The sequence below is a fragment of the Odocoileus virginianus genome, chromosome 3, assembly GCF_023699985.2.
Source record: "Odocoileus virginianus isolate 20LAN1187 ecotype Illinois chromosome 3, Ovbor_1.2, whole genome shotgun sequence".
Classification (NCBI taxonomy): Eukaryota; Metazoa; Chordata; class Mammalia; order Artiodactyla; family Cervidae; genus Odocoileus; species Odocoileus virginianus.
In genome coordinates this window covers 75,394,977-75,625,256 of record NC_069676.1, presented here as the reverse complement: position 1 = coordinate 75,625,256, position 230,280 = coordinate 75,394,977, and the positions used below count along the sequence as shown (strand labels likewise).

The 230,280-nt window shown below is 46.4% G+C and overlaps 3 protein-coding genes, 1 long non-coding RNA gene, 1 other non-coding gene and 1 pseudogene across 6 annotated transcripts; 3 read left to right on the top strand and 3 right to left on the bottom strand.

Moving 5' to 3' along the window:
- Positions 1-4,922: 4,922 nt before the first annotated feature.
- LOC110126224 (uncharacterized) lies at positions 4,923-12,196 on the top strand. The gene is made up of 3 exons (XR_002310350.2): positions 4,923-6,662; positions 7,299-7,450; positions 10,644-12,196. It is a non-coding gene; the product is annotated as an uncharacterized lncRNA (long non-coding RNA).
- A 1,530-nt stretch (positions 12,197-13,726) lies between these two features.
- On the bottom strand, positions 13,727-15,361 carry FBLL1 (fibrillarin like 1). Its single transcript, XM_070465754.1, has one exon. The coding sequence runs from the start codon at positions 14,834-14,836 to the stop codon at positions 13,838-13,840; it is 999 nt and encodes a 332-aa protein (XP_070321855.1). The 5' UTR covers positions 14,837-15,361; the 3' UTR covers positions 13,727-13,837.
- A 15,712-nt stretch (positions 15,362-31,073) lies between these two features.
- RARS1 (arginyl-tRNA synthetase 1) lies at positions 31,074-58,346 on the bottom strand. The gene is made up of 15 exons (XM_070465753.1): positions 58,241-58,346; positions 56,764-56,898; positions 52,357-52,545; positions 51,154-51,262; positions 50,496-50,596; positions 49,154-49,275; positions 47,702-47,822; positions 45,849-45,978; positions 44,694-44,798; positions 41,041-41,219; positions 40,552-40,661; positions 36,552-36,657; positions 32,494-32,666; positions 32,109-32,356; positions 31,074-31,301 (listed from the first exon to the last, which is right to left on the bottom strand). Exons 1-15 carry the CDS (start codon positions 58,283-58,285, stop codon positions 31,192-31,194), a joined length of 1,983 nt encoding a protein of 660 aa, XP_070321854.1. The 5' UTR covers positions 58,286-58,346; the 3' UTR covers positions 31,074-31,191.
- Positions 49,393-50,503, top strand: LOC110126217 (large ribosomal subunit protein eL20 pseudogene; annotated as a pseudogene).
- An 8,901-nt stretch (positions 58,347-67,247) lies between the features above and the next one.
- Positions 67,248-223,750, bottom strand: WWC1 (WW and C2 domain containing 1). Of its 2 annotated transcripts, XM_020892131.2 has the most exons (23): positions 223,632-223,750; positions 147,803-147,912; positions 139,841-140,044; positions 127,726-127,802; positions 126,015-126,094; positions 119,093-119,222; positions 117,325-117,471; positions 116,075-116,148; positions 111,375-111,617; positions 103,940-104,029; positions 102,679-103,214; positions 99,332-99,440; positions 98,901-98,981; positions 98,171-98,257; positions 97,196-97,388; positions 91,320-91,472; positions 90,485-90,576; positions 82,773-82,872; positions 81,326-81,490; positions 74,773-74,865; positions 71,653-71,886; positions 69,386-69,507; positions 67,248-68,043 (listed from the first exon to the last, which is right to left on the bottom strand). In XM_020892131.2, the coding sequence occupies exons 1-23, from the start codon at positions 223,748-223,750 to the stop codon at positions 67,977-67,979; spliced, it is 3,306 nt and encodes a 1,101-aa protein (XP_020747790.2). In that variant the 3' UTR covers positions 67,248-67,976. The 2 variants fall into 2 exon arrangements, with proteins under 2 accessions (XP_020747790.2, XP_070321853.1); XM_070465752.1 differs by lacking the exon at positions 223,632-223,750 and having other exon boundaries at positions 139,848-140,044.
- TRNAC-GCA (transfer RNA cysteine (anticodon GCA)) lies at positions 72,761-72,832 on the top strand. The gene has a single exon. It is a non-coding gene; the product is annotated as a tRNA-Cys (tRNA).
- Positions 223,751-230,280: the final 6,530 nt, after the last annotated feature.

Sequence of the window (230,280 nt, the reverse complement as noted above, 5' to 3'; positions counted from 1 at the left end):
TGGTCATGCATGGATGTGAGAGCTGGACTGTGAAGAAAGCTGAGCACTGAAAAATTGATGCTTTTGAACTGTGATGTTTGAGAAGACTCTTGAGAGTCCCATGGACTGCAAGGAGATCCAACCAGTCCATCCTGAAGGAGATAAGTCCTGGGTGTTCATTGGAAGGACTGATGCTGAAGCTGAAACTCCAATACTTTGGCCACCTCATGCCAAGAGTTGACTCGTTGGAAAACACCCTGATGCTGGAAGGGATTGGGGGCAGGAGGAGAAGGGGACGACAGAGGATGAGATGGCTGGATGGTATCACCGACTCAATGGGCATGAGTTTGAGTAGACTCCCTGTGATGGACAGGGAGGCCTGGTGTGCTGTGGTTCATGGGGTCGCAAAGAGTCGGACACGACTGAGCGATTGAACTGAACTGAACTGAACCATTATCTTCATTACCTCCATCATAGTTTGGCCCCAGGTAAACAGCAGGGAGGGAACATACCTCCACCCATCAACAGAAAATTGGATTAAATATTTACTGAACATGGCCCCATCCATCAGAACAAGACCCAGTATCCCTCTCAGTCAGTCTATCCCATCAGGAAGCTTTCATAAGCCTCTTATCCTTCTCCATCAGAGGGCAGACAGACTGAAAACCACCATCACAGAAAACTAACCAATCTAATAACATGGACCACAGCCTTGTCTAACTCAATGAAACTATGAGCCATGCTGTGTAGGGCCACCTAAAATGGACGGGTCATGGTGGAGAGTTCTGACAAAATGTGGTCCACTGGAGAAGGGAATAGCAAACTACTTCAGTATTCCTGCTTTGAGAATCCCATGAACCGTATGAAAAGGCAAGAAGATAGGACAGTGAAAGATGAACTCCCCAGGTCGGTAGGTGCCCAATATGCTACTGGAGATCAGTGGAGAAGTAACTCCAGAAAGAATGAAGGGATGGAGCCAAAGCAAAAACAACATGTTTTTGTGATGTGACTGGTGATGGAAGCAAGGTCCAATGCTGTAAAGAGCAATATTACATAGGAACCTGGAATGTTAGGTCCATGAGTCAAGGCAAATTGGAAGTGATCAAAGAGGAGATGGCAAGAGTGAATGTTGACCTTTTAGGAATCAATTAACTAGGATGGACTGGAATGGGTGAATTTAACTCAGATGAGCATTCTATCTACTACTGTGGGCAAGAATCCCTTAGAAAAAATGGAGTGGCCATCATAGTCAACAGAGTCAGAAACGCAGTACTTGGGTGCAATCTCAAAAATGACACAATGATCTCTCTTCGTCTCCAAGGCAAACCATTCAGTATCACAGTAATCCAAGTCTATGCCCCAACCAGTGATGCTGAAGAAGCTGAAGTTGAACAGTTCTATTAAGACCTACAAGACCTTCTAGAACTAATACCTAAAAAGGATATCCTTTTAATTATAGGAGACTGGAATGCAAAAGTAGGAAGTCAAGAAACACCTGGAGTAACAGGCAAATTTGACCTTCAAGTACAGAATGAAGCAGGGCAAAGGCTAATAGAGTTCTGCCAAAAGAATGTACTGGTCGTAGCAAACACCCTCTTCCAACTACACAAGAGAAGACTCTACACATGTACATCACCAGATGGTCAACACCAAAATCAGATTGATTATATTCTTTGCAGCCACAGATGGAGAAACTCTATACAGTCAGCAAAAACAAAACCAGGAGCTGACTGTGGCTCAGATCATGAAGTCCTTATTGCTGAATTCAGACTTAAATTCAAAAAAGTAGGGAAAACCACTAGACCATTCAGATATGACCTCAATCAAATACCTTATGAAGTGAGAAATAGATTTAAGGGACTAGATGTATTAGACAGAGTGCTTATGAACTATGGACGGAAGTTCATGACATTGTACAGGAGCCAGGGAGCAAGATCATCTCCAAGAAAAAGAAATGCAAAAAAGCAAAATGGCTGTCTGCAGAGGCCTTACAAATAGCTCTGAAAAGAAGAGAAGCCAAAAGCAAAGGAGAAAAGGAAAGATATACCCATTTGAATGCAGAGTTCCAAAGAATAGCAAGGAAAGATAAGAAAGCCTTCCTCAGTGAACAATGCAAAGAAATAGAGGAAAACAATAGAATGGGAAAGACTAGAGATCTCTTCAAGAAAATTAGAGATACCAAGGGAAAATGTCATGCAAAGATGGGCTCAATAAAGGACAGAAATCGTATGGACCTAACAGAAGCAGAAGGTATTAAGAAGAGGTGGGAAGAATACACAGAAGAACTGTACAAAAAATATCTTCATGACCCAGATAATCACGATGGTATGATCACTCACCTAGAGGCAGACATCCTGGAATGCAAAGTCAAGTGGGCCTTAGGAAGCATCACTATGAACAAAGCTAGTGGAGATGATGGAATTCCAGTTGAGCTATTTCAAATCCTAAAAGATGATGCTGTGAAAGTGCTGCACTCAATATGCCAGTAAATTTGGAAAACTGGATAATATCAGACCACATCTCCTCATGTGACATTTTCTTCCTATTATGGTCATTTCCCATTTCCTTCTCATTTTCTTTTTTATTAATCCTCTCTCCTTTCCCCATTGGTAACCATAATTTGTTTTCCATGTCTGTGAGTCAATTTCTGTTTTGTAAATAAGTTCATTTGTATCATTTTTTTAGAGTCCACATATAAATGATATCATATGATATTGACTTTGAATGACTCAGTATGAAAATCTCTGGGTCCGTCCATGTTGCTGCAAATGGCAGTATTTCATTCTTTTTAATGGCTGAGCCATATCCTATTGTATATATATACTACATCCTCTTTATCCATTCATCTGTTGACAGTCATTTAGGTTGCTTCCATATCTTGACTATTATAAATAATACTTGTATAAACATCAGGATGTATGTATCTCTTTGAATTAGTGTTTTTGTCTTTTCCAGATATATGCCCAGGAATGAGATTGCTGGTTCATACAGTAGCTCTATTTTGAGAGTCTTAAGGAAGCTCAATACTGTTTTCTATAGTGGCTTCTCCAATTTACATTCCAGTCAACAGGATAGGAGGGCTCCATTTTCTCCACATCCTCTCCTGCATTTGTTATTTGTAGACTTTTAATGATGGTCATTCTGACTGACATGAAGTAGTACCTCATTGTAGTTTTGATTTGCATTTCTCTAATAGTGATGTTGAGCATCTTTTCATGTGCCTGTTGGTCATCTGTATGCCTTCTCTGGAGAAATGTCTATTTAGGTCTCCTGCCTATGTTTCATTTATTTATTTTTTTGGTCTTCTGCCTATGTTTTAATTGGATTGTTTGTTTTTTGGATATTGAGATGTACGAACTTTGTATATTTGAGAAATTAATCCTTGTCAGTCGCATTGGTTGCAAATGTTTTCTCCCATTCCACAGGTTGTCTTTTTGTTTTTTATAGTTTCCTTTTTGGTACAAAAGCTCTGAAGTTTAATTAGGTCCCATTTGTTTATCTTTGCTTTTATTTCTATTACTTTAAGAGATGGATGCAAAAAATTTGCTGCAATTTGTGTCAAAGATTGTTCTGCCTATGTTTTCCTCTAGGAGTTTTATAGTATCTGGTCTTACATTTAGATCTTTAATCGACTTTGAGTTTATTTTTATATATTGTTTTTAATTTTTAAAATTTATTTACTTAAAAATTGTAATTTTTTTTCTTAGAAAAAATTGTTACACCCCATTTATAGTTATTTCAAAATACTGGCTTGATTCCTTGTGTTATTCAATACATCCTGTAGCCTATCTTACATCTAATAGTTTATGCCTTTCACTCTCCCATACCTAAGTTCTCCCCTACTAGTAACTACTAGTTTGTTCTCTCTATATATGAGTCTGCTTCTTTTTTGTAGTATTCACTAGTTCGTGTATATTTTAAGTTCCACATATAGATGATATCATACAGTATTTGTCTTTCTCTATCTGACTTATTTCACTTTAGCATAATGCTGTTCAGGTCCATCCATGTTGTTGCAAATGGAAAACTTATATTATTAATTTCCTTCTTAATACCAAGGACTCCTGACCAGTATCCGTGGTCTGAAATTAACACTATTATTTTTTCTAAATAGAATTTTCTCCAGTGACTTTTAATCCGCTTTCATTTCAGGGATGGATTGTCAATTTTATTAGTCTGCACTTTTCTTGCTGACTTTGTATATATTCATTAGATTTAGATTTGACTAAGTGGGCTTCCCTGGTAGCTCAGCTGGTGAAGAATCCACCTGTAATGCAGGAGATGATTCCTGGGTGGGGAAGACCCCCTGGAGAAGGGATAGGCTACCCACTCCAGTATTCTTGGGCTTCCCTGGTGGCTCAGATGGTAAAGAATCCGCCCGGAGCAGACCTGGATTTGATCCCTGGGTTGGGAAGATCCCCCTGGAGGGAGGCGTGGCAACCCACTCCAGTATTCTTGCCTGGAGAATTCCATGGACAGAGGAGCCTGGCGGGCTATAGTCCAGGTGGTTGCAAAGAGTTGGACACAACTGAGCAACTAAGCCCAAAACACAGCAAGGATATTAGTAACCTGCAAAATGTGAGGCTTAACCTAGATGCTTATTTTCCTTTTGCATTAACAACATTTGCATTAATGTTACATTTTGTAACATTAACAGACACAGATGTCTAGGGCTGCCATAGAACTCTGTTTTATGCAGTCAACACAGACTTTGGACCCTTCTAGCTTTTTACTCTGTCAACTGTAGCCTGTATTCCCAAGGTCACCTCATGGCCCAAGATGGCTCTTCAGCTCCAACTATCGTGTCCATATTTCACCCATCACGGAAGAGAGAGTGACACAGTGGGTCAAACGACTCGTGTAAGCTCTTCCTTAAGGGAGGTCCTCTGAAGTTGCTACAGGGCGTTGTTGTTGTTGTTTAGTCACTAAGTCATGTACTACTCTTTTGTAGCCCCTGCCAGGCTCCTCTGTCCATGAGATTTCCCAGGCAAGAATACTGGAGTGGGTTGCCATTTCCCTCTCCAGGGGATCTTCTCGACTCAGGGATCGAACTCACGTCTTCTGGTTAGCAGGGGGATTCTTTACCACTGAGCCACCTGGGAAGCCCTGCTTCAGGATACTCTTGCTTATTTGCATTGTTTAGGACTTATTCCCCTAATCATATATAATTACAAGGGAGACTGAGGAATTGTCTTTAGTTTGGGAGGCCCTGTGCCTGGCTGAAAATTCTAACCTGACTGGGAAAATGGATATTTGGAGTTAACTAGCAATTTCTGCCACATTCTGATTGAACCATGGTGCCATTGGGAGCTGCCTTCTTGCAGGAACACAGATTCATCAAATAATATTGATCTGAACAGTCTCTGCATGATAACTTCAACTCCAGAATAAAGGCTGACTTTCAACCACACTGGGACACACTATTAATGATTACATTGTCAATGCAAAGTCAAAAAACAAAAACTGTCCCTCCACCTCTCACTGTATTTCTTCCCCTCATCACATTTTTAGGAGAGTTTGCTCTCACTAACTCACTTCCTCACTTCTTATTTTTATCTTCAACCTTCTCTAAAATGGATTGTCCCTGACTACTTCACTGTTCTTGCAAACACTAACAGTGACCCATGAAGCCAAATTAATCAGGTGCTTTCTGTCATCTTCCTTGGTTTCTCAGCATCTGGCAAAGCTGACACTTCCTCTTTCTTGAAATGCTGTCTTCCTTTGGATTCCATGACACAACATTGTTCCAGAAGCTTTGTGTAAATCTCCTTTGTGTACTTCTCCTCTATCAGAACACAAAATGGTGGATCTCCTAAGAGCTCAGTTCTAAGTCCTTCTCTCCTCCACAATTATATATAGATAAACTCATCTATTGCAGGCTTTAATTATCACATGTGCTGAAGATCCCCAAAACTCTATCGGTAATTTGATCCTTATTCTGTTTTGCAGTATCTTCCTTTTCTTTCAGTGTCAGAGTAAACAAGTAACTTGTATTTGACTAGCCAAAGCTGGTTATTATCCATCTGAATGCACAGAAATTTTAAAACACATATGAGCTTGTCAGCAAACCATAAACCGTGTGCCATATTAAGACAAAAAAATACTATTATAGCTTATAATCATAGTATTTAGGCTTTCATTTCTTAAACTGTCAACCAATATGGCTCCTTTGTGGTTGAGAAGGTTCATATGACTGGTTCTAGCCCACTAGTGAGTGAGTTGTGGTTGGAACTACCACGTCATGGCTAGAACACATAATCACCGGTCTGAGACCTTCTGGAGCCATCTTTTCTCTCTTGACAGCCAACAGTATTCAAGATGGTGGCTGGTCTCTTAGCCTAGATCCTTAAGTGACTAAAATTAACTTAGTCACCCCTCTAAACCTCTCCCTCAACCCCTCACAAAGTAATGAAGGTAGTGTAGTATGAGGAAGAAAACAAACTGGTCATTTAGGCACAGACTTTGGGCATTTGTTGCCATGACATAAGCCATCTGAAATACCCATCCCAACTGATATACATGTTGGTACCAGCAGTAAATGCTATTGAACAGAAACCTAAACAAACTTGAGGCGCTGGATTAGGGACTGGCAGCAGGTGGCAAAGAAACTGTTATCAAAGGATGGAAGGATGGTGATTGATCTTGTGAAGAAGTGAACCTTTGGTCACCCGACAACTTGGAAGGTAGGTAACATACCATTGAATGTGTGACCTTAGGAGAAGTTGGATAAGAGTGTTAGTAGCACAAGTGCTCCGGCCTGGTGCACTGGAAAGACCCAGAGGGATGGGTGGAGAGGGAGGTGGGAGGGGGGACCGGGATGGGGAATACATGTAAATCCATGGCTAATTCATTTCAATGTATGACAAAAACTACTGCAATGATGTAAAGTAATTAGCCTCCAACTAATAAAAATAAATGGAAAAAAAAGAGTGTTAGTAGCATATACTGGCAGCTGTTTCCATTTGATAATTTACTACGAGAAACAGGTTCAGGAAAGAATTGGCCAGTTTGCCAACAGAAATGCAGACAGGGACAGTACTTTAAGAGAGGAAGTGATTAGAGACCATGAAATCAGTAAATAGGGAAGTGAAGACTTGAGCAAGGGAGTTGAAAGGATGGTGAAAAGATGGTGGGTGAGACAGTTGGAAGCCCTCAAGGGGTTGAATGATTGTTGGACTTCAGGTCCCTGAAGGCATTGAGGTGGACAAACAAGTGGGGAGGAAAAGTGGGGGAAGATTGAAATCACATGAAAAGTAAGAAAGTCAGATATGCTCCATAAAAACTACATCAGCTCTTCTGTGTTCTGCCATGCTCAACAGCTACTGCGCACAGCAAGAATTCCTGTGTGATGTTCTTAGGCACCCAAGTTCTCCAGGCAGAGGCTCGGTTGGAGGCAGTGGGCCTGGAGCCATAGCTGATGATGTGGGACTTGCTGGCCCCCAGGGAGTGGAAATAGAAGAAAAATGGAAAGGTAAGTTTTTGGGGAAAAAAAACCCCAAATGCTTTTGCTCAAGAAACAGGAAAGACTGGGAAAACTATTCAGAGTTTGGATGAGGATATAGGCATTGCAGAATCAGCTTCTGGTTAAGGATCGATGTGTGATTGATTTTTCAGGCCTGACCCCAGGCAATTAAGAAGGCTTTATCCAGAATACCTGGTGAGACAAGCGAGGAAGCTGCCCTCCCCTCATCAGACCTGGGGCATAGCCTGCAAACTTCTGTTTCTGAAGGGCGTTGCAGTCAAGGACTTAGGGCCATTCCTATCTGTCACTTTCATTCCAAAATGGTTTTTTGTTTTTTGTTAAATGTGAGTGGCATGTGGGATCTTATAGTTCCCCGACCAGGGGTTGAACCCTTGCCCCCTGCACTGGAAGTGCTGGTCTTAACCACTGGACCACCAGGTAAGTCCCTTATAGTTTTCTATCTGAGGACCTCTACTTCCTTATGAGCGAAGGGGAGAATCTTGAAAACTTTTCCACTCCCAGACTTTCCCCCTCGTCCCCTCACCAGCGGTGTCAGGATCCGTAAAATGCTGGAGCCTTTGGTTCCAGGACGCCTTCAGCAGTAAGACATCCCCATGTAGCTCTGATGCCCCTGACTCTCAGGTGGGGTGCCTTTCCATGGGGGAATGTGGAACAGGGGAGCTGGCACTTTCTCGAATTTTAGCTGCTTGCTTATTCCATCACACTGCGTGTGAAGTCACTTCAGTTGTTTCTGAGTCTTTACAACCCTGTGGACTGTGACCCTCTAGGTAAGAATACTGGAGTGGGTTGCCATGTCCTCCTCCAGGGGAATCTTCCCAAATCCATATCTCTCACATCTCCAGCATTGGCAGGCAGTTTCTTTACCACAAGTGCCCATTCCATCACAGAAGTGATTAAAGACTTAAGTCTCTCATTTTTGACTCCTTGCCTTTTGAATTCCTCCCACACCTGGCAGCTCAGCTCCCTCTCCCAGCTGAGCTGGGAGATTAGCAGGCAGTCCTCAATCAGGGACTAAAGAGGCAGGAACACCAGTAACTTCATCCACAGACTCCAACCCGTCTCCTCCTAGGAATCTCAAGGGGTCTCCTGGGCCGTCATGGAGACCCCGCAGAAAAGCTCAGCTGTCATCTTCCAGTGATTCAAAGTGCTGTCCTAATTCTGCCTTTCCCAATCGACAGCAAGAACGGTATGGGATAAAATAGTCGTGTCAGCCCTGGACGCACATTAGAATCAGCTGGGGACTTACTGAAAACAGATGCCAGGCCTTCTTTCCCCTAGAGCGTCTGGTTTTAACTTCACTGACTTAGAGAAAGAATACAGTTTTTCACAACTGTATTCTCCAGCACTCCTATTCCCAGATCTCCTATCGTATTCCTATATGTATTCACAGATCTCCTATTCTCCAGCTCTGTCGAGCCTTGGGTGATTCCTGTCGCTTTCCTGACCCTCAACTTCCTCATCTGTGATGTGGGAATGATAACCCTTGCCTCCCGGGGGGTGCTATGAGGATTAAGTGAAACAAAGTGTCTAGAAGTACCTGGAACATACCACGTGCTCAGTAAATGTTGTCTCCATCAGAATGTGAATCAAGAGGAATTTCCTGTGAGCCCTTGAGCCAGGAAAGACTACTAGGAAGAAAGAGTTAGACTTGCCTCCTTAAGGAGGAACACAGATTCAATTTGGTGGAGGGGCCGCTCTCAGATCTGAGTAATCAGGGCCCCAGTCCAGAGCCCCACATATTGAGGGCTGCACTCTGGCCTTCCTCTCTGTCTGCACCTTGGCCAACAGGGCAAGGTGTCCATAGTGGCTGAGTGCCGTGCCCCCAGGAGCCCACGCCCCCACCTTCTAGATCATGCATCGGGGCCAAGTCTTCCCCAGGCCAGTCCTCCTGAGGGTACCATCGTCCCAGTTTGCAAGTCCAGCCCAAGGGGCTTAAAGGAGGCTGTTTGAGGGGCAGGATCAAATCTTGGATTTGAGAGCTGGGAGTCTATTTACAGACATATGTGTGCATTCCTTCAGGGTGTGGGGGCAGAACCAGGGGTGGGAAGGAAAGGGGGCAGGTCACCGGTCAGGGGCTCTTACACGCTCTATCACTCCAGCAACACAGACGTTTCGAATGGTGCTGACACCAGTATTCATTTTACAGCCAAGATTAATCTGAACATTTCCATTTCAGTATTTTCTGGTATGTTTGTTCTTGTGATTAATTTAAAAACAACACTTTGCAATCAAATAAGTGCTTTATCTCTATGCCTGAGATATCTTAAGTGGTTGATAAATACAAATGTAGTAGAATTCAAATGTATTCACTGCAGCTCAGATGGGGTTAAAGCATCTTGCTTGGTCGAGGGTTTGCAGCTGGGAGGGAAACTGCCACTTGAAAAGAAATTGGTTTCTTCTGGCTTAAAACAGTCCCAAAGGTTTTCTTCTCCCTCCTCAATCTTCCTCCCCTCGTCCCCAGAGGCAACAGGGTGGAGGAAGCTGACAGACATCATAGTGAGGGTGTGTGGAAGGCTGAGGTCTATGGGTTCTTTCCACTGGTTTCTGCTGACACTATTTGAGTCAGGGTCCATCTCACCTGGCCTTTGAGCATCAGCCTCCAGCCTCACTGCCTGTGCTGGGCTGGGCTCAGCCGTGGCTCTTGTCACTCCTGATTCTCTGAAACTAGCAGAAAATTCTATCCAGCTTCCAGCTTGAAGCAATCCCTCTTAGAAGCTCAACTAATTTTCCTCCCCACCACCCCCACCCCACCCACCCACCAGCACCATTCCAACCCATAGCCTTTAAGTTAACTGTTAATTCTCGGTTATCTTACACTGACAACAGGAGGAAAGATGGGAGGAAGGGATAATGTGCAGAGCTCTGTGCAGGTACTTCAGTTGTGCATTGCTTTTCACAATCATTTCCTAGAAGCCAATAAGACAGGCATTTTGACAGAAAGTTCCCATCCAGTCCCTAGCATTATGGGCCGAATTGTGTTTCCCCAAATTAAAACGTTGAAGCCCTAACCCTCAAATATGGCTGTATTTGGAGATGGGGACTTTATGGAGGTAACTAGGGTTCCAGGAGGTCATAGGGTGGAGCTGTAATTTGATGGGGCTGGAGTGCTCCTACAAAGAGGAAGAGACTAGAGATCCCACCCTCCTCCCCTCTCTCTCTCATCTCCCTTGCGCACTCACAGAAGAGACCATGTGAGGACCTAGGGAGAAGGCAGCCCTTGACAAGCCACGGAAAGATGCTTCACCAGAAACCAACCCTGCTGGCACCTTGACCCTGGGCTTCCAGCCTCCAGAACTGGGAGAAGGTACATGTCTATTGAAGCCACGCAGACCATGGTATTTTGTTATACAGCCTCAACAGTCTAAGACTCCTAAGCACCCCAAATTTAATGCCTTCTGGGGACCCAAGCAAGTCAGGTGCTACCTGTGTCCTGAACCTCCGGCTACAGGAGTTACAGTCCCATACTTCCTTCTTGCCATTATCCTCCAAAACCAGGCTTCAGCTTCCCTCCCTACATTCCCTTAGTCCTTGTTCCTATATTTCTCCTGGGACTTACTGTCTCATCCCATTTGCCCAAAGACCAATCTGCGGCTCAGAGACATTCTTTATGAGGATTTTTTTTTAAATGCCATTTCTCCACTGATGGTCCCATGTCAAGCAGCTTCACACATGAACTATAAATTGTTTGTGTATATGTGGGAATGCTCACACCAAGCAAAGAGGCCAAGGTTCCCCTGCCCTGTACTCAATCTGGAAGGACAGAAACGCTGTACGGAGGCTCTAAAAGCTCCTTATCGAGGCTGAGCTGATTCTGAGGAAGGACTGGACCCCTCAAGATTCTGGAAGTAATCATCCTGTTTCCTGGGAGTCCATTCTCAGCCTGAGGGTTTTCTCTCTCTCTCTTTTTTTGGCCACTCTACCCAGCATGTGGGGTTCCCTGACTAAGGATTGAACTTGTGCCCCCTGTGGCAGAAGCATAGAGTCTTAACCCACTGGACCAGCAAGGAAGTCCTCTTTTTTTCTTTCCCTGATTTTTTTCAGCCTCCAGGTTTCATCTCAGCCATGAATCCATTAGCTTAGGATTGTAGAAAGGGCTTTTCAAAGTAGAGGAAGCAGCACAGACCTCAGTGGAAAGGCCAGTGATTTTGGAGTCAGATTCCTGTGGGTTTGGTTTCTGGCTGTGAGTCTTACTGGAGGACCTTAAGCAAGTCATGTCATCTCTCTGAACTGCAGTTTCCTCATCTGTTAAATAGAAATGATCCTGGCTTTGCAAGGTTTTAATGAAGAGTTCACATTGTTTATGGAAATGCCTGGTTTGAGGTTCTGCAGACATTTACTGTATTCACCCTCTTCTTCCTGAGTCAGTCTGGCCAACAAATCTGAACGGTAGCTCTCCCCCTGCATTGTACTCTGTGTGTGTGTGTGTGTGTGTGTGTGTGTGTGTGTGTGTGTGTGTGTGTGTGTGAGATAGGGAAGTGGAGGGGAGGAGCAGAGGGGTGGCTGCCATTTAAAAATCTGATTTATTTTTTCCTGTGTGAAGGAAGTGTGTCCTCAGAAAACGCAGACTACCCATAGTCTCTGTGTGAACACACCTTTAGGAAGGTGGACCCGCTTTCTAAATGATGCTTTAGGGACCAGTCATTCTTGGATGAAATGTCCAGGACCTTGGCAATTGGCAGTGGGGAGTTCTTGAATGGATGAGTGAATGAATAAATAAAAGGGCTTTTAAAAGCATGATTTGGAACATTCACAGCTCTCCTGGGATTGTTCACTCTCCTGCTCCCTTTGGGCTGATGTGGAGAGCCAGAATTGATGTACTGAATTTCAGGTCTGCAGGAAATGCCTCTCAGAGACAGGTACTTTCTGAGAGTCATTTTCCTGGTTATTTCTCAGACCCTTGGTGATGCCACTTTGAATGTGTTATGCCTTGCATTGGGAATACTTTGTTAGGTGGACTCACAGCCTACCTCCATACCCTGTATTACTATTTTGAAATCTAAGAAAAGGGGGAATTCCCTGGTGGTTCAGTGGTTAGGACTCCACACTCTCACTGCCAAGGGCCCAGGTTCAATCCCTAGCCTCGGAACTAAGATTCCCACAAGCCACATGGCATGGCCAAAAAAAAAGTAAAGGGTATCATCAGGAGGGAGAGAAAGAACAAAGAAATCAAGAGAGTCCTGATCCGTGTTTTTGTGTTAGGACTTGTGCAATCTCTTTAGCATGGGCCCTGTGGGGACGAGGTAAGATCCTACTGGTGTACAAGAAATAGCAATGGATAAAGAGCTCCAAAGACGGCAATTGAGTTCCATCTGGCTGTGCAAACTTGAGCAACCAGTTTACCTTCAGAAGCTCTGTTGCCTCTTGTGTAAAAAGGTAATGGTAACAAAGCCATCTTGGGGCTGGCATCCTCACTACATGCTGTGTGCTCAGTCACTCAGTTATGTCCAACTCCTTGCCACCCCATGGACTGTAGTCTGCTATGCTCCTCTGTCTATGAAATTTTCCAGGCAAGAATATTGATGTGGGTTGCCATTCCCTTCTCCAGGGGATCTTCCCGACCAAGGGATTGAACCCAGGTCTCCTGCATTGGCAGGCAGATTCTTTACCACTGAGCCACCTAAGAAGCCCCATTACACATAACAGCAAATGCAAAAGGTCTTATTTGAAGAGGAAAGTTGTTGTTGTTTAGTTGCTTAGTCATATCCGACTCTTTTGTAACCCTATGGACTGTAGCCTACCAGGCTCCTCTGTCCATGGGATTTCCCAAGCAAGAATACTGAACTGGATGGCCATTTCCTTCTCCAGGGGATGTTCCAGACTCAGGGACTGAACCCACGTCTCCTGCATTGGCAGGCGGATTCTTTAACAGTGAGCCTGAGGAGGGAAAGTAGTCACTATTTATTATGATTAGAACTCTGGCTTGGAGTCAGACAGATGGGGTGTGTTAGTCCCAGTGTCAGTACCCAGTGTCACTCCCGGGAGTCAGGCTTGGTCACATGATGTGGTCAATGTGTAGGAAGTGTCCCCCCAACTCCACCCCCCTTCCAAAGATCTTTATAAGCTCATTTCCCCAGCCCCTGTGATGAGGAAGCACATGTGAGGAGGGGCCCTGAACAGTCAGGATTTTGAGTGGCTGGAGTAAGCACAGTCCCCAAGCTGTTGTTCCTTGATGGACCCCTTTCACCAGGTATCTTAGCTATTTTAGGGTTTGGGGGATTTGGAGGTGTGGGGATAACTCAGTGTGGCCTCACTGATACACCTGGGTACTGTTTCTTTATGTCATTTAATAGAAAAACAGTGCACGAAGAAAATATACAGTAACACTGAGCACAGTACAGTCTTGGGCACATCTCAGGGACCACCCGAGCTGGGTGGCTACTTGCCGCCGCTCTTAGGAAGGGGCCGATAGACCCCGACCACCACAGCGTGGTCCCTTTCGTAGGGCTCCAGAGTCAGCTGCTCTTGAGGCTTTAAATTCTCCTGCTGCAGCTTCCTCACCTCAGAGGCGAACACCGCCTCGGCTGACGCGGTGGAGTCAATGCAATTGGCCTTGATGGAGATGAGGAAGTGGCCCCCGTTGCGCAGGAAGGTGTGGGCGTTCAGAGCCACGATGCGGGACTGGTCCGGCTGCGCCACGTCGGCGAAGATCACGTCCACCATGCCGATAAGCATGCGGTACTTGAGCGGGTGCCGAGCATCTTCGAGGACCGGGATGATGTTGGTTCGCTTCTTGGCCACGTTGACGAGATCGCGGCCGGCGCGGTGGGAGAACTCGACCGCGTAGACCAGGCCGTCAGGGCCGATGATGTCGGAGACGTGGGACACAGTGGTCCCCGAGGCGGCACCCAGGTACAGCACTTTGGACTTGGGCTTGATGTGAATCTGGTCGACCCCGCCCAGGATGGCCGCGGCCAGCTTGGAGCGGAAGGGGTTCCACGTGCGGTATTCCAGCTTCTCGCCACCCTCGGTCACCGTGACCCGCCGCTCGCCGTACACCGACTGGCCCGGTACCATGTTCAGCGTGACCAGCGCGTCCTCCGCCCCGCGGTAGATGAAGACGCCCTCGTGCCGGTGAGGCTCCACCGACACCGTCAAGACGCTCTTCCTGCGGCGGTTCTTGCTCTTGGTCACGCCGCGCAGCTGCCCGCCGCCTCCGCGGTCCCCCCGGCCGTCTCCTCCGCCGCCACCGCGCCCCCGGCCCCGGCCGCCACCAAAGCCGCGCGTCCGCGCCCCGAAGCCGCCCTTGCCTCCCGGGCCGCCGCCGTCGCCTCCTGCTCCCTTGCCCGCTCCGCCTCCGCCCCCGCGCCCTCCTCCCCAGCCGCCACCTCCACGGCCGCCAGACCCACCACGACGCAAGCCCACCGTCGACTTCATGGTGCGCCCGGGGACCAGGGTGGGGGTGGGGGTGGCTGGTGGCGGTTGTCAGGGGTTACCGATGGCTTGGAGCAGTTGTCTGGGACGGCTGGTACCTGGGCGTGGTTGTCAGGGGTCACCTGTGGCAGAGAGAGGTTTTCAGGGGTCGCTGGACGTCCCAGGCGGTGGTCCTGATGCCGGAGGAAGGTTAGCAGCAGCGATTGCCTGCTGGCTTAGCCGCGGCAGGCTGCAGGGGCGAGGTGGGCGCGGGCGGTGGGGACCAGCTCTGCCGCAGTGCCCGCATCCCCGGAGCCGCCCTTTGACGCAGCGATGGGCGTCATTGCATCACACTCGCTATGGCGACCCGGTAGCCCCGGAAGCCCCTTTTCCCAGCCCTCTCCCGCTGCCTGCTCCCTTGGAGGCATCCCTTTCGCACTTCCCCATCTCTGCTTTCTCAGGGACCCCTGGCAGTTCTCCAGGGGTGCAGGAAAGGGGAGAATCTCCTTGGCAGGAGAAGGGGAGACAAACATCAGTTCCTGTCCTTGCTCTGCCGCTAGCTTGCTGTGTAGTCTCAGAAAGCTTTATCTGACCTCTGAGTGTCTTATCTGAACTTGAGCTAGTGTCTTGACATACCTGGGTCTCATTATTCCATCTGTAAAGCAGAACCTACCTCAAAGGTTTGTTTTGAAGCACTGCAAACCCTTGCCTCAGCTATGGTATGTGTTAAGTGCTCTATTTAAGCATTAGCATTTTCTTAAAATCTTTTTTAAAATTAATATTTATTTTATTTTTGGCCGTGCTGGGTCTTCGTTGCTTTGCTGCTTTGTGAGGGCTTTCTCTAGTTGCGGTGAGCAGTGACTTCTCTTGTTTGAGTGCAGGCTCTGGACAGTATGGGGGCATCAGTAGTTACTGCAGACTCACTCTTAAGAGTGGGGCCTCAGTAGTTGTGGCACATGGGATAGCTGCTCCCAGGTATGTGGATTCTTCCCTGACCAGGGATTGAACCTGCATCCCCTGCACTGGCAGGCGGATTCCCATCCACTGTGTCACCATGGAAATCCAGCATTAGCATTTTAAAAAAGATTTTTAAAAAACTTTTGGCTGTACCATGCAGCTTGCAGGATCTCAGTTTCCTGATTAGGGATTGCATCCAGTCCAGTGCAGTGAAAGTGTGGAATCCTAACCACTAGATCACCAGAGAACTCCCTGTTTAGTTTCTCAGTGTACTGAGTTGGCCAAAAAGTTCATTTGGGTTTTTCAGTAACATGGAAAATCTGAATCAACTTTGTGACCAACTTGTATTTCTTCCGGAGAAAGCAGTGGCGACCCACTCTACTACTCTTGCCTGGAAAATCCCATGGGTGGAGGAGCCTGGTAGGCTGCAGTCCATGGGGTCACTAAGAGTCGGCCACGACTGAGCGGCTTCACTTTCCCTTTTCACTTTCATGCATTGGAGAAGGAGATGGCAATCCACTCCACTGTTCTTGCTTGGAGAATCCCAGGGACGAGGAAGCCTGGTGGGCTGCTGTCTATGGGATCGCGCAGAGTCGGACATGACTGAAGCGCGCAGTCGCAGCAGTATTCCTTTTGGTTGATTTTTAATTGAACTGTATTGCTGGTAGCGCTTTTGCCACCTAGAAGTGGCTCTGGCCCTCTTTTATGAGGTTGGTGGAAATGCTTCTTGGTACAGCTATCAAATCCTTAAACAACATACCTATACTTCCACTTAGTTATTCCCCTTGGAAGTTTTTATCCTAGAGGGATGATCCCAGCAAGAAGTGGTGGTAAGTAGAGCAGGAGAGTGGGGGTGGTGATGGTAGTGTGATGGTCATCACTGTCATGGGAGTGTTGGTGGAGGTGATGAAGCAGCCTAATCCAAAAGCTGTTTAGAAGATAGACTCCACAGGACTTTCTGCTAGAAAGGACACAGGGAAGTCAAAAAGAGGACAGTTCCAAGCCAGGGATTGCCAGAGGAGTAGTGGTTCCCCTGGTGTGATTAATAGCCTGCAAGCTACAGCCCTGGTTTCTCTTTATTTAGTTCCGCTCTTTTCCATCAGCTGTGCTAAATCCTAAAACCTGTTCTGAGAATATGGGACAAGAAAATATTGACTCTTCAGCATGCATGGGGACACACAGGCCAGAGTCCTAAATCCTGTAACACATTGTGTGGAATCACTTCAGTCGTGTCCGCCTCTTTGCAGCCCTATGGGCTGTAGCCCTCCAGGCTCCTCTGCCCCTGGGATTCCCAAGGCGACAGTGCTGGAGTGGGTTGCTGTGGCCCCCACCAGGGGATCTTCCCAACCCAGGGATCAAACCTGCATCTTTAACGTCTCCTTCATTCGACAGCACCACTCGTGAAGCCCCTGTAGTACATCAACAAAAACCAAAATCTCATGTTTATAGTTGAATTTTAGTCTGTGTCTCAAAAATCTGCTCTCTAAATGTGCAGCATCTTCCTGAGCATAAAAAAAGAACCGTTAGGCAGCACCACAGACGGCAAAACAGGTGTCAATGCAGAGGCATGCTCGTTCTATCAGAACCATGGACAGCAACACCCATGGGGCCAGTTAAGCTACTGGAGCTGGCTTCGGGCTCATCTAGGAGCCATGGGAGATGGCGTAGGTAAGTGGTGTAAGCAACCAGTGGACCTCTCTATGAGTGGGACTAAATGCTTGGTTCAGCTAGAGACAAAACGTACCTGAAAATAAAGGCAAATATCAGGCAGGGTGCACACAGCAAAGCTTTCATTTCATCCTGGATCAGGAGTCTTCGTAATTCAAATTCATGGATAGCAACACCCACAGGTGTGGTTTTCTCTTCTGGTCAAAATGCCTCCTGAATGTGGGCTAGAAGTCTGTGTGCTGAAATGTGGACAAGGAGTCAGAGAGTGCAATGTATGGTTCCTGAGGTGGATGGTTCACATAAAACACTCTCCTTAGAGGTTCCTACTCTTCTCACAAGGGGTGTTTGTCCGAATTGAATCTTCTTGCATCAGGGATCAAACCCATGTCCCCTACATGGGCAAGTAGAGTCTGAACCACTGGGCCACCATGGGAAGTCCAGAGAGGAGTCATTATTGAGCGGATTAGCACAGTGCATGATTAGAGCTCAGTTGTTCTGATTACCCTCTGAAGAACTGTACAGGTCATCTCAGAATTGTTCCAGCACGGGCTGGGAGGCTGGGGCAGTCATCCACCATTCTTCCTTCCCCCATTGTCAGGAGTTGTTTCTGAGGCATTGACTGTCTTATCCTTTGAGTTGCTCCTGTGCATGGTTCAGCAGATTCACCTGATGCTTCAGACAGCCCTCAGGTGGGGAAGCCAGCATTCGAAGTGGGAAGCTGCAACCATACTGGAAGCTGCTTACCACGCACAGCTGCAGGTGAGCTCCAAGGTGAGTCTAGGTGATATTAGGCATCAACAGTGCCTGCTTCAGTTGGCCACCACATCTCAAATACAGCCAGAAGTTTGTTGTGCAAACAGAACTTGGAAGAAATACATGACTCATAAAGCTCATTACATTAGGAGATACTATAAATGTCATACTATAAATATACTCTCTGTAAAATAGGCATTCAAGTTAGCAACACGAAGCTCTCATCAATAAGCATTAATATTGTCCCCTCTGGCTCACAGTATGATGAAGGTCTGCAGTTACACCTGAATAGCTTATTCCTTTTATTCTCTTTTATTAATATTTGGAGGTGCTAAAGCCCAGTCTTCCCCAATGAACTCTCTCCACTATGCCACCAGGCTACTGAAGGAGATCAGAATCCAACACAAAGAGATCTGCCAAACTTGTAAATAGTTTAGATAATTCTGTTTGCCACTCCAGGTATAAGCCTTTGAGGGCACAACTTCTGACACATTCTGACTTTGTCATATCACTTTCTGTTGTGTTGTCATTAATTCTCCTTTACCACAATACCAGCATCTCCTAGACGCCTGTTCACAGCCTCTGTTTTAAATGAACAGGGCACCTGCTGTTCATTTCAGAACTGATTTTGTTGTTGTTCAGTCCATAAGTCATGTCTGACTCTTTGCAACCCCATGGACTGTAGCATGCCAGGTTTGCTCAAACTCATGTCCATTGATTCAGTGATTCTATCTAACCATCTCATCCTCTGCTACCCCCTTCACACCCTTCAATCTTTCCCAGCATCAGAGCCTTTTCCAATAAGTTGGCTTTTCACAACAGCTGGATTTTCAGCTTCAGCATCGGTCCTTCCAGTGAATATTCAAGGTTGGTTTTCTTTTGGATTGACTGGTTTGATCTCCTTGCAGTCCAAGGAGCTCTCAAGAGTCTTCTTCAGCACCACAATTTGAAAGCATCAATTCTTCGGTGCTCAGCCTTCTTTATGGTCCAACTCTCACATCCATACATGACTACTAGAAAAACCATAGTTTTGACTATATGGACATTTGTTGGCAAAGTGCTTTGCTTTTTAATACACTGTCTAGGTTTATCATAGCTTTCCTTCCAAGGAGCAAGTGTCTTTTAATTTCATGGCTGCAGTTACCATCAGCAGTGATTTTGGAGCCCAAGAAAATAAAATCTGTCACTGATTTTACTTTTCCCCCTTATATTTGCCATGAAGTGATGGGACCAGATGCCATGATCTTATAGTTTTTTGAACATTGAATTTTAAGCCAGCTTTTTCACTTTCCTTTTTCAGCCTCATCAAGAGACTCTTTAATTCCTCTTCACTTTCTTCCATTAGAGTGGTATCATCTGCTAATTTGAGGCTGTTGATATTTGTCCTGGAAATCTTGATTCCAGCTTGTGATTCATCCATTTCAGCATTTTACATGATGTACTCTGCATATAAGTTAGATAAGAAGAAAGAAAAGAAAGAAAAAGTCGCTCAGTCATGTCTGACTCTTTGTGACCCAATGGACGGTAGCCTACCAGGCTCCTCTGTCCATGGGATTTTTCAGGCAAGCGTACTGGAGTGAGATAAGCAAGTTAGATAAGCAAGGTGAAAATATACAGCCTTGTTTTACTCCTTTCCAAATTTTGAACAAGTAAGTTGTTCCATTCCATACTGGGGTGGTTTGCTATTCCCTCCTCCAGGGGATGACATTTTGTTAGAACTCTCCACTATGACCCATCCATCTTGGGTGGCCCTGCATGGCATGGTTCATAGCTTCATTGAGTTATGCAAGCCCCTTTGCCACGACAAGGCTGTGATCCATGAAGGGGTCAGAATTGATACTCTCAAGCAATTCATGCATTCCCATGTGAGTCCATTGAATGGAATCAACTGGGAGGAGTGGCTTGTGATTTCAGTAAATTCTAAATCTAATGATTTGGGCTTCCCTGGTGACTCAGTGGTAAATAATCCTCTTGGCGATGCAGGAGAAATGGGTTTGATCCCTGGTCCGGGAAGATCCCACACACCCTAGAGCAGCTAAGCCCGTGTGCCACTAGAGCCCAGGAACCACAACTACTGAGCCTGCCTGTCTCAACTGCTGAAGCCTGCAAGCCCCAGAGCCCATGCTCCACAACAAGAGAAGTCAGCACAACGAGAAGCCCATGCACAGCAACTAGAGAGTAGCCTCCCTCCCCACAACTAGAGAAAAACCCTCATAGCAACGAAGAGTCAGCACAGCCAAAACAAATCTAATGAGCAACATCTTCATGAATTTAGAGTTGTTCTTGGGGAGAAATTACTTTAAGCTAGCCATAGGAGTGTGCCATCTTGCTGGGATGCCTATTTTCCCAGGTTTTCTTGGTCCACCATTCTCCCTAGATTTTATACCAGGACTTGAAGCAGTGATAGTTTCTCCAGATATCTTCTTACCCCTTCCCTTAGCTGCCCACCAGTTTCTTTACATTACTGATAACATGTTCAATAATCAGCTGTCGGTTCTAGCACCACTCTCCCTTAAGGTACGCAAGCCTAAGGTGGCTTTTTCAGGCTTTTCCCCACTGCCACCTCATTGCTGTTGACTGCTTCGGAGACATTACAAACCAAGTTTTCACATCTTGCTTCTGATCAGAGTCACCTTTCCCCAGGGTGATATTTGATGGCTCCCACAGAGATCTTTTCTGCCTCCTGGCTTTGTTTCCTACCTTGCATTGCCTCTCTCTGTTGTTATAGGCTCTCTGTTGGGATGCTCTAGCCTGAGAGCACCCATCACCAGCAAGACTTTCAGCCCAGTGGGACATGTCCCACTTCTCCTGGGCATGACCCCGGAATGCAACCAAGGCAGGGACTCATGATAAGCACTGGCATCATAAAGAGATTGAGAGGTCAAAAAAAACAAAAAAGAGCCCTGCCACTCAAATTTCATTTGGGGCCACTGATAATATTCAACTGTGTCTCATTTCCACAGGTTCTTTAGTAGTGGGTCTTACCTGCTTCAGAAATTTATTTCTTTTTATTATGTAGTTTAATCTTTGGCTGCGCCGGGTCCTCATTGCTGTGTGCAGGCTTTCTCTCACCGTGGTCTCCCTCGTGGTGCATGGGCTCCACAGCACATGGTTTCACTAGTTGTGGTCCATGGGGTTAGTTGTTCAGAGGCTGTGGGATCTTCCCTAACCAGGGATTTAACCCATGTCCCCTGCATTAGCAGGTAGGTTCCTAACCACTGGATCACCAAGGGGAGCCCCAGAAGTTTCTTAAAGGGATAAATTGGCATTGTGATCCAAACACTTCTCTCTGATAGCCAAGAACAGCTATAGTCACTTCAACTTTTGCTTACCATTGACATATTATTCCGGCATGTATGCCCTCTAATGATGTTCATAATTTTATCTTCAGTAGTAACGTGGAGTACATCAGTCCTACCCATGGCCTTAACAAGATACATGAGGAAGTTTGCTCTATTTCTCTCACACAACATTCCAAACATTGCCTAAGGATGACTAGTCATGATTGAGGCAAAACAGCTGGAAGGTTGTGCAGCCCCATCCCCAGTCTCATTGGTACTTAAGTGTTCACCCCTGAAGAGGCTTCTAGAAGCCATGATTGACTTCCAAGAACAACTCCAGGGATTTCCATCTCTACCCCCCAGAGACAGCTGCAGTTGTATGTGGTGGAGATGGACTGGGCTATTGATGCAGTAACATATTACAACCCCCAAATCTCAGTGGATTAATACAACAACATTTCCTACTTTCCTGCGTTTCATGTCCATTGAAGACCTATGGATGGTTTGTTCTACAAAGTCACTTGTGAGGCTCAGCACCAACATCTTGTGGCTGTAACCTGAGAAACAAGAGGGTTCCCGTTGTTACCACACTACCGCGAGGGAAGAAATGACGTGGAGAGCTCCCTTCCCTTTTCCTGTGTTGTGTCCCGGGGCTTCACACAGTCATTTCGTCTCACAGCCCATTGGCCAGGACTAATCACATGCCCTGTCTAACTGGTGGGTGTGGTCTTTGGTGAATGGGAAACCTTTTGGCCACAGGTATCTACTGCAGAATGTCAGTCTGGCACACCTGGATCAATGTACCCACAAAACATCACAGACAAAATTTACTGTTCAGTGTGCATATATATAAATGTATTCTTCAAGGCAAATGTAATACCTTTTTACAAACACATGACTAAAACCCAAAGTAGTACTCAATTCCCAATCACATATCTAATATAACATGTTAAGTGAAAAAGAGAACTGTTTCTTTTTTTGGTATCTAGGCCTTGGAGAATGATTCAGTTCCTTTAGTTGGGATTCCACTGATGTTTGCTCACTACCTCACTGGGTGAAGAGCTTCATCTCTCACTCCATTCCCCCTACAGAATTAGTGACCGAAACTCAAGAAATTCTCAAAAGGCTTTTTCAGTGTTATTCCAGAGAAGCAAGTTTTCTCACAGTTCTGGAGGCTGGAAGTTCAAGGTGAGGGTGCCAGTGTGTTCAATGGTCGGTTTCTGCTCGACCACCAGAAAGAGAGCTGTCTCTTTCTGGCTTGTAAATGACCACCTTCTCACCGTGTCCTTAGCCGGTAGGGAGGGGAAACAAGCTCTCTGCCATCTCTTTTTTCTTTTAGTTTATTTTATTGAAGTGTAGCTGATTTACAATGTTGTGTTGATTTCTGCTAGACAGCAAAGTGATTCAGTTATATACGTTCTTTTTTGTATTCTTTCCTATTATGGTGTATCATTGGATATTAAACGTCGTTCCCTGTGCCATACAGTAGGAGCCTGTTGTTCATCCATCCTATATATAATAGTGTGCGTCTTCTGACCCCACACTCCCAGTGCTTCCCTACCCCACCCCCACCCACCTTGGCAACCACAAGTGTGTTGCTCTGTCTGTGTGAGTGTTTCTGTTTTGTGGATAGGCTTGTTGGGGTCATACATTAGATTCCACAGATAAGTGATAGCATATGGTATCTGTCTTTCTCTTTCTGACTTATTTCACTTCGTGTGATAATCTCTGAGTCCATCCATGTTGCTGTAAGTGGCATTATTTCATTCTCTTTTGCAGCTGAGTGGTATTCCATTACACATCTTTATCCATTCCTCTGTCAGTGGACATTTAGTTTGCTTCCGTGTCTTGGCTGTCATGAACAGAGCTGCTGTGAACATATGGGTGCGTGTATCTTTTCCAGTTACGGTGTTGTCTAGATACAGGCCCACGAGTGAGATCACTGGATTCTATGTCAACCAAGGGTTCCTTTGTTTCTTTAAAAAATCAGTGTGTTTGGCTGGATCAGGTTTTAGCTGCAGCCCAGGGGATCATTGCAGCACACGGGCCCTCTAGTTGTGGCCCGGAAGCTCAGTTGCTCTGCAGCATGTGGGGTCTTAGTTCCTTGAGAGTGAAAAGTGAAAGTCGCTCAGTCGCATCCAACTCTTTGTGACCCTCTGGACTATACAGTCCATGGAATTCTCTAGGCCAGAATATTGGAGTGGGTAGCTGTTCCCTTCTCCAGGGATTGAACCCAGGTCTCCCACACTGCAGGCAGAGTCTTTAACAGCTGAGCTACCAGGGAAGCCCAGGGATCAAATCCATGTCTCCTGCATTGCAAGGCGGACTCTCAACCACTGGACTACCAGGGAAGTCTCCCCGGAGGGTTCCTTTTTAATGGCTGAATAATATTCTTCTGTGTAGTAACTTCTTTTTTTAATATATAATTTTATTTATCTATTTATTTTTGGCTGTGCTGGGTCTTTGTTGCTGCATGGACTTTTCTCTAGAGAAAGTGTCTGACTCTTTGTGATTCCATTGACTGCAGCACTCCAGGCCTCCCTGTCCCTCCCTATCTCTCAGAGTTTGCCCAAGTTCATGTCCATTTCATCAGCAGTGCCATCCAACCATCTTATCCTCTGTCACGCTCTTCTCCTTCTGCCTTCAGTCTTTCCCAGCATCAGGGTCTTTTTCAATGAGTCAGCTGTTTGTGTCAGGTGACCAAAGTATTGGACCTTCATCCTCAGCATCAGTCCTTCCAATGAATATTCAGGATTGATTTCCTTTAAGATTGACTGGTTTGACCTCCTTGCTGTTCAAGCAACTCTAAGGAGCCTGCTCCAGCACCACAGTTTGTAAGCCTCAATTCTTCAGCGCTCTGCCTTTTTTATGATCCAGCTTTCACAACCGTGTGTGACTGCTGGAGAGACCATAGCCTTGACTATATGGACCTTTGTCAGCAAAGTGGCTTTTTAACACACTGTCTAGATTTGTCATAGTTTTCCTGCCAAGAAGTAATCGTCTTCTAATTTCAAGGCTGCAGTCACTATCTGCAGTGATTTTAGAGCCCATGAAAAGAAAATCTGTCACTGCTTCTACCTTTTCCCCTTCTATTTGCCATGAAGTAATGGGGCTGGATGCCATGATCTTAGTTTTTTTTTTTTTTTTTTTTTTAATATTTAGCTTTAAGCTGGCTTTTTCATCCTCCTCCTTCACCCTCATCAGGAGGTTCCTTAGTTCCTCTTCACTTTCTGCCATTAGAGTGATATCATCCACATGTCTGAGGTTGTCTGTTTCTCCCGGCAATCTTGATTCCAGCTTGTAACTCATCCAGCCTAGCGTTGCGTGTGATGTGCTCTGTGTACAAGTTAAATAAACAGCCCTGCCATACTCCTTTCTCAGTCCTGAGCCAGTCAGTTGTTCCATACAGGGTTCTAACTGTTGCTTTTTGACCTGCATATAGGTTTCTCAGGAGACAGGTGAGATGGTATTCCCGTCTCTTTAAGAGTTTTCCACAGTTTGTTATGATCCACACTGTTAAAGGCTAAAGCCTTTGACTTTAGCATAGTTAATGAAACAGAGATAGATGTTTTTCTGGAAGTCCTTTGCTTTCTTTGTTATCCAGTGAATGTTGGCAATTTGATCTCTGGTGCCTTTGCCTTTTCTAAACCCAGCTTGGACATCTGGAAGCTCTCAGTTCATGTAATGCTGAAGCTTAGCTTGAAGGATTTTGAACATAACCTTATTAGCTTGGGAGATGAGTGCAGTTGTCTGGTGGTTTGAACATTCTTTAGTACTACCCTTCTTTGGAATTGGGATGAGGACTGACCTTTTCCAGTCCTGTAGCCACTTCTGGGTTTTCCAGATTTGTTGACATAGTGAGTGCAGCACCTTGATAGTCATCTTTTAGGATTTTAAATAGCTCTTCTGGAATTCCATCACCTCCACTAGCTTTATTGACAGCAGTGCTTCCTAAGGCTTACTTGACTTCACACTCCAGAGTGTCTGGCTTTGGGTGAGTGGCCACACCATCGTGGTTATCTGGGTCACTGAGATCTTTTTTGTACAGTTCTTCTGTGTATTCTTTCCATCTCTTCTTGATCTCTTCTGCTTCTAATAGGTCTTTACTGTTTCTGTCCTTTTTTGTGCCCATCTTTGGATGAAATTTTCCTTTGATATTTCCAGTTTTCTTGAAGAGAAAGGTTCACCAAACTAAATGCAGAGTTCCAGAGAAGAGCAAGGAGAGACAGGAAGGCCTTCTTCAATGAACAATGCAATGCAATAGAGAAAAACTACAGAAAGGGAAAGACTAGAGAACTCTTAAAGTGACCATTACCACCACCTAAATTGAATACATTTTTATCACCCTATAAAGAAAGTATATATCCACTAAGCAGCCACTTCCCATTTTCCCTCTGTTTTTAGACCCTGGCAACCACTAATCTCCTTTCTGTCTCTGAATTTGCCTATTGTGGACATTTACTATAAATGTAATCATATAATTTGTGTCTGGCTTCTTTCATTTAGATAATTTTTTCAAGGTTTCTCCATCTTGTGGCATGTATCAGTATTTTATTCCCTTTTATGGCTAAATAATATTTCATTGTATAGATTACCACATTTTATTTATGTATTCATCAGTTGATAGACACTTGGGTGTTTCTACTTTTATGTTTTATGAATGTTGAATAGTGCTGCAGTGGTATGAACATGTATACAAGTTCTTGAGTGAGCATGTTTTCAGGTCTCTTGAATATATACCTAGGAGCATTATTTTATGGTATTTCTGCATTTAATTGTTTGAGGATAAGAAGGTTAGGTAGCATCACTGACTCAACGGACATGAATCTGAGCAAACTCTGGGAGATAATAAGAGGACGGAGGAGCGTGGCACGCTATGGTCCACGAGGTCACAAAGAGTTGGACATGACTTAGTGATTGAACAACAAGAACAGTCTAGTTATTCCAGCACCATTTATTGAAAAGATGTCTTTTCTCCATTGTATGGTCTTAGTACGATTATTGAAAATCAATTAACTGTAGAATATGGGTTTATTTCTGGACTCAGTTCGATTCCATTGATCTATGTCTATCCTTAATGCCAGTCCCATGTTGTTTTGTTTACTGTTAATTTGTAGTAAGTATTGAAATTGGGAATTGTGAGTTCTCCAACTGTTCTTTTTCAAGGTTTTGTCTAATCAGGGTCTCTTTCAATTCCATATGAACTTTAGGATCAGCTCGTCAGATTCTCCAAGGAGTTATAACGCTAGGATTCTACTGATCATGAATAGGTTGAATCTATAAATTAATTGGGGAAGTAATGCCATCTTAACAATAAGTCTTCCAAACCATGAATATGAAATGTCGTTCCATTTATTTAGACGTTTTAAAATTTCTTTCCATGTTTTGTAGTTTAATTCAGCGTACAGGTCTTACACTCCCTTGGCTAAATGTATTACTAATTATTTTATTCTTTTTGGTGCCATTGTAAATGGATTTCTTAATTTTTGTATTGTTTGTTGTAAGCAATACAACAAACAAAGGAGGAGTACAATTAATTTTTGTGCTTTGACTTCGTGTCCTGCAACCTTGCTGCTTTTACTAGCTCTGTTAGTTGTCTTTGTCTATATGTGTGTGTGTTCTTTAGGAAGTTTTTAAATATATAAAACCATGTAATCTGTGAAAAGAGAATTTTACCTCTTCCTTTCTAATCTGAATGTCCTTTAGTTCCTTTTCTTGCCTAACTGCCCTGTGGCTAGAGTTTCAGACCAAAGCAGATTTCCCTGTCTTGTTCCCTATCTGTTGATATACTCATGTGGAGTTTCCCCACACCCTCAATTGATTACTATGATGTATACTTTATTTTCAAATGTTGAGCCATCCTTACATTCCTAGATAGTCTCATTTGCTCATGATAACTTTTCTAATTTTTCCTAGTTCCTCCTTACTGTTTCTAGTTCCTTTTTACAGTAATCTTCCAGAGAATAGCAAGGAGAGATCAGAAAGCCTTCTTAAGTGAACAATGCAAAGAAATACAGGGAAATAATAGAATGGGAAAGATTGGAGATCTCTTCAAGAAAATTGGAGATACCAAGGGAACATTTCATGCAAATTTCTCCCAATAGCCTTTCCTAATTCCTTCAGTATTTTCATTATCCCCTTTTTGAACTCAGTGTCTATTAAGCTTAAGAGGTCTGTTTCATTGTTTGTTCTTTCAGGGAAATTCTCCTGATCTTTTGTATTTGGGAAAGGTTTCTCTGCTTTTTCATTGTACTTGTATTTCTCTTGCTCTATGAGTTTAGGAAAAACAGTTTTATCTACTGTGGTCTTGGAGGTGTATGCTTATGTGGGAATACCCCTGTGTAGCCTGCGTAGGTTTAATATTTTGGGTGTGAGGGCTGTTTTGGTATGGATGGCTGCCACCTCTTAGCGTGGGCCGCCTGTTAATCCCCTTGATAGGAGGTGTGACTGGTGTTGTGGTGACCAGACCCACCCTGAGCGGGGCCTTCTCTTTGCCCTGTAGCTGTCACTACCCTGTTAGGGGCAGGGTCTGCTCTTTAGTTGTTGGAGCAGACGTGCCCAGATAGGTTTCTGTGCTGTGGTGCAAGGTGGACGGGATGGGAGCATTCCCACTGGGAGAGGACCGCTGAGTATTCCTGTGCTGGAGCTGTTCACCGGGGAGTGTGCCCTGCTGTGTCCCCTTCCCCCCGAGTTCACGGTCGCGGGTACTGCCCGCTGCCCCACCTCGGCCATGGGCGTGTCGGCAATCAGCCCTGGTGTCGCTGAAGTCCCTGAGTCCCCCAGGACTGCAGAAGTCCCACCCCCAGACCTGACGTGGGAGCCTACAGCTTAGATCCTGGCCTGGCCCAGCCCCCTGTGCAGGCACCCGCAGAGCCTGCAGCTTCGGGAGCACCCACTCTGCTCGGCTGTCCCTCAGGCCCTCCATGTTCGGCTGTGCTTTCCACCCCACCCTGCACGTGGGCAGCCTGCTGGCGTCTGCTCCCGCGGTGGTGAGCTGGACCTGCAAGCCTGCCCGGGCGGGGCACACTCTCCTGGAGCCCAAGGTGGAGGGGGCTGACGTGTGGATAAAGGCTGTAAGGGGCCCCTGAACACTGGAGCTTCACTTCTGTGGTGGGCCGGGCTTCTACCCCTGGTTGCGGTCAGCTATAACACACTCCAGCCCCTTCAGGATGTCTCCAAGCAGCCAACAGCAGTCCTCTCCCCAGGTCTGTCCTCAACCCTGTTTTCCAGCCTGTGCCTTTACCGGCAGATGCACATTAGGCTGGGGTCACAGGGCGGTGGCACGGACCGCCTCTCTCTGTTCTGCCTGCCTCAAACTACCACGCCCTCCTGTGAGCCACTGAAGCTCCTTTTCTGTCCCAGCTCTCTCCCCACTGGTGAGGGGTCGTCCTAGGGTTGGCAACTTTTCCTTTCTTCAGCTCCCTCCCAGGGGTGCAAGTCCTGTCCCACTTCCTCCCTCCTCCCACCCCCTTTCTTCCTACCCAGTTATGTGGAGATCTTTCTCATCCTTTCAGGGGTTTGAGGACTTCCATTGGTGTTCAGTAGGTGTTCTGTAAGAATCCATTTGTAAATGTATTCTTGATGTACTTGTGGGAGGAGAGTTCCATGTCCTATTAACTCTGCCATCTTGATTGGAGCCCCTCATTTGCTCATAATTCTTTAAAAATTGTTCAGTTTGATTTCTAGTACTTTTGAGGTTTTCTTTTTCATTTGTATTCACAAGGGATAATGATCTGTGCTGTGCTTCTCTTGCCATGTTTTTGGCTTTGCTGTCAGGGTGCATGCATGTGTCCGGCTCTGTGACCTTATGGACTGTAGCCCACCAGGCTCCTGTCCTTGGGGTTCTTCAGGCAAGTACACTGGAGAGGGTTGCTGTGCCCTCCCCCAGGGGATCTTCCTGACCCAGAGACTGAACCCAAGTCTCCTACATCTCCTGCACTGGCAGGCAGATTCTTTACCACGAGTGCCACCTGGGAAGCCCTTGATGCTGAGTGGTATAAAGAACCTGCCTGCCAATGCAGGAGACCCAGGTTTGATTCCTAGGTCAAGATTCCCTGGAGAAGGAAATGGCAACTCACTCCAGAAGTTTTGCCTGGGAAATCCCATGGGGTCACAATCAGACACAACTGAACAACTAAACATCATGGTAATACTGGCCTTCTAGAACAAGTTAGGTAGTGATTCTTCTTTATTTTTTGGAAGAGTTTGAGAACTGATGTTAATTCTTTTTATCAGAGAAGTCACCTGATCCTGGAATTTTATTGGAATTTTTTTGGTATAATTGACTCAATCTCTTTGTTTTAGGTCTATTCAGATTTTCTATTTCTTCTTCAGTCAGCTTTGGCATTTTGTGTTTCCAGATTTTTTTACATTTCACCTAGGCTGTCTATAATTTTTTTGGCATACAACTAGACTATATACAGTTATAATACATTTTATAATGTAAGGTTAGTAGTAATAGCTCCACTTTCATTTCTGATTTTAGTGATTTGAGCTTTTTTTTACCAGTCTAGCTATAAACGTTTGTCAATTTTGCTGATCTTTAGAACCAAATTTTCTTTCGATTCTATTGTTTCCCTCTTCTCTATTTCATTCCTCTCCAGTCTGGTCTTTATTATTTCCTTCCTTCGGTCTTCAAAATGTTAACTAATTAGGAAAATGCAAATCACAACTGTGATACCACCTCACACTCAACGGGATGGCTACTATCAGAAAGTGTTAACAAAAATAGGAAAATGAGAACCCTTGTGCACCGCTGGTGGGAATGTAAAATGGTAGAGCTTCTGTGGGAAATGTGGCAGTTCCTAGAAAAAATAATTACTGTGATTTCTTTCTTGTTGCTTTCAAAGTTTTCAATTTCTTTCTCCACAGATTGTTTTAAAAAGGCTTTGTTTTTATCCTACTCGGAGTTTACTACACTTCTATATGTACATTAAAATTTTTCATCAAATTTGAGAAATTTTTAGCCATTATTTCTTCAAATATTTTATGCGTCTTTCTCTCCTCTCACCTGGGACTCCTGTTATACATATGCTGGTGCTGCTGATGGTGTCCTAAAGGTCATCTTAGTCTCTCTTCATTTTTTAAAAATTTCATTCTAAGCACTGATGTAATTCTTTCTCAGACTGTATAATTTAAATTTGGCCTCTCTTCAAGTTCCTTTTTCTATCTGCTCAAATCTGCTGTTGGATCCCTCTAGCAAATCTTTAATTTCAGTTGTACTTTTCACCCCTAGAGCTTCTACTTGGCTTCTTCATAATTTGTCTTCTTATTGCTATTCTCTATTTGGTTAGATATTTATTCCCAAGGTATCCTTTATGCTGTGGATACAGGCTCTGTACAGACCAGTTTGTAAATGGTAGCTATGGTCATAATTCATTAAGATCATATCCAAGGCTCCTCTGAGCGTGGAGACCCTTGGAAGCAGCATGGTGCAGTAACATTCGTATATATATTAAGCATTTGTTTCTCCAGAATAAGTGGCAGTGAAGGCTGTGTTCTTGGGGACTACATTAGGGCTCAATAAATGTGATTCCTTATCTAATTAAAGTTAGTGAAAGTACTTTTCAGAAGTTTAGTTGTGAGAGACAAAGAACCACAAGTTCTGTAGATAGTTGATAAATTCCTTTTACTTGTTTTTGTATCCACATGATTGTAAAAAAGCAAACAATGCTAATGGCCACTTTGGTGAAAACACACAGTGTTCAGACCTTAGGAGGATTACATTCTTTGGACAGGTTTTATTCCCAGAATATCAAACCCCTTAGCCATGACAGCAGCAACTGCTTCACATAGCAGCATACGCCACATGTTCACCTTCAGTACTTCTCCTGAGAATACAGAGAAAGACAGTAATTACTTCTACAAATCACTGTTAAAGAATATGCGGTTTCTGGACTTTACTGAGAAGTAAATAGCCTAACTCAGATGTTTTGGGGGCTTTAACTAGAATCATCTTTACTTAAACTGTAGAGAGAGACTCTAAGAAAAAAGGTGTTCTGTTCAAGAAATCTGTTTTTAACTGATAAGACATATAGAGCCTGAACTATTAGACTGTAATTTTATCTTTTTCTTTTTTTTATTCTGTTCTAGGCTTCATGGTCTGAATTAATTTTAAATACCATAATGATTTTTTTTCCTAATGAAATTTTAAGTTCTCAAGCATGACTCTCAGAAATGCCTACTTGCTGTATTATTATTAATCATTAGTTCAGTCTATTTCATTAACTATGTAACACAATAGAGCAAAAAGCCTAAAAGAGGTATTATTTTTTTCCTCCAAGGGTAGTTTTCATTATCAAGAACCCAAAGACTCAGACTATCAGTCACACTGCTTTTGTTGGAAATGTCCTATTCCTAGTGACCTTCCAATTGTTTCTTTGGAGTTTTATGGTTCCATCCCATGTGCCTGAGGGTGGGGAAACGAGTCTGTTTGGGAATGGGAAGAATTCCATTTATGCTTGTATTAGAGCCAGTGCAATTCTGTCTGTTGTATATGATATGGATTACTGTGTAACTAGGGGCAAATTGGGTGTGGGGGGTTTCCATAAATAAACTGAAAATTATCCACATTCAACTCAAATGAATGCCTCTGTTGGTGCCCAGTCCCCAACATGACTACTGGATGAGCCACTTACCACTCTGCCGATCTTTTTCCACACAATAGCAGCTATCATAGAATTCTGTGAAAGTAGTTGCCAGCTCATAGATATAATCACACAGAGTGTGGAGAAGTAAGTCATCTAGAATCTTCTGCAGAACCTCAGGGAACCGCAAAATGCACCGGCCTAGTTTCCATTCCTTCTCGTGGTCCAAAATGATTTTGGTCTCTCGAGCGGCTTTCCGGAGCATCTCTTCATCAATATTGGCCAGACGTGCAATCGACCTGAAAAATTAGGTAACAGCCATCATTCCCCTTTGTTAAGTATATTCTTCTTCATTGAAAACATATGATAAGGAATGACTGATCCAAACTAGAAATCATCATTTGACTCAAAATAAAAAATGCTGCACTCCAATTACCTGATTCTAGTGAAGGCATACAATAAGTAAGCTGCTGTATTTCCTCTGTCATCCAGCATTTTGTCAAAGGAGAAGATATAGTCATTCAGCCGGTTATGGGAAAGATCAGCATATTTGATACAGCCATAAGCAACAGATGTCTGAGCAGCCTTCAATTCCTCTGTGGTTAAGACCTTTTGGAAAAACAAAAAACACTTAAGTTACCAATCTTTGTTTTGTTCCACCATCTCACAGACAAAGATGGTGGTAAGAAGCATCTAGGGTGGCGATGGTAGTAAAGAACCCGCCTACCAACGCAGGAGATACAAGAGACGCAGATTTGCTCCCTGGGTCAGGGAGATCCCCTGGAGAAGGGACCGACTACCCACTCCAGTGTTCTTCCCTGGAGAATCCCATGGACAGAGGAGCCTGGCGGGCTACAGTCCATGGGGCTGCAGAGAGTTGGACACGACTAAAGTGACTGAGCACGGCACAAGGAGCATCTAATGGTGCGCTTTAATCAATATCAACATTGAGGTAGGAAAACATAGACCAACCTACACGGAAAAGAACAATGAAAAGAAAACTCATCGGCTCTGCATAACAAAGAATGCTTCCATGAGAAACCTGATTTATAAATACGAAGTGTCAGCTTGAATACTTTTTTCCCAGTGTATTCAGTAGATATGAAACCAAAGCACCAACTGTTAGTTTTTATCTGCTTCATTCCATAGACTATTCTGATGTGGGTTGTAGGAAACAAAATTAGGGTCAGGTAATTAACTGGAATGAAAACAGGGCGTCAAGAACTGGAAAAGAACTAACACTGTCTTGGTAAATTTGGTCATATATTTTGAAGCATTATTAAGTCAAGTAAGTAAGTAAGGATTTCTGGTCTGGACATGATGCAGTAGCTTGAAGCCGACTAACCCCTTCCACCAGAATCAACTACTTAAAAGCTGAATATATTATATGAAGCAACTGTTTGAAGTCTCCAGAGAGCATCAACACAAGGACATCATTAAGACAACTAGCTGGTGTGCTATCTGTCAGCCAGAAAACTTAACTAGGAAGATGACATTATCTAGAACTATTACAACTTTTCACCCACCATGTCAGATGAAATGATTAAAAACCAAGGAGGTGAGGTAGGGGGAGGGGGAACAAGACAACAAACAAGAGAAACACAGCAACAGCAACTGTAAAGACTGCAACTGGAGCTTCCCTGGTGGTTCAGTGGTTAGGAAACTGCCTGCTAATGCAGACGACATGAGTTCGATCCCTGGTCCAGGAATGGACATGCTGCGCCAAACTACTGAGGCCCACGCTCCCTAGAGCCTATGTTCCACAACAAGAGGAGCCACAGCAACGAGAAGCCCACGCATCACAACGAAGACCCAGCACAGCCAAAAATAAAATAAATAATACATCTTTTAAAAGTCTGGAATCGTTTAAAGAATACTTATTAATTACAAAGAGGAAAAACAGTAACTTCACAATGGAGAAAATTGATAGTATCACCGTAACAAAAGTGATCAAAATTAATGTTAACAATCATGAGACATATCAACATCGTGTGCCTCCTGAAATAATGAAGTGAGAAGGAAACTTGTCTTCCTAAGACTGTATAACTTGAATTTAATCACGAAGAAACACCAGATGAACCCAGCTACAGGACATTCCACAGAAAACCTGACCAAAAGTGTCAAGATGATGAAAGAGAAAGAAAGAGCAAGGAGCTGCCCAGATTAAAAAAGATTAAGGAAACATGAAGACTAAATGCAACATATGATCCTGGACTAGAAAAAGGAGACAAATGGCAAAATCTGACTCAGGTCTGCAGATTAGTGAACTGTACTGTAGCAATGTCAATTTCCTGGTTTTGAAATCATACTACCTCTACAGGATGTTAATATTTGGGGAGGTTGATACAGGAATACTTTATACTATTTTATAATTTTTTATGTCTGAAATTATTTCAAAATGGAAAACTATGATTAAGGTATTTAGAATATTCAAAATAAAGCATATAGAGGAGAAAAGTGAAAAAAAAAAAGTGAAAAACACTCTGGGACACAGTCAAAAGTTCTAACATAATATATGTACTTAGATTCCACAACAGAACGGGGCAAAGATGCAATGTTTGAAGAGATATGCCTGAGAATTTTCCTAAACTGATGAGGAACCCAATCCTCAGAAAACTCAGCAACTCCAAGCAAGATAAATACAAAGGAAAGAAGGAAACACTCTACCTCCCTCTCCAAACCACACCTAGGCAATTAAAAACTGCAAGGAGGAATAAAGTTCACAGCAAAGTGTAAGTATGTGGATAAATATAAATGGATGGTCTAAAACACTACGCAAAAGACTTGAACATATCATTCACAAAAGATACCCAGATGATCAATAAGCAACAGTTAACATAATTACTCATTAGAAAAATGCAAATTTTAACCCGTGAGATGCTAATACCTATTCACCAGAAAAGCTATTAAAATAAGACTCACAAAATCAGTTATGTGGAAAGATACAGGGCAACTGGAACAATTCTATTAGTGGTGGGAGTATATAATGCTTGTAACTCTCTCCTTGGCAATTTTTAATACAGTTAAATGTAAATAAGCCCACCCTACAACCCAGAAATGCCATTCGTAGATATACATCCAAGAGACAAGTGCATGTACCCAAAAAGTAGCTTGAACAGTAATGCTGAAATTATTAACAGCTTCTTATTCGTAACAGTCAACAAACAGAAACAACCCTAGTCCTTCAACAGAAGAAACACATTAATACCATTATCTATTTTATCTATCAGTAAAAAGAAATGAACTACTGATATACCTGGAAAACAGCACATACTTTATGATTTCACTTAAAGTCCTCAAATAAACAAAAATGATCTATGGTGATAGGAAACTTTCTGGGGTGATAAGAGATATAACTTGATTAGTTGATGTTAGCATGTATACATGTGTGTAAAAATTCATCAAGCTTTACATTTTACTCTATATAGATTAAAAAATAGCAGCTGACATGGCCAAATAGAGTTAAAGCAGTTTTTGTTACTATGCAGACTAAACAAACTGATTAGTGACTACATTTTCCACTTTTCATATATTGTGCCACTTATACCTAGGCCAGGACTAAAAGGCCAAACTATTCTGGAGATACCAACTGGGTATACTTGACAACCACCAACTGGAAACAGAATAAAAAACAATTTCATGTTTCACTTGAACAATGAACATGTTTCACTTGTTCATTTGTGAACAATGGAAATGAAACAGGTGGGGAGAATGTTCCCTTAAAGCCTGCCTTCATGCCCTCTGGATTATCAGTGATCTGCCCAAACCAAACCAGAGTATGTCCTCAAAGAACCTTTTTTTGTTTGGCTCATTCATGTCTACATTTAATCCTATTCTGTGTCTCTTTCTATAATTTTACTCTTCTGTTTATAGTAGTTATGTTCATTCCACTTGACTGCTGGAATGTAAAAGACCTAAGATCCTTTGACTCAATCTCTAACCTCTGTTTATTTCTATATTAAAAAAAAATTTTTTTTTCCCACTTTGATGCAGTTCCTCCAAATTTCACACAAATCCAACCACAGTCCTTTCTAAGGGTTCTATGAAAGGCCATCATGTTGCCTACTCTGTGGGCTCACGGGAAGCCTCGCGTGGTCAGTGTTTACTGCTAATGATGACTCTTCAAATGCTCCCAGAAAAGCTCAACAGATGTACACTCTAATGTAGGCGATTCACTCAAACCACCTCAGTCTTCAGTATTCTCCTATCATTGGTTCAAAGCAGTGACAGGTGAACTGCCAAGAAGCAGCAGAGATTCTATGCCACATTAACAAAGGAAGAAAAGGCCATGGTCTTTTGAAATAGCTAAGAACTATATTTTCACAATAAACACTCAGCAATTCATGAAACAAACTGTGCAATAAACCTGAGATATAAGCCTGTCAGAAGTTGACTGACTGCTTATAAACCTTCCCAGTTCTCTCAATAAAAACAAAAATGAAAAACCACAGCAAAATGCATGGTATACAATATACAAGTAAGTCTTTGGATTACCTTGTCTCTTTCTTTTTCCTTCAATTTGTCCATGGAGCGTTTTAGTCCTTCTTCTAGGAGGTCAATGAGGCGCACTGTTTCACCTGATCGTGTTTTAAACTTCTTCCTAATAAAATTTAAATGTCCTAATTAAACAGGTTTTGAAGCAGACCTTCCAACTTAGAAATCTTTAAAAGTTAAGGTTTGACACCACCTTATTCAGCTGATAACCAGGGAGGATGACAAAAGAAAGTAGACACTTCCAAGTGTCTCTCATCTATAACCCTCAACTCCAAGCATTCTATGCTTTAGGCTCCTAATAGCATTCTCTACATATCCATCTTTAATACAGTCCCTAAAAGGGAAAGAAAGAAGGCATCTGTTAATTTGTTCATTTTCCTGAACACAAAGTTTGGGTCAGTTGTTTTGCCTTCTTAGAGAATTATTAATAATACTTTTGCTTCTAGAATTGCTTGGGAAGAAATTCTTAACTGGAATCTCACTTGCATTTTCCTAACTAGTAATTCCACCTTTTTAGTGGTAACCAACTCTAAGAACATATCAAAATCAGCCTGAGAACTTTAAAACTGGGTGTCAGGGCCCCACCCATACCCACTGAAATCATAATCTTTGTGGATGGGTCAAAAGTACTGGTAAGCACTGCCCTGGGCAACTCACTATTAAAAAGCATCTCATGAAAATTGGATTTTACCTATTAAATAAGTTTGCAAGATATTTAATCTCTTTTTCTTTTAAATTAAAAACACTGTTAGATCCTAACAATGATACAAAGGAAACATGCTTTTCTATCTAACACAAAGTCGGCCAAAGTGACTGTGACTCTTCCTGTTCAAGTTGTATGCTCAGAGTTGCCTTTAAAAGGGATCATCTTGCCCTTTATTATGGAATTAAAACTCCTTTATTATTCCAAAACTACATGATTTCCCAGCCTTTCCTTATGTCATCCCCTCCCATCCTTGAGAATCCAACAAATTCCAAACCTCCTGTGTGATGAAATGATACCCATCATAAAGCCTAGGCAAAATGCTAAGAAAGCCTTCCTTAATGTCTCCACTTGGCAAAATCTGGTCTTTTCCGTTACTCCCTACCTGTGCCTGCCTTGAATCTTTATTTTTCATGTGTGTGGGTCCTCTCCTCTCACCAGTGGTTCTAATGAGAGGGATGCACAGCTGAATATCAAAAAGAGCTTTCAAAAACAGATGCCTAATACCCACCGCAGACCTAGAAAGTAACTATTCTGGGAGGGCCTGGCATGTGTATTTTAACAGGTTCCAAAGGGAGCTGCTCTGCTTTAGAGGACAGGCTTCTTCAGGAAAGAGGACGTGTTATATGTTATCCTCATGTACACATGGTGGAGCACCCAGCCAGTGCCATGCACAGAGGATGTCAATAAACAGGAAGATGATAAAAAATGATAAATTATTTATTGTAAAAAGCCTTAAAAAAAGAAAAGTTCACTAAAAAAATAGACGGCAGAATCTGAGCATTTTATTTCTTTTTTTGGCCGCACTGCACAGCATGTGAAACGTCCCTGACCAGGAAATGAACCCATGTCCCTGTAGTGGAAGCTTGGAGTCTTAACCACTGGACCACCAGGGAGATCTGAATTTGAGCATGTTAATATCAATGTTTAAAATATGGTAGGATGCCACTGGCTAGCTATCACTGATAATTTTTCTTTTTTATGGTGTAGGACACCATAATTATATGAATGCAGATATCTAAAACAATACCACCAGGGTCGGAAGAACCAATATTGTGAAAATGACTATACTACCAAACGCAATCCACAGATTCAATGCAATCCCTATCAAATTACCAATGACATTTTTCACAGGACTAGAACAAAAATTTCACAATTCATATGGAAACAGAAAAGACCCCGCAGAGCCAAAGCAGTCCTGAGAAAAAGGAGTGGAGCTGGAGGAATCCCCCTTCCTGACTTCAGGCTATCCTGCAAAGCCACAGCCATGCACCCATGGGCACCTCACCTTTGACAAAGGAGGCAAGAATGTACAACGGGACAAAGACAGCCTCAATAAATGCTGCTGGGAAAACTGGACAGCTACATGTAAAAGAATGAAATTACAACACTTCCTAACACCATACACAAAGATAAACTCAAAATGGATTAAAGACCTAAATGTTAAGACCAGAAACTATAAAACTCTTAGAAGAAAACATAGGCAGAACATTCAATGACATAAACCAAAGCAAGATCCTCTATGACCCACCCCCTAGAGTAATGGAAATAAAAAAAAAGTAAATAAGTGGGACCTGATTAAACTTAAAAGCTTTTGCACAGCAAAGGGAACCATAAGCAAGGTGAAAAGACAACCCTCAAAATGGAAGAAAATAATAAAAAATGAAACAACTGACACAAGGTTTAATTTCCAAAATATGCAAGTAGCTCATACAACTCAATGCCAGAAAAACAAACAACCCAATCAAAAAGTGGGAAAATAACCTAAACAGACATTTCTCCAAAGACATACGGATGGCTAACAAACACATGAAAAGATAGTTAACATTGCTCATTATTAGAGAAATGCAAATCAAAACTACAATGAGATATCACCTCACACCAGTCAGAATGGCCATCATCAAAAAGTCTACAAATAATAAATGCTGGAGAGGGTGTGGAGAAAAGGGAATGCTCTTGCACTGTTGGTGAAAATGCAAATTGATATAGCCACTATGGAAGACAGTATGGAGATTCCTTTAAAAACTAGGAATAAAACCATCATATGACCCAGCAATCCCACTCCTAGGCATATACCCTGAGGAAACCAAAACTGAAAAAGACATGTATCCCACTGTTCACTGCAGCACTATTTACAATAGCTAGAACATGGAAGCAACGTAGATGTCCATCGACAGATGAATAGGTGAAGTTGTGGTACATATACACAATGGAATATTACTCAGCCATAAAAAGGAATGCCTTTTGAGTCAGTTCTAATGAGGTGGATAAACCTAGAACCTGTTATACAGAGTGAAGTAAGTCAGAAAGAGAAAGATAAATATCATATTCTAACGCATATATATGGAATCTAGGAAAATGGTACTGAAGAATTTACTTACGGGGCAGCAATGGAGAAACAAGACTTGTGGACACGGGGAGAAGGGAGGAGAGGGTGAGATGTATGAAGAGTAACACAGCCAACGGGCATTTGCTGTGTGGCTAAGAAAACTCAAAACGGGGGCTCTGTAGCAACCTAGAGGGGAGGGAGACGGGAGGGAGGTTCAAAAGGGAGGGGATACACGTATATCCATGGCTGGTTCATGTTGAGGTTTGACAGAAAACAATAAAATTCTGTAAAGCAATTATCCTTCAATAAAAAAATAAATTATATAAAAACAAATAAAAACAACAACAACAAAAAACCCAAAACAAAACAGGAAAATAATATCCTATAAAGCAATACTCAACTCATGAGTTTGATTTTTAACACTTTCTTGGGATCATGAATACTTAAGGACCAGGTGTCTTCCAGTTACAAAAAAGTGCAGCTAAACAGAATTATATGTTTGATCTAAGGTATTTTGTCTGCATATAAACTTACATCTAAAATAAATATCCTGACATTTATTTGGGTAGGGGCCAGGCCTTTTATGTGCTTAGCCTGCCTCTCATATGCTTAGTTAGCCCTTTTGTACATTGGTGTGTTAACCATCTTGAGTTACTTCATGAAGCTTTTAGAAACACCACCCACATTTATGTGATGGTAGAATCTAGGCCATGTCACCAAATCAAAAATGATGTGGTAATTAAATAACTAAGTGATCCTAAAACAATATTAAATGGAAGATGTAAAAATTTCTCTCAATTCTTCCTAAAAGGCTACACTCTCTGGCAGTGATAAGACACAGGTACAAAACAGCTTGGCTGCGTACCTACTACAGCATCTGTAGACTACGGCATCAAATCATATAGTCTCTATTAAAGAATTCTGGCTGTCAGGTATGTTGTTACCACCTTCACATTTTCCAGACTTACTTGTCTTCCCCCAGCACCACACCAAATCCAGCATGAGACACTCGAGTTACTTCAGGGTCATACCAACCAATCATTTGAGCAGCACCAAATATTGTCTGGAAGTGTAAGGACTATAAAGAAATAGAAAGAGAAAGTTACTTGCTGAACTTTCTAATTTAAAAAATGACTTAAAGCTCTTCTACTTAGGAATAAAGCTTTGTAAAATTCAAATCACTCACTAACCTTTTAAGGCAAGTAAAGTTATAGAAGCTCTTCTTTATTCCTTATATATAAGAATAAGGGAACATCCTTCCTAGTTTATAGAGACAAGTGGGAAAACTGAGAAGTGAACAAGTTTGGCCAAATCCAAACCCTGCTCTCTCTCTTATATCACTTTTCTGAATTTCTGTCTTTGAGGAAAATTTAGAGGGTTTTTGAATGCCAAATGCTTCAGCATACTGCCTTACCTCCAATCAGACAATGCAAATTGATACAAATGTACAAACTTACTTGTCCATTGTCCACCACATAGATGATCATATCTGCTTTTTCCTCAAACAGTCTTTGTTTAATGGCAGCCAGGTCAGATGTATCATAGGTATAACCTCCATCCGATTTTACTATGGTTAATGGTACAGAACATCCTGGAACAAACACAATCTTTCTGCCATCGTCCACTTGCACAAATCCTAGAAGAAAAAAGAAAAAGAGAAAATTGTTGTCTGGGCACCCAGGGTGTGTTCTTGGTAGCTTCCCAAACTAACATGACACCTGGCTCCCAAATTCTTCATACAGCATTTCATTCTATGAGGAGTCCTCCTGCTCAGCAGACATGAAACATGGAAATCTGTGCTTTGTTTTCAAGCAGGAGCCATAGCCTTCCTTTGGGAGAAAGATGCAATTTCTATCATTACCTCTTAAAATGTATTCATTCATTTACAGTTTTCGAGTTACAGCTACAACAGAGTTCAGGGCACACACATGGCAGGACTCAGCATTGGAATGACTAGTGAAATGGAAAAATAAAACCACGTTCACACACTCATGCTGAAAAAGGCAAAATTCTTGGATGTAAGAAGGGATAATAAGGAACATGATGGTAAAAACAGCCATATTGCAGTGTGTGCTGCTGCTGCTAAGTCACCTCAGTCATGTCCAACTGTGCGACGCCATGGACAGCAGCCCACCAGGCTCCTCTGTCCCTGGGATTCTCCAGGCAAGAACACTGGAGTGGGTTGCCATTACCTTCTCCAATGCATGAAAGTGAAAGTGAAGTAGCTCAGTCGTGTCTGACTCTTCACAACCCCATGGACTGTAGCCTACCAGGCCCCTCAGTCCATGGGATTTTCCAGACAAGAGTACTGGAGTGGGGTGCCATGTCCTTCTCCTCAGTATGTGCTACTATATGCTAAATACTATATTGAGTCTTAAATTCAACCTTCACAATAACTCTATGCAGTAAATACTATTACTACTGCCTTTTTCCTCTTTTTTTAAACATTTTAGAAAACTTATGCTTGGTAGGGTGAAGGCAGTATAAAATCCTGGTTAAAAACAAACTCTGAAGCCAGACTGCCCAGGTTTGAATCTTGATTTAGCAGTTATTAGCTATGTAACCTCGGGAAGTTACTAACTTCTTTGTGCTTTTCTTTTTTTAATGGACATTACTTTTCTTGTTATGAGTACAAAATAATTACACAATTAAAGTGTTTCTCACATTATGACAATCTGGATTCTCATCTTCCCCTCACAGCAAGGAATACAATACAGTTTTCCTCCAATATCCTAAACTATTTCTAAGGACCCCACACTTGCTTTGCCTTGCTTTGTTGAATTCCTCCTTTCTGCTAGCATGGCTAACATGGCCAGCTTCTTTTCTCATTATTAAAATTTTTTTACCTAAGTCTACAAATAACAAATGCTGGAGAGATTGTAGAGAAAAGGGAACCTTCTTACACTGTTGGTAGGAATATAAATTGGTGCAGCTATTATGGAAACCAGTAGGGAGGCTCCCCAGTAAACAAAAACTAGAGTTGCTGCATGATCCAGCAATCTCATTCCTGGGCATATATCTGGATAAAACTATAATTCAAAAAGATGCAAGCACCCTTGTCTTCACAGCAGCACTGTTCTTAACAGCCAAGATGTGGAAACAACCTAAATAGCCATCAACATATGAATGGATAAAGACGACGTGGTATAAACATACAATGCAACACTTCTCAGCTATAAAAAAGAATGAAATGCCATTAACAGTAACATGGATAGATCTAAAAAAGACTGTCATACTAAGTTAAGTAAGTCAGACAGAAACAACTATCATATGATATAATTTATATGTGGACTCTAAACTATGACACAAATGAACCTATCTATGAAACAGAAACAGACCCAAAGAGAACAGACTTGTAGTTGCCGAGGGAGGGAAGGGAGTCTAGAGTTAGTAGTTGCAAACTATTACACATAGAATGGGTAAACAAGGTTCTATCATATAGCACAGGTAGCTAAAATCAATATTCTGTGATAAACCATAATGGAAAATATGAAAAAAAAATTTATATATATAACTGAATCACTTTGCTGTAAAGCAGAAATTAATTGTAAATCAACTGTATCTCAAGTTAAAACAATTTTTAAAAATTCCTTATCTTAAGAGTATGGTCCCCAGTTTCCAGAATGTGATTAGTATCATTTTCTCATTCAAGGAACTAAGTTTTCCTGGAGATAACAGACTGGTTGAATCCACAAGGCAGGCAGGAAATGTACAAACTTATCCTGAAATATTGTGTCCAGAAAACAAGTAAACTATCAAAAACTGTAAGGGTCAAGTGGGAAAAAAAGGAAAGCCACTTGAGACTACCATTAGCTAAATACAAGACAATGTGAGCATTAAAAAATAAAGGCAAACAGTTGGAAAACATAAAATATACTAAACCTAACTTACAATAATGCTAAAGGTAATGCAGTTGTTACATCTGGAAAATATTAAGAAACTAGTTTACTATTCTGAAAATTGGTAAAGAAAAATAAAGAAAGAACCAAGCATTTATACTGTTTACCTCCTATGAACCATACCTCAGGTTAACCAAAATGATTATGTGACAAACTTCTGCACAGATTTCCAGGTAACAAACAAAAGAAATGACAGAATGCTACATTTCCCAACCTCTAATAAAATAATGGAACCAAGTCATGACCATCAATAGCTGCTACAACCACTAGAGGAAAGTCTAATGGAGAAATTAAACAATAGATCAGGCTGACAAGACCTGAACCCACTAATTCATCTTAACATCATAACAAGAGGGCCAACTAAAAATTGGCATTCTCACAAATAAACAAGACAAAACAAGTGAAGAAAACAAAATACAAACTAGAGTTTAATCTAGCCTCTTTAGAAAATACAGATAGAGGAATTATGCCACACAACACCATATGGAAATCTCTGTAAGACAAATGGCCTAGTTTCTTCAATAATAAATGAGAAATAAGTGTGGGGCTATGGAGAGAAACCCATGACTTTATATTAAACAAATGTAATGTGCAGACTCTGAAAAAAATACTTAAGATTAAAAAATATGAATCAGCTTGGAAAATTTGAACTCATGACTTGCTATTAAGAAATCACTGGGACTTCCCCCTGGTGGTCCAGTGATTAAGAATCTGCCTTGCAATGCAGGGGCATGGGTTCAATCCCTGGTCAGGGAACTAGGATCCAATCCTTGGTCAAGGAACTAGGATCCCACGTGTCACAATGCAGCTAAGCCAGCAGGCCACACTACTGAAGCTCCCATGCCACAAGAGAGTCTGTTCACGGCAATGAAAGATTCCACGTGATGTGACTGAGGCCTGACGGAACCAAATAACAAATGAAAAAAAGAAATGAAGGAAGTATTAGTTGTCATGGACTGATAATGGTATCATGGTTTTGGGGTGGGATGAAGGGTCTGTTGTTTCAGAGACAAACCAAAGCAGTCATAGAAGAAATTATAATACAAGCAGTGTACACAGGAAGGTAACAGACACAATAAGGTCTGCCTGTATTCATAATTAAGTTGGTAACTAGTGCATGAAGCTGGGAGGTCACTATAATACTCTCTCTGTTTTTGCCTCTGTTTGAAAATTTGTATAATAAAGTTAAAAAAAAAAAGTAGAGTGCTTACCTCTATCTTCAAATTCCTTTACAATATCATGCATCTTATCTTGATAGAAGGATTCTCCCCTCTCTATTAAAGAGATGTCCAATGCCTCATAGATTTTATTAAACTCTAGGGAAAAAGTCATAAAGAGAATGTATAATTTAAAAAGAGACACGCCTCTTACCTTCAAAGAAACTTATTTAATTGAAACATTTGGAAGAAAATTAATTACATTAAAACGTATGATACAGAATATATACATATTGCCATTTTCAAAATGTGAAGAAAATATTGCAAGATACACATCAAAATTATTAACAGCGGGTAAGAATACAGCTAACTTATTTTCTTTTTTCCTGTCTACATTTTTTTTCCTCCAAAGAAATACCTCATGTAATTTTTAAAAAACGTACTTAGAAAATGTAAATAATAAGGGAAAAAAAAAGCCTTTCCTATTTGGAGATCAACTGTTCACTGAATTTTCTTCTAGTTTATATATATATATATATAGTTTATATATATATATAGTTATAGTTTCTTATAGTTTATATATATATAAATTGGTACCATTTATCTTTTTGTCTAGCTGCACATTAGTGACACAAGATAACCTACAGTAACACAACACATTTTACTGCCTAGGGTGGCAAAACAGCCACCAGCCTTTTCCAAACATGTACTGGCTATTTTTTCCAAAGATCTATTGGCTATTCGTGTTCATCTGTTCTTCAAAGTGACCTTTCAAATAACAGTCAAGTCTGAGCACTCAGAACTGTCCTGAAACCACAAATGAACATGGAGAACAAGGGGACTCGGCATGACACTCTACCCAAACACACTGCTCCACCCTGCTGTGTATTTCCCTTCGTTTTAGCCCCACACATTTCTGGATAGAATTATCTGAAAGGATTTTATAGTTTTGGATGCTTAATGTGAATAGCATCCTTTTCCTTTCTACTTTTCTTCTAACTAATTTCTCCTGACTTCTAAAGAAATTAAAATTTGCACCTGCCTGTCTTTATAAACTTTCTTTGTAGTTTCAATTTCAGAAAATATGTAAGAAAAAAAAAATTGATTTGCTAGCCCTGAAAATTTAATACATCACTTAAAGTCAATTCTGAATACTCAAGAAACTACACGCAATAGTATTCGCTGGATAAACAAAGCCCAGAAGCTTACCTTGGCGGGAGACATCACAGATAAGTTTCCAAGCTTTTATGATGTCTGGATTTTTACTCTGGAGCAAAACAACACACTGATATGCTCGCTTCTTAAATTCCTCCTCAGTATCAAATCTCTTCTTGGATTCCTATATTAAAAAAGGTAAGGTTTGTAAACAATCAGCCCCATATTTCTAGATAAAACACATTTTTTAAAAAAAAAACAACACCCACAAAAAAACCAGAGGAAGTAAAAATTTAGATCTGTTGAACAATAGAACAAGCGTTCTAACTCAACAGTCAAAGACGTTGTTACAAATGAATGTGCTAATAAAACCCAATTATTGCTTCTGAAATAGTTTTCCTTAAAAAATGTAAAATTTGCATCACAATGCTACCTCTACCTTTCCAGTTCACACTAGTGCTTCTGTTCCAGGAGAATTACAATGTACAGCTAACAGATGAGGCTGAATTTTCAGGCTCTATTTTCCACTCTGAATCATTTTTTTTTTTTTGTAATTAAAAATAAACTCGTGGACTTCCCTGTGGCATAGCAGATAAAAACCTGCCTGCCAGTACAGGGAACACAGGCTCGCTCCCTGGTCCGGGAAGACACCACAGGCCGTGGGCAACGAAGCCTGTGCGCCACACCTGCTGAAGCCCGTGAGCCTGAGTCTGGGCGCTGCAACAAGAGAAGCCAGCGCACACCAACCAGAGAGTAGGCCGCTGGCTGCAACTCGAGAAAGCCCTTGTGCGGCAACGAAGACCCTGCGCACCCAAAAAGACTGCTTTCATTGGTTCACATCTCCTTTGAAAGCAATACGTGCTTATTAAAAAATATTATTGTTAACCCTATCCCAAACTAACCAGCAATAACATTCTGATGAAAATTCTAGATATTTCTTTGCAATCACAGATCTGTATGTTTTAAAAACTATAAATATATGGTTTTTCTTTTATCTTTGGTATTAAAATTCAGCAGTGTATTTTAAATATTTTATGGCATTAATAGATTTACCCATTCAGTGTACAGAATCCCAGCAGATTATAACAGCCATTTCACCTAATTGATATCAGTAAACAATTTTTAATTTTTTCACTAGAAAATACACACCAAAAGATTAAAAAAAAAAAAACCTCTATAAAAGCCAATTACCAACCAACCAAAAAAAGTTTTAAGTACTATATTATTTCTTAATACAGTAATCCTATTCTTAGGACTGTATCATAAGAAAACAATTTTAAAAACAAGAAAACCTACATGTAGAAACATGTAGATACAACCTACAAGTAAAAACATGAAGTTACTGAGCATCCCCAAAATGGGGGGGGGGGGGGGAATCCAATAATAAGGGGTATACACTTTGGTCTACAAATCCAAAATAAGATGTGGTCACAAAGTAACATGAAAGAGTATGATAAACTTTAAATAGGTACAATACAAAAATGATATTATAACCACAATTGATATAATAAATGTTTATATATGGATAAGTGAAAGAGTCAAAGACTGTTTACTACAGTGACTTATTTAAAATTATGGTTTATGGTAAATTTGTCTTTAAAAAACTGTTTATACTTAACAATGCTTTCAAAATATACAGAATCAGGAAGATAGAGCAGCATCAAAATTTTTAAAAACTAAAATGTATTTTGACTAACAAACTCCTAAATTCACGTAAGAATGGGTAATGCTGTAGAATTAAACTTTTAGCATACACCTATAAAAGCAAACATGCTATACTGAGGAACAGAGAATGCAGCAACTTTTATTTAACCCCATCATAGCTTCAAATACCATTTTAAACTCCCTAAGGAAAACTATGATAACTGATAGACACATAAATAATACAATAATAAATGGCACCAAACCTTATAAAAAGCCTGAAGATCCCCAATGGGAGGTGAAACTGTTAGGTAATCTGGAAATTTATCTTGCAGGTGAGCAATGAGCATGCCAAACTGGGTTCCCCAGTCTCCTACATGGTTTAATCTAGTATCAAACACAGAACAAAACCACTTAAAAATGATAAACATGAACTGGACTATAGAGAAGACTGAGTACCAAAGAATTGATGCTTTTGAACTATGGTGTTGGAGAAGACTCCTGTGAGTCCCTTGGACTGAAAGGAGATCAAACCAGCCAATTCTAAAGGAAATGAGTCCTGAATATTCATTGGAAGGACTGATGCTGAAGTTGAAACTCCAATACTTTGGCCACCTGATGCAAGGAACTGACTCATTTGAAAAGACTTTGACGCTGGGAAAAGACAAGATGGGAGGAGGGGACGACAGAGGATGGGATGGTTGAATGGCATCATGGACTCGATGAACTTGAGTTTGAGCAAGCTCCGGGAGTTGGTCATGGACAGGAAAGCCTATCATGCTGCAGTCCATGGGGTTGGTTGCAAAGAGTTGGACACAACTGAGCTACTGAACTGAACTGATATTCCATTAGGAACCACAAACATTAAGTGCCAATACATCATGTTTAGTATTATCCTTTTCATGGAGGTGTTTCCTCATCTGGTCTGAGGCAAAGACAAGGTCTGTTATGTTTGTCATTAGATACCCAATAATGGAGCCTGCAAACATCTGGCCTACAGGATTTGCTGAATGAAGTTCCTATGAATGGACTGTGATCTGTTTGTTGCATAGTTAACTGGGACAGTGGCAGTCAGGTCAATGTAGGTCATTACCATAATTTTATGAAAACGTAACTGTTCAACCAATTATTTCAGTATAATTTAGTAGTTCCCAAATATCAATGGACAAAATTCTTCAAAATATATCAATACAATCACTTCTCATTCCTCACTGCCTTCATCTAACCTTAAACCATCAGATCATCTCTTACCTGGATTATTAAAACAGACTTCTAATTAATTACTATAGTTCTTTTTCCTTCTTTGCCTAGTTTCTTCAAAGTAACCAGAGTAATCTCTAATCATATTATATGCCATACTAAGACTCTCCAAAAGGTTCCCACTGCATTTAATAAAACCCCAATTTCCTATCATGGCCTATAAGATCCAGTACAATCCGTTTCTTGCTTACCTCTCCCACTAAAATATATACTTCTAGTATACAGAAGAGGCACTCAAGAAATATTTGTGCAATAATGAGGGAGCTTTTTCCTTGGTTCTACATCCACCCCAAGTCTAAATAGCTATTAGTCTAAAGGAGGGGCCAAGGACATAATTTAAAAGCCTAATGGGTGATTATGAAGCAGACACTTAAGAATCACTGATTTAGTCAAAGATTCTTTCTCTAATGACATTTTCTCTTCTATAGAAATCTCCAAAGAAAGGCAAGAGTACGTACCTCAGCACGTTATATCCTGCGAACTCAAAGAGGCGGCACATGCTCTCGCCTATGATTGTTGACCGGAGGTGGCCTACATGCATCTCTTTAGCTATGTTGGGAGAGGAAAAGTCAACTATAACCTGGGATAAATAATAAAGATTTTTTTAGAGGGGGGTATAAACATTTTCTTTTGCTAACACATTCATTAATAACATTTAATAATAAACAAGGCTTAAACATTAGCTTGGACTGTAATTCAACTGTTAGGATTTCTGATGGAACTTGTCCATCATTAATTGAAAAATAATCAAATCTGTTTAAATAAGTTATCTATTCTTTATTTCAGAGACAACTCATAAGTATCAGTTGGCTACCTCAAATGACTTGGGGAATGAAAACAAAAATCACATAGCAATCAAGACCCAGGGGAGCTTTTTCAAGGGTGGTGGCGATCGTGGGCAGAGTGCCATGAAGGCCTCAGGGATGCTTCGTGAGTATAATGTGGTGGGGCGCTGCCTGCCGACCCCAAACGCTGCTCCTCTATCATATGAGAATTTTTGCATCTAATCACGCTGTTGCCAAGTCCCACTTCTGGTACTTTTGTGTCTCCACTGAAGACAATGAAGAAATCCTAGGGGAAAATGGTCTATTGTGGACAGGTGTCGGAGAAATCTCCCCTGCAGGTGAAGAACTTCAGCATCTGGCTGTGCTGGGACTCCCACAGTGGTGGCACCCACAGCATGCACCGGGAGTACGGGATTTGACCACAGCTGGCGCCATCACCGGGTGCTACCGAGACTTGGGCGCTGGCACTGAGCCCGGGCCCACTCAATCCAGATCATGAAGGTGGAGGAGACCGCAGCCAGCAAGTGCCACCAACCAGCGGTCAAGGAGTTCCAAGACTCCAAGATCAAGTTCCCACTGCCATACCAGGACCTCCGTTGCCAGCACAAGCCACGCTTCACCACCAAGAGGCCCAATATCTTCTTTTAGGTGCAGGCCCTCTCTGTCCCCGGGTCTGCCCAAATAAAATTCAAGTGGGAAAACCAAAAAAGAAAAAAAGACCCAGGGGAAGGGGGACTTTCAAGATGGCAGTGGACTAAGATATGGAGATTGTCTCCCTCCCCACAAATACATCTGCATGTGGAGCAACTCCTACAGATCACCTACTGAACGCTGGCAGAAGATCCCAGACTTCAAAAAAAAAAAAAAAAAAAGACCCAGTGGAAAGGTTACTTCACAGCTATGTTCATAGCTCAAAATATGATTAAATCTCAATATAAAAAGTGAAAACCATTCTTAGCTACAGCTAATAGAATTGTAATGTATTATGCTATCAATAAAAAAAATATACATATACCTTTTTGTTCTCTCCAATGGAAGGTATTTTAACACCATTCACCAAGAGATTGGTCAACTGTTGTGATACAAAGCCCTTTCTTAAGTGGATATTAATAAAACCTAAAGAAAAACAGAGAAGAGAAAAAAATCAGACAGCCTCCAAATTTGAAGATTGCTCACTCCCAAAGCACTTCTCAATTTCACTTATCCTGGCTCCAGAACCCTAGTATGGCTCTGGTAAAACTTTTCAGGCTCCCAAAACCACTTGGGGCCTTGGCTTGAGCCCTCTTATAAGCTCCCTATTTCCACATCTAGTTTCATCACTTTCCTGAAAGCTTCCTACTTAATGCAGGACCCCTTCACTCCCAGCCAATCATTTGTTTAATTCTTAACAGAAAAGAAACGATGCTTTTGCCACAGAATATCTGCTATCACTTATCTCCTTTTTGCTGATTAGAAACTGAGTGACAAGGCAATAAAGTAACTCATCCACAAACAGGTGAGTAAGTCTAGTTTAAAACCTCTGTTTCCTAACTCCCAATCCAAGGTGCTTTCATCATCTTGTTCAGTACATGAGTTTTAACCTTATGTTTATATTTAAAATGGTTTTCTTTTCTTATTTCAAAAGGACTCAGCAATCAACAGGACTACTTAAGAAAGAGTACATTATGACATACCAGGACCAGCAATTTCAACTTTCTCAATATAGTCATTGTCCGGGAGGTGTTTGACAATGTTTTCAGCAATTTCTCTTGGATTAACTTTCTGTTCCTTGGTTTTAAGCATCTATAAAACATAAATGATTGGTTACACAACAGGTCTCAGCAGATTACTAGGAAATGCACAGCTGACAAAGCATCAGATTCACCCGACATTAAGACTCATCAAAAGGCAGAAGCAGAGACCAATGACCTTGTAAAGAGAGATTAAAGCATCAAATAGCAACAGTGCCAGGAGGAATGGAAAAGTGCCAAAACCACAGGATCTCTTTTCAGAATGAGCTGCCACAACTATCTAGAACTTCTTAATGAAGACTTTTAAAGTCTTTAGTTATAATGCCTGTTTCCAGGACATTTACATTTGTAATTTTCAAATCATGAATGTGTGCAATATTCAGATTTGAGTAGTAAATAGCACCCTCATAAACCTAACTCCAGCACAGACACACAAAAATTATCTAGAAAAAAATCTGATCTTTAGATGAAGCCTTTCTATTCAACAATGAAAAGAAATCAAAAAGTCCCAAACCAAGGGCAATAAACTACTAACACATTAGCTATTAAAAACAGGGAACTCCTCTGACTATGAAATACACAAGCCTATCTCAAAAACACATCTCCATCAAATATTTGATGGGAATGCTGGTGCTAATTAGCTAACTTCTAATCCCTCAACAATAACTCAGTTATCCTGGACACAAAAGGAGGAATGTGCCAAAACAAAACAGTATCAGCTATTTCCTTAAATACTGAGTATATGTAATTTAAATATTAAATTTTGTGCTTTTTAAAAATCAAAAACACACATTCCCTTTCCTCAAGTTTTTCAGAACTGTGGGAAATGTTTTCACTGAGGATACAAGGCTCTATTATTTATGTAAATGATAATTATGGGCTTCCCAGGTGGCTCAGTGTAAAGCACCTGCCTGCTGATACAGATGTGTGGGTTTGATCCTGAGTCAGGAAGCTCCCTGGAGAAGGAAGCGGTAACGCACTCCAGCATTCTTGCCTGAGAAATCACACGGGCAGAGAAGCCTGGCGGGTTACAGTCCACGGGGTTGGAAAAGAGACAGACACGACTGAGCATGCACTCAATGATAACTGTAACACTTAAGAAAAATCAAACCACAAAGAATGCTTTACAATAAATAATATAATCACCTGACAGATGCCCATAGCACTATTACACTGATAGTCCCCAAACTTGGGCTGCTGACTGGGTGTCACTATCAGTGGAGGGTTTTCCAAAACTGGATAGGCAGCCTTAATGGCACAGCCAAAGACCTCTTCCAGGCAGCTATTGATGTTAATCATATTCTTGGTTGGTTTGTTCCTTTCTGCCTGAAGACTCTGTAAGAAAAAGATGTAAAAGTTAATAATCTTTAAATTATGCAGAAATTTCCCAAATATTTTGAGAAGCCTTCAAGTATCTTGAAACTGAAAGGTCACACACACTCATAGTGTAACACTCTCATATTTAGGATGTGCTGAGAAGCATTAATAGGACAAGTCTATCCCACAGCATCTAAGACACACATGTAAAAATACCCCATGTACTTTTTTACTACAGATATTTAACCAGAACAGAGGCCAGCAATAGGGAGTAAGGGGCTATGATTTTCTCAGCTTCCTAAAATACTGAGAAAATAATATAAAATCAATCCTAAATAACTTCCTATCAAATGCGGGAACTGAAAGCTCTACGGACAAAAACAACAAAAACATTTAATCTCTCCATTAAAATGCTGACCCTTTCAAGTGTGAAATGAAACAGGTCAAAAATACTGATGAGTACTATTAATATATCAGAGTAACAGACTGTTTTGTCTTATTGCTAAATAACCCTGTGGTACTTCCTATTTCTTACCTTCTCAGAAATGGAATACACTCATTTAAAATGGTATATAATCAATCAATTACCTCCATTATTGCACTTTTCATACTTTCTCCAAATTATCTGCCTATACCACCAGACTTCTGATTGCAAAGAAAGTGTCTATTTATGGTTCTATACTGGTAGATGACAGTCCATGTGGTTGCAAAAGCATCAGACACGACTCAGTGACTAAAAAATAAAACAAGTCCTGGCACCTAACACTGTACCTGCCATGCAGCAGGTCAAGAAGACTGGTGACTGAACAGATATGCTCTTAAAGGAACACAAATGAAAATGCTGTCTACACACTAATCACAAGTTTACATGAGTAAAACGTCAATGATATGTAATAAGAACGGCAACAATGATGAGAACTATATTCGAGCAGTACTGAACTGGGTACTCCCGAGTGATTCATGTGTCAAGAACAGAGTCAAGTGTTTTATTTATGTGCATTACCTCACGTCACCTATATAACAAAAACGGACGTCATGACTGCCATCACCATTTCCCTGTGGGCTAGAGATTAAGTAAATTGCTAAAGATTATAAAGGCAAGAGGCAAAGCCAGGATTCAAGGTCAATACTCTTTTCTCCCCTAAAATGTTCAGTTCCATGAGGTGAAGAAATATTACATGTGGTACAAGCATCTTTGCTACAACTCAATATAAACATTCTGAAACTTCACATTATGCAAAAAAAAAAACAACCCCAAAACCCCCTAAAACACCCTTCTAAAACAACAGAACTTATAATAAAATCAGAATCAGAAGGAGATAACTCAAAATCTGAGAGTTTGTTACAAAAGCACCATCACACAGCAACCTTAACATTGTCACTGATGAAAAAATGTACCTGTCATTCTAATAAATACTAATGTTAAGACTTAATCTTGGGGGAGGGGGGAAGATAGCTCAATGGGAGGGGATATAAAGAACAGTTGAGGCTGCCAAGTTAATGAAAACAAGGGCAAAATGCATCTCAGACAACCATCCAAGATGTGTTTTTAAGTCAGGGCATGTGGCCAAAGTGAGCCAGAGGAAGAGGGTAGGGGGAGAATGGGCATCCTACACGACTTATTCTTCCGTGGCTTGCTGTTTCCAGTTGTTTACCTATCTTGTGTTCAGTGCTGTTACTCAGTAGGGCAAAATATCTGTGAAAAAAACAATATGCCTTCCACATTATGCTGACAGAATTCTCCTATTTACACACTAGAGCTAGTGTCCATTATGAAAATGTGTACTAAAATAAAATAAAAAATAAATGGGAACTAATTAAACTTAAAAGCTTTTGCGTAGCAAAGGAAACCATAAACAAGAGGAAAAGACAACTCTCAGAAAGGGAGAAAATATTTGCAAACAAAGCAATGGACAAAGGATTAATCCAAAATATACAAACAGCTCATGAAGCTCAGTATCAAAAAAAAAAAAAGTATAAAACTCCAATCAAAAAATGGGCAGAAGACCTAAATAGACATTTCTCCAAAGAAGACATGCAGATGGCCAAGAGGCACATGAAAAGATGCTCAATGTAACTAATTATTAGAGAAATGCAAATTAAAACTATAATGAGGAACCACCCCCACACAGGTCAAAATGGCCACCATCAAAAAATCTATTAAAAAAAATCTACAAACAATAAATGCTGGAGAGGGTGTGGAGAAAAGGGAACCCTCTTTCACTGTTGGTGGGAATGTAAATTGATACAACCACTGTGGAGAACAGTATGGAGGTTCCTTAAAAAACATAAAAACAGAACTACAACATGACCCAGCAATCCCACTACTGGGAATATACCCAGCGTGAAAAGGTTAGTCGCTCAGTCGTGTCCGACTCTTTGTGACCCCACAGACTCTAGCTTGCCAGGCTCCTCTGTCCATGAATTCTCCAGGCAGGAATACTGGAGTGGGTTGCCATTTCTTTCTCCAAGGAAGCTTCCCGACTCAGGGATTGAACCTGGGTCTCCTGAATTGCAGGCGGATTCTTTCCTGCCTGAGCTACCAGGGAAGCCCACGTACCTGGAGGAAGCCATAACTGAAAAAGACACATGAACCCCAATGTTCATCACAGCACTATTTACAACAGCCAAGACATGGAAGCAAACTAATCGTCCATCAACAGATAAATGGATAAAGAATACTGCATTCCATAAATACAACAGAATATTAGTCAGCCATAAAAAGCAAAGAAATTGGGTGATTTGCAGAGATGTGGATGGACCTAAGTCCGTCAAACAGAGTGTAGTAAGTCAGAGAGAGAAAAACAAATATTGTATATAATGCATGTATGTGAAATCAGGAAAAATGAACCTAGTTCCAGGGCAGGAATAGATAAGCAGAGGTAGAGAATGGACGTGCAAATATGGAAGAGGGAGGGTGGGATGAATTGGGAGATTAGGTTCAGCATAGATACACTTCCATGGGTAAAACAGAGAGCTAGTGAGAACCTGGTGTGTAGCACAGGGAGTGCAATTTCTCCATTATGTGCACCAACAGCTTACTCCTAACTTGTCTAACGCAGGGGGAAAGGACAGGGTTTGAGTCCTTTTATCAAATTTCAGAATCTTCGCTAACAAGGATTTTTTAAAAGACACTGTAATTTAAATTGTAGGATGAAACCAAAGCCCAGAGTACTCACTTTTGGAAGGATATAACACGTGTTGTATAACAGAGGATTGGAGGGGTGGGAAGGAGGTCCGAGAGAGGGTGTGTATGTACACATACAGCTGATTCATAGTCGTTGTAGAGGAGACACTAACACAACATTAAGCAATTATACTTCAGTAGGAAAAAAAAAAGAAAACACTTCCTTTTGTATCTTTTCCCTCCTAGCTTCCAGCACATATCAGGTATTTAACAATAGTTCTGACTTGAAATAAAGAGAAATGAATATAAATAAGTGCAGAATGAATGAGATGATCAGAAAGGTGAGATATGTTGGGGACAATTCCCTGGAAAAGGAATTTTTTTATTTTAGAAGACTCAAAGCTATTTCAAGCATAAGAGATCACAGTAGGTAATAAAAAAGGACTTCATGGCAGTGGGGCAGGCAGAGTCTAAGATAAAGAGAGTAAGCTTTGGAAAAAGGGTATAATGCCAGGGCAGCCTGCCTGAAAGTAGTGGAGCACACAAAGAGCAGAACAATCATGGGAGTGAGGTCATCACCCAGGATGTGTCATCGGCAGACCTGAACGGCAGGCCAAGAAATTAAAGCCCCAACGGAAGCAAGCTCAATCTTTTGACAAAATCGAGAAACACTGTTAAGATTATGAAGTCATGAAATAACCAATACAAGCTTCATGGGAAAAAAATGTTCCAAAATATTAAGTGGAAAAGAACCTTCCCACAAATATGACACCATAAAATACAAAAATAAAACTGTAAAATAACCAACTTAAAGCAGAGAAGGATTGTGGGTGTAGTAAAAAATATTTTGATTTGACATAAGCAATTACTGAAAATTAAGCTGGCTAAACAACTTAGTATGATGAAACATTTCAAAGGGTCCCAGAAGGAAAACACCAATTTCTCTATTATCTGCACCAACAACTTACTCCTAACTTGTCTAATGCAGGGGAAAAGGACAGGGTTTAAGTCCTTTTGCCAAATTCCTTTCAGCATCTTCTTTAACAAGGATTTTTAAAAAGACACAATAATTTAAATTGTAGAAGGAAACCAAAGTCCAGAGTACTCACTTTTCGAAGGATATTCAGGCGATACTTTAATTTTAAATTTTCTTCTCGCAACTTCTCCAAATCTGAAGAAGCTTCTGAACAGCTGTAGTTTTTCAACCGATCAATTTCAGCAGTCAGAAACTTTATCTCTTTTTCCTAGGAAAGAACAGCCACCTTGGTCCATCATGATTGATGACTCCCAGATGTGATAAATTGAACCATAAACTTACTTCCTCATCTCCCCTCCTCTCCACCTGAGCATGGCAGAGGTATAGCAATTAAGGACTTTGCCTTTGATAACTTGTGGTTTTTCTTTGAGGTTTTTGATGACATTATCGATACTATCCTTGGTAAGAAAAAAGTATTTGTGTGTGTTGGAGAGGAGGAACAGGGGTGTTAAGCCTGCAGTGGGATCACCTTCAGATCGCTTGTTTCTTTGGTTCAAGTCCCTTTGCTTCTGCCTTTTCCGAGACAAAAGGACTTTCCCCTTTAATGCTCTTTGTTTCCAGTGTCTTAGATCATATGTTTTACTCTAATATCCAGAACCAAAGACATGTCAATTCAAGAGAAATAAAGCTACCAAACTGCGTTATTCAAGGAGAGATTCCTCATTTCAAATTTGATTGTTTACCTGGGCATAATTACAGCAAAGACAAAAAACATAATATGCCATAAATGAGCATACTGTGCTCCAGGCACAGAGCTAAACACTTTTCAGAAATCATCTCTATTATTCTTATCACAACCCACTGAGAGTATACCTATGTCCCTATACTGAAAAAGACCATATGACTCAAAACAATAAAGAACGTGACAATTTACTTGACCAACTTGTGACGGATTTAGCAATGAAGCGGTCCCCGTCCTCCCACCCCGCCCCACCTGCACCTAGAATGTAAGGAAACGGGTTTGTCACTTCTTGACAAGCGCTTGCAGTTCTTTCCCCACGAATACTGATGGCAAGAAGCAAGCCTCAGCTTGATAATCGGCCCCTGCACGGGCCGAGAAGAAAGAATCTCCGGATTCCTCTTGCACAGTATCGTGGACAGAACGGGGTGCTGAGCGGCAAACAGGGCCCAGGGCTCCTGCTCTCACCCTACCCTCCTCTGTGTGTGTTCCCGCGCTTCCCCCCGACAGCGCGCGTGTTCGGGAAAGGACGCGCACTGGCCGAGGCGGGACTCGACACGCCAGGCTTCAGACCCCCTGTAGATGCTGGCTTGGGGTTGTCAAAGAGAAGGGGACCCTCCGTCTCGCTGGACCTCACTGTCACCCGGGCCTGGGAACGCTGGGTTCTTCCTCTCCCATCTCTTGGAAAGCGTTCCTGGGAGGGCATTAACCTCCGAAGCAGCGCAGGCCCGGGAATCGGGACTCCGCTGCCCCTGTCCGAGGGGCGCAGGCCGGTCCCCGCCTCGGGGCCGTTGTTTGAGTGCTGCCCGGGCGGGAGCCGAGCCCTGGGGCCTCCCTTTCAAACCTTCCCACCCGCCCCATGCGGTACTACCTGCTGCAGCAGCCGCGCGGAGCAATGAGCAACTAAGGCGTCCATCCTCGCGTCAGCGCCCTAACCTCCAAGTCGCCGGAAGCGGAAGCGGTGAGCACCCTCGGAAGCGGAACCCCTCCCCTTCGGCCCTCGCCGGCCCCCCAAGCCACGCTGGGCTGGCTGGGTGTCGTTGCCTCCTCCTCTGTTGCCCCCTGGTGGAATTCTGGAGAAACTGCAGGGAAAACTCGCGGGGAATTTTCTGCCTGGATGAGGCTGCAGCCTCCGGAGTCTCATGCTCGGAGGAGAGCAAAGAATTTGAGGGGAATCGGACCAGAGCTGCTCTGTGCTCAACAGATTTAGACAGAGGATCTTACGAAAGCCTGTGTCTCTTAAGGGCTTCATTTAACCCTCCGTGAAATGGGTACAGGAGAAGTCAATGGCACCCCACTCCAGTACTCTTGCCTGGAAAATCCCAGGGACGGAGGAGCCTGGTGGGCTGCAGTCCATGGGGTCGCTAAGAGTCGGACACGACTGAGCGGCTTCACTTTCACTTTTCACTTTCACTCATTGGAGAAGGAAATGGCAACCCACTCCAGTGTTCTTGCCTGGAGAATCCCAGGGACGGGGGAGTCTGGTGGGCTGCCGCCTATGGGGTCGCACAGAGTAGGACACGACCGAAGCGACTTAGCAGCAGCAGAAATGGGTATAGAACCAACAAAACTAATTCATTTACCCAATAGCACTTATTATGCACATTAATATGCCGTCACGATGGAGAAACAGTGGAAACAGTGGCAGACTATTTGGGGAGGCTCCAAAATAACTGCATATGGTGACTGCAGCCATGAAATTAAAAGATGCTTACTCCTTGTTATGGTTATGTTAGATTATGGTTAGTTTATGACCAACATAGACAGCATATTAAAAAGCAGAGTCAGTATTCTGCCAACAAAGGTCCGTCTAATCAAGGCTATGGTTTTTCCAGTAGTCATGTATGGATGTCAGAGCTGGACTTATAAAGAAAGCTGAGCCCGGAAGAATTGATGCTTTTAAACTGTGGTGTTGGAGAAGACTCTTGAGAGTCCCTTGGACTGCAAGGAGAACCAACCAGTCCATCCTAAAGGAAACCAGTCCTGAATAGTCATTGGAAGGACTGATGCTGAAGCTGAAACTCCAATACTTTGGCCACCTGATGCAAAGAACTGACTCATTGGAAAAGACCCTGATGTGGGAAAGGTTGAAGGCAGGAGAAGAATGGGCTGACAGAGGATGAGATGGTTGGATGGCATCACTGACTCAATGAACATGAGTTTGAGCAAGCTCCGGGAGTTGGTGATGGACAGGGAAGCCTGGTGCGCTGCAGTTCATGGGGTGGCAAAGAGTCGGACATGACTGAGCAACTGAACTGAAGTAGCTGCCTAAAGAATTTTATTTTTTACCAGCTGAACCACCAGGGAAGCCCTAGAATTGTATTTATTTAAAAAAAATATTTGTTTATATGGCTGTGCCAGGTCCTGGTTGCAGGATGTGGGATCATTAGATGTGGCCTGTGGGATCTAGTTCTCTGACCAGGGATTGCACCTGGGCCCCCTGCATTGAGAGTGTGGAGTCTTGGCCACCGGACCACCAGAGAAGTCCCCAGCTCCCTAAGGAATTTAGATAAAGGGCCTGTTCCTGGCATGGAGCTACCGCCAGTGAACTCTGCAAGGAATATGGGCTAGGTGTGCTGGGGGAAACTTGGCAGGGCCTAGCGATTACAGTCCACACTTATCTCAAATGTTTACTTACCCAACACTTGCTTTTCCACTTCCATGTAAATTGCTTTTCTCTGAACTCCCAAACCAAGACTCCCAACAGCCTCTTTTGTCTTCAGCTGAAGGTGGTATTTAAGGTGAAGGTTTGGGCCATTTGGGGAGTTCCTCATTTCTCCTGAGTCTTTCCCATGTATACATATTATTAAACATTTCTGTGATTTCTCCTGCTAAACTGTCTTGTGTCCCTTTAATTCTTAGACCAGCCAGCTCAAAGAACCTAGAAGTGAAGTGAAGTGAAAGTCACTCAGTCGTGTCAGACTCTTTGTGACCCCATGGACTATACAGTCTGTGGAATTCTCCAGGCAAAATACTGAAGTGGGGAACCGTTCTCTCCTCCAGGGGATCTTCCCATCCTAAAGATCAAACCCAGGTCTCCCGCACTGCAGGTGGATTTTTTACCGGCTGAGCCACCAGGGGAACCCAAAGAACCTAGAGTGTAGAGGAAACTCTTCCTGACGAAGTGCACCTTGTTCAGCGCCTGTTAGTTTACACCCAGGGCAGGGGGAGGAGTGCTATGCCTTTCTCTGTGGAAGGAGAGCTATAAAAAGAGAATCAGATAACTGGATTTGCAAGCAAAAAATTTTTTAGAAAGGAGTATACAAAAACTCACAATCTGTAAATAGATTCTTCTCATGTGTCCAGGCCCTAGGCCTTCTTAGAATGTCTTCCTACACCCTGAATTACACATAACTCAAGTTTGTCACAGGATGTTGCTAAAAAACTTTTTCTTAATGTAATGAATAGGAGGGTTGTGAATGAAAAATGTCTCCTGCCATATCAGTAAATAAAGGATGTTGCAGACATCAGGCCATCACAGGACAACCACCCCGGACAGTGAACCCTGAGGGAACTCAGGATGCAGGGGACACAGGTTCTATTCCTGGTCAGGGAACTTAGATCCGAGATGCTGTGGGGGCAGCTAAGCCCCCATGCCACAGTGAAGATGCAGTGTGACCAAAAAAAAAAAAAAAAAGTTTAAATAAAAACTAAAAACTGGACTTCCCTGGTGGTATAATTGGACAAGAATCTGCCTGCCAGTTCATGGGGCATGGGTTCAATTCCTGGTCCAGGAAGATTTCACATTCCGCAGAGGAACTGAGGCCAAGGACCACAGCTCCTGAGCCCTAGCGCTGCAACTACTGGAGCGTGTGTGCCCAGAGCCTGTGCTCCGAAACCAGAGAAGCCACCACGATCAGAAGCCCACCCACTGCAACAAACAGTAGCCCTCCCTCTCTGCAACTAGAGAGACTCCACATGCGGGTTGCACTTTGCTTTTCTTCAGTCAACAGGGTTCTAGGCAGAGCGGAAAGCAAATGCAAATGGTCTCGGCAGGAACCGGGTCTACTGGAAAGCAGAAAGAGGGATTGGGTGTGAGTAGATATGGAAAGATTGGCAAAACCAAAGCAGATAGGGATTTGTAAGTGAAGGAGAGAGGGGTGGGGGCCGGTTTCATTTTGTTCTAAGCAGAGTGTGAATCATTGGATGGTTCTGTCTTTCAAAAGGAAGTTGAGTTGTTACAGGGTGAATTATATTCTCTCCCGAATCCATATGTCAAAGGCCTGACCCCTTAGTATCTCAGAATGTGGCTATATTTGGAGGTAGGGCCTTTCCTTCCCTTGTAGCACAGTTGCTAAAGAGTCTGCCTGTGACGCAAGAGACCCGGGTTCCATCCCTGGGTCGGGAAGATCCCCTGGAGAAGGAAAGGGCAACCCATTCCAGTGTTCCTGCCTGGAGAATCCCAGGGACAGGGGAGCCTGGCAGGCTACAGTCCATGGGGTCGCAAGAGTCAGACACGACTTAGCGGCTAAACCACCACCAGGGCCTTTACAGAGGGAATTAATTTAAATGAGGTCATGAGCCTAATCCAATATGTTCGGTGTCCTTATAAGACAGGACACACACACACACACACACACAGAGGGAAGACTGTGTACAGACACACTGAGAAGACTGCCATCTACAAGTCAAGGGGAATGACCTCAGAAGTAATCACCCTTGCCCACAGACCCTTTGGTTTCAGACTTCTAGCCTTCAGGACTAGAGAAAATAAACTGTTGGTGAAGCCTCCCTCACTGCCTGCCTCCCCACAGTCTTTGACAGACCGTTATGGCATCACTAGCAAACTAATACAGAAGGTTTGCAAGTGATACAGGTGAGGGATAATGAACCCAAGTGGTAACAGGGAAAAATAAAATGGATAGATTCATGATAAATTTTGGAGGTAGAACTGATGGAACTTGCTCTTGGACTAGGAATCCAAAAATAAAGGTATGGGGAATGAGAAATAATGAACTAAGTATGAGCAGAAAGAAATGAAGAAAGTTATATAGGGAAGGAAAAGATGATTGGATCTTTGAATTTTCCTTCCTGGAACAAAAGTTTAATGACCCAACATACTTCGTTTCCATAGCAAATAATATTTACTTCAACCATCGCACTGTAAATGCTGTTAATGGTTCTTAATTTTCAAATCAACTCATAATAGGAAGCTGGGTGATCATTGCAGGGGAGCATGTAAATGTGACTGTCTGTTTTAAACCACATAAAAAAATAACCACGTAACTAACAAAAATTACGTGTTGCTAAGGAGAAAGGGAAGTATGTGGCAGAATCTCATCTTTATGGCAGGGAGGGGACAGCTCTTGCCTGCAGATGATGAACAGGGAATAAAGGTCAATTATTTAAGTGGAAACCACCTGATTAACAATTACTAATTGTAGATTCCAGAGGGTAGGGTGTCTTATATCTTTCTGTAGCATTTGAGGGTTTTTTTTTTTTAAACCTATAATTACATAGTAACTGAAAACAAATTCTAAAGTGAAAAAGATCAGGCAGCAAGCATACTGAAACTCTAGGGAGGGCAGGCCCCCTTTCTAAGCCTCCAGCTCCCAATAAGGGCTGCCCCGAGCACAGAGCGGCTTCTGCAAAGGGGAGGAGGGGACCAAGACAAAGCTCTGACCCAACAGGAGGGGAAAGCCTCTCCATGTCTTTTCCCTGCTGTCAGAGAGATGGTGGGGAAGTCATCGAGTGGTCCCAGGGCCCCTGGTCCTCCTCATCCCCTTGCACAGCACCTGCGTCCAGTGTCACACCAGCCTTGAGCCAATACGAAGGCCTTTTACTGTGTGTGAAAGCAAGGGGTTGGCAATAACATAAATATCCATCAATTAATTCAAGTTATTTAATCCATTTCGTTTAGTGGAATACTATATGGTTGTTGAAAAGTAGCTTACAGATACCGAGCACCATTCTAGACATATTGACTCAATCATTGTCTGATAAGTTTCTTTGTTGATTATGTGATTTTTAAAATTTATTTTTTTTGGCAATGCCACCAGGCTTGCAGGCATTTAGCTCCCTGTCCAGGGTTTGACCACTGCCCTCGTCAGTGAAAACACAGAATCCTAACCACCGGCCTTGCCAGGGAATTTCCTAAGATAGGAAATTAAATTAAATCAGTTTTTAAATCAATTCCTTTCTGAACTTAAATGCTTGTTCATCCTCATCCTCAGGAGTAGTAGCTGTGAATTCAGGAGTTCGATGGCCAAGTTAAAATAAACATATGATCGCAAGTGTTTGAAGATTTTATTACGTACACGTTCAAGAATCTGTGAATCTTCTAGATAATAGAGTTAAATGCGTATAAGCTTAAAAGTGAAAGTGCTTGAGTGTCCTGTTGATTCTAAATATATGATTATAATTATACGAAATACACCGAGGCACCCTCTAACAGTGCCTCCGGTACTATGCTTTGGAAAACTCTGCATGAAATCATTGGTTATCAAGACAGCCTGTCAAAGGGGCAAAAACCCCCGGAAAACAAACAAAACACAAAAAATCCCCATGAACAAACAAAAAATAAGACCGCTGGAAATTTCCCAGGTTCATGTTATTACTTAGCAGGACGGCAGTCAGAAGTTTGGTCTTAGACTAATTCATTCACAGAACAATTGTTTGAGGCTCTGCCATCCGTTAGGACTGCTCTGGCCCTGGGGCTAAAATGGTGCACAAGACAGGCATGATGCCTGCTCCTAGGTGTCTGATACCTTCATGATCACAGGTTCAAAACCAAAATATGAACTACAATGCAAGTGGTAAAAACTATTATAATGTTCAGCTGAGGTCATTTTGTTATTTCTGATTAGCTTCATGTATATTTATTTATTTATTTTCATGTATATTTATGATTGGGAAGTCTTATAAATATATGACCTAGATAAATGTAAAACCAGTCCCAAGTGCCCTGGGAGAAGCCTTACTGGTGGTGTAGGACAAACTTCAACTGTTAGTTATTCCCAGGAGCATCTAGAATATAGTAGGAATATAATTTCTACTGGATTATAACAAGTTCCCTACCATTCATTAATGACTGAATTTTGTTAAGTGCCTATAATGTATTATGTCCTTGATCTTCATGACACCTAATAAAGCCAGCAAACATACTGAGAAGAAATGACTGAGAGGCACTTTTACAGTTTTACGTGGAACATTTGAAAAATGCAGGTAATAAGACATGGAGCCTCAGTGTCCATCGACACAGGAATGGATAAAGAAAATGTGGTACGTACATACATACAATGAAATACTATTTACATTCATACAATGAAATACTATTTAGCTATAAAAAGAATGAAATAATGCCATTTGCGTCAACATGGATGGACTTGGAGATTTTCATTCTAAGTCAGAGAAAGACAAATATATTTTCACTTATACGTACAATCTAACAAATGATACAAATAAACTTACTTACAAAACAGAAACAGACTCACAGTATGTACAGAATGAACTTATGGTTGCCAGGTGGGGAAGGATAGTGGGGAAGGGAAAGTTAAGGAGTTTGGGATGGACATGTACACACTGCTATATTTGACATGGATAACCAACAAGGACCTATTTTATAGCGCAGGGAACCCTGCTCATTGTTACGTGGCTGTCTGAATGGGAGGGGAGTTTGGGGGAGAGTGGGTACATGTATATGTATGGCAGAGCCCCTTGCTGTCCACCCGGAACTATCAAAACATTGCTAATTGACTATACTCCAATATAAACTAAAAAGTTAAAAAAATATATATGTATATAGGCAGTAATTTATCTACAGATACTCTCATAAACTTGTGAAAGGTTGAATGGAAAAGAGAGTAATTGGATGCTGTAAAATCAAGGAATTGGTAATAACATAAATGTCCCTCGCTTCATTTGGACATGCAGTGGAATACTCTGGAGTTGTTAAAAATGATGAAATTTCTTACAGATATCTTACTAAGTGAGAAAAGGCAAGGTTTAAAATAGTCTGGTTAGTATGCACTTTCAGATAGAAAAAAAAGAATACATATGTAAGGTTGTATATGCAATTGCCTATTTCTGGAAAGACAAGAAAAACTGGCGATACAGGATGCTTTCAGGGAGGTAACTAGCTGGTGGGGACAGAAATGTGAAGACTCGTCACTGTGGTGAGGAGTCTGAAGAGTACGCTCTAGGTTTATTCCCAGCTATGCCACTTACCAGCTGTGTGATGTAGGGCAAGTAACTTAAGTTGGAATGATCTAAAATAGTAATGATCATGATACTATCTACCTGGGAGGGCTACTGTAAAGATAAGTGACTTACAAATAAGTAAAGCTTCAGGACCATGCCAACACCTATAGAAGTGGAAGGGTTTGCTACCATAGCACTTAAGTGCGCTTTAGACCTTGTCGGACTCAGTCCTGTCCGACTCTTTGCGATCCCATGGACTGTAGCCCGCCAGGTTCCTCTTTCCATGGGATTCTCGGGGCAAGAGTACTGGAGTGGGTTGCCATGCTGTCCTCTGTGGGATCTTCCCAATCCAGGGATTGAGCCCGGGTCTCCTACATTGCAGGCAGATTCGAGACCATCTGAGCACCAGAACGGTTCCTTCACATAAGGGCTAATACACGAGGAGCAGCCAGGAAAGGAAGTGGGGGAGGGGCTCCGCAGCCAAGGGGGGGGGGGGTCTCCTCCATCACCCCTTCAGCAGCGGTCCTCAGTGGCCTGGAGAGGGTCATTCCCGTTAGTGTCCCCTGTGTGTGTGACTTTCTGCTAGAACGTGGAGCTGCTCCCCTCTGCCTCTGCCTGGGATTCACTTACATTAAGCCAGTGGGTCCCTCGAACTTTTTACTGTAAGACTGACGTGGGAGTGTGGATAAAAGCAGGTCTCTGGGCCATCCTGGTTGAGAGAGGGGTGCGGGAGTCTGTGTTGTCTTTAATTTGTATTTACTGATCTGGGGTGCAGGAGTCTGTGTTGTCTTTAATTTGTATTCACTGATCTGGGGTGCAGGAGTCTGTGTTGTCTTTAATTTGTATTCACTGATCTGGGGTGCAGGAGTCTGTGTTTTCTTTAATTTGTATTCGCTGATCTTCGGCTGCTCTGGGCCTCTATTGCTGCCTGGCTCTTCTCTAACTGCAGTGAGCGAGGGCTGCTCTCCACTGCGGTGTGCAGGCTTCTCAGGGCGGTGGCTCCTCTTGTTGTGGAGCACGGAGTCTAGGCAAACAGGCTTCAGTAGTTGTGGGGCTCGGGCTTAGTCGCCCCAAGGAATGTGGGAGCTTCCTGGACCAGGGATCGAACCCGTGGCCCCTGCCTTGGCAGACAGGTTCTTAACCGCTGGACCACCATGGAAGACCCCTGTATTTTTAAAAGATATTATTTACTTATTTGGCTGTGTCAGGTCTTAGCTGGCGCATGAGGGATCTTCATTGTCTCGTGAGGGATCCTCTGTGGAGGTGCATGGATTCTCCAGTTGCAGCACGTGGGTTCGGTAGTTACGGCACGTGGGTTTAGTTGTTTTGAGGCATGTGGGATAATAGTTCCCCAAACAGGGAAGGAACTGGCATCCCCTGCATTGCAAGGTGAATTCGTAAGCACCGGACCCCCGGGGAAGCCTGCTGGCCCAAGGTTCTGGTGTGGCTGGCAGTTTGAGCTATTCTGAAGACAGCTGCAGCGCTCCCTTCAGAGGAAGGGAGGAGGAAGAGATTCTGGGACTGGGGTGTTGAAGGCTGACCTCGGATGTCTGCAGCAGGCCCCACTTAGCAGACATTTGCTCCTTTCATGAGCACGTGAGAGAACAAAAAGGAAAGGAAAAAAAACAACTCTCCTGGCCTGGGGATGGGTTGGAAGGGAATGAGTGGGAAGCGGAGATTCAAAAACCCGGGGAACACGGATGAAGGGAGGGGTAGGGGACAAAAAGCGAGTGAGGACGTTTGTTCAGAAAGGCCACTTTATTGATGGAGATAAAACTGAAAGGTGTTCTCCACAGCCCTCCCTCACTCGCGTCAGTGCTTCACTGGGCATCAGACCAGCGTGGGCAGGCCAGTCACCAGCCAGCCCCACGCTGCCCGCTCCACATCAGGCGGCCACATAAAAACACATCACAGCGCGTGAAGATTCACGGACGCACCTCAGAAGCCCTGCACAGTTCCCGTGCATCTTTTTAAAAAGAGTGTACAAAATACATTAAGTACGAAAGGTCAGCTGTGCTGTGACACCTTCAGGACATCCTTTGAGGATTACTGTCCCCCAAACATTACTTCTTATTGCAGTGAAACCTCTAGTAGGTAGATCTGTACAAAAAAAAAAAATCTAAACAACTTTATTTTAAGAAGAGCAGCAACTTAATACTGCTTTAGTTCATTTAAATTTTCTTTCTCAAAAATACATTCCTAAATATACAAACTATACAATCTTGTCATTATAATGCTGGTTTTTTTTTTTTGTTTGTTTTTTTGTTTTGGTTTTTTTTTTGTCTGTTTTTTGGGTTTTTTTTAATAATAATAGAACCCAAACTAAAAAATTCTGTTTATCTTCAAACGGACAAGAGTGCTAGACGACTCATGACTTCGTACCTTCATATAACACCACATAAATAACTTTAGCCACAGTCTAGGTTCACAGCGTGATCAGTGGGACAAAAGAAATACTTTTCTGGCGATTAGACGTCATCTGCAGAGAGGGTCGGGATATTCATTCGAGGCCGCGTGAAAAATGCCATCTTCTCCCTGTAAAAAAGGCCATTCCTTTATGTATTTTTTTTTTCCATCCTCGCCATGAGGTATGCAGACTCTTAGTTCCCTGACCAGGTACTGAATCTGTGCCCCCTGCAGTGGGAATGTGGACTCTTAACCCCTGGACCACCAGGGAAGTCCCAGGCCATCCCTTTAGAGCAGGGCTTTTCAACCTCACTTTATAGATATTACGGACAGGATAATTTCTTCATTGTGGGGCTAATCCTGTGCAGGTAGGGTGTTTAGTAGCATCCCTGGCCTCTACCCACAAAACGTCAGAAGCATCTCTGCCAGCCCTCCTCTGGTTCTGACAATCAAAAATATCCCTGCTGCTGCTGCTGCTAAGTCGCTTCAGTCGTGTCCGACTTTATGTGACCCCACAGACGGCAGCACACCAGGCTCCTCCGTCCCTGGGATTCTCCAGGCAAGAACACTGGAGTGGGTTGCTATTTCCTTCTCCAATGCATGAAAGTAAAAAATGAAAGTGAAGTCGCTCAGTCGTGCCCAACTCTTAGTGACCCCATGGACTGCAGCCTACCAGGCTCCTCTGTCCATAGGATTTTCCTAGACATTGACAAATGCCCTCCCTGGAGGCTCAAGTAGCCCCCTTGCTGAGAATCTCTGCCTTGGGGGAACATCAGCAGGAACAGTCACCTCCAGTTCCAATCAGGGGCCTCTGAAGTCTCAAAGGGCCCATGGCCATTTCCACTGGTGGTCTGTTTTAGATTCCCAGTTGGTTAAGAATGAAAAGATGTCCAAGTGTGGTTAGACAAATGACAGTATACTTTACATCTTTATATTCCACAAAGGGATGCATTTTAGCACATACAAAAACATGAATACCTTTTCCAAGAGGACAACACAAGCCTAAATGCAAAACCCTCTGTGAACGGGGAGGCCCAGGACACGCCTGGGTCCGGGGTGGCAAGAAGGCATCTCCCCAAGATCCTGGCAGGGGGCAGGCAGGACTAGGGAGGCCCAGCAAGCATCCGTCACTCCCAGGCTGATTTATCCCTCGGCCAATCCTCCGCAGTTACTGGTGATGGGAACGCTAAGAGGAAAGGCCGGAGCAGGTGGCTCATCCATTAAACAAAAGGATCTAACAAATTAGGTTGTGTTGTGTGGGGACCGATAAAGACAGCCGAGGGGAAGCACCACGGGGCTCACAGATCACAGGGGAAGACTCGGCAGAGGACAAACACCTGCTACAGAGAGCTGGGGCTCTGCTCCAGCAAGGCGCACGGACCGGGAGCAGCAAGACGGAGAGGAGGAGACCGAGGCTGGGAGGGCAGGGTGGGAAGGGAAAGGCCGCCTGGCCCGGCGCCCACTTTCTGACCTGAAAGACTGCACCTCCGGGGGCTCCTTACAGCTCTGGCCTCGAAGCCTGTGCACGTCTTTGGCGGCCGACCTCATCATCTTGTCTGTCTGAAGCTCTCCCCTCTGCTCTGCTCGGTCCATCTGGAGGGCAGAATGAGGCAGAAGAGGGTCCTTAGGGTCTCTAGAAGTGGGTCAGCCACGGAGACCCTTCTAGCATAAATGAGTCTACTGTGGTTAAAAGGTTTGAGGGTCATGGGACAGACACCATGATGCTTCCTGTTCCTCTTTATTCTGAATGATGATGAAGGGAAGTGATTCCAACATGTGTCAGACAGGATAGGTTTTCGGGGCCAGGGAACCGAATACCTATGCGCACCTGTCAGAAGTAAGGCGACAAGGGCTACCTGCTAAAATGCATGTCACCTCACTGCTCCTCGGGGCCACTTAGGAAGGTAGGCTTTATAATAAGTTCTATATTACAGATGCGGAAACGAAGCCTCAGGCATGTTAAGAAACTGCTTTAACAGCATACAACTAAGAAATTGTAGAAACCCAATTTTAAATCATGCAATTATGGTCAAGGGTTTGAGGAACAATACAGTATTCCCTCCTGATACAAACCTAAGGAAGCACTTTAGAGAACAAACCAGAGAGCCCTCAAATATCCATGTTCTACACACTTGAAAACATAGCAAGAAGACAAAATTTTGGCTAGTGAAGCTATACGGTTTAAATGACTCTTTAACAGAATCATCATCAGATAGTCATAGATTTACTATTAAAAAAAAAACCTATTTGAAAGGTCAGGTTTTCTTGGTAGGTGCTTTCTTAAGGCAGGACACATACATACTTGTTTGCTTACCTCTTTTTGCCTTGGCTACTAGGAAGCTCCAAGATAAATGTAATAGACAGCTACCATTAGAGACATATTTAGTTCCTTCTCTTCCTTAAAACTTTCTCTAATTTTCTATTTTCTCTTAATGCTGTTATTATAACTCTGGTATAAGCAACAAACAAGAAAGAAAGAAATGTTTGGGGAACTTATGATTTACCAGAGTCAATTTGAGGCTCCCACAAGTCCAGACCTAAGAAGCCCAGCACCACCTTCCTGCTTTATGTTCTCATCACCTGAATTGAGAGCTGGAATTTCAGCAAATGGCCCTCCCAACAAACCAGTGAGGCACCTTCTAGAAGGTGCTCTTGCATTGCTTGGCTGTGTGCAGAGAAAACTAGCAAAAGCTTGCCATTTCTGCCATGGACAGCCATCCTGGCAGATATGAAAGGAATGAGTCAAAGATGGTCTCCGTGTGTTAGTCCTATGGTGTTTATTTCTTCACCACAGTCTGGGATCTGTTAGCTCAAGAGCCCACTGGTGCCAAAGACAAATTTTTACCCATCCAATTGTTTTAAATGAAGCTCAAATCGCAGTTGTTTTTTTTTTTTTAAAGCCTTTTAGAGCCTGTCTGTTACGTATACCCCCTAAAAATGCACCCAATATCTGCTAGTCATAGATGTGTTAAACCCCAGGGCTGTAAGAGATCCCAAACTCCTGCTGCTTTGGAGTTCCCCAACCCAAGACTCCTCATGGTGCTCCAAGAGACATCATCTCCATGTCTAGGTCCCCTCTCCAACCCCCTTTTTCCCTGGGAGTTCGCCTGGCCTCCTCCCCTCTAGGTAGTGGCGCCAAAACAGCTGCCTTTGGAGGCTGGGGTTGGGCGTGTCTCGTGCAGAAGGTCTCATGTGAAACCTTCCCAAATACACACGTGTGAGAGCAGCAGCCGCCCAAATCCAACTCATCGGCTGCTCTGGCCCCTTTGTGGTTGTATCTTTTTCCTTGAGCAGCGCTGAGATCGCTCCAACTCATTACGCTAGGGATGAGACGCCGGCAGGCTTGTATCCTCGGCCGTCTTCATCAGGATAAAGCCCAGCCAGGACCCACTCCTCTCCCCTTTGGAGAAACGTGCTATGTGGGACTGGGTAGGCAGGCACAAGGGCAGGTCAGCGTTTGTATTTATTCTGTGCATGTGTGTGCCCCAGTATAGATAAAGTGTCCCCCAACATGTCTGATGAAGGACCAGCTGGTGGAATAAACGTGTGAGTAATAAGGGCTTGCACGCAAACACTGGGCGTGCAGCAAACGGACCTGGCAGCCAGTAAACCGCGAATTAGCTTTCCTGGGGGAGCATGATGAGCGTGAGGGGCTCCGGGAGCACGCTCCGCGAGTCACAGGACCGCGGGACCGGCTCAGCGCTCTCGCGGCCCTCCCTTGCAGCCGCGCGCACTCACCCGCCTCTCCAGCATCCTCAGCAGCAGGCGGAAGCGCTCGTCCTCCCGCACCCACTGCGGCAGCTCCTTCTCCCCGTGGCTCTTGGCTTGTTCGAGCTGCTCCTTGAGCTCCTTCAGCGCCGAGATCTCCTGAGTCAGCTGGCTGTGCCAGGTCCTGGTGGCCTGCAGGTCCAACTCGAGGTCCAGCGAGGTGCGCGGCAGGCGCTCAGCGCGCAGGGATTTGACAGACGAAGGCTGCGGGGGTGGGGATAGTTTGGACTGGTTAGTACCGGACCAGGTCCAGTGAGCCCGCGCTCTCCTCTGCTCTGGAGCTCAGCTACCCTCCTTCGTTCATCCACGGGCTTCCACTGCAAAAGTGGGGCTCGCCCAGCCCCTGGGAGCCTGTCTTGATTTTTCCCATGTCTACCCCTCTATTAGCATTTTTATGTCCCAGTCACGGTGCTGGGCGCTTTACTTCCGTTACCTGAGTTCATTTTCATGACCCTGCGAGGTCCTGACTGTTACCATGTGCACAAATGAGGCTCCCAGAGGTTAAATCACACAGGTTATAAGCATTGAAGCCGAGATTCCACCCCAGGCAGCTGGCTCCAGATCCTACTCACTCACTCCCTACACGCAGTTGCTTCCCTTACTCTGTCTTCTATCTGCTGCCGGAGCTCTGCCTCTCTCTGCATCCACATGTCCAGACAAGTTTCTGAGACTGGCCATCGGCCAGAGCAAAGGAAATGGCAACCCATTACAGTATTCCTGCCTGGAGAATCCCATGGACAGAGGAGCCTGGCGGGCTACAGTCCACGGGGTCACGAAGAGTAGGACACGGCTGAGGATAGTACAGGGGGAGCAGAGCTAAGCAAAAGCATCTTCAGGTGAGACCTGGAGTCACTGAGATCACTCAGCTGGATCTCCCGGCCTTGCTCATTTATAAGCACAGACTAGGCAATGGTCACCCTAGAAAAGAACAGAACCACTCCATTGAGTGGTTTCCCATCCCTAAAAGCATGCTGGCCAGCTTGAAGTGAGGGCAGGTCTCATAGTTAATGTCTTTTGTATTAATACCAATTTTGAAATCACTTTATTGGGTGTTGTGTTGGTTTTCTATTACTGGGCATCCCTGGTAGCTCAGGCGGTAAAGCGTCTGCCTACAATGCAGGAGACCCGGGTTCAATCCCTGGTTCGGGAAGATCCCCTGGAGAAGGAAATGGCAACCCACTCCAGTATTCTTGTCTGGAAAATCCCATGGGCTGAGGATCCTGGTAGGCTACAGTCCATGGGGTCATAAAGAGTCCGACATGACTGAGCGTATCATATATATATATATATATATTTAAACAACTTATACAAACTAGCAGCTAAACATAAAGCAAATCATCATCCCACACTTTGAGTGGATAGGAGTTTAGCACACACGTTTGCTGACTCCTCTGCTCAGGGTCTCATGAGGCTGAAATCTAGGTTTTGACCGACTGAGAACCTATCTGGGGATTTGACAAGGGGATGATTTGCAGCCAGGCTCCCTCAGGTCCTGGGTAGGGTTCGTTTCCTTGCATTTCCTCACTCAGCTGCTGACCAGGGGCTGCTCGCGGCTACTAGAAGTCCTCTCAGGCCCTTGCCCAGTGGCCCTCTCCACAGCACGCACTGCTCAGGCGGAAGCGCTCGTCCTCCCGCACCCACTGCGGCAGCTCCTTCTCCCCGTGGCTCTTGGCTTGTTCGAGCTGCTCCTTGCAGTGTGCAAGGGCCCTGGCTTCCTCTGGACACCACTGTTCCTCAGGACATAGGAAGGACCTGAAGGGAACATGGGCTCAGGCCAGCTCTCAAGGGTCCCCTTTGCAAAGCATCCCCTTGGCTGAGGGGAAGAGGGGGTGAAGGAGCAGGCACTTCTGAGGGGCTTGCCTGCAGGTAGGGAGTTGTAAGACGTGTAGTGGGGACCGAGTAGGAACTCCTCGGTGTCATTTCTCCAGGAATGGATCACGGAACACCTGCTCCAGAATTCTCTGAGCAGCCTATAAAAATGCTGCTTCCAGGGCCCCACCCCAGCCACGTGGATGAGGCGGTCTGGAAGCACGGCCTTGGAATCTGCATAATCAACAAGCTCCCAAGGTGACTCGGTGCTCCAGGGACTAGAGTGCTGGCCAGCCACAGCAGGCGGGGTGGGGCAGGGGATGCCCCCGTCACTTGCAGCCATGTCCACATCCTCAGGCAGCCAGCACTCTCTCCTTTCTGGGAGAGAGCCTCTTCTGCACTATCTTCTTTCTCCTGCTGTCTCTGGTTCTTTCTGGGGACTTGTGGCACAGGACCACTCCCGAGGCCGGCAGGTCAGCAGCAGGCCTGCCGGAGATGCTAAGGCGCTGCCCCCACATGGGGCTATCAGCACGCTCTCCTTTCTCTGCATTTTTGCTTCGTTATCTCTGCTTCTCTTTCTGACATTCTGGCTCCTGAGTTTTTTCTAGTTCTGTAAGCTCACCAGAACTGTTGTCAAGTCTGTGCTGAAAGCCCAAAGTGGGGAGGGCCCCCTGCCCCTCCTGCAGCCGTGACTAGTAAAAGTCCTTAGCAGGAGTCGGGCCTTGGCCTATGGCCTCTTGCCAACCCCCATCCCACAGCCACGTTCTCCATAAGGAAAGGCCAGGTTGCTCCGCGGGGACAGCTTGGGGCCTCTTCCCTGGGAGTTTCCAGCTGGACTGAGTCCTGTTCGTACCTCCTTGCTTCCAGGTCAGCTCTCGGTGGGGAGGCGTGGGGGGCAGGGGCACCTGGCTTCTCTTCCTGCAAGGAGGCTGTTGCAAGGGATCTTCAACTGCTCGGTCAGTTGGACGACACAGGGAGCAGAGACCTGCACGAGGCAGGCTCCCAGGGTAGCTGTGACGTCTTGGGTTGATTGGTTCTTCGTGACTTTGATTTCTACACAAGTATGCCCACTCCTGACCTAACTTATTGGTCACAAAAACTATGTTACATTGGTACTTTCCCCAGTGCCTACCCAGGCCTTACAGTTCACCAACTTCCATTTGCAAATACCACCATGCTTTCAAGTGCTTTCTTTTATCCAGTGGCTGAGGAGAAACAGTCAGGCGTCAGGGGATGTGTGTGAAGGACACCAGACTTGGGCAAACAAAGGGACTGTCTTACCCGCTTCATCCGGACACTGCGCCGCTCCAAGGAATTTCGAACAAAAGGTGGCTTCTTGGACAGGGTGGAGCTGTCGCTATCACTTCGGTTCAGCTGCAAAGAGAAGAGGCATGGGACGCTCATGAAGGTGCGAGCGCATTCGAAAGGCTCACTGGGGCCAGGAGGGTGGTGGGGTCCCCAGCCCAGTCCTTCCTCTCCGTGTTCCCCAGGGGGGACTGCGTGAGGAAGCAGGTTTCATTCGACCTTCCTTTTCTCTCTGGGTGAGCGTTCACTGAGTGTGTATTCAACAATGCACGCCCCTGCGTGCTAAACACAAGACTTCATTCATCCTTCCAACAGCCCCATGGGAGAGGATATTGCTACTTTCCTAATGAGAAGACGGCGGGTGAGGGGCTACCCAACTTGCTCAAGGTTGGAGCTGGTAGCAGCCTGGTGGGGTGGACACCAGACACGGATGACTCCAGGGGTCACTGCCCCTGGACCTCCTATGCTAAGGCCTGTTTGGATCAACTCTTTCCTGTCACCCACAGAGCCCACCTTCAGGGCTCGAATGGAGCCCCTGTTGAGACTGACACATACATGAGAAGGCAGCCCACAGGCCAGGCCTGGGGACCGTATCCTTGGAGAAGATGGGGAAGACAGGTTCTGGGAGGGCTGTGCTGGTCACAGCTCTCTCCTTGTCAGAATCCTTTCAATCCCGCAGTTATCTAGACTCTCCCTGGAGGGCTAACATTCCTCATCTGTGGCCAGAGATCAGGGCTACGGTCAAGCGGATGCTTTTCTACTGACAGCTCGTGTCCCCAGTGGGAGGACGGGAGAGGGAGGGAGACGGGGGTCTCTCTCTGGAGTCATATTTCCAGGTCAGTGGGATCGTCACAAGCTGATGCTCCAGAGTCTATTTATTCTGGCAGCTGTCAGCTCACTGAGGTGGGTCTCCTCTGAGAAGCTGTCCAAACTGTCATGTTTGTGGTTATTAATAATTATTAGTAATAATGATATTAATAGTCCTGCTACATTGATGAAATAGCTACTGCACTAGGCAGAGTGTCAACCAGAATGAGAAATAGATGACAGTAACAACAAAAGCCACACTGGGACTTCCCTGGTGGTCCAGTGGCTAAGACTCTGCACTACCAACATAGAGAGCCGGGGTTCAATCTTGGGTCAGGGAACTAGATCCCACATGCTGCAACTGAGAGTTCACACGCCACAAGTAAAGATCCCGCATGCTGCAACCTGGTGCAGTCAAATAAAAACAAACAAACAAAACAACAGCCATATGGACGGAGCCCCTGCTATGTGCCACGGGCTTTACTGGCAGTTTCATTTAATCCTCAGACCATCCTAACTGAGGGGACTGAGGTTGGGAGAGATTACCACACTTTTATAAGCCATACAGCTGGTAAGCATCAGAACAAGAGTTCAAGGTCCCACCCAAGGCCACGTCCTTTTTCAGGATGCATGTAATGCTCAGAGTTGAAACTAATATAAAGACAGAGCAGTGAACCATCTTGACTGGGGTGGATTCATACAAATGGACTGGCTGGGTATCATATCAGAAGGGGGCTTTATTCTGCATTGTTTCAATCCTAAGGTGGCACTCACAGAATATAAGTCATACCAACTAGAAATATGTGTCAGGACGATTGATACTTAAGTCACAGTTGTTTATGTGTTAAAGACCATGTTATAAAAGAGCAATGAAAGTTATACTAATTCCCTGAATTTAACTTTTTCTTAAATATGTTTTAGTGCATTTGATCTCAGACATGGCAGAGAATATTGTTGCCTTTTTGTTATCTCCATTAGAGGGAAATTGAGGAGCAGAGAGGTGAAATAACTGAAAGTCATCTACTTGGAAATGAGAGTTTTGGGAGGACTGTTTCCTTCAGGTCAAAGTGAGCCAACCAACACATGTGACCGCGCTGCTGATGAGTATGTAGGTGTCAGAGACACAGGGCTTGTGGGGAGCTGTGGAGAGTAAAACACACTGTCTTCACCCCTCATGACTTAAAGTCCAGTGGGAGCCCAAGGCCAGGAAACTCACCAGGTCACACAGGCTGTGCTGAGGACCAAAGAAGGGGACGCCCAACAGAGGCTCTTGATGTGGCGTCAGGCCAGGGGAAGGGATTGCTTCTGTTCACAACAAGGTGCCCTGACTCTCTGCATCTATGAAATGGGAATAACGCCACCTGCCTTGCAGGATGGTGTGGGAGATTAGATGACACAGGAAAAATAGGGATTTTTTTGGGGGGCGGCGGGGGATGCTCACCTAATTAGCATATGAAACTCCATCCTCTTATGACTCTCAGTGGGAGACAAAGCCCACGTTCCACTCATGAGGCAAAAGTACCACAGTCTTGCCTTCATGGCCTCCCTTGCAGCTAGAAGCCGGCACAGGCCTCAACTATGACAATTCAATGCAACCGCCCTGGTCTTTGAATCACAACCTGGTCCGCTGGACCAAATCTCTGTCACTGTGCCTCTTGGACTCAGCCAGGTCATTCTCTTCTGTTCCAGGCTTGTTGGCTGGTTTGTTGCATCTGTGTTTGTTGGTTTCTCAGGGAGAAGAAGGCATTAGTGGTGATAGGGGCGGTGGCGGCGGCGGCAGCAGCAGCTAGAACTGTCCTGGCCTCCTGCAGTGTCAGGAGTCTGGTGGGGGCATCAGTGCTGAACCCCAAAGGCAGCTGCAGGGCCAGCTGGGGCCACGCTCTACAGTGCACTTGTGTCCTCACCTGTGTTTATGGTGGGATTTTGGCTGTGGTCTGGCCTGCCTTGTTCCTGCCTGATTTCTGAGGTTGCTTCTACAGCCTTCTAATGAATATGTGAACTACTCAATTTCCCGTTCAGACATTTCTTCCACACATATACTACTCCCAGTCTGTTTCTGTTGCTTGCTGTTAAGAACCCTGACCAGCATAGGACTTGGTACTAGGGGAGTGGAGTGCTATAAACCACGGGCTGGAAAACAGGGAGCTGGCTGTGTACTGGAGGTAGGAGGGGCCACAGCACAGACACATATTCCCTGCTGGGAATTTGAGAATGCTCATTTTATGGGCGAGAAACAGAGGGATACATTATTGTTACCTGTTGAATCTTGAGAGGCCGATTGCACACCCCTACAGAGTTTTAAGGGAAATGACAGGAAAAAAAAATCCAGGATGTTGTACCATTGGCTACTTCTTGTCACCTTAAGTGAGAATCTACCAGAAACAGATGAGCTTGGGCTGAAGTGTAGTCAGAAAGCAAAAGAAGAAAAAATATACCTCTTTGCTAACAAAGGCCCATTTTGCCTGTGGCAGGTGATCCATGCAGACTGGGAATTTCTTTACTTTCAGCCCTGAGGTTGGAGACTGGTCCAAGTAATAAAATATAGGACGGGCTCAGCATAGTGCTACTTGTGTTAAAAATGCTTGAGACATGGGACTGAACCTCTTTGTTATCAGGAATGCCAATTCTGGGAAAGGCCATTTAAGGTGAATTCATTTACACAAGAGAACAGAATTTTATAGTAAACATTGGGGGGAAAAGTTTTTCAGTTGGAAAAAAGTAACACTTTTTAAAAGATTTATATTTCATATCTTCCATTTGACAAAATTACAACTGCATTCTAAATCCTGATGACAAAGGATAAATCAAACATTCATTTCTTTTGCTGTGATTTTTCCAACAAGTAACATCCTTCATTTTGCGTTGATTTCCACTGCACGTTCATAAAGGCGGTAATTTTGCCAAAGACAGATTATCTATTATCCTGAGGGCTTTTCTAAATCCTTCAAGTTATTCACATTTGAAACATGGATTGGGTTTTTCTCTTCTTCAGCTGTGAGCTGGGATTAAGCAGGATTCTTCACTTGTGGTTCAGAAGTCCCTTGCATTAAAATCACACTCAGTGACTGCAGGAAACCCTGTACCTTTTGCAAGATACACAACTATATTACATGTACTCACACTGTCTTTTCAGATGTTTAGAAGCTCAAACATTAAGTAGAGACTTCACACAGAGAGGAGAGGTTTACGTTATTTCTGGGAGGTACCGCAGGGAGTGTTCTGGGGTGAGCACTAATTGGAAAAGTAGCTGGTGCATTTGTAAAATTGCCACGTTATGAAAAAATTAACATCACTACTATTAGCTTAGCAGTAAAGAATCCGCCTGCAATGCAGGAGACGCAGGAGATGCAGGTTCGATCCCTGGGTCGGGAAGATCCCCTGGAGAAGGAAATGGCAACCCACTCTAGTATTCTTGCCTGGAGAATCCCATGGATAGAGGAGCACGCAAAGAATTGGACACACCCGGGTAACTGAGCACACACACACACACACTCAAGCTTATAACTGGAGGCCTTGGATACCAGATATTAGGTGCTGAATCCCCCCGTAGCCCCTCCCTCTATAACAATAGACAAGTGGATGTCAGTTTGATGAGGTGTTCCAGAGCCCTCTCCTGCACAATGTAACTGGAACACAAGGCAGGAAGGTTCTGTTTATTATTCTAGTTATTGCTTGCTCATTTTGTACGGTAGGAGATAAGGAAGGATGTCAACATGTCATCTGAACCTCAGAAACAAGGTCTTGGTTCTGTAGCTCCAGCAACTGGCATGACTCCTCAGATGGAGTAGACTAATTGGATAGAAGACAAGGGGATCCAGAAGCCACGACCGCCACACGGCTTCTAAATCTTCCATGGCCTGCAAGAGCAGGTCAGCAAGTCAAATACGTTAAAGAGGGTCAGGTGGAGGCCACAGTGAACTTGAAAAGGCTGGGCAATCCCTCCTCCAAGGGCAGTGGCCCTCACTGCTGAGCTCCAGCCACTCATCACTGTGACAGAACGTGTAACCCTTGGGGCCAGACAGTCTCCCTTTCCCCCTCCCCAGAGAAACTGGAGTTTTATGTGAAATCGCTGCATTTAAAATTTTATTTTTTAATTGAATTTCTTAAGTTTGCAATGGTAGCCAAAAAGTTCGATTAAAAAGAGCCCCTAAGCCCATGGCTGAGTAATCCAGGGCTGTTGCGATTTTGCAAACTCGGGCTACATGCTGCCGTTGCCCTGGAGCGGGGGGAGCTGTCCCTGAGCGACGGTGAGGGTCAGTCTGACCTCAGCAAGGGCTGCGGAGGGCAGGGCCGGGTGTAAGCAGAGTGGAGAGCTGGCTGGAATTATAAACAGTTCCAAATGGGAAAAGGAGGACGTCAAGGCTGTATATTGTCACCCTGCTTATTTAACTCATATGCAGAGTACATCATGAGAAACACTGGGTTGGAGGAAGCACAAGCTGGAATCAAGATTGCCGGGAGACATACCAATAACCTCAGATATGCAGATGACACCACCCTTATGGCAGAGAGTGAAGAAGAACTAAAAAGCCTCTTGATGAAAGTGAAACAGGAGAGTAAAAAAGTTGGTTTAAAGCTCAATATTCAGAAAACAAAGATCATGGCATCCGGTCCCAACACTTCATGGGAAATAGATGGGAAAACAGTGGAAATAGTGCAGACTTTATTTTCTGGGCTCCAAAATCACTTTAGATGGTGACTGCAGCCATGAAATTAAAAGACACCTACTCCTTGGGAGAAAAGTTATGACCAACCTAGACAGCATATTAAAAAGCAGAGACATTACTTTGCCAACAAAGATCCATCTAGTCAAGGCTATGGTTTTTCCAGTAGTCATGTATGATTATGAGAATTGGACTATAAAGAAAGCTGAGCGCCAAAGAATTGATACTTTTGAACTGTGGTGTTGGAGAAAACTCTTGAGAGTCCCCTGGACAGCAAGGCGATCCAACCAGTCCATCTTAAAGGAAATCAGTCCTGAATATTCATTGGGAGGACTGATGTTGAAGCTGAAACTCCAATCCTTTGGCTACCTGATGTGAAGAGCTGACTCATTTGAAAAGACCCTGATGCTGGGAAAGATTGAAGGCAGGAGGAGAAGGGGATGACAGAGGATGAGATGGTTGGATGATATCACCGACTCAATGGACATGAGTTTGAGTGAACTCTGAGAGTTGGTGATGGACAGGGAGCCCTGGCGTGCTGCAGTCCATGGGGTCGCAAAGAGTCAGACATGACTGAGCGACTGAACTGAACTGAACTGAACTGATAAACAGCCTTGGCTGCGAATTTCCTGGTGGCCCAGTGGTTAGGACTTCTCACATTGATAGCAGGGGGCACAGGTTCAGCCCCTGGTCGGGCACTGAGATCCCACGTGCTGTGTGGTTGGGTAAGTAAGTAAATAAATACATTATATTTCTATAATAATCAAGTAAATAAATATATATGTTATAAGTAAGTAAACAGACACACACATATGTAAAAGTGTTGGCCACGTACTGGTTACTGAGCCGTTCCCATGCTTTAGCCAGTTCAGTCCTTAGAGCAACCCCATAGAATTGGTCTGTTAACTCCATAAGCAAACAGGTGTTAACATGCCAAGAATGACTGACAACAGGGCCGGGACCAGGACTTGGACCCAGAACCGTGCGAGGCCCAGGGTTCTCTCAGCTGCAGGGCGAGAAGCGGGTGCTCTGGGGAGGACGGCTGTGCGGCTGCTTACCCGGCACACGTACTGGCTCTGGGGGCCTGGGGAGAAGGTCTTGGAGCGGATGATGGTGCTCCCTCGAAGAAACGGCCCCGGGGAGGGCGTGCCCACCCGCCGGTCCTTGGGCCGCACCACCGTGGGAGATGGGGCCGGGGTCTCTGTGTTGGTCTCCTTGTCCACCTGAGGAAGAAGGCACGGCCGTGAGGTTGGGAGACTCCAGAGTCTCAGCCACTCACCCTGAGACTCACTGAAGCTGCTCCCCGCTCCGATCACCTCACCCCTGGCCCTCAGACACAGCCGGGGGCTTCCGCGTACCCAGCCCTGCCAGCATGGCACCCGAGGCCCCGCGTGCTGGCCCGCAGTCCTGCCTGGCACCTGCGCTTGGGGGCAGAGGGATACGCAGTCCCCTAACAAGCTCGCATAAGCAGCAGAGGTACGTCAGGCACGGATGTCCTGGGCCTCACCCCCTCAAGAATAATGTGCCAACCATATTTTGACAAAAAGGCTCCCATTGCCCTAGCCAAGAACTACAGATGTTTTCTTGGAGTCATGGAAGCGACTAGCAAACCTCGTTTTTTTAAAACTAGGTGATCAACTTTTCTGTTGTCCTTTCACAGTAATTACCAGTAAAGATCAACAAATAAAAACACCCAAATGAAAAGCCTTGGTTAGCCTAAACAATGCCTTTGTGTGCTTTTGAAAAAGGCACCCCCTTTGGCTGGAGAAACTGCAGCAGGATTTCCTCTTGGTGTGGAGTAGTTAGAAGGCAGGCCCAGACTCTTCTCCAGCACCCCTACCTGCCCGACCCCGGCCCAGGGGCCAGGCACCTTCGTGCAGTGTACAGCCTGTGCCTCCACCCCGTGCACTATACTCCCCGAGGTCCTGCAGGTGAAAGAGCATGCAGATCTCTCTCTGTGGAGCATGAAGCCTCTTATAACATGTCACCCTAGTGCAGCAGCGGAGCAGAAGGCGACAGTGACTAAACTAGACCCCCTTTCCTACTGTCCTTTAGGTAGACCCAAATGGAGAAATCCACTGCTTTGAAGTCTTCTAGCCCATCTGCAAGGCTGACATTATGCGCCCATTTTAGAGATGAGAAAGCCGAGGCTGGAGAGGGGTGAAGTCATTGGTCTAAGGCCACCCAGCTAGGTAGGAGCAGAGCCAGTATTTGAATCCAGGCCAGCTGACTGCACAGCCTGGGGTCTGCCCAGAGAACTGAGAACCACAGAGGGTGGGAGAGATGAGAGGGTCAATCAATTCCTCTTGATTTTCTGTCACTGAAATGACTCCAATTCCAGGCAGGGACACCCCTACAGAGCCTTCTGCAGGTCACCCCACTCTGAAAGCCCGTCCCCTGATGCTGGGGCATGAGACTTAGCCCCGAGACTTTTCTGACTGCCCGGGTTCAAGACTTGAGGATTATTTCCTCAAAGACAGCTCTTTCCACTCCCACCCTCCCTACCTTTAACGCTGGGCACCCGTCCACGTCAGGGGAGGCTTCCTCTTCCCCTTCCTCCTCCTCGGCTGCGGCCTCGTTCTCGCTGGTCCCCTCCTCATACCTCCTTGATGACAAGACACTTTGATTACCCACAGCACCCACTCTCATCTGCTCACCTGCCTTTAAGTGCATCCAGGGCAGGGCTTCCAAGCATTTTCCGGATTGAGGACACTTATTTTAAAAAAATAATCAATTTTAACGAGGTATATTTACATATAACAAAATGCATTTCCTGTAATGTTTGATGAGTTTTGACCACTATGTTCGCCTGTGTAACCACTACCACACTCAAGAAAAAGAATGTCCCATTGCCTTGAAAGTTTCCCTTATATGATTTCCCAGTTAATCTCCCCCCACCCTCAGCCCATCATTGATGAGCTTTGCATGACTAAAGATTAAATCTGATTTTTCTCGTATTTCACAGAAATGGAATCAGATGATATATGCTCTTTTGTCTCTGGCTTCATTCTCTCAGCATCACATTTGGTGCATAGTATCAATAATTTACTCCTTCTTATTGTTGAGTCATCTTCCACTGGATGGATGGACCACAGTTTGCTCATCAGGTAATAAACATATGGATTGCTTCCATTTCTTAGAAATTATGAATAAAGCTTCTGCAGACATTCACCTACAACTCTGTGTAGACGATTTCATTCGTCTTAAGACACTGGATTAGTTTGCCAGGGCTGCCATAACACACCACCACGGACTGGGTGGTTTGAAGAACAGAAATGTATTTCCCACGATCCTGGAGGCTAGTAAAAGTCGAGATGGAGGTGCGGGCAGGTCTGGTGACTTGCAGACGGCCACCTTCACGCCGTGTCCCCATCTGGTCTTTTCTCTGCGTGTGCGTCCTTGGTGTTTCTCTGTGTGTTCCAGTGTCCTCTTCTTACAAGGACACCAGTCACGCTGGATTAAGGCCACCCTAACTTCAACAGCCTCGTGTTAACTTAGTCAGCTCTGAAGACCCTGTCCTCAAAAACAGTCACATTCTCAAGCACGGTCAGAACTTCAATATCTGTAACTGGGGGAGACATAATTCAGACCAGAAGATATGCATACATACTCAGGAGTAGAACTGCTGGGTCAGACAATAAGTATAAGTGGTGAACAGGTTTACCCACGTGGTTATATCATTTTATGTTTCCATAGCAATGTTATGGGAATTCTGGTTCCTCGCCTATGCTTGGTAATATCCATCCTTAAATTTAGTCATTCAGCTGTGAAAGTGAAAGTTGCTCAGTGGTGTCTGACTCTTTGCAACCCCATGGACTATACAGTCTGTGGAATTTTCCAGGCCAGAATACTGTAGTGGGTAGCCTTTCCCTTCTCCAGGGGATCTTCCCAACCCAGGGATCGAACCCAGGTCTCCTGCATTGCAGGCGGATTCTTTACCAGCTGAGCCACAAGGGAAGCAGCCATTCAGCTGATGAGTACTCAAATCTATTGTGGTTTTAATGTGTACTTTCCTGTTGAGAATTTCACTGACCATTCAGATTTTCCTTTGCAAGATTTCCATTAGAATTTTTAGCCCATTTAAAAAATGGGTTGTCTTTTTATTACTGAGTTGCAAGAGTTCATTATTTATTCTAGATAGGAATCCTTTGCAAATATTTTCTCCAAGTCTGTGGCTTGCCTTTCCTCTTCTAAATGGTGTCTTTCAAAGGACAGAAGCTTTTGATTGTGACAAAGTCCAATTTATCCCTTTCTCTCTTTAATGCTTTGTGCTTTTTATGTTGTAGCTAAGAAGTCTTTGCAAAGAATTTCTCTTGTACTTTCTTTTAAAGGCTTTTTAGTTTCAGCTTTTATGTTTAATACTATGATCCATTTCAGATTAATTTTTGTCCATGGCACCCAACATTTATTTTTTTTCTGTATGGATATCCAATGGGGTTGCAGCACCATTTGTTGAAGAGACTTTATTTTTGGTGGTATTTTTCATAATTATCCTTTCCCCTTGGACTCTGAGCCTCGAAAGAGTTGGTGTGACAAATGGATGGCATTTGTTAATTAGTAATTTATCTCCATTCCCATCTTTACTTTTCAAAGACATACAGAACCGCCAGGCTTCCGATCAGCATGAGGCGGTATTACCATACTGAGCTGAAGGAATTTCAGCCAAAAGCAGAGAGTTTGACATCTTGTTAGCTGGCTCAGTGAGACTGTGGATAAACACAAAATCTCCCTTAGGATTTTCCCAACAGGGAAAACAGATCTTGGCTCTCCACCCTCAGCCCTGTGCTGAAAACCTCCCTGGCACTTAGATGGGGACTCTCGCTATGGAAGCGCCTCTTCTTTCCCTCCTCTGCCTCTTGATCCACTCATGAAAGAGCCACTAAACATGGATACCAGAGGCTTCCCTGGTGACTCAGAGGGTAATGCAGGAGACGTGGGTTCCACCGCTGGGTTGGGAAGGCTCCCTGGAGAAAGAAAGGAATAGCAACCCACTCCAGTATTTTTGCCTGGAGAATCCCATGGACAGAGGAGCCTGGCAGGCTACAGTCCATAGGGTCAGACACGACCGAGCAGCTAACACTTTCACTTTTCAAACACGGGCTTGATGACCTGCAGGTGCCATGCTGAGGCCCTGCAACAACTGAAAGCCACTCTTGTCTCAGCGAGTGAGTAGGCCTTGCTCAGTGGTGCAGCCAGGCTTCCATTCCATGAAGCGCTCAACCACTAGGGAAGTCTCTTCTTTGTGACTAAGAAACTGATCAAAATATTTTCTGGGAAAGGGGTGGGGGTGGGGGGAACCCTCAACTGTAAGGAGAAAAATAATTAGACACATCTTTTCACCCTTTGGAAAAGTGGCCAAAAATAAATAAAAATTTAAAACTATGTATTTGATATTTGTAATATGTATTTGATATCAAGTGAGGGTTTGGGAAAAAGGTGTATCCCTGTGGGGAGTGTTAATTAGAGCAGCCAGTGAATACTGTGAAGTCAATTTAGCAGTACCTGCTAGAAAAAAACCTGTACATGTTCTTTTTGATTATATTGTATCAGAGAGGACGTAGCTTTAGGGGCACTCTCAGTCACTGCTGGTGGGAGCATTTACAATCTTGTTTGAGAATGATGCTGCAGGACCTGGTAAAATATAAACCACACATGCCCTGGGACCCAGCAAGGCCACTTCTCAACCTTTGTCCTAGACAAATACACAAGGAGGTAAATACAAGGGTTTTCACTCTAGCATTGTTTGTGATTATATTTTCCTGCATGCGTGTGTGTCTGACTCTTTGAGACCTTATGGATTGTAGCCTGCCAGCTCCTCTGTCCATGGGATTTCCCAGGCAAGAATACTGGAGCAGGTTGCCATTTCCTCCTCCTCCAGGGGATCTTCTGGACTCAGGGATTGAACCCTTGTCTCCTGCAGCTCCTGCACTGCAGGAGGATTCTTTACTGGTGAGCCACCGGGGAAGCCCCTATATTCTCCTACATTTTCTAATCCTCTGAGAGTTTTGTTTTCTTTGTGGATCTTAAAAAAAGATCAAGTCTTCTGATTAAACGCATTAAAGAAACCCAAACAAATGAAAGGAGGGAACAACAGCGGCATCCTCCCCTGGGCCTTGGGTGCGGAGGGAGGAGAGGAGATGGGAACAGAGGACCAGTCTGCGGAGTCCTCCACTCCAGAGCTGAGCGGGCAAAGCAGAGCTGGCAAAGCAGAGCTAGTTAACATTCCGGGACCAAAAGAAGCCTCCAGTGTGGGGGGAGGGGGGCTGCAGATGCAGTCACCCCACTACTGCAGCGGCTCCGGGGGATTCCCAGCCCTCTTTGTAAGTCAGTGTCTGGGGAAGTTTGAATGGCCAAGGGTGGGGAGAGAGGGGGCCACAAAGGGTGAGAGAACAGAAGGTGGTTGCTAGGAGACAGTGTGAAAAGCCTCAACACAAGCTTGGAATTTGGTGGAAAACCACTGATCGTGTGCCAGGGTTTTGGAAGACAGGTCCCCGGCCGGCCGATTTCCGGCATTGGGACCTTTGCAGAGTGTCAGAGGGCGGGGAAGAGAGGGAGAGAGAAAGGGGGAGAGGGAGGGAAAGAGAAGGGAGAAGAGAAAGGCATGAGAGGGAGGGAAGTGGGGAGGGAGGAGGGAGGAAGAGGAAGGGGAGGAAGGAGAGAGGCAGTGGGGAGATAGGAGGAAGCAGGGAGGGAGGGAAGGGAAGGAGAGTGGGGAGAGACAGAGGGGGTGGGACAGAGAAGGAAAGAGAGAAATTGAGACACCCTAAAGCAAACATAAACACAAGAATTCAGGGACCTTGCCCTATTCTTTATCACATGGAGGAAGAGTCAAGAACGGGAAGGCAGAAGTCAGCCTAGGGGCCAAATCCAGTCCATTGCCTGTTTCTGGACAGTCCAAGGTCCAGGCTGTGAATAGTTTTTATATTTTTAAATGGCTGGGGCAAAAAAAATGAAAAAGAGAGTGATATTTCATGACATGTGCAAATGATGTGAAATTCCAGTTTCCGTGTCCATAAATGAAGGTGCAAGGACAGAGGCACGGTTGGCTGGTGTGTGTACTGTCTGTGATTGCGGTCACAGAGTGATGGCAGAGTTGAGTGGATGCCACAGAATCTGCCTGGCCCACCAAGCAGACATTTAATATCTGGCCCTTTCCAGAAAGTACCTGCTGACCCCTGGAGTAAAAGGTATTAAGGAAAGACTTCTTGTCAGACCAGACGTAGAACTTAGGGCTGTAACAGAAAAGTCCCTTCATGCTGTCTGTGGGTCAAGGTCTGTTTTAAGGGCTTCCCATGCATAATTTTCAGAGTCTACAAAATACCCCATGTGTAATGGCTATTTCTTAAATCTCTATTTCACAGATGGAGAAACTGGGTTTGGAGCCTGGTTCTCCGCCCAGGCTTCATCTTAGAATTACCTAGGATGCTCTTTTTTCTTTTTTTCCCAAATTAATTTATTTTTGACTGCCCTGGGTATTTGTGGCTGTGCATGGGCTTTCTCTAGTCGTGGCCAGCAAGGGCTGCTCTTTGTTTCGGTGCATGGGCTTCTCAATGTGTGGTGGCTTCCTTTGTTGAGGAGCACAGGTTCTAGGTGTGCAAGTTTCAGTAGTTGCAATTTGTGGGCTCAGAGACCAGGCTCAGTAGTTGTGGCGCCCAGGCCCAGTTGCTCTGGGGCGTGTGGAATCTTCCCAGACTAGGGATCGAACCCATGTCCCCTGCCTTGGCAGATGGAATCTTAACCACTGGGGCCACCAGGGAAGTCCTCCCAGGATGCTTTTAAATGTACTGATGCTTAGGCCTCACCCAGACCTAGGATCCCACAAGGAGCTGGCTGAGCGAGGTTTTGTGAATTCACATTTGTCTGGATTCAGAGCACATGCACTTAAGCACAACGACACACACTTCCTCCACATGGCAAGGTTCTGAGACTGTGCTCATTTCCGAGATGGGATTTGCTGTCTCCCTTTCCAGCTGGTTCTTAAGCCGTGTTCCTCCTCCATTTCCTGATAAGAATCTCTATTGTCTCCGTGTCTATTACAAGTTTTGCCCTTATACTTCATCAGTGGCTGGTCCTTCCGTCTCTTCTGATGAGCCTGCACAGTCAGCGTGACGTCCCCACACTTGAGCCAAGGATCAGACAGGGTCAGAATGACTTGCTTAACAGTGGCTGCTCTTGATGGGGCCGGCAGTGACTGGAGGAAACGTGGTGTGGGCTTCCGGAGAGCTGGTGATGCTCCTCAGTTTGGACCCGTGGGTAGTTTGGCTTCTGAAAATTCACTGAGCTGTACACACACATCAGCTCCTCTGAATGTGCATGAGTTGCAATAAAAAGTTAAAAAACGCATTGCCTAAGGTTACACCAAAAAAGATAAAGCTAGAGTTTGAACCCTAGTCTACATCACTGTTCCCTAAAGTGTGTGATGAGATCTTCTGTGGATAGACAAGGGACTAAAGGGCACTGATCAGACAGTGGAGAAGCTGCGTCCTGTCCAATCCTTCAGACTTGGTTACATCAAGAAGGAAGTCTCTCCTGGGCAGTAGCATGTCTTTAACATTGCTGACACATGGACCTTTTTTGTAACTGGAGCATAGTTGCTTTACAATATTGTGTTGGTTTTCACTGTACAGCAAAGTGAATCAGCTATTGTTGTTCAGTCACCCTGTCGTGTCCGATTCTTTGCCACCCCATAGACGGCAGCACGCCAGGTCTCCTTCCCACTGAGGTCCCCAGAGAGCAGTGAGCAGTGTTTCCTGTGCTATACAGTAGTTTCCCATTAGTTATCCACTTTATACACAGTAGTGTATATATGTCAATCCCAAACTTCCAGTTCATCCCCCCATTCCTTCCCTCCTTGCTATCCTTGCATCTGTTTTCTACGTCTGTGTCTATACAGATGAACTTGTTTGCAAAGCAGAAATAGAGACACAGAAGTAGAGAATGTATGACCTTCCTTTTTAACAGTAGGAGAGATCTTAGTCTTAGAAGACTTGGCAAGCAATATATCCAGGTAGATTTTAATATTCTTGTTGTATTTTTATTACATTTAATCTTCCACAGTTATCTTCTAAGGCAGGCTTGGCTCACGACCTACTCAATATCCACTCCTACATTCTTCCTTAGTAACAGAATCCTCAATTGTATACCAACTAAGAGACCTCATTTCCCAGCTTCCTTTAGCTACTGGGTAGGCCAGGTAGCTAAGCTCAGCCCATGAAAAGCAAGTGGAAATTGCTGGGTGGGACTTTCAGGAATGCTCGTTGGTTAAAAGGCACTCATGGAGACTCTGTTGTCTTTCCTCTTTCCTGATGCCTGCCTGATGGCTGGTGACTCTGCAGCCATTCTGTGCTTAGCAGCCTTGATGATAGAGGTCACACAGTAAGGACAGCAAAGCAGAATAAGAAAAAAGAGCCTGGGTTCCCGGTAACATCATGGGGCTGACAGATGAGCCTTGGATTGCCTTTTTCCAAGTCTTCTTTTTTAAGTAACAAAGAAGTAAAATTCTATCTTGTTTGTTATTTCTGCTCCCTATTCCTAGCAGTCAATTGCAATTCCTTACTGAGGAATTTTCAATTTATGGCAAATTATACTTATTTCCGCTTCCCTTCTGGCTCAGCTGGTAAGGGATCTGCTTGGAATGGAAGAGACCCCAGTTTGATTCCTGGGTCAGGAAGATCCGCTGGAGAAGGGTAGGCTACCCACTCCAGTATTCTTGGGCTTCCTTGTGGCTCAACTTGTAAAGAATCCGCCTGCAATGTGGGAGACCTGGGTTTGATCCCTGGTTTGGGAAGATCCCCTGGAGAAGGGGACAGGCTACCTACTCCAGTATTTTGGCCTGGAGAATTCCAAGGACTATATAGTCCATGGGGTCGCAAAGAGTTGGACACGACTGAGTGAGTTTCACTTTCGTGCTTATTTCCACTTCTAGTAATATAAAGCTTCTTAGGAATTTTTTTGAACTAAAATAAATGTAAGTGCTTCACGATAAACATTAACATGTGAACCAGTATGAATAACTGCTAGAGCACAAAATCACAAACTGGGAAGAGACTTGGGAAACACTGTACCAGACTACACATTGCCTTGTTGCCTATAGAGAAGCCATGAGAAAGGATCTGTTTTCACAAGGGAACACTTCTCTTGGTTGCCCTGGTGTCTGGGGATCTCAGCCCTGGGCTCAGATCCGAACCAGGTCAGTTCCCAGGGGCAGCCTCACTTACCAGCTGTCTTCCAGGGTCTGTGTGCTGCTCCTCTCCTCCTGCCTCTTCTCCAGCTCCACGGCTGTCTGTTCCAGCAGAGCAGACACGGCATCCTGTGGAGACAAAGGCCGATGAGTCCTCTGTGCGTGGCAGGCAGAGCCCCCCGGGCCGGAATCAGACCCTATCACCCTCCCAGCGAACGGAGGATAAAACTGAAGACCAGGGTGTCTTGCCATAAGGTTACATCAACTGGAAATACGGTCCCTAGTTCTTCTAACTGGCAGTTCTACTGAAAATAACCTCTGTATACATGGACAAAATTTGGAAGATGAGGTTAGTGTTTGCATGAGACAGAATTACAGGTCTATAGCTATAAGGAGATGATCGGATAGTCAGGGAGATGGTCCCAGTGAGTGGCGTCCATGCTGAGGAAGCCTGTGTGACTTGAGGAAATTATTTAACGTCTCTGAGACTCAGTTTCTTCTCTAATAATTACTCCACCTCTGATGTCCATGCTTCCCTGCTGGCCCAGAGGGTACAAAAATCTGCCTGCAGTGCAGGAGACCTTGGCTCAGGAAGATTCCCCTGGAGAAGGGAATGGCAACCCACTTCAGTATTCTTCCTGGAGAATCCCATGGACAGAGGAGCCTGGTGGGCTACAGTCCATGGAGTCACGCAGAGTTGGACACTGAGTGACTGAGTGACACACGTGCGCACACACACACTCACACACACACACACTCACACACACCCCTCTGATGTCCAGCCATCTCCAACTCTGCGAGAGGCTTTCCCTTCCAGCCAATCAGGTGCTGCCTTTTATGGGAGAAGGGTGCACAGCTGTGGCCCAGCTCACCGTGCTTTCAGGCCCTGGGATGGGGGCCGTGGCTCCCGCTGGCCTGGGCTCCCGGTTCTCTTTCTTCAAGTATTTGTAGCTCAGGAGGTTGTACCAGCGAGTCGACCTCTCGCCGGACCGGCAGACCTCAGCCAGGCTGATCTGGGCGCCTCCCTGTGGAGGACAGAAAAGAGCATAAGAAGGGAGTGACAGGGTATTCTGGGGAAGGTAGGTGAAACACCACTCCAGGTGAGAGAGAAGCTTCCTGGGAGGAAGAAATGGCTGGGTATTGTTTTCTAATAACTCACTCATTCACCGCCTTATTTGTTCACCGAGTTGTATAGGCTAAGATCTATTTAAATATTAATTTTAAGGATGGGTTCTCTGATGGCTCAGATGGTGAAAAATCTGCCTCCAATGGGGGGGACACCCAGGTTCGAACTCTGGGTTGGGAAGATCCCCTGGAGAAGGGAATGAGCACTAACTACAGTATTCTGCCTGGAGAATCCCCATGGACAGACGACCCTGGTGGGCTATAGTCCATAGGGTCGCAAAAGAGTCAGACAGGACTGAGTGACTAACACTTTACTTTCATGGGTTGTTTAGATATTAACTCTTTATCAGATATACAATTTGCAAATATTTTCTTCCATTCAGTAGGTTGCCTTTTCATTTTATTGATGCAAAACAAAAAGTTCTGCTATGCAGAAGCTTTTTAGTTTGAGGTAGCTACACATGTTGTTTTTTGCTTTTGGTATTAGAGTTGAGAAAGATAATCGCCAAGACTGATGTCAAGGAAAGCAACTCAAAGCTCTAGTAACAGGAGACTGGGGAAATAAACTATAACCTATATCTATACAGTTATTACATAGCTATGTGCAAAAAATAAGGAAGATTTCTAGGTACTGATGTAGAGAGCTGTCCAACAAGATACAGTCTAATTCCGACAAGATACAGTCTACTGCAGCCACGAAATTACCAGACTCTTGCTCCTTGGAATAAAAGCTATTGACAAACCTAGACAGCATATTAAAAAGCAGAGATATTACTTTGCCAACAAAGGTCCATATGGTCAAAGCTGGGTTTTTTTAGTAGTCAGGTATGGATGTGAGAGTTGGACCATAAAGAAGGCTGAGTGCTGAAGAATTGATGCTTTTGAACTGTGGTGCTGGAGAAGACTCTTGAGAATGCCTTGGACTGTAAGGAGATCAAACTAGTCAATCGTAAAGGAAATCAATTCTGAACGTTCATTGGAAGGACTGATACTGAAGCTCCAATACTTTGGCCACCTAATGTGAAGAGCCAATTCATTACAAAAGACCCTGAAGCTGGGAAAGACTGAAGGCAAGAGGAGAAGGGGATGACAGAGGATGAGATGGTTGGATGGCATCACCGACTCAATGGATATGGGTTTGAGCAAGCTCCAGGAGATGGTGAGGGACAGAGAGGCCTGGCGTGCTGCAGTCCATGGGGTCACAGAGAGTCAGACACGACTGAGTGAACAACAACAACAACTATTTGGGGCTGCCTCACAGGTGTGAAGGGTCTGCCTCGTAAACTGGATGCACTTTGACAGTGTCTACGCATTCATCCAATCATTTATTTGACACACGCACATCTACCCAGTTGCCTCTGTTTGTCAGACACTGTTCTGGGTGTTGGGAACACAGGAGGATTTAAGGCAGAGAAAAATCCCTGCCCTCCTGAGTTTATATTCCATTCTGGGGGAATCAGATAATCAGTAAGTAACTTCTATATTGTGTCTCATAGAGTCTAAGATGCCATCAATTATAGAGTATACTATTATTTCATGTATCTCTAAGAAAGAAAAATAGTTACCAATTAGACTATGGCCTGCCAGCTAGTACACACTGCATCTTGATTTTAGAGATGATAAAAATGTGAAAATAACAGGCGCCCTAATACCTATGATACGGAGAAATATTAGGTGATATAAAGTGCTGCAGAGAAAATGATATAGGCAAAGTGGAGAGGTGGGGATAAGAGGGTGGAGGGGGCAATGTGACTTTATGTAGGGTGGAAGGAAGTCCTCATGGAGAAGGTGACATCTGGGTCAAGAACAGAATGAGGCGAGAGGGTGATTTTGCCCATCAATATCCAGAAGAAAAGAATTACATCTCGAAAAGGATAGCAGTGAGAAAGGCCGGAGAAGGGGGTGTGCTGGGGTATTCAAGGGGCACAAGGAGGCTGGAGGAAGAGTCTCAGGGATTAAATCTGAGAGATGACAAGGAGCAGACCTCAGAGGACCTGGGGAGAGCAGGCCAAGGCCCAGCTGTTGACTCTGGGTGGAGACAGAAGCCTTCCTGAGGATTTAAGGAGAGGGCTGGATGGAGTAATCTGCGATTTAATAGGATCACCCTGGCGACTGTGTTGGGAAGAGATGAAGGGTGGCAAGAACAGAAGCAGGGAGACCCAGTAGGGGATTCTGCAACTATCGGGTGAGAGATGGTGGTGGTCAGGAGCATGGGGAGAAGTGGCTGGAATCTGGAGATCTTCTGAAGGCAGAGCTAGGAGTTCCTGAACGTGGGGTACGAGAGGAAGAAAGGGGTCCAAGATGACCCTGTGGTCTCTGGCTTGGGCAATGCAAGAATGAACAGGGTTGCCTTTAGCTGAGAATGAAGACATGGAAGGCAAGCTCAGGGTGTGCTGTGGACCCATGACTGGTGATGCCGACTGGATATGCAAGAAAAGATATGGAAGAGACAGCGGGCATACAGCACTGAGATGAGTGGGGAGGCCCAGGATGGCGCCACTAAATGGAATGGTGTTTGAAAGCCAGGGGATAGGACAAGATCAATGAAGCAGTGCATGCAAGTTGAAAAAGGGAGGAGAGCAAGGCCTGAGCCCTGGGGCCCTTGGATGGGGAGAGGTCAGGGAAATAAGCAAGAATCCACAGAGCAGACAGACAGAGAAGCCAGTGATGGGAGAAGGTGGCCAAGAGAGCGAGCGGTCCAGGAAGCCAAGTCAGGATAAAGGATGTCGAGGAAGATGGAGTGAGCAACTGATCCAAACACTGCAGACAGGCCAAGAGACTCGAGGATGGAGAGAGCTGGCCACTGGATTTAGCAACGAGGAGGTCCCCGATGACCTTGATGAGCACGTTTTGGTGGAAGGATGAGGGCCAGAGCCCATGTGGTCTGAGATACACAGAGAACACACACACCCCATTCACGTGTTGCTACAGAGAAAACAAAAGAAGTAATGTAGTAGCTGCAGGAAGAAATTTTTTTTGACAGCATGGGATTAATAACAACATATATATGGAGACATTCATATATCGTGTGATATATGAGAGATTCAATCTAGTGGGAGAGGGAAGATTGGAGACAGAGGACAGAGCAGAAGCGTGAGGGCTGGCATGACGACCTCGAGCAAGGATGGCCATGGATGGGAGTGTGGAGGGCCCACCCTGAGCTCCGGGAGGAACCACAGAGCCTGCGAGAAGAGCTAACTGTGGCGGGCAGCTGTGGGGGCTCCCTTCTGGTTCCTTCTACGGTTCCAGGATTGGGTGTAAAGCGAGGGCCTCCGCGGAGGGAGAGTAGGGGTGGGGAGAAAGGAGAGGATAAGAATTTGGTGCTGGAGTGTTTTCCTCCAATGGCGTGGGCAGAAAGGAGGGGAGAGCTCACTTTGACAGGGCTGGGGTTTGGCCAAGTGTGGATGGCAAAGTGAAGAAGGAGCAAGGGAGGGTTATGATGGTTGGCTCTGGGGTATGAGAGGGCCTGGGCAGTGGGCTGCCTTCACAGAAGCTGCACAGTTGAAGGGTGCGTAGCCAGCACCTGGCTGGAAAGCCTGTGACCCTGTGATACCACCATAAAGTGACTGTGGAACTGCTGCCCATGATATTGGGGAGCTATTCCATCCAAACCCATAATCCAGTATGGTAGTGTGATGGCTCACAGGTGGCACAGTGGTAAAGAATCCATCTGCCAATGCAGGAGACACTGGTTCCTGGGTTGGGAAGATTGCCCAGAGAAGGAAATGGCCACTCACATCAGTATTCTTGCCTGCGAAATTCCACGAACAGAGGAGCCTACAGTCCATGGGGTCGAAGAGTTGGAGTTGACTGAACAACTGATCACACACACAGTGTGATGGTGACATAAGGAAGTTGGAATCTGTGTTCAAATCCAGACTTCTCTACCTACTTACTGGATGACCTGAGCTGGTTAATTAGCCTTTCTGGGCCTTGATCCCTTACCTGCCAAATGGACCTAATGCTAATATTGCTTCCCTGTTGTGAGGATTAAATGAGATACTACACTCAACGTTCTTAGCCCAAAACTAGACACACAGACGCTGCTCAGGATGAGTACTACTGTCCTTGCCCGGCTGGTTACGTGGCTCAAACCAGACCAGGGATGGGACCAGCTCAGCAGTGTGGGGAGACAGCGTGCGGGAGCCGACAGCCCTCACTTCACGCGTCTCACTTCCATGCCTCCTCCAGCCACCAAAACGACAACCTGACACTCCACATCCCCATGGGACATGGGAGACGGAGGCTTCCGGCTGGCCATGGATGGACACAAGCCACGGTGGGATGAGCACTTTGGCTGCTGCCATGGCAACCAGCAGTGGCCAGACTTCAATTAGGAAGGAGGAATAAAAGGCATCCAATTAGGAGGATAAAACAGGGTTGAGTCTCTTCTCATTTAGGAATGCTCGGGGCTGAGGAAACGCTTCACTGGAGGAGCCTGGATTTGTTTTTTTTTTTTTATATTGTATTTAATTTCTATTCAATCCTAAAGGACAGAACAGAAATTAATATTATAGAAATAAATATAGACATATATTTTTGGGCGTGCCATGCATCTTGCAGGATCTCAGTTCCCCAGTCAGGGATTGAACCTGGGTCATGGCAGTGAAAGCCCAGAATCGTAACCATTATGCTACCAGGGAATTTCTTGGAGGCTGAATTTGGAAAAGCTTTCTGCTCCATCCTTCAGCAGCACCCACCCTGCTTGCCAAATCCTTGAGTCACCATCTCATGTATTGGGTTCCTCCAAGGAGCACCGTGCTGGCCCAGAGAAAACTCCAAGTTCTGACATGGGTGGACCTGCCTATATTCTAACTCTGTTCTGACCTTGAGAAAGTTCTTTGTGCCTCAGTTTCCCCACTGGTATAATAGTATGGTACCTAGTTTATAAGATTGTAGGGAAGATCATCAGAAATAATACAAGTAGGGAGTTCAGTTCAGAGCCCCCCATATAAACTGCATCCAATTAATACAAGCTGTTGTGTTACTGCCAGTAATAATAACAACAATATAAGTGGCAATGAAGCTGTTATGAACGCCAGCTGAGCAGGAAGGTGATGGGAAGTGATTTCTAGTGAGAACCAGTGTGTGCAGACACTTCAAGTCTTCACATCCTTGCTATGGGAACCAGAAGCACCGGCATTGCCTGCGAGTTTGAGAGAAATACAGAATCTTGCTGCCCAGACTTGATGCATCAGAATCTGCATTTTAACCAGAGCCCCAGGTAACTTGTGTGCATGTGAAAGCTAGAGGGGCACTGGTTTAGCACTTCAGTCTCCCGAGAACCACCTATGAAGTAGCCAGGGTTAGCTGGTTTTACAGATAAGAAAACTGGGTTAGCTGGTTTTACAGATAAGAAAACTGAGGCAATTAAAGCATCTCAGGCCACATGGTGGGGAAGGCTGGTGGCTCAGCTTCAGGCACAAGGAAGGGATGTGGCCCTGCAATTCCACGGCAGATAAAGGAGCTCCTTGCTCTCTCTCGCCTGCTCCCAATAAGTCTGCCTAGAACCCATGAAGAGCTGGGCTGATACCGCAAGCTGTGTTTGCTCCAAGCCTTCTCCCTGAAGTACAAAGGTGGATCAAGAAGGACAGAAGGCTGGACAGACAGACAGAGCTCTCACCAGGCACTCCTCCAGATGGCACCTGTCGGTGGTACAGACGTCGACTCTTAAGGTCTTTTGGTGAAGGGCTGGGTAGGACATGGACACCCAGAACACCTCGTTGAACACCAGGGTGTCCGCGGCATCCAGGGGCCGGGTCCGGAACAGGCAGGTGGTGCTCTCGGAGCACGGAAGGATAGCCGCTCGGATGTTCCTAGAGGGGCAGGCACGCACGACAGCCGGTGTCAGGTCAGCCCGGGTCGGGGGCTCAGGCCTGCGGCTACCCGGCTGCTGCAAACCCTCAGGAAACCACAGAGGACAAGAGTTTGTCATTTCCCCAGTCGCTGTGTGTCCAATCTCATCTGCCTTCTGTTTTGCCTGCTTTCGGGCCTGCCTTCCTCCTTCCCACATGTCACACCCCAGGCGCTGGCTGGGTGCAGACCACAGAGACAAGCTCATACTGCTGCCCTCGAGGCCTACTGTCTAGCAAGGGGGAGGCATGGAGGCAGATGAGCTCAATGAAACATAAACCTGTCTGCACTGGGCAGAGAGGCTGAGAGTGCAGGTCTCTGCCGTATTATCAGCGGTAGGGTTAACACCCATCACGACCTGCCCACACAATCACACTGATGGGAACTGGCTCTTGAGAAAGGCAGACCTGGCTCTTTCTGCATGGAACACTAATGCTTACAGAAAACAAAAGGGGCCGTGACCTCCTCCTTCACCAGGCTTCAAGTTCACAAGGACAGGGGTTTGCTCACCACCCCATTCTTAGTGCTGGCACCTGGTCGGAGCTCAGGACGCATATGGGAAGCTGTCTGGGGCGCTCCTCTTTATACTGAGCATGTCTGCCACCCTGCCTGCATCCACGCTCATGTTCACTAACCACCCACAGCCGTCTAGGGGGCCTGTGGTCGGAGCAGGGCAGAAAGGGGAGTGTCCCCTGGGATGGGCGTAGGGGGCGAGAGGATGATACACAGTCAGCTACACACTCACACTTTCTGGTCTTGCTGCAGCAACAAAGCAGAAAGGTTGCTCAGCTGGATGATGAATATTGCAAACTGCTTATTCTTCTCATCATACCTGAAATGAAAAGGGGGCATACAGAGCACCTGTTGGTAACCCATTTATCTCTCTCTCCCTTAATCATGGAGCTGCGACTGCTCTGGGACCATGGTGAGCTGGAGATCACAGACCCAGTATTTGTGGCCATGCAGGGACACAGGTCCAGAGCTGTTGGTCTGATTTTTTAAAGGGAAGCCAGAAGTTGTGTAAAATTTCCTGAGAGCTAAATGTAGGCAATGAATTCCTATTTAAAAATAATCAAGATCATTCCCCATCAAGAGATGAGCAATAACAGGAAATCTAGGCTGTAGCCCCCTAGGGGTTGACTTCAGTCCAGATGAGATGATAAGACAGAAGCTGTAGTAACGATGACGACCAAATAAATCAAGCGGCAGGCGGTCTTGGTCCCTGCTTGGCTTGGCCACTGCCCAGCTCAGTGACACTGGGCAAGTTACAAAGTCTTCAAACCTTGTTTTTTTCTCTTTTGTGAAATGGGGAGCTGGGAGGCACAGAAAGAGACCCCCACCTTTAGTTAGGAGCCCACAGCCGTCAGCGGGGCTGGCTGGTTCTGGAGGAGGGTAAATGCTGGACACGCTGCAGAAGGGGGAGGAGGGCACCCAGTGCAGACCACGCCCCCTGCCCCGCCCTCCCTGCCACTTACTTCAGGGCAACCTGAACCCGGGTGGCACCCACTGCTTCTGATTCATCACTGTCGAAAGCAGCGGCTTCTGAGACACCCAGCCTGGAAGGCAACAAGGGGAAGACAGAGAGAGGGGGTCAGGCTGGCCTGCAGTGACCCGGGGCCAAAGTCAGTTTCCAGAGACAGGGTTCTCTCTGGGAGGGAGCAGCAGATTCTTGAGGAAGCAGGTTTGTGTCTGCTGAGTCTCCCTGTGTACCCTGCCTGCCCAGAGCGACCCCAGATCCCTCTCTCGAGGGGGCTGTTCTTTCCCCAATACTCGCTCCCCTGGCCACACGTCCCTTGATGGCACTCGGAGAAACCGGCAGTCTCCCAGACGTGAAACATCTCCTGCCCCCCACCCTCCTGTGGGTCCCTCCCACACGCCGGAGCAGGCCCAGGACTCAGGGACCCACCTCTGCACGGAAGCCTCATACACACCACTGTCCCCAGCCACGGATTCATCTGACACGGCAGCAGAGACACAGGCCACTTTCAGGCAGCACCCCTGAGCCGTATTCACAGCTGGAGGAACAGAGGGGGAAAAGGCAGGCTTCAGAAATCAGGATACTGTCATCCCAACATGTAACTGTGGACCCCCTGTCGTTTTAAGATGGTCCCACCAAACTCCTACAACTCTGACCTTTACACAATGTCCTGTGTGTGATCACCAGCCCAGGTGGGATACATGAGACAAGTGCTTGGGCCTGGTGCACTGGGAAGACCCAGAGGAATCGGGTGGAGAGGGAGGTGGGAGGGGGGATTGGGATGGGGAATACATGTAACTCCATTGCTGATTCATGTCAATGTATGACAAAACCCACTGCAATGTTGTGAAGTAATTAGCCTCCAACCAATAAAGAAAAAAAAAGGTCCTGTGTGTTTTAGGGTGAAGGAAAGGGTGGCGTCTAACACCGCAGACTCCACAGGCAAACCACCTGGGTTCAAATCACACACTGCTTTATGACTCTGGCACGCTGATTTATTCCTTCTAGGCCTTGCATTCCCTATCTGTAAAATGGAGATAATAACATCTACTTTGTTGGAAGGACACAATAAGATGATATAGGGAAGTCCTTAGTATAGAGACTGGGGCAGGGGAAGTGCTCTAGAAACCCGTACTGCTATCCTTAGTTACTATGACTACCATTCCCATCACTATAGTGATGCTTTCCAGATCAATTCCTACACACTTGGGACAATAACACAGACCCTGGGCCCTTGCGGGAGGACAAAAAGGGGAAGAAGGATTTAAGCACTGGCTCTCCTGCTTGCCTATCCCATTGCACTCCTAAGTCAGCTCATCTCCCCTGCCCTTGACAGAGGCCCTCTGAAGTCTCTGACCCGGGACTCAGACTTAGCACACACTGCACATTCCTTCCCTCCCCAAGTAATGGGTGCGGAGAGTGTGCCAGGGCCACTGCCAAGTTCAGAGCTGCCAAGATGAATAGGACAGCTCCTGACCTCCACGCAGCACAAGAAGGACAGATTCAGGTGTTCCAACCTCAGGGCCAGCACTTCTGAGCACCTGCTGTGTGCCAGGCACACAGGTGGGGGGTGGAGGGTGCGCTGGCTGGGCTAGGGGATGGTGACCGTGAGCCTGGCAGAGGCCAAGGGGCCATCTGGGCATGGCTTTTCCAGCCTGCATCCCACATCTGCAGCCCTGGAGCCCTCCTGCCTTCAGACCCACCCCGCTCCACCCTCCACGTAACCACTTAAGGAGATTAATTTGTCTGCTGACTGAACAGTGGCACTAATCGCATAACCTGCTTAGCGTCTGAGCTCAGCCTGGCAAGGCTTCTGGAGATGCCATGAAGAAACGTCCTGAGACGTGAGCGGCCCCTGGCTCCCAAGCACTGATGCTGTGGGATGGGGGTGGGTCTAGGGGAGGGGTCGCTCCCCACACCCCACTGGGGTCTGAGCATCCCTGATCCAGCTGATCACAGCCCTTTAGACAGGGAGCACCGGGAATCCTTCTTGAGCCTCATTAGAGGTTCTGCCTGCACCCCCTCCTCTCCAGGGAACAATTTTCTGAAGCTTTCCACCTGCTGCAGTAGGAAGCCTGTTTTTATTTTTGTTTGAGAGGACTCGGCAAGACTGCCTTCCTGATGAGGGAGCCCCAGGGATCTCCCAGCTCTTCTTCTAAGGAAGTGGCTGGCATGCACCCAGCAGAGCCTTTAATTAACCAGGAAATCGTGTTGCTTCTCCCTTGCTCCCAGTGGCCCTTGTATATGAAGGAACTGATATGTCTGGGTGCCGCAGCTGCCCCCGCCCCCATTCCTGGAGCTGAGATGGGTTGAGCTTCTAGCTGGCTTCATGGGAGTCAGAAGCAGGAGACCTTGGCCAACACTGCTGGCACCTGGCTCACTGTGGGCTCTGGGTAGGTGGTCCTGGGGCCAGTCCTGACTCTCCTGCCTTAGCGCAGTGACACTGACCTCAGACAAGTCACTTAACCTCACCGAGTCTCACGCCTTTCAGTCTGTAAGATGAGGATAAAATCAATACCCACCTCATAGTGTTGTTCTGAGGTTTACATGAATCAGTATGTGCAACAGTGCCTGTATCTTGTACACCTGAACTCAATAAATCATCCTGCTCAGTCCTGACTTTCATACCATATGCGAGATGGGATCAGCATGCGAGATGGGTATCTTAGGAATAAATACACAGAGCTGCCTCATGTCCTAAGGGGACCTTGGTGATAAAGAGGTTGGGCACTGGGGTCAGAAAAACCCAGATTCCAATCCCACCTTCCTCACCTGTTGGCAAGTGATAGTACCTCTCTGAGCCTCTGTCTCCCCATCTGTGAAATGGGTATAATAGAAGGAGCCTATTTCACCATATCAAGCGTATTGCCTACCACATCAATGCACCCCAATAAATATTCACCATTATAATTTATTATGTGGTTGCTGTTACAGATGAAAATTTTTCTAATAAACCTAAGCTGTCATTATTGGCATCATCTTTTACTTTGAAGCTTCTGACCTGAATCTCAGTCTAGACTACAATGCCCTTTTTGACCTCATAACAGGAGTGATCTTTTTTCATTCCCTGGCTTCAATCACAAGGATCCTTGCTGCAATTAGCATAAAATGTAAACTCTTTACCTTACACAATTCGTTCTCTGCCTTGTTGGTGACCCCCTCCCTCTGGTCTCTCTTGCAGCCCCTGTTTCAGCCTCAGACACTTTGCTCTTGCTTCTCTGAAGGCTGGCTCTTTCTCACTGTTCAAGTCACAGTTCAAATGTCGCCTTCCTTCACCACCCAGCCTGAAATGGCAGCCCCACCCCAACCTGAAAGGCTCCATCACACCCTGTTTTATTCTCCTCCTAAGTGCCTTCCCCCGGTCTGCTTGTATAGTTATTATTTGTGCCTTTGTTTGCATGCAGGCTTCATGGGAACCAGGACCTTGTCTGTCCTCTACACTGTATCCTCGTGACTAACCCACATGGCCTATCTGTCCAATGAAAGAATGAATGAATCCATGCCTACCCATTAAGACATAGTTTCGATATGTACTTAACATCTGTTGCATGAATGAACCCACCATGGAAAAACCCTTTGCTCAGGATCTAGATGACAGTAAACACATAATAAATACCTACTGCATGAATGAATAAATCGATACACCGTGAACAGATCTGGCACGAAGAAAGCAGTAACTGTTGCCCATAACTTCCACAATTATCACTGGGGTCGGAACTCGGGCCTGTTGAGCGCAGTCCCCACCTCCCTCCCTCCTGGGATGCGGCGCTCCCTACCTTGGCCCAGTGGCTTGCCCTCCAGGCCAGGTTCCTCCAGCTGGTATCTCTGCCGTGTGCTGCTGGAAAGGCTCAGCTCGCAGAGAGCGGCACTCAGCTCGGGGTCTTCAAACTCCAGGTTGCTTAGGAAGGCGTCCCCAGCCAGGAGGGGGTCAGCGATGAGAGGTGAGCAGGGTGGGGACGGGGAGGAGAGTGAGGAGCGGGGGGACAGCGAGGTCATGGACTTGGGAGTGCCCGACAGGGAGCGCAGGGCCTGCAGGCGGCCGCCCCCTTCTGCCCTCTGGGTCTTGGCCACTTCGTCCTCGTGGATGGTGGTGATGCAGCCGGAGGGCCGGAAGCCCGTGGCCCCCTCCAGGAGCAGGAATTCCACCTTGTTCTGCAGCTCCGAGTCCAGTTGCTCAAAGGGGTCATAGTAGAGGTCGGTGAAGCTGGCCGAGGCGGAGGAGTCCAGGCTGGAGGCCGCCAGGGAGCCCCGGCTGGACGTGAGGGACCCCGGACTGCTGCCGGAGGACAGGCTCTGCATGCTGCCGGAGAGGCTGGGGCGAGGGGGGAGCGGAGGACACTGAGGGGGTGGGCCACCTGGAAGCTCCCCCGGAAAGCACTCAGGGCCCCCCTGATGGGGTCCAGGGCAGACCACGCACCTCCGCTTCACTGATGGGGATATCCGGAGAAGGCCGTGTAATCAGGAGCTGGCAGAGTTGGGATTCGAACCCAAGCCAGCTGCCTTCTGAGTCCACTTCCTCCTCTGTATCCCTGTTTCTCAAACCTCTACCAGCTGCACTCTATTTTCCTATTTTTCCATATTTGAATCCAATGCCAAGTAATGAGGCTTAATATTTTTTTCCAAATCAACTCACTTTTTAAACATTAACATAGTTATCTTCAAAAGGAGCCTTTATATCCTAACTGTAATTTGAAAAGCCCTGTCAACTGATAAAAATATCTGATAAAAACATAATGTTGTGATAAAATGCCAGCCACACTGCCCAGCGGGGCCTTGGCCTGAAGCCAACCCTCTCTGTGTCAAGCAAGTTGGCTGGCAGGGGTGAGGGATGTGAACGAGACTCACTAGAACCTGACTGGGGCCTTCTGTGAGCTGTCAGAAGGGCCGAGGAGGCTTCGGTGTGGGGAGGTGAAGGACCCTGCCCTGGGCCACACCTGGCCCAGCACAAGCCCCCCCAGGCCATCCATGGACCTGCTGTGCACTCAAGTGCATCTGGCCATTCCCTGGGGAACACTTACCCCATTGCCCACCACTCACCTCTTCAGCTGGGAGTGCAGGGCTGCGACCTGCCGGGTGGCTTCCTCCAGCTCCCTCACCAGCTGGTTCCTCTTACTGTTTAACTTCAACCTGAAGGGAGCAAGAGAAGGCATGAGGGGGAAGCCCTGGGGGATAAAGCCTCCATCTCCCTGAGAGAGGAATCACAGGCATGTACTTATGAAGATGTCCACAGGCCTACACACACACACACACACACACACACACACACACACACTCACAGGAACATCGTGGGAGCATTATACTATAATGTTTGGAGAGAGATGGTCTTTATGTACAATATATAGTAACTGCTATATGCATCGCCTGCTCTATACCAGGGGCTGATTAGGAAACTTATGCTGTTGTTGTTTAGTCACTAAGTCGTGTCCAGCTCTTTGCGACCCCATGGACTATAGCCTACTAGGTGTCTCTGCCCATGGATTTCTCAGGCAAGAATACTGGAGTGGGTTGCCATTTCCTCCACTTTCTTTCTCGGGAATTGAACCTGCATCTCCTGCACCTGCAGGAGGATTCTTCAGTAAGGAGCCACCAGGGAAGTCCTGATATTGCCTTAAATCGTTTGCACACGTAACCCTTCTTGGTAAGAATTTTATTGTCTCATTTTATACCTGAGAAACCTGAGGCTCTTCGAGCTAAATGGTTTACTTAAAGCTAGAGAGTGAGTGGCAGAGGTAAGACTCCACCCAACCATCCCTTCCTGTGGTGTGCACAGGTGTGCAGAGAGAGAGATGACCACGTGAAGATGTGTAGATGACCATGTGCAGACCCAGAAGCCAAGGAGAGAGGCCTCAGAAGAAACAACCCTGCCAACACCTTGACCTTGGACTTCTGGCTTCCGGGACTCTGAGGAAGTATTTAACACACTTTCATTGTTGAATGCACCCTGTGTGTGGTATGCTGGTTTGGCAGCCTTAACTAACAAATGTACCATCTTTGGGCAAAATATAGAAGGAACAAAAAAAGGTAGGGTCCACGACCAAGCTCTGAGTCTAAACAGCATCTCAAGGCTGAACAGGCAAGAAGCAGTCAGCAAAGGAGCTTGAGAGAATGGTTCCAGAGTGCCTGGGGAAGATCCTGGTGAGTGTGATGGAGCATCACAGAACCTGGGAGCAAAGGCCTGCACGCAGGCATGCCGAAAGCAACGCTCAGTTCTGCAACTCCCTTCCTGAGGGAAAAATCCTTGGGCTTTTATTTATTTTTATTTTTTTGGCTGGTACAGTGCAGCTTGCGGGATTTTAGTTTCCCGATCAGGGATCAAACCCAGACCCTTTTAGCAGTGAAAGCGTGGAGACCTAACCATTGAACAGTCAGGGAACTCTTGGGCTCAGGAACATGCATCTCTCTTTTTTGGGGGGGGCCATGCCACTCAGCATGTGGGATCTTAGTTCCCTGACCAGGGACTGAACCCACGCCTTAGCAGGGAAAGTGCCAAGTCCTAACCACTGGCCCACCAGGGAATTCCCTGGAATCTGCATCGTTATTACCTATCCCAGGTGACTTTTTGGCACATTGCGGTTTCCAAGTTGCTTCACTGGCTTAGTATTGTAAGTCAGGAGCTGTGCCTTGCTCTCCCAGCCCCGAGCACGGTGCCCACCACATGGACGAGTTTGAAAAGGCATCACTGAAGGGAAGACGCCTCCCCAGTTGACACAGGGAAAGCTCCTTTGCTCTCCTGAAAAGACCCAGATGTTCAATTGCCCTTGGGACTCCTCCGGTGGCCCAGAGGTTAAGGAGCCACCTGCCAATGTCGGGGTCACAGGTCTGTGAAGATGCTACATGCTGCAGAGCAGCGGAGTCCGTGCGCTACAACTACTGAGCCCGTGCTCTGCAACGAGAGCAGAGAGAAGCCACAACGGACAGTAGCCCCTGCTCGCTGCAACTAGAGAAAGCCAGACCTAGCCCAGCCAGAAAGTAAAAAATAAAACAAAAAATTAATCTCCCACAGACAGATCTTCATATCCCCTTATGCCATCCTACTGGACGAGGAATGACTGACTCATTGCTCCCAAAGCACAGCCAATCCAGCCTGGGGCCTGGGAGAAAGAGTCATTCCCATGGAAAAGCTAACCGTGCCACCCCTCCACCGACACGCCCAAGGCCCCCAACACAGGCCCTGCCGTGAAGACCAGAGACACAAGTGGAGGGTGATGAGAGATGGGCAGGATCTGTCACTGGGGAGCTGGTCTTGTGAAATTTCAGAAAAGACCATGGGAACAGCGGGCGTAGTGGCCTTGGCACGGTTCTTGGCCAGTTCAAGCCCTGGCGCTGTTATTCCAGAGTCCTGCCTGGGGCTGGGGGCAGACAGCAGGCCAGCAGATGGAGCCAGTAATGAACAAAAGCCCAGTTTTCAATGGATTGGACAGAACTGTGGAATGTGACTCTCTATAAGAGCGAGACCTTGAAAGGGTGTGAGATCTGGGGGGCGGTGGGGGGAGGGGTGCCAAGGCACAGCTGGGGGTCACCATTTCTACCTTCGTTTTCCTCTCCTCTGGGAGGAGATCACAGCACATGCACTAGGAGTAAACGCAGTTCCGCACCCCCCCCCCCCCCCCGAGGCTTAGGGGACTGGGAGCCAGGTGGCCTTGACTTCTTAAGCACAGGGGTTTTGCCACCAGTAACAGCATGCAGGTGCTGAGGCCACCTCCCAGAGGCAATGGGCTTCGGTGGCCATATGGCGTTTGCGTGTGATGCCTGGCACATGCTGGGAGGCCAAGGACACATCAAGCGTGGAAGCACGCAGAGGACCCAGGGGGTGGGGCTGGAATCCCCACAAGCTGTAGCTCAGCACCTGGGGTGCTGGTTAAAAATACAAGAGCCTGGGCTATGTCTCAGGTCTAGGAGGTGGTCCTTGGGGTGGGGGCAGAGACCCCACTCTAACAGGCACTGCATCTCTCTGAAGTGGTGGGGAGGGTCCACAGGAAGGGAGGCGGGAGTAGGGGGTAGGACAGGGGGTGCTGGGGGGAGGGTTGTGCTTCTCACTGATTCCTGATTGGGGTTTGGCAGGCCCTGTGGCGTGTTGTTCCTGGATGTGTCTCTTTCTGGCCTAATAAAAGCCATCTTGAACAGAGAGGCTGCTGTGTGCGGGTTAGGAGTACAACTGTTGTTGGTCAGCTGATAAGTCGTGTATGACTCTTTGTGATCCCATGGACTGCAGCACACCAGGCCTCCCCATCCTTCACTATCTGCCAGAATTCACTCAACTCATGTCACTGAGTCAGTGATGCCATCCAACCATCTCATCCTCTGTCCCACTTTTTAAAAAAAATTAATTTATTTAATTTACTTGGCTGTGCCAAGACTTAGTTGTGGCATGTGGGATCTTCAATCTTTGTTGCGGCATCCAAACTCTTAGTTGTGGCATGTGGGATCTAGTTCCCTGACCAGGGATCGAACCAGGGTCCCTGTACTGGGAGCCCAGAGTCTTAGCCACTGGGAAGTCTGCTCTGTCCCACCTAGAGAGAGAGAAGAGTGGAGTGGAGCATGGCTTCCCTAGAGGCTCAGTGGTAAAGAATCCAGTGCAGGAAACATAAGAGACATGGGTTCAATCCCCACGTAGGGAAGATCCCCTGGAGAAGGAAATGGCGACCCATTCCAGTATTCTTGCCTAGAAAATTCTATGGACAGAGGAGCCTGGTGGATTACAGTCCACGGGGTTGCAAAGAGTCGGACATGAATTTAGCAACTGAGCATACATGCCTGAGAAACAAAAAGAGAAAGAAACCTAGATAGAGAACAAGAGAGTTAGAAGATGAACACAGACAGTCAGAGGGCTGGAGGCAAAGAACACAGATGAAGACTTATGGGTGGGCTTTCTCCTCTCTCTCCTGCAGGGGCTCAAGCCATCAGTCCTGTCCTTCCCACGGCTTTCCCCTGGCTTCTCTCTGTGTGACCCAGGGGATCCTGCCCTCTGGGACCTCAAGTCGCCTCCTCAGCAGCTGCCATGGATTGGAGGTTCTGGCTTCCCTGGACGGGCTGTGTGAACTCACTGTTCTAGGAGAGCAATGAGACCTTTGGAAGGTGACACTGAAAGCAACAATAAAAGGTCTTCTAAGTGGGCAGCAGCCTGGGAGTAATCCCCGCTCTGTGCCTCAGTGATATTGGGTGAGCCTCAGCTTCCTCACCTATGAAATGAAGATGAATCTCAAGGTTGCTGGGAGGCTTAGATGAGATGATGTTACAGAATCTGGTACATAATGGTTCCTTTTCATGTAGTATAGGCTTCCCAGGTGGCGCTAGTGGCCAAGAACCCACATGTCAATGCAGGAGACTCTTAAGACGCAGGTTCGATCCCTGGGTTGGGAAGATCCCCTGAAGGCAGGCATGGCAACCTACTCCAGTATTCTTGCCTGGAGAAACCCATGGACAGAGGAGCCTGGCGGGCTATAGGCTATAGGATCACAAACAGTCAGACATGACTGAGCGACTAACACTTCACTTTAGGGAGTTCTAAGAGTATATCCAATCCTAGTTTCAAGAAACTGAAATTATTAGAGAAGAGCATCAGTTCACAATCTGGTCTAACCACCAGCCTTCAGAATATATAGATATTTGTATATAATGTAATTATCTTGTCCTCCCTCCCCCCCATTAGGCAGTTGAAGTCCATATGGTCAATGACTTGCTCAAGGTCAGTGGTAGGAAGGGTATTTCTACTGACCCACAAAGGAGTAAGGCTGTCATGGATCTGTTCTTTTCAGCTGCTGGCTGTGAGCATGATGAATAGCTGAGGGCTTCCCAGTGATAGCTGTAGGGCCTGGGAGCAAGTCAGGAGCCCAGAGGACCAGCAGACACATCAGGAGATACATGTACAGGCTGGTAAGGGTCTGCTCAGTTTGGCTAACCATTTATTCTTTCAAATGACACTAAAGGCAAAAAGGTGTCTTGTCATAGGCCTTGTCCCCAAGCTGCACAGCCGTGGGGAAAGGAGGACAGGGTCTTGGCACTAAAGGAGATTTCTAGAAGGCGCTTCCTGGGGCTATAAACCACCCGTTACTGAAGCCCTTTCCTCCTTCTCCCACCTGCCTGGTGGTGTGTCAGCAATCAGCCACTCCTTCCAGGAGAAGGAAAAGGCGAGAAAAGTGACACATCCCTGTGAATAGTTCTGATCAGGGGCTTGGTGGGGAAAGGTTTCCCACCACTGACAGTCAATGGGCTCTTTGATGTGCTTACAGGAGGCCAGGCAGAGGCGGTCAACTTGACCCATCTGGCACCCTGCCATATGCAGACAGAGCTCACTCAGTTACCAGGGGGGGCTGCAAGCAGGGTGCTTTAGCACAGGGGAGGCTCCCTGAAAACATCCTCGCCCCCATCATGGGGTGATGCAGAGAGCACACTTGGGCACCTAGGACACCTGGCCTGCTGCTGGCCCAGACAGCTTCATCTGCTTTATACACCGGGCTTCTGCCTGATTACACTGGAAAGAGGAATGCCCCTGCTCATCCCTTCCCCTCGTGCCTAGGCCTACCCCACAACAAGTTTGAAAATCACTGTCTTCAATTCTGGGCTTCCCTGCTGGCTCAGACAGTAAAGAATCTGCCTGCAATGCGGGAGACCTGGGTTTGATCCCTGGGTTGGGAAGATCCCCTGGAGGAAGGCATGGCAACCCACTCCAGTATTCTTGCCTGGAGAAACCCATGGATAGAGGAGCCTGGTGGGCTACTGTCCATGGGGTCGCAAAGAGTCGGACACGACTGAGCAACTAAGCACAACACATCTTCAGTTGTAGCTCCTTAAGGGCAGGCGGTGGGGCTGGTTTAGTCACTAAGACATGTCTGACTCTTGCTAACTGTAGCTTGCCAGGCTCCTCTGAATATTCATTGGGAGGACTGATGCTGCATATTCCTGAATATTCATTGGAAGGACTATTCATTCCTGAATATTCACTTGAAGGACTGATGCTCAAGCTGAACCTCCAATACTTTGGCCACCTGATGCAAACAGCTGACTCATTAGAAAAGACCTTGATGCTGAGAAAGACTGAAGGCAGGAGGAGAAGGGGATGACATAGGACGAGACGGTTGGATGACGTCACCAACTCAATGGACATGAGTTTTAGCAAGCTCTGGGAGATGGTAAAGGACAGGGAAGCCTGGTGTGCTACGGTCCATTCCATGGGGTGGCAAAACATTGGACACGACTGAGCAACTAAACAACAGGCTCCTCTGTCCATGAGATTAAGGGCAGGGACTTTGTCCAATAAAGTCTGCTGCCAAAAAAAAAAAGTGAAAATAACTGAATACACTTTAAGAGTATCAGAGCAGAGATCATGACCTATTCACTTCTGAATCCTCCAAATTGCCTTGCATGCAAAATATGTGCCACAAAACGTCTCTTGCTTGAATGGTGAAGCTGGGGGTTGAAGGACCAACTGTAGGACTCTGTGAACACAGAGGTGTGCTCTGTGTAGTGTGGGTGTGGAGGCTGGTGAGACACTAAAGGATTAAAGTCTATTGTGGCTCAGACGGTAAAGAATCTTCTTGCAATGCAGGAGGCTTGGGTTTGACCCTGGATTGGGAAGATCCCCTGGAGAAGGGAAAGGCTGGCTACCCACTCCAGTATTCTGGCCTGGAGAATTCCATGGACTGTCTGTGGGGTCGCAAAGAGTCGGACACGACTGAGCGACTATCACTATACAGTCTAAACCGGAGAATGTAAACCAGTGGCTTTCATGTTAAATCAAGCCCACAGATGAAGCTAATTTAGCCTCTAGGGTATTAAAATTTTTTTTGGATTAGTTGCCAATATTAAAAAAAAAATGAAAAGAACTCTTTTCTTGAAAAATGGGGCCTCTAGCAGCCTGGAGTCTGTACTCACTTCCTGGAGGCTGCAGACAGTACCTGGGGTCTGTGCACTGCAGTCTAACATGGCCCATGGCCAAGTGGGCCCTGGCATTTATATCACCTGCTTGACCCCTATAAGCATCTCAGTTTGCAAGCCCATCTAAACCAGTGTTTTTCAAACTGCAAATTGCAATTTCTTAGCACGTGGCAAAACCAATTTAGTGGGCCACGACCAGTGTGAAGAGAGACGCAATATAAAAGAAACTATCAGAGGACTGTCACACAGAAAGACTATGCACTGTTTCATGAAACTTTTGTCTATTAGGTAATAACATGTGAGTCACTGACACAAAGCTGGAGAACAACTGCTCTAAATTACATAGAGCTTATCTCAGAAGAGAATTTCTGAAAATCTGCATGTGAGCAGACGTCTTGGTAATGTGATTCCCTCTGGTAAAATTTTGGGATGGTTGGCTGGTGAGTCACTTCCCTAGATTTGCTATTCTGGAAAGTAATGAGCTCTCTAAACTGTGCTCTCAGAGTGGAGGCCCTGGCGTCCCAGGTTGTCCCTCTCGCTGCGGGGCTGGAGGATGACAGCAGCAGGGAGGGGCCCCATGCCCCCAGCCCAGCCCCACCTCTCAGTCAGCGCCTTGCTCTGGGTGTCCCGGGCTGCCTGCAGGTCCTTCTCCAGCCGCTTGCGAGCCATCTCCAGCTGCTCCACCTCCCCTTGGGTCCACTTCCGGGGGCTGATGAAGCGCATCTCCTTCAGCAGCTCCTCCTTCTCGTTGATGAGGATCAGCCGGTCCCTCTCGGAGTCGAGTACTCCAGGCCAGGCCTCGCTGTCGAGCTTGGCGAGCTGGATCTTCAGGTTGGCGATCCTGCGGGCCAAGAGGGTGAGCATTGAGCGGTGTGTTCAGTGGCAACCCAGGAGCAGCAGGACAGACTGTGTCACCAAGGTTACACGGCCCAAGGAGCACTGCCGATCTCAGAGCATCCTCTTTGACCCTGACTGGCTTCCTTTTGATCAGTGTGTGGTCTCCAGGAACAGATTTTTATCTAACAAACACACGTGGTGCCTACCACCTGCCAATTCTGGCTCGGCAGGGAGGCGGGTAGAGGCAGTGTCCTTGCCCTGAGGGACACGAAGCCTGATAGAACAGAAGAGGATCCGTCACCAGGCAATAGCCTCCTACTGCTAGCTATGTGACCTTGGGCAAGTTGCTTCGTCACTCTGCAGGGAATAACAAAACCTCCTTCCTCGTGGGGTAACGGTTGCAGGTTTTAGGACATAATTCATAAAATGTCCAAGCGCAATATTTGGCACATATTAAACCAGCACTCAATGAATGTTTCTGCTGCTACTGCGCTCGTTCCCTGATTTAACCACTTCTGACGTGTGTAATGTGAGGCACACTCTCTGAGCCTTGCATAGAAGAAAACAGTTACTTCTGCATCAGAATTGGTGTGAAAATGAGCAATTATGTATTCTGTATGTCTGGCACGTAAGTGCTGAACCAATGGCAGTTTCGGGCCCACTATGCTGACAGCAAATACTGCTGTTGCTGCCCTGCTGTTCTCAGTCCAAGCACCCTGTGAACAATTGCAGACTTGAGGTCAGAGGCTGCCTGTCAGAGTCTTGGCTCTGACCTTCTTAAGAAATCATTTAGGTAACGCAAGCTGCTAGCTCAGTGCCTGCTACACTGCAGGCCATTAAGAAGGGTTATGGGAGGGAGCTGGGAGCCCTTTACTGCTTTGAGACTCAGTATCCTCATCTGTGGGCTTCCCGAGTGGTAAAGAACCTGCCTGCCAATGCAAGAGACCTGAGAGACGCAGGTTCACTCCCTGGGTGGGGAAGACCCCCTGGAGGAGGGCATGGCAACCACTCCAGTATTCTTGCCTGGAGAATCCCAGGGATAGAGGAGGCTGATGGGCTACAGTCCATGGGGTCACAAAGAGTCAGACACGACTGAAACGACTTAGCACACACGCATGCGTCTTCATCTGGTGGGGATGATACTGGTACCTGAAAGGTGAGTTGTGAGGACCAAATGAAAACATATCATTAAGAGCTCTTTACACAGATGTAAGTGAACCCTTTTAAAATTAATATATTTTTCAAAAAATTGGAACAATCCATTCCTTTAAAGAAGACTTGAAAAAGAAAAAAAGAGCTCTTTATACAAGGCCAAGTGCTACATAGATATTTGGTATGATTATTGGATCAAATTAAAATTCACAGTATTGCTAAGATTATTGCTACAAATACTTAAAAACAATCATGTGTATTTTTATTAATAGCTATCACTACCAGGCTCCTCTGTCCATGGGAGTCTCCAGGTAAGAATACTAGAGTGGGTTGCCTTCCTCTTCTCTAGGGAGATCTTCCCCACCCAGGGATCGAACCCAGGCCTCCTGCATTGCAGGTGGATTCTTTACCATCTGAGCCACCAGGGAAGCCCCTTCACTCTCCTACCCTGGGGTGGACAGGACCTAGTGGCAATCCTGTGAGACAGGTAGCCAGAGAGGATATGGTTCCCCTAAGACTGCAAGGTCATACAAATGACCAGTATTTGTTGGGGACCCAGGCCTCCAGACCCTCAGTTTAATCTCACCTGCAAACCATGTGGTCAAATTCTTATTTTACCAAAAACACTGTTGGAGATGAGACCTTCAGGCTGTGTAGTGAGAAATTCACATGGAGAACCACATCTCCATTTGCTCCTTCCCAGCCAAGTGTCTCAGCAGGGACTCTTAGAGTGAATTAATCTTAACCCCATACTCACATATACAGCAGTCCACCAAAACCGGCTTTGGGATAACTGTAGCTGTTATCCAGCCAATTGCTTGAGAATAGGGTGGTGTGGCCAAGTCAGGGGGTGGGGCACTTTACTATACATGGGGCATTGAAGGGGTGACTGATGCTTCTTTTCTTTTGTCCTAGATCCACCAGGGTCAATCTCCATATCTTTTTAAAACATATTTTAAAAGTCTTTATTGAATTTTTTTTACAATATTGCTTCTGTTTTAGATTTTACCTTTTGGCCAAGAGGCATGTGGGGTCTTAGCTTCCCAGCCAGGGATCAAATCTGCACCCAAAGCATTGGAAAGACAAAGTCCTAACCACTGGACCACCAGAAAAGTCCTTAAAAAATTTTTTTTTAATTTCAGGATAGTTGCTTTACAATGTGGCATTAGTTTCTGCTGTATAGAAAAATGAATCAACTATACATATACACATATCCCCTGTTTTTTAAAATTTTTCTTCCCTTTTAGGTCGTTAATTGAAGTTTTCTTGAATGTACTTTCTGGTGGTGCTTTCCCTGTGTCAGTGCTCCTTAATAATGGGCCACACATCCTTAGGAGAATCTGAAGAAATCTGCTAGACTCACTCCCAAGAAAGGCACACGTGACCAAACTTGGCAACAATCAGACCTTGCGTCACAGCCACCTACCCTCCCTGCCTCAAGCCACACAGCCTTTGCTTCCCCATTCAGCAGGCTACTTTATTCTTTGTCCTTAAACTACTTTTAGGTGAAAGAGGAGGCACAACGTTGGATAAAGGTAGATGAGTCAAAGGCTCTGTAGTGTGAAGTTTAGTGGTGCAACCCTAAAGGAAAGATTCCAGCCCTTTCATGTCTCCATAACTGATCATCTAAGATAGCCACCACTGCAAACTGGAATATATACAGAGTTCAGAGGGGCCAAGAAGTGGTTGTCCCAAGCAGAAGTCATGCTGTTCTGCTGGATCTCTAGGGGGAGCTGAAATAGTGCACAGGCTGTGTTTTCCTCCACCTGAACAGTATCCACTTTCTGCTTCTTTTGTTAACAGTATTCCAAGTTTTCTTTGGGAAATTGAAATGTCCTCTCACACTTTCAGGTCACTTGGTTCCCACAGAGCTGACCTCAGTCCCCTTCCTATAGTCGGGCATGTGACTCATGTCTGGACCTTCAGAGAATTCCAATTCCTCCCACCCTGCAACAATGACTGGCTCTCCCAGAAAAGCCACTGAGTCTCAAGCCCAAAGCTTTGTAAAACTGTATGCGGAAGGTAGGCCCTATTTCTGCTGGGATTGCTAGCCTGGCAGTATGTAAGTCTAGAAGAACAGCGGTCATCTTTTGCTTTGACAGAAAAACCTGTCAACACAAAGGCAAGCAGGAAGGAGAAAAGGAGATTGAGTTTATGTGACATCATTTGAAACTCTGGATCCAGCTGTGCCTGAAGCTAGATTACCCCTGCACTTTGGAGTTCAATAAGCCTATGAATTCCCTTTCTTGCTTCCAGTTTCTATAGGATTCCTGTCATTGCTGCCAAGGGTTTCTGCTGCTCACTTGTTGGCAGAGGGGCAGGGCTGGGTACTGCCACACTCTCCCTGGCCTGACTTAGAATGTTCATGGGCTGGGCAATGTAGCCTAAGGAGGAATGGATGCAATGTGCTTGGTTTCATTTACCATCAGACCTTGAGAGTTTTTTCTTAGAAATATAGGCTAAAAAAAAAAAAGAAAAAAACGAAAAACGAAAAAAAAAAAAGAAATATAGGCTCAGTGTATAGGAAGACCATGGACTGTCCAGTTCAAATTCTGAATCTACCTTGAAAAGTCATGAAACATCTTAGATCTTACTTGTCTCTTAACATGGAGAGAATATGAGAGAAGCTATGCTATAAGGTTGCTTTCAAAATTAAGTGAGACGATGAATATACAGATGTTTTAGCACACTGTCTGGACCGTTACAGATTCTCTAAGAACATCAGCTTTGATTACTATTTTATTTGCGGTAGTGGAACTGAACTGCCTAGGGTTCTGTGAAGTCACAGAATATCTAAAGTCCCTGGAGTCTACACAGTTTAAAAACACAGCTTGTTCCCAGTTGGGCAGGAGACACTGAAGTGGGTGGTATCAGCAGTGTTTCCAGCCTGTTGCTAAAACCCCAGGTGTGCTCTTTCACACACAACTATTTACATGATTGTTGGTAAGCCTTGATTTTAGAGGTTGATTTTTAGGCAGGCAAGTGGAAAGATTACTAGGTTTGAGGTTTAAAGTATGGTTCAAAGCATAGTTGCACTCTTTATCTAAGCGTCCCTGGTTCAGTCATTCTCAGAATTTCAGAGAAGACTAAAGTATGAAGATGATAATACTCACCTTCACAATCTTTGTGAGGATTAAACATCATGAAGCGTGTAAAAAGCAGGCACAGAGCAGACACGCTACAATAGTACTGGGTTGGCCAGAAAGTGTTTTGGATTTTAAGTACTTACAGAAAAACCTGAACAAACATTTTGGCCAACCAGTTATTATTGTGGGACCATCCTGCCCCCAGGCCCCAGCCTCTAAGTACCTTCTCTTGGCCTCTTCGTATCGAAGGCGCAATCTGACCTTCTCCGCCAGCTGATTGTTGCTGCTGGTACCGAACTGGAGGAAAGAACAGGTCAGGAATTACATGGGAGTGGTGGCCAGGGCTGAGCTGGGTTTCGGGGGCTCCTGAGAGACTTGACAGCTTGTGTGGGAAGGAGCTAAAAATAGTATCCCATTATTGAGCTGGCTGGGTGAATCGCAGGGAAGCTAGTTAGGAGAAAAACATTTTCTTTCCTTCAGGCATGGGAAGAGCCCGCAAAGCACACATTTATTAGTTCGAGAAGAGAAGCCTAGGGCTCAGAATATCATCTTGCAGCCCCAAAAGGCTTGGAGCTCATTCAGGTCGTAGGAGTGTGGCGGCCAGCTGGCCAGGAGGAAACGGGCACCGTCACCACACAAGAAAGCCACCCTGGGCCCGCTGGGGAGAGTTCCACCATACTCAGGGAGCCTGCAGTCAGCAGTGCAACACCCAGTGACAAGAAGGTCCTAGAACTTGGAAGAAGGCACAGGGTTCCTTCATCACAGGTGGCCTGTAGCTGGACAATGGGTGGTGTGAGGATGGAGGGGGCAGCCCCACTGGCCATGCCAATTTGTCAAGAACTATGAGGCTCACCCCATCAGACATGAATGGAGCTTCTCCTCACAAGTGGGAACAGGACTGTAGAAACCACATAGAAGAGCATTTAGCCGTGGAGCCTCGTTCACTCCATGTCACCTGCTCCAAGAAAATGAAAGCTCTTCTAAGCTACAGATTGCCGTGGGTCAGTCCTGCTCTGAGGCTTTCAGAAGCCATGTCTGGATAGCACTTGTGCTATTCATTACTCTAACCAGGGCTGAGCTTTTGAACTGGGGGGCGAGCAGCTGTCTGTAAGCCACATGCATTGCTCTGGGGTGAACAGGAGGGAACTATCTTCTGCCTCTCGGCTGGTGAGAGGGAAACAGAATGGCACTGCTAATCAGCACAAGGAAAACCTGAGAAAGACCCCTGGTCCTTCAAACATGCTTTCTGTGCAGCATCTAGAGATGCATTCCCGTGACCAGCAAGTCAGGGCTGGCTACCCCTCCACGTCGTCATCTCATGTCATCAGAAGGCCATGAAGGCTGCAAGAGAACGCGCTCTAGAAGGCTGGGGCAGCACCCAGGCTCAGAGAGAGCCCCGGCCAGCTCCTCGGGCGAGTAACAAGAAGGGTACTCTGTCTCTCGGAGCCCCGGTGGCATGTGCTGTGTACTCACGCCTCCTGAGATGTCCGTCTGGGAGCTCACGTCCAGGTACTGTTTCGGCAGTGGGAAACCCGAACTCTCCAGGGAGCTGCTGCTGGACCACAGGTCGGAGTGGGAGCCTCTGTCGGTGCGGAAGCCATCCTTCAGCATGGCGAGGCTCTGGAGCGGGGAGGGCAGGCTTAGAAACACCCCCTCCATGGAGGGTGCTCTGGGTCTGTCTCTCTAGGAATCTACTGGGGGCCCTGACACCCCACTTCTCCTGTAAAGAGCTACCAGTGGGTGGGGATCCACTAGGTGCCAGGCACTGTGCTGGGCCCCTTACAGGGGAGAAACCAGTGTGGACAATGGCTTCGGAGCTGCGCGGCCTGAGTCGGGATCCCCTGCTCTGCCACTTCTAGCTGTGTGCTCTGACCTTGTTGATTAACCTCTCTGTGCCTCAGTTTGTTTTCCTGCAAAATGGGAATAACCATGGGTCCTATCTCATAGGGCGATCATATTGACTTTCATATTGTTCAGACAAGATGACCAGTGTAAAGCACTGGTTTAGTCAACACTTAATAACTGTCGGTTTTACCATGATCTCATTACCTGACTGCAATCTTAGAAGGAATAACCTGTGATGATCCCCATTTGGGGCTTCCCTGGTGGTGGCTCAGTGGTAAAGAATCTGCCTGCAGTGCAGGAGCTGCAGGAAGCCCGGGTTTGAGCCCAGGGTCAGGAAGAATCCCTGGAGAAGGGCATGGCAACCCGCTTTAGAGAATCCCATGGACAGAGGAGCCTGGTGGGCTACAGTCCATAGGGTTACAAAGAGTTGGACACAACTGAAGTGGCTGAGCAGGCACGTGTGCACCCCCATTTTATCCATGAGGGAGCTGTTACCTGGAGAAGCTGGCAACTGAAAGAGCCAGGATTTGCCCTGGTCTGTCTGACTTAAGGCTTGGCAGGCCTGACTGCTAAGCATGAATGGAACATGCCTCACTGTCCACTAACGCCTGGTTTCAGTGTTTGTGCTGGGCTGCGGTCCTGGTAGGGGCTTTGAAATTATTCTGTTTGTCACAGAGTGTAAAGCTTCCCTCATCAAGTCATTTACAACACCCTGAGCTTAATTGCTCATCTGCCCATGGGACCGAAAATAGAATATCTCAGAGGTCCAGGCAGTTCCGCTGAGGGTGGGTGGGATGTACAGTGGTTAAGAGCATGGGCTTCTGAGTTAGGTGTTGACGGGGTTGAATCTTGGCTCTAGTGCCTACTCTCTGATCTGCGCAGTCTTTTGCTGTATGCTGGGGATAATCTAGCACTGATATAAGGGGAAAGCGAGGCATAGTGTGGGCCAAGAGCTTGGCACAGCTGCCTGGCACAGTACATCACCGCTATCACCATTTGTCAGTTCCCAGCACAGAGTCGGAACACGCAATGAAATGCTTACAAGGATGCTACATTTTGATGCCAAGGTTAGCGATGTTGAAGCCAGCTCCTGCCATTTGGTTCTGTAAACCAGACGGCTAGAGCTGGTGGCCAGGATGTGACCTTTAAACTAGACCAGAGGGCTTCTGTTCTGGCTCTGCCACTGACACTGGCTGTGTGACCTTAGGCAAGTCACTTCATGCTTCCGAACCTCCATTCTCTTCTCTATAAAATGAGACTAAAAGCCCAAGAGAACTACAGAAGAGAACTCAGGGATCTGGCAGCACATGGAAACAGCCCACCTGAGTCCTGCTGGGCACAGAAAGGTGCCCGGGAGAAACTGGGATGGGGCCCTCACCACTGGGAGGTCTTGTACCTTAATGAGATCTTGCTTTTCCTTTTCTCCACAGGTGATGGCCTTTTTGATGGCTTTTGTTTCTCTCAGAACAGCCTGAGCTTCATCCAGTTTGTAGCTGCCTTGAGCATCTGACATCTTCTTATCAATTCTAGGAGACAGTCAAGGGGAAAGGTCAGACAAAAATAGGGTGATGGATGGGGTTCCCTCAGGGAAAAAGCACAGACCACAGAGCTTTAGTCCTGAAAGAAGTCTCCTCTCTGTCCCTTCTTCTTCAGGTCCTGCCTATTGGATAAAGCACAGAAGGGTCCCTGTCAAATTGCAAATGTCAGTGTTAGGCTGCAGAAGCAACACCATTCCTGAAGTCAACTCTTAGTGAAAGCCTTCCCTGATCATCTCCCTGAGTCTCCAGGCTGGGCTAGATGTTCTCATAACACATCTTGTAGAGCTGTGACACTGCACTCGGTATGTTGTGTTATAATTAATAATTTATGTGGTGGTGTCATCTGATAAGCTTGAATATGTTTGAGTAGTTTTATTATATAGCACAGAACCATACTTTTTTTTTTAATGTGATCTTCTTTTACAAATATTTATTTATTTGGCTGAACTGGGTCTTAGTTGAGGCATGTGGGATCTAGTTCCCCGACCAGAGATAAAACCCAGGTCCCTGCACTGGGAGTGTGGAATCTTAACCATTGGACCACCAGGGAAGTCCCTTTTTTTTTTTCCCTTTTAACATTATTTTATTTTACTGAATGAAAGTCTTTCAATTCTATAGTGCTTTACAATTTTCAAAAGGGTTCACTCACATACATGATTTCATATAATCCCATAATAATGCCTTTTTGCCCTCTACCCCACACTGTCCCTCCCCCCTTCCCTCTCCCCACTGGTAACCACAGTTTTTTCTCTATATCTGTGAATCTGCTTCTTTCTTGTTATGCTCAAAGTTTGTTGTATGTAATATCATATAGGATTTGTCTTTCTCTGTCGGACTTATTTCACTTAGCATAATGCCAAGTCCATCAGTGTCATTGCAAATGGCAAAATTTTATTCTTCTCTGTGACTAACATTCCATTGTATATATGTACCACATCTTCTTTATCATTTATCTGTTGATGGATACTTAGATTGCTTCCATATCTTAGTAATGGTAAACACTGTTGCTATGAACACTGGGGTGTGTGTATCTTTTTCAATTAGTGATTTTTAAGATATATATCCAGGAGAGGAACTACTAGGTCATGTGGTATCTCTATTTTTAGTTTTTTGAGAAATCCTCATACTGTTCGCCATCGTGGCTGCACCAGTTTACGTTCCCACCAACGGTGTACAAAGATTCTCCTTTTTCCACATCCTCACAAACATTTGTTTGTGCTCTTTCTGACGATGACCACTCTGACTGGTGTGAGGCAATCCTTTTACATTTCCCTGAAGATTAGCGATGGTGAGCATCTTTCCGTGTTCCCTAACTCAGGTCTCTCAACCTCGGGGTTCCTGGGGCGGGATCACTCTCTGTTGTTGGGGCTGTCCTGTGCACTGTGGGATGTTCAGTAGCACCCCTGGCGTCTGCCCACTCGATGCTGGCAGCGTCTGGACCTTGAGTCGTGACAACCTGAAACTGTCTCCACACTTGACCTAATGACCCTTGGATGGAGGAGCAAAGTCATCGCTGCTGAGAACCACGGCCTTTAACAAGCATTTGTTGGGTTTCCCTGGTGGCTCAGGGGTAGAGAATCCATCTGCCAGTGCAGGAGATGTGGGTTCGATCTCTGGTCTGGGAAGATCCCACATGCCACGGAGCCACAAAGCCCATGTGCCATAACTACTGAGCCTGTGTTCTAGGGTCCAGGAGCTGCAACTACTGAAGCCCGTCCACCCCCGAACCCGTGCTCCGCAACAAGAGAAGCCACGGCAGTGAACAGCCTGTGCCCTGCAACTAGAGAGTAGCCCCTGCTTGCCACAAAAAGGGAAAAGCCAGTGAAGCAACGAAGACCCAACATAGCCAAAAGTAAATAAATAAGTAAGCTATTTTTAAAACTATAATGATAATTTTTAAAAAAAAGCATTCGTTGAAGTTAATGGCCACACGAAGGAAAGGTTAGAAGGATGAAGAAACCCCTTGCTACCACTTAGTAGCATGACCTTGGGCATGGCCCTCATGTACACAGAGCCTCAGCTTCCTCCTCTGAAAAAAACCTGGATGATGCCATATGCCTCGCCCATGTTCACCGAGCTGTGAGCCATGTTCAAAGAGAGAAGGTTGGAACATGAGGTGCGGAGCTAGGAAGTATGAGACAAGTGTGAGGGGCTATAATACTTCCAAACTGGGGAGTCTGCTGGCTCATCCAAGCCCTACACACAGGTTCATTTTGATAGAGGAAGATGGGGGTGAAGGGGAACAATGCCATTTTCTGAAGGTCAAATGAATCCTATTGGGGGGGGCAGCCCTCTTGGAGAAGGGGAGCTGTGTTGTGGACAAGGCTTTGAGCGCAGAGAGAAATTTTAACTGCTTCACACCTTCATCAAAATCCAGGGCGGAGATTTAAGTTCCCAGTGAAGAAAAGGAAGTTTTGCAGTCTGAGGGAACACCACAAACCCATTATTTCAGGATGAGAAACCACTCCGAGGCATGCTTTTCTGACCTTCTAGAGGCCGAAGTGTCCTGGGCTAAAAATAACCTGAGTGGGGAATCACAGGTTCTTATCCTGGCCTCCTTGTCTGCAAGTGGGGAAGGGTAGGGAGACTTGTCTCACGGCCCCATCCCTTCAGCTTCCTCCTCGGAGGAAGACAAAGCCCCAGTTACGTCTCCCTGCTAAAAATAGCCCGTCTGTGCCTTTCGAGGACTTGGGCCTGGGTGAGCCTGCCAGGTCGGCTAAGACTGGTCTCAGATCGAGTTTGAAAACTTCGTCTACAGGGAGCATTCCCAACAGAGGCCTGACCAACATGCTTGGTGGAGAGGAGGCTCCCCCTAGAGCTGAATGTCCCGGGGCCGGAGGTGGCCCTGTCCCAAATGGAAAGGGGGTGCAGGGGAGGGCCGAGGGCTGGGGGCTCTGGGCAGGGGGCTGTGCCCAGCTGCCCCCTGCCAACCGGGTGAGGGTGGCTTTGAATCCTCAGCAGGAAGAGACAGAAGTGGTCTGTCTTCGGGGCCTCAGGCGCATCACATGGCTTCTACCTGACTGCTCTCAGGGGCCTTAGCAACCCAGGCTCTGGAATTTGGCTCCAGAGAGGATCTTGGACTCTCCGGGACTGGGGAGTAGGGGGAGTGGAACAAAGGGTTACCATTATGCACTCAGTGAATGAATCTTTTTTTTTGTTTTAAAGGGAAAGAAAAGTTGCTTGGTTGGTGGGAAGGAGAGGGTGTGTATGTGCTGGGAGGGGTGGGGAGCGGGACACGTGTGTTTTAGGATTTCCAAATTACACGGCTGTCCTTTCTCTAAGCGCTTGAGACAGTCACACCTGGCAGCCACAGAGAAGCAGGGCAAAGGCTCTGAGGGTAGCCGGCTCCTCTGGGTCTTTTCCAGACAACTCTCACTGGGCAGGGTGGCTCTGGGGACCAGCAGAGAGATGCTGTCCTGCCCACCGCCCCCAGGGATGGTATGCCTAGTCTTCCTTATTTATGAGGGCCCAAGGCAGCTGATGGGGCCAAATCCCTGGCTTTGGTCCTGATTTTTCTTTTCAGTCTTTTCTGAGAGGTCTGCTTCCATCCTCAGCAACCTTTTTTTCTTTTTAAAATTGGGTTTGCTGACCATGTGTGTGTGCTAAGGTGCTTCAGTCGTGTCTGACTCTGACACCATGAATTGTAGCCCGCCAGGCTCCTCTGGCCATGGGATTCTCCAGGTAAGAATCCTGCAGTGGGTTGCCATGCCCTCCTCCAGGGGGTCTTCCTGACCCAGGGACTGAATCCGTGTCCCTTGTGTCTCCTGCATTGGCAGGCAGGGTCTTTACCACTAGTGCCATCTGGGAAGCCCCTTGCTGACCATGAACCAAATGAGTTTTAGCTTCCTCCAGGTTCCACAAAGAGAGGATGCTAAGTGACTGGACAGTTCCCCAGTGGACACTGAATGCAGTCCCTTGGGAGAAGGAAAGGGGCCTGATGTTTTCAGGGCCTGGGGGGTTTATCTGGGATGATGCCAGGAAGGCAGGTATAAGGACGTGAGTTTCAAAACCCAAGAGTCCGAGGTCTAGCGCCGACACTCTCGAGCTGGGCTCTATTTGCAGCCCCATCAAGTACCCTGGCCTATAAAAAGAAGCAGAATAAAAGCTGCTTGAGTAGAGACAATGGAAGGAGGTGACTGGTGCCCAGGGCAAAGGCACAGTTCATGTGAGTTCCTTCCCAAGTCCAAACAGCCAACTAGCTAGAGGTCACCACCCCCTTCAGCTCACCGGGTTTTCCCTACGTGCCAGGTACGGTCATGCGCTTGACGCAGATTTTCCAATTCAATATTTACAATATCCTATTTTTCAGATAAAGAAACAGAAGCTCAAGGGGATGAAGCAAACCACTTTTTCGTGTTCCCTGGGAACTAAGACTTGAACCTAGGCCATCCGCCCCTGGCAGCGACATTCCTAACCCTCTCTGCCAAGGTGCGCATTAGAGCAGAAACCTTCCTCCACTGGGAACACGGGGGCGGCTTCCGGCCCAGGGCCCTGAGAGGCGGTCTTATCTGGGCCTGATATCAAAGGGGTTGGGGTGGGCCGGCTGAAGGAGGGGGAGAAAAGGAGTCTTGTCTTTGGGGTTTCAGCGTCAGCTTACCAAGCAACAAGAATGATCAATGCTGCTACAGGGTGACAAAGTGGTAAAACAGGTTTGTGGTGGCTCAGAGAATAATGGCAAGTGTTTTAACCAGAAGCTCCAGAGCACCTAGGAGTTGGGGCGGGGGGGGGGGGGGGGGGTGGCGGAGGCGCGGGCATGCGGTGGTGGGGGAGTCATTGGAGGAGGGGGGAGGGAAGGAAGGAAGAGGAAGGGGGAGGACCCCTGCTCTGAGAGTGAGTAGCCCTTAAACTATGTGCTCAGAACCTGCTCCACTGCCTTGGAAGATTCATGAGGCTATTTGCTTTACAGGAATTTTCTGAACTCACATTACTGCCCCCGATTGCCCTTGGCACCACTGGAGATTACTAAGAAGCATAAAGTGTGGCTCCTCGTCCTAATGAGACTAGAAACTGGCTTGAGAGACAGGACTGGCATATGTATATACACACACCTAAACAATATTTATCTATATAAACACAAAGCCATAACACATAACACAAAAAGGTACTCAATGCAATCTATAATACAGAGCCCTATTTCCTTATATCCTGGTGGCTCACCTGGACAATAGGGGTCTGGGGAGTGGGGATATGTGAATAGGAACCCACCGGCCCCTTTGGTCAACTCCCCTCGAGAGCTGGACTATAAGGAAAGCTGAGCGCCAAAGAACTGATGCTTTTGAACTTGTGGTGTTGGAGAAGACTCTTGAAAGTCCCTTGGACTTCAAGGAGATCCAACCAGTCCATCCTAAAGGAGATCAGTCCTGAGTGTTCTTTGGAAGGACTGATGTTGAAGCTGAAACTCCAATACTTTGGCCACCTGATGTGAAGAACTGACTCATTTGAAAAGACCCTGATGCTGGGAAAGATTGAAGGAGGGAGGAGAAGGGGACGACAGAGGATGAGATGGTTGGATGGCATCACTGACTCAATGGACATGAGTTTGAGTAAACTCTGGGAGTTGGTGACGGACAGGGAGTTGGTGATGGACAGGGAGCCCTGGCATGCTGCAGTCCATGGGGTTGCAGAGTCAGACACGACTGAGTGACTGAACTGAACTGAACAACTCCCCTCGATTCATAGGGCTTGGAGATAAACACCCAAAGGCTTGGGGCTGTGGCCAAGAGTAGTGAGAGTGGTTTGAGGTCTGGAGAATGAGGAGAAGGTACAGTCAGTGAGAGTGAGACAGCAGTGTCTAGAGAAGATGCTGTCTGTGTACAGGTGACCTCTCTGGGAATCTAAGCGGATAGCCCTTAGAACAGAGACATCTACTGACCGTCCTCTTTGGAGCTTCCAGGAGGGCTGCGAGGCACCTCTGTAATGACTGTCCCATGAGCCAATCACACGTACTAAACATGACTCAAGGCACAAATCTCAGTGATATGAGTGGTTTAATAACAACAATAAGCTGACACTCAGGAACATGGACTAGGTGCTTCAGTTTCCCCATCTATACAATGGAGTCAGCTAAAGCACATTCCCTACAGAGTTGTCACAAGGGGTCACCAAGATAGAAACACTGGAAGTGATCTCTGGCATGGACTACCTGCTCAGTAAATCTCTGCTAGTATAATCATAAAAGTGACAAAGAGCACATCTTCTCTAGGAACAAGAGAACTGCATGTTCGTGGCTGCAAGTCAGCTTCTAAAAGGGAAAACTACATGTGGTCAAAGTTCTGGAAATCTCTTCAGTCACCTGCAAAGCACAGTGTGCATGGCATGGTGCCCACTCTTCTAGAAATCCGTTTGTTGTGGAAGGGATCCTTGTTTCTTCTGGGAACGCACAAGCCAGTCATTGCTCACTTTGGGGGCCATGGAAAGAGCTGGTTTTGTCCGTGTGCGTATCAGGTTCTCCCCCATCTACAGCAAGGGAGGAGTCAGGTACACAGACATGCCTGGCGATAACTCATTTCTGTGGCTGGCAAAACTCAACTGAATGGAACAGACTTTAATGACTTCTGGAATTCAGAGGACTGTGAGAACCTGAATCGGAAATGATTCCCCTTTTCTCTTTCTAAGCCTCAGCCTTGGGGAACAGTCTTCAGTAGAATAGAACTGGAGCTGAACAATTAGAAAGCCCTGTTTCAAGGAGGGTAGAGAGAGAATGAAGGAGAGGGGGACAGAGAGGACGGGAGGAGAGCACAGATGAGGGTAATCCCCATACCCTGCGCAAGATGGACTTACTTCTTCAGTGTCTGAAAGCCACGCTCTTTGAACTGTAGCTCCTGTTGGAGGTGAACCATCTCTCTCTTCAGCTTGTTAACCTGGATGGCAGAAGACCACACGGAGGGGCAGAGGTTGATGTTAACCTAGAGCCCCCAGCTGCCCCTGCATATGACTCAGGTCAGCATCCCCTGGGCACCCCTCACTGATGTTGCTGGGGTCTCAGCAGCTGCCCACTTGGTCGGCCTCCCAGTCCAGTGGTCCCTGGAGGTCCTTCCTAGCCAGCCCTCGCTCCAAGGAAACAGGAAGTTGACCGGACCTGGCTGACCTGGGCTACAGTCTGGCCTTCCCCCTGACTAGTCGGCTGGCTTCTCTCAAGTCATGTCGTTGCTTCTGTGAGCCTCCCTTTCCTGTTTCTGACAGATGACGATAAGGGCAATTTCCTGGGTTGGGCATTACTTTTTTTTTGGGAGGGGGGGCATTACTTAAAGCAGGTACTGGATTCACTATTGTAGGGCAGGGAGGCGAGAGGCAGCATAGTAGCTTTATAGGCACGACCTGGCCGGGAAGCCAGCTGTAGCCTGCAGAAATGCTTTGGCTTGCAGTCTTACTAAATTTTTAAAAATTAGTTGCTGATGGACATCCCTGGGGGCTCACTGGTAAAGTATCCACCTGCCAAAGCCAGGAGACACAGGGAGCAACTAAGCCTGTATACCGTCACTACTGAGCCTGTGCTCTAGAGCCTGGAAGTACAAGTACTGAGCCCACGGGCTTCAGGGTGCAATAACTGAAGCCCACTCGCCCTAGAGCCCATGCTCTGCAACAAGAGAAGCCCGTGCACCACAACTAACGTGTAGCCCCGTTCGCTGTGACTACAGGAAAGCCTGCGCAGACCAGCATAGCCAAAAATAAATAAATAAAAATTTTAAAAAATTTGTTGCTAATAATTAAATATTGAGCTATTTCGTATACTAGGCCTAGATACACAGTATTCTTCAAAATACTTGAAGATGTGCCAAGGCGGAGCTCACGTTCCAGCATGGGCACAAGAGCTCAGGGCTAAAATCCCACTACTCCTTTAGACAAGACATACCCTGCTAGGCTACACAGGCCCCCACTGCCTCATCCCTAGCCCTTCTCCTGTTTCATGTTTTCTACAGGCATCTGGATTTGTAGACCTAAACCCCTGTTCACGGCACTGACTTCACCTTGCGCAAGTCATTTAAGTCTTCAGTCCGTCTCCACGTCAGTAAAGGGGGACTAAAACCACCTGTCCCCTAAGGTAAGCAGGAAGTAATTAAATAGGACAATGCAGAATGAGCAGTGGTTAGGAAGAGAACACCTTCCATGAAGAAATTTGGGGTAAGCCTGAGTCCACTGTGACCTTGAGCAAGTTACCTGATCCCGCCCAGCCTCTGTTGGCTCATCTTCAAAATGCAGATGGTGACAGTGGCTACTTCACAGGATTGTCGCGAGGGCATGAGGTATTCCTCATGAACCATTTAGCACTACGCCTGGTTAGAGTGATTGCCTGTGAAAGGGTAGCTGCTGTCAACACTGCTATTAGTAAAACGAGGGCTACTACAGCTACTGCTGCTGTTATGTAGGGGCTTGTTAGCCAGCACCAGCTGTCACTGCCTGGTTGAAGCATCTACTCTGGTCTTGTGGATAGGCTCTTAGCCCAAAGCTGCCTCTGGGACCCCCATCAATAGCATAAGCAGAGAGGACCTACCCGGGATTTTGCTGTGGCAATTTCAGCCTTCAGAATCTCAGGGTCATACTTAGAGCTGGATGACGAACCAGAGACCACTGCAAAAAGAGAAAAAGGAATTCTGTAGATGAAACGTATTTTGGTCAAGTTGGCTTATTTGGCCACCTAGATAAATCCAGAAAGGAATGACTATTAGTGAACAACCTAAATGTCCAACAAAGGGGAATTTGTTAAATAAATAGGGTACACATATAAAATGACTGTACAACATAAATGAATTAAAACAATGGTGTAGGGACTTTCTTGGTGGTCCACTGGTGACGACTCTGCACTTCCATTGGAGAGGGTGAAGGTTTGATTTCTGGTGGGGGAACGAAGATTCTTCATGCTATGTGCATGGCAAAAACCAAACAAACAAATAAATGATGGTGCTAAAAATAAAGGATACTAAATATTTAGGAGATCCCCAAAGTTACTGTTAAAAAAAAAAACAGTAATTTATGAAAAACTATAAAGAAAGAATAAATTTGAAAATATACAGAGGTAACACATACACACATATGTGGAAGAAGACAAGAAAGAAATAGACTAAAAAGATTATATTTAGAGATTTGGATGATGAATAAAATTAATTTTCATCTTTGTATTTTTCTATCTTTTCTACAATTTCTAATACAAACATAATTTTCTAATCAGAAGAAATGACTAAAAATATCATTTAATGTACTTTACGATATTAATGTACATTTGAAAAGGAAAACAAATTACCTGTAACCCTATCATCCTAATACAATTATCTTCTCTTCAAGTTACCTTTCAATGTTTACCTACAGTTCTGTCACACACAGGTATACCTCAGAAATATTGTGGGTTTGGTTCCAGACTCCCATAATAAAGGGATTATCAAAACAAAGCGATTATCACAATAAAGTGAGTCACAAGAATTTTTTTGTTTCCCAGTGCCTATAAAAGCTATGTTTACACTATTGCAATCTATTAAATGTGCAATAGCATTATGCCTTAAAAAATGTACATACTTTAATTTAAAAAAATACTTTATTGCTAAAAAAAAGTTAACCATCATCTGACAATGCCAGGTTGCCGCAAACCTTCAATTTGTAAAATCCACAATCTCTGTGAAGTGCAATAAAACGAGGTATGCCTGCGGCTGTAATCTTAGTGCATTTTAAAAATAGAATTTCTTTGTGTCTTGATAAAGGATTTTAAGGCTTACAAAAATGGACACAGAGTGATCCATCTAAAAGGAAGGAAAATGAAATAAACGTACAGCGAGAGTGAGGAAGCCAGTGGCGTGAAGCTGGGCTCACTGCATGGCATGAGGTCCCATTTCTGACCTGCCGCTGCCACAGACCTGGCTCTGAGCTTCCTGCCTGCTGATGTGAAGAGGAAAATGGGCCCTGAGCACGACTCATGGTGTCTTTAAACACAACCCCGCTGTCCAGGAAAGGGACAGGCACTGTTCAGGAAAAGGCCAGAGAGGCCAGAGCAGCGTTTCTCCTAAGTCCTTAATCTTACCTTCTGAGCAGTTTCATCACCTCCCCTTTCCGTTTAACATCACTTGCTGGGACCTGGATTTTTCTGAGGCTAAGAGGCTTATTTAGAAATTGCAGGCAATTTTCAGGGTATGGCAGTAGAAGGAACAATCATGAAGGGGCTGCTGCCCTGCTCTTTGGACCTGGTTTAAATACTGGAGTGGACCTTTTGATTTGCTGCTGTTGTTGTTTAGTTGCTAAATCGTGTCCTACTCTTTTGTGACCCCACTGACTGTAGCCCGCCAGGCTCCTCTGTCTACAGAATTTCCTAGGCAAGAATATTGGAGTGGGTTGCCATTCCCTTCTACAGGGGATCTTCCCAGACCCAGGGATTGAACCTGCGGCAGATTCTTTACTATCTGAGCCACCAGGGGGACCTTTTGATTATGCTTGTGTAGCGTGAGTGCTCAGTCACATCCAACTGTTCATGACTGCATGGACTGAAGTCCACCAGGTGCCTCTGTCCATGGGATTTCCCAGGCAAGAACCCTGGAGTGGGTTGCCATTTCATTCTCCAGGGGATCTTCCCGACCCAGGGAACAAAACCACACCTCTTGCATCTCCTGAATTGGTAGGTGGATTCTTTACCACTCCACCACCAGGGAAGCCCCCGATTATGCTTTTCAGTTCAGTTCAGTTCAGTTGCTCACTCATGTCCGACTCTTTGAGACCCCATGAACCGCAGCACGCCAGGCCTCCCTGTCCATCATCAATTCCCAGAGTCCACCCAAACTCATGTCCATCGAGTTGATGATGCCATCCAACCATCTCATCCTCTGTTGTCCCCTTCTCCTCCTTCCCTCAATCTTTACCAGGATCAGGGTCTTTTCCAATGAGTCAGCTCTTCGCATCAGGTGGCTAAAGTATTGGAGTTTCAGCTTCAACATCAGTCCTTCCAATGAACACCCAGGACTGATCTCCTTTAGGATGGACTGGTTGGATCTCCTTGCAGTCCAAGGGACTCTCAAGAGTCTTCTCAAACACCACAGTTCAAAAGCATCAATTCTTTGGTGCTCAGCTTTCTTTATAGTCCAACTCTCACATCCATACATGACCACTGGAAAAACCATAGCCTTGACTAGACAGACCTTTGTTGGCAAAGTAATTTCTCTGCTTCTTAATATGCTGTCTAGGTTGGTCATAACTTTCCTTCCAAGGAGTAAGTGTCTTTTAATTTCATGGCTGCAATCATCATCTGCAGTGATTTTGGAGCCCAGAAAAATAAAGTCAGCCACTGTTTCCACTGTCTCCCCATCTATTTCTCATGAAGTGATGGGACCGGATGCCATGATCTTAGTTTTTTGAATGTTGAGCTTTAAGCCAACTTTTTCACTCTCCTCTTTCACTTTCATCAAGAGGCTCTTTAGTTCTTCTTCACCTTCTGCCATAAGGGTGGTGTCATCTGCATATCTGAGGTTATTGATATTTCTCCCTGCAATCTTGATTTCAGCTTGTGCTTCCTCCAGCCCAGCATTTCTCATGATGTACTCTGCATATAAGTTAAATAAGCAGGGTGACAATATACAGCCTTGATGTACTCCTTTTCCAATTTGGAACCAGTCTGTTGTTCCATGTCTAGTTCTAACTGTTGCTTCCTGACCTGCATACAGGTTTCTCAAGAGGCAGGTCAGGTGGTCTGGTACGCCCATCTCTTTCAGAATTTTCCACAGTTTATTGTGATCCACACAGTCAAAGGCTTTGGCATAGTCAATAAAGCAGAAATAGATGTTTTTCTGGAACTCTCTTGTTTTTTCAATGATCCAGCGGATGTTGGCAATTTGATCTCTGGTTCCTCTGCCTTTTCTAAAACCAGCTTGAACATCTGGAATTTCACGGTTTACCTATTGCTGAAGCTTGGCTTGGAGAATTTTAAGCATTGCTTTACTAACATGTGAGATGAGTGCAATTGCGCTTTCGGAAAGTTAAAATGAAACACTGGGAAGTCTGGGAAATAAAATTGCTCTGCGTAGAAACTGACAAGATGTCCTGCACCATGGGCAGCATTTCACCTCTGCTGAGTTTGGAATGATGGTGATGATGAGGATGACAGTGACTGAGGCTGGACTTTTTCAGAAAAGATGAGTGGCAGGAACACCTGGATAGGAAGGACCTCACAGCCCTTGTTGTGAGCATGAAACAGGGATACATGTTTTGTTTCCAGTTTGAAGCTTTCACTTCCTGCGCTCTAACTTCTTTAACTCCACTGGACTTCGGAGTTTTAGGGGAGAGACCTGGTTGGATACAAAGCTGGAAGCACTGATTTAGGCAAATTGCCCAGATAGGCACTTTCAGACAAAATTTTAAGGTCACTGACAATCTTGTTACCCACGGATGGTTAGTAAAAACATGGTGAAAAGACAGGAGAATCATCAGTGAGGAAACAAGATAAGCCGAAAAAGGAGTATGCCTGTTCTGTGAGCACCCGATCCTGCAACCACCCTGTTCACCCGTGCTGCTGGGCTTGGCCGTCACTGGGGGAAGGGTTAAGGGGAGCGTGGTAGCAGCCTGGGAGAGCCCATATAACACGGCAAGTCCTGACCCTAACAAGGAGAGGGTGGCCGTGCGGACCAGCGCTGCCAGGGCAGATTGCGGAAGGCGGGAGTTCTTCCATGGGAACACTCAGAAACCCTTGAGGGAGGACCCAAGAAGGATGAGACTCTGCCAGCTGGCTCACCAGGGGCTGGAATTATCACCCTCTGGAGAATCACTGTGACATGCACTGTTTCTGTCCAAAGCTGCTGAAATAGGATGTGGCTTGTTATTTTTTAAGCAGTCTTTTTGTTGAAGTAAAAAAAAATACATATAGGAATGGAAAAGCACACAAATCATATGTGTGCAGCCTGGTGGACTTTCACAAAAGAAACACACTCAAGTGAACAGCACTCCAATCAAGATACAGGTCATCAGCTTCCTTTTTGTGTCTGTGTCCCCTCAGTTACTCACAACAAAATAATCTCATATTCAAACAAACTGTAGTAGAGATTGCCTTTAAGATCACATCTGTTTTTAGTTCTTTTTAGTTTTTATTCAAGTTATATATGAACACTCTAACAGTCTATATAAAATGCTACATATTTTATATATCCCAGATTTGCTATAAAAAAAGAGCATTCCCCAATCCGCTTATCTCACTAGCAAAAAAGGAACCATTTCAACAGGTTCAGCCAGTTTCTTGGGCGTCCAAACCTGTGTGTCTGATAATATGCAAGCATCACTGTTTCTTGATTTTTTTTTCCCCCTGCTTTAGGCATCATTTATTCATTTCTCTCTGGAGGATGGAGTGTTAGCCTCATTCCTTTTCCCAACCCCTACCCCACACAGGGCAACCCCTCTCAGCTCATCTTCTTCCTTACAGATAACTCTGGACGGAGACACCTTCAGTGTTTGTATTACTTTTACTCTGTGAACACTATTCAGGGCCAAGGCATGTAGTCAACTTTGCTTACTTTTTCTTTCCAGCCCATTTTTGGGGTTGTTTTTCTTAAAGTTAATAATTATCATTTTTATGTGTGCTTACTTTCCACAAATTCATCACTGACCAACCTCACCCTTGGCCAGTTATCTAAGTCTCCTCTCACTGAGCTCCTCTCTTGGGCTCTGTCTCATTGGATGTGTGTCTGTATTCTCCCTGCATGGCTGGCATCCCATGGCTGGACTCCCCCACGCTCACCCCACCACCTCTCTCTCTCCTCCTTCCTAAATTCCATGTCTTCCCCCCTGTGACTCCCTCCTCATTTTGGTAGAATATCACTTCCAGAAGCTTCCTGGGAAAGGAGGCATGAAGGAAATAACACTTTTGGAAAGACTTGTGTGTACAGTCAGACATGACTTAGCAACAGAACAACAACAACAACAATGTCCATGATTAGAGGTAGTTTTGCTGGATATAGAATTCTGGGGCGGAAATGATTTTCCTTAAATGTTTGAAGGCATTGCCCCACTGTCTTTTAGATTTCCAGTGTTACTACTGAGAAGCCAGGAGCTATTCTGAGTCCAGATCATTTTTGTGTGACCTAGTTTTTCCTCTCCGAAAGCTTTTAGAATCTCGAATCGTTCCCAGTGTTTGAAGTTGCACAATGATATGTCTTTGGTGTGAGTTAACTTTTATCCACTGTGTTGGGTGCTCACTGAGCGCTTTCAATCTCCTCTATCAGTTCTGGGAAATTTTCTTCTAAATTATGTCACTGATGCTTCTCTCCCTGTGTTTCTTCTGCTCTATCTGGAGCTTTCATTACTTGGATAGAGTTCTTGGCCTGATGCTCTTTTTCCATCTCACTGTATTTTTGTTCTGCTTTTTAGAAAACTTCCTCAGTTTTACCTTCCAGGCTTCCTGTGGCTTTTTCATTTCTACTTTCATAGTTCAATTTCCAAAGGCTCTTTTGTGCTCTCTGAACGCTCCTATTTATAAAATGTAGCATCCTGTTTTACTTTCAAGGTTGTGAGCTTTTCTCCATGTTTTCTTCTCCATGCACACTCTCCACTTCCTACAGGGCCTCCCCACTGCCAGGTGTTTGTTTCATCTTTATGGTTCTTGCAAGAGGCTTTCCCTAGATGTCCAGAAACTCAGCCGTCCACTCACACTTAAACTGGGAACCCAAAAAGCTGGCTGGAGCAGAGTTTGTGGGAGATGGGTTACAAGATTCACTGTGGGTTATGTGGTATATGTGATTTAGCGGGACCGTTCATCCAAGAATCCTCGCTGTCAGTGTTTTCACATCTTTGCTCTTTATTTTTAATGTTACTGATTTACTTATTTTCGGCTGTGCTGGGTCTCTGTTGCTGTGTGGGCTTTTCTCTGGTTGCAGCAAGCAGGGGCTACTCTAGTGGCGCTTGGGGTTTTCATTGCAGTGGCGTCTCTTGTGGCAGAACAGACTCTAGGGCTCTCGGGCTTCTCTAGTTGTGGCACATGGGTTTAGTTGCTCCCTACCACGTGGGATCTTCCTGGACCAGGGATTGAACCCATGTCCTCCGCACTGGCAGGTATATTCTTAGCCACTGGGCCACTAGGGAAGTCTCATCTTTTCTCTTTACATCTCTTTTCTCTGAAAAGAAGAGACTCAGATTCCCCAGATTCTTCTACTGGCCAGCCTGGCAGGCAATAGCCTGGGACTCTTCTGGGAGTCAAATGGTACATGCCGGCTGGGGTCTCAATCCTCAAGTTCATGTTCACTTGAATACCGTGTTTTCAGTATGGTGCACCTCAGTTTTGAACTTGCCTGGTATCCTGTGGTCCAGAGACTCTGTTTTACTCTCTCCTAAAAATAAACCTCCAGTTTTTCATCAGGTTGGAGATGGGCAGTGACCTGGGTCTCGCTGATTTGGGGAAGAGATCTGGTGGCTTGGGTCTCAGAAACAACTTTCCTTTGAGGGCCTCCTAACTTCACTCCCATGCCACAGAGACAGCCAATGCCTCCAATTCCTGAGGCTTTTGCATGTGCTTCAGGTAGACCAGAGGCCTGTTTTTTTTTTCAGTGTCAGCCCAATTCCTCTTTTCTCTGGTCTGTCTGATAGGTTGCTATCTGTCCTTCTGCCTTTAAGTCTCCACATTTTATTGCTGCCTTTTCCTCTAAGTCTCCCTGTCCTTGTGCATGTGTGCCTTAAAAATCTCTTATCTGATATTTTCTTAGTTTCAGGAATGAGTGAAAGCATGTAGGTGGTTCAACTGGCATTTTTAGCAGCAAGGCGCCCAATGACTGATTTTCCAAATGGGAAACCAAGGCCTGGAGGAGGAAGGAGTATGATGAGGTCCCAAAGAACCCAGCTCTCCTGAGCTCTCATCTTTCAGAGGATGGAAGAACCCCAGTGCAGCCCTCAAACCTTAGAATTTGACTGACTGACTTGGGTTAAATTAAAAGAATTGGTTTTGGGGTCAGATACTATGGGTATAAAAACTAGTTCTCCCACTTTTTAACAGCATGAAAACTTTGGGGAAGCCACTTTCTCTCTCTGGGCCTCAGTTTGCTTATCAGCAAAATGGGAACAACAGTATCTTGTCAGATTCTGTGTGTGTGTGTGTGTGTGTGTGTGTGTAGCAAGGTTATCTGATACAACATATGTGGAGTGGCCAGCACATGGCCCTGCAGAAATTCGATAGATGCATGTTAAGTCAGAGTTCTCTCCTCATTCCCCACGGGGTGAGAGACTGTATCAGTGAGGACAACAAAGCCTCCTTCCCCGAGGCAGAGCCCCACCTGTAGCCAAGCCCTACACAGTCAAGGCCAGGTGGCAAAACTCTCAAGCCCTGACAGGCCATCTGAGTTAGAGAGAGGCATGTGACCTCACCAGTCTATCAACATGCCAGAGAGCTTGACTTGGAAGGCAAACCTGTCTTGTCAAACCCTAAGAAAGTCATGAGGAGCCTTGGGTCATGCCTGTTTCACTGGGATGCTTGGGCTGAGGGACGCCCCCATTCCTTGCTGATTTGTATCCTAGAACTAGTGATCTGAGATGATTCTCTCTTTTTTTTAAAAATTTTTAACTGGAGGATAATTGCTTTACAGTGCTGTGTTAATTTCTGCTATATAACAAGGTGAATCAGTTATAACATACATACATCTCCTCCTTCTTGAGTCTCCCTCCCACCCCCATATCCCACCCCTCTAGGTCATCACAGGTCACAGAGCTGAGCTCCCCCACACTATACAGCAGCTTCCCACTAGCTGTCTATTGATTCCTTCTTTAACATTCAAAATGATGGTGTCTTTGAGCCTGATGGAACACTCAGTAGTAGCACTGAAGTCATATGACAGGACTGCCTCAATTACTTCCTATAAGGAATTGTCTATTCTTACTGGTTCCAGGGATTGGTTAAAAATCTTGGTCATTTCAATGCCAACAAATTAATAATATCAAATAAATATTGGTATTATCTATAGTGAGCTTAAGAATATGAGAACTAGTATTCCAAGTACAAGCCCCGTAACACACCGGTGGAATTATTATGTCAGTTTTATACTTATTTTTGGCCACACCATACAGCATGTGGGATGTCAGTTCCCCAACCAGATGCCCTCTGCATTGGAAGCACAGAGTCTTAACCACAGGGAAGTCCCTATCAATTTTACAGATGAAAAACTTCATGCAGAGAGAAGCAGCATCACTTGTACAAAGTTGAACAGCTAGGAAGTTGCATGTCCTGGATTGGATCCCAGCAGTCCAGCTACAGAGTCCACATTCTCAAAAGATTATGCAATGTATTTCTTATCAAGAGAATATTTATTGAACTATTAATATGTTCTAAGGGAATTATGCTAAGTGGTTTACCTAGACCAGTGGTTTTTGGCTGGGGGCAACTTTGCCCACCCCGGGGGCAGTGTCTGCATTCATTTTTGGTTATCACGACTCTGGGTGGGAGATGCTATAGGCAGAGCCCAGGAATGCTGTTACATATCCACAACACACAGGACAGCTCCCACCAAGAATGTGTCATTGCTGCCACTTGGCTCTTTTCCCTACCCTAAATTTTTATTTTCAAAACTTTGTATCTACTGGAAATTTGAAAGCATAATGAGATGAATATTGATAGATCCTTCACCTAAATCTACCAATTTTAGCATTTCCCCACATCTGTTCTGTCTATCCCACCCTCCACTCTTATTCTCTCAGTAGGATGCCTGCCTGGATTATAAAAGCCCTCAATATATGATTATTGGGAAAAACCCATCCCATATTCAAAATGTGACCATCAACGTGTTACTGATCTCACTTAGGCTGACATCATAGTTTTTTCATCCCCCCCCCCCCCCAGACTTTTTTTGGAATTAACTTGCAGACATGATGTCACACGAATGTCTTAGGAACAGGACATTCTCCTACACAGCTACAAAGTCATTACTATACCTAAGAAAATCTTCCAGTTGCCTGAGAATATCTTTATGGCTGCTTTCCCCTCTATCCATGGTCTAGTCAAGGTGCAAACACTTCATTGGGTTTATGCTTCCTTAGACTTTTTTCATTTTGTAATCTAGAACATTGCCTCTCTTTGTTTTTTTCATAGCACTATTTTTTGAAAGTGTGTAGGGTTATTATCTTGTAGGATACTGTACAGTATGGATTTGTCTGGTTGTTTCTTCATGATTTGATTGAGAGTAAACATTTTTTGTCAAGAATCCTCGGTGATGTTTTTTTACTGCGTCACATCAGAAAGTATACAATGTCAGTTTGCCTCATTATTGGTGATGCTAATTTAACCCCTGTGTAAGGCGGTGGTGGCTGCAGCTCTTCAATACAAAAAATAAGTTTTACCCCCCAAAGTTAGTAAGTTATTCAGGGGGTGATACTTGGGGTCCCTGTATACATCCTGACCTCCAAAACAGGAAGGTTTGTTTTTCTATACACTTGTCACTATTTCAGACTACAGAAAGAAAAAAAAATTATCTATTTGAAACTGAATTTCACAAGGGATATTAATATCTCCCTCCAGGGCTCTGGTCAGAATAATGCTATGGACTGAATTGTGTTCCCCAGAAATTCATATATTGAAGTCCTAACCCCTATTGTCGGAGAAGGCAATGGCAACCCACTCAAGTACCCTTGCCTGGAAAATCCCATGGACAGAGGAGCCTGGCAGGCTGCAGTCCATGCTGTCATGAAGAGTCGGACACAACTGAGCAACTTCACTTTCACTTTTCACTTCCATGCATTGGAGAAGGAAATGGCAACCCACTCCAGTGTTCTTGCCTGGAGAATCCCAGGGGCGGTGGAGCCTGGTGGGCTGCCGTCTATGGGGTCGCACAGAATCAGACACAACTGAAGTGACTTGGCAGCAGCAGCAGCAGCCCCTATTATAATAGTATTTGGAGAAGGGGGCCTTTGGGAGCTAATTAGGGTTAGATGAGGTTATAAGGATGGGGCCCTCATGATGGGATTAGTGACCTTATAAGAGACACCACAGGGCTTGCCGTTTTCTCTTTTCTCTCTGCCATGAAGACACAGTGAGAAGACGGGAAGAGGGTCCCACCAGAACTCAACCATACTGACACTCTGATCTCAGGATTCCAGCCTCCAGAACTGTGGGAAAATAAGTGTCTGTTGTTAAAGCCACCTGGTCTATGGTATTTTGTTATGGCAGTCCCAGCTGATTAAGACAGACTAAGTGCTAAAACCCTCATGACGGTCTCTAGGACATTATTTGACCTAGAAACAGCTAATGAGTGTAATGCAGTTCTTCTCTATAATCTGAGATTCTGGGTTTTCCCCTGAGGTGCCAAGGAAAAGGGCAGGGCTGGGACATTGAGTAACCTACTCACTGTCCTCCTCCAAGACCAAATTTCTCAAAGCGGAGGCTTCACACAGGGGAAGTGTTTAATGACCCAGCCAAGGCATGGACGCCCTGACACCATGGCTTAAAGCTGGCCCCTTGGTCCAAACTGCAGATGCTGGAGGAGAGGATTGTGTTTGCAACTTATCACCTGTCACAGCTGTAAGACCCTGAGTATGCTATTAGTCTTTTCTATGCTGCAGATTTTTCATTTGTTACAGGAAGATATTAATTGTGCTTCCCCACAGAACTGTTATGAGAATTAGCTGAAATAACATATTCAGACTGTAGGTGAGCATTTAGTAAGCACTCAGTAAACATAGAAAAGGATTAGTTATTAAAAATAGTGGCAGAAGATAAAAAAAAACCCCTCAAAACATCAGAAAAGGTCAATGGGCTCTTTGAGAGCTATGGATCTGGCATTTCCCTACACTGAGAATGAAGGACTGGGGTGCCTGCTCTCCTGCAGATATGAGGGTAACAAGGGAAACAGGAAATTTCCCCCACTAGGAAATACCAACAGATGTATAAGCAGATGTACTGTGATAGTGCTATGAACAAAATAAACAGCCATTCAGAGGCTAATGCTGGGGAAGGGCATCTGAGGATGGAGCTGTCAGAAGCAAGCCTCTCGGAGGAGATGGCTGGAAGGGTGAGAAGGAGCCAGCTGTGCAAATGGATCAGTAGAAAATTTTTCTAGGCAGGGGAGCAGCAAGGACAGAATCCCCGAGGTAGAAAGGTGCAGGGCAGGCTAGGGGAGCAGAATGGGTGTGCTTAGCACATCTAGATCCTAGTGACTGGGAGCATGGGCAGAGGTGGGAGTGGCTGGCAGGAGTCTGATCACATGGGGCTGTGTAAGCCATGGAAAGAGTGATGTGAAAAAATACACATAACATAAAATTTACCACTTTAACCATTTCAAAATATACATTTCAGAGGCCTTATGTACATTTTTACTGTTGTGCAGCCATCAACACCATCCACCTCCAAAACGTCTTCATCTTTCCAAACTGAAACTCTATACATTAACCAAAAACCACCCCCGCTCCCCCCACCCACTAAAGGGCTTCAAATAAGGAGATAGGTAACTCAACTGGCATTCTGAGATGAAAAATGAATGAAAGGAAATGGAATGAAAATGGCAGATGAATCATAGCAAAGCACACGTAGGAGCAGGAAAAGGGTGGTGGTTTGTCCAAGAAGTGAGAGGAAGAACACAGGCAGATCTGAGAAGCATCGAGATGCCACACATGCAGGACCCAGGGTGGCCATTTCCTCCCCCTCGAGGTCATGTTGGTGGGGTGCTGGTGTGGGAGGTACTCACAGCTGACCTGGGAGCCAAGCTTGTGCTCCCAGACGGCGTGCAGCTGCTGATACTCCTGCTGTGCAAGCTCCAAGCGCTGCTGCTTCACCTGGTAGATCTCCTTTTGCGCACTCAGGGCCTCCTGGGCCACCACCAGGTAATCTTTCAGCATGTGCTCCTGCTCCCGCCGCCATTGTACCCGGGGATCCTCAATCTGAGTGGTTTCTGGAACAGACCCCAGAGACCCTACATTAGCACCTCAAAAATGTCTGTTGAATTGGTAGCCTGTAGAATCTACCAAAGAACGAAAAGTGTAATAAATATAAAGTCACAATAAATGTAAATGGGTTAAACTTGCCTATTGAATAGCAGAGACTCTTTATTTGGATTAAGCAAACAAACATACACAGAAAACCAGGATCAATTTCCAAACCTGCAGTTAATCAGAGAATAGCCAGAATGATCAGATATGAATTCCGATGTAAGACAGAGAGGCTCAACAATATTATAGATGCTTAAAATCATTCATTTTGGTAAACAGTAAAGGAAAATAAAATAACTGATATTTCAAAAGATGTGCAGAAATACTGTGTCCACACAGTATGTAAACTAGAACAGCCTTCCTAAAGGACTATCTGACAATGAAAATCAAGAGACTTAAAATGTTAATACCCTTCATCCAATAATTCCTCCCATAGTAATTTATTACAAAAAGTAATAAATTCAGGCAAAGATGCGTTTGTATAAAATCATCTTCATCATAAACAAGCACTTATTTAATGTTTACTCTATGCCAAGCACTATTTTATTTACTTTGTATCTATTTACTCCTCTAATCCTCACATTAACTCTATAGAGAAAATTCTTTTATTACTCTGGTTAAATAAAAGAGAAAACTGAGACATAAAGAGGTTAAGTGACGTGCTCAAGGTCACACAAGAAATTACTGCTCGAATACGTATGCTATATTTACACAATACACTAAAACAGCCATTAAAAATAATGTCTTTGGAAAAAATTTTGAAAAAAAAAAAAACAGAAAGGTGCTTACGATAAAAAAATGGTGTAAGTATTGAGGTCTCAACAGAATTGGAGACAATTTTGCAACTAAACAATAAAAACAGCTGGGTACAAAATTGCATAAATAGTTTTGTATTTATCAAAATACATATGTACATTCTCAAACAGATTAGGAGGAAACAGCAAATTATCGACAGTAGATATGTCTTGTTGGTAGAATGCTTTTTCTTCATTCTTCTTTATGTTTTAAATTATGTATCCAATAAAAATACACAGTGACAACTTAGAAAAAAGGAATAGGACAAAAAAGTGTTTTTAAAAGGGTAGCTGGCAGCTGAACAGATATGGAAGAGGTCAAAGCAATGTTAATGTCAAAGAATCAATGCCCGTCGACTGCCAACTCCTCAGTCATTTCCCAGCTGGAAGGTGGGGTATGGGATGACGGACACACCAGAAATTATATAATCACAGCCATATGGTAAATTCAGCTTGCAGGTAAGTTTTGCTTAGCCCAAAGAACTTTAGTAATTTTGAATTGATTACTGGTATATAAAAACAAGGAGCTTTTTTTAAATTCATTTTTAATTTTTTAAAATTGGAACATAGTTGCTTTATAATATTGTGTTAGTTTCTGCTACACAACGAAGTAAATCAGGTTTGCAGTGTTAGTTGCTCAGTTGCGTCCCAACTTTTTCGGATCAGGTACGTGTATACATATAAGCCCTTCCTCTTGAGCCTCCTTCCAAGCCCCACCCCCACACCTCCAGGTCATCACAGAGCACTGAGCGAGCTCCCTGCGCCACTCAGCAGCTTCCCACTAGCTCTCTGTTCTACGCATGGTGCTGTACATATGTCAATGCTACTCTCAATTCATCCCAAGCGCTCCTTACCCTACTGGGTCCACATATCTGTTCTCTATATGTTGGCCTCTTTCTGTCCTGCAAATAGGTTCATCATACCATTTTTCTAGATTAACAAGGAGTTTTATACATTAAAATCTTGATCTCTGGTTTTTCTTGATCATTCGGAAGATTTGGCCACCATGGGTCCACAATCTGTCCGCTGCATTCATTGATGTCCTGTGTCTGGCTCCCGGGGAATAGAGCCTCCGCTCACAGGTCCTTTCACTCTCAGTCCTCCTGAATAGGCCCCAGTGAGCATTTCCAATGAAAGAAAGAAGAGACGGGGAGAATGATCACAGAGGTAGCAGGGCGGCGTTCGCATGCCTGCCAGTGATCACTGTGTTACAATGGGCAGGCTACTTAGCCTCTCTGGATCTACTTTTCTGACTATTAAAGAGAACAAGCAGCCCCGCCTCACTGCTTCCCTGGAAGCTATAGAGCACTCACCCAGGTAAAGCAAAGAAACGATGGGGAGAGTAAAGCCACAACTATTCACGGAGGCCAGTGTTTGAATTATCTGTGAACAGCTGCTCTTCAAGCTCTCCTCCTCCCTTTTTCTGGGAAAGAAAACAAGGTGTGAACATGGCCTGTTTGTCCTGAACTAAGCACACTCTGAGGACATCCTCCGACGCCCAGCCCCTTCTATGCTCACTCTCCTTGCTTAACTTCCATCTCACCAGAATAGATAACTTTACACCAGGGCAGGTTCTTAGAGATCCCCTTGGTCGACTGTTTATTTCCTTGTTTACTTATTTGTCTGGCTGTGTCAGCTCTTAGCAACATCATGTGGCATCTTCCGTTGTGGGCACAGACTCTCTAACTCTGACTTGAGGGCTCAGAGCAGCGCGTGGGCTTATCTGCTCCGTGGCATGTGGGATCCTAGTTCCCCCACCAGAGATCAAACTTGTGTCCCCTGCTACGCAGGGCAGATTCCCAACCACTGGACAACCAGGGAAGCCCTTGGTCAACTATTTCTCAGTTCTTGTTTCTATTAAAGTTAAACATGGACATAGTTAAAGCATTCAGCATGTCACAAAATCATCCCTTCATCCCTCTCCCCTTCATTCACTCTCTCTCTAAAAGGTAGCTACTTCCAACAAACGTTTAATTGATTGAATACAACCATCATTGAGACCCAGTTCTCCTTCCTCCCCCAGGCCCCAAACCTCTACCTACAAATACACCGCACCCTCTACACACAGCTCACAATTCACGGGCTTCACATACTCCTCACCCCACCACACGCCTGCTTTCTACATGCACCACACAAGCACCCATGTGACTAACACTACTGAATTCTCCAAGGGCTTGAATTACAATTGTCTTAAAAACAGCTGAACATCTGGAGAAAGTCCAACCTTGTTGCTATGCAAAGGAATGCAAATGAAACACAATGAAGTAACAGTTTAAACCTGTGATGAATGTATCAAAAGTAAAGAAGTGAAATTAGTCATATACTGATCAAGGTATGAGGAAAACAGTACCCTCATTGCTTGTAGTAATACAGATTGACTTGACCTTTTAGAAATATTATCAAACTAGGAAGAGTTACTAGAAGTCTCACAAGTGTCCATAACCTTTCACTTGGTGATCCTACATTTGGAAATGTGACTCCAGGAAAGTATCATAGAAGAATAAAGCAATATGCTTAAAGTTTCTCCCTCAAGTGTTATTTTTTTATAACAAACAAATGGAAAGAACCCAAAAGGTCAGTTGTAATGGGTATTATGCTACACTTATTTTATGTGTTATAATATATTGATGCATCTGTTTCATACATTAAAAATGGCAAATATGAAGACTATGTAGCACCTCTCAAATATTCATGATGTAGTGTGAAAACAGAAAACACAAATCACTGATTAAAACCATCTAATCATGATAAATAAAATCAATGCAATAACATGAAGCTACAATCACTGTAAATTTGAGAAATGCCTACAAATTAACAAATAAATATTTAATAAGTAAATGAATACTCTCTATATGCCAACAACTCCCAAATGCCTACCTTCAGCCCAGATCTCTTTTCCAAACACCAGATTCCTACATTAAACTGACCAACATCCTCTTTCAGATGGATAACAGGCTTGGAAGATGTGACCCATCCCAGCAAGCCCTTGTTCTTCCTTCCTAAACAAATCACTCTTCTTGCAGTTTTCTCCATCCAATGATGGTAACTCCATCCTGTCACCTGCTCAGAGAGGCTCATTCATTTCTTTTTTCTTCCACACCCCACACGTAATCTATCAGGAAGCTTTGTTGGCTCTATGTTGAAAACACCTCCAGCCTCAGGCCACTTTTCACCACCTCCACCACTATAGCCTTGGTCTGGGCCACTGTCCTTTGTCACCTGGACTACCGCAATATTCTTTCACAAGTTTTCCTATGTCTGTCCTTGTTCCATTGTCTAGTCTCAGCAAAGCAGCCAGAATGACCCTTTTTAAGACATAAAACAGATCACACCACTCATCTGCTGCTAAGTCGCTTCAGTCATGTCTGACTCTTGGTGACCCTATGGACTGTAGCCCACCAGGCGCCTCTGTCCATGGGATTCTCCAGGCAAAGATATTGGAGTGGGGTGCCATTTCCTCCTCTAGAGGACCTTTAATGGCTCCCATCATGTGGAATAAAAGCCCAAGCCCTTCAGGTGGATCGCTGCCTCATCCAGGCCCTGCTACCACCTGGCCTGATGCCCTCCTCCCCACTTCCTCACAAATTCTGCTATATGTACACCTGCCTCCTTGTCACCGCTTGAGAAGCAAAACATTATCACACATTGGAGTTTTTGCTCAATCAACCCTCTCTACTTGAAACCCCCCCCACCTCCTTCCAGTCTTAGTTCAGAGAGCATTCTCTCAACACTGTCCCTCCCCTGCCACCCACAAATGCACCCAGCACACCTCAGCCCCATGCTCCGCTTCCCCCTCTTCTCATAATCCTGATAATTTTAAAATGTACTACATAATTGGCTTACTTATTCTGTTTATCTTCCGCTGCTTCTGCCAAAATGAAAGTTCTGTGAAGGCAAGGATCATTGCCACCTTGCACTCTCATCTACCCCATGCTCCCAGTGCAGTGCCTAGAACATTGTAGGATGTCGATAAATATTTGCTGAATGAATGAATGCTTGATGGTAGATTTAATTTGTTGTTCAATTCTATCATTGTCTATAACTCCATAACAGTAATCTCAGGGGCTTTCCCTGGTGGTTCAGTGGTAAAGAATCTGCCTGCCAATGCAGGGGACACAGGCTTGATTCCTGGTCCAGGAAGATCCCACATGCCACAGAGCAACTAAGCCTGTGTGCCATAACTATTGAGCCAGTGCTCTGGAGTCCAGAAGCTGCAACTACTGAAGCCTGTAAACCTAGAGCCAGTTCTCTACAACAAGACAAGCCACCTTAATGAGAAGCCTGTGTATCACAACTAGAGAAAAGCCCATGCAGCAGTGAAGACCCAGCACAGCCAAAAATAAATAAATAAAATTATTAAACAAAACAAAAGTCATTTCAGTCACTCACAGAGGATTGGTCTGCGTCCACAGCTCTGAATGCGTGGGCCTTGCTGGTCACTTGCATACCACCACTTGTATCACTGGCTCCGTCCTCTAGAAGTGGTAGAAGCGGTGCCCTCTATCCCATGGGCGCACTTTCCAGCCAAAAGAAACCCTGCAGCCTGACAGCTGGCAATACTACCAGAGAGAATTCTTCCTATCGTGGTTTTCATTTGCTCACCTTCCTATACACACCCCCATTTCTGCCACCATCCCCTCAAGGATACACTCTACTATTGCATAATCCTCTTTCCATCTCTGCAACGACTCCCAGAAGCACCTGAAAATCCCACTCCTGCCATCAAATTTCAATGAGGGGGATTCACTCAGCAATTAGAGACAGGAAAGGATTAGTGAGGGTTCCTGTGCATCAGTGTTTAACCCAATATACTATGCAGCCCTCCAAGCATTAACCTCCTTCCCCATACACTCAGTTAGACATATTTACTTCTCATTATCCAATATGCAATCATGAGTGCTAATAAAAACCGTTGCTACCCCCAACAACGCAATTAATGTCATTAGCTGTCTCTCAGAAACTCCTATGCTTTGGTGCCAGTAAGGCTGCTCGCTCACCCCTTCAGTGATGCATTCATGCATGTATGCCCTTTTCTAGGTAACAAAGGTTGAGTGCACACCTACTGTGTGCCTTGCCAGGCAAAGGTCTGGGGAACCGCCCTGACAACTAAATGTTTATATTACAGAATGGTGCGGGGCACAGCGGAGATTTGACCAGGAGCTACAGAAACTCAGGAGAGGAAGTGGATGGAGAAGCCCAACTCCACTCCCAGGACGAGTTCAAATCCCAGCCCTGCCATGCTTTGGTCCTGACAGTTGGGCAGTCAGTCTCTATCTCTAAGTTCCATTCGTGAGACAGAGTCAATCATGCTGGTGCTTCCCAGGTGGTGAAGAAGAATCTGCCTGCCAGTGTAGCAGACTCAGGTTCAATCCCTGGGTAGGGAAGAGCCCCTGGAGTAGGAAACGGCACCCCACTCCAGTATTCTTGCCTGGAAAATCCCATAGACAGAGGGGCCTGGCAGGGTCTCAAAGAGTTGGATACAACTGTGTCTTAGCACGCACGCACAGACGCACCAGTGGAAGAAGCAGGCTCTTTCCCTTCTGGCAGACTATAGTCCATGGGGTCACAAAGAGTTGGACATGACAGAGCACACACGCACAGTCATCCTAGCATCCCACAGGGGTGTTGGGAGGACTGCATGAGATGATGCCTAATCAAGTGTCTTGACCAGCACATGGCGCAGAGTGCATGCTCAGGAAACAAGGGCTACTAGGATTCAGTGCCCTAACCTCAACCTTCGGACATGTGCCACTGCATTCCATTCTCCTCCTGCATGAAAGGACAAGAGGAGTCCCACAGTTCAGAAGGCTGAGATCGAGACAGAAAAATCCTCTTTCCTCTATTACACATGATCAAATAGGGCAGTGAACTCCCGAGGACAGGAACAATCTTGGCCAAGAAGGTGCACAATGGATGAGGCCCAAGTACACATCAACTCTCCCTGCCCGAAAGACCTCAACCTGGGTTCTTCCACCTGTCAGACAACATGCTTCTCCCCTTCTCAACCTATACTTCCATTAAAGTCCCAGAGACAAAGACACTAGGAATCTTCATTCTGGATCAGGATATCCAAATTGGACCACAGATCCAAATTGAGGGTGGGCTGACTGGTGTGATGGGCTGGAGATACATACCTCACTCAGACCATCCATTATAGACACATGCTGTATGCTGCTGGGGACTTGCCCTAGGGGCAGTGGTTGCTAAAAAATAATCTGGGGACAACACGGACACATCTACCTTCTGTGAAAAAGATCTGCATGCGTGAACCTCCCTCCCACCATCCCTGCCCTCTAGGTCATCACAGAGTACCATTTTGAGCTTCCTGAGTCATATGGCAAATTCCCACTGGCTGTCTATCTTATATACGGTGCATGGAAATCAATGAAAGTTGCTCAGTCATGTCTGACTCTTTGTGACCCCATGGACTGTAGCCTGCCAGGCTCCTCTGTCTATGGAATTCTCCAGGCAAGAACACTAGAGTGGGTAGTCATTCCCTTCTCCAGGGTATCTTCCCAACCCAGAGATCAAACCCAGGTCGCCTGCATTACAGGCAGATTATTTACCATCTGAGTCAACAGGGAAGCCCTGTGGAAATCAATATACGTTAAAAAAAAAAAAAAAGAATATTATGTACGTGCACACACGACTGGGAAGTTTCTGGAGTGATACACAAGAAATGGCTAGCAGTGGTTACTTCTGTAAAATTGGGGAGATGGGTTGTGAGACATAGAGTTCTAGATTCTATTTAAAACTCTTCTAAACTGTTATTTATATATGAGCATACATTATCTATCTATATCTACACTGACATCTCTATCCAACTCTGTGTGAAAAGAAACACAATCTGGCTTCACAAGCCCCTGCGGGTAGCGTTTCCAGACGTGGGGGCTGGCCAGGAGGCGGAGGGAGGTAGCGGGGACTTACTGGTGTTGTGGTCTATGAAGTAATCTCCGACCTGTGGGTCGTACGCCTCTTCCCATCCCAGTGGCAGTTCGTCACTAATGCAGTCGGCAAAGGTGAGCGGTTTGGTATACCTGGCAAGGGAGAGGAGAAAGAGACTCCGTCAGCCTACGGTCCCCCAGGGAGCTGCATTCGTGGCTGCCTACAGCCTCCCTGCCCCTCTGGGCTGGCCCGCCAGATGCAGAAGCTCTGCGCCCTGGCCCCGTTGTCCCCGGGAAGATGAACGCGTATCCGAGCAGCAGGATAAGGTCACCTGGGAGGGAGGCGGGGAATCTGCTCTGGTCCCAACTTTGCCACCAACTTGGAAGGGATTCGAGCGAGTCGCCTGCCTTCTCTGGGCCTCACTGCTACGCCTCTGAGTGAGGGGTCACAGGGAAGGGCTCGAAGGTCAAGCCTGGCTTTTGGACTCAGACTCGAATCTCTCTCTGGCTTCTCCACCCGCAGGGCACTTGGCCCACTCCAGCCCCAGCCGTCCTTCAGGCTCGGTCCATGTTTGTCTTACCTATTTCCCCTCTGAAAAGTTAGCTCGCTACAGCATCTAGAAGAACAGATGTTCCCTCTCTGTGAGTTTGGCCAAATGCAGTAATTTTTTTTTTTTTTTTTTTGCTTCCTGGGCCGGTTCCCAGATGCCTGTACCCACTGCTGTGCTTCTCTGTACAATCCAGGCCAAACTGATCTTTTAGCCATAACCACCCTCGAAGTCCCCATATTGGGGCTTCCCAAATGGGGAGTGAGATGGTGGTAACCACTCAGTCTTGGCAACTACATCAGATAGACAAACCACCCAACTAAATGGACGAAGGTTTGTCAGGGCTCAAAAGCATCACAAGCCCTTGGTTCAGCACTTTAGCCAGCATGCAGGGAGCAGGGAATCTGGATACACTGAAGTCAGCCTGAGTGGCCCCTTTGGATGGCCCAGTTAGCTTCTCCCCATCACAGCATCTGCCTAAAATACACACACATAATATTCTCCCTGGAGTGCTGCAGTCCACGGGGTTGCAAAGAGTCAGAAACAACTTAGCAACTGAACAACAACATTCTCCCTCTCCTGTCTGCTCCCATCCCCTCCCAATTCTGGAAGACTGAAAGGCTGTGCTTCAACACTCTTTCAACAGACTGGCAAAATGAGGTACAATGCAACAGGAGGAAAGATCAGTGGGAATGGGGTCTAGGATTTCTGGTCAAGAACTTCCCTCCCAGTCACAGGAGATGACTCTCCTAGCCCATGCAATCTCCTTCCCTCTTAAACCCACCCCAAATCAAGCTGAAGGCAAAATATGTGCTGAGACTTCCCTGGTGGTCCAGTGGCTAAGACTCTGTGCTTCCAAGGCCGGGGACCCGGGTCCAATTCCTGGTCAGGGAGCTAGATCCTGTCTGCTGCAACTAAGACCCAGCACAGCTAAATAAATTAAAAAAAAAAAAGAAAAGCAAAATGTGTGGGGGGAAAAAAGAAACACTGAAAGAGCCCCTGGTGGACAGACCTACTGTGTTCACATACCACTAAATATCCAGGGTCTGGTAGACTGAGAACAGCATCTACTGACTGAAGGAATGAACAGCCCCAAAGTTCTGTCAATCATGTGGCTGTATTGTGGGAGACAAGAAGGACGAGGCAGAGGTCTGTATGATATACAATAGACTAAGCCCCATCCAATAAGGATTCAGTAGGCATCACTTCTTAGCTGTTTAAGTATGGCAACTTAGCGTCCCTCTCTGAGCCTCAGTATTTTTATCTAAAATGTGGGGATAATAACTCTCCAAGTTGTCAGGTTAAATAAAGTCATGATTGTAAAAACATTTATATCCTGGTGCGCATGAATGTGCAAACACTCTTCTCCATTTCCCAGAAGGGGAAACGGAGACTAAGAGAAAGATGAAACAACATTCTCAATGTCTATACCAACGACATTCAAGCAAGGCACTCTGCCTTCAGAGCCCCTGATGTGAACCAAAAGGTTCTCTTGAAAATTGACATCTTCAGCTGAGCCCCAATGAAAATTACAAGCCACTGTCTTAAGAGTGAAAAATGAAGAGCTGGGGAAGACACAGGTGATTTCTTTAGTCCAGAAGGCTCTTCATTTGGGAGCACCTATGCCAACTGGATAAAGTTTCTAAAAAATTGTCTTCAGCCCAACCCGCCACTACACCTCAAGCCCTGCCCAGACTTCAGAAGCAAGAGACCATGTTCCTCAGTGCCTCCTCCTCCTTCTCCTCAAACTCCTGTGAAAATGGTTCGTTCCCACTTCCTTACGGAGAATGAAGACCAGTGACCAACAGTGAAATCTCATCCAACATCATTTCATCTAACACATCACTGAAAAGGTCTCTGAAGGAACACTCTGCACGCAGGCCTACCCCTCCACAGCAGGTGACTCTGTTACTGAGGACAGATACACCTGGGGAGGAAACAGGAGTGCTTGGGCCAACCACAGGCAGATTCTTCTGCTTCATTCTTTTCCCTGGGCGCAGCCCTGAGAAGCCTCACCTACCAGCCTGGCCATGAAGATAGGAATCTTGTTATTTACACTTTGCAACCCCAAAAACCAAGAAGACAAAGATATGTTCCCTCTCCACAGCTCCCTGAATCCATGTGTGGATCAAAATTCTTTCCCCTCTCCCAGGGTAGGTGGGGAGGAGAGGAAGGAGAACTTTCCTGGTGGTCCAGTGGATAAAAGTCCATCTTCCAATGCAAGGGACATGGGTTTGATCCCTGGTTGGGGAACTAAGATCCCACGTGCCATGAGGCAATTAAGCCCATGTGCCACAACGAAGACCCAGGGCAGGCAAAAAAAATCTTCCGTGGGGATAAATTAAATGAGTTCATCAATGGTGCATATAAGCAACAGAATCTTATGTCCCCCATGATCAGTAATCAATAAATATTTGTGGAATGGGTGAATATGACAATAAATATCTAAGAACAAAAAATAATGGTGTGTTTTATGTTTTGCTAACATGGAAGAATGTTCTTAACATACTATGAGAAAAATGACATTGTTGAACAAGAAAAGCTATAGGATATTGTTTTAATACAGTATTTTTGCCTGAAATGTGTGTGCATTTGTAGAAGAGAAGCTGGAAAGATATACGTTAAAATGCTATCTTGGTAGAGGGATTTTAGCAATTTAATTTTTTTTTCTTTTTAATCTTTTTAAAATTAGTTTCTCTGTAATATTCCTATCTCAGTTGTAATCAAAATAATTAATGATGGCTAAATCAAGGCCTAGAAAACAAGTTTGTTCGCTCTCTAGGCAGCAGGTGCTTTTCCTCTATTTGACCAGTGAGAAAACTCACCCAACATCTTGCAGTTGGCAAACACCAGAGGTATAACCTGAAGCCCCACTGCCTCACTCCAGAACCTGAGTGACAAGACCAAGAGAGTCTCAGAATAATCTGGAAGCTATGCCTGAGATACAGATGTCAAAGCTGGGCTGGGAGGAAATCAGAAGCAGCCAGAAGGCACCTGAGCTGCAGCCTATTTGCACCTTCAGTTTTCTGCATCTTGGTGCAAAGCTACTCAATACATTTGGATAATGCACAATTGTTTCATGAAAAGACAATTAATTGTTTTAAAGTCATCCTGACAAGTGATTCACTGAGCTCTCTGTGTGAGGCTGGAGATTGGGGGAGGAGAGGCAGGTCTAAAACACCAAAAATGCATTACTTTTCCAGAAAACCATGAACTTTACTGCTTGTTCCAGGCTTGGACATCAAGAAGTCAGACCTGAAATAAATGTTAGCTACAAGCATCAGTCATGTACCTGACAATGGATTTCCTACCAGAGCTGAAATGCTGATTCCCGCCTATGGTGGACATAGATCTTATGCTCAACAGGTATAAAGAAGAGGGATCAAGAGGACTCAGTGTTAGCCAGAGGGGGCGAGGGGAGACTTCTTTGCGTTTGATATTCAGGCTTCCCTTAAAAGTGATCATGGGGAAAAACAAGAGGACTGACATTCTGACTCCTACAGCTCTTCCATGGGAAAAGAAAAGCTTCTATTGGAAGACTATACAACTTACAAGAAATCTGGACAGCGAGATTCTCTGGAACAAACGCCAAGAGGGGGATGAATTATTCAGTGTGCAGGGACGTGTCATTCAGAGAATCAGGATGAAGAGAAGCATTTTTAGCTGTACAAGGATTTACACACACTCACATGTATACACACGTGTGCACCCACTCCTCATCCCAGAGAGAGGAACTGTCCGTTTAAACCAATCCCCTCTGGGAAACTGTGGGTGCTTCTCTGGCCTGCCGTGTTTCCCCTTGGGCAAGTGCCAAGAATGTGAGCTGGGAAGAGATGTCTGCTTTCAGATGCGGCCAGGACTTGGGGGCCTGCCTATAACGCACAGCCCCCATCCTCTGATGATGCGATTCACCCCAATCCTGTCCGGTGCAGTCCCTGTCTCCAGGCTCCAAGTCCTGGGCTGCTGGAAACCCAGATCGTGAAATCAAATGACCCAAATGCTAGCGGGGTGAGGGGGAGTGAGGGAGGGAGCCAAGAGAGAACCAGTTCTGCCTCTTCTTAATTACCAATCTCTGGAGGAACACAAACATCCCTGAATGTTTCACAACAGGCTCTCCTGGAGGAAGGGGCCTGGATGTGTTGTCTTGGAGACAGGTAGTGCTGTGTGGGATCACCTGTCCAGGAATGCGGGCCCCTGTCCTCTGTCCAGCTCCATGTCCCCACGACTGGCTGGCATTCGGTATTCAGACAGTGCGTCTTTTCTAAGGAGGCAGCTCAGAGGAGCGGAAAGCCTTCTGCCAAGTCTAACACTGGGTGGTGATTCTCTTGGGCCTGAAGAACGCGTAGCATATCTTTCATGTTCCTAGTGCTTCCCGAGCAATCTGAATGCTTCCCACAGTAACCTCTTTATGGCCAGCCAGCATGATGCTGGCCCCCGACCGGGCTCTCACCAGGGCCAGCTGGGCGGGATCACTTTCTAAAGGGCCCTGAGGACTACATGCCAAGAACTGTCCAAACTTTCAGCTGAACCTCTCCTCTCAACCCCGGGCACAATGGCCAGGCCGGTTCTTCCCGCCCTGGGGTGTTTCACATGCATAGTTCCCATAGCTCAGGATTGCACAACTCCTGAGGACATGCAGCCATCTCCGGGACTGGGGCAGAGCCCCAGGCCACGCAGACCCTCGACTTCCACACCTGCAAGGCTGGGGTGGCCGAAAGAAAGTGCAATCGTTGAAGCTCTCCTTCCTTCCTTGAATTCCATTTGGTTCAAACACCTTCATTCATTCCTTAAACAAATCTAGGGATGAAAATAATCACTGTCTCATATTTGCTTAGGAGGGTTGAGCACATGAACCACAGTGGAATCTGAACAAACATCCAGCTACAGAAGTGGACAAGAGGACCATACACCCCCAGCGGGGAGACACCCCAACCAGAAAGTGAATCCACAGGATCATTTCAGAGATTAGTACTGTTCAGAAAAATACAACAGGGTAGTGGGATTATGTGTAATGGTGGGGTAGCTCGGGCAATCAAGGAGGCTTCTTGGAGGAGGTGATCTTGGAGGCGAGACCAAAGGGTGGGAAGCATCAGGAATAGCCCATACAAAGGCTTTGGGGTGGGATGATGTTGGTGTGAGGAACAGAAAAGAAAGTCACATGTGAGCCTCATACATCAGGAATGATGGAGTAGAGATAGACAGGGGCAGATGCTGGGCTTTTAGGACTTTGGGGTCCGTGTTAAGACTTTGAGAGCCATCCTAGTGTCAAGCTACAGATGGTGACCCAGAGAGGCTCTCTGATTCACCCTCTTCTCATTTCCTTTCTCCCCGCTTTCCATCAATCCTCCAAGCAACAAGAATTTATTGCATGGACACAATAGCCTGGTCCCATGCTAGGCACGACCAGAGCTCAGACATTTGAATAAACCTTATTTCTGCCCGAGAACAGAGGGCCTGGCCAAGCAGCTGAGGTTACACTTAAAACAGGGAGTAGCTCATCCCTGTGACAGTATGTATGGCAGTTATGTTACCTTAGGCTGTGAACTGTGGGCAATGAGAGGAGGCAGAGATAGTTAATAAGATGCTAGGTCACAGGCTTCCCTGGCGGCTCAGTGGTAAAGAGTCCGCCTGCCAAGGCAGGAGACAAGGGTTCAATCTCTGATCTGGGAAGATCCCATCTGCCATGGAGCAGCTAAGCTCATGGGCCACAACTACTGAGCCTGTGCTCTATAGAACCAGGGAGCTGCAACTACTGAACCCACGTGCCGCAACTACTGAAGCCTGTGTGCCCTAGAGCCCTGGTCCACAATGAAGAAGCAACTGCAATGAGAAGCAACGGGAGCGTAGCCCCACGTGCCACAACCAGAGATAAGCCCTTGCAGTAACCAAGACCCAGCTCAGCCAAAAATAAAAATTAATTTAAAAACAAAAAGATGCCAGGTCCACTGTACAGATGTGAAAGAGCAAAGGGGTGGGAGAGGGGAGAGACTGAGAGGATGGGGCATAGTCAGGGGAGGCTGGAGAAGGAAGCAGTCCATGGAGGATGGTGGTCAGCCTTGAGGCTAATAAGGAGGTAGGGTAGCTGTAACCCACATAGGCTAAGGAAGTGACGATGGGGTGAAACCCACACCCTGCCTCTTCCACAGCCACAGGCGTGTCACCTAACTTTGTTAGGAGTTTCCTTCTCTGCTTAGAAGAAGGTCCAATCTCATAAGGGTGTTGTGGGAATTAAATGAGATAACCCATGCAAAGTGCTTAGTACAGGGCTTGGCATGTGATAAGCCCTCAGTAAATGTGGGCTGTTAACATGAACAGCGGAGAGACTTCTGTGCTCTCCGCTGTGAGAATTGTGTTATCTTTCATCTTCAGTTTGTTGGATATGTTAGCTATCATTGCTCTCATCATCGCTGTCCCCATTTTTCATCTCAAGAGATATGAGTGGTGGTTAAAACTCACAAGCTCTAGAGTCAGCCACCTGGGTTGCAAGGCAGGCGGCATCACTTACTCACTCTATCCCACTGGGCATGAACCCCTAACTTGCCTGAACCTGCTTCTTCATCTGTAGAGTGGGGATACTCAGAGTGACTACCTGGTTAAAATGAGCTATGCTGAGCCCACGGGAAACAGGGCTCCACCCACATTCACTTTCTTACCAGTTAGGTTTTACATCCTTTTCTAAAACTAATTTTTTGGGGAGTGTATTTGCTTTATAATGCTGTGTTCATTTCTACTGTGCAGCAAAGTGTATCAGCTATATGTGTACACATATCCCCTCATTTTTGGTTTTCCTTCCCATTTAGCTCACCACAGAGCCCTAAGTAGAGTTCCCTGAGAGGTTTTATATTCCTTTCCATGATGAGGCAAAAACCTGTCCATGCTAATAGCCGTTAAATCCTGAACTGTATTCCACCACCTCCCTCCCTAGAGGAGCTGGGGTTGATTAAGCGCCCTGGTTTTTTGGAAATTAAACCAGAGAAAGTTAAGAGATGACAGCTGGATTGGCTTTGGCTCTCAAACTGTGTACTCCAAAGAAAGCCATTTACACCAGCGATTTCCAAGTTCTCTTTCTCTTAAACCCCTCCCTCTCCTCCCCAGACACCTGTCTTGACATTCTGGTTATCCAACCCCCAGACTTCCTTCCTTCCCTACTTTGGTTGGGCTGGTTTATCCAGACGCTTTCTTGGTCTGGACACTCCCTCCCATTCCTGGAATTCTATGGGGAGGGGAGGTTCTAGACTGTTCCCCCTACCTGCCCTAGTCTTCAACCCAGGCTTCAACAAACCAGTGGCTCACCTCCCCCTGATAAATCTAGCCTTCACTCTGCACTACCCCGCACTGAGTTCTTGGGATCACACGCCCCAGCCTTGGGTCTGTTCCCTTCCTTCGCCTCCATCCCCCTGTCTCTATGCCTACTCATGCCCAGATACCCTCCAGCTCACTGACACGGTGGTGACTGTGCTATTCCTCTGCATCTCACTTGCTGGGAATTTAAGATTAAGATTCTGAGAAGCAAATTACAGATTAGCAGGACCAAGTCTGGCCTATAGATATGTTTGCTTGTCTACTATAATGCTGCACTTTAAGAATGGAGTTAGCGTGCCTTTTGAAGTCAGGCCCTCACTAGTCGCAGTCCCCTCTGCTCTCTAACATGTTTCTCTTGCATCTTGTCTCATCAAGAGGCAGCCTGTGTGCGTGCTCCGCTGCTAAACTGTGTCTGACTCTTTGCAACCCCCTGGACTGTAGCCCAGCAGGCTCCCCTGTCTATGGGATTTTCCAGGCAAGAATACTGGAGTGGGTTGCCATTTCCTTCTCCTGGGGATCTTTCCAACCCAGGAATCAAACTCGAACCTCCTGTGTCTCCTGAATTGCAGGCGGATTCTTTACCACTGTTCCGCCCAGCAAGCCCAACAAGAAACAGCACAGAGAAGTCATTAGGAGCACTCTGGAGCCAGACTCTCTGGGCTTTGACTCTGCCAGTTTCTAGCTCTGGGACCTTGGGCAAGATACTTAAACTCTCTTGGGCTCAGTTTTCACACCTGCAGAACAGGAGAAATAATAACATACTGATGGAGCACGCATTCTGTGCCAGAACTGTTCTAAGCCCTGTATACATATTGAGTCACTTGGACCTCATACCAACGCCTTCAAGTAAGTACCATTCAGACCCACCTTAGAGTGTTCTCTGAGGATTAGATGAGCTAATGGATGAAAGAGCACTTTGGTACACAGTACGTGCTCAATAAATGTCAGCAACACATTATTATTTTCACTGCTGTTCAAATGAGGCACCTGATGCAGGAGTATTAAAGAATGCTAAAACTGAATGGGATATCTTGGATCTGACAAATCAAATCCTTGTTTCATTGGTGAGAAAACTAAAGCACAGAGAGAAAGACTTGGCCAGAGCCACCCAAGGACCCAGTGGCAAGACTGAGACTAAAACCTGGGGACTGACCTCAGGCCTGCATCACTCATGACACCAAGAGGTCAAATCGTCCTGGTGCTAAGTTTAGCTCCATTTGAGATTCAGTGATCACCTGAACAGCCCTCAAGAAACAGCTATTGGTAGTATTGCCCTATTATACTGAAAGGAGAATGATCGCTGGGCCAGAGCCCATATTTAACTATGGAGCTCCCATTCATGGATAGATAAGGTTGGGACACGGGCCCTTGATCTTGCTTGTTGCCTCACTGAAGGGCAATTCTCTTGAACAAAGCACTCGGTATACATGCTCCCCCCTCATCCAGCTTCTTCCAACACCATTCTCACTTCCGAACTGGGAACTAGGCTAAAGAGGTTCTGGCCCTATAGAAAGGGCCAAGAGAACCAAGTGGAATTCCCAGTTCCATCTTCCTTAGCCATGTAGTCTTAAGTGTTCCTTCCCGAGTCCTAAGCCTGTTTCCCCATAGGTCTAAAATAAAGCAGTCAACAGAATCTGCCTCACAGGGCTCTAGTAGTGTTGAATGAATTAGTACCTGGGAACAAGTAAGTAGAGCCCTTGGTAGGTGATGCTGGGCAGGCATGCAGAGCTCTTCCTTTTTGATTTGTTTTCAAATTTTTTGCAAGATCTTAGTACCCTGACTAGGGATAGAACTGTGTTCACCCTTGCCAGGGAAGCCACAAGAGCTCCTCCTTTATGAATGTAGGGCCCTGAGAGCACTCAACCCCCAGCATTGCCCCTTTCCAGTCTCAAGAACTGGGTGCCCAAGAGTCCTCCCAGGGGCTGGTCTATCCAGGAGCTTTCAGCTCGAAGGACAGATGCCACCACCACCCTTCCCTGGAATCTGGCCATTCCTGTTCCTTGAGTTCTGACCCTCACCCCAGCCATGCAGCCTGAGGAGCTGGTCCTTCCAGAAATGGAAATGGCCATGAAGGTTTCTCTGGGATCCTGATCTGTGGCTCCTTCCCTGACTACACGGTTTAGGCAGAGCATTGGAAAGGGATCTGGGTTTCAATCCTGACATGGCCACCTGATGAACCAGGCCCTTAGGCAAGGCACCGACCCTCTCCGGGCTTCCCATATGCAAAACAAAGGAGTTGAAATGTGATGTTTCTAAGCCCCCCTTTGCAGCTTCAGCATCCATAAGTCCACTATCTTGCCAGTCCCCAAAGTCAAGGGCATTGTGAGGTTGCAATGAAACAAAACATCTTCCTGGACCATGTGTTCTAAGTGAAATAAATCAAGCCCTTCGTCTTCACAACATTTCTGTGAGGCATATAGAGCCACCCTTCTTTGGCCACCAGGAAACTGATGTTTCGGAGTCATGAAATAACGATAATACAAGCTAAATCTCCCTGAGCGTTTACAAAGTACAGGCACGGTTCAAAATCCCACACACAGACTCTGTCTCAACGATTCTAAGCTGCACATTTTAAAATACTTTTTAGCTTTCCTGAGACTGGGATGTGTGTGAGCACTGCTGACATCTTTCAACAGTGTCAACCAGGCTGCGGTCCTGATGGAGCTGTCACTGCCCATGTGTGCACAGACATCAAAGGTGTCACAGGCTTGGGATGAAATCCCAGAGACAACAGTGGAGCACTTTTAACCCCTAGAAACCACACGGTTGTGGGGAAGGGTGGAGGAGGCAGTGAACAGACACGTTTAGCAACATTCCCAAAGCAGGCGTGCAAGGGAGGCTCCCTCTGCATAATTGCCATGCTGGCCACAGAGCCAGCACCAGAGCCTTTGAGCTGCTCTGTGGGTCCTGTAACAAGGCTGCATCACCAACACTCACAGGCATCAAGGACGAGGACATTAGAAGCACAGACATCAATAATTCTGAGTTAAAAAATGACTCCAAAGAATTTGATTCAAAGTGAGAAAATGTATTAGGAACACTCGAGTTTTACCTTTCTTTAGGTATTCCTTTTTATTTTTGTATGAAAAAAGCAGTATGTGAGTTAAAAAAAAAATCTGAAAGATTTGAGAAGTATGAAATAAACATTCTAGTTAATTTTAAAACATTGGGTCATAATTTAAATGGCAGCATTTTTCCCTTCTTCACTAAGATAAAATAATGGCACATCTTAAAATCAGTGCTAAGTTGATTAGTGTTAATAACCCCAAGCTGGACAAGAGGGGAATGGATACATAGATCAGTACATGCGTACACTTGAATATTACTCAGTAATAAAAAGGAACAAACTATTAGCACAAACAATAACACAGATGAATCTCAGAAACATATTGGGCAAAAAAAACCAGTGGGGGAAAGAGACTATTCTGTACAATTACATGTGTGTAAAATTCTGGAAAATACAAACCAACCTATAAGGACAGAAAGCAGATCAGTAGTTGCCTGGGGATGGGTAGAGGGAGAGAGGGGTTCAGGGCACAAAGAAAGTTTTGGGGGTGATGGGAATAGTTGTTATATTGATTGTGAAAACAGGCTCACGGATGTATGTGTGTGCCTGTCCAAAGTCATCAAATTGAACTCTTTAAATGCATACAAGTTAGTGTGCTTCAATAATTCCTCAATACTGTTGTAAGGGGAAAAAATTACAAGAAAACCCCATATTTGATATTTTGATGCTACATATTATCTTGTTTAAAATCATCTAAGTACTATTATTAGCTCCATTTTATAGATGTGGAAACTGAGGCATAGGGAGGAAGCGGGCACATCCTGGGACACTCAGTGTTTCAAGGGGCAAATCTAACTGGCTTCAAGTCTCAGCTCTGCCACGGAGCAACCATGGCCAAGTCCCTGCCTCACTCCATTCCCAATATAAGGAGATGACACAGTGATTGACGACTAAGGGACCTTTCAGGGCTGGGTTTCTAACGCTGTGACCTGAGGACTTGTCCAAGGTCACACAGCCACAGAGGAATGGTTCCTCCTGGCACCCAGGCTTTCTGACTCTCCTTGGTCCCCTGGTTCATATGCACTTGTTCTCTGAACACTCCTTCTGACACCTCCTTGTGGCATACAGCAGTGATCCTCAGCCTTGAGCTGCAACCCAATCCCCTGGTGAGGGCTTGTTAACTCACACAGAGCTTCCTAGAGAGCTGTGAGCCAGAGTTTCTGAATCTGGGATGCACTGAGAATCTGCATTTCCAACTAGCTCCCAGGGGATAACGATGCTTCTGGTCCCAGCACCCTACTTAGGACCCACTAGTGTACAACATCCCCTATCTCATAATTTCAGAAACTTTATTCTTCACTTTTTTTAGTGAATTTTTATTGGTGTATAATGGTTCAGTGGTAATGAATCTGCCTGCCAATGCAGGAGCCACAGGAGACATGGGTTTGATCCCTGGGTTGGGAAGACCTCCTAGAGGAGGAAATGGCAACCCACTGCAGTATTCTTGCCTGGAGAATCCCATGGGCAGAGGAGCCTGGTGGGCTACAGTCCCTGGGGTCACAAAGTCAGCATAGCTGATTGAGCAAAAGCGCACAGCACAGAGTAGCTTTACAGTGGTGTGTTAGTTAGATAGCAGAGTGGATCGGTCATATGTATACATATAACCCTCTTTTTTAAAAATTTCCTTCCCATTGAGGTCACCACAGAGCACTAACTAGCGTTCTCTGTGCTGTACCGTAGTTTCTCACTAGTTACCTATTTTATACATAGTAGTGTACACACGTCAACCCCATCTCCCAATGCCCCTTATTCCACTAGGACCACCCGCAGAAGCTCTTTCAAAGCTGAGCCATGCGTTTCACACTGAAGGAATCATGCCAGAGCCCCGCGGAGGACACGGCACTGAACCCCCTAACTATTCTACAGGCTGTCGATGCAGGGCAGCCCCCAGGTTATTCATGCAGGCAGGTGAGTGAGTGAGTGAGTGAAAGTCGCTCAGTCGTGTCCGACTCTTTGCGACCCCATGAACTATCCAGTCCATGGAATTCTCTAGGCCAGAATACTGGAGTGGGTAGCCTTTCCCTTCTCTAGAGGATCTTCCCAGCCCAGGGATCAAACCTAGGTCTCCCATGCAGGCATTTAGGGCCTTCCTAATACCTGCCCTAGATGCTGCGGCTGGGGAAGCACAAGACGGCATAGCCTGGCCACGTCTAAGGATCTCAGAACCTGCAGATGCCCAAGTGTTTGCCGACTGCATCACAGTGGCTGGCAGACCCAGCCCAGAAGCTCGCCTCGCCTGTCCACCTGACTGCTATTTCTTTATTCTCCAAGACCGCAGAGGCCTACGGTGACTGATTACAAAGGAGCTCTACACGGAAGTTAAAAAGAAAATGGTTTTCACCTCTGAAAAGTACAACTTGAAGGGTTTATGTTTTCCTCCCATCGTTTCTTCCTAAAGAAGAAAATAAACCGTTGCTCCCTGAAGGGAAGCCCTACCTGCGAGTCAGCGTTAAACACCAGAGGAGGAAGGTGCCTTCAGAGCTGAAGGCGGTTGAATTAAAGTCAGCAGCGAAACAAATAAGCAATTAAAATAGCTATTTTGGGAAGCCTTGGAAAGTAGCAGATACAATATGAATTATTCATTCATGCTGCCAGGATGTCTTCAGGGCACTGTCCTCTGTGCTACTGTTCTCTTGCTCTTGTTCATTCGGCCGTTCAAGCACACACAGGGGACACAATACCCTGGCCCTGGGACATGGGCACGAACGAGTGTGTGCGCATGTGTGTGCACACACACACACACACACACACACACGCATGTGTCCTCCACAAGGAGGCCAGGTGGCTACTCCAGATGGTGAACCACATGGAAAAGAAACCCACAGGTTGGCAGACACCTTCAGTTCCCGTGCCAGGGGAGAATATATGAATTTCCAATTGGTCTAAGAGGTGTATGAGTGTGTGTGTGTCTGTGTGTGTGTGTGTGGTCGCACAAGCACATATGGCATGGAGAGTGAGTCATAGGCGATCACCTGTGCAGAGCAAGAGAGAATGCATACAGTGTTTCTAATACTCCACAAGCTTCCCAGCTGCTCTGGGGTTGATTTGGGGACTCAGGAGGCAATGGGATCTGGACAATTAGTTGCACATCACACTGGGCCCACCCAAGGTCTGGACATAAAGGAGGAGTCCCCCCAGGCTTGGTGGAAGGACTCTATCTGGGCTCTGAAGCCATCAGCCCCCTCCTGCTGCCTGACCATAGAAATAGTCCTGTGATCTCATACCTTATACCCATGCAGGAGACCTTGGACAAGACCCTTCCCCTCTGTGGGCCTCAGCTTTCCCATCAATGAAACCAGGGATATGAGCTCCACCTTAACTGATCCTTCCAGGTTTGACATTTCATGGTACTATTTTGTCACAAAAATCTAGCATCTCAGAGATGATTTGCATGCTCCTGTTTTAACCCTTTAGCAAGTCAAAGCTTTTAAAGAATAAGATCACTAATACACAGAACTTTACATGTGCTACTTGTCATTCAATTCTGATAGCAATCCAGTTAAGTGGTTCCCATGATGATCTCCCATGGTACACATGAGTACATGGAGCCTTAGAGAGAGACATTAAGAGACTGACTGAGAATTTGGATTCAGGACTTAACTATGACTCAGAAAGTGAGTGGAGATAGTGACTCTACATAACTGGGAGGACAGAAGGGGGAGTTTTTTAAACACCATGGAATTGAAAACTACCCCCTATAGCTTTAAACTATAAAGTTTGGTAAGAAGGGAAAATTAGAGGGCTATTTTTGCCCTGGCTACAAATTATTAGGAATGGATATTAGGAATGCTGTGGGTGAGGCTATGAGAGGGGGGGTGGTTGTCTGGGGAAGGTAAAGAGAACAAGTTTTCAGTCAAAGTTTTTAGACAAAAGTTTTGGACAAATCTCTAAAATTTAGACAACCCAGGAGCAGAAGTCACAGTTGACAAAGGACAGGAGCAGTCAGAAGCATAAAAGACAAGGAGCCTCTTAAAAACTTACAAACTTAACCCACTGTCTTAAAGACAAATACACAAATGCTCCAGCGACCAGCTGCTGTTCTGACCCGACCCAGGTGGGAAGATTTACACTCAAAGATGTTCAAGGCAACATTAGTTATCATAGGAGAAAAAAAATGTGCACAGCCTCAATATCTGTAGGGAATGAACAGGTGGAAAATTTTGGTTATAATTCAAGTAACTGTTTGAAATATATGCTCAGGAAGCATTTTGAATGATAAAAGGGAGAAGGCTTATAGTACAGAATTGAAAAGAAGTTTAAAGAGCTGGATACAAAACTGTGCATGTAGCACAATCTTACCTGCAACTAAAAAGGAAAATGACTATAAGGAAAAATGCCAAAATGTTGACAGTGTTTGCCTTTCACTGGTGGGGATGGGGTTCAGGTTGGTTGGTTTGTTCATTTGTTTTTGCTGCTTTCATAACCAGAAATAAGGCAAAAATCCCTAAAAATACCAAGTACATTTTTCAGCCCTACTATCCAGAACCTCTTACTCCCTCTTCATAAAAAAGTCATTTGAAAATGAATCCTAATTTTCCTCTTATAGACAAGTTCAGAGTATAGGAAAGCACTAAAATAGTGAATGAAGACAAACATAAACAGTAGTTTTGTGATTCCCGTGTAGAAGCAGGGCCCCTTCTCTGCACTCTCAATGCTAGGGGCCCAGGTTCGACCCCTGGTCAGGGAATTAGATCCCACATGCCATAACTAAGACTCGGCACAGCCAAATAAATATTTTTAAAAAAGAAGAAGAAGTGGGGCCATGAAGCAGCATGGAGGCCAATGATATACCCCAGCACAGCCCTGGTCCATCTGCCAGGAGACAAACAGAGGCAGCCTCCTGGGTCTCCTCTCTAAAGCCGGAGACCCCAGAAGGGACCAGCCTGGGAGCTTGTCTAGAGACTGATGTGAAAGGCCCTAAGGATATGGGAAAATCATTACTAGATACTCTCCCTGCCAACACCTGGGTGTGAAGTACCTTGGGAAAAAAACCGAACGATTACCAATCACCCCAAGTGAAGTCTTGCTGGAGGAGGGCTAGTAGAGTAGTAAACAGGAGGCAGCTTGGAATACGTTGCGTGTAGAATAGAAAGTCCATAGAGATCAGACCACAACCTGTGATAAGACCATGGTTAGAATACTCAGCATCAGGAGCTGTTAAAACAACCCTCACCCCAGTCTCTGCCAAGAGAATGTTCTGGCCAAAGAAAAAATGGTAGCAGCTTCCTGCTGCTGCTGGTAAGGGCACAACTCCCAGATCACTCTGTGCAAACTGCATGCTATTTCACGTGTTCCATGCCTTTGTCATCGCTGCTCCTTCTGCCCAGAACACTCCTTCCTTCCTTCCTCCCTTTTTCTCTCCCTCCCTTCCCCACTCTCCCCTCCTTTTTAAACAACATATGTACTTCTATTATTTGTTTATATGTCTGCCACTTCCAAAAGTTTCATGAGGACCCGAGCGGTGTCTTATTCATGGCCATAACCTCAGCATCTTACATGAGTAGACACGGAGGGAATGTTCACTGAATGAATAAATGTACTTACAAAAGAGCAAACGAAGAGAGAAATGGTTCATGGGAATTCCCCGCAGGGTTCAGAGAGAGGTTTGCCAGGTTCCAAGTCAGGCTTGACTCAACAAAGGAATTTGTGAGCAGGTCCTCAGAGTGCCTTTGCATTCTTGACCCTAACTGATTCTCAAATAGCCATCACAAAAGCAGCATCGTTACTATCTTGACTATTCCCCCATTTTATGAAGGAGCAAATCAATACTCAGAGACTCTCCTCAACCGACAGGGCTCCCAAGACCCTGGTTTGTGCCAGGATTGGACCTGGCTCACTGCTCAGTCCCCTCCATCCTGACCTGTCTCAACGGCTCCCTCCGCTCATTCCCAGCCGGGAACTGGAGACATGTGGCAACGGCTAATTCTCCTTCTCCGCGGTAGTGGATTACTCACTGGGCAGCCAAGGGGGGCTCGTCTCCTACCCTGTGTCATTCTCCTTAGCGTAATCATCACCAGGCAGAAGCAGAATTGCCCCTGGCACATGCAGGCCTTGGAGGGCTCTGCTCAGAAGTCCTGGGAAAAGGTGACCCTTGAGGGTGGAATTGAGCCTTGTGGATTGTCTCTGAGGGTTGGTTATTCAGGAGCCTCTGCTGACTCCATCACTACATACATTCCCCAGGTCACAGCTGGGGTCAGCGGCCGGGGGGGGCGGGGGGATGGCCTGGGAATGTTCCCATCAGCTGACTGAGAAGACCCTTGCCTGATACTCAAGTACTTCAGTTACTTTTCCACAGACATCAGCACAGTGGCCCAGAGCCTTAATTAGGTCAGGGGAGAGGGCAAGGGTTTGGGGACCACAGAGGCTTGGATTCCCAGTTGTGAGATCTCCTGCCAGACTCTTTACCTCTGTGGGCTGCGCAGAGCTGGCTCCCCACCATTCTGCACAGAACAGGGCTCATAAAGTATGCACTCCATCGCTTCTCTCTACTTTTTCTTCTGAGTGAAGCCTTCCAAGAAAGATGCTTTTTTAGCTATTTAACAAGTCTGATCAGTAGAAATCATGCGACAAGATTTCATGGTGGAAAAAGAACATATTTGGGTCTAGAATCAGTGGAAGAGGGCTTCCCTGGTGGCTCAGATGAGAAACAATCCGCCTGCAATGTGGGAGGCCTGTGTTCAATCCCTGGGTTGGGAAGATCCCCTGGAGGAGGGCGTGGCAACCCACTCCAGTATTCTTGCCTAGAGAATCCCACGGACAGAGGAGCCTGGCAGGGTCTCAAAGAGTTGGGTACAACTGAAGTGTCTTAGCATGCACGCACAGACGCACCAGTGGAAGAACCAGGCTCCTTCCCTTCTGGCTCACTCTCCATGTCTTACACAGATGGGGAAACTCATCCTTGAGTTTCGAGCTTTCAGAGGCCATGACCTAGACCTTCAGCAGCTGGATTTCCGAAAGCCCCCAGATTGCGCCCATTTGTTCTCATCGGGGTCTCCAAGGAAACCATCGCCTTCTTGCTGCCCCTCTTTTCTCTGGCCCCTCCCTGCCTCTCCCCTTCCCACACTGCAGTCCCCTTTCCTCACTCCTCCAGCTGTTGGCTTCCTCAGTTCTTCGACTGTCTCCTTCCTGCTCACCCCTCACTCCACAAAAAACTCCAAATAAGTCCAACCTTGCCATCTACTGCTTCAATCCCTTGAGAGTGTGGCCACCCAAACTAGAAAGAAACCCTAACTTTGGCTACGGCCCAGCCCCCTGCCTACCTCTCCAGCCTATTCAGTTCCCAGAACTCAACAACATAATTCCCGCCTCTCAGCCTCGGCTCACGCAGCGCCCTCTGCCCTGGATGCCACCGCCTGTCCCTGTCCACATGTCCGTCCACCATTTGCCTGGCTGTTGCCTTCCACAACGCCGCCTCTAAGATGCCTTCCCAGGCAGCCTGTTGACTGTCTGTCTGTCTGTCCCACTCCCACGGAGCCCGTCTGTGCTCACCACTGGCTCCCTAAGGTAGAGCACAGAGTTAGCTGATGGCCCTACTGTCTGCTGAATGAATGAGACAGAGGACTTGTGAGCATCCCTCTCTCCCCAAGGGGAAAGGTTTCGAGTTTATTTTTTTGTCTTTGTTTTCCTTTACCCTCCCTCCAGAGGCACAGTCCCTGAGCCCAACACTTACCAAGCCAGCACCCGGAGTCCTGCAGAGTTCCAGGGCCACCAAGCACATGGCCCTGCTCCAGGGTGTTATAAGTTTACCCAGGAACCTCAGTGCCCTTCGCACAGCCCATAGCAAACTGGAAATTGCCCAAGAACAGGTCCTGAGAACCCTCTTTGAGAAGGCTTTGAACTGACAGGGCCAGAACAGTCCATGAAGGAGAAACTCGCTGATGGAGAGGATGACATGGGCCTCTGGAAACGTCTCTCTGTGGATTGGCAGAAATCAGATCCTCGAACTGGGTCCAGGATAAATATCTGAGGGTCCTATAAACTTCAGGAACTCTGATTTATTTTTGTACCTACTGCTCATGTTGGGCACACCCTGGGCTCTCATAGAATGGAGGAAAGAATGTTTTTTTTTTTTTTTTTAAAGTAGGGCTTCCTAGGTGGCACAGTGGTAAAGAATTTGCCTGTCAATGCAAGAGACACAAGAAGACGCGGGTTTGACCATCCCTGAATCGGGATGATACCCTGGGATAGGAAATGGCAACCAACTCTAGTCTTCTTGCCTAGAAAATTCCATGGACAGAAGAGCCTGGTGGGCTATAGTCCGTGTGCATGTGTGCGTGCTAATCTGCTTCATTCCTGCCCAGCTCTTTGCAACCCCGTGGACTGTAGCTCACCAGGCTCCCCTGCCCATGGGATTGTCCAGGCAAGAATACTGGAGCAGGTTGTCATGTCCTTCTCTAAGGGATCTTTCTGACCCAAGGATGGAACCCATGTCTCTTACGTCTCCTGCAACGGCACACAGGCTCTTTACCACCATTGCCACCTGGGGCTATAATCAATGGGGTCGCAAAGAGTCTGACACGACTAAGCAACTGAGTATACAAGCTAAAATATATTTCAGAAATTTATCAAAATCGTTAAAATGTTACTTTTCCCTAGAGAACAGGCAAACCAATGAAAAAGGATTCAACAATGAACCCTGACTTCTGTCTCCTCGATGGTATTGATATTGAAAAACAGAAGAAAACACATTAGCTTTTGGAGGAGCCTAAACTAATGAACAAATATCTTTTACACAGTTATCATGTGCCCAGCACTGAATACTGTATATGACCTTACGTTGTGCTAGGTCGCTCCAGTCATGTCCAACTCTTTGCGACCCCATGGGCTGTAGCCCCCTGTCTATAATCCCCTCCTCTGTCCACGGGATTCTCCAGACAAGAACACTGGAGAGGGTTGCCATGCCCTCTTCCAGGGATATGAACTTACAACCAGCTGGAAATAAACACAAACGTTCATTCACACACAACAATATATATGAAGGCATGACAACAACGAGGACATTGTGTAAAATGAAACTTTCATGAAAGGGGCCACAGGATTCAAAGAAAGAAGAGGCCCGCGGGCTGGCAGCTCCAAGGAGGTTCCCAAAAGGAAGCAGGAAGTAGCCTGGGTCCTGAAGGGCAGCACTTGGAGCAGGCACAAGTAAATAACAAAGTAGATCTCCAGGCTCGACAATCAGACAGGCGAACGCAGCAGAGGAAGCAAAGCCTGAGGGCACACAGCTAAGCAGGAACAGCCCCCAGGCCAGGAGGCTTCTGGAGGGGAGAGCAGCAGCCCTAATTCTTTGGGGTGGAAAGATGGAGCGAGATCAGAGCAGGGTGGTGCCAAGAACAAGGCTGCCACATGTTTGCACATCAATAGCATCTTGTCTCTTTGCTTAAGAAGTTTACCTGCAAAGGGCAAGACCTACATTAGGGTCTGGAAGAAAATTCTGGAAGGAAGAGCCAGGCTGGTCACAGGGCTGCTCTGGGGAAGCCCAGGGAGGAGGGGGAAAGGCAGGAGAGGGAGGTGAGCATTCCTGCAGAGGTGAGCCTGGGGTGAGAGGCCGCTCAGAGGGGGCTGTCCTGAGCCCTCTGCTGCTGCTGCGAAGTCGCTTCAGTCGTGTCCGACTCTGTGCGACCCCATAGACAGCAGCCCACCAGGCTCCCCCGTCCCTGGGATTCTCCAGGCAAGAACACTGGAGTGGGTTGCCATTTCCTTCTCCAGTGCATGAAAGTGAAAAGTGAAAGTGAAGTCGCTCAGTCGTGTCCAACTCCCAGCGGCCCCATGGACTGAAGCCTGGCAGGCTCCTCCGTCCATGGGATTTGCCAGGCAAGAGTACTGGAGTGGGGTGCCATTGCCTTCTCTGCCTGAGCCCTCTAGAAGGGCCCAAAATACACAGAAGGGTTTCCATATGGGAGCGAGCCTGCTGACAGAATGGATGGGGCGTGGGTATCAGAGCCCACAGGTCTGGATTCAAGTGTAAGTTCACTCATTGATCCACTGGTAAGTAACGCCACCTCCTTAATAACAACAACAGTTCTCATTTATAGAGCATAACTGATTGGCAGGCATTGACCTGCGAGCTCCAAGTGTGAACTCAGTTTAACTCTCCCAGCGATCCAGTGAGAAGATACTATTCGGTGTCCTTAAGATTATTGTCTGTATTTTAGATGGAGGCTGAGGCATGAAGACCTAGAGCCAGTTACTTGAGGTTCTACGGCTGGAAAGCAGCGGAGCTGAACCCAGGCCAGCAGGTTCTATGCTCATAACACCAATGAGTAAATCAGGGAGCAAAAATATGAACACCTTGCAAAGCTACTTTGACAATCAGAAAAAAAGTCTGGAAGACTCAGGAATCAAATTGGAGCTCAATGATACTTGAGCAATCACCAGATAAACCCAAAACCCAGGTAAGGCCTGGGCAAAGAAAATATCTGCCAAGGGATACTGTGTGGTTCTCTGAAATAAATGTTATTTCAATGGCTGGGAGAATATCCCATTTTTCAGATGATGAAACTGAGGCTCAGGGAGGTTAACGTGCTTAGGGTCCCAGAGTCGGGAAGCAATAGGAATGGGAGGCCGACTGTGTCTCCGCTGTAAGTGCATCCAGAATGGTATTTTTCAAACCGTGTCGGTTAATGTTTATTGAGTGCTTGCCTGTGCCAGACCGTGTGCTCAGCGCTTTGTCTGCATTGTCTCACTTTACACTCCCAGCTAGCCTCCGAGGTAGGTACTCAGATGACCACCAATGCACAGGAGAGAGGGGCCCTGGGAAGGCGCAGCTGCGGGTTCTGAATCCACAGGGCCTCCTCTAGCTACACCAGCGGCCCCTCCAGAACGACTGGGCAGAGAGCATGGCGCGAGCCCGGGTGTCCTAGGGGAGAGCGTGCGGGGAAAGAGCCAGTCACCGGGCAGACAGCCTGGTCTCAGCTGTGAGCGGGGAGCTGGTAAACACCACTGTTAGGATCAGGACCCACGGCTGGGCAGGTGGCACTGGGCACCCGATAGCATGCCCGTGGGGGGGCCTCCGTGCTGCTCTCTGACCCCCTGCCCCTGCCCTGCCTGCGATGTCCTACCCACCACCAGACCCCGAGGGGCACACCCTCTTCTCAGCTTCCCCAGTTCTTCATCTGAACCCCTCCTTCTGTCACGTCCTGCCGTGGAGCACTTCGATTTGCGCCTGCTCTCTCTTCCACTAGACTGGAATTTGGTTCAAGGCAAAGTTTGCATTGGATTCCTTTCTGAATTCCACCAGTATTTCATTTTTCCCATGTGTATACAATGCTTTTCTGGCACACAGGACAGTGTTATGTGGCATACATCAAAGGCAGGACTAGGCAATGGCTCTTTCAGTGAGAAGGTGAACCCCTTCTCAATCCCCTTTCAGTTTTCCAGATTTGATCAAGAATAGAGTCTCAAAGAGCTACCATATGACTCAGCAATCCCCTTCCAGGGCAGATACTCTGAAAAAACCACAATTCAAAAAGATACATGCATACATACACTGCATTCACTGCAGTGCTACTGACAATAACCAGGACATGGAAGTGACCTAAATGTCCATCGACAAAGGAATGGACAAAGAGACAATGGAATATTACTCAGCCATAGAAAAGAAAGAACAGTGTCATCTGCAGAGACATGGATAGACCTAGAGACTGTCATACAGAGTGAAGTCAGTCAGAAAGAGAAAAACAAGTATCATATAGTATCACTTACATGTGCAATCTAGGAAAATGGTACAGATGAGCTAATTTGCAGAGAACAAATTTACAGATACCAAGGGGGGTGAGGCGGGGTGGGATGAATTGGGAGATTGGGATTGACATATATACAGCACTGTGTATAAAGTAGATAACTAATGGGAACCTACTGTATAGCACGGGAAACTCTACCCAGCGCTTGGTGGTAACCTAAATGGGAAGTAAATCTAAAAAAGAGGAGATACACATATATGTATAGTTGATTCATTTTGCTATACAGTAGAAACAGACACAACATTGTAAAGCAACTATACTCCAATAAAAACTTTTAAAAGATAGAGTCTCAGTCTGGTGATACAGTGTCTTTAACAACTCCAATACCTGGCAAGCTTCCTTTTTAAGAAAAAGAGATCAAATACAGGTTCAAACCTCTCAGTTAGGGACTGATAACATAATTTTGCTTCTATTGGCTTTTGCCAACAATTGAGAAGTAGTTAACTGCAAAGAGAGCACACCTATGTCTGAACGACAGACTAGAAAGATGATAGGCTAATGACTGAAGCTTGAGAAACCCCGATTTAACTTGGTGCCTGAGATGTCTTAGATGTTAATAAACCTGTGTTGAGCAAATAGTTGAGAAATCCAACGGGCAGAAGAATGAGTGAATGGATGAGTGAATGATCACAATGATAGGCTCTCCTCCACTTCCCTACCTCCTGTCCTTGGTCAGAGATGATTCATCTTTGAGTGGACGAGAGGAGAACCTGTACTGGAAAGCAGGGGCCAGGGGACGTGGGAAAGTCCCAGAAGAGAACTCTCAACTTCTGTCCAGGTGCCCATCTGGCCCATGGAGGCAGCCTCCTTGTGGACCAGGCTCTGGGGACCCCTAGAGGAAGGCATGGAGGACAGTTGGAGCTTTACCACCAGGCACCCATTTCTGCATTTTTAGTGGGTGTATTGCAAATTTCCTGGGGAAATCACCTCTCTAGGATTCTTAGTCCGTGTGCTTTGTTGGGGAGTTGATTTCGGCCAAGCTCTAGAGATAGGCATTTGATGTGGGCCCGATTGAACCCCATTCTATGCCCCTGAAAGTTGACTCCCGGTTCAGAGGTAGGCAAGTAACCCTCATGTATGAGCCAGCATGATTAGATCCCAGGACTTCTGTCTGAGCCATGAAGGAAAAAGATTCTTTTTGTACTTGTCTTGAATCCTAGAAGCCCGTCATGTGGAAACTGACAATGAAGTTAAGAGGGTAGCAGGTGCAGTCAGGAGACAGAGAGAATCCAAGTCCTGAGACTTGGAGCTGACAGCCTCTTCTCCTGGATCTTCCCAGTACATCCCCAATCTACCCCTATAGTATTTAACGTCCAACATGGCTGAGGGCCACCACCTCCTGGAAGATCGACCTGGAGAAGCAGGTATTAAGCAGCACAGGTGGGGAGCTGACATTTGGAGGGCCTTGCAAGATGGGGCCCGTGTCCTTTCTGCAGGTGAAATGTTGAGAACTGCTTTGAGGAAGCAAAGGCACTAGGGAGGATGCTTCTGGTCACCGAGTTGGGGCTAGTGGAGCTGCTGGTCCAGACCAGCAGGAGGGTTTAGGAGAGCTGGCCCAGTGGGTCGGAGGTTGTCAACCCCACTCCCTGCTCTGCCTTCTGTCTGCAAACAGAAGCCAAGGAAAGAAGAGCCAGTTAAATGCAGGGGGTGGTGGGGAGGGGGAGGAGAAAGTCGCACTCCTTAAGCACCTGTCACGTTTGTAACAGCGGACCAGGAGGTGCATCCCAGCTTGGAGCCACCATCCACAGACTGTGTGACCCTGGGCACGTCCTGTGCCAGGCGCTCAATGACTCAGAGGGTTGGTACTGCCCGCCTACAGGCCTGTGCTGAAGGCAAGGCTGCTTGGCAGAGTGGGATGGGAGGCAGAAAGCGCTTACAGAGAAGAGGAAAAGGGGGTCTTTGAGCATCATGTTGGAAAACATTTAAAACCAAAGCAAACAAAACAAAAATAATATCCTCCCTAGGAACTTCCCTGGAGGTTCAGTGGCTAAGGCTCTGCTCTCCCAATGCAGGGGGCCCAGGTTAGATCCCTGGTCAGGGAACTGGATCCCACATGCCACAGCTAAACTAAGACCTGGTGCAGCCAAATACATATTAAAAAAAAAAAAAAAAAGCAAAACACCTCCCTAGGTTTGTAAGGTAGGAGGTGCTGTATACAGAAGGAGCGTTCAGGAGGCTGGCTCAGCAACAGGGATGCAGGGGAAGACTTGGGCAGGGGTGTCAGAAACCTAAGTGCCCAAGAGCACCTGCCCTCTGAGTGAATGATGACTCTGCAGGTCCCTGTGACACAGTCATAGGGCCTCAGGAGCAAAAGGACTTTTAGAAATCATCACGTGCAGGCCTCTCACTGTGGAGAAGGGGAAAACAACGCAGAAGGAGTGAAAGTGACTTGGCTATGGTCACTCGATGGTAGAGCTGAGAGGAGCCAGCTCATTTCTCCAGTTACCAGTCCTAGAACTGAGGGCAGGTCTGTTAGCTTCTCCAAGCCTCAGTTTTCTCTGTAAAATGGGAATAACAGTAGTCCCCCCTCATGGGGGTACTGGGAGGCTCACAGGACACAGTGTGTATATACTGGGCAGTCGCTCAGTCATGTCCAACTGTTTGCAACCCCATGGACTGCAGCATGCCAGGCTTCCCTGTCCTTCACCATCTCTTGGAGTTTGCTCAAACTCATGTCCACTGAGTCGATAATGCCATCCAACCATCTCACCCTCTGTCATCTCCTTCTCCTTCTGCCTTCAATCTTTCCCAGCATCAGGGTCTTTTCCAATGAGTCAGCTATTTGCATCAGGTGGCCAAAGTACTGAAGCTTCAGCTTCAGCATCGGTCCTTCCAAAGAATATTCAGGGTTGATTTCCTTTAGGATGGACTGGTTTGATCTCTTTGCAGTCCAAGGGACTCTCAAGAGTCTTCTCCAGCACCACAGTTTGAAAGCATCAATTCTTTAGCGCTCAGCCTTCTTTATGGTCCAACTCTCACATTCGTACATGACTACTGGAAAAACCACAGCTTTGACTATATAGACCTTTATTGGCAAAGTGATGTTTCTGTTTTTCAATATGCTGTCTGGGTTTGTCATACTGGTCATTAGGTCTGGCATATGGAAAGCAGTTGAGGCACGTTAGCTATTAGAATTTTCAGACTACTCAGGAACCTTCCACCAGGAAAGAAATTCCTTCCCACATTCCCAAGCAAAGAATCCAAACTAAAGTTTGGGAACTAGTCACCTCCAGCTCCTCTCCCAACCAGATTCCTTTCAGGCCACCTTCAGGAAGGGCCCTTTCCCGAGTGGGTCATTTCTGTCTTTCTTTGTGTTTCCCAAGTGGACCCTAACCAGACAACTCCTCCTCCATCCTCCCGTGCCCAGCTCTCCGTGGGGAGCCTCTGCTGTTTCCTCCTTGGAGAAGCCCTTGTTTGTGATGGCCGTCACCCCCGGCTGGCAAGTCGGCGATGCTCTCCTTTGGCCATCCAATGTCGAGGTGGGATAAAGGCTGGCCTGTGCTCCCAGCCAAGCTCCCACCCCACCCCGGAACTTGCTGAGAGGTATGCTCCACGAGAGGGACAAAGCTGCGGGGCCCTTCCCTCCGCCAGCAGTGCCAGCAGCTCTTCCCATCCGGCTGTGGATTAAAGGAACCTGGGTAAGTGCCCAGGCGGAATAAAGCCTGCAAACATCCTGGGGACGTGCCTCTCCTTGGCAGGAAGACAGGAGAGGGGGTGAGGATGACAGCTCCGGTCTCCCTGAGCGGCACCCTCCCCCCCTACCCCATCCCAACAGCGCAGACACATCCCTTCTGCTCAGGACCAGCCCTGCAGTCCTGAGTGTGCCTGACACCCATCCCTTCATCACAGCACCGCCCGCCTGTCCCATGTGGCGACAGGAGGACCTCGCTCATGAGGATAAGGGAGCTCAGGCTTGCCATGTGTCTGCAGCGTGCCTGGTTACAGCAGGCGCTCAAGACTCTCTGGTGAGAGGTATGTTGAATGCTTAAGTCACCACTGCCTGAACATCACTCCTCTGACCCTCCAGCCCAGGTTAGATCCCAGCCTGACTTCCAATGACTCACAGTGTTCCCCTAGGGAGGGTGACCTCCCCAAGGGCAGGCGCCCAGACAGTTCAGACCGCTGCAACATCCCCAGCGGACAGCACACAGAGCGAGGCTGGTGTGTATGATGACTATGCATATACAGGGATTTGATTTGGAGGACTGATTTTGCTTGGCATTGACTTTTCTGAAAACTCGCCATCAGATTTCACCCAGGCTAATAAATGAAATGGAGTCCCACGTGGATTCCTCTGCCCTGCCTTGATGCTTGAGTGGAGGGTGTACTTGGGAAAATGAAGCCTACGTTCAAATCAGGCCATAAAATGATAGAATGGCAAAAGGGGGGTTTTTAGGTCCACTTTAGCAGGGGATCCACAAACAGGTCCTAACAGAGTGAGCAAGGACTTCACAGGGCCTTCATCTCAGCAGCAGGATCTCAACAAAAGGTGTGTGGAGACCTGGAATCCGGGGCACTCAAGTCTAGGCTCCCTCTCCAGGCAAGACAAGGGTGGGCACTGAGGGAGGCAAATGGGAAGTTCAGAAGGGACCCCAACATGGTGGGCTGAATAAGCAGTCCCCGTGGACATGCTTCTCCCCTGGGGTCTGCCCCGGAGGGAGTGTGGCTCAAACCTGTTAAACCAAGAACTCCCTGCATCCCAGGTCCCAGGAAACAGTGCACAGCCCAGGGCTCCAAAGCTGCCATCTGTCCTGGGGAGGACCTGGCCTCGGCCCTTGGGGAGGACCCTTGTCACCCAGGGGCCGGTCCAGGGGGTTGGGGGTAATGACCAATGCCCGGGGGTGATTTCAGAGGACCCAGCAGGAAAGGAAGGAGCACTCTGAATATAAGCCCAGTGTCACAGGTCCAACACTCTGCACAGCACCTCTTACCCTACGTCTCCACTCCCTATCGCCACTGCCCTGGGACTCCCATGAACATTTAGAATGTGTGGCCAGTGCCCCCCAGTCAAAGGAAAAGCATCTGGGATGACACAGCGCCTGACTTAACCACACGGCACCTCTAAAATCCTTTTACAGGGACTCACCATCCACTGTCACGTTAAAAAAATAAGGCGCGTTTGGCAATTACTTCTAAACCACCACCAATTTATGGAATAGTCACTCAAAAAGCATAGCAAACTTAGGCCCTGGGAGGTTCCCAGCTTTTTAACTAATTCTTACTAGCCACACAGGTTTCTCAACAATGGGAAAACGAAGCCCTTTGAAGCCAGCCGAATTTGTTTGCTCACAGCAAAACAGGAGGAATTCCAGGGCATTCTGGGTATATTGATTCTCACAACAAGGATTCCGGGCATGCCTATGGCACGCAAGGTGTGTGCTGCCTCTTTGCGGGGTTTCTGCACCTCCAAAATACATATGCCTAGCCTACCTGGAGCCCTGCTGGTATCATTCTGCAAGAACTTGTCCTTCCCATATACCCTTTTCCTTTCTGCTGCTTCCATCGGACACAAGGCACCTGATTAATTTCAGGAAGCAGCGAGCTCCAGGGAACTGGAGAGCCGGGTCCAAGGCTCCTGAAGCTGTCTGCCTCCCCTGGCCATGGGGTTCTATTAAGAGACGGGTCAGTCATTTCTCCCTGCCAAGGTGCGGTTGGGGTAGTCTGTCACACCACAGAGTCCTGAATGCTGGCAATACTCTTGTTCCCATCCTTGAGGTGGTTCTCCTTCCTGCTGTACCCTTGTTTACATTAGACCCTGAACTTGGATGTGGAGTGTCACTAACGTTGTGAACTGCATGCAGCTCCATGGGAAAACTCAGTCACAGATGAGAAAAAAAATTCTGGTGAAAATCATAAACAACAGTACTTGGTAATAATAGCAACACCTACAGTAAATTCCAGGCACTAAACCAAGCTCCTTACCTTAACTATCTTGTTTCATCTTCATTAAAAACCCTATGAGTTAGGGGTTATAACACTGTCCTTTTTACATGGGTGGAAAAAACCCGAGACTCTGATGATGATCTTATCAAGGGTCACACAAATTGTACCAGTAAATACTGAGATTTTAACCCAAATGCTGGGCACACCCCTGGCAGTCCAGTGGCTAAGCCTCTGTGCCCCACTGCAGAGAGCACACATTCAATCCCTGGTTGGGGAACTAAGATCCCACATGTCATGCGGCACAGCACACGCTCCCCCCGCCTCAAAAAAATACAAGTGCTCTGACTCCACAGCCCACACTCTTAATCATGAGAAACTGGATTTTATCTCAATATCTGCACACAGAGGGGCTTTTCAGGTGGCTCAGTGGTAAAGAATCAGCCTGCCAGTGCAGGAGACACAAGAGATGCGGGTTCAGTTCCTGGGTCGGGAAGATCCCCTGGAGGAGGACGTGGCAACCCACTCCAGTATTCTCACCTGGGAAATTCCACGGGGAGAAGAGCCTGGAAGGCTACAGTCCATTGGGGTGCAAAGAGTTGGACACGATGGAACACAGCACAGGGCAGGGTACGTAGACGACCAACTTGGGACACAAGAGTCATCACGATCTGAACATTTAACCCAAGAACTGAACATTTATAAAATCAGTGCCTACTTAAATATCATTCCCCATTTAACATCCATGTCCAGCACAGACCTTAACATTTCAAGTCAGCAACCTACTGGGTTAGTTGGATGTTGACAAAGCGATGCAAGTATAGTGCGCAGCATCTAAAGGGGAAGTAACTAATATTCTAAATGATGCAGCATCTCATGAAGTCAGTGAAAGTGATTCAGAAGAACTACTAGAGTTATACCCAAGGAGTGGCAAAGTCCCTGGGTTAACAAGTGAAGGGAATATCCAGCAGGATGAAGAAGAGACAACAGGTTCTTTAGAACAGGAGAATTTTGATGACAATAGGGATCCAATGAGACTCTTGGGAAATTGCTGGAGCTCTCGCCAATATTTTGCAAAAATGACCTTCCTTATGCATCTTCTGGGGAAGTTAAATAGGAGGAGAAAGCTGTCCCTTACAGCTATTGTTAATCATGTCAAAACAATTACACAAAAAATAAATCAACACTTTATTTGTACTAAGAACTGGGGCATGACTGCTGCTGCAACTTAAATTTTGTTAACCACAACATAAAATCCACTTATTGTCCAAACTGTTTTTTTTCCAGATAAAGACCTAATAAAATCCTTTTCCTTCAATATCCACTATAAATTTGATCTCTGTTTTAAGTAGTTTCTCTTCTAAGTGAAATCTCTCCTTGAACTAGGAATCCCTAGTCAAGCCCTGCTGACCTCCTGCCGTGGGAGATCCATCGCCAAGAGCTGAACAACAATCTCATAGCCTCAGAGATGCAGAGAGTTTCTCACTCTTCAGACAACTTTCCCATCAACTGTTTCATCCAATGCCTTCAAGGACCCCAGAAACAAAGTAAACTGTGCATTGTTACTCCCCACGCGTATATCCACTTTATAGTTTACAAAACTGATCACTTCTACGGTCTCACCTTAACCAACAAGAAAACTGTGCCAGGCAAAAATAACACTCACACATTACACGTGAGAAATGGAGGTTTAGATCAAAAGAACATGCTGAGGGCCCCTCACTGGTGGCAGCTTCAGGACTGGAATCCAGCTTTAAGCCTCTTATTCTTTCCCACAAGACAACCTGGTTCTTGCAAACTTAGAAGGACAAGTAAAAATTCTGCTGGCTAGTGAACAGTGTTTCAGGCCAGTGAAGTCTTTTGAGAAACTATCTGCTTTAAAACACCCAGACATATCTCCTTTCCTTTCACAGAAACAGCCCAAAGTCTTAAAGCAGAATAGTGACAATGAACACATTGCCACTGCTTTATCAGCACTGTTCTAGGTGGAAAAAAAAAAAAGAACCAGAGGAGCTCTAATTCAAATGCTTATCAGAATTACCTTGGAATTTTTTGAAAAATACAAACGCCCAGGTATTGCGCTTTTTTTGCCTCCAAAGCTCCAGCTGTGTTTCTAATGAGCAGCCATGTTTAAAAACAACTGGGCTCTATGATGACCTTTACTTTTCTCTAGTTTGTTTCACTTTTTCTATTTCATATTCAGGGCTCCCATTTCATTTAGTTCCTGTTCTCCAATTTCTCCATCTCTCCTTTTTTTTTTTTTGATGTTCTTTCTCAAGCCTTTAACAAGCATAGTATGAAAACTTGTATACATATATAAAAACAGTATGTATAATATATATATTTTAGAAAACTTATGAATTTTTGCCTAAGAAATTCATGACACTTTGATTCCACTTGTTTGACTTGGTGTGAATAGAACACCAGATTTCTAATTTAAAAAAACAGATACGTCACAAGCAACAAAGGTTTACTGTATAGCACAGGGACCTATAATCAATATCTTGTAATAACCTAGAGTGGAAAATAATCTTAAAAATAGTATATGTGTATATGTATAACTGAATCACCTTGCTGTACACCTAAAACACTGTAAGTCAACTATACTTCAGTAAAATAAGTATGTTAAGAAAGGAAATGCTGAGGATGCAGGGACCTTGCAAGTCAGTTACAGGCAGAGGTAGCAATGTTCTCAAATTCCTAGCTGTGCCAAAGGAGAAGCACATGAATTACTAAGAAATGCCCACCAGCAGAAGACTGAGTCTTCTACTTGGGTGTTGGCAAAACCTCTGAGGTCCAAATCTTTGAGGACAGGGAAGAAACACACGTGGTCACCAACATCTTTGCAGCCAGTTGTGTGCTGCTGCCAACAAGCACCTTGGTTCTGTGACCTTGGGTAAGTTACTTCCCCCTCTGAGGGTCAGTTCTTCTCATCTATAAAATGGGGATCAACACTCACCTGTTTGAAAAGCATATGAGATAACGTGAGACATGCAGTGAGCCCAGTGCTTGCTTTGTAGTAAACGCTCAAAGCACAGAGGCTGTCATGACCATAGCCAAGTGCCGGGCAGATGATAGCACTCAATAAATGTTAGGCCTCTCCATCAAGAAGGTATTTCTGTGTCCCCTATCAAGGGGGCTCCATGACCTTCAAAGCCATGACTACAGGTCTGTGCAAACAGAAGAGGGGACTAAGGTTGGGGAGGTCGGGGACAGGAGTCTCATCCCTGCAGTGGGAGGTACATTCAGGGCCCCCCATTTACAGGATGAGGGAGCCAGTCATTTCTTGGAGGGTACAACAGGGAGAAACTACTCAGCATTGGAACTGAAACGCTCTTTGCTTCTTGCCTGGGCCTGGGCACAGGTTCTTAGCAGTGGGCACCTGAATAAGTCTGAGTGCCCAAAGGGCAGCAATGCTCAGGGGCTCCACACAGTGCCCTCGATCCATGCACAGCATGGTCAGCTCTTGGCCATGCCTGCATCCACTTGTTCTCAGCTTCCCTCCCTCACTGGTTTCCTTAGCTGAGTTTCCAGGGCTTTTCCTCATCTACCCTTTTGAGTTCTTCCAGAAGCCCCCTCCTCCATGCAGCAGAATCTGGTCACTGTGTCCCTTCCCTGCCTCAGTGTCTTGACCTCTGAAAGCCTTCCCCAAACCCTCGGCCTGCCAGCGACCACATCAGGGTTGGCCTTTTTAGAAGTTGTGTAACTTTCAGTGCCTCCACTAAGTCTCCGGGAATCTCCTTCTGCTTGAGCCTGTCAGCACAAATTGAAGCCCATACCTTTGCGCATCACTGGCTGAACTGCAAGAACGTCTGAGGCAGGGCCTGTGCCACCTGCCTCTGGGATTCACGCAGTCCCTAACACCATGACTCAGACCCCACCGAGTGCCTGCCACGCGCCTGCTCAGCTGTGGATGCTCTGAGTCTGGCTCAGTGATTCTCCCCTCCAAGATCTGTGCCCTGGTTGAGCTTCATCAGCCCCAGAAACTATTACCGTGATCTGATTCCCCTCTCCCTTCCTCTGCTCCACACAACTCAGAGGAAAACCAGGCCAGCTGGACTGGAACTGCGTCCGACCTTCCCCATGTCCCAAAGTCGCTCACAGCAGACCCCACGGTTCCCCACACGCCTCCACTGACACACACCCTCATGCAGAGGGGGCCCATTCCATGGTCTGATGAAGCACTTGGATCCAGCGCCCTGGGGACAGGGAGCTGCTTCCTCCCATTCGTTAGTCTTAGTGGCTCAGGCGTCTCCAACTCTTTGTGACCCCATGGGCTGCAGCCCACCAGGCTCCTCTGTCCATGGGATTCTCCAGGCAAGAATTCTGGAGTGGGTTGCCAAGCCCACTCCAGGGCTTCCTCCCATTACACAGGTTGGAGTCTGACCCTGGCAGGGAGCAGCAGGGCTGCGAATGAGCCTGGTGGTCATAGTTAACTAACCCCACCTAATCCCCACCCACCTGGAAAAAAGGAGTGGGTTCAAACGCTGCCAGTAAGAGACGACAAGGCTTTCTTCTGCTGCCTGTGGGTGAGTCACCCAGTCTTCTTCTTGGCTCACTTAAGAAGGGGTCAGGGGGGTACCTGGCTGGCCAAACCCCTAGCAGGCCTATATATCTGGTGACTGACAACTTCTTTTTTCCCCAACCCAGTTTTCATCAGCCTGGACCCCTTTGAAGAGGAATGGCTCTTTTCCCCCATGTGAAAGGCCAGTTATTGGAAGGGGAGGAGATGAAAACCACCACCCCAGGTTTAGATCTGAAGCATCTCAGCCTTTTGATGTTTCAGATGAGAGGTGGGGACTGAAATCTGGGTCTCCCCGACTGAGACATCAGTAATATCCGAGTAGGACGTGCTCACGCCTGGTGCTTGAGCTGGAGGGAGTTTTCTCAGTCAGCACTGTCCCTGGGACTTGATGTCCATGGAACCCCGAGCCTACTAAGAGGGCTAAATAAAAGCTAAGTAAATGCCTGGCCTCTGGAGGATATATGCTGTACTGTACTGGCCCTACCCTGGAGGGCTCACACCCATTCAAGGCTGCCCTTCCCTTCCCTCCATCTCTGCCTGGTTAGCAACTCTGCCTCCTGCAGCTCTCAGCCTATGAGGACACGTAGCCTTAGCCTTAACCCCCAGCGAGGACACGTCCCAGGGCCCGGAGCCCACCCGCCAGAACCTGTAACTCTACTGTGACAGCTGCCACACTACTTGTTCTGTGCAGCTTTGGTTATTGCTCTGTGGTTTCCCAGTAAGCTTCAGAAGGGCAGAGATGTGTTTGGCTTCTCTGGCTCCTTTCATAGTAGTTGCTACGTGGGACGCTCTCCATGGAGCCTCCTCTGGGGCTAGGTTGCCTGAATTCTGGTTGCGGCTCTGTTGCACCCTAGCTGTGGGACCTAGGCAAGCAACTTAACCTTCCCATGCCTCAGTTTCCTTACTTGTAAAATGAGGTAAGGGTAGTACCTACCAGGGACTTCCCTGCTGGTCCAGTGGTTAACAATTCACTTTCCAATGCAGGCGACGCAGGTTCTATTCCTGGGCTGGGAACTAAGATCCCACATACTGCAGAGCAACTAAGCCCATGCGCAACAACCAGACAGCCCACACCCCACAACTAGAGAAAGCCTGCGTGCTGCAACAGAGACCAGGAGAGCCCAAGGAAAGGGCTAGTGCCTCCCGCATACCCAAAAGAAATTCAAACCTCTATACACCCCGAAGCTTGTAAATGAACATTCAGGGCAGCCTTATTCATAATAGACAAAATGTTGAAATAACCAACTCGCTATCAACGGATGAATGGATAAATGTAAATCCATACAGGGGAATATCATTTGGCAATAAAAAGAATTAAGCACTGACACAGGACTTAACAATTTGAATGAACCTTGAAAACTTTAAGTGAAAGAAGTAAGACATAAAAATCCACATGTGGTTCTATTTATATGGAATGTCCAAAATAGATAAATCTATAGAGACAGAAAGTAAATTAGTGGCTGCCTAGGCTGGGAGAAAGGGTGGGAAGAAATGCATGGGGTGATGGCTAAGGGAAGCTGGGGTTTTTTTGGGGGTGATAAAAAATGTTCTAAAGCGACTGGGTGATGGTTGCAGAACTCTCTGAACACTTTAAAAGTCATTTAATTATACATTTTAAATGGCTGAACTGTATGGCATTTGAATTATATCTCGGTAAAGCTGTTTAAAAAAAATCATAGATACTATCTCATAGTATTGTTTAGGTGATTAAATGTGAAAGTGTTACCTAAACTAACTGCGCAGTAACTAATACTCATTAAACCTTGATTATATCCTAAGCACTTTACAAAGAGTACCTTGTTTCAACCTCACAGCTCATTCAGGAAAATGCTCGCACACTTGACAGATGAGGAAACTGAGGCTCGCAGAGATTAAGTAATTCACCTTACGTGGCTGGTAAGCACCAGAAGCAGGCGAAGCCCATGTGCTGAACCATCACATACAGACAGAGCAACGTTTCCCAAACCCTGGGTCCCTGAACTTGAAGAGGGAAACCACTTGGCAAAAACTAACAGCACTGACATCAAATGAGAGCCCCACAGGCCCTAAGAGCTATTCGCTTGCATCTTCTCCCCTGCAGGCAGCTTGCTGTGGAGCAGGGCTTCCACCCCAGCCCCGGCCCTCTATTCTGGGGGAGTCTGCTTCCCCCACTTTCAAAGCATCTTTGTTCCTATAACTCCAGGCGTCCTCACACCTGCCGAGCCTCTCTGGTCAAGGCTTCCCTGGAGCCCTTGGACCTTCCGATGGCCAGGATTGGTTTCTTAGCACCTCTCAACATTTTTTTAAAGTCTTCATTGAATTTTTCTACAATATTGTTCCTGGTTTATGTTTTGTTTTTTTGGCCACAGAGCAGGTGGGATTTCAGCTCCCCAACCAGGGATTGAACTCTCACCCCCTGCCCTGAAAGGCAAAGTCTTAACCCCTGGATCAGGGGAGTCTCTCAACATTTTTAAAACTGGAAAAACCCCTTCCAATTCACACTTTATAAATCTTAAAAAAAAATAAACAAGAGCATGCCGCGTCCCTGTTACAGGCTTTCCACAGCTTATCACTGTGTTTAGAACCAAATCCATCACCCTCTAGCCCAGGTGTGAAGACCCCTCCTGGCTGGCTCTCCAGCCTCCTCCAGCTCCTACCACTTTCTCCAAGGCACCCTCCACTCCGCCAGCCTACACATTTCAGATCACTTCAGAAATCACTCCTCCTCTTTCTGCTTGGCTAGCTCCTGGGTCTCCAGGCCCCAGTTTACCTGTCACCTTCCCAGAGAGGGCTTATCTGACCGAGCCATCTTAATTAGGCCCCCCTATTTATTCTCCACCAGGGCAGCATTTTATTTTCTTCCCAGAACTTACAACAATGGGCAGTTATATGCCTGTTTCTTTGTTTGATCATTAAATCCCTGTCCCCCAACCCCAAACGCCCCATGACGCACACTAGACTACATGATCCCTGTGGGTAGGGACCAGGCCTGCACCATGGGTGCTTAACACAGATCTCAGGGTTTCTTTTTTTTTTAATTTATTTTAATTGGAGGCTAATTACTTTACGATATTGCAGTGGGTTTTGCCATACATTGACATGAATCAGCCTTGGGTGTACATGTGTCCCCCATCCTGAACTCCCCTCCCACCTCCCTCCCTATCCCATCTCTCAGGGTTGTCCCAGTACACTGGCTTTGAGTGCCCTGTTTCATGCATCAAGCTTGGACTGGCGATCTATTTCACATATGGTAATATACATGCTTCAATGCTATTCTCTCAAATCATCCCACCCTTGCCTTCTCCCACAGAGTCCAAAAGTCTGCTCTTTATATCTGTGTCTCTTTTGCCATCTTGCATATTCGGTCATCGTTACCATCTTTCTAAACAGGGTTTCTTGACTTTGGCCTTCACCAGGAGCCTCTGCTGACATCTGGGCCCAGATAACTCTTCATGGTATGGGAAGAATTGTGCATTATAGGATGTTTGGAAGCATCCCTGGTTTCTAGCCATTAGATGCACCCTCCCAATGTGACAACCAAAAATGTCCCTGGACATTGCCAAACATTCCCTGGGACAGGTGGGAAAAGCTGTCAAAATCTTCTCTAGTTATGAATCACTGATGTAGCTGTTGAAAGACGGAAGTCAAAAGTAAAGATAAAAACCATTCACCTCAAGTGCCATATACTTTGACAGCAGGGTGTTTGGATACTCAGCAAGGATGTTTACCACCACACATAAGAGTATACGGGGTAGGATTTCCAGGGTGGTCCAGTGGCTAAGACTCTATGTTCCCAATGCAAGCGGCCCTGGTTCTATCCCTGGTTAAGGAAGTAGATCCCACATGCCACAACTAAGAGTTCACAGGCCAGGATTCAATGCAAGATTCCATCTGAAGATAGGGCTCCATGGCTAAAAAGTGTTTGAAAACCCCCAATGAGAGTCCAATGTCCTTGTTTATAGATGAGGAAACTGAGGAGCAGAGAGAGGCAAAATGATCCAATCTAAGACATACAAACTTCCCAGGTCCCCTAGGGGCAGGAAATCAAGGACTTTGCAGGAGGATGGAACTGGGTTTGAATCCTGGTTCTGTTGCCTGATGAAGTTCTCTAAGCCCCAGTTAAGTAATTGGAGACATGCGAGTGATCATATCTTCCTTGTCAAGTTTTGTGAACAGTTAGGTGAATGGTTGTGCAGTACTAGGAAGACTATACCTGGTCAGGTGCTAGCTGCAACTTGGAGACAGCATAGGTGTTAAAACAGAGATGTGGAAGCTCCTAGACAGAGCTGTGTTCACATACAGGCACTTCCACACCCAACTGTGTGGACAAAGGCAGTTCTTTCCATTCTTTGGGTCCTAATTCCTCAACTGTCTAACTGGCATAATAATCTCTCGCTTACAGGTGTGCTGGGAGGACCAGATGAAATGAAGCAGGCGAAGTGTTTAGCACATTTCCTGGGGGCATAATAGATGCTCAGTAAACACCTGCCATTATTATCAGCCTGCTTTTTTTTTTTTTTAAATGTCTGTGATACCTCATTTGGGAAACTGCAGCTGAGATGTTCTCCAAGTGCCCAGGGAGTATGCTCCTGCAACCTCACCTCCTCCAGGCTATGCGAGGCCAATAAGTCTTGGAAGGCACACCTGTACCAGAAAGAAGTAGTTTTGGGTGATGAATGGAGCGTGACTTAGAAGCTCCCACCTCGCAGCTCCCTTAGAAAGAATGTGTTGCATGATTGCCTCTTTTACAACAGAGGGGGGCAAAAAAAAAAAAACAAGCAAGAACTTCAAGGTCAGGTTCACTTCCCTGCAGGCTCCTCCTGGGCTGAAGTGAAATTTCAAGAATGCAGCCTCTGGGCCCAGTTTACATTCCCACCCTCTCGCGTATCCAGGATACCAGAGGGACCTGTCGCATTCCATCCCACCAATCAGCCTCCTCGGTCACATCCTGCTGGGGGCAGGGCCAGCCACTGGCTCTTGGGAGAAGCATCACTGTTTAGCAGAAGGGTGAGCCATTCATTTGTTCAACATATGTGTTCAGAGCTTATCAGGGCCAGGCACTGAGGATGGAGTTCTATGGAAAAACAGCCTGACCCCTTGCTCTCGGGGAGCTTGCAAGCACCTCAGAGAAGACAGTCAGTCACACAAATACTGTGAGCAGGTCTACGAAGCGGTAGCACACAGTGGCATGAGATGGTGACTGTCTATGGGGGTCTGAACTACTCAGCAATGTCAGAGGAGGCTCCCTTGAGTAAGTGGTGATTAAGCATAGGGCTGAATGGTAAGTAGGCATTAAAAGGTGAAGTGAGGAGAGAAGAGTCTGGGTAGAGGGACTAGAGCTTGCAAGTAATGCAGAGTTGCCAGGCCTTGGCATACCTGTGGTCAGAGTGCAATGCAGGGTGGAGGGGGGCAAGAGGGGGCAGGAGAGGCAAAATCAGATTTTGTCAGATTTTTGTTCCATGTGTTATGGTAGAGCATCAGCGTGTCTTGTTTCTTTCCATTTTTTGTTTTTTTTGGGCTATGTCATGTAGCATGCTAGATCTCCCCTCACCAGGGATCCTCTGCATTTGGAGCTCAGAGCCCTAATCACTGGACCACCAGGGAAGTCCACACCAAAACGCTTTTAATGCAGGGATGGCATGATCAGACTGAATTTCTATAAAACAATTATAGATTACACTATAAACATATTACTATTATATATTAAGATCACCTTGGACAGTGGGATAAGGAGAGGAGAGAAGCAGATTTATCAGTTAGGGAACTTTAGTAGCAGCATCCAAGTCTGCAAAATGACGGGTCTGGGCTAATGGTTTGTGGGAGGGGCGGCCAGGGGCTGTGCAGGTGGGGGAGAGGCTGTCCTCTTCCTCCATGTCCCTCTCCTTCTGGAAAGCCCTGGCAGCCTCACCAGCACTGATCTCCTTCTGGTCCTTCTAGACTGACATCACGTCAGAGCAGCCTCTCAGGGTTGCCAAGATCACAGAGGCGCTGCCAGGCATCTGGAATCTGATAACTGATAAACCTGCACCTGGCCATCCATGCATCAGGATCACTCCAGGGAGGAGAAGCCTCCACACTGCGGGCAGGGGCTGGGGGGTCACAGCATTGAGGGCACACCCTCAGACTTAAAGGTTCTAGAGAGATGGCAAGGATTGTAATGACAAACATGTTTTGCAGGCACCTCTAGTGCAAAATGGACATCCCCCTGCAGCTCTACAAGGAAGTCTGGAAGGAGAGAGTCTGTAGAAGCCTGTTTGAGGCTATACACAGGAGAGGTGCTCAAAAGACTTCTGAGGAAGCAAGGGGGAGAGAGTGGAGAAGGCAACAAGATAGTTAATTAGTGATTTCTCTGAAACCCTGATGAGCCTCAGGGGATGCTTGATCTCCTGACTGGGGGGTTGGGGGAAGATACTGGCTTTCAGCCTGGTTAGATGGATAACTGAACCTGGCTGTCTCCCCTGCCCCTGGGGTCCCATCCCCAGAGATCAGGAGGTCAGGAGGTCTGAGATGGGGCTCGAGACTTCAGAGGTACTGCTAGTAAAAAAAAAAAAAAATAATAATAACAAAACTAAAAAAGCCAGAGAAAATATAGTGAAAGTATTAACACAAAACAACCTGCAAATACAGGCAACAAAAACCTTTCCCCTCCTCACCCATGGATGCAATCCCCCCAAATAACAGGAAAGTTAAGATTTCCTTCCCAGTCATACACATGTAGACAAGAGATCAGTAGTTGCCTGAGGTGGGAGTGGGGGGATCAACTGGGTAAGGGGAGTCAAAAGGTGCAAGCTTCCAGTTATAAAACAAAACAGTCATAGGTAATAAGGTACAGCATGGTGACTGTACAGGTAACAATACGTATTGCATATTTGAAAGTTGCTAAGAATAGATCTTCATTTTTTTATTGACATAGTTTATTTACAATGTGTTAGCTTTTGGGGTACAGTAAAGTGATTCAGCTATACATATAGAAATCCACATTCTTTTCCACTATAGGTTGTTACAAGACATTAAATATAGCTCCCTGTGCTACACAGTTAGTACTTGCTCTTTATCTATTTTATACATAGTAGTTGTGATAGTAGAACTTAAAAGTCCTCATCACAAGTAAAAAAAAAAATTATGTAAGGAGATAGATGCTAACTAGATTTACTGTGGTGATCATTTTGCAATACATACAAATATTGAGTCACTATGTTGTACACCTAAAACATATGTTATATGTCAATTACCCTCAATTCAAAGATTTCCTGTATATCCTTCCAGAAAAATTTTCATGGACATACCAGCATGTGTATGTACCCAGCATACACACAACACACATCCACTTGACTGCATCATACCTAAGAGAGCAAGCCTCACCAACAAAAGTTTTATGATGTAAACAAAAAAGAAAGAACAGCACCGCCAATCAACTATGGTCCCAATGCTTTCTTTATCTCGGAATATTTACTTTATATGTATTAAAAACGTTCATTTAGGCTTCTTCAGATATGGACTTAATTATATGGCTCTCTTTTCCATACACGAAATGAAAAACACAGGCGAATGACGTTAGCTCAGGGATTGATAAGACTGCACCGTCCAGAGCTCTGACTCACCTGCACCTGTGGCTTCCACTGTGCCTTTCTTTGTGCTGGGCACTGTCTGATAATGTCTCTGCTTTTCTCCCAAGCTACTGAAAATTACTTTGAGTTTGGGTTCTGATGCTTTCATGATTTTACCAGGAGATGTCAGAGACAGATTTTTTGATCAGAACAAAGGTCCATCCACAAGAGATCTTAAGTCGTTTGGGGCTGAAATAGAGGAGTCACGGTACCAGCTACATTTGTAGGAAAAGTAGAGTTTGTGCATGTGTCAGCAATGACCACGCCAACATTTCTCAGATGCATCCCCAATTTGAAGGTGGCAACATGTTAACATCTGAAGATGTTAACATTTTGTTTTTGTAAAACAAGCAAACAAAAATTAGACATTTCGTCAAACTGACAGATCACACTATGGTGCAGGTGCATACACAAGCTCCCTCCACTCTCTCCGTTGACTGGGAGCTGCAAACTCAGATTACAACATGAGTCAGGCAGGTAAGTGAGTGAAGTGGGAAGGGTGAGGCTGTAGGAATAGAAAGTAGTTCCAAGGCAGAGATGCTCAAAGGGTGATGCTGGACCAGTGCCATTTTGGGGGGCAGAGCAGGGGGTTCTCCGTAATTTTATTTTTAAAATTTGCATTGGAATGTAATTGATTTACAATATTGTGTTAAGTTCCAGGCGTGTGGCAAAGTGAATCAGTTATCTGTATACATACACCCACTCTTTTTTACATTCCTTTCCCATAGAGACCATTACAGGGTATTGACTAGCGTTCCCCGTGTGCTACAATAGGTCCTTATCAGTTACCTATTTTACATACAGTGGTGTGTTTTCACCCTGTGTGGGCCCAGTGTTCCTGCAGAATACATGATACTTTGGAGCCCCTCTATGAGACTCAACTGCATATGGATGTGTATTTTTAACCCCATTTTTAAACACAAAACATACTTTTCTGAATCTCGCAGTCTGCTGAACCATACATCCTGGAATTCTTTCCATGACGGCACGCATAGTTCTGTCTCACTGTTAACTGTACGGTGCCCCACTGTGTGGATGCTCCCCAGCTTACGTAGGCAGCTCCCAGCGTGAGATGTTTAGTCTACTTCCTGGTTGCTCTCAAGCTCAAGGCTAAAGGAGGAAGGGGCAAAGCTGTGGTTTGAAGCATGACCCCCGCTGCAAACCCCGAGAGGGGGTTCTGATGGCCCCAACCTAGGGAAGGCAGTGAGTCACCCAGCTCACTTCCTGGCAGCTCTGCCTTGAGGTCAACTGCAGGCTCTAGGGGAGGCGGGGAGGGATTGGAGGTCCAGGATTCTGGAGGCACCAGCTGCTTCCTAGAGTTAGTGAGGACTCAGCAGGATGGGACCCCATTCTTTCCCCATCTTCCTCTTCCAGAACTGCAGAGCCCTGTAGTCCCCAAACCCAGCCTCTGCCTGCCAACGACCTCACAGCATCCTTCTGCTCTGTGCTCTGTCCCTCTCCCTCCCTACCAGCCCCAGCCCCTTCAAGAGGAACAGAGGAAAGAGAAAGGCAAAAGGGGTCTCAGGGAGTGTGCACGGGGAGGTGGAAGGAGGTCCCCAGACGCCCCTCCTGCTAAGCCACCCCCTCCAGCACATCCCACACCCGAAGGATGGGCTCTGCAGCGGTGAGGGTAGCAATCAGGACTACTGAATGCCAGAGCGAACACCCACAACCATAATGAATCCTCACTGCCCTGCACATGTCAGCTGCTCAGGAAGATGGAGTCCAGGAGAAGGCGAATGCCTTTGCCCAAGTTGTACAAGGTACGTGTGGCCTCCCTCCACACAATGGCCCAGGTTTTCAAGGGCTTCTTCCAAGGGGGTATACATTAGGCAGCAAATTGGCTTTTGTTTTTGTTTTTTAACTTTTTATTTTGTATTGGAGTGTAACCGATTAACAGTGTTTTGACAGTTTCAGATGGACAGCAAAGGGACTCAGTCATACATATACATGCATCCCTCTCCCCCAAACTCCCTCCCACCCCAGATTTAAAGCAGCAAATTGAAGTATTTTTTCCTGGAGAGTGTGGAAATAAAGTGCAAGTCACTCAGTCGTGTCCGACTCTTTGCGACCCCATGGACTATACAGTCTATGCAATTCTTCAGGCCAGAATACTGGAGTGGGTAGCCTTTCCCTCCTCCAGGGGATCTTCCCAACCCAGGGATCAAACCCAGGTCTCCAGCATTGCAGACAGACTCTTTACCAGCTGAGCCACAAGGGAAGCCCTTGGGTGGGTTCTAGGCCAGTTCCCCAGACCCTCCCGTTCAGTGTATCATGTTCCTGTGTGTGGTGAGGGGGACTTGGCCGGGGTGGCAGGAAAGAGGATACTTTTTTTAATAACTGTTTGAAGAATTGACATTTCAACCAAAGAAGAAAGGAAGGAAGTTAGTTGCACAGTTATGTCCAACTCTTTGCGATCCCATGGACTGTAGCCTGCCAGGCTTCTCTGTCCATGGAATTCTCCAGGCCAGAGTACTGGAGTGGGCTGCTATTTCCTTCTCCAGGGTACTTTCCGACCCAGGGATCAAACCCAGGTCTTTTGCGTTGCAGGCAGATTCTTTACCAACTGAGCTACTATGCTAGTTGTTAACGATTACTGCTCTATATCATTTCACCTTCCCCTTTATCTTTCTACCCTTTTAACTGCTGTCTTGCCTTGTTCCTCCCATATTCATTCACCGACCTCCCCAGCAGATGTTTCCACCTGTGAGTCCTGCTTTCCTAAACTCTCTCCCTTTCCAGGGGACCACAGGCACAAAGTCCAGGAATTTGCACAACTTGGCAAAAAGGTTCTGTCTCCAAATCCCTGTTCATTAGCATGGCTCGTTAATTATAAACACCCCGCTCCGCAGCCGCCCGTCTCCCCAAACACCCTAAAGAGCAGATTAAGTTTTAACTTTGGCTGGCAGGACACCTGCTTCTGAAATTCCTCCCCACCTCCACCTCACCTCCTAGGATTTACAACACAAAAGCAAACATTTACACTGGTTAAGATTTACCAAAAGGAAGTGTGGCCTGGAATGTTTCCTTTGAAGTTCTGTCTCAAAAGAAGAAGGAGCTCTTTTTAAAAATATATAAAATAAGAGACCTCAAAGCCTTCTCAGGGGTGTCTGGCAAGCACTCCGCATAACCAGACCCTCTCAATTTTTCACCTGGGCCTTGACGTCAGCACATGGTAAATTCTGAGCATAGCTCAGAGCTATGGGTCCCTCTGCTCCAGGGTAAATGGAGTTATCAATCAAGTGACTTCCTGGAAACTCTAGGGTAGGACTTTCTTCCTGAGATATCACCAAGGAGGGAAAGAAGAAAAGGGTACCCTATGAAGGGGGAGCCAAAGGCGAGGCAATGTTCTAGGCAGGAAGGGGGTCTGAGGTACACCTGCTCACTCCAGACAAGCCTGATGCTCTCAATGAGGCATGTCTGGTTGACTGGAGGTGGGGAAGGGTTGGGGCACAGCCAGCCCAGGGTGGATGCTGACGGAGCTGACGGAGTAAGCGCCAAATGCCACGGCAAACATGAGGTCAAGCAAATACTTTGGGGGGAAAGGAAGTGAGAAAATTCCCCAAACCTACCCCACCCCACGATTGCCTGGTGTGGCCACTGGGAAAGCACTAACAAGAAAAGCAAAGAGGCTGCACTTGTTTGGCCTTTGTGTCCAATCAGAACCTCCCATTCCTTTAGCGAGCACACATCGAAGGTGTAGCAGACCAAGACCAGGTGGGGCAGACCCAGGTGATGGTCGTAAGCAGCACGCGAAGGAAGAGCCGCTGAAGCGCAGCTCGCCGCCGGGAAACAGCAGCATCAACAGCTGACTCTGTCCTGGGCGCCTGCCGGCTGCTCAACCTGACTGCTCTCCGGTCCTCAACACGGCTGCTGCTGCCGCCCAGTCGCTTCAGTTGCGTCCAACTCTGTGCGACCCCAGAGACGGCCGCCCACCACGCTCCCCCGTCCCCGGGATTCTCCAGGCAGGAACACTGGAGTGGGTTGCCATTGCCTTCTCCAAGGCATGAAAGTGAAAAGGGAAAGTGAAGTCGCTCAGTCGTGTCCGACTCCTAGCGACGCCATGGACTGCAGCCTACCAGGCTCCTCCGTCCATGGGCTTTTCCAGGCAAGGGAACTGGAGTGGGGTGCCATTGCCTTCTCCAGTCCTCAGCGACTCAGTGTATAAGGGTTCTTATACACGCCCTGCAGGTGAGGGCACTGAGGCTGGCTCACCTGGCCAAGACTGCAAGTGATGCTCAAAAGCCCATGTTCTTTGCACTGTACTACAGACCTCCAACTGGAAGACGTGGATTAAAAGCAGCCTTCATGAAACACCAGAACCACTGGACCTAGACTCCTAAATTGTGGTTGGCCCAGTTCAGCATCTTTTTAGCTGAGTGACCTTGAGCAAGTCCCTCAACCCCTCCACTCACTGTGGGTGTTTCTGATTTCTCTCTGTCCTCAGCTGCAGCATTTCCTCGGGCAGCCCCATTGGAGGAAGGAGTCAGCATCCACCCACTTGCTCCAACTTCCTCACCCATCCAGCTGAGGGTTCAGAATTTTACCAGCATGAATGCAACCTATTTTGGTAAGACTTTTCCTTACTCCCGGGTTCCCTATAAAGGGAGAAGTATATTCCTTCCAACATGAGCTTATATTCTCTCTATATATCCTTCCAAAGTTGGAAAAGCGGCCAACTTAATGCTCCACTAGGCAATTTTACACTCAGGCTTTCACTAAGTGGACATCTACAAGCACTGACCTCTCATGGTTCTTCAGGTAAACTCAACCCCAGCAAAAATTCATCTTTACTTGGCAAAAGAATGCACCCAGGGCCCCCGAGCACCCTTATTCTTGATGCCTTGGGCTTTCCAGGATCTCATAAAGCCACAGTCTTGCTCAGAGGAACGGCATGGTTCTGATTCTGAATTCAATTCAAGGACCAATATTACAATTCATTTCTCAACAGTTCTAAAGCTCAATTTTCTGGTTAGTTGATTGGGGAGTGAGACAATTTACTGCACAAGGTTATCCCTGAAGAGCTAATAAGACTCCAGGTAAAACTCATTCATCAGAAACATTCCAGCATTTCCTGTGTACTGGGCCCTTTAACACACCATTTCAACGCGTCAATATAAGAAATGCACATTGGAAACATTCAGAAATACAGGTCACAGGATGAACAAATAGACCAATCAATAAATGAGGGAAATGGAAGGAGGGAGAGGGGAGGGGCCCCAGAAGGGCAGTGGGGCCCTGAGTCATGCTAAGAAGTTTTGGGATTTTCTATGGGCACTGGAGAACCATGAGAAGTTTCTGAGAAGGGGAGCAATTTGCTCTGGAAAACCCTGCGGAACAAAATTCCAGAAGTAGTTGCAACATGAGTTGCGGGAAAATGATCTTGGAACCTGGCCATCCTGTTGCAAAAGCCAAAGCAAGACATGACACCTTAACTGTGACCACAGGGACCACAAAGCGCAAAGGACGGCTGGAAGAGTGGGGATGGACTTTAAAGCCCTCAACTAGCAAAGGTGTCGGCAGCTCTGTACCATCAAATACACAGATTCGCAGGGCTAGGCTCTCTCGGGCGCTCATTTTTGTTCTAAGTTACCCATGTGAAATATGGCTGTCGAGTGTTCTGAACCACTAATTTCTTATTTTTCTTTTTAAAGAAGGTGGGGTAAGGAGGGGGAAACGGTGTTGAATTTTATTTCTTTATTTTTTTTCTATTTTTTGGTCATGTCACATTGCACTTGGGGTCTTAGTTCCCTAACCAGGGATTGAAACTGCGCCCTCACCAGTGGAAGCATCCCAGCCATTGGACTGCCAGGGAAGTACCTGAACCACTAACCTCTAACCCTGCCTTCACCTCATTACCTTAACACAAAGCAAAATTACACAAAAAGGAATCATTGCTCTCTACTCATGTTCAGAGCAGCGATATTCACAAGAGCCCAAAGGTGGAAGCAAGTCCAGCGTCCACTGACAGATAAATGGATAAGAAACCTGTGGCATGTGCATACAATGGAATATTACTCAGCCTTCAAAAAGGTAATTCTGATGCAGGTTACAGCATGGATGGACCTGGAGGGCATTATGTTGGGTGAAATAGCCAGTCATCAAAACACAAATACCGCATGATTCCACTAATAATAATACCTAGTATAGTCAAATTCATACAGACAGAAAGTTGAATGGTGGAAGCCAGGAGCTAGAATGAGGAGCTAATGTTTCCATGGGTACAGAGGGTCAGCTTTGCAAGATGGAGAGAATTCTGGAGATGGATGTTGGTGATGGTTGCATAACGATGTGAATATATAATACTTAATGCCTCTGAACTGTACCCTGAAAATGTTTAAGATGGTTAATTTGATATTATGTGTACTTTGCCACAATTTTTTTTTTTTTAAGTTTGAAAGGAAGGAAGAAAGGGAAGGAGAGGGAAGGGTAAGAGAGGAAAGGAGAAAAATTATCGCTGGACTGTCAGCAAATGGGACTGAAAATGATGCAATTTCTTTGCCAGCCAGGCACACCCTATCTGGAAGCCTCCTCCTCCTCCCCTTCCAGGCAACATTTCGTTATTGCTGAAAAATTCCCCTAATCCTGTCCCCTGCCCCACCTGCTGCTGACTCAGCCCCTTTTCAGAATCTGAACGCCGGGAGTAGGAGACACGGCCACCTTCTCCTGTGTCCTGGGACTCCTGGCGTTCCCCGTGACCACCCCTGATCCCATCCATCACTCCAGGACCCCAGTCTTCTCCAACCTCAGGTGCACGGCCTCTAGGCCTGGCTGGCATCCCATGTGAGGGCAGCAGGTTCCAGAAAACTCTTTATGGCAAGAAGAGGTGAAGCAGCCTGTGGGAACTCTCTGCAGGGGCTCCCAGGGGAGAGCCCCAGGGCCTGCCTTCTCCGAGGCACTCGAGACACACATGGGCACCGGGCTGAGCGCAGAACCGGCTGTGGAGTCAGCCTGCTCCTGCCCACTCCTGTCCTGTCACTGACTCGGAGGAGACAGGCCAGGAATGAGGAAGTGTCTCCATCAGCCCTTCCCCTTGCGAAGAGCCAGCAAGCTTGTTCTACTGGATCCAGTCACTTACTTATGCATGTATTTTGAACTCAACTACTACGCGTGTACAAATCTAGGATTATGATGTCTTTCTGATGAACGGGCTTGTTATTATAAAAGCTTTCTCTTTCTGCCGATTCTGTTTTGGGTATACTCTGTGTGTGACCATTATAGCCATTCCAGTTTTCTTCTGATTAGTATCCGTATATTACCTTTTCCATCTTTTTAACTTTTTTATAAACACTGTTAAAAAAATATTTTTTTTTAGTACAGTCTATCAGCTCAGATGGTAAAGAATCTGCCCGCCACACAGAAGACCTGGGTTCGATCCCTGGGTTGGGAAGATCCTCTGGGGAAAGGAATGGCTACCCACTCCAATAGCCTTGCCTGGAGAATCCCATGGACAGAGGAGCCTGATGGGCTACAATGCATGGGGTGGCAGAGAGCCGGACACGACTGAGAGACTATCACATCATATATAAGTGAGACGAGCTTCCACTCTGCCACAGATGCATCTGAGAAGTAGAGCCTGATACCGTCCAGCTGGTGAACACCTGAACCATGTCCCACCTCCACGCAGCCAGAGTGCACCCCTTCCACATTGTTCCTCTGCATTGAATGCTGCCAAAACCAGATGACCAAATAGTCCTTTTTCCTCAAAGTAAGCTCAATCCAGAGCTTCCCAGGTGGCTCAGCAGTAAAGAATCTGCCTACCAATGCAGGAGATGTGGGTTCTATCCCTGGGTCAGGAAGATCCCCTGGAGGAGGGCATGGCAACCCTCTCCATTATTCTAGCCTGGAGAATCCCATGGACAGAGGGCCCCGGTGGGCTACAAAAGAGCTGGACATGACCTAAACAACAACAAAAGTTCAAAACAGTTGGTTCAGGCATTCCAGCATCTGCACACCTCCTAAATACAAGGGATATCACAAGAGGAATAAAGCCCCAGTGGTTGGCAAACTGGCTTCCCTTGAAAAGTTTTTTTCTCTTTTTAAAAGATATTTATTTATTTGGCTGTGCAGGGTCTTAGTTGAGGCATGAAGGGTCTTTCATTGAAGCACACAGACTCTCTAGCTGCAGTGCACAGGCTTAGTTGCCCCATGGTGTGGGGGATCTTAGCTCCCCAACCAGGGATTGAACCTGCATCTCCTAGCATTGCAGGTGGATTCTTAACCACTGGAGCACCAGGGAAGTCCCCATCCTTTTACTTTTAACCTACCTGTGTATTCATATCAAAGTGCATCTATTGTAGGCAGCCTGTAAACTGCAGTTTTGTTTTTTTCCTACCACCTGACAATATCTTTTAACTGGCATGTTTAGTCTGTTTATTTTTAATGAATAATTAATATAGCTAGACTGAAGTCTACTAGCTAACCAGTTGTTTCCTATTTGTCTCAGCTGTTCCTTGATTCTCTTTTCCTGCTTTTAACAACTTTCAATAATAATAATACTATCATGTTTGCTTTAAACAGACAATTTTCTTTTAAAGAAATTAAGGAAAAAAATTTAAGTCTTTTGTATTTCTGGTGCTCTTAATTTCTCATGTAGATCCAAGTTTCCATCTGACAGCATTTTCTTTCAGCCTGAAGAATTTCTTTTGACATTTTTTATTGTATAAGTCTGCTGGTGAGAAATTTTCTCAGCCTTTATCTGAAAATAAAATCCTCATTTTTAAAGGATACTTTTGTTGATATAGAATTGCAGACTGGCTGTTTTTCCATATCTCAGCACCTTAGAGATATCATTCAATTAATTTTTGGCATGCATTGTTTATGATAACAATACTTCTTATTGTTCTCCTACATGCAGTATCTTTTTATCCTCTGGGAGATTTTAAGATTTTCCTCTTTCTCTTATGTTTTCAGCAAGGTGACTACAATGTATCTAAGTTTAATTTTCCATATGATTATTGTGCTTTAGGGTTCCCTGAGCTTCTTGGATCCATGGGTCAATATTTTTCACCAGATTTGGAAATTTTCAGCCATTATGTTTTCAAGCATATTTTCTTTTTCATTCTCTCTCTCTCTCCTTTCCTTTTGGGAATCTAAATATACATTTGTTAGACTGATTAACAACATCTCACAGATCACTGAGGTTCTGACCATTTTTTTCAACATTTTTTTTTTTCTGTGATTCAGTTTGGATAGCTTCTACAGCCCTGAGTTCATGTTCAACGATCTTTCTTCCTGTAGTATCTGATCAACTGTTAAATCCATCTAGTGAAGTTTTCATTTCAGATATTGTCATTTTCATCTAGAATCTTTATTTGGTTCCATTTCCCTACTGACTTATTTTCCTTAAAAATCCTTAAACATATCTATAATAAGTATTTTAAATTCGTTTTCCACTAATGTCAACAACTCTGTCATTCCTGGGTCTGTTTCTTCCTAAGTCTAGTAGGCAGATGACCTTTTCTATTAGATGTTAGACCCTCTGAATGCTACACATATCTGGATTTTATGTTTCTTCTTTAAAGAATGTTAAGTTTTGTTTGAAGGGCAGTTCATTTATTGGCAGATCAGCTTAATCTCTTGAGGGTCTAAGTTTGGTTGTGCCATGAGGTGAGTTTAATGAAGGAAGTCACATGCTAAGAACGGGGTACCAGAAAGGTTCAAGGAACCTGTGTCTCTGGAGCCATCACCCTGGCCCTAACTGGCCTGTCACTTGATTTTTTTTAATAATGTGCTAAAGAAGTCAAGATCTACCTTGATGTTATTAAATTCAATAAGTCACTGTTATTTTTTACTTGGATGACCAGCCACTAAACACTATTTCTGTTACAATCCCTAAGAATCTACTAAGCAGTAGGCCCTGTTGCAGATCAAGCAATTCACTGGTTAAATGTGGTTCCTGGCATTTTGGAGCTTACGGTCTCGAGCAGAAGAGGGCAAAATATGGCCCAGGGGCCAGACTCACTCATGCTTGTTTTGGTGAAGAGAGTTTTCATTGGGGCACAGCCATGCCTATTTGTATACACATTATCTATGGCCACTTTCATGCTACAGAATTAAACAGTTAAGACAGAGAGGGTAGGGTCCTCTAGTCCTTTAAGGAAAAAAGTTCCTAATCCCTGTTTAGGGCGGCGATTCTCACTCAGATCTTTTGGTTTCAGGATCCCTTCACACTCTTAAAACTTGAGGACCCCAAAGAGTTGTTGTTTATGTTTTTAAAAAATACTTATTTATGTATGCATTTATTGATTTGCCTGTGCGGGATTTTGGCTGCAGCAGGCAGAATCTTCGATCTTCACTGCAGCATGTGGGATCTTCAGTTGCGTGTTGCAGACTCTTAGTTGAGGCACGTGGGATCTAGCTCCCTGACCAGAGACTGAACCCAGGCCCCTGGCTTGACAGCACAGAGTCTTTGCCACTGAAGCCATCAGGGAAGTCCCTATATGGGTTTATTGATCAGTATGTATTATACTAGAATCGAAAACAGAGAAAACTTGAAAATATTTATTAATTCCTTTGAAAATAAAGATAATAAACCTATCGCACGTTAACACAAATCAGATTCTTAATTATATTCTCCAAGCTCCCCTCCCCCACATTGTGAGAAGTGTCATTATGTCACATTTTTGCAAATCGTTTGAATGTGTGATTTAACAGAAGACAAGGCCTTCCCTGGTGGCTCGGATGGTAAAGAATCAGCCTGCAGTGCAGAAGACCTGACTTTGATCCCTGGGTTGGGAAGATCCCCTGGAGGAGGGCATGGCAACCCACTCCAGTATTCTTGCCTGGAGAACGCCATGGACAGAGGAGCCTGGCGGGCTTCATTCCATGGGGTTGCAAAGAGTTGGACACAATTGAGCAACTAAACAAAAAATAACAGAAGACAATTGGGTCCTTAGAGCTGCTTTTGCATCGGTCTGTTGCAAAACTGCATGTCATATAGCCTCCAGGAAATGCCACAGTCCTCCAGTGACAGGTGGAAAGTTAAAAAGGCAGATGACTTCTTTGGATTATGCAGTTTTGACTTTGCAGACCTTCTGAGAGAATCTTGGGGACCTTCAGGGAATAGACTTTGGGAATGGCTGGTCTAGAAAAGTCCAAGGCTGACATTAAACAGAAAGAAAAAAAAACAACCCAGAAAAAAAAAAGGTGAGATCTTAACTAATACTAATTGAACCTTTGATTTCAAGGGAAGGAATACTGCTCTGTGAGGAAATGTGAACACTGGCACCGTTCGGGGAGTAAGGATGATCCCTTGAGGAACTGAGGTTAAAAGCTGGGCCCTGAGAAGGAATTAACCAAGTAAACTGGCAGAGCAGGTGGAAGCTCCCCTACCTTCAGTGTTTCCTAAGGAAGCTGGGTTAGGCTTCAGAGAAGGCTCAGAGATGAGGATTACTTTCCCATGACTCCTTCACTTGGGCTAAGTGACCAAGTCAGAGATCTGTTCTGGGAAGCAGAACCCAGGGGCCTTCTGACGCTCCTGGAATTTACCCCAGGGACAGGCGAAGCCCTAATCTCTCTGGGAGGAGGCTGACGTCCTATGGGTGGGGCACCGCAGGGAGGCCCAAAACCCAGGGAGGACTAAGTGTGTATGCCTGCGGACAGTTCTCCAGGTGGGTCTGGGTGCAGTGTCCCACGAGGACACATGCAGGAACACAAACCCTAAGCCAGCCGTCTTACTTCAAGGCAGTGAGGAGCCATTCCTCATCCACGTGGTTATCAGCTCTAATAGCTCTTGGCCGAAGGAACCAGAGCAGCTACTTTTGCACTGGATTCCCAGGAACAGTCCCATTTCCTGGCCTCCAGCTCTGCAAGCACTCACTCCCAAAACCAGATGCTACCGAGTTCCAGGATGGATTTCCCCTTGACATCCTCAACCTCAAGTCCCAGCTGCCATCTCACCTCAGATTCCCAAGGCTCCTACTTGGAAAAGACTAGGCGGAGAGGAAAACCAGCCCTGGAAGTGGGATGAGAGACAGATGCTACTCTGTTCACTCAGAGCGATGAAGCATAGCACCCAGCAGACACCTTCAGCCCATCTTGCACTTTCCATGAGACTGATCTGTATTAGATCATGGAATCCTCCCAGCAGCCCTGTGAGGCAGCTTGCTGATTACCCCATTTTACAGATGAGAAACTGAAGCAGAGAGAGATACAGCAAGTGACCTGCAGTTATAATCAGAAAGAAGCGGAGCCAGCATTAAAGCAGGCAGTGTGGCTTCTCAGATTCAGTGCTTGAACCGGATATTTTACTGCCTTTAGCTTTGAAATACTGGGCTTTCCTGGTGGCTCAGATGGTAAAGAATCTGCCTGCAATGTGGGAGACCGTGGTTCGATTCCTAGGTTGGGAAGATCCCCTGGAGAAGGGAATGGCAACCCACTCCAGTATTCTTGCCTGGAGAATTCCATGAACAGAGGAGCCTGGTGGGCTACAGTCCACAGGGTCGCTTGGACACGACTCTTTCCAGTGGTAAAGAACCTGCCTGAGTGACTAAGCAGGCAAAGCCTTGAAATGACAGGAGAAGTTAGTTTTTTAAAGAAATATCTGTGTAGATGCTCAGCATCACTAATCAACTGGGAAATGCAAATCACAACCAGGAGATACCATGTCACACCCATTAGGACGGCTACTATCAAAAACAAAACAAAAATGGAAACTAACAAGGGTGTTAGTGAGGGTGTGGAGACACTGGAACCCTATACACTGCTGGCGGGAATGGAAAATGGTGCAGCCACTGTGGAAAATAGTGTGGCAGTCCCTCAAAAAATGAAAACTAGAACTACTATATGACCCAACAATTCCACTTCTGGGTACGTACACAGAAGGGTGTGAAGGCAAGTATGTAAAGCAGGTATTTGTACACCCATATTTATAGCAGCATCATTCATGCTAATCAAAAGGTAAAAGTGTGTCCACTAACAAATGAATGGATAAACAAAACATGGTGTAAACATACAATAGAATAGCATTCAGCCTTCAAAAGGAAGGACATTCTGACACATGCTACAGCGTGCAGTGGTAAAGAATCTGCCTGCCAAGGCAGGAAATGCAAGAGACTCAGGTTTGATCCCTGGGTCGGGAAGATCCCCTGGAGAAGGAAATGGCAACCCACTCCAGTATTCTTGCCTGAAAAATTCCATGGACAGAGGAGCCTGGTGGGCTACAGTCTGTGGGATCGCAAAGAGTCGGACACAGCTGAGCACAATGCTCGCGCACACTCAGACAGGATGGACGGACCTGGAGGACATTATGCTAAGTATAAAGGACAAGTCCTGTATGAGTTCATTCATATGAGGTACCTAGAGCAGTGAAATGCACAGAGGCAGAAAGTAGAATCGTGGTTGCCAGGGACTGGGGGAGAAGAGAGAAGGGGGAGTTAGTGTTTAATGGGGATAGAGTTTCAGGTTTTACAAGAAGGAAAAGAGTTCTGGAGACCGACGGTAGTGATGGCTACACAGCAATGGAATGTGCTTACAGCCCCTGAACTCGTACACTTAAAAATGATTAAAATGAGACATTTTGTTATGTATGCTTTACCCAGTTGAAAAAGTTTTGGAAAAAAAGAATAAGAAAAAATTTTTAAAGTGAACTAAAACAAATCTCTACATAATAGACCTCAGAATGTTTATTACAATTATGATAAGAATTATCCTGAATAATAGTCTAGTTTTTTTTTTTTTTTTTAAATTGGGGCTGATGACACTTGAATTTCTGGACATGAGAGAACAGATTACAAGCCATGGCCTTTCCTTGGTCCACATGCCAAGCTAAAGAGGTGATTAGCAGGCTTCAACTACTGATTGCTAATCAGAAAGTCTAAAAAAAAAAATCATTCTTTGTCAAAGAGAAAAGGAACAAGGGGCCAATAAACTCAGGGGTTATACAATAAAAAGCTGGCTTATGCCTGGTAACCAGGCCCTTCCATCTCCTCATTGCTGTATTCTTGCCTGTTAACATATTCTCTCCCAAAACCTGGATTTTCATGACGTCATCAGGCTATTGCATTTCACTGATAACACATCACTCGGTGTGGTGTGGCCCCTCAGAAAGGCGAGCGGCACCCCTGACTGCAAACAGGGATGTTTGGGAGCCAGACCTTCTTCTAGGATGATGAACAATCGCGTCTAAGTTGTTGCCATACACTTGCCTCTCGCTCCCACACAATCCTGCTTTTCTTTCTCTCCTTTCTCTCGAGTGAGTGAGGCTACCAGGATGCTGGGAGAACAGGATTCTTTCTGAAAAGGTCTCTGTGCTCACCTTTCCAAACAGCTGCGGAACCCAGGAGGGCAGGTGGCAAAGAGGGAGATAGGAGAGGAGGTGCTGGGAGGCGGAGGGTACCTGGGAAGTGACAGGGAGCACATGGCCCGTGGGTCATCATGACCTGGCTGCTGGCTCCCCCAGTCACAGGTACAGATCTCTCATCCTCACCGCCCTACCAACTAGGGTCTATGGGATCTGACTGCCTGTGGACTCTAGCAAGGAGGCAAGGAGTCTAGCCACTGCTCCCTGGAGAGTGTGAGAGCTTAACTAATCCTCTAACCAGGACGTGTACATAAAATGCTCTGAGGAATGGTGGAGAAATGGTTAGTGATGTTACATCCCCAAGCACCAATGACCTCTATGAGACAACCATGCAGCAATGACAAGCACCTGGGGCTGTGCAGTCACAAGGCCTGCATTAAAATCCAACTCTCTCGCCAACTTGCTGTGTGACCTGGATAAACTCCCTAGCCTCTCTGGGCCTTAGCTGCCTCCTCTGGAAGGGAGGCACAAGTCAATCAGTAAAATTCCTTAGTAAATGGCAGCTGTCACAACCTCCAGCTGGGGTGGCAGGTAGAGCGACTGCTCAGGCATCAAACAAGATTTTTGAACTTGTATCATTTTTTGAAAGTGAACAAACAGTAACATCATCCTGTCTTCTTCCTGGAAGCTATCCAAGTGTAATCTGAGGAGATGAGAAGAGATAGAGAGGGGATTCAGAAATAACATCCTTCTGGGACTTCCTTGGTGGTCCAGTGCCTGAGACTCTGTGCTCCCAATGCAGGGGGGCTGGGTTCGATCCATGCTCAGGGAACTAGATCCCACATACTGCAACTGAGTTCGCATGCCTTGACAAAAGATTCCTCACGCCGCAAGGAAGACAGAAGATCCTGTGTGCTGCAACTAAGACCCAGTGCAGCCAACTAGATAAATAACATTTTTTTTTAAGTATGAAAGAAATTCAGTAATGACCTAAAAATCCTATCATACTGATGCCTTCATGGAACTTCAGTGTCGACTTAAAAAATATTTACCACCTTAGGGCTCCCCTTGTGGCTCAGCTGGTAAAAAATATTTACCACCTAAAAGTTGAGAAAGTGAAGAAGAACTAAAGAGCCTCTTGATGAAAGTGAAAGAGGAGAGTGAAAAAGTTGGCTTAAAGCTCAACATTCAGAAAACTAAGATCATGGCATCCGGTCCCATCACTTCATAGCAGATAGATGGGGAAACAGTGAAAACAGTGGCTGACTTTATTTTTCTGGGCTCCAAAGTAACTGCAGATTGGGATTGCAGCCATGAAATGAAAAGACACTTACTCCTTGGAAGGAAAGTTATGACCAACCTAGACAGTATATTAAAAAGCAGAGACATCACTTGCCCACAAAGGTCCGTCTAGTCAAGGCTATGGTTTTTCCAGTGGTCATGTATGGATGTGAGAGTTGAACTATAAAGAAAGCTGAGCGCCGAAGAATTGATGCTTTTGAACTGTGGTGTTGGAGAAGACTCTTGAGAGTTCCTTGGACTGCAAGGAGATCCAACCAGCCCATCCTAAAGGAGACCGGTCCTGGGTGTTCATTGGAAGGACTGATGTTGAAGCTGAAACTCCAATACTTTAGCCACCTGATGCGAAGAGCTGACTCATTGGAAAAGACCCTGATGCTGGGAAAGATTGAAGGTGGGAGGAGAAGGGGACGACAGAGGATGAGATGGTTGGATGGCATCATTGACTCGATAGACATGGGTTTGGGTGGACTCCGGGAGTTGGTGATGGACAGGGAGGTCTGGCATGCTACGGTTCATGGGGTCGCAAAGAGTCGGACATGACTGAGCAACTGAACTGAACTGAAAAGTTGAGAGTTATGTTTTATTCGGTGGGAATTTTTAGGACTTCAAGCCCAGAGGACAACATCTCAAGTAACCCTGAGAGAACTGCTGCATGAGGTGAGGAGAGAAGCAGGTTATATAGAAGCTCTACGACAAAGAACAGGTAGTCTGAACGTTGAAAGATTACTGTTAACTAAAGAAAACCAGATAACCCAGATTAAGGAATTTAGTGCTTTTCTACACAAGGGAAGATGCAAGAATCTGGGCTGGGGTGCACATGAAACCATTCCTTTGATGTGCATCTCAGCTATCTGGGGCCAGTATCTTGTATTTTTTACATTCTGAGCTTCCTTGAGGGCTCAGCGAAGGGAATGGCTACAGTCTGACGGCTGCCAGACGGCAAGGATTCTTTTACTTTCTGGGTTCCCTTAGGGTTCAACGGCTTTCACTGGAGGGATGCAATCGTTGACGACTGGACATCTTGTTCACTGATAGGGCAGGAAATACTCCGTGTCTCATCAGCAACTGTCTGAAGCATTCAGAGAGCCCCCACTTAACACTGGGAGCTCCCCCTCAGCTACTCTGCCCAATCACCTACAATTCAGCCAATCCTTTCTCTTCAAAGAAACAAGGAAAGTTCCGACCGGAACGTGGTGACACGTTAACAAGTCAATCTGCCTGCATGGCTGAGGTCCTCTGTGGTCACAGGCATCTGGGCTGACCCTAGAGTCTCACCAGGCCAGGTCTTCTTCCAAAGCCACCCTGTCCCCCTCCCTACCCCACATATACACAGACAGGCAGAGATCAGAGGAGGTGCCCTGGACTGGTAAAGCAGGTTTTTGTGGTGCTCAAGTTGTTAAGAATAAGGAAATGCATTTTGTTTTTCAGAGAGAGGAGATGGGTCACATTCTTCAGCTCACAGGCCCCTGGCTCTCCCTTCACCGACTCCATGAAGGCAGATGGTCCGGGGCTTCTCCTATCTTTGTGCGATTTCTGCTGGGTCAACATTTCCCAGTTTGGCAAATGGCAATTTGGAGCCTCACACTGAAAACGGTGGTAGTGAACTCTGAGAAAGGCTGGGGGAGAGGACTGACTCTTGGGCATTTCATGGTCTGATAGCTCTATTCTTTGACCCATCCTGCCTCACAAGGTGAGGGAGTGTTGAACATTCTAAAGGCCTGGGGTTTGGGGTCAGGCTTGGGGCTGGCAAACCATCCTTGAGTCATTTTTCTTCTGCATCACACCCCCCGTCCTTTTTTTTCTGCTGGAGTTTTTCTAAAATGTAGATAGGGAGCTAGGCTTCCACTGGGGACACCTCAGGCCCACACGGGTGGGCTGTGCCCCAGGCCAGCCAGAACCCTGAACTCTCCTGGGGTCCAATACTTGTTCTCTGGCTCCAAAACTTAACCGAGGGCTTCAGATTGACAGAGAGGAGAATCGGAATATGGCAGCTTACTATTGGGAAGTGTTGACTTTTCACCCCTGCTCTGTGGCTTCGTCAATCCCTCTCAGCTGCCTTCACGTATATTCAGGCATTTATTAGTTCTAATTATGTACACAACTTTGTGTTGAGCCTGGGGAGATTTGACGGGATGCTTTATCATTCAGTAGAGAACACAGATATGAAAAAAACGACACCGATGCAGCAAGAGCCGTGTCAGAAGGGGGGCACAGTGGCCCCCCTATGTGATCTGGGACAAAGATAGCAAGGCGGGTTCCCAGGAAGGGAGTACCACCAGAGGCAGAGAGAGGACCTGCTCCATGGGCGGTGGGAGGAGAGGTTTCCAAGTTTTCAAGTTTAAGGTGGATTAGAATTGGCTGGGGAGCCTAGTAAGAATGCAAATTCTGGGAAACCTCACTGAGATTGAATTCAGTTGTTTTCAGGTGGGGGCCCAGGAATCCGCATTTTATAAGCTTCACAGGGGAGGGAGTGAAGATCTGTGGACCACACTGAGAAACTCTGCTTTGAAAGAATGTGGCAAAATAGTCATCCCTGGCTTTGATGGGATATTGGTTCATTTTTCTGGAATGTCCCCAAAGGAACTTTGGATGGTTCACTAGTGACTCGTCCTTCAGTCATCTTACACAGACACACAGACAGTATCCAACAAACTGGAAATGAATGCAGGGAGGGCGTCGGGGCCTCGTCGCTCTCCCGGAGGCACTGGCGCTGCGCTCCCAGGATGCTGGTGGGCGGTTATCTCAGGAACGCGTCGGGGCAAGGTCCACGCTTAGGCAGGAACACTGCTCACAGGTGAAGCTGGGTCAGGGAGCAGCGATGGGAAAGCCCTCTGGGATCCTGCCAGGAAGGTGAGGCAGTCCTCAGCGGCCTTGTACAGACTTCTCTGCAGCCTGAGGCTGGCTCCCTGCCCCTCCCACCCCCGGGGGCCCCTCAAGGAGACTGCCTTCTCTAGGCCGGGCGCCACCCCACTCAGGCTGGTCCCAGCCAGGGGCTGCACTGGGCGGGGTGGGCGGTGGGGGGAATGTGTGTGAAGGGGGTGATGGGTGCTGGCTCAGTTGGCTCTCAGTTTTGGCCATCAGCACTGTTTCTGCTAGTCCCCACAGGGCAGTATCTCACCCTGTTCAAAGATAGTTCCAGGGACAGAGTTGCACAGAACCTGCTGTTTATTTCGCCGGCTCATGCCCCTGTCTGGGAAGCTTATCTGGGACCCAAACCTCCTTGTCTTGCTCTTGCCACTGTTGTCTAAGGGCCGGAATCCTGCCTCTGTGGTTTCTGCCAGGTGCCTGCCGGGCCACCTCCTCATTCCTTGTTACAACCGAGGGACACTGCCCCTGCCACCAAAGTTCCCATCTTCTGACTGTCCCCTGTCCCCCGGGGGCCACAGTGGTGGACTGCCCTGTAGACTGCATTGGTTCTGACCTTTGACCCTGCTGCTGGGCATGCTGTAGGCTCAAGACCTTTTCTCAAGGCCTTTTCTCAGCAGGTGTGATCCTCTTTCCACTGAGCCCTCCCCCACCCCCATTTCCAGATCCAGCTTCAATCCCTTACCCCAAGTGGAGTTCCAGGAACAGGCTGAGAAGCTCCTGGTCCTCGGTAGTGTTTATACCTGGATGTGAGAACTCACTGCTTACTGATACTGCCTGCTATCTGCATCTAGAGGCAGAGTCAGCTACAGAACAAAAGAATAAAACAGGGCTATGCAAACATCAGTCGTGTTGACCAGCCAGTGCTCCTCAAACATTAACCTGAGGAAGGACCACTGGGGATCTTGTCAAAATGCAGTCTCAGGGGTCTGAGGTGGAGCCTGAGAATCTGCGTTTCTAACCAGCTCCCAGGAGATGCTGGTGTGCTGGTCCACAGTCCCCACTTCTAGGAGCACGAGTCAGGGTCACGCAAATGAATGGGAACTTGTCACAAGGGGGATGAGGCCAAAAGCAGGGCTCAGAATCGAGCATGTGCTCAGAGAGTAACCACTGGGTCCCCGAACTGCCACAGCATTCCAAAAAATGGACTCTGGGGGTTCTGAGCAAGAACAGTCTCAGGGTGCCAGTAGCCTCACCTGAGTGGACAGCTCCCGTGGGGGTACATGACGCCTGAGCCATGATACGGTTTCCTGTAACCAGATGAGCCCAGTTCAAGGCCGGCTCTGTCATCTTTCCAAATGAGTGTCTCGCAAGAATCTGAACTGGGGACATGGAGTTAGCTGTGGTTGCTGAGGTGAAGAATTACGAGACTGGCTGGCGCTGCAAAGGTCATGTGGGTCACCTGCAAGCTAATGCTGTGATGATGTCATGACTGTTAGCATTCTTAAGTAATTATTCCGGGTCTTGCTCTTGGCTGTGTGTCCTAAATAAGAGAATCCGTGCTGTAATTCTCACAATAACCCTCACAATGAATGGCAGTCCAATAGCATGGGCTCTGGGGCCAGAGAGCCCAAGTTTGAATCTTAGCTTTGCGACATTCTAGCTGTGTGACCTTGGGCAAATTACTTATCCTCTCTGTGCCTCCATGTCCTCATCTATAAAGAAGATAGCAATAGTACTTCCCTCAGAATGTTAGTGTGACAGTTAATTGAGTTAATAAATGTAAAGCGCTTAGAGCGGGGCTTGGCACTCAATAAAATCTGGGCTATTATTTTATTACTCTTAGCCTTATTTGTGTAGAGGAAACTGAGGCTCACAGAGATTAAGTAGCTTGGCTGGGGGTCACACAGCAAGTTCGAAGCAGAACTAATTAATAACGTGGTTTATGAATGTATGGACAAACTTTAGGTCTGTATAGTCTGTATAAAGGTTTCAGGAGGTAGCAGAAACCATGACTTCGGGGGCAGGGGGGCAACAGGAGGCAATAGAGAGGCATGTATAGAGATGCTGTTTTTCACAGACGCCACCTGCAGCTCCTGCCAGTCCAGCAGTGGGGGCTGCCGTGACCTTCCTTAAATTCCAATGAAACCGCAAATCTCACAGTAGCCTCCTTCCGAGAGCCAAGCAACATGTGGGCCTCTGTTGCTTTTTTGACTAGAACAGGCCTGACTAAAGTCGATCCCCTCCAGCAGAGGAGCCAGGGGAGATGACAGGTGATGAAGGCTTTGTGAAGCAAGTGGTGTCCCAAGTGGCCAGTGAGGGAGGTGGCCCTTCAAAGGACAAGGTGGGCGTGGTTTCAATGGTCACCAGTGGGTGTGGCCTGTGGGGAGGTGGGGTTTCGATAGACACAGGTGGGGGTGGTTTGATGGGCCCCAGTGGGCAAAGCCATGGGTTGAGTCAGAGACCGGATTCAACTTTAGACCCGTGGTAGTTTGAAGTGCTTGTCTGGGCAGAGAAGGGATATCCAGCAGGAAACTGGAAATGGGCACCTGATGTTTCACTGCACAGGAGATGGCTGAAGGCTCGGGGACACAGGCCACCACTAGGGAGAAGCTGAGGGATGAGAAAGACCGCCGGTAAAGGCAGAAGTTGGCAACAACGATAGATGCTACAGGGAGGTCAAGAAAGATGACGTGCATGTCGCCTGGTGATACTTCTGGAGCTTTCGTCAGATCGAAGACTTGAAGACTTACTCTTGGAAAGAGAACACCTGAGCACTAGAAACGTCCCTAGACACCTGAAGAAAGGAAGAGATGTCTTGGATGTGAGGGCCGAGAAGCAGGCCAGGTCATGGGGACAGGCTGAAGGGATTCTAGTCCTGGTTGGGTCTCCAGAATGATTTGGGACAAGTCTGTTGATCATCGCTTCTTAAACTTAGGATGGTATCAAAGGTCCATCAACAGAGGAATAAAGAGAATGTGATATACATGTACAGTGGATTACCACTCAGCCATAAAAAAGAATGAAATTTTGCTATACGCAGCAACATGGATGAACTTTGAAGGCACTATGCTAAGTGAAATAAGTCAGACAAGGAAAGAATGATGATATCACTCACATGTGAAATCTAAAAAAAATACAACAAACTAGTGAATAAAACCAAAAAGAAGCAGACTCACAGATACAGAGAATAAACTAGTAGTTACCAGTGGGGAGAGGGAAGAGGAGAGGGACAATATAGGAGGCGAGGGTTAGGAGGAGGTTAGGGGACCATATGAAATCATATGTGTGAAACTTTTGAAAGTTGTAAAGCACTACAGAATTGAAAGAATCTTTCATTCAAAAACAAAAGAAAGAAAGAAAAACACCTCTTGTTGCCACTACTGTGAGTGCCATGATCTTCGGAATAGAATTAAGAAAACTCAGTTGAAGAGGCCGCATGGTCATCACTATAGATGAATAGTGATCCATCTTTCTTCTTTTTTTTTACTTAAAGCTAAAAGCAAACAGTTTTTCTGACTACAGAACTTTTAAATTCTATAACTTGACGTGTGGAGTCATTTACAAGGCCTATTATTTTTGAACACAGCATCCTCTTTATTTCCCCAATCTGTAAGGATTTGGTTCATGCCCTCATTATGTGTCTGTAAGCTTCATGAGGAATGATGTCTGTCTGTGGTCACTGCTGTACCTGCTTCTTAGCACCGTTCTCACCAGGAATGAAACACACCAAGGCAATGCATTCTTTGCTCTCAATTCTAGCCAACATGCAACAGAAGTGGAAAGTAATTCGTGCATGGCTGGAGCCACTTCAGACCTGAGATGACCCAACTGACTTCTAGGGAACCCCAAACAAACATCCTGACGGATGTGCCACTGGGCAAGCAAGAATGCTGCAGTCCAAGTCCATAGGCCCTTCAGATACCAAAGTGTCCAAGGTAAATTTGATTCCTGATAAGTCTTTTACGCTGAAGTAACAAGAGATGGGGCTCCCTTGACCACAATGGTCTGTGAAGAAGGTGAAGCAAAGATGCTGATCACCACCAGGGACAGGGGGATGTGAGCTGAATCTTGATGCAAAGATGTCAAGTGACGATGACACCTAGAGCGAGAAGTGAAGAGGTCCCGCTTGGACAATAAGTATTTGGGGGGACTTCCCTGATGGTCCAGTGGCTAAGACTCCATGCTCCCAATTCAGGGGGCCCAAGTTTGATCCCTAGTCAGGGAACTAGATCCCACATGCCACAGCTAAGACACAAATAATTAAATAAATATTTTAAAAAAGAAACAAGTGTTTAGGGGTTGACATAAAAATGTTCTCAGGATGATGACCACCTCAACGGGCTGCATCTACATGTACTTGGAAGGCTCTTCAACCCTGGCCAGATTTTGCCAGCGACCACCCACAAAATACCTTACGGCATTCTGGCTACAAATGTTTGGCCAGTAGTTTCCAGACTTCAGGGGGCAGCAGAGTTCCCTAGGATGCTCTCAGGGCTCCCAACCATCCCCCGCCCCCCACCAGAGTGTCTGATTAGTAGGTCCAAGATGGGACAGGAGAGTCTGCAGACCTAACAAGTTCCCAGGTGAAGCTGATGTCCTGGCTGGGGACCACATTTTGAGAACCACTCAGGCCTGGTGACCAGTAAGGAGGCTGAAGAAACACCCAGGTCCTCCACTAGCAGCTGGCAAATATTTGTTTCGTATCAGCAGTGGGAATAAACCACTCAGGTTGGTTTGAAATGTTTTGAGTTATTAAGATACCCCTCCCAGTCTTTGTTGACCTGGAAGATGTGTATATGCTTAAGTATGATACTTTTTTTTTCCAGAGAAATGAGAAATGGCTTATATCCAAAAAAATTCTGGTGTTCAAAATCCATGAACTGAGCAGAAACTACCAAAGTATAGATAAAGCTAGCAAGGAGACCTTAATCACACTTAGAACTATACGGACGGTGACCTTGAATTTGATTCTGACCAAGCCTACGAGGTAGGTTCTAATGTACTCCCATCTTGTAAGTGAAGAAACTGAGGCTCAGGAGGCTTTAAGGGGCTTAACCAAGATTGGTGAACTAGCCAGTGACAAGGCTGAGATGGACACGAGCAATGGGCAAGGCCTCCCTAGAGGATTCTGTTGGGTGCGGGACCTTGCCTCTTCCTAGACTTGGGATAGGAGAGCTGCTTGGCACAGGTACCCTGGGCTCAGCCCAGGGAGGGACAGGGAAGACTGTTCCCTCTGCTCCTCTCTGTGACCATGGATACGTGACTCCACACATTCTTGGATAAAGAGAATGTCCTCCCTGGATCTGCTCAGCCCTCTCGCTTCCCTGTGCTGTATTTCACAACGTGGGAGAAAACCCTACTGGACTGTGCCACCACTGAGGCTTCGGGTCAGCAAAAGAACCAGAAGAGAACTGCTCGTAGCATCATAGGGATGCAGGTAAACAGGGCTTGCTCCTGAAGTCACTTCCTTTAGCCCACTTAGCATAAAAACGAGGGCCAAGCTACCTCATCTGCCTTCTTTGGTTTCCTGTTTGTGAAACAAGGATTGAGATGGTGCTCTCCTACTCTCCCCACTTCCAGGTTACTGTTAAGGAGTCAATAAATCAACTATTTGTGGTGTGCAAAGCACAGGGCACAAACCAGCAGTATCACCCATTGGAAACTCAAATTTCCGGGCCCCTTAGCGGCAGTAAAGAATCCACCTGCAATGCAGAAGATGCAGGTTCGATCCCTGGTTCAGGAAGACCCCTGGAGAAGGAAATGGCAACCCACTCCAGTATCCTTGTCTGAGAAGTCCCATGGACAGAGGAGCCTGGCGGGATATAGTCCATGGAGTCGCAAAAGAGTCAAACATGACCTAGTGACTAAACAACAGCTGAATCAAACTAGGGGCAGAGGTGGGAGCAGAGAGGTGGGATTGGGGTTAACAAGTCCTCGAAGTGATTCTGATGCTTCCCAAGTGTGACGATCACTGCTCTAGAATGTAAACTCCATGAGGACAGGATTTTTGTTGGCTTAATCACTTGCTGAATCCCCATTGCTGGAACAATGCCCAGCATATTTCAGATACTCTATCCATTTACAGGCGCTCCATAAATATTTTTAAACTGAGTCCAAATGAAACAGGGAGGAAAGAAACCAAGGTTCAGAGAGCCTGGGATTTTTATTTGCACAGCTTGATGACTATTTCTCACTAATTTGTAGTAAACGTTATGAGTTGGAGATGGTCTTATGTTACCCTTGCATTTCTAGCACTTAGCCAGGTGACCAGCTCATCCTCACTGGCTCTGGGTAACACTCTATCTATGGAAGGCACAAAGGTCTCTCAGATCCAAATCTAAGCTCACACCACAACTACCAACTGGTGTCTAAGACAGGGTCATCCTTCCATCTACCCGAGATGGGTCAAATTCTAGCAAATACCAAGCCCCTGGTTATAATGTAATTTACCTGTTTAACTGTTTGCCCATCTCCCTCACCCGAGGGTACACCCCATTGTAGCAGGGACTTTGCTCTGATCCTCGGCTAGGGCAACAGGGACAGAAGCCCAGTAGGCACTCAATAAATACCTGCTGAATGAATGGCCAACCCCAGGCTGGGTGGGACGCGATAAATACCAATGCCCTTCTGTAAAACCTCCACGCAGCAGATTCTCAAACGGCTCTTCAGCAGGGCGCGGGGAAGCCCCAATGAAGGACCAGGATATCAAAGCAGATATCAACGAATTCCAGAGACGCTGCCCACCCCCACCCCCCAGCAGCCGTTTTTGCTCAGCTATGTCCACTGCAATTCATTACCCCTGCCTTACACACCGCCCTAGTACCAGCTCCCTGGCAAGAGTCACTTCACTCCAGAAATTCCAAAGAAGGGCTTGTCTCTGATAAGACCAGGGGGAAAAGAATTTATTGGTTTATTTATACAGTGAGTGCCCCAAGGTGGTTTGCAAACTCTGATGTCAATGTGGCTCAAGTGAACCCTGGTTCAGCAGGAAGAAACTTGAATTGGAAAGGAAGCGAAAATGGTTCTTGTTCCCCTACCAAGGCAAAGAAGGGTAAACTCGCCTATCTAGTCCCAGCTCCCATGTGAAAATCTGGTGTGCAGCAGGCACTGGGTAAGACCCGCCTTTCCTCTCCCCATAACCCTCGGGGGTTGGTAAGCCCTCCTCTTACCTGTGGTTTACACAATTGAGAAGGGATTTGTTTACGGTGACCTACTACCTGGAAATGACAGAGGCAGACTTGAGTTAATAGCCTCTGGAGATCCTTATGGAGACCTTATCCACTGCAGGGAACTGTATGATATGTCAAAACAGCACTGGGCTGGAGCCGCACATTTTCCTCCATAGTGATATATGCTAATATATGCTAATAGGTATATATGCTAATAGGCGTGTTATCTCTGTAGTTAAAAAGGTCCCTTTACCTTTGCTCTCCTCCCCTCTTCCCTTCTTCTCTCCAAATGCACTGAAAAGGTTGCAGCGGTGCAAAGAGTAAGGCTCTGTAATCAGACAGACCTAGGTTCAGATTCCAACTCTGCCCCTTTCTACCTGTGCAACCTTGAATTTGTCCCTTGGCCATTCTTAACCTCAGTTTCCCCATTAAGTCAGAAAAATACTATGCACAAAAGACTGTCTTGGCACATGCCAGGTACTAGATAAAGATGACTAAATATAACCATTATCATCGTGATTGCCAGGGGCCGGTTATGGTTCTCACTGTGACATAAATGCACGTGGAAGAAATTCCTGGGCTACACAGTGCCACGCTCACAGAGCCCTATCTAAGAAAAGCCACTTCAGATGCAGGATCAGAAGGCTGTTCCAGGGTCATCTCATCCTAACAGCCACCTGATGCCCGGATCTTGATATTTTATCCTTCCTAGTCAGGCACCAGTCAGCGGATCCTAAGGGCAGCCCAGAGACAAACCCAACAAGTAACTGCCCCTGGGCAAGGAGGAAGCCAGCCTGGGGACAGCCGGGCTGCCATCAAACTGGGCCCGGCAACAGCAGGCAGCCGGCTGGGGAAAGTCAGCAGCTGCCGTTGGCCTGGTGTCCTGGCTGCCAGAGAGTGATGAATGGAGCAGGGGAAGAAAAAAAGCCAACAAAGGTGTCCCTAATCTTGATGCAACTTCATTTTTTTTTTTCCTGGCCGACCATTGAAGGAGAACTTAAGCCTCGGTGCTTTTTCTTTGGCAGACATTTGAAACTGAAAGATCCCGTTTCTTTGCAATGGTGAGATGTCATGGGTAGAAGCACGGAAGAAGCGATGGGGGCGGGGGTGACGGTGCAGGGACGTAACCCACTGCACTAGTCCTTTTTTTCCCCCCTCTCTGCTCTCTTCTCCACCCCCTCTCCCTGGTCCAGCATCTTTATAGAATGTTCTATGTTCTTCCCACACAACAGTGAATGCTACCCCCACTCCCCCACCCCCCACCCCAGCCCCGGCCCCGTTATTTTGGCAGGAGATTTGCTGCTCAGGAGCCAGAGGCTTAATGGCCCGCTGGTGAAGGTTAAATAACAAAACGCCACTGTATCCAGTTTCTGAGTTTTCTCTTCTTTTATCTCAGTCTGAAACAAGGATCCAGGGCAGCTGAGAAGCTTGTCAGCAGCAGCAAATAGAGCCTCTAGCTGTTCCACCTAAGGGTGTGCGGCTGGCCGGCTGGCCCCTCTGTGCTGGGAGAGGCAGGGCATGTATTTTTCACCTGGACTCAACCCCTATCCAACCCTCCACCCTGTCCAAGCGGAAGCACAAGGAGATGCTACCCAGGCCATTTCTCCAAGGGAAGGGGGCTTCTCTTATCCTGGGACCCTCACTGAGCTAGGGGCAGATCCTCATTGCCTGAAGGCAGAACGTGGCCAGAGAGAAAGCTCCAGGCGCACTCGGCATGGACAGGCCAGTGCCATGAAGTTGGCACCCTTGCAGATGCGGCCAAAACCTGACCGAGGCTTCTGCAGCAGCAGGCCGCCACCTTCCAACGCCCACTTATTCTAGCCTCATCTCTCCTTCTGTGCACCTGAGCCTGGCGTTCCAACCTTCCCAGTAACTAAGGCAACCTGACTCTCTTTTCTTCAAAAGGGCCGTGTTGCTCGGCTCCCCTGACTCCCAGGGGAGTGGGGAATCAGGTCAGTTTGGTGAGGCCAAAAGCAGGAGGGGCGGTAACAGCAAGGAGCTGCCTTAGTGGTTACTAAATCCCTGGCTTGGTAAAAATGCTTGGGAGCATTTACCCAAGCAATTTGGGAATGGCTTTGAACTCTCACACACTGCATCCTTCAGAGTTTCCCTGCCTCCCTCCCAGAGCTCTGGTTGGTTGGTTGCTCCCAGAGGGTAGCCTTTGTGCCCGCTGGTCTCCCAAGCCACCATGTGGATTTCCCTGGCTTTTCTGATCAAGCCTCCTTGCCAGCATCTTTCCCTGAGATCCGCAGCAGACTGGCCTCATTTTAGGAGTGAATGGTAACCTTCCAGCCCAGTTTGTCGACAGAGCAGTTGGAGTCCTAAAATGGCTACAATAAGGAGGGCATGGCAACCCCTCCAGTATTCCTGCCTGGAAAAATCCCCATGGACAGAGGAGCCTGGTGGGCTACAGCCCATGAGTTGGCAAAGAGTCGGACACGACTGAGCGACTAAGCACACAGCACCATCTGAGTGTGGATTCAGGAGTTCAAACACCTGGGCTCCAACCCTGGGTGCATCACCAAGTGGTGGGGACCTTGAGCAAATATAAATTCGTAACCTTTCTAAGTCTCTGTTTCCTTATCTGAAGATGGAGAGAGTAACACTATTTACCTTACATGATTGGCAAAAGGATTAAATGAGATCATAATATAAGACACTTTGCGTGCAGCTCAGAGTACATATTAACATTTATTATTATTCACTTATGGGTTCCAAAGCCTCTTACTTCTTCCTGTTAGCTACACTAGTGCCTTTTAACCTTATTTCTTTCTTAATGAATGACATAAGATACTCCCACACACTGCAGATGCCCATGAGACATGTAGATCATAAATTCAGGCCTTGGAAGGAGAAGAAAAGCCCTCTCATAATTGTAAAGGCCCAAATAAAGGTATTAGTGGATCATTAAGAGCAGAAGCATGGAGAATAGAGGCTTTGGGTAAATTCCCTGGCAGGCTGGTTATAATTCCCGCTTAAGAAAGCATGTCAAAATGTAAATTGGTGGGAAGTGACATTAGTCTGACAATAACGTTAACTCTATTTAAATTGATTATAAAAACAGTAGTGCACTTCCAATTGCTGTACTTTGCTCGACACATAACACATTCCTATGACACGACTCACACATGATTATGACGCTATGAAAGAAACTTGCTGGTCGTCAGCACAGCCAAAAAGGATTACAGAGAATAAACCACAAGCATAAAATACTCTCAAATTATTACAGTGGATGAGAAGAAACTGGGTCTGATTTTCAAGGAAAAGTTTACATAAGAGAAAGAAGAAAGGAGGCCTTTCCCTGGTAGTGCAGTTGGTAAAGAATCCGCCTGCAATGCAGGACACCCTGGTTCAATTCCTGGGTCGGGAAGTACCCGGGAGAAGGGGTAGGCTACCCACGCCAGTGTTCTTGGGCTTCCCTTGTGGTTCAGCTGGTAAAGAATCTGCCTGCAATGCGGGAGACCTGGGTTCGATCCCGGGGTGGGGAAGATCCCCTGGAGGAGGGAAAGGTTACCCACTCCAGTATTCCAACCTGGAGAATTCCATGGGCTGTATGGTCCATGGGGTCACAAAGAGTCAGACACGACTTAGTGACTTTCACTTTTCACCAGAGACTCAGGGTTGACATTTGCTGTGTGACCTGGGGCAAGGCATTGGTTTCAGTTTCATCAAGTGAAATGAGAGGGCTAGACCTGACCAGAAAGGTCCATACCAGTTGCAAACTGCTACAGACCTGGAGGCTATTGATACTTCTCCTGGCAATCTTGATTCCAGGTTGTGCTTCATCCAGCCTGGCATTTCACATGATGTATTCTGCATATAAGTTAAATAATCAGGGTAACAATATACAGCCTTGATGTACTCCTTTCCCGATTTGGAACCTCAGATACGCAGATGACACCACCCTTATGGCAGAAAGCGAAGAGGAACTAAAGAGTCTCTTGATGAAAGTGAAAGAGGAGAGTGAAAAAGTTGGCTTAAAACTCAACATTCAGAAAACTAAGATCATGGCATCCAGTCCCATCACTTCATAGCAGATAGATGGAGAAACAATGGAAACAGTGAGAGACTTCATATTTTGGGGCTCCAAAATCACTGCAGATGTCAGCCATGAAATTAAAAGATGCTTGCTCCTTGGAAGAAAAGCTATGACCAACCCAGACAGCATTTTTATTTTATTTTTTTTTCCATTTATTTTTATTAGTTGGAGGCTAATTACTTTACATCATTGCAGTGGTTTTTGTCATACATTGAAATGAATTAGCCATGGATTTACATGTATTCCCCCAGACAGCATTTTTAAAAGCAGAGACATTATTTTACCGACAAAGGTTCATCTAGCCAAAGCTATGGTTTTTCCAGTAGTCAAGTTGGATGTGAGAGTTGGACTATAAAGAAAGCTGAGTGCTGAAGAATTGATGCTTTTGAACTGTGGTGTTGGAGAAGACTCTTGAGAGTTCCTTGGACTGCAAGGAGATCCAACCAGTCCATCCTGAAGGAGATCAGTCTTGGGTGTTCATTGGAAGGACTGATGTTGAAGTGAAACTCCAATACTTTGGCCACCTGATGCAAAGAGCTGACTCATTGGAAAAGACCCTGATGCTGGGAAAGATTGAAGGTGGGAGGAGGAGGGGACAACAGAGGATGAGATGGCTGGATGGCATCACCGACTGGATGGACATGAGTTTGAGTAAACTCCGGGAGTTGGTGATGGACAGGGAAGCCTGGCGTGCTGCAGTCCATGGGGTCGTAAAGAGTCAGACACGACTGAGCAACTGAACTGAACTGAACAGAACTGGATAGGGACTTAGTCTCCATTTGACTTAAGTATTTTCTAGGTGAAAGTGTTAGTCGCTTAGTCAGTCCGACTCTCTGTGAGCCCACTGACTGGGTTCCTCTGTCCATGGGATTTCCCAGGCAAGAATACTGGAGTGGGTTGCCTTTCCCTTCTTCAGGGGATCTTCCCGACTCTGGAAGATCCTGTATTGTGGGCAGATTATTTACTGACCTCCTTGTAAAAGCTAAAAGATTTGACATTCCCAAGTGTCTACTGTTACATGAGGCTCTGTGATAGTTTCCCTGCCCAATTTAACTTATTTCATGCTCATAATGCCTCTTGACAGCTGATGTATACCATTCCATCCTAAAGAAGACAAAACTGAGGCTGAGAGAATACATAACTTGTCAAGGTCACTCACGTAATAAGCAGCAGATCAAAGATGTCAGGATTCAAACTCTTATCTATTTGTTTATTTTTGGTCCCGCCACGTGGCTTGTGGGACCTTAGTTCCCCAATCAGGGATTGAACCCACTACCCCTGCAGTGGACATGTAGAACCTTAGCCACTGGACCACCAGGGAAGTCCCCTTTTTCCATTTTCTACACTGCTCTCTGAATAACTGGCCTGGCCACACCAGAATGGCAGCAGGTAAGTGAAATCGTGCCTGTCCGGGCTCCATTCCCCAGGGCTGAATTCCTTAGGCAGTAGTGCAGAGGTTTTGATTCTGCAAGGGATTCCAGGCAGCTGAGTGGCCAGAAATGTGGGTTCTGAGTCGACACGCCTGGCATTCACATCTCAGCTCCTCAGAAGCTGAGTGGTTTTCTCCAAATTTAGGCCCCCTAAGCCCCGAGGTTTCTCAGGTAGATAATCTACTCCCAGGGTTGTTAGGGGGATTAAAAGAAATCCTCCATGTAAAGTGCTCAGCAGACTACCTGAATACAGTCAGGGCTCAATCATTATGTCTCAGCTAAACAGGAGGGCATACAGGTAGTGATGAGCAGTTTCTAAGCTAATCCATGGCAGGGGTTATGACTCTGGGGTCGGTAAACCCCCTGAAAAGATGTGCCAAAAGCCCTGTTCATGCTTTTCTTCGAGAAACGTCCTTAACCTCTGTTGGAAGCTTCTAAGGGTCTGTGACCAGAAGGAGATTAAGATCTTTTGCCTGCTGTAAAGCCCAACATCTTACACTGTGAATTGTTCCTGTAATAACAGGGTTGGCAAAAATTCCTCTGCATATCATGAGAGAAGTTGCTGGGTTCTCTCAACAAGGCCTGCCAGCCACGTAGGCCTCCAGCCCTGATCACACAGACGCAGAGACTGTTCCCACAGAGCTCCCAGGTGAAGAAAGGCTGAACACAGTCCCCCCGCTCCCCCCCCCACACACACACCAAGGAGCAGGAATTAGGCTTCAGGAACCTTCTCTGGCAGCACCAGTTCCAACAATCCATTCTTCCTCGGAGAACAATCAGTGTGTTTGTTGTTGCATACCACTAAGTTAAATACACCAGGAGTGCTGGACCTTGGCTGGAAGCTTTCAGAAGCATCCGGGGTTATTCTGCTGAAGGGGTACTTGCTCCATGGCTAGATCGGCAGCACTGGATTCCCCACGGACCTGGCACCTTCTCTAAGACCAGCCCGACCTTGGGAGGAGCCCGTGGAGCTTGGCGGAGCCTTTGGCCCAGTCGGCAGGGCCCCGAGTTGCCCACTGGTCCCTCTCTGGTTGTTGGGACAACCGTCCTCAGGAATTTCGGCCTCCCAGTCTTCCCCTGGGTGAGAAGGGGAGAGAGTTGGCAAGGCTGGCTGCCTGGCTGCTCTTCCAACCCCCTGGTGAAAGGGGAAGCTGAAAACTGGATTCCCTACCCCCAGCAGCCTCCATGGCGGACAACACACAAAACAGCTCAGGCCGGAGGGAGGAATGTGCCAAGACATTCTTCAGGGTTGGTAACCCGAGACGCTATTTTGTTCTCGGTGGCTAAGAAATCACTTTTCTAACTCAAGGACCATTTGACTTACTTCTTTTAAATTCAGGGGAATGGGCAGGCATATCTCCTTGATTCAGACAAGAAAAAAAAAAAGACATATGCATGCACACATAGACATACAGACAAACACACACCCAGCAGAATCTTTTTTCTTTTATGTGATATTTTGTCTCATAGCATTAACCAGCTGCAGAGATGCAACCACCCTGGCAGAATTTCTGCCCCCCACCCCGCCCCAGACCCCACCACCCCAAAGAGTCTGGCTCTTTCTTTAGCTTTCCTCAATTTTTTTCCTCCTCCTTACAGCTCCCTCACCTTTCTGCCTACTGCCCTCCTCCCAATTCTGCCATGGAATCAGGGGGGATAAGGTGAGGCCAAACCATGAGATCATATCTGAGAACTGGCAGGGGGCCTCAGAGACCATCTCATCAACTTTCATCTCTCACCAAAGAAGCGCTTGCACCTCAGAGAGGTCAGGCGATTTGCCTGAGGCCACACAGATAGGGTGAGAAGGTCGACCTCCCTTCTGGGGTGTGTGGGAGGGAATTCCAGGGAGGCAAAGGTGGATGCCCTCTGTTCAGCTGTTTCCCCAAATATTCAAGAGTGAGCTCTTGCAAGGCTCACTTGCAAGAGTGAGCTCAGAAACCCTCAGCATCCCAAGATCAGGGGCCCCACTCTAGGCCAGTGCAGGTGGGCTGACCGGAGATACAAAGGCACAGCGTAAAACCAGTGAACAGCTGGTGAGCAGTTCCTTAAGCACCAGTTACGTTTTGAATTCCTCTCCATTGCTTGCCAATCTGCCTAAAAACATAGGCTGCGGAGGCCTGTTGCTGGGGCCATGGACTGGCCATAGGAGTGAATTCAAATAGAAAGGCACTCCCCCCCGCTCCAGCACTGTACTTTTTAAAGGTTCCTTTCTCTTTGAAGCAATATATATTGCTAGTTTCCCATTTGCAAAAGTGGCTAAAAAGAATCAGATTGGGTAGATTCAATGTCAAGTATTAAGTCAGCAATAACACAAGTGATATAGCAAAAAAGGTGGTCTACATAATACTGAAACTTGGGAAATTATGCCGTAGCCAAGTCAGTTTTCCATGGAAGCTATGCTGAGTGCCCTCTTCCAAGGGTAAAGAATGACCGCTGCTTAAGCAGCTTTCTGCAGCTGTGTTATCTTCTCCGTGCCCGAGAGAAGTTCCCAGATACAGGACCTGGGGTGAGTTAGCAATGCCCTCGACATTCAACTGCTGATGGCACACTGGACTCCGTAGCGGCGGGGATCTAAATGGAGGAAGACACACAAACTTGAACTTGTGTCTGTTTTAGGTGAGGACAAGGGACTGTGGAGGCGAGAACTTCAGAGCTGGTAAAGAATTTGGCAAAAGGCAGAGTGGTGGTGAGAAGGTCAAAACCCCCAAGCACATCCCACCTCCGGGTCGCAAAGTTTGTCTCATGTTTGAAAATGGGAGCTGGGCCCTGATTGTCCACATCCCTTCCACTTTCAAGACTTCCACTATTACCCTTTCCCTTCCAAGCAAATCATTTGTCTGACAAACAGGCAAATTGAGGCTCAGAGGTTAAACAGCTTGCCCACGGGACACTGAGCTCTTCAGCATTAAAAATGTCTCTTTCGGATTAAATTGATGAGGCATTCAGCACAGTACTGAACTCAGAGGCGACACCCAGTCCCTGTTGAATGAATGAACCAAAGTGCTCACAGAAACTATGAGCAATCTCAGCTCACATTTTCTTTCTTGCTTTTTCTTTTTCTCAACTCTCATCTTGATTACACACCCCATCCTAGACTTCTGGAACCTCCATTCCCACCCCACAAGATGAAGCAGCCAAACAATTCAACTTCATTGCTTTACAAGCACCTGACACTCAAGGTCACAATTACCAGGTGAAAATTCCACATTCCTGGGACACTGACCACAGAGATGACAGAAAAGGACAACCAGCCGTCCCAGTGGGGGTCCTCGACACCCAGCCCCCAAGATATTCAAGGAGAGAGGGTGCTGTGCAAAAGAAAAAAATGCCAAGCAGTCAAAACCAGGAGAAAGTCTGGATGCTAAGAGCCACACTAGCCATCTCATACTCCACCTGCCTCCCCAAAAGAAAAAAAAAAAAATCCGGTGCTCCAGCCGGCGTGGGGCCCACCAAGGTCAGGATGCGCTGGTGCAGGATTGAGGAACCCCGGTCCTCAGAGGAGAGGAAGGCGGGGAGGAGAAGAGGCGATGGGCAGGGCTTTGCGGCGGCCTCTCACCTCCATCTACATCCTAACAGCTTCCAAGTTGCCGTGAGATTCCTGGAGAACCAGTCTCCCCGATCAGCCCTCCCCCGCTCCTTCCTCTCCTTCCCACAGTCGGCCTCCCGGCCCCCGGAATGCCGCTGCGCCCCATCACTCCGAGCCTGTCAAAAATCACACTCCGGGCTGCCTTTCCCAGCACGCAGTGTCCTTCCTCCAGCAGCCTCCCGCTGAGTCCTGGGTGCCTACCACCCCCTCCAAACCAGATGCTTTCCCATCCCCGCTTCTCTCCCCCACCCCACCCCACCCTGTGCTGGGGAAAGCCTCCCCGGGAAGCCCCAGCATCACTCGGCTAGATAGCTCCCCCAACCCCCGCCCGACCTAACTAAGGGGGAGGGGGGACGGCGGGAGGCGGGGCTAGAGCTTAAGGTCAAAACTCCCGGCAGGTGCCGGCGGGGGGCTGAGTCCTCCCTCAGAGGATGGCGCGGGGTGAGAGGGTAGCCTGGACCAACTCACCGGCCGACCCCTCCTCCCAGCAGCTCACCCGGCAGGAGCCGGCGATCCGGAAGGGCACGGGGGGTGGGGGGCACCCTGAAGACAGCGCAAGAGGCTCGCAGAGCTCCCCGGGGTCCTCCGCCACGTCCCGGCTGGCGGCCCCTGTGGCAGGAGCGGGGTGGGGGGGCCACACGGGATCCTACCTGTCCCGCGGGTCGATCCAGCTGGTGGTGCGGCTCGTGTGGTCTATGTAGTAGACCTTGCCGTCGAAGTCGCGCGCCTCCTCCCAGCCCTCCGGCAGGGGCAGCTCCGGCCGGGGCATCTTCTCGAGCACGGCCCGCGCTCCCCCATGCAGCTCCCGGCCGCCACGGGGGCCCCCCGGCTCAGCGGCTCTGGCCGGCTCCTTTCGGCTCGGGCGGCCGCCGAGGCACCATGATCCGGGTGGTGGGGAGGGAAGGTGGCGTCCGCGGACTGGGGGCCCCTAGTGAGGGCCGGCCGGGGTGGCGGCGCTGTCCATGCGGCCCTGCGGTCCCTGCCCGGCGCCTCCCGCTCCTCCCGCCGCCGGCCTCTCACGCTGCCATGTGCGCCCGCAGCGGCGCGGTGCGGGCCCGGGTGCGCGCCCGGCCGGCGGGGCAGAGCGAGCCGAGCGCAGCTGCCGCCTGTCCTCCTCCGCGGCGCGCGGCGCCCTGCAGCCTCCACGCCGCCGCCGCCGCCGCCTCTCGCTCCCCCAAGCCGGGTGCTGTCCCCGCTCTCCCTCCGCCGTTCAGCGCTCGCTCGGTTTGCGACTCCTGCCTGCGCCAGGTGCGGCTCGGGCCGTGCAGGTAATCGCGCTGCCCCGGAAACTGGAGGCGGAGCGCCGGGCGCCAGGGTTCCCGCGTCCCCTCCCCGCGCCCAGCGCCGCGAGGGCGGGTCCTAGGGCCCGAGACGCGCCCCCTCGTGGGACAGTCCCAACCGCCGGCCGCCCCTTCGCGGCTTCTGCCGGGAGGAATGGGAGCCCGCCCTTTACCTGGGTCCCGGACCCAGGCTGGGGCCCCGGGAGGCGCGAGCCAGCCCGGTTCTGCCTCGGCTTCCCGGCGCTCTGGGCTGTCTCCACGCCGAGTGGCCGGGCTCTTGGCACAGGTGTCCCCAATCTTATAACTCCCGGCTTCTCTCTTGTAGAATCAGGAGTCAGACAAGAAGTGGTTAAATGGAAACATTCTTGCAAATCGGGGAACATAAGTTTTCCAGGATCTCTGATCCCTTCCCCCAACACACACACCATCTGTCTCCCTCTTATTCTATTCTTTCCGCGCGTTGTTTCACCCATCCCCCCACCTCTCTTACTTGCAAGTGTAACTGGCTCTTCCCTGGGTCCCTAAAATGAGGAGTGCTAGGCATCTCCCACCCCCAAACCCCAAAGACCTCCAGTGGGTGTCGGGGAGGCACTTTGTAATAGTAATGATGTTGTTGTTCGTTAAATTGAATAGGTAACCTGTCGTAGGCAGCCTCTCCTGCCTTCTTCGAGATATTAGTTGATCTGTCATGGCTTTGGGAGAGTAGGGGTTATAAAAAAGGAAGCAAACAAAGCAAAATCCCATGTTGAAAAAATGAGAAATGTTAAAAATCAATATTTCTTGAGAAATTAAAAATTTGTAATTATTTAATTACAGTTAAGAATCAGCTGTCTGTGTCTCCTGAATGTCTTTAGCTGTTTTCTCTTTTTTTTTTTTTGCCCTGGATGTATAGCACGGAGCTGGACTGGAGGGATGAAGCCCAGCCTGCTGGATCCTTCGTCTGGGTCCCACAGTCTCCCAGAGGAGCCAGCGTCCTGTGCTGTTGTGGGCCAGCATGCCGAACACAGGGGAGAATCCCACGTTTGTGGTCTCCTCTGATCTTGGTACAGAAGACCTGTCGTGGCAGCTTCTTACCTCCAAATGCCTTCTGCTAAGCCAGTTACTTCCCTAAGGCCAGGCCCATGGGCTCAGTATTTGACCTTTCCCTCCCTCCCTCATTCCATAGATGCCATGCACAAAAGTCCAGAAACACAGACCTCAGGCTGGCCTCAGAATACCTAGAAGTAGGAGTTCACCCTCCTACTTCTTCTGGGGAGATTCCCACTGCCCTCTACAACTCACTCCTCAACTTCACTGGGTGTAAAATACTACCATTAATGATGAGGGCAATGCATGCATGCCACTGGGTGCAAAATACTCCCGTTAGTGATGAGGGCAATGTATGCGTGCATGCATGAGATCACTCAGTTGTGTCCGACTCTTTGCAACCACATGGACTGTAGCCTACCAGGCTCCTCCATCCATGGAATTTTCCAGGCAAGAGAACTGGATTGGGTTGCCATTTCCTTCTCCAGGGGATCTTCCCAACCCAGGGATCGAACTCAGGTCTCCCACATTGCAGGCTTTACCATCTGAGCCACCAGGGAAGCCCCGATGAGGCAATAGCTCAGAATTAAAGCCAACATGGTGCTAGCTGCTTCACAAGCATGATCGCACGTAAGCTCACACCACCACTCTGGAATAAGGAATACTACTTATTATACCCATTTCACTGATGAGAAAGCCGAGGCTCCAAGATGCTATATTGTTGACCAGGGATACAAAGCTAATAAGTGAACCTAGGTCTGACTTCAGTACTCATGCTCTCCACCATTAACCTATTCTTTCTTTCTATTTAATTACTCTGAAACTCCTGATCCTACCCAGGGTCTGGATCTGGAATATTACAGATGCTGATGACTGTTTGTCTCTTTGGATGCTTGCTTCGTCATTATTTGGCTGAAAATCTAAAGCTCTGGAATCAGTCTGTTTGGGTCTTAAACCCTCCCTCTTTTCTAACTGTGTGACCTTGAGTAACTTGATCAAATTTTCAGTCTTAGGTCTGCAAGACACCATAATCATATAGACTCTGTAGGGCTTGTTGAAAGGGCTACAGATCAGAAATGCAGGGGGCTTGACACTTCACAGTACGCCATCATCTCAGGGTTCTCCTTGGGGTACATACAGAACACCATGTACTCATGTGACACTGAAGTATTTTCTGTGCCAAACACAAGCCCAAGTCCTTTCCCTTCCTGAAAATTGTGTGTGTGTGTGTGTGTGTTTGACAATCTTCCTAATTCCTGCTTTCATTTTCTGTCTTGTTTTGCAACCAAGACTTCCCACGGCTGATGTTGGTAGTGAAGGGAAAACCCCTTTTAGACCTCCAAATCCAACTTTCTTGCCCAAGTCCTGGAGTTTCCACATGACTTGTTCCTGCAGATCTTTTGACCTGAGCTGGAAAGTAGGAAATCGAGACCGGAGCAGGAATGGACTCCTGAAAGCCTTCCTCTGTCTGCCTTACCTCCATCTGCCCTCCTCCACCCTCCCCCCACCCCCGACCCAGAACAGAAGAATCCCAGGTTATCTCTCAGAAGCTGCAAGAAGGGTGAGGTAATAAAACAGATGACTGTCTGCCCCATGTGATGGTGGGTGAATCATCCCCAGGCATTCTTTGAGGCTGAGGACAAACGTGAAAGGGATTAAAGGTAAAAACCAGCTCAGCCACGTGATAGGGCAAATTGGACATTATTCTACAGGTGAATGAACTGCAGGAATCTGAAGCGAAGAGGAGAAGCCCAGCCTTCCTCCTGGGGCTGTGTGAGCCTGCCTAGGAAGTTGGACGCACAGTCAGTTGTTGGAGCCAAGCAGAAGTGACCACAGGATAACCCTCTCTTGGTTTGCTTTCACAGCCAGGTTGCCCATTGGACACACCTGAGCCTAAAACAGAAGGTCTTTTTCTTGTTGTTGTTTTGTTTTTTAAAGACACCCACTAAAATCCTTTCCCCCACTGCAGCAGCAAAGAAGAACACACACTCATTTCAGAGAATTTCAGAGCGGCCGGGTAACATATTTTATGAAGACGGTAAGGAGAAGAAATTAGCTTAGGAAAAAAAACAAAGGAGCAGAAATGCCAGCAGTACTTTCCTGTTAGCATCGACATTCTTCAAGGAAATGGAAGAAACCTCTGCGGAGATTTTTTTTTCTGACTCCATGACTGTTCTCCCTACATCATGCTCTCCCTCCTACGCACCCCGCGGGATGCACAGTTGCATTTCTGAGATGGAGCCGATAATGTGCCCTTTCTTTAGTCATGCATTATGTGCGATTCATAATTGGGCCCATGAACTATTTTCTTTCAATAATGGGAAAACAAGTTGTAAGCCAGGGAAAATTAGGGTGCAGGAAACCTTGGCAATATGAGAGCTGAGACAGAAGTAGAGATAAATAGGTCTCTATTTATCTCTAGGTCTTCTGTGTTTAAGGCTTCCCAGTTGGCGCAGTTGGTTAAGAACCTGCCTGCCACTGCAGGAGACGCAAGAGATGTGGGTTCGATCCCTGGGTTGGGAAGATCCCCCAGAGAAGGAAATGACAACCCATTCCAGTATTCTATCCCATGGACAAAGGAGCCTGGTGGGCTACAGTCCATGGGGTTGCAAAGAATCAGACATGACTGAAGTGATTGAGCACACACCTCAGTGTTTAATAGCTTGAAAATACATCAAAATAAGTCTAGCACAGTCGATTCATTTTACAGATTGATGGAGTGTCTTTGAATACTAACTCATTGCCTTGGTTTCTTATTAGTCCCATTTTACAGATGTGTAAACTGAGACTCGAGAGACGAAGTGACTTTCCTCTAGTGACACGATAAATAATAGACCCAAGAGTCCAACTCAGTTCCTCCCAGTTGAGTTTTTACTTCTGAACTCAGGGTGGTGTGTGCTCCAGAATAGGGTTATAAGCAGTCTAGTTGGAAGGGGGCAGAGAGCAGCCAGGAGACTACTAGTCTCTGCTTTCCCTCAGATTGCATATCTGTTGGAGGTGGGAGAGGGCACCCTGAGGTCATAGCTGAGTTTACAATGAAAGGGCAGAGTTGAGGTGGGGGCTCTGAATTCCAAGCTGAAGACAGACCAACCTGGTTCTCAGCCTCCAGCAATGTGTCAACAAGACCCACCTGGGGTTTAGATAGCTGGGGTTTTAACAGAGGCGCTGTCTCCGTGGAAGGAGGGGCACTTTTCTCCCTATGCAGCCTGCCTCCCTACCTCCTTGCCTTTATCTTGCTGCTTCATTCATTAGCTGAACTGGATTTCTTCCCGATGGGAGGTTATCCTGGGGCCGCCAGGAGAGGTTTCCACTCTCCCATCCCAGAGGCCTCTGCGTTCTGAGGGCTGGGAGCTGTTGTGTCTTTCACCAATGAGAAAATGAATTATACACCATAGGAGGAGGTGGAGATGAAATCTCAGTTTCAAGGGCGGGGGTGTGGAGAGGAGAAAGAAAGAGTGTGAACAGAGGGACGGAGTTCCTGCAAAGCAGTGCTTTCCTCCACCCCCACCCCAACCTCTGAAGAGGAGCCCTGGTGGGAAACAGGAGTGGGGGTGCAAGCGCAATAACCAACAGGCTGGCTGAAAGAAGCCTCTCTTGGGTATTTATAGGACTTGCATCGCCATGGTACCCAGGCACTTATAGTCCACCCCAACTGCTAGTGGTAAAGAACCTGCCTGGCGTTGCAGGAGACGAAAGAGACATGGGTTCAGTCCCTGGTTTGGGTAGATCCCCCTGGAGGAGGACCTGGCAACCCACTCCAGTATTCCTGCCTGGAGAATCCCCATGGACAGAGGAACCTGGCGTGTTATGGTCCATGGCCTTGCACAGAGTTTGACCGAATCGACTTAGCCTGAAGCACAACTGCTTAGAGACTGGTGGAATGAAGTACTCTGTACTTGTCCACTGCTCAAGGTTCGATACCTCATTCTCAGAATTCTAGATGAGCAAACGGACTGAATTTTATAAGATACTATCAGAAAGAATATAGGGTTGGGACCTAAGCCCAGATAACCTGCCTGAACAGGGTGGCTGGGTGGAGTGGTGGAAAATACATGGGCAGAAAAGAAATATCTGTTTGTGAAATGTGGCCCTGCATCATGGTGGATGTGTGACTCTGGGTATGAGACAGTACCTTTTTGGGCCTCGGTTTTCTCATCTGTGAAATGAGAGCCACTGTACCTACCTCCCCGTCAACTAAATGAAGTGATGGAAATAAAGTGTTAGCTCAGCCCCCGAAACATAGGGGTTCATTTAAAGGTAGGTCCCTTCCCTCCTCAGCTATCTATTCATTCACTCAACAAGACTCTTGTCTAAAAAAAAAAATTAAAAAAGAAAAAAAGACTCTTGTCTGTCAATTGTAACAGACAATGGGTCAAGCCCTCAGGACAGAGAGTGGTTTTTGGTCTCAGAGAGAGTACAGTTTAGTATCCCTGGTATATAGAGATAAACAAATCAACAAATAAATATTTGCCTATTGAAACTGATAAGAAGAAGACAGCATGCTATGAAAAAATATAGCATGGTCGGGTGGGTGTTGGGCTTCCCTCATAGCTCAGTTGGTAAAGAATCTGCCTGCAATGCAGGAGATGCTGCTGCTGCTAAGTTGCTTCAGTCGTGTCCGACTCTGAGCAACCCCATAGACGGCAGCCCACCAGGCTCCCCCGTCCCTGGGATTCTCCAGGCAAGAACACTGGAGTGGGTTGCCATTTCCTTCTCCAGTGCATGAAAGTGAAAAGTGAAAGTGAAGTTGCTCAGTCGTGTCCAACTCGCAGCGACGCCATGGACTACAGCCTACCAGGCTCCTCCGTCCATGGGATTTTCCAGGCAAGAATATTGGAGTGGAGTGCCATTGCCTTCTCCAGCAATGCAGGAGACCCGGGTTCAATTCCTGTGTCGCGAAGATCTCCTGGAGAAGGGATAGGCTACTCACTCCAGTATTCTTGGGCTTCCCTTGTGGCTCAGCTGGTAAAAAATCTGCCTGCAATGCAGAAGA

Excerpts from the sequence above, each read along its gene's own strand:
- FBLL1 (XM_070465754.1), bottom strand. The coding sequence starts at position 14,836 with ATGAAGTCGACGGTGGGCTTGCGTCGTGGTGGGTCTGGCGGCCGTGGA.
- RARS1 (XM_070465753.1), bottom strand. The coding sequence starts at position 58,285 with ATGGACGCCTTAGTTGCTCATTGCTCCGCGCGGCTGCTGCAGCAG. Across the intron at positions 56,899-58,240 it reads CCGCGCGGCTGCTGCAGCAG|GAAAAAGAGATAAAGTTTCT; the intron begins GTAGTACCGCAT and ends GTTCTTTCCTAG. Across the intron at positions 47,823-49,153 it reads GCAGGATATAACGTGCTGAG|ATTAAACCATGTAGGAGACT; the intron begins GTACGTACTCTT and ends GTTTGATACTAG.
- WWC1 (XM_020892131.2), bottom strand. The coding sequence starts at position 223,750 with ATGCCCCGGCCGGAGCTGCCCCTGCCGGAGGGCTGGGAGGAGGCGCGC. Across the intron at positions 119,223-126,014 it reads GGCTTTCAGACACTGAAGAA|AATTGATAAGAAGATGTCAG; the intron begins GTAAGTCCATCT and ends ACTGTCTCCTAG. Across the intron at positions 90,577-91,319 it reads TCCCAGGGCCTGAAAGCACG|GATGCCGTGTCTGCTCTGCT; the intron begins GTGAGCTGGGCC and ends TTGTCTCCACAG.